The 219842-nt window shown below is 55.5% G+C and overlaps 5 protein-coding genes across 8 annotated transcripts; 2 read left to right on the forward strand and 3 right to left on the reverse strand.

Annotated features, from left to right (window-relative positions):
- The first annotated feature begins 13283 nt into the window (after positions 1 to 13283).
- On the forward strand, positions 13284 to 32410 carry BIK (BCL2 interacting killer). Of its 2 annotated transcripts, XM_069489714.1 has the most exons (5): positions 13284 to 13343; positions 27782 to 27928; positions 29913 to 30011; positions 30658 to 30784; positions 31777 to 32410. In XM_069489714.1, the coding sequence occupies exons 2-5, from the start codon at positions 27789 to 27791 to the stop codon at positions 31867 to 31869; spliced, it is 459 nt and encodes a 152-aa protein (XP_069345815.1). In that variant the 5' UTR covers positions 13284 to 13343; positions 27782 to 27788; the 3' UTR covers positions 31870 to 32410. The 2 variants fall into 2 exon arrangements, 1 of the variants encoding a protein (XP_069345815.1); XR_011235703.1 differs by lacking the exons at positions 13284 to 13343; positions 27782 to 27928; positions 29913 to 30011; positions 30658 to 30784; positions 31777 to 32410 and adding exons at positions 30982 to 31210; positions 31265 to 31590.
- A 1149-nt stretch (positions 32411 to 33559) lies between these two features.
- Positions 33560 to 41622, reverse strand: MCAT (malonyl-CoA-acyl carrier protein transacylase). Its single transcript, XM_069489896.1, has 4 exons — positions 41152 to 41622; positions 39975 to 40062; positions 36577 to 36794; positions 33560 to 34587 (listed from the first exon to the last, which is right to left on the reverse strand). The coding sequence occupies exons 1-4, from the start codon at positions 41569 to 41571 to the stop codon at positions 34144 to 34146; spliced, it is 1170 nt and encodes a 389-aa protein (XP_069345997.1). The 5' UTR covers positions 41572 to 41622; the 3' UTR covers positions 33560 to 34143.
- Positions 41623 to 48593: 6971 nt separating this feature from the next.
- TSPO (translocator protein) lies at positions 48594 to 57716 on the forward strand. Of its 2 annotated transcripts, XM_069489668.1 has the most exons (5): positions 48603 to 48653; positions 53969 to 54111; positions 54545 to 54755; positions 56735 to 56873; positions 57469 to 57716. In XM_069489668.1, exons 3-5 carry the CDS (start codon positions 54574 to 54576, stop codon positions 57655 to 57657), a joined length of 510 nt encoding a protein of 169 aa, XP_069345769.1. In that variant the 5' UTR covers positions 48603 to 48653; positions 53969 to 54111; positions 54545 to 54573; the 3' UTR covers positions 57658 to 57716. The 2 variants fall into 2 exon arrangements, with proteins under 2 accessions (XP_069345768.1, XP_069345769.1); XM_069489667.1 differs by lacking the exon at positions 53969 to 54111 and having other exon boundaries at positions 48594 to 48653.
- Positions 57717 to 61312: 3596 nt separating this feature from the next.
- On the reverse strand, positions 61313 to 78731 carry TTLL12 (tubulin tyrosine ligase like 12). Its single transcript, XM_069489274.1, has 14 exons — positions 78419 to 78731; positions 74367 to 74542; positions 72055 to 72253; positions 71110 to 71269; positions 70887 to 71020; positions 68779 to 68855; positions 67531 to 67647; positions 67257 to 67451; positions 66831 to 66942; positions 65869 to 66020; positions 65332 to 65413; positions 63300 to 63368; positions 62591 to 62729; positions 61313 to 62058 (listed from the first exon to the last, which is right to left on the reverse strand). Exons 1-14 carry the CDS (start codon positions 78593 to 78595, stop codon positions 61907 to 61909), a joined length of 1941 nt encoding a protein of 646 aa, XP_069345375.1. The 5' UTR covers positions 78596 to 78731; the 3' UTR covers positions 61313 to 61906.
- Positions 78732 to 90200: 11469 nt separating this feature from the next.
- SCUBE1 (signal peptide, CUB domain and EGF like domain containing 1) lies at positions 90201 to 206459 on the reverse strand. Of its 2 annotated transcripts, XM_069490212.1 has the most exons (23): positions 206372 to 206459; positions 202484 to 202615; positions 186984 to 187112; positions 160037 to 160171; positions 137081 to 137206; positions 132387 to 132503; positions 129702 to 129791; positions 116707 to 116823; positions 110925 to 111047; positions 108361 to 108477; positions 106696 to 106818; positions 102765 to 102884; positions 102313 to 102417; positions 101152 to 101268; positions 100551 to 100688; positions 99156 to 99359; positions 98167 to 98328; positions 96652 to 96819; positions 95568 to 95729; positions 94711 to 94908; positions 93547 to 93699; positions 93026 to 93105; positions 90201 to 90354 (listed from the first exon to the last, which is right to left on the reverse strand). In XM_069490212.1, exons 1-23 carry the CDS (start codon positions 206457 to 206459, stop codon positions 90202 to 90204), a joined length of 3057 nt encoding a protein of 1018 aa, XP_069346313.1. In that variant the 3' UTR covers position 90201. The 2 variants fall into 2 exon arrangements, with proteins under 2 accessions (XP_069346313.1, XP_069346314.1); XM_069490213.1 differs by lacking the exon at positions 129702 to 129791.
- Between the last annotated feature and the right edge of the window lie 13383 nt (positions 206460 to 219842).

Genomic DNA, 219842 nt, shown 5'->3' on the forward strand with positions numbered 1-219842 from the left:
ATTAGCTATTTTATACATTAAATTGACAAAAATTGAAAAGATAGCTACAATGTTAGAAAGAATATGGAGTTGGGTGTGGCATGTGCCTGTAGGTGGGAGGATCACTTCAGCCCAGGAAGTTCAAGACCAGCCTAGACAATACAGGGAAACTGCCTCAAAAAAAATGAAAAGCAGCATTCACATCCATTACTGGTAGGAGTGAATATTAGTACAGCTTTTGGAAGGCTGGATATTTGGTAGTATTCATCAAAATTTTATTTGTATTATTATTTTTTTTTAAGATGGGGTCTTGCTATGTTGCCCAGGCTGGTCTCAAACTCATGGCTTCAAGTGATCCTCCCACTTCAGCCTCTCGAGTAGCTGGGAATTCAGACAGGAACCACTGTGCCCAGCAAAATTTTAAATTATATATTCTGACCCCAAAATTCCATTTTTAGGAATTTATTCTATAGAATTATCTCACAGATAAATAAAGATATGTACAAGAGCATTTAAAGTAGTATTCTTTTTTTCTTTTCTTTTTGTTTTTAGTAAACTTCCCTAATGTGGAAGCAGTATTATTTCTAATGAAAAATTGTAAAGAATATACATTTATAACCATTGCAGAAATCTGGTTGACTAAATTAAAGTTCATCAATTTGATGAAATACTATTTAGCTAGTCAAAGGAAAAGGTAGATCTATGTGCGCTGGTCTGGAAATATATACGTGATGTATTTATTAGTGAAAAGTGCAAGTTACATAATTTTGTCTTGTGTGATCTCATTTTTAAGATGTGGCTGGGGGCCGGGCGCGGTGGCTCACGCCTGTAATCCTAGCACTCTGGGAGGCCGAGGCGGGTGGATCGCTCGAGGTCAGGAGTTCAAGACCAGCCTGAGCAAGAGTGAGACCCCCGTCTCTACTAAAAATAGAAAGACATTATATGGACAACTAAAAAATCTATATAGAAAAAATTAGCCGGGCATGGTGGTGCATGCCTGTAGTCCCAGCTACTCGAGAGGCTGAGGCAGTAGGATCGCTTAAGCCGAGGAGTCTGAGGTTGCTGTGAGCTAAGCTGACGCCATGGCACTCACTCTAGCCTGGGCAACAAAGTGAGACTCTGTCTCAACAACAACAACAAAAAATAATAATAATAATAAAAAGATGTGGCTGGGTGTGGTGGCTCACACCTGTATTCCCAACTACTCAGGAGACTGAGGCAGGAGGATCACTTGAGCCCAAGAGTTTGCAACTGCACTGCACTCCAGCTTGGGTGACAGAGTGGGTTAGGGTGACTCGGGGCACAGTGGATGCTCATGGTGACATCACAGCACAAGTTATGGCAAATCCCAGTTAATACATTTTGAAAAATACCCATGTATGAAGTATTAATTGCAGTTGTGCAAATATATATATGTTGGTTGTTAAAAGTTTTTTTCAAGAACATTACTGTCTTTTGGTAAGATATTTATACTACAGAAATAGTCTTAATTCAGAAGAGATTCATTTTCACATTTGGTTTTCTGCCTCAGTGACCATCTGCTATGAATGTGCGACATAGCAGAAAACTATCAGAGACACTCCCAACAGACAAAGCAGCGAGGGATTCCTGGGAGATGCGATCAGAGCAGATCAATTGGGAAATCCTAATAAAAATGAGGACAAACACTCCCCACCAAGCAAAGGAGAGAACCTCCAAAAAAGTGAGTTTTCTCAACAAAACCCTGTCATTTCCCTAAGATGATAAGGAGGGTAGATAGTGAGAAGGTGCATACATGCACAGTTGGCTGGAAAATTAATTAAGGGACAGCTAGGCTGGGCACGGTGGCTCATGCCTATAATCCTAGCATTTTGTGAGGCTGAGGCAGGAGGATCCCTTGAGGCCAGGAGTTGGAGACCAGCCTGAGCAAGAGCAAGATGCCATCTCTACAAAAAATAGAAAAATTAGCCCAGCCGAGTGACATGTGCCTATAGTTCCAACTATTCTGGAGGCTGAGGCAGGAGGATCTCTTGAGCCCAGAAGTTTGAGGCTGCAGTGAGCTACGATGCCACTGCACTCTAGCCCAGGCAACAGAGCAAGACCGTATCCCCTCCCCCACCCCCAAAGTTGTGCAAACTTGTGCAACTTGTAAATGGCAGTCTGGATTTAAACCTGGAAACCTGACCATTCATTCTGCCCCCCTAGAAAGTAAAGAGCAGCCTTCAGGGGGGACTGGTGGCATGCCTTCCAGGTGATGCTCTGATCTTTACTTAGTCCCTTCCTACCGTCTCCTGCACAACCCCTGCCTGGGGCCGTGGAGCTCTTTCAGTCTCTCATCATATATTTTTGGCACCATCTAGTGGAATGAGCACTAATCTGCATCCAACTTGCCGAGTTCACACCCACTTCTGCCACTTCTGTAAGGCCTTGGGAAGTCTCTCCGGCTACAGTGCTCTCACTTTAAACCGAGGTGAATGAGGCCTCGTACAGCACCCAGGGGAAAATTACACAGCTCGTGCGCTCAGGGCCTGGCACTGCTGGCTCATAGTAGGTGTTCAATAAACATTGTGGCCTGGAAGAGACTTAACTGCAATGGCTGGTTTCTGGGGCTGGTTCCTTGGGGCCAGGTTCTCCCAAAAACGACTTGAAATACCAACTCCGGTGTGGTCAGGGCCCTGGCTCAGGACAACCTGAGCTCAGCCCTTTCCCAGCTTCTGCTTCTATGAGGTCTGAGATGCATGGCCAGTGGGAAGGGCCGAGGGCCTGTGTCCCTCTCCCCCCTGGGCAGGTGGCCCTGCTGCTCCTCAGGCCCTAGAGTGGTGCTGTTGTCATATGACCCCAGGTCCCTCCCTCACCCACACCCTGGCACATTGCTTCACCCAACTATTGCCCCAAAGTTGGTGACAAATTCTGCATGGGTGACACTCCTACTAAGAACCACCAGCTGCACCAGCCTTACTGAGAAGACCAGAACTGGCTATGTCATTTGTGGGGCCCAATGCAAAATGACAATGCAGGTCCCTTTGTTCAATAGTCAGAAAGAATGTTAAGCTGGTGATGGCAGCATTAAACCAAGTTGGGGGCTGTCTGAGCCCGTGAAGCCGGCCCCAGTATGTGCGGGCAGGACACCTCCCAAAGAACCTGGCCACAGGCCCCTCAATGAGCCCCCCAAGCACCCCGCTGAGTTAGTGGCATCATCCCCACTTTTGTAAAGTGTGGTAAAATACACATAAACATAAAATTTACTATCTTAACCATTTCAGTGTACACTTCAGTAGGTGTCGAGTATACTCACACTGTTGTGCAACCAACCTCCAGAACTTTATCATCTTGCCAAGCTGAAGCTCTGCCCCTGCTAGACAGCAACTGCCAGTCTCCCTCCCGGCCCTGGCGACCGCCTGCGGCTTCCCGTCTCCGCGACTTTGACGCCTGGGAGACTTCACGAGTGGACTCACGCACCACTTGTCTTTTTGTGACCGGCTTATTTCACTTAGCATAATGTCCTCAAGGTTCATCCCTGTTGTAGCATGTGACAGGATTTCCTTTTTTTAAGGCTGAATAACATCCCATTGCATGTTTACACAACATTTTTAAAAATCCACTCTTCAGTCAGTGGACGTTGGATGTTTCCACCTTTTGGCTTTGGTGATTAATGCTACTGTGAGCACAAGTGTATAAATATCAGTTTGAAACCGTGTTTCGATTCTTTTGGGTGCATACCCAGAGTGGGACTGATGGGGCATACGGCAGTTCTGCGTGTAAGTTTCTGAGGAGCCTCCATGCTGCTGTCCCGGCCGCTGCACCATTTACATTCCCACAGACAACACACAAGGTTCCAATTTCTCCCCACCCTCCACAATGCTTGTTATCTCCTGCTTTCTGATAGCACCCTCCTCATGTTTGCTGTCCTCCCCTCCCTGCAAATGTGGGAACTGAAGCTTGAAGGCAGTAAGTCACTTGCCCAAGGCCAGGCAGCTGTCACCAGATCAATTCAACTGCGAAGCCCCAACTCCAGCCCCACTCACGCTGCCACCAGGAGGCCTGCTTGCCCTGGTCAAGGTGCCAGCCAAAAGCACATTCAAGGACTTTGCCAGTGCCCCAGCCCTGTTGCTCCTTGAGGCCACCATGAGCCTCCCAGTGACACCCCAAGCTTCAAGCTTTAGTCCACCCAGGCTTTAGCCAGCCCCGCCTCCGCCAGGCTCCAGCAGGCAGCAGCCCTGCACCAACCCTGGCCATGCTCCCCTCAGGTGCTGCCCTGCCCTCGGCCTCCCGCAGCCTCAGGGCCTCGGCCACCCTCAGGCCCTGGCTTACCAGGGTCTCCACAGCCCCGGGCCACCACGGCAGTGCTGCATAGAGCTGGGAAGACTGCCGGAGGGTGAGAGAACCAGGTGCTATCATTGACTCTCATTATTTCCCTTTGCCTGTGGTGACCAGCACCTGGGAGGATCAGGGAGGGGTGGACACCTGGGATGCAGGCTCTGGCTTCCTCAAGTCCATTTCCAGCCTTCAAGGCTGAGGCCCAGAAGGCAGGCAGCCTGGCCTGGAGCAAAGGGTAGAGTCCCTGGGGTTCAGAAATGGAAGAGAAGAGGTGGGGGTGGGGCAGAGGCTCATACCTGTAATCCCAGCTATCTGGGAGGCTGAGGTGGGAGAATGGCTTGAGGCCAGGAGTTTAAGACCAGCCTGGGCAACATAGTGAGCAGGCAGGCGCAGCGGTGTTGGTAAGAGAGCGTATAAGTGTTCCTGCCAATCCGGTAAGCTCCCGTCCCGAGAGGAAAGGCAGGAGACTGAGAGCTGAGGGCTGGTTCACACCACGACCTCCATGACCCCCAGCAGCCCTCTGAGGTGGCCACTGTTGTCCCTGTTTAGCACGGGGTGGGGGTGGGTGGGGGGTGGGGATGCTGGCCAGACCCATAGCGCATGTGGGGCCAACACAGACCTGGGCCCCACAGAAAGTCCCCTGGTGGGACGCTCTGTGCAAGGCTCACGTGTGGTCCTGAAGGGGCTACCTGTGAGTATAAAGGAAAGATGCAGCCCTCTACACCATTTGCTGGAAAGTTTTTAAAAAGTTTTTTTAACTAATAATTTAATTAGAGATGGGGGTCTCACTGTGTTGCCCAGGCTGGTCTAAAACTCCTTGTCTCAAGGCATCCTCCAGCCTCCCAAGGAGCTGGGACTGTGGGCTCGAGCCACCGTGCTGGGCTGGTTTGCTGGAAGCTTTCCCCCCAATTCCAATAGCCCCTCCACAAGGCGAGTTCCCTCAGGGCAGGGACTTTAGACACTGTGCCCCTGGGATCCCAGGGCCCAGGGGAGGTACCTGGGGCAGGTTTGAGAATGAACCTTGACGTTGGGAGTCAGACACATCTGCGCCTGCGTTGTGCACGTTGGGGTTGTGCAGGTGGCTGACCCTCTCTGGAGTCAGCTTGCTCGTCCAGGAAATGGGCCCATAACACACGCTTCGCCAGGTTATAGAAAAGGAAAAATAAAACTGACGCCGCAAGTGCTTTGCAGGTGTCTGGGCCATGGGCTTTCAACTCTCCGGGATCCGACCTCAGGCCTCCTCTCCCAGGGTTCCCCACGCCGTGCAGCCCGCCAGCTCGCCCCTGCGCCCGGCTTGTCCAGCAGTGCCCTTCCTTCCGGGCAAAGAGCCAGGCTGGCTCTTTCTGTCAAATCTCAGCACTTGGACTTTCTGACTTCCGCACCCTTGCCCACACGATCCTTCTGCCCAGAATGTGCTTAAGTAAAACATCTGGGTCAAAGAACACGTGCATTTTAAATGTCTGGCGCTGTTCACAGCACTGTCCTTCTAAAAGGTTGTGTCCCCGTGTCACCAAGCACGGCGGTCAGGACGGCGGGCTGTGCTCAGCGCTGCCTGCCCCGTGTGTCCTCAAAGGCTCAAACTCTGGGCAGCATCGCTGCTTTTCCCTGCATCTCCTCCACGACTGGTGGGACAGAGTAGCGTACAAACTGCTTCAGAAAGGAGGACATGACCGCAGAACTGCAAATAAAAAGAAATTATTTCCCATAAGAGGAAAAATCCCCAAATTCTGTGTCTCCCTGGGTCCTCCTCGTTCTCTGAGGCAGGAGAGGGGCAGCCTGAGGCCGGGCCCCGCGGGCCTGGGACGGGAAGCTGCACCGCTTCACCCGGGCGCCGGTGCCTGGCCTCGCCCCCTGCCCTCCCGGACGGTGGGAACGGCAGTGCCCATGTCACAAGGTTGTTGTGAGGAGGAAAAGTGTCAACGGAAAAAAAGCCAAACTCTGCAAAATAATTTTAAAGAGATTTATTCTGAGCCAAATTTGAGGACCATGACTTGGAGCCACGCCCAAGAGGACTTGTGCAAGTGTGAGCCACCGGACGTAGTTTGTTATGTAAATTGAGGGCCTGCAGGTGTGTCTTGCAGACACTTAGGCCTGTTAATGGGTTGCAAAGGATGTCCCCAAGAAGGGAGAGGGGCATGATCAGGCATGTCTGACCTCCCTCCTGGCAGGCAATTTAGTTTTAGGGTATTCATTTGGCCACGAGGGAGTCCCTTCGGTCAGCCAGTCAGTCAGCCAGATTGGGGGGGTGGGGGGGTGAGACTTAAAATTTTATTTTAATTTACAAAAGGATGGTGACATTTACTCACTTGTGAAACAGGTATCTACTGAGGGTCCACTATTTGGAGTGCAGAGAAACAAAAATATACACAGGCCACGTGCATGGGCCCTGCCCTCCGGGGCCGGCAGAGGGTGGCAGCCTGGCCAGAAGAGGCCCTTCTCAGGGTGTCCCGAGAGCAGAGGTGTGGACAGCAGCGGCCGCTGCCCCAAGGCCAGCCCGTCCTCACCGCATGCGCGTGTCCAGCCACATGGGCTTCCAGGGCTGCTATTGTTTAGAAAAAATCTGCTATCACTCTGATAAGCTCGGCTGTCAGAAGGGATGTTATTTCTGGGCAAAAGGAGATTCCGCAGGACTGGGGCTCCTTCCTGCCTGCACCATGTGGGCCTGGTCCCTCCCGCCAGCCCTGACTTGAGTGATAACCTGGGGTCTTGAGCCTGCTCCTGGCAGGGGACAGCAGTGGCCATCGCTGAGGACGTCCACAGCCTGCTGCCCAAGGCCTCCACAATGCAGCGGCTGACATCACCTCCTCTCCGACCCGGGATTCCTGGAATTGTCTGACAGAACGGAGGCCTGTTCTCCGTTCCCCTGACAGGCCACACAGATTAGGTTATTTTGGTCACACCAGCCATTTGGCTCTTTGGCCCGAGTGGGTGTCTGTTAAATCGCTGTGGCACTGCTCTGTAATGTGCTCTCAAAGGCACTGGTCCTGTTTTTTCAATTACATTACTCTTGTCACCAGCAAAACTGGCCCCTCAGGTCTCACCGTGGACTTGGCCCGCGAACTACCCGTGGTAGCTATAAATCCAGATCCGGACTAAAGTCCTTGTTTTTGGCTACTTCTAGTCTGATCCATTGTGCTTTGTTTTCTTTGATTTTATTTTTTAGTATGGAGTTTTAGTTTGCAGACCAAAAAGTGCACAAATCGGAATCATTCAGCTCAGTGCATGTTTGCGTATGTGTGACTACCTGTGACTACCTGTGATAGCTTGTGACTACCATTCATGTCACCCCAGAAAGTTCCCAGCATTTTGGGAGGCAGAAGGCAGGAGGATCGCTTGAGCCCAGGAATTTGAGGCCAGTGTGGGCCATACAGCAAGACCCCATCTCTACAAAAAAAAAAAAAAATTAGCAGGCATGATAGTGTAGGTTTGTAGGCCCAGCTGCTTGGGAGGCTGAGGCAGGAGGATCACTGCAGCCCAAGAGTTGGAGGCTGCAGGGAGCTACTGCACTCCAGCTTGGGTGGCAGAGTGAGACCCTGTCAAGAAAGAAAGAAAAGAACAGAACAGAAAAGAAAAGAAAAGAACTAACTCCAGGGAGCCAGGGATTGCAGTGTTAGATGGGATCGACTGATGGGATGATTGTGGTATTAAACGGGATTGTAGTATTAAATGGGGTTGTCAGGGAAGGCAACATTTGAGCAAAGATTTCAGGAGATAAGAGGATAAACTTGCAGCTATTTGGTGGAAGAGCAGTCCTGCAGCAGGGCAAAGACCCAGTGGCAGTCACGGACCTATCCATGTTCGAGGAATGGCAAAGAAGCCGGTGTGGCTGGCACGGAATGAACAAGGAAGGGAGTAGCAGAAAATGAGGCCACAGGGTGGACACAGTGCCTCACTCCTGTAATCCTAGCACTTTGGGAGGCCAAGGTGGGAGGATCACTTGAGGCCAGGAGTTCAAGACCAGCCTGAGCAACATAGCGAGACCCCCATCTCTACAAAAAAATGGAAAAATTAGTCAGGTGTGGTGGTGGGCGCCTAGAGTCCCAGCTACTCGGGAGGGACGCTGAGGCAGGAGGAGCACTTGTGCACAGGAGTTTGAGGTTGCTGTGAGCTATGATGATACCACTGCACTCCAGCCTGGGCAAGAGAGTGAAACCCCATCTCTCCAAAAAATAAATAAATACATAAATAAATAAAAGAAAAGAAAAGAAAAAGAAAAAGAGACCATAAAGGTAAAATTGGGCTGGATTAGGCAGGGCTTCGAGGATTTGAGCGTAAATCTGAGTAAAACAGACAGCCTGGGAGGATGTGAACAGCAGAGGGTTTCATTTTAACAACATCCCTCAGGCCACTGTGCTGAGCATAAACTAGAGGGAAAGGGACGGAGGTGGGAAGACCAGTGAGGACACTATTGCAATAACTCAGGTGAAAGACAACCCGGAAGTGGTCTGATTCTGGATGTATTTGAAATATGATGCCAACAGGATTTGCCGGAAAATCAGACGTGGGTGTATTTGTTTTTATCACTGTGTAACAAATCAGCACAAAATCTAGTGCTTAAAGCAGTAATAAACGTTTCTCTCTCAGTTTCTGCAGGCAGAATTCAGGAACGCTTCTCTGGAGCGTGGGGCTCAGGGTCTGTCCTGAAGCTGCAGTCATCTGCTTGGGTGGGGCTGGAGGATCCACTTTGGTGGCGGCTCACACACGTGGCGCTGGACGTGGGCAGGAGGCCTCAGCGCCTCCCCGCACGGGCTCTCCACGGAGCTGCTTTTGGCTTCCCCTGAGTGAGCCCAGAAAGCAAGGAGCTATTCTCTTCTGATCTGGCCTCAGAGGTCATTTTTGCCACGTTACATTCATTAGAAGCGAGTCTCAAGTCTGGCCCACATATGAGGTGAGGGAGGTGAGAGAAAGAGAGTCAAGGACGACTCCCGAAGTCTTTGGCCTGAGCCCCTGGAAGGACGGAGCTGCCACCAGTTGCAACCAGAAGACGGGGAGAGGATGCGCTCAGGGGGGCCTGTGGGGCCCCTCACCGTCCCGCTGCCCACTCCGCTTTGTCTCCCACTTTCCTGGTGGCCTGGCCATCTGCTTTTGGACCCTTTGTCCCACTCTTGGTGGACCGTGGTCTTGGCGAGCAGCTCTCGGTCTTGCCTCGGGTGGCCATACGACTGTTCACTTGCAGCTCCTCCTCCCGCAGACCTGGCAGGGGGCTGGGAGAGGCCCAGGAGTTCTGCTGCCCAACAAGCGAGGGCAGCGCGGCAGGCCCTGGGACCTGCTCATTTCTCGTGGTTTGCAACAGGTGAAGAGTCTAAGAGGCCAAAGGGCAGAAAGCCTTCTGCACATTCATGGAAGCTCTGGCCACTAGCCTCAGGGCAGAGCTGCGGGAAACGGAAGCCAGAGTAACATAATGTTACTCAAGCAGCTAAGAGCCAGCCTTGACTTTCAAAAATCATTGTGTCGGTCTGGGCGAGGTGGCTCCCACCTGTAATCCTAGCACGTTGGGAGGGTGCAGTGGGAGGATCTTCTTGAGACCAGCCTGGGCAACATAAGAGATGCCCCCATAATTAAAAACTTTTAAAATATTAGCCAGGGGTGGTGGCGTGTGTCTGTAGTCCCAGCTACTCAGGAGGCTGAGGCAGGAGGATTGTTTGAGTCCAGGAGTTGGAGGTTGCAGAGAGCTATGATGACGCCACTGCACTCCAGCATGGACGACAGAGCGACAAACAAACAAACAATCAGGAAAATACAGAAAAACACAAGGCAGAAAACTAAGCCTATAATCCCTGTGCCAGAGATGACCATTATTCCCAGGTTGCTGTGCTGCATTTCCTTCCAGACTATTATATATGGATTTTTAAAAATATGGGAATATACTGGGCACGTGGATTTACAAAGTACGTCATTTCATTTAACAGACCACGCGTCTCCAAGATAGTTTCCTTGTGAACATGTTAAAGTCTTCACCAGTTCTTAATCAACTCCCACAGCAATGTCCTCTGCATTTGTTGACCACCTACTGTGTGCCAGATACTATACTGAGGGCTTCATATGTTTTCATCCTCACTATAGCCCTGGGAGTTGGGAAATTTAACAGAGGAGGAAACTGAGGCTCAGAGAGGCCCAACCACTTGCTCAGGGCCACACGTGTCATAGGTGGCACAGTCAAACTCAGGGCTGAGTGACTGCAGAGTCCCCCCACCCACAGGTGACAGGTTCCCTACCCCAGAAAAGGTTTATATCCCAACTACAATTTTGCTAGACTTCCTGAAGCCCAGCTACAGATCCCCAAGTTAGATGGGACAGAGAGACCTGGGCTCAAATCCCAGCCCCTCAACCTCTCGGCTGTGTGGCCCGGGACTGGCCAGGACCGCTCTCCAAGGCTCAGTTTCCTCATGGGTGATCTGCAGCGGGGGGGTCGGGGGGGCGGGGGGGGGCGTGTGAGGGGTGCATGAAATCACCCAGGCAGGATGCTGGAGCGCTTGACGGCCTCTGCTCCCGTGAGGGGTCCACATGCTGGTGCAGGTGAAATGAGGCCCCGAGGTGAGGTGCTGGCCTCCTGGGTTCCTCCGGCTGCTGGCAGGGAGCTCAGGCCATTAGGACAGGGCAGAAAAGCCCTTCGCTGGGTCCTTCTTGATATTACAAAGCCTCTCCCAAAGCTGGAGGATTTTCCAGATAAGGTGTCACCTGAGGCTGCGTACAGAATTCTGGGATGGCAAGTGCAAAGACAGGGCCACTTAAAACCTGTGCTGGCTTCTGGTTCGGGGGGGGGGGGGGTTGACACCTGGCCAGCCTCCCTGCCCAGCTGTTCCCACCTCCCCCTGACACCTGCCCTGTGCCTGGCGAAGGGTAGATGTCCATCAGTATGTGTTAAATGAATGATCAAAAAAAAAGTCATATCAAAGACAAAACTCAACCTGAAGTTGATGCCAGAGGGTCAGCTGGGCCTTGGAACCTCCATTTGATCAGCATATCCTGGGACATCACAGAGTAAACAGGGACTGTATTTCACCCTCCCCCCTCAGCCCTTGAAGCCCCAAAACAGTCCCAAACTGTCTGTCCCAAAACTAGCCTCCTGAGTAGCTGGGACTACAGACACAAGACACTGCGCCAGGCCATCTGGTCTAATGTTTACTGAACATCTACTATGTACCCGGCATTGTGCCTTCAGCCTCAAGACACCGCTGCAAAACACTTTCACAAACATCAGGTCTTTTTGGCCTGTGAGACTGTCATGGCCTCCCCTCTCCAAGTCTCAATTTCTTCCTCTGCAAACTGCATTTGAGGGAGGCCCCCATCATGCAGGGCTCCCCACTCCTGACTGAGGCAGCCTGGGGCCGTGAGCACTAGCCAGGGTGAGCCAGGCTTGGTGGGCCTGGAGTGGACGTACTTTGGGGTGCAAGAGAAGGACTGCAAGCGCAGAAGTCAAAGAGCCCCCAGGGAGGGAGGGGCCCTGAAGTGTTTACTAAACTTCATCTCCTCCTTTCCTCCCAACAGCCCTCTGGGCCAGGTGCTGTCATCCCGTTTCACACAGAACACCCAGGGAGAGGCAGGTATCACTCCAGAGGTGGGAACAACAAGGCGAGGGTATTCAACAGGTAGCAGAGGACGGAACCTAGGAGGAGGGGGTCCTCCCTGGACCCAGCCCCTCCTTTCGGAGACCAGCAGGACAGAGGTAAACAAGCCTTGTTGTTGTGCTCCAGGACAATTGTTACTTTGTTATTCATGCATTCGCCTCTGCCTTCCTCCCCCACAAGCCAGCCCTAGCTCCAGGCTTGGGGATTTGAGACCCTACGCATCCCTGGGGCTGGCTCCCGCCCCCACCCCACCCCCCCCACCCCCCCCCGCGCATGAAACTTTCATGTTTCTCCTTTCTCTCCCGGGCTGGGAGCCGTCTCTACCTAGGCTGCCCATCTCCCATCCCTTCACCCCGCCCCCCGCGGCGACAGAGTGGGCTGCCCCCCACAGGGTGGGGGAGGGGCGCGGTGGTGCCGAAGGAAGGCTGCAGGGGGCGGGGTGGAGGGCGAGCCCCCGGCTCCGGGTCTGGAGCGCTCCCTGCTGCTTCTCACCGATTGGGAACCCCAGTGTTCACAGTCGTGAAATAGGCTTAAAAATACCGAACTCCCAAGGCTGCCGGCCTATCGGGAACACACTTTTATTTTATTTTATACCGTGCTTACCTCCGAAGAGAGAACATATGTTTGAACGCTGGGTTCGCGCTGTCATTTAGTCCTCTCTGAGCCTCAGTTTCCACATGGGTATAATGGACGTGGAAAGGTGCGCCCAGCCCTTTTGCTAACCCCGTGCTCAGAGCATCCTACACTCTTTTTTTTTTTTTTTTTGAGACAGAGTCTCCTTCTGTTGCCCGGGGTAGAGTGCCGTGGCATCAGCCTAGCTCACAGCAACCTCAAACTCCTGGGCTCAAGCAAACTTCCTGCCTCAGCCTCCCGAGTAGCTGGGACTACAGGCATGCATCACCATGCCCGGCTAATTTGTTCTGTATATATTTTTAGTTGTCCATATTATTTCTTTCCATTTTTAGTAGAGACGGGGTCTCGCTCTTGCTCAGGCTGGCCTCCAACTCCTGAGCTCAACGATCCACCCGCCTCGGCCTCCCAGAGTGCTAGGGTTACAGGCGTGAGCCACCGCGCCCGGCCGATCCTACACTCTTCACACGGGTTGAGCACCAGTGGGGCGATCCGTGCAGAGAGCTGGGATTATGCACCCAGGTTCAGGCCCTGGGCCCACCCACAAACATTCCTCCGGACGGCCGAGTGCACTTCGGGCTGGGCGCAGGGAAAACAGCAGCGCGCGGCACAAAACACCCTGCACACTAGGCGGAGGCAGAAAGACAGTAAACAAGTAAACAGACGCACTTGTAACGGTTCTGTTGCCCTTTGAGCCCGAGTCCCGGCTCCGAGGTGGAGGGGCGGCCCCCGGGGGAGGGTGCGGCGCCCAGGGGCCGGGCGGGACAGGGGCGGGGCAGGGGCGGGGCGGCCGACCTGGCTCCGCGCGGGCTGCCCGGCCGCAGACAATACGCCTCCTGCCCGGCGCGACGCCGCCTCTGCCACCGCGAGGTGAGTCTGGAACCCCGTCCCTGTCACTGTGCGCCGCTCCCACCAGCCTGAGCCCGGCAGGTAAGCGCACAGGCAGTTTCCCCGGGTGCAGAGCGGCTGGAAGTTTGGGGACCGGTGCCTAGGTTTCACTGCCCTGCCAAGTCGCGGGTGAGTCGCTTGCGGGGCGAAATCTCTGGACTCTGGCTCCTAAACGTCCCCTTTCTGGCCGGGGGCCCCAGGTCCTCGCCCGCGATTGTGCCAGCAGCGGACCGTGAGGGCCTCAGTCTCCGCATCTGTGCAATGGGGTGGCCTCTTTGCGCCCCGGCCTCTTTGCGTCCCGACCTCTTTGAGCACCCGAGGGCCGGATGCTCTACGGCTCCCGCACCGCCCTCCCGCGCGGCCTCGGGGACGGGCTCTGGCCTCGGAGGCGGTGTGGACCCGGCCAGGGCGCAGCCTGGCGCCGCCAGTTCAGGGCGCGAACGGCACAGCTGCGGCGTCCGCCAAAGAGAGAAGATGGCGTCGCGCACCTGTCCCCGCCGCGATCCGAGGCTCCCGAGGTGCCGCGCACCTGCGAAAGGGCCGGTTCAGAAAAGCTTTATTGCGGGACGCAGGGAAAGTCCAGAACAGGCGCCGGGCGCAGCCGCCGGCCCGCACCTGCCCACCGCCCTGCACAGGTGCGCCCCGCGGGGCCCGCGTTGGAGCCTGGGCAGCGGCGTCCAGATCTGGTTTCGACAATCGGGAGCCCACGGCCTGGGCACTCGGGGTTAGAGTGGCCGCGGGGCGCGCTCCCTGGGGCGACCCGGGAGGCGTCAGGCCGCCTGCGGGGCGTGGCGGGAACAAGCCCTGGGGCTGGTCTCACTTTCGTTGTTGCGCTCTGGCCTCTTTGTAAACCATCCGTTGCTGCTCTTTTTGCTGGAATGAGCCATCCTGTGGGGTGGGATGTTGTTGTTGTTGCTGCTGTAACATTTTTGTTGTAACGTCTTTGTTGTTGCTGTTGTAACAGCAGCGCCTGCTCTGGCCGGGGAGCTCCAGCTTCCCGGGAAGGGACAGTTGGTAGCCTCTTCCCTCCCACGTTAAGAAGGGGGCAGTCCAGCGGGCACTAGGACAGGGAAATGCTTAACCTGTGCCTGCCTCCGTGAGCAGGAGACCTCGTTTTCACACAGAAATGCCAGGGCTGTCCAGCCCAAGCCAAGAGCCCTTTATTGGAAGCCAAGCTGGAACCTCTCCACGCAGCCCCTGTGCAGCAATGCGGACTTGGACAGGCCAGTCTGCCTTTCTGAACCTCAGTTTGTTCATTCTGTAAAATGGGCCTCACTCAAGTCGTAGCTTCCCTGGAGTTAACACCTTTATTTCTCCTTAATTTGGGCATGGTTTGGGAATAAATTATCAGGAGTGGCACGTTTTTGGTGTTAGTACTGTTCTGCAGGTCTGCAAACGGTCACCTGAGGCAGTACCTGGGCCCCGACTTGCCCAGGCCCTCCAAGGAAAGCTGGGTCCGATTCCTAACCCTGGGACAGGTGTGCACCCCTGGCTGCCCCTCCCACTCACTCTCCTCTTCACTCTTTTCATTTTCTGACCCTTAAGGTTACAGGGCTGTCACTGACTGATTTATCTGTGGTTTTCTCACAGCCTTGCTGTTGCTGGTGTTAGGTTTTACAAGTTTCATTTTTGCTTGTTTTTAGTTTAATTTTTTTTTAAATTTTTTCTTTTTTTTTTTTGAGACAGAGTCTCGCTCTGTTGCCCGGGCTAGAGTGCCGTGGTGTTGGCCTAGCTCACAGCAACCTCAAACTCCTGAGCTCAAGCAATTCTCCTGTCTCAGCCTCCCGAGTAGCTGGGACTATAGGCATGCGCCACCATGCCCAGCTAATTTATATATATATATATTTTTTTTTTTTTTTTTTTAGTTGCCCAGCTAATTTCTTTATTTTTTTTAGTAGAGACGGTGTCTTGCTCTTGCTCAGGCTGGTCTCGAACTCCTGAGCTCAAGCAATCCTCCCGCCTTGGCCTCCCAGAGTGCTAGGATTACAGGCGTGAGCCACGGTTCCAGGTCTTTGTTTTTAGTTTAAAATGTCAAGTGTCTGGGGATCTGGCCTCTGGGGTGTGGGCTTTTAGCCAATGCCTGAGAACTCAGACTGTCCTTTCCCTTGGTGGCACGTTCATTTAACCAAGCTAAGCTGCCTTCCAGTTGATCGTTTTTTGGTAGGAACAATCTCAGCAGGGAGATTCTCCAAGCACCGGGGCTGCTATGAGGCCTCCCAGGTGCTAGTGTGAGCCCTGAGACAGATCACTGCAGTGATCAACTTAGCCCAGCCCGGTCCCGACGGGTGTCTGGCTTACCTTTTGCTATCTAGGCTCACTTGCCACCTCCTGAGAAGTCTTCCCCGACTACCCTATCTCAAGGCATATCCCTCTCACCCCTCCCATTGCTTCTCTGTCCTAAGACCTCACTTTACTGTCTTAAGGATGCTACGACTGAAATTACGTCATGCATTTGTGTGCTCACACAGACCTGACAGTTCCATGAGGACCAGAGTGGCAAATGGCAGATCCCTGGTGCCTGTCACAGCCTGGGTTGGATAGAGGGGCTGCATCCATGCTGATTAGTGTAAGTTTCAGGCAGTTAGCAGGCGTAACATTAAATGACATCTGGATTCACTGAACTGCAAAGAAACCAGAGACCACTACTAACGGTCCAGTTTTTCACTTCGAATTGTCTTTGGAATAAATGGAAGGAGCTCATTGGGGAAGGAAGGGCGAGTTTGCCAGTGAGTCTGGGAGCTGACAGCACTGCGGGCGGTATTTTCCCCTCTCCCTGGAAAGCATCCTGTTTTTAGTGAACCTGTTAAGTTTGTAGACAATTCATGGCTTCTTGCTTCCCCTGCTGTGGACTTAGTGGCCCCAACGAGAGTCCTACTACGCTGCTCAGAACAGTTCCCGGCACACTCACGTTTTGTTGTCGGCGGCCACCGGGAAGCCAGCAGTGGGTCTGGACTGGATATAGGTGGCCACTTCCTTGTCTCTCCCTTGTCCTGCCACGGGTTGGCTGGGGCTGGGCCTGGGAGAAACACAATGTGAGATCAGTCCCTGGTCCCCGGTTCCTCATTGGCTCTGAGGCAGGCAGGAGGCGGGTGGGCGGCCACAGGGCAGACAGAGAGGGCAGCTGATTTTCCTAGTGTCAATATTAGGATGTGACAATACAAAACACCCTCCGGGCCTGCACTGCAAGGTAAACTTGTTTTTCTGGGGATGGGAGAACCCAGTTACCCAGACCAGGGAAGTGCAAGCCACCGAGCGTGACACAGAGAGGGGGCTTCTGATTTCTGCCTATTTGGCTGAGGGTCCCTGTGATTTTGGACATTTAAGATGGAAGATTCTTTTCTTTTCTTTTCTTTTCTTTTTTTTTTAGACAGAGTCTCACTCTGTCGCCCTGATTAGAGTGTTGTGGCGTCAGCCTAGCTCACAGCAACCTCAAACTCCTGGACTCCAGTGATCCTCCTGCCTCAGCCTCCCAGGTAGCTGGGACTATATGCACGGGCCACAACGCCTGGCTAATTTTTCTATTTTTTTAGTAGAGAAAAGGTCTTGCTCTTGCTCCAAGTCCTAACCTCAAGTGATCTCCTGCCTCAGCCTCCCGAGTAGCTGGGACTACAGGTTCGCACCATCACTACAGGCTAATTTTTTTTGTTTCTATTTTTAGTTGGCCAGCTAATTTTTTTCTACTTTTAGTAGAGACGGGTCTCATTCTTGCTCAGGCTGGTCTCAAACTCCTGCCCTCAAGCTATCCTCCCGCCTCGGCCTCCCAGAGTGCTAGGATTACAGATGTGACCACTACGCCCGAAGATTCTTAAATTTTCTCCCCAAGAGATGATTTATTGTGTGTCTGTAGCCTGGAGCTACAGGTGAGGGCAGAGATCTGCCTGCTCCAGGGGAGCTGAAATTCCCACTTGTAGTAGACAGTGGTGCGTCATGTGGCCCCACGGTGGCCAGCCTGGGTGTGCGCCTCTCCTGAGCTCCAGGCCCCCTGAATGCTGGCTGCCCATTAGTGAGCACCTACTGTACACTGTGCATGTAGCACCTCCTCCACTTAGGGCTATAGGGCACACGTGCCAGTTGCTAGGTGGGGCTCTCCTTCCTGGCCTTGCATAGAAGGTGACAGCCAGGCCCAGCGAGGGTGTGTGTCTAGTCCAGGGTCCCCCAGCCAGGAATTGCCTGCCACTGTGAGCCCAGCACCTGTTAACCCCATCTTTCATTCTCACTATTTTGCTGTGAACTGCTTGGTCCCCGGGGCTGGCCACCTCCCCCTTTCTGCTGGGGCTGGCCACCTCCCCCTTTCTGCCGTTCGCTGAGTCCCTGCTCTGTACTTGGGCCAAGCTCCTGGCGGCTGGGGCAGACAGACAGGTAAACATTTAAGGAGACCTTGATGGGCTAAGTGGCCAATCCAGGGCTGTTTACCCAAGGTGCTGGGACAACACAGATGAGGAGCAGGTAATTCCGTCCTGGGAGGGAGAGGAGGAGGTGATCTCTGGGGTGCCCATGCCTGGCCGGGGCTGTCTGGGGCAGAGGGAGGGTGCGAGGAGGGATGGGGTTCAAAGGGCTGGGGTGCTGTCGAAGGGGAGACCCAAACACCTTCAGGAAGGCGGGAGAGCCTGTAGGCTGGCTCCAGGGTACAGTCCTTAGCTTACTCCCAGGCCCAGACATTTCAGAACTTATTTTAAATACATGCTTTTGAAATTTTAGCAACTGCAGACCTAGGTGGTGTCTTGACACTTTGTCCTTTGCTAATGGGGAGAGAAAAGCACAGGGTTTCCCTTTTTGGGGTCAGTTCAAAATTAGTCCAGAGTTACTAATCTGTTACACGCCCTCCAAAGTTTGAAGTCAGGAAAGGACACAGAAGACATCTCTCCCCTAGCTCTTGTCTTGTAAATGAGGAATTAGGGCCCAGAGGGGCTGAGGAAGTTTTCCAAAGTCACACTGGGATCTGGCCTTGAACCCAGGGGCCCAGCCGGCCGAGGGCCCCGTGGCAGAGCCAGGCTCAGGGCCCTGACCCGGTCCGGGTCCACCTCGGGCTGCGGAGTGGGGTTTGCTTTCTTGGATAAACAGACACTGAACCAAACACCTGGACCATCTCTATAATATGCCGGGCAAAAAGGAAACAAACCTTTGTCACTCTGTAGGCGATATCCTGTCGCCCCAGAGGCAGACACATCTGCCCCTGCGCAGGTTCCCCCGAGGTCAAGCATGATGGGGTGGGCGAAGAAGTATGATTAGAGATCTGAAAGTAGCCGCCTCTGTCTGCCTCTCGTGATGCCCCGAGTTTCCGAAGGGTTTCTGGGTGTGAAGTCTATTTAATCCTCACCACAGCCCTGAGTGTGGGTCTGTTGTTATCCCTGTGGGCAGTTGAGGAAATGCGGGGGTCAGAGAGGGGAAGTGGGCAGCGCGGCGGCTCACGCCTGTAATCCCAGCACTCTGGGAGGCCGAGGCGGGAGGATCGTTTGAGCTCAGCAGTTCGAGACCAGCCTCAGCAAGAGCGAGACCCCGTCTCTACTAAAAATAGAAAAAAATAGCTGGGCATTGTGGCACGAGCCTGTAGTCCCAGCTACTCGGGAGGCTGAGGCAGGAGGGTTGCTTGAGCTCAGGAGTTCAAGGTGGCAGTGAGCTACGATGACGCCACTGCACTTTACCCACAGCGACAGAGTGAGACTCTGTCTCAAAAGAAAAAAAAAAGGAAATTGAATCCCTTTTTCTCACTCCCCTCTTTAAATTAAAAAAAAAAAAAGAGAGAGAGAGAGGTATAGTTACTGGGACCACATAGCAGTGTCCCGATGGAGGCTGGGTGAGCGAGGAAACACGCTAACTAAGTCTGTTCCTTCCTCTCATGCCAACCACCCGCTTAGTTCCATTGCCCTCTTCAAAGGTATCACTGTAGTTTCCAGATCTTTCTCCCATGCTTTTCCATTCATATATAGTGTACACAGACACGACCAAAATGGCACTGGGAAGTGAACCCCACCTACCTCCAGAACAAGCAGTCTGGGTATCTGCAGATTCCTGATGTTGGGGTCTGGAGTCTGGACTTCCCCAGCAGGTGGGAAGGGAGTAGAGCGTGTTGTGATTTGAGCTTCCTGAAAAAACCTTGAGGACAAATATCAAACATCTCATTTCAGACAAATTCAAGCCATTAACAATTGTTTTTGTTTATACTTCAGTTTTGAATGGGTGTTGCCAGCCACATACATGATAGCAAAATTTTGAAATTACAAAGCATACACCTCCATCCCACAGACACCCTCTTCTCTTTACTAATTTCATTTCTCCTTGCGGAGATAGTCTGTGCCTGTAGACGTGTTTCCGTATTCATGCCCTTCTTACACAGGGGAGGCGCAGTTGCACACTGTTCTCCTGGCTCTGTTCTTGTAGCCATGTTCCTTAAAGGTCTGCACGGCGGGCTGCAGGTCCATTGTTTAATTTCTTTAGGCTGCTGGGTACATGCAGGGGTATGTGTAGGACATGTTCCTGGAAATCAGGTTATGTGCATGTGTGACTTTGGATGCTGGCTGTCACACTGACCTCCAGAGAGGTAGGAGCTTGCTGTTCTGTGGAGTGTGAGCGCCCCTGGCTCCCGCTGAGCCTGCTGATTGAGTTAACCAGCTCTTACTGAGTTAACCAGCCCCTGCTAGGAGGCAGAACAAGGGCAACAGTGTATCTGCCCATCCTCTCAGCAGCCCTAAGGCAGTGCTACTTCTGTGCAGAAGAGCCAGCAAGGCTCAGCGGTTAGGGGACTTCCAGCATGGGGGGGGCGGTGGGGCGGTGCAGAGCTGGGAGTGGAACCCGGGTCTGTGTGGCTGCAAGGTCGCGGGGCATTTCCTGCAGGGCCGAGCTTGAGTTGAGCAGGTTCCCGGTGCTTTGCGTCACCCCAGGCTCATGGGCCAGGGCCAGGCTGACGGCTGGGTGGAGGGGAGGGCAGGTGGTTTCCCAGCTGGCTCAACCCAGCTGACCCTTCCTGTGACCCACCTGGTCCCTCCGTCTCGGGGTTTGTCCTTCTGTGAAATGGGAAGTGTCATTCCCGCCTGCTGGCCCTCAACAGGACTGGCTGAGATCTTGCCTGTCTGACGGTCCCCACCGGGAGCCGGACCCCCTGCGCTGCACCCCTGCAGCCTCACTCCCATCTCGCTGTTCGCCTCCTGAACCTGCCCCGGAGGCATACATCTCTACCTGCTCGGGTTTGATGCGATGGGAGGGGAGATGGCGTTTCCCTGTTTGCCAGATGAGTCTGTGGTCACACAGCCAAGGACAGAGCTGGTCACCAAATGCAGGAGGGTCCAGAACCTCCCCCCCACCCCACCCCCCCGGCCCTGCAGGCCAGGGTGTGGCGCCCTCTTCTGCGCCATTTGCATCCTAACCTCTGTGGATAAAATAGAGCTCCGAGCTCCAGACTGGTGGCTAATTTTTTCAGTGGTTTTTCCACTGATGAGTGTGTAGGTGGCTAGGTGTGGGCTGCAGCCTGGGTAGGGACACAGGGTAGGTGTGTCTCCTTTTCACCAAACAAGGGTTTCAACTACTCATTTGCAAATTTGCTGGGAAAAAAATAGATGATAAAAACCAGTCCCATTTCCTGCAGGGCAACTGCAATGCATCGACACAGTGGGTCCTCTGGGAATACTTTGCCTTCATTTATTCATTCAACAAATGTCTGTCTGCTTTATGCAAGCTCTAGGCTGTGGACTGGGAACCAGAAATTAATGATAGCAGCTGCTCACTCTGTCAGGTCTATTAACGTGGGTCATACGTTTTGTCCTCACAACAGGCCTGTGAAATAGGTGTTACTAGTATCTCCCTTCTAGAAGTAAGGAAATGTGAGGCACAGAGAGGTTAGTTAACTCGCCCAAGGACACCCAGCAGCCTAGTTCCAGAGCCCATTCTCTAAACTACCATAGGTAAGAAACTGGGCAACAGTGAGTGTGGTCAGCTGGAGCTATGGGGAACCCCGCAGAGGCCCCCAACTAGATTCTGTGGGTCTGAGAAGGTGTCCCTGAGCTAAGTTCTTTATTTTTATTTTTATTTTTTTTTGAGACAGCCCTGGCTAGAGTGCCGTGGCGTCAGCCTAGCTCACAACAATCTCAAACTCCTGGGCTCAAGTGATCCTCCTGCCTCAGCCCCCGGGTAGCTGGGACTACAGGTGTGTGCCACTAAGCCTGGCTAATTTCTTTCTATTTTTTTTTTTTTTTCCTTGAGACAGAGTCTCACTTTGTTGCCCAGGCTAGAGTGAGTGCCGTGGCGTCAGCCTAGCTCACAGCAACCTCAAACTCCTGGGCTCAAGGGATCCTCCTGTCTCAGCCTCCCGAGTAGCTGGGACTACAGGCATGCACCACCATGCCCGGCTAATTTTTTCTATATATATTTTTAGCTGTCCATATAATTTCTTTCTATTTTTTTAGTAGAGATGGGGGTCTCGCTCTTGCTCAGGCTGGTCTCGAACCCCTGAGCTCAAAGGATTCACCCGCCTCGGCCTCCCAGAGTGCTAGGATTACAGGCGTGAGCCACCGAGCCCGGGCCAGAAGCCCGTTTTCTTGAATGTGGTCACAGCAGGGCTGCAAGAGGAAGGGCCCTCTAGTGGTTGTGGCATGACTTTGAAGGGGTCTGAGAGCCAAACAGCAGTGACAGGGTCAGGTCTGAGACTGCTCCCTCATGGGGGTCAGATTGCAGAGAGCCCAGCAAAGAACTTGGAGCCAGGGCGAGGCAGGAGCTGGCTGGGACTGGGTTGGCGGGGCAGCCAAGAGAGGCCAGAGTAGGAGGAGGCAGCAGCAGGGCCCCTACCTGGGCAGGGCCCCAGCCCAGCCCCCTGGCCACACTGTTTTCCCTCTGTCTAGAGCCCCAAGGCCAGCCCAGGCCCAGCTAATGACAGCGCTGTTCTCCGTATCACGTCGGCAGAGGCGAGGAAAGGCTCAGATTGGGGTAAGAGGGCAATGCTGAACATTTAATGAGTTAATCCAAATACAAGGCTTAATCACTGCCTGCCAGTAGTAGATGTTCCAAACAGCAGCTGGGATTATAATAGAGAGGCTGTTAGTGCTAGTTCTTGCCTGGAAACGGAGCCTCCTTAGTTTGGGATCATTATCCCCATTTAACAACAAATGGGGAAACTGAGGCCCAGGGACAGAAAGGGTGAGTGGTTGGGTTAGGCTGTTAACCCAAGGTGAGACTGGCATCTGTCCCAGGCCCACTCACACAGGGAGGGCAGCAGGGGCTGGAAGGGTCTTCGAGGAAGGTGGAGAGTGGGTGCTGACTCCCCATGTAGGCCCAACCTACTCCGCGGACCCCTGGCGGAGCGCCCACCCTGGTGGCTAGGACGCTCTTCCTCTGTAGTGCACAAGGATTCTGGGAGTGTCTGCCAGGGGAGGGATGTTAGGACGGGGTGAGGGTGAGGATCAGTCCAGCTCACAGCTCAGCTCACAGTGGCTGGGGTCCCACTGTGGCCCTTGCCTTGGGGGGGAAGGCAGGGGTCTCCAGGAGCATTGGGAGGTTGCCTTTCAGCTGGGGAGGGAAGGGGACGGAGGGGACAGATGCAAAGGAGGGCTGGGACTGCTTTCCTAGGGAAATGACTGTTTGCATAGACGCCACTCGCCCCAGCTGGCCAGAGGTTCCTTAAATGCCACCTAATACACATACTGCCTGCAATCTATGCAATGTCACAACAGCTCACCCATGAAGATTTGTCTCTCTCTCCATTTATCTGGGTCTTTAATGTGCTTTAATGGAGTTTTAGACTTTTATGCATCCTTTATTAGGTTAATTTCTGACCAAAAGCCTTGGTTTTCTGTTGCTGTAAAGATACATTTATTTCCTACTATATTGTGGTTGATGAGTAAGAATTATATTGACTTTTATGTATTGATCTTGTATCTGTCAACCGCTTAACTCCACTGGTAGTTCTAATGAGGTGTCTTAGTCTGTTTCATGTTGTTATGACAGAATGCCTGAGACTGGGTAATTTCTAGAGGACAGAGATTTACTTCTGAAGGCTGGGAAGTCCAAGATCAGATCGATGGGCACATCTGGTGAGGGCCTTGGTGCTGTGTCATCCCATGGCAGGAGGTGGAAGACTAAGAGGGGAGGAAGGGGGCTGAACTTAGACTTTCACCGGGAACACCTGCACCCAACAACTAACTCGCCTCTGCATTAATCCATTCCTGAGAGCCGAGCACTCATGACCTGGTCACTGCTTAAAAGTCCCACCTCAACACCGTTGCATTGGGATTAATTTTCCAATGCATGAATTTAGGGGAATACATTCAGACCATAGCAGTGTCCGGATCTCTTTGATTTTCTACGTAAATGTTCCTGTCTGCTATACTTCCCATTTCGTACCTTTTATTGAAATTAACAGATGTTCTTCATCGGTGGCTATCCAGGGTTGACTCGGGCGGGGCTGGGGAGGACCCTGACACGTCATCTGCGTAGTTTCATTCTTTTCCTTCACTGCTGGGCGTTCCCAAGCTGAAGTCCTGCAGAGACTCCAGTGTGGGATCTTGGACCCTGTCAACGGAAAAGAAACCAAACTCTGTAAAATAATTTTAAAGAGACTTATTCTGAGCCAAATTGGAGGACCATGACCCAGAGCCATGCCCAAGAGGCCTTGAGCAAGTGGACTCGCTGTGGCTGGGTTACAGTTTGGTTTTACACATTTCGGGGAGACAGGGGTTACAGGTACAGTCATAAATCAATACATGGGACTCATACATTGGTTTGGCCCGAAAAGGTGGGCCATCTCGAAGTGGGGGCTTGCAAGTTACAGGTGGATTTAAAGATTCTTTGGCTTTTAATTGGTTAAAGACATGAAGCTTTGTCTAAAGGGTTGGAGTGTTTTAACATAGTTGCTGTTTATCAGAGACAAGCCACCAGACATAGATTTGTTGTGTAAATTGAGGGCCTGTAGGTGTGTCTTGCATACCCTTAGGCCTGTTAATGGGTTACAAAGGATGTCCCCAAGAAGGGAGAGGGGCATGATGAGGCATGTCTCACCTCCCTCCTCCTGGCAGGCAACTTAGTTTTAAGATATTCCTTTGGCGACCAGGGGGTCCATTCAGTCAGCTGGTGGGGTGGGGGTGAGCCTTAAAATTTTATTTTAGTTCACACACTCCTTCCCTTCTTAACAAGCCACCAGCGCAGCAAGATGGACAAGGAAGACGGTGTCCTTGTCCAAAATGGGTGCTTGGCTGTTGGTCAGTGCCACGGGGCCCCTGTGAAGTCCAAGTCTGGCCTGGGAAAGGGGGTTTACAACGTCAGTACATCCCATGCAAAAACTCAACACCTGAATTATTTAATAAAAGGCAGAAGACGCCCTGCACAGTGGCTCACGCCTATAATCCCAGCACTTTGGGGAGGCTGAAGCAGGAGGATCGCTTGAGGCCAGGAATTTGTGACCAGCTTGGGCAACAGAGTGAGACCCTGTCTCTACCAAAAAAAAAAAAAAAAAAAAATTGGCCAGGCATGGTGGTGCATGCCTGAAGTCCCAGCTACTCCAAAGGCTGAGGTGGGAGGATCGCTTGAGTCCAGGAGTTCCAGGCTGCAGTGAGCTATGATCAGGCCACTGCACTCCAGCTGGGGTGACAAGGTGAGACCCCGTCTCCTTAAAAAAAAAGAGCATGAAAGTCAAGTCATCTCTGGCTTGTCTGATCTACAAAAGTGGCTTCAAACCATGCTAATGTTGGTACCCAGTGTTTTCTAAACTATTGTTTCACCTCTTTACATTGCAGATTGATCTAGGTTTACGTTATCCTTTTTAATTGCTACCAAGTACTGCCTGTGACAAATGTGTCAAGACTTTTGCACCCAGAATGGTATCTTTGGGTATTTACAGCTCATACAGATGCCACCAGGACCCTCCCTGTAGCGTGTCCCTGTGCCCTGGCTGGATGGTTTGGGGGAGCTGCTGAGGCTGGGTTGTGAGCGGTTAAGGCTGCCTGCAGGTGCCTGCAGGTGGCAGCCCCTCCCCCCTTCTGGGCTGCTGGGGCCGTCTCCCTCCCCCACTAGGTCAGACCTGTTTCTCTGCCCACGGGGGAAGGTGTGGCCTGACAGGTGCAGGTGGCTCTTTGTGGCTGTTGTGACTGTGTTTGCCCTGGTAGAGCTGCGCTTCCACCTGAAACAGATTAAACCTCGTTTCTCCTTTCCTCCTAGGAAGCCGAAGCAGCCCAGCCGTCTCTCATTTCTCAACAGCTCCTTCTCAGCAGACGTTCTGGGCATTTTTTCTTTTTTTCTCCAACTCTAGCTCCAAGAACAGTGCTGTCTGCGGTTTCTCCCTAAAAGGCTAGAATGCCCGGGGCCCCATGCCTGCCAGGCTGATGACGTCACAGTGCACGCCCAGCTCCTGCACTGCGTGCCTTTTGGATGTGTTGTTAATAACCTGCCTGGAGTCAGCCCCGAGACACCTGCAGGGGCCAAAACTTCCTGTTCCCCTGAGCTCCTGCCTGGAAGCATTTCACTTTAATGCTGGGAGCAATTAGTGAGCACGCACCTGTGTTTAGCCACAGGGTGTCCCTGGAGGGGGGTGGCCCTGTGTGTCCTGCTTGGTCCACTTCAGGGATGGACTTTGGTCTACTCTTTTTTTTTTTTTTTTGAGACAGAGTCTCACTCTGTTGCCCAGGCTAGAGTGAGTGCCGTGGCGTCAGCCTAGCTCACAGCAACCTCAAACTCCTGGGCTTAAGCGATCCTCCTGTCTCAGCCTCCCGAGTAGCTGGGACTACAGGCATGCGCCACCATGCCCGGCTAATTTTTTCTATATATATTTTTAGCTGTCCATATAATTTCTTTCTATTTTTGGTAGAGGTGGGGTCTCGCTCTTGCTCAGGCTGGTCTCGAACTCCTGAGCTCAAACGATCCGCCCACCTCAGCCTCCCAGAGTGCTAGGATTACAGGCGTGAGCCACCGCGCCCGGCCTTTGGTCTACTCTTGACTGGGCTGTGGGAGGCTTCGGGCTATGTCCCCTCTTGGCTCAGTCATGAACTTCACCAGCCACAGTGTTCTCTCAGAACAAAAGTGTCCAGCAAGTTAGTGGCGTGTGCAGGCAGCCCTGAAGAATTACAAATTTAAAAGACCCAGGGTGTATTGTGGGAAATGCTGGGTCGAAGTATGAAGGTCGAGATGGCTATGTCTACCTGTCACGGCGAGGCAGGCGCCGTTCCGAGTACTTGGAACGGGACTCCTTTGTTTCATCCTCCCAGTAGCCCGGCGCGGGGTGCGGGTGCTCATCAACCCCGTTTTACAGATGGAGAAACTGGCACGCAGCTACTGACGGCCAGAGCTGGGATTCGGACTGGGCCGTTAGGTCCCGGGACCACATCCTCACCATCATCATACTGACCTGAGGCTGTTTGGTACCATGGGGGCAAATTTGGTACCGGCTGGTTGGGAGAGTGTGGGGCCAATTTTGGTGAATCAGGTCACAGAATCCTAGTCGGCGTCATGAGCGAATACTCACCGATGTTGTGGGAACCCACAGGTACAGTGGTTAGGAAGGCCTTTGGCTGCCAGGAACAGGAGGCTCCGCAGCCATGTGAACACACTGGGTTTTCTCCTCGCACCACCGCACTTCGCTGCGGGCAGGCCTGGTCTCCTGCCTCCCTGCGCTGCCGCTCTTGGCTGGCTGCCGCGGCTCCGGCCCTCCAGGAGGGAGAGCTGCCCTGGCTGTGTCGAGCCCGACATCTGGGTTCCCTGAGATGTCATTGGCCAGAACTGGGGTACACTGCTGCAACCAGCTGCAAGGAATGCTGGGGAAGTGAGGAAGAAGGGGAGGGTCACGATTGGCTATGAGTGAGGGTGCAGGGCCACCCACCCCAAAGACAGTTGGAGTTCGGTTAGCAAAGAGCCAGGGGGAGCGGACGTCAGAGAGGACAGCAGCAGCACCTGCCCAGAGAGGACGCCGTGCAACGCTGCGTGTGGGTGATCCCACTTCTGAAAAGCCGTGTGTTTCGCAGAGAGATGGGAAGAGTTAGCAGTGGTTCCCCTGGGATTGGGATGACTTGTTTCCATTTCGCTTTTGTGCCTTTCTCGCTCAATAACCACAAAATAGCGTCTCTCTGGCTGGGTGGTGCTGGCCAATTGCTGTCTGGTGGAGCCCAGCGGCGGCCCCTCTGCTGGCAGCAGGTGCTTGGGTTTCCAGTGGGGCTGCCGGTGAGGACCGGCGGTAGAGACCGCCTTATGTTTATACTCTACAACAAAGAGAAGAAGCAGGGGCCCCTATGAATCATCTCCAAGTCCCTCCCTTCCAAGAACAGAGGGGCTTGGTGACTGGCCCAGAGGCGCACAGCCAGCGTGGGGCAGGATCCATGCCTTCATGAGCTGGGTTGGGCCATATTGGCGGCGTTAGTAGATCAGCAGAGTCGGGGCAGGAGGAGGTGTCTTGTGAGTGAGCCCCCACACTGCATAGTTAGGGGGTCCACTCATACTCTGTCCTTTTGCCCCAGAGGAGCAATGTCTGAGGTGAGACCTATCTCCACGGACCTCTTCATGGAGACCTTCCGGTTCGAGCATCTCCTGGACCCTCTGATCCTGGAGGTTGTCAGTGTCATGGATGCCGAGGACCCCGACCCCCTGAGGTGCCTCGGGGGCAGGTAGGTGTCAATGGCGTGCGTGGGGTAGAGAAGCAGACCTGTGTGAAGCAGGGAGCATCTGCAGATGGCCAGCCTCCCTCTGTCCCCTGCAGGGCTCCAAGGAAGAAAATTCCCTGGGCATGGTCATGGAGGCTGGTGGCCAGGTGACTTCACCTTGCACCCCACCTGACTCTGGGGCCCCTACTCTGTTGACACCAGCTCACAGAGGGACCCCTCAGCGTCCAGCACATTCACAGTCCCAAGATGGGCCCTGGCACCACTGTCACGGTGGCTCGAGCCTTTGGCCTTGGAGCTGGACAGAGGGCAGTCTTGACCTGCAGCCCACTTAGAGGCCTCGCAAAGGATGGGGGGCTCATTGTATAAACCAGGACTGGGGGGACCAGAGGAGCCACATAGTTCCTGGCCCTGGCTGTTAGGGCAGCAGTTTCTTGAGGAATCACTGAGGCCAAAAGAAGGAATCTGCCCAGGAATGGCACGGCCCCTGGCGGCAGCAGGACTTGCCGGGGCCAGGGTAGAGGTGGGGCCCGAGCCCAGCTCGCTGCCAGCTGGGTCCGGGGGCAGCCGCTGCCCCTGCCCACTGCCCGCTTCCCGCTCCCCCCCCCCCCCCCCCGCCACGTGCACACTTACTCTTCCCGGCACAGACCAGGTGGCTGCTGGCCTCGGTGTCCACCCTGAGCTGGAGAGGACAGCCAGGCCCCACCGGAGCTGCTGCCCCCACAGGCCCAAGGGCAGCTCCAGGGTTCTGGGTGTTTCCTTTCTGCTTTAGGCCTCAGGATTTTTAGTCATTAGGTCTTGGAGGGAGGATCGGGCTGGTTGGGAGTTTGGGGCTGGAGGGATTCGGGACCCAAAGACCATGTGGCCCCTCCCCACTCCTTGCTCCATTAGTGGACGAGGGCAGGGGCAGTGTTTCCTGAGGTCTCACAGGGCAACAGGGTAGAGATGAGGCCACAGCTCCCACCCCAACTGCCGGCCCACCCTCCACCATCCCCCCACCATCCCCACCACCCCAGAGCAAGGAGCACAGACCTGGGCAGGTGGCAGGGTGCAGGCAGCGGGGGCTCGGCCGGGCGGGGCTCCGAGCAGGTGGCCCCTCTGCCTGGGAATTCCCAGCCAAACTGCCCAGTCACAGGATGGAGTGTGGCAAACCCAGAGGGCAGGGCTGAGGCCCAGATGCCCTGAGCCAGGAGAGGGACTTCTAGTCTTCATGTATGTGCGTGCATGTATGTAGGGGGCAAGCCAGCCTCCATCTCACTCCGGGTTTTGGTTCAGGGTGGGGGACCCGGGCAGGGGCTTACTAGTCCTTCCATTCTGAGAGGCATGATGACAGCAGGGGCAGTTTGAGGACTGGGGACTCGGGGGCAGTTCTTGGAGCCCCCTCACCCCACTGAGGAGGGGGTAAGCTGAGACCCCTGTGGGAAGCAGGACTTGGTCATCCAGGGGAGTTCAGGGTCCCCACATGTGCCCTCCCATCGTCCCGCGTTCCCTCCAAGCACCACCAGGTGGGGCTGTCCCAGGAGTCTGCAGGGAAATCAGGCCACCAGGTTTTGTGGGCGTGAATGCGTGGGTGGGTGCGCAGGCGTGCAGGTGTGTTGCCTGGAGCCTGCCCTGCTGATCACCCAGGAGCCAGTGTGCACCCCCGCCCACCCCGTGAGGCTCAGATCATGCCTGAAAGTCCCCATCCTCCCACCAGAGGGCGGCCACGAGGGCACATGAGGGGCGGGACAGGCACCCCCGTGGCCAGCCTGGCAGGGGCGTCATCTGAAATGACTGGCTCCTCAGAATGCATCCACGGGTGGGACCTCAGGGCACCTTTAAAGCAAAGTGGGCATCAGGAGGGACGCAGAAAGGCTCACCACCTGCCCCAAATCGGACACTGCCCCTCATCTCTGCGCCACTCCCGGCCCCATCAGAAGCTTCAGCTGGGTGGGGCTGGCTGGGGCCCGGTGCCACTGGTCTCACTGCAGCCACACCCTGCTCCCCACAGTGACCAGGTGGCCCTGCGGCTAGCCTACATTGGGGATGAGATGAACCTGCGTCTCAGCAGCCCCCGCCTGGCCCGGCTGCCCAGGATGACCATGCGCAGGTAACCTGGGGAGGGGGCCCTGGGCAGGGGGCCGTGGGCAGGTGGGTGGAGGCCCAGAACCCAGCACAGGGCTGGGCCCAAGGCAGCACTGGGAGGAAATGGCCCTGACACTCCAAGGCAGTCCTGAGACCCTTTGCTCCCGCCGGCCCCCACTCCTGGAGCTGGCCCTTGCCAGCCCTCCCTCCCGGGCCTGGGCAGTGACAAGGCAGAGCCAAAGGCCCTTTCTCGTTCCGTATCAAGCCACAACTGTACCTTTCCAAGAGGGTCTTGACTTAAAGGGACATGCTGGGTGAGTCCGGATCCTGGGCGGTGGAGGCAGGACCTCTCGGCTGGTCTCCCGGGGAGGAATGAGTGGGCAGTGACCTGCCTGGGGTCCTGCAGAAGGGGGCTTGGTTTTCCGCACAGCCACCTCCGGAGCGCAGGGCCAAACCCTCGGTGGGCAGGCGGACGATGGGGAGGAAACAGGAAATCAGAGTGAATTTGACCACAAACAGTACGTGCAGAGAGGTCCTCAGGTGGAGGTGCCCCAGAAGGGGCACCAGGGTGGCAGTGGGGGTGAGAAAGGATAGGCCCTCTGCTCCTCACAGCTGCGATGATGTCACCTAGGACACAGGCTGTCTCTGCTCACCCTCGCATTGTCTTGCAGGCTGCGGCTGGGGCTGTCCTGTGACCAGCCGGTCCTTTGGGGTGTGCTCGGGAGCCTCAGCGACGGTTTCACCAACCTCAGGGAGAACGTGGCCAGGCTCTGGAGGTCGCTCAGCCCCAGGCCCTGGGTAAGACCCTCAATTCACAATCCGACGTGCACTGCTGCCTGTGTCGGCTGTCTGGTCGGCACATCCCTGGTCTGCCTTAGTCCCCACCTCTCCCTGTCATCTTCTGCTTCCCGTTTGCACATCTGCCGTGTCCCACTGGCCTTTCGGGTTGAAGCTCCTGGTTGAGTGAAGGGAGACTGCATGGGTGTGAGCACACAGGAGAATGCTCGGGTGTGAGCACACAGGAGAATGCATGGGTGTGTGCACAGGTGTGAGTGCACAGACAGGAGAATGCACGGGTGTGAGCACACAGGAGAATGCATGGGTGTGTGCACAGGTGTGAGTGCACAGACAGGAGAATGCACGGGGGTGTGCACAGGTGTGAGTGCACAGACAGGAGAATGCACGGGGGTGTGCACAGGTGTGAGCGCACAGGAGAATGCATGGGTGCGTGCACAGGTGTGAGCGCACAGACAAGAGAATGCAGGGGGGAGTGCACAGGTGTGAGTGCACAGACAGGAGAATGCACGGGTGTGTGCACAGGTGTGAGTGCACAGACAGGAGAATGCACGGGTGTGTGCACAGGTGTGAGTGCAGGAGCTGACGGGCTGTGCACAGGCGGCTTCTCCCTCTGCCCGGGAAGCCCCATGCGCTAGGCAGGACTCTCCTGGCCAGGACAGGTGCCTCCCCTTCCGAGCAGCTTGCCCAGCCAACCTCTTCCCATGCTGCCCCCTCCCCGCTGCTCTCCTCCAGGACAGCTGGCCCCCTCACCTGTGTTCGCAGTGTCTTCACCTGCATCCCACGGGCCGGGCTGGCCACCCCTCTTCTGCCACCTTCTCAGGGCCACTCCACTCCTCCCTCTGCCGAGCTCAGTGGTTCATCCTCTGGTCTCAGCTTTTCCCGGCCCCCTCGAGCTCCTTCGAGACCCCCAGCTCCCTGGGCTTCCCCCTTACCACCCGCAGTCCCCTGCTTGTCTGGCTCGCTCCGGCCTCACTGCTCCCTCTGTCCCGCAGGTGTGCCCCGTCCCCGTCCCGGCATGGGAGCAGGTGCTGCTGCTGCTGCTGGTGCTGCTGCTGGGCAGGGGCCTGCACCTGCTGCTCAAGTGAGGCCCGCGGCCCAGGGTGGGGCCGGTCCCCACCCCACCACCGCCCTGGAGGTGGTGGCTGAGCAGTTTCCTTGCCTTTCTAACTGGAGTTTTTTGATGATCTTTTTTTATATTTAAACTCAGAGATAGTGCTGGGACACTGCTGAGGTTTTATACTCAGTGTTTGTTTTTTCAGATTTTGTTATTTGTGGGGCAAATGAATTTGCTATACCTCTGGGGTCCCAAGGCTTGGCTGGGCCTGCTGTCCTGACCCTGGCTCAGCCCGGGAGGCGGCCTGTCCCCATGAAGGAGTCTTCCTGTCCTGCCGGTTGATCATGTGGCGGGCAGCGGGGGGAGTGCTGGTCACACCCCCGCATCTGTGATGCCCGCACCAGAGAATCCACTGGATCAATTTCTGAGGGCTGGGGGAGCTCAATATTTTTTTTTCTTTTTTTTTATGTTTTCTTTTGCTGTCAGAAGTGCAGTATGGGGGAGTTCAATAAACTGTTGCTTTGCAGTGGTCTCTGGTCCTCTCTGGGGGGTCTGCAGCGCCAGTGCAGGCTCCGACTTGCCCCTGGGAGGGCAGGGGGCGGGGCAGGCTCCTGGTCTCCTCCCTGCGCCTGAGGACCACCAGTGCCACCTTGGGCTTTGGCTCCAGGCTTTGCAGAAGTTACCTTCCCCCTGCCCTGGCCTGGTGCGGAAAATCCAGTTAGGATTTCCTTTGGGCTTTCAGTGCCTGTTCAAATGAGGATTCCTGTAGCCTTCCCTGCACACACCCTCCATGGCTCTGCTCACAGAGCCGGGGGAAGATGGGGAGGGGGTGCCAGGCAAGGGCACCGGGGCAGGAAGGCCAGGCCTCCCACCTTTCAGGCTCACTGCCTGCTCCAGGCCTTGGCCCAGGGCCATTTCTAGACCCCACCAGGCCCCGCCCCCCCCAACCTCAAGTGCTGCACCTTGGCTGGACTGGGCCATGGCCCTCCAGGGCACCTCCCTCCCAGCACCTTCGGCAGCCTGGTCTCCTTCCCAGCCAGGCACTTTGTGTACCCTGCCCACCCCAGTGGGCTGACCCGGCAAGGAAGCCGTCCTGCCCCTGTGGCCAGGCTGTGCAGACCCTGCCTCACACCCATCTGCACCCAGCCCTCAAAACCGAAGGTGACAAGGCTATGGGGCGTGCTGCCCAGGATCCGATTGGGCCCACACGCCCTCAGTGCATGTGCACACCTGTGACAGCCCTTGGTGTAGGCCTGCAAGCAAGTTCTTGCCTCAGAAGAAAAAACAGTTATCTTTGTCCATTTCAGAGGCTTTTGTGCAAAGCCCCTGGCCAGGTCAGATTTCTGGAGAGGCAGGGCCAGACTGAGCCTCTTAGACAGAAGGTATCAGGGACTCCTGTCCCTGCTGGGTGCAGGGCTCCCAGTGCCCCGCAGGCCTGCAGAAACAGGCCAAGGCTCTCTGTGGACACGAGACCCAAGGATGCAGTGGTGGTGAGGGGTATTCCCGCCAAGGGGTGTGCCGTGCCCTGGGAGCAAAGCTGGCACTGGCACTCCCCCTGAAATAACTGCAGGGGCCCAGGATCCCACCAGGGAACGGGACCCACCACAGCCCCCAGGTCCTCACCCCAGGACCATGCTCTCCCCAGAGACCCAATCTCTACAAAAGATTTTTTAAAAAGTAGCCAGGTGTTGGGGAGCACATACTCCGGAGGCGGAGGCAGGAGGGTCGCTTGAGCCCAGGAGTTGGAGGCTGTAGTGAGCTAGGATTGCACCACTGCACTGCAGCCTGGGCGACAGAGTGAGCCCGTTTCATTACAGTGAGAGGGAGAGAGACAGGGCAACCCTATCCAGGATTTGACATGTCCATACAACAGTAACATTTGAAGACAAATTCAGAAATTTCATTCCTAGTAATGTCTTCCCACTATTGCTGAGTGAAAAAACTACCCAAGCAGCTTAGAATTTCTCATATTTAGTAATGATTCAAGGAGCTGCTTCCTCAGAGTCGTCTGTGCCTGGGTCTGGGTGCCCTGACCACGGTCCCACACGGTGGGTTTCCGGGGGGGCTCTCCATGGGGAAGGCAGGGCCCCCCTTCCCAGGCACCTACACACCCCTGCACCTTGCTGAAGGACCGTCTTCTATCAGGGCAGAGGCTGCTCACTCTCTGGCATCCAGCAAGCACTCAATACGTATTTCTTGGGTGTGAAATGAATGTGGGACCAGTCTCCCAGCTGTTCAACGAGGGGTGAACAAAATGGGCGGAGCAGGCATAGCGCACAGCCTTTACTTGCAAGGACAGACGGGGTCATCGCAGAGACTCCTCGGGGTCCGGGTCTGGGTCCTCGGTGGCCTGCAGCACGTCCACGTGGCTGTACGACTTCCAGGCCTGCAGGTTACAGTTCTTCAGGATGGTTCCCAGCTGCTGCCCAGGGCCCACTTCGAAAGTCTGGGGGAACGCAGTGCCTTTCTTCCTTTCGTATATGGCGTGCATCGTCTGCTCCCACTTCACTGGGGCCACCACCTGCTGGACCAGCAGCTCCTGGATGTGCTTGGGGTGCATGTATCTGTTCCCACTGATGTTTGAGTGGACGGAAACCAGAGGCTTCTTAATGCTGATTGTCTTTAAAACTTGAGCCAGTGGCTCCAAGGCTGGCTCCATGAGGCGGGTGTGGAACCCACCACTAACTGGCAACAGCTTGGTGCGTCTGAAGTGATACTTAGAGGAATTCTTCTGGAGAAACTTCAGAGCCTAGAAAAGAAAGGAGGTTTAAGCCAAGCAAATCTTAGGGGAAGACACGCAGAGGCAAAAGTCAGCGTCAGCAACACCACAGCCCTGTGTGTATCATTGATTTTGAGAGACTGGGGTCTCGCTATGTTGCTCAGGCTGGTCTTGAACTCCTGGTCTCAAGAGATCCTCCTGCCCTGGCCTCCCTAGTAGCTGGGACTGCAAGCATGAGCCATTGCGCCCAGCAGCCCTATGTATACAATATGCTTATTCCCACACATTTGTACATGTCCCATATCCCACAAACCATGAGACATGTGGTTTGCCATGACCTTAACTCACTTTTTTAGCTCCAGTTGAAATTAATTGTACAGCTGGTGTCCCAGAAGTCCTTTAGGGATATGACCATTCACATACCCCAACTGGGAAGGTGACCATAGCATGCTTGACAGAGACCCAAAGCTGTTAAACATGGAAACGTTGCTCTGTCCATCAGCCCAGCACTGTCACTTACTAGCTCGGTGGCCCAGGCAAACCACTTAACATTTTGGAACCTTTTCTTTATCATCCCGAAAATAAGTACAATTCCATCTGCTTCACAAGGTTGCTGGGAAGAGCAAATCCCACAAGATGTGTGTGTCTGATAAAGGAAAAAGCACTATCTAATAAGTGTTAGTTTTCAATGAGAATTCTGCTGCCCTCTCATAAATTTTTTTTTTTCTTTTTTTTTTTGAGACAGAGTCTCACTCTCTTGCCTGGGCAAGTTCTGTGGCATCAGCCTAGCTCACAGCAACCTCAAACTCCTGGGCTCAAGCGATCCTCCTGTCTCAGCCTCCCGAGTAGCTGGGACTACAGGCGCTAGCCACCATGCCTGGCTAATTTTTCTATTTTTAGTAGAGACAGGGTCTCACTCTTGCCGAGGCTGGTCTTGAACTCCTGACCTCAAGTGATCCTCCTGCCTTGGCCTCCCCGAGTGCTGACCCTCTCATAATTTTTAACAAGCCTGTTTTCTTTTTAACTCCATAATATTCCAGATAAAAATTCAGAAGGAAAATCCAAGCCCCATTTCACAACGCAGGGTCTGGGGTGTTGGGGTTTCTCTAGAGAAAAAAAGAGGCTTCTCTCCCTCAAGCCCAAAGCCTCCCCAAAAGGGCACCTCGCCTCAGAAAGGGCCTCGGGGGCCAGCCAACAAGTCTAAACACTTGCAACTAAACTGTGTGCAACCATAAAATTTGCAAAGATCTTTAAAATAGCAAATATTCTTTGTTTTTTGCACATGAATATTTATTTATTAAAAAAAATTTTTTGTTGTTTTTTTAGAGACAGTGTCTCACTCTGTCACCTAGGCTAGAACACAGTGGTGCAATCATAGCGCACTGTGGTCTCTCTGCTCGGGATGCCCCCCGCCTGGCAAACTCATGCTCGCCCTCCAGGTGCCGCCTCCACAGGCCCCCCATAGTCAGCCTGACCCTGACCGTGCCCCTTCACCTGGAACCATCCTCTCACGGCTGCTCCTCCTTTGCCAGCAGGAACCCTGGCTAATCAGCCTGTGTCCCCAGTGCTCGTTACATAGGAGCTGCCCGATAAATGTTTGGGGAAGCAGCAAAATGGAAGGACAGCAGAAAGGAAATTAATTCGGGTGCAAAAACACACACCCAAAAAAGAGTACGACAGGGCACAGGAATCCAACAGAAAACAGCTCTCTTTTCTCTAAGGAAGCAACCAGATCAGGGGTTCGGGAGAGCCCAGAATGTACTACAGGTAGGCCCTGGAGATCACCGGGTCCTGCCCCTTTACTGTAGACGTGGGCTGGGGACTTGTTCCCCCAGTACACGCTGGGGAGGGGGGCAGCGTGCCGGCCTCCGGCCTCCCTCTGCAGCGCTCCGTCTGCCACGCCTGCCCCACCCAAAGTACTTCCTAAGACCAGAGCGCCCACCGCACTGCTGGTGCAGCGCAATTCCCACCCTCCGTACTGGACTGGCGACGATCAAGGCAGTTCCCATCCACACCGACCTCTAGGTGTCCTGAAATCACCCTGCACTCAGGAAAGAGGTAGTTGGACACCTCACACACGGGGTCCTCTATGCCCAAAGACTTGCAGTGTTCCTGGGCTTCCAAACAGGCGAAGGTGAACTTGGACGGAGGCCGGCCAAGGACAGACAACATCCCACTGGGGACAGCTTCTGAAGCTTCCTGCATGGCCTCAGCTCGGATTTTCACTGCATACAAACCTGTCCAGGGAGAAGAGCATTTGAAAAATCAGGACTCACAATGAAGGAGGGAGGCCAGACCTGAAAGAAAAAGCACAAACTCCATTCTGTGCCAGAGACACTGACAGTGGTGCCGGTCCCCAGCCCACAGGGCCAGGCTGCACATGTCTCTACGGCCGACACAGAGCTGTTACTGCCATTGGCACTATACAAATGAACCCAACTTTCCTGTCTTAAAGTTGGTTTAGTGTAGGACAGTGGTTCTCAACAGTGGCTGATTCTGCCCTAGAGCAGTGTCTGGAGAAATTTTCTGGTTGTCACGACTAGGGGAGACAGAGGGCTGCCGACATCTAGTGGGTAAAGGCCTGGGATGCTCCTCAACATTCGACAATGCACAGGACTGCTCCCCCGAAACAAATGTGAATCGTGCCACTGCTGAGAAGCCCTGGTGAAGGGTAAAGACGGACAGACTTGGAGCTGCATGCCTTGGGCAAGTCACAACCTCCTTCTGGTTCAAATTTTTAGTTGGCAAAATGAGGATAATAATATTCAATCTGCCTAGGTTGTTGTGAAAACCAGAAACTGTTATTAGTTTATTATTTAAGAGAAATCATGTAGAACAGGAAAAATAATCAAGAACTATCAGATACATGGGCTGCTATACAAACTGCAAACAAGTACATGAATTGCAGTAGCACATAATTAGCATAAATTGTCACTGTCTCCACTTAGAGCTGGAGAACGTGGCACAGCCACGGCAGATGAACTGAAACGTGGGGCTCCTCATTCAGCGAGGCTCAAAGGCACAGTGAGAGGACAGCAGGCGGCTCCAAAGATTGTGACGTAAGAGTGGCCTGTAACTACCAGACACCCAACATCCTGGTCCTGGGTCTGCTCTCTGGGCAGAGAGGAGAGATGACCAGACCAAAGAGAGATTAAGAGACCCACTCAGGGTTTGAAGGGACAACAGAGAGGGTGTGAGGAGAAAATCCCGCACCCTTTCTCATTAACACATCTTCGTGCACTCAGCACTTACATATTTTATATTTGTACCAGGCTTTCAGCCCCCTTACCAAGAATTGTGGAACAAATACATTAAGAGCCTGTGACAGGAAATAGGAGAAAACACACAAGGAAAGTGGAGAGAACATGTGGAAATCCTTCCCTGCAGGCATTAAAGCAGTAACTATGCAGAATGTCAAGGGAAAAACTGAACACAAAATTGCAAATATGCTATAATTCTGCAAGTTATGTACACATGAAATGATACAATGATACATGTAATACAACAGTGTCATTAGGATGTGGAATTATGCAACTTTTTTCTTTTATATAACATTTCCTTAATAGTGCTATAATCCTTTTTTTAAAAAGTGAAATTCACATAAAATATAGTTAACCATTTTAAAGTGTATAATTCATTGGTATTACTATTTCGTGCATTCATAATGTTGTGCAACCACCAGCTTGCTCTCTCTGGTTTCAAAACCTTTTCATTACCCCATAAAAACACCCACATCCACTAAGTAATCGCTCCCCATTTCTTCCACCCTCCACCCCTAGTAACCGCTAATCTGTTGTCTCTGTGGATTGGACTCATGTATTCTGGACATTTCATATAAAGGAATCATACAATATGTGACTTCTGTCTGGCTTCTTTCACTTAGGACATTTTTAAGGTTCATCCCTGTTGTAGCATGTATCAGTGTTTTATTCCTTTTTATCATTTAAAAATATTCCATTGTATAGATATACCACAATCTGATAATCCATTCATCAGATGATGAACATCTGGGCTGTTTCTACCTTCTGGCTATTGTGAATAATACTGCTACAAACATTTGTGTACAAGTTACTCTGTGTGGATGTTTTAATTTCTTAGGTATATACATATGAGTAGAATTTCTGGGTCATATGGTAATTATATTTAACTTTTTGAGGAACTGGCCAAACTTTTCCACAGTGACTCCACTATTTTGCATTCCCACCAGCAATGTATGAGAGTTTCTATTTTTCTACATACTCATTGATACTTACTATTTTTATTTTTTTTTAAATAAAAGCCATCCTAGTGGGTGTGAAGTGCTATTTCATTGTGATATTGACTGCATTTCCCTGATTATTAGTGATGTTAACCATCTTGTCATGTGCTTGTTGGCCATTTGAATATCTTCTTTGAAGAAATGTCTACTCAACTTGCCTGTATTTAACTATAAGCAAAAAATGTAACTGTTTTAACTATAAGCAAAAATCTTAAGACGTGATATGGCTCAAGATCAAATATTCATATCCTCTTTTTCATTCAATGAGCATCTACTAAGCATCCACTGCTTGGTGGCACTGGGGGGGTGACAGCACAGGGTAGTGGGGAAGACAGTCAAACAAGCAGAGTTCATGAGATTATAAAGAGAAGGGAGGCCAGGTGCCATGGCTCACCCCTCTAATCCTAGCACTTTGGGAGGCCAAAGCGGGAGGATCTCTGAGACCAGGAGTTCAAGACCAGCCTGGGCAACATAGCAGAGATCCTGTCTCTACAGAAAATTAAAAAAATAGCCAGACATGGTGGCGTGTGTCCCTCCCAGCTTATGGGGAGATTGAGGTCGGAGGATCGCATGAGCCCAGGAGTTTGAGACTGCAGTGAGCTATGATGACACAACTGGACTCCAGCCTGGGCAACAGTGAGACCCTGTCTCAAAAAACAGAGAGAGAAAGGGATACCCATAATGTATCAGGCTTAAAAGGGAATCATGGTGAAATCTGGTCCTCAAGATCCCATGTCCGCCCTATCCACATAGTCCCTTCTTTGTCACCCCTGAGTAGGTCTAGTATCATTAAAATTTTTTATTTTTAACAGACAGGGTCTTACTCTGTGGCCTAGGCTGGAGTGCAGTGGCATGATCATAGCTTACTACAGCCTTTACCTCCTGGACTCAAGTGATCCTCCTGCCTCAGACTCCCTAGGACTACAGGTATGCACCACAATGTCTGGCAAATTTTTAAAAAAAAATTTTTGTAGAGATGGGGTATTGCTGTCGCCCAGGCTGGTCTCGGTGATCCTCCTGCTGCAGCTTCCCCACATGATGGGATTATAGGTGTGAGCCACCATGTCCTGCCTCCAATATCATTTCTGGCAGTGTTCTTTGCCCTCACTGAGCCCAGCAAGACCACACCCTGTACAAAACCAAACTCCTTCCTGTATACCTTCAGAAAATTCCATGGCTCCGGCAAAAACTAGGGCTGCAAATTCTCCCACACTGAATCCAGCAGCAGCAACACAGTTCTCGATAACCTGCAGCGACAGACGCAGAACATGAGGCCAGATTCTCTGAGGGAAGCTCACTTCTGGGGCACTTGCACCGAGAGCTGGCAGGGTGTTCAGCACTTCAGTGAGCCAGGGCCCGCCGGCCTGGTGCTCCGGCGAGAAGAGGACACATGGAAGTGGCCTGGACAATCACCGAGTTCAGCCTCTACTGAGGAGGAAGTTCCCTGGTAAGGTGAGTTAAAGCCCAGGCAACTCTGTAGTCACGCTGACTCCAACCCAGGGCTCTGGATTCTCTTGCCCCAGCCCTACAGTGGCATCTCATCCACATGGTGTGAAGTTAAGCGTAGAAGCCAAGAGCATGACTCTTGGAGTCAGGGACTAGAATTCTTAGCCGAGTTCTCTAATCCCTCTGAGCTCGTTACTTCATGTGTGAAATGAGGGACAAGCAGGGCCTATCTCAAAGGGCTGCTGCATTACATGAAGATAGCATCTAAAAAGTGCTTAGGGCACACGGCCCAGGCTAAGCACTGAACGTTATCATCATGACTCGGCAGAACCACTTAACTAATTCCTTTAGTATCCCCAATTCTCCTTTCCTCATTCATAAAACAACATTATTCACAAGGTGGTTGTGAAGGTGAAATGGGGTAAAGGATCTCAAATACTCAACGTTTACTGTCTCGATATTATTATTCAATATTAACAGTAATCAATTCACCACCTTCAAGTGAAGTGACATTCTCAAATGTCTTTTCAATGATTCTTCATTTAAGGATGAACTTTAATCCTTTTAAAATCATCTAATAGTTAATTAAATGATTAAGGATCATTTAAAATCACAATTCAGCCCTCCACTGCCCATCTCCTTAACCTGCTATTTCTTTCTGTAACACTTATCGTCTTTAACACACTATGTAATTTCCGTAACGAGTACAGCTACTGTGTATTATCTGTCTCCTCTAAGATGCAGGTCCCCTAGGGCAAAGATCCTTGTCTTGTTCACAGCGCCTAGAACAGTGCCTCGTACATTATGGGAACTCGGTAAGAATCTGCTAACTGAGTCAGACGTGGGAGCCGCGGGCGGGCCCCGGCCTGCCACAGGGCTTCGGGCCTCACCGCTGGCTGCAGGTGATGGAGTTTCTCGACCGCGGCCAGCGAAGCCACGAAGACAGCGGGCTGGCAGTGCGCGGTGCGGTCCAGGGCCTCCTGCGGCCCGTGCAGGCTGAGCTCCAGCAGGTCGTAGCCCAGCACGCGGCGGGCAGCGGCGTAGAGCTCTCGGACGCGCGGGTAGGCGAGCAGACCGCGGCCCATGCCCACCTGCTGGCTGCCCTGGCCGGGGAAGAGCAGCACCGAGCACTGGCCTGGCGTTCGCCGCGTCTCCGCCGCCCAGGGCGCCTCCTCCGCCTCCGTCGCTCCTCGCAGCAGCTCTGCCACGCTCTTGGCGCCGGGCGGAGGCACCGGAAAGCTCGAGGCGCGGCGGCGGCACGCGGCACCCAAGCCCCGGGCCCACGGGGCCCGCGCGACCCGCAAGCTCATGCTGAAACACCTGCCCTGCGCGCGTTACCGTGGTGACCGAGGCCCGACTGCGGCGGCGCGATGCTGCGTAGTCCTTGGCGCATTTCCTGCCCCGTCGCCTGGGGCACCCGGGAGCGGAAAGAAAGGTTCCGTGGTTACTGGTTCCGCCTAGGCTCTGAAACGCTCCATGGCTGCGTGCAGGGGGTCTAGAGTGAACCGTGCGCTTCCTTAAACCGCCACAGCCAAGACTAGAACACCACACCACAGCACAGCGAGCCCTCAACAGATATTTATGGAATAAGTAACGCAAAGCAATGTACTATTTACTCTTTCTACCTAGCACATGAAGAGTACTTGAGACTTCCCAATTCTCCTGCGCAAATGAGTCTCCCAACACTAAGCAAGATAACAGCTGTCTTTTATAATGTTTCCTACAAACCAGGCACGGTGCTTGGAACAACAAGCATCCAGTAAATCTTTATGCCACTCAATAAAGTCCTGGATATGTTTCAGATGTTAGCTTATTTAATTCCTCATGGCAACAGTGTGATGGGTAGGTGCTATTATAATCCTCGACTTACAGATGAGCAGACAAGGGGTCAAAGATTGAGTGACAGGTGATTAGTGACAGACTAGGGATTGGAAATTGGGGTTATCTACTGTCAACCTAAAAAACTCAGAGAGGCTATCCTCAACAAATGATTATATTTGGGAACAGCAGGATTGCAGTCCGAAATGCAAGCTGTGACAGGCCATAGGGTATCTAAGTGGGTCGGAGGTCGGGATGGGGAAGGGGAATCTTTTAAAAATAAAGAGAAGTCCACTGAAGCTGTTTCGAAACTAAAGGTTACGAAGACCAAAGTTTACAGGGATTTGTTGCTGGAGTTGGTGTGAGCTTATGAGCCATTACCAGGCAAATGTCCTTGTGCAGGTAACTTTTTTGACTTGAGCAATTTCCTGTGATAAGTCCTGATACCAGTCTAGTGTAGGTAGGTCTTGTGATAAATCCTGCTTACAAGCATGTTTGCATGAGGGCTTCTTTTTCAAGGTTTCCCCTGACACCATTTTAGAGTTTGACATAAGTGATTCCATGTTGGTACTGGCAATTTTCACACCACCTTCTGAATGCTAGTGTGAGGCTAGGTCAGAGAGTCTAACTCTGACCTCACTCCATCTCCCACTTCTCCTTCTCTACTCCCTCATTTCTTGCCAGCCTTTTCTAAGGAGCCAACACGCGCACACACACACACACACACACACTTCATGATGAGAAAATCTAGGTAGTCTTAGTTTGGGCTGCTATAACAGAATACCATAGACTGGGGGACTTAAACAACAGAAATTTATTTCTCATAGTTCTGGAGGCTGGAAAATCCAAGATCAAGGCACCTGCAGATCCAGTGTCTGGTGACAGCCTACTTCCTGGTTTGCAGATGGCTGTCTTTTTGTTGTATCCTCACATGGTAGAGAGCAGGGAGAGAGAGAAAGAGATCCCTTGTCTCTGCCTCTTTTTATAAGGGTATTAATCCTATTCATGAAGCCTCCACCCTTATGGCCTAATCACCTCCCAAAGACCCCTCCTCTAAATACCATCACACTGGGGATTAGGCTTCAGCACATGAATTTTGAGGGGGACACAACATTCAGTCCAAGGCAAATCACATCAGCTAATCTATTTCACTGAGTTTGTCCTAAGAAAAGAACCAAATAAGCAAAGACCTAACTCTCAAGATGTCCATGGCAGCCCTGCTTTTTTTTTTTTTTTTTTTTTTTTGAGACAGAGTCTCACTCTGTTGCCCAGGCTAGAGTGAGTGCTGTGGCGTCAGCCTAGCTCACAGCAACCTCAGACTCCTGAGCTCAAGGGATCCTCCTGTCTCAGCCTCCCGAGTAGCTGGGACTACAGGCATGCACCACCATGCCCGGCTAATTTTTTCTATATATATTTTTAGCTGTCCATATAATTTCTTTCTATTTTTAGTAGAGATGGGGTCTCGCTCTTGCTCAGGCTGGTCTCGAACTCCTGAGCTCAAACGATCCGCCCACCTTGGCCTCCCAGAGTGCTAGGATTACAGGCGTGAGCCACCGCGTCCGGCCGGCAGCCCTGCTTTTGACAAGGAAAAAGCAGAGATAAGCTGTATGTTCAGCTAGAGAGGATTAGCTCAATGAATTATGGCAAATCTATACAGTGCTATGGTCATAAAAGATACGGAAGAGGTTTTCGGGTTAAGACATGCATAGAGCACACACTGTCTCTGGAAGCCCATAAATCCACAGCAAGGGGATATTTTAAAGACACAAATCCACAAGGACAGGAAGAACAGGAAAGGGGACTGCAGCAACAGAATCTGGAAGCTGGAAAGCAGGTAGGTTGATGTTACCTGACTTAGTTGATCTCAGACAGCTAAATCCCTCCCAGCAGTGGGGAAAGCTGAGAACCAACCCTTAGTCATGCAACAGAATCCTCAAAAGCTTAAAAACCTGGTCACAACCAGCTATAGATTTCTTTGTTCCTTCTCTGCTCCCACTGCTTCACCTGACTAGCTTAAAAAAAAAAATCTTAAGAACTGACAGCAGAGATGCTTCTAGATCTAAGGGTGAAAGAAGACTGAAACCAGAGGACTATTTGAAGGTGTCTTTGAGAAGCAGATCTTCAAATCTGCTCCCTCTCCCCAGCCACTGGGTGATGCTCCTCCCCCACCCTGGGAAACACCTGGGATTTAGCTCCGGAAAGGGACAAAGAATCTCCGGGCTGGGCATGGCAAGGACAGCAGTGAACATGGGTACTCTGCCAAAACAGGGGGACACTGAATGCTAAATGCAGAGACCTCCTCCAGCGCCCTCTCTAGGTGAGCTCTCAGAAACCTGGAGCCAGACTCTTGCCCTCCAGGCAAGGGACTGGAGGAACCTGACCAGCCCAAAAGGAAAATCCTGAAGATATTGACAGTCCAGGAAGTTTCCAGAACTTGGCCCACCAAGGTTACCTTATAGTGAAACTAAACCAACAAATACCATCCAAGGGCTTATTTTGTTCATTTCTTCAATCACGAGCAGCCAGCCTAAGGTTGCCAAGCATTTGAGGAAAGCCTCTTATAAACAGGGGGAAAGTAACGTATAGCATTCAGAGACTACGAAGAGAGAAGAAAATAATTGTCATTGATAGCTTTAAGAGGGAAGAGAAGCGCTATCCACAAAACAGGAACAGGAAATTGCCCAGGAAGTCCCGGATCTGAGTAATAGGAGTTCCAGAAAGAGAAGCAAGAAAGTGGAGGGAAGGAAATTAAAGAAATAATCGCATTTCTGACAAATAAAGAATATGAATTTCCAGATGGAAAGGGCCTGTTGAGTGCTGGCGCAAAGGTTGAAATTAGATCCACATAGAGGAATATCAGTGTGAAATTTCAGAACTCTGGGCCAAAAGTCTTTAAAAAAGGAAGGGGATGGAGTCTGAAAAGAGGGGGGGAAAAAAAAAGGAAAAAACCAAAAATCTTAAAATCTTCCAGGAAGAACAAAATGGGTTCCACACAAAAGCTCCGGAAACAGAGCGTGCGTAGCCTGAGCACCCACGATGGCAGCTGGACCGCAGCACATCTCCACGATTCTGACAGCAACGGTCCCCAGCTTTACATTCCTACTCAGCCAAGCATCAGTCATCTGTAAGGTAGAATGCAGGCTTTCACAAATGTTATCTTCCCCCACTCTTTCTCAAGACCTCCTGGAGACGCACTCAACACAAAGGGAAACCAAGAAGGAGGAAGATAAGCAGTCCTGGAAATGAGGCTCCATTCTGGAGAGGGGTGAAAGGAGCCCCGGGATGATGTGTGTGCCAGGTGCGTGCAGCCAGTCCAGCTGGGAACAGCGTGACTCCAGATGTATTGAGAGCTGTCATTGCCGAGATGCCTGCTGCTGCCGCCCGTGTAAGAACAGGACACCTGGCAAGCCTGGCCCAGATTCTTGTCTGCACGTGGCTGGTCCTGGTCACAGGCTGATAAAGCCCTCTTCTCCCCACACTGCCTGCCCCACTGCCTGGGCCAGCTGAGGACTCTTGGTCCCCCTGGTAGAAGCGTCCAACATCACGCTACTCCTGAACCTGCATACAGGGCACGATGAGCGTAGAAGCAGGAGGACAGAACAGCGCACACCCCTGACCATTTCCTGCTGCAGGTCTATGCCACAGCCCTGCCAGAAGTCCCGACTCACAACCTTGCCCTCTGACTTTCCCAGAGGGGACTCTTGTCGGTGTTCTTGGAGGCTGAGGCCAGCCTGTGCCCCAGGGACTCATCTGAGCTTCACCCTCCCAGGAGTCTTCTGGTCTGGCCATGGTGCCCGTTTGTCTCAGCCTGGTCTGTGCTGCCTCAGCTGGTCAGAAGTCTTCAACGTGAGCGCTCAGGGAAATCTACCCGGGTGGGGTTTGCAAAGCTCTAAAGGAGAGCAAGGGCATGTTCAACCCGAAAGTCAAGGTAGAGGTGCCCTCTGGGGCGGGGGCAGGAATCACTGGAGAGAGCACTGGGGGTCCTAGGACACTGGTAACATTTGTTCATTAACCTGGCGGTGGGCACCCCGGCATTCTTTTTATTATTATTCTAAAGTGTACATATATGTTCTATATATATTTCTGCTTGGAACATTTCACAATAAAAAACAATGTAGACATATGTTTGTTAATATAAAGAGAGGTTTCTGATTTATTGTAAAGGGCAGAAAACGAGCTACAGAACCATCCCTAGCATGAAGGTGTACTGGTGAAGCAACACGTGCGTGTGCTTGGAAGAATCAGAGGGTCTGATTGTGCTGTATCCATGAGGGTTCAGCCCAGAGCTGGGCATCCTGCCCACCTATAGCAGGGATGACACAGGGTTGGGGTTCTGGAGGAACTTCCTGGGGTGATGCTGGAGAAGTGATTAGACTTGGACAAGTGGAGATGCCCCAGTGGGGCAAAGAGTGCTTTAGGCAGGGGGAACAGAGTATGCAAAGGCACAGACGTGGGGTAATCAGCCTGACTCCAGCTTGGGAGGGCCTCCAGTGCCAGGTTAAAGGCTTGAACTGGATTCTAAGGTCAGTGGGAGCTGCAGGGGGCCTGAGCAGAGGAGGGGTGTGGTCAGATTACATGGAGCATCAGGAAGGGACAAGGTGGGGGCCACAGGCCATCTAGGGCCTGTGGCTGCTGCCCAGGGGAGAGACAAAGGCTGTGCCCAAGTTCCAACGGGGCATGTGGGGACGGAGAGGAGGGAGGCAGAAGTAATAGGGAGGCTGCCAGGGCATCCTCCATCTGCATCCAGACCTGCAGCATGGATCCCTCGGGCAGCAACTCACCCCTCTGACCTGCAGTGTTGTCATCTGTGAAATGGGTATGAGCCTCATGAGCGCAGGCGCCTTGTGTGCTTGTTCTCAGCCCCTCCCTTTGGCCCTGGTGTGCAGCAAGTATTTGGGGACAGAAATCCCTGCCTCCCAGGGTGCCCCCGTGGGCCTGGAGCCCTGTGTGCAGTAGGAGTGAGGCGGGAGGAAGGCGCACTGCCAGTTTGCTACTCCGCCAAGCCGGGGGCAGCTCCTTTCCTTACCGGAAGCGAGTGAGGGCTGGCAGCCCAGCGGAGGCGTGGCCACCAGAACAGCAGGCACAGTGCCTACAGCCAGAATACTGCTAGGGGCACATGAAATGTTTTAATTTCTTTTAAATCAGAAGAAACAAATGAATAGATTCTGTAAGGTTTTTGAATGAGTGGCACCAGAGAAAGAAAGACGAGCAGAGTTGAAAGGGTGAAGCAACGAGGCTTTATTAGAGCACTGCCGGGCGAGGTTAACCGGGCCCAGAAGTTTTGAGTGGGTTTATATATGTTTTTAGGGCTGGGGGGTGGGGGTTTCTTTGGTGGAAAGATTTATGGCGGGGAGAGCAAGGAATTTTCCGTTGCAATTTTAGGGCGGGTGTTGAGAAATATGAGGGGCAGGTGGTATGTGTGGACTCCAGGGTAACCATCCAGGTGTGGTTATTCTTTTCACTCAGCTGGGCCTAGCAGGCATTGTTCTCAGCGGGTCTGGTGGGCTTCCTCTTTTTTCATTAGGGAGGGGAGGGATGCCCACCACCGGCCTTACAGACTCTCCCCCGGGAGCCAGGATTATGCTTATCTTTAGACCAACGTAGTCAAAACCAGAATGTGTATGTTCCTTTGCTTTTTAATGGAGGAAGGGGCCCACAAAGGCAAAAATGCCAGGCCCTAAGAAAGTCACACTGCAGCCCTACCTGGTCCCCAAGGAGGCCTGGGGACCGGGCCTGGGGAGAAGTAGCCACAGTTCTCCCTGGGGATCAGTTTGGGTCCCCATGGGAGTGAGGGGGCTGCCAGGCTGAGTCAGCCCAGGGGGCCAGGTCGCGCTCTGGGCTGCAGTAATACCCGCCTCCCCGCCCCCCGCGGATGGGGAGGGTGGTGCCGAAGGCCTGGGCATGTGAAGTGACCCTGGCAAACCGGAGGCCCCCTCTGGGCTGTGACGATGGCAGACCTCACTTACTGAGTGCCAAGCATCTGCGGGGTGCCCTGCCGCATTACCATGAGGCATCCTCATCAGCCCCACAAATCGTGTCCATTTTACAGATGAGGAGATGGAGGCTGAGAGAACCAGCCAGAAAGTGGCCGAGCCAGCCCTGGGCCAACAGCTAAAGGAACTGGGGTGCGCCCCCAGAAAGGGGACAGGGCTAGGCAGGAGGACCATCAGCGCTTCACCCTCAGGCGAGGTGATTCCCTTCTCTGAGATCTGTCTTGTACCCCATTTTACAGATGGGAAAAGTGAGGCTCCAGAGGAGAAAGGGACCTGCCTGCGGATCCTCACCCCTGGGGCTGGCCCGGCGGGCGGGCGTCCGTCGCCGCTCACCGTGGGGAGAGGGAGAGAGGGACCCGCTCGCGGTCGGGGAAGGCAGAGGCGCGTCTGGCCGGGCGGGCGCGGAGAGGAGGGAGCTCCGGTCCTGGGAGGGGCGCCCCGCCTGGCGGGGGAGGGGGTGGGGCGGGGCCCGGCGGGGGGCAGGGGGGCGGGGCCCGGCGGGCGTGGCGGGGCGGGCCAGGGCACCGCGGCCACCATCTCCCATCGCGCAGTGTCATTTCCCGAGCGTGCCCTCACCGCTGGTGAGTGGGGACGGGACGCGGAGGGACAGCGGGCCGGGGGGGTGGCCCACGCAAGTGCGACCCCGACAGCACTCTCCTGCCGGCGCCGGGCCAGAGGGGAAACAGAGGCCGGAGCCGCGGGCCGGGGACCCGATGGGGTGGCCGCGGGGCAGCATTTGGGGCTCGGGTGCCCGGTCAGCGGGCGGGGGCGGCGGGCAGCCCGGGCCGGACCTCTGCGAGCGCGGTCGGGGTTCCTGCGCCGACAGACTCCGGCCGGGGCGTCTGGAGGGGGCACTTGGGCGACTCCGCCCGCCCCCCCACCTGGCTGCTGGTCCCGCAGGAAGCGGGGCCGCGGGAGGGGCCCGCGCCCCGTCTCCCGCCCGTTCCGCGGATGAGCCAGCCGAGGCGGGGCTCCCTTGAGGATCGCAAGATGCCTGGGGGACCTCGGGCTCCCGCGCCGCTTGGGACACCCGACTTCATGTGGGAGGAAGACAGGCCAGATCCCGGAAGTTTTTTGCCCAAAGCCAGTTAGAGGCCCCGCTGGCCTTAGAACCGGGTCCTTCGACCCCTAGTCCAGTGGCCTGGCCAGGGTTTAACGTGAGCAGAGCAAAGGAGTCAGAGCCCAGGTAGGAGGGGACGTGGGGCTTCCACTGTGACACATTGCGAGTGCCTGGTCAGCTTCGCGATGCCCTGGACTGGCGCTGGCCTGTCGGGTGGCCTGCAGGGCCGGTGTGAACCTGGTACCAGCCACGTGCCTCGGATGGAGGGCAGGGGGGACCGTTCCAAGTTCCAAGATGGTCCAGGGCAGGGAGAGGGTGTCAGAGGAGGTTGTGTGCAGGAAGCAACTGCCCAGGGTGCCTGGCACATAGTGGGCCTCCCCAGAAGGCTGCTGCCAGGGGGTGCCTGGGGCAGGGTGGCAGCAGGCGGTTTCTAGTTGCCATGAAAGGGGCGGGGGCGGGGGCGGGGGTGGGTGGGGCAGGCCTCTTGGTGGAGTTTCTGAGTGTTCATGTGGCCGCTGGGAGGAGGGACCGGATCCTGGGCCCCCAGGGAGCACTTGGAACTGGGGGAAACTGACGCTCAGCAGAGAGAGGAGCCTTTTGCCCAGAACCTGAACCTTCTGATCCCAAAGCCCGTGTCCTCCGCTGTGCCCCAGGCCTGTGTCTCCCTGGTGTGGAGCGTGCGCTGTGTCGTGTGGTGTGTACACATTTGTGCCTGGCCAGGAGGGGACAATATCCTGCAGCATCTACCACAGACTGTTGACAGTGGGTCCCCAGGGGTGGGGTGAGGGGCTTGGGCTGATGGGGGGAGCCTACTTGTACTATATACACTTTGATATTTTCATTATTTTATTTTTGAATCTGTTTCTTTTATTTGTGTTTTCCTTTACTTATTTTTTTTTTATTGTGCAGATAATGCCTGGATGTGTTCTCTGTTTAAAAAAGTAGCCATTCTCGATAAAGCAAACTCCCCCCGTCACCCCCCCACCCCCCGCCCTTCATGCCCCCCCATTACCAGCCGGCTGTGGATCCTTCCAGACGCGTCGTCTGCTGCACCAGTTACTTTCATAATGAAAAAGGTTCACAAAAGTTATAACGAGGGTGATTCGCTATGAGTCATAAAAAAAAAAAAAAAAGTCCTAAAACAAGTCCCTGGGACAGTGGTGGCTTTGAGGGAGAGACCAGGCTCTGGAGACGCTGGGGCAGCGGGGAGGGTGGGCAGCAGAGGAATGACACGACTCTTTGTTTCGTTTCTGGGTCACTTATAGGGAGGTCGGGGAACAAGAAGATACCCCAAGACCCACTGGCCCAGCCCCCACTTCACAGATGGGGACACAGAGGCCCAGGAGACAGAACCCCAGGGGCAGCCCAGGTCTGGGGTCTCCTGGCCAGGAGTGAAGCCTGACAAGGACTGGAGGTCCTGGGTCCCACCCTCCGTTGGGGAGGGTTTAGACGCTCCTTGGGGGCGGGGACATTGGCGCTGCGGGTGGAGAGAGTGATGCTGGGCAGAGGGTGGGTGGAGTGGCCTGTGGCCCTGTTAGGGACAAGGGAAGAGGCTGAGGGGGCGGTGACACAGCCAGCCGCGAGAGACCCTGTGACCCAGAGACCAGGCCAGCAAACTCCCAGCTCCAGGGGAGGGCTGCGGTGGGCTTTGGAGTCACACAGACCTAGAAAGTTCTGTGACTTCTCACACCTCAGTTTCCTCATCTGGAAAGTGGGCACAGTAACGAGTCCACCACAGAGGCCGGGTGGGCAGTGTGGCTCAGGGAGAGGCACGGAGAAAAGCCACCGGTGTGTCCCCTGCAGCGGCTGTGGGAGGAATGACGCCAGCCTGCCTCCGCTCCTTCCCCGGAGGCCCATGGCAGCTGGAGTCAGCAAGGCCTGAAACCTTCTGCGTCTGCATCCTGAGCCCCGTACTCTGCCCCGTTCTTGGCCTCTGTCCTGGGGGTCGCTCCCCCGTGAGTGCCCTGGGTCTCACAGGTGGGACCTTCTGTGCAGGGCATTTTCACCCACTGAGTGTCCAGTGGCTTCTGTGGCTGAGGTGGTCCCAGCCTTGGGTCTGAGCTTTGAGGAAGTGGGTTCGTGGCCCCGTAAGCCCTCACTCAGCTGGAGTTTTCTGGAGAAGTGTTGCCGTCCCACCCTTCCTCCCTTGAGCCTCCCTAGGACCTCTGGAAGTGGGCAGGGCAGCTTGTGCCCACCTGACTTAGGAGGAGCTGAGGCCCAGAGGGGAACTGGGGCTGGGGTCACCCAGCAAACTGGAGGCAGAGCCGAGGTCTAGACCCTTACTCGCCTTCTGAAGGAGGTAGAACTAAAGGGTAGATGGTGGCTTTGCCCCTCTGCCTGAGCTCCGAGCCCCGTCCCTGCCATGGGTGATCCCTGGGCCCCATCCCGGAGCAGCCTGGCCCTGTGTAATTCAGCTTGGTGGGCACCACGCCCACCTGCCTGTCCTCCAGCTGGGTGATTCAGGAGCTGGGCAGTCCCTGAAAGACCCCAGGAAGCTCCGTGCCAGGCTGTCTCCATGTGGCGCATCTGACCTGCCTGTTTTTGGATGCTTGGGCGGGTCAGTCACTCTGATCCCCTTGGCCCAGTGGGTCATAAACACAGCCAGGCCTCAGAAGGGGACAGCCTGGAGTGGGGGTGGCAACACGGGGCTCAGACCCGGTTTCAGACCCTGCTCTTTTGCTGTGGCCTTGAGAAAGCCACCAGTCCTCTGTGGCCTCAATTTGTTCTGTACAGTGGAGGACCTGGATGTTAGTCCTTAAGGCTCCATCAGTGGGAACACTGGGTCCTGTTTGGGGTTCTCCTAGGCACTGAGTATGTGCCTGGCCTCGCTGGGTGCCGTGGCCAGGTGACAGGGGCACTCTTGCCCACAGAACCATGGGGAGAAGTACTGCCACGTGCTACAAGGCAGGGAGCCTCTAGCATGATGCTCAGTGAAGATAGCCAGACACAAAGGCCACTACTGCGTGATTCCATTGGTAGGAAACGTCCGGAATGGCCAGTCCGCAGGGACAGAAGGCAGATCGCTGGCTGCCAGGGCCGGGGGAGGGGAGTGGGCAGTGACTGCTGATGGGTACGGGGTTTCTTTTGGGGTGATGAAAATGTTCTGGAACTTGATATAGATGGTGGTTGCACAACATTGGAAATACATGAAACGCTACTGAATTGTGCATTTAAAATGGTTGGTTTTACAGAAGATGAATTTTGCCTCAACAAGAAATAGGAAAAACCCGATGGGAGTCCCTGAGGGTCTTAGAGCCGGAGTGGGGTGGGGGAGGGGCGGTTCGGAGGGCCTGTGGCAGCAGGTGGAGCCGGCCTGGGTCGGGGCCAGGGACTGAGCTGCAGGAGGGACTGATTCGGTTAACAGCTGTTGAGCATAGGTGAGGACTGTGCAACTTCTTGTCCAAACCAGGATACTTCTTTAAGGTTTAATTTTGAACCAATTTTAGGTTTACAGAAAAGTTACAAAAGTAGTACAGCAAGTTCCCATATACTCTCCACCCAGCTTCCCCTGAGTACAGTTGTCACAGCTGGGAAATCAACATTCTGCACCAACATCCAACAGTGTCGCCTGGCCCGAATGGCACTGTTTCCCACCAGGCTCCGTCTGCCCCCAGCGCCCCACCCGGGGTCCCACACTGCACTTAGTTGCTCTTTTCCTTTCATCTCCTGCAGTCGCTGATAATTCCCTCATCTTTGCTTGTCTTTCATGACCTTGACCTCTTTTTTTTGTTTGTTTTTGAGCCAGGGTACAGGGTCTGGCTCTGTGACCCAGGCTGGAGTGCAGCGGGGTCACCATCCCTCACTGCAGCCTCCACCTCCCGGGCTCGGCGATCCTCCTGCCTCAGCTCCTGAGTAGCTGGGACTACAGGTGTGCGCCACCACACCTGGCTATGTTTTGAGTTTTTGTAGACGGGGTCTCACTATTGCCTGGTCTGGAACTCCTGGGCTCAAGCGACCCTCCCGCCCCTGCCTCCCAAAGTGCTGGGGCCACAGGCCCGTGCCGGGCAGCACTGACGCTTTTGAAGGGTGCTGGCGTGCGGGTCAGCCACTGTGCCTCGCGTTCCCCCTGAGGCTCCCCCTGCGGTTTTCTCCCGAGGGGACTGACAGATGCCACAGAACGTGTGTCCACTTCCGTGAGTGGTATCAAGGGATGGTGATCTCTCATGTGTCTCACACCCGTGGCATTAACCTTGACCACCTGGAAAGGGACACTTCTGAGATTGAGAGTGGCTTTCAGTGTGGGCCTCAGCAGGGCACATCCTGGGAGAAGGCACATGTGGTCACTCTGGCCTGGCGCAGTTCCAGGGGAGGCCCAGCACTGGGCGTGGCTTGTCACGGTATCTCATACCGGCACTTTGCTGTGGACCCACGTTTGTTTAATGGGCGGAGCAGGCTTAGTCCCATTGCACAGAGGAGCAGCAGACTAAGGTGTCCCCAGCTTGCTTGAGGTGACACAGTGGCAAGCTGAGCTGGGTGGCTGTTCTCAGGGCTCCGGGTCCAGAGCTCCAGGTACACTTGGTGGCAGCACGGGCCTGGAGCTCAGCTGCGCCTCCTGACCCCCGCCCCCACCTCGAGAGCAGTTACGTGTGTCCTGGGGACCAGAGGGCAGGGCGGGAGGGAGCGGGGAGAACGCACCGGAATATTCACTGGCTGGGCTCATGCTCAGCTCCCAGCAATGTTCATCGTCCCCGTTCATCAGTGCCGAAACCCTGGTGGATGGGGCAACTGTCCCCATTCAACAGGCGTGAAAATTGAGGCCCAGGAAGGGGCTCAGAGTAAATGGCAGTGCCAGAACCTGCTGGATGCCTCACTCTCTGCTTGTTCCTTTTAAAATAGTGCTCCTTGGAGGCTGGGCAAGGTGGTGCACGTCTGTAATCCCAGCACTTTGGGAGGCTGAGGCAGGAGGATCGCTTGAGCCCAGGAGTTCCAGACCAGGCAATAGTGAGACCCCATCTCTACAAAAAATAACAATTAGCCAGGTGTGTTGGCACATGCCTGCAGTCCCAGCTACTCGGGAGGCCAAGGTGGGAGGATCAGGAGCCCCCAGGGCTGGCACTTGGCCGAGGAGGCAGGGCTGCGGGGCCTTCCTGGTGGAGGCGGCCCCAACTGTCCTTGAATGCGGCAGGAGGGGTCACTGCCAGGAGACCCAGGGTCAAGGCGAGGGTGAGAGAAGGGGAAGGTGAAGGGCAGCTGGGGCAGGAGCGGGGGTAGGGTGGGGTACTGGGGGGCTCCTGGCCAGCGTGGGGGCAGCAGTGCGGATGGAAATGGGCTCCCTCAGCCCCTCCTGCCTCACACATCCTGTACCTCCCGATCAGCTGGTTGTCTGATCAATCCATGGGTGACAGGACTCTCGGTGATGCCTGACCCTGTAGGGACTCAGGACACTCTTGCCTACCCTGTCTTTTCTTTCAGAGCTTTCCGGAGCAGCAGCGGCCTCAGTCATGGCCCCGCCTTGGGTGCCCGCCGTGGGCTTGACGCTGGCGCCCAACCTGGGCTCCTTCCTGGGCTCCCACTTTGTCCGCGGCGAGGGCCTGCGCTGGTACGCCGGCCTGCAGAAGCCCTCGTGGCACCCGCCCCGCTGGGCGCTGGGCCCCATCTGGGGCACGCTCTACTCGGCCATGGGGTAGGTGGCTGTGGGCGCCGTCCTCGGGCTGTGCCCGCCCCGCCGCAAGGGAGGGCCCAGGGGCGGCTGTGGGCAGCGGGCACGTTTCGCAGCCGCGTTTGGCAAGTCAGGGCGGGGCAGCTGGGCCTGTCGGTTTCACAACGAATTTTTTCCTCCTGGGCCTCCCGGGAGGGTGGGCCGGACGCTCACCCCACACTGGCATCTGGGCTGCATTCACTGCCGCAGGCTGCGGCTGACTCAGAGAGTAAAGGTCGCCGTGGGCAGCGGCTCCTGCCAAGATAAATAACCGCCACGAGTGGCTCTTCTTGGCTGAGCCCCTGCTAGGGCCAGGCTTATCTTGGTTAACTCTCACGACCCTCCATTTGACAAGGGACTTGCCAAGGACGCAGGGCTGGCAAGTGGGGACCCTGCAGGAGCCCTCTGAGGCCTCCGTCTGGCCCAAAGTCCCCTGTGACTAGACCCGGGAATTGCCCCTGGTGACTGCGGCAGGGACCACACCCAGGAACACCGTGAGCTACCGGCCCTCGCGGAGTATCCCTGCATCCTGGCTTTGTGCCAGCCCAGTGTGGGTGGCAGGCAGCAGACACCCAGGGGCAGCTAAGGCCAGGTGCCAGGGCTCTGATGGGAATAAGACCCTGAAACCTGGGTGTCACCTGGGCACCCCCCGCCCCACTGGCACAGCCCTGCCCAGCCAGGCTCCTGCAGGCCCCCACTTTGTCGTCCCCCGTCCTGGCCCTGGCGCCACCGTTTCTGCCTCACAGCTCCAGCCTCTGGGCCTTCCCACGCCCCCTGGGCCTCCTCCACCATCCAGATCCCAACAAAGCACAAACCTGGCCCAGCCTCTCTTTTGTGGGACCTTTGGAGGCTCCCTGTGGCCCCGAATGAGGTCAAACCCCTCAGGCAGTGGGCAGGAGCCCGGGCGCTGACCCCAGGCCACTGGCTTCACATCCTGGCATTCTCCACCAATTGCCTGCCGGGAGATCTCTGTGCCTCAGTGTCCTTACTGTGAAGTAGTAATAATACACCCACCTCATGGATTCTCATGGGGATGAAGTGAGTTGATGCTTGGAAGGTGCCAGAGCAGTGCCTGTCCTGTGTAAGTGCTGGGGGGCGTCAGCTGTGCTCGGTGGTGTTAGTATTTTTTTTCTTTTTTGAGACAGAGTTTCATTCTGTTGCCCTGGCTAAAGTGCTGTGGCATCATCGTAGCTCACAGCACCCTCAAACTTCTGGGCTCAAGCAATCCTCCTGCCTCAGCCTTACAGGCATGTGCCACCATGTCTGGCTAACTTTTTTCTGTATATATTTTTAGCTGTCCAGATCATTTCTTTCTATTTTTAGTAGAGACAGGGCCTCGCTCGTGCTCAGGCTGGTCTCGAACTCCTGACCTCAAGCCATCCTCCCGCCTCGGCCTCCCAGAGTGCTAGGATTACAGGCGTGAGCCACCGCGCCCGGCCTCAGTGGTGTTATTGTTGCCCTTGTGTTAACAGCTCCCACGACCAGCCTGCCACCTGCCTCTCCAGACCCCCAGCCCTCACCCTGCGGTCAGACTGATTCAGGGTCTCACATCCACCTCTAAGCCTTCGCATATCCTGTTTACTCCTGCTGGCAAACTCCTACTCATCCTCTAAGACCCAGCCCAAATGTCCCCTCCTCTGCGTAGGGCCCCTGACTGGGTTAAGAGCCTCCTCTTTACCTGCACGCCCCATGTGCTTCCCATCCGTAGCATTGATGATAACAATGGCAAGTAGTTATGGAGTGTCCCACATGCCAGGGACCACATGAAGTGCTGCCAACATGTTAATGCGAATCCCCATGGCAATCCTATGAGAAACAAAGGCCCAGAGAGGTCAAGCAACTTTCCTGAGGTCACACAGCAGTCAGTGGCAGGGTGTACCTGGGCCATCACTGTGTCGTCCCAGAGGTGGGTGAGGCTGCTGCCTTCTTCCCAGTGGTGCCCTGACCTGCTGCCTCTGTTTCAGGTACGGCTCCTACATGGTCTGGAAAGAGCTAGGGGGCTTCTCAGAGGAGGCAGTGGTTCCCCTGGGCCTGTACGCCGGGCAGCTGGCCCTGAACTGGGCATGGCCTCCCATCTTCTTTGGCGCCCGGCAGATGGGTTGGGTAAGTGTGGCGTTGGCCTGTGTCCCCGGCCCCTGTGGTCATATCCCAGACAGGGTCCGCATCTAAACGTTGTGGGGGGAAGGGCCGTGGTCAGATGCCTCCGGGAGCTCTTCGGCCCGCGACATGTGCAGGAAGCCGGCGGGACACCGGCCCCTCCACCACGTAAGTGTCAGCAAATCTTTTAAAAAGGGTCCTGCGGAGTCCGCGGAGTGGCGTCCACGCCACAGGGGTGTGGCCTCGCTGGCACCTCTTGGGGCTGCACTTGGCGTTTGTAGCGAGGGTCTGTTTGGGCCTTGCAGTACTGGGAGCTCAGGGAGGGGAAGGGACCTGTGAGGCCCCCGGCCACCGCCCCACTCCTGGGCATGCTGTGTCCACCATGCATGGCCACACCCCCCCACGTGGCACAGGTCAGGCGGGAGTGACTGTTCGTTTGACAGATGAGGACGGGAGGTTGAGGCAAGGGAGGGGCTGGGCCGGTGGTCTGGGTGGAATGGGGCTTCCATGAGGCTCCCGACTCCCGCAATGGCCCGCGGGTGGGCAGCTGGGGCACACGGAGCCTCAGGCCCCCTGTCCTTCCTCCCCTGTGTCTCCGCAGGCCCTGGTGGACCTTCTGTTGACCAGTGGGGTGGCGGCGGCCACGACCGTGGCCTGGCACCGGGTGAGCCCACCAGCCGCCCGCCTGCTCTACCCCTACCTGGCCTGGCTGGCCTTCGCGGCCACGCTCAACTACTGCGTATGGCGGGACAACCGCGGCCGGCGTGGGGGCCGGCGGGTCCCGGAGTGAGTGCCCAGCCTGCGAGGACTGTGGCTGGTGCCAGCAGGTGTCATTGGTGTCGGTGGCTGTCACACTTTCACAGCCACTGGGCCTGCTGCTCTGTCCAGGTCTCAGCCCAGGGGACAGCACAGCTTCAGAGATGGGCCGGGCCGACCCCCCGCGTGGGGAAGGGCCCTGCACTTCCTGCACTGCTCAGAGCTCTCTGAGAACGTGGAATTTTGTAAGCCAAATAAAGTTTTTAACCTCCCGTACAGTGGCCTTTTTACTCGGGTAGGACCCTGGCCGTGGGGAGGGAGAGGTCGGTGCACACAGGGGCTGCTGGCTTCGTGTAGGCTGCGCCACCTAGGCGAGGCTGGGCCCAGCCAGGGCTTCCCCGCACTCGCTCGGGACCCTGGCAAGACCCCACGAGAGCCGAGGTGGGAGCGGCAGACGCTGGCCGTGCAGGAAGCAGCCCCGAGTTGGACCTCGGAGCCCACGCGGGCTCGTGCTGCCGCCCAGCCGGCACACGCAGGGCGGGGCCGCAGGCCTTGGCCCCGGGAGGGTCCTGTCTGCTTCCCACGGCTTCCAGGCACTTGGCCAAGGCTCTGAACGGCTGGGGCCGCAACCAGAGTCCAATGCCTGGCTCTGCCCAGACCCCATGCAGGGTCCTCAACTAGTCTTGCCCACAACAGAGCCGGGGACACCGCCTGACCCTTCCCCTGGGTGCCCAGACTCATGCCAGCTGCATTCCACCGGGGGTGGCCCCACAAACACCCAGTCAGCAGGAGGTAGGTGTCAGAGGTCCGAACCCCAGCAGATGGGGCCTCCTTGCTGGCTCAGACTTGCCCAGGTTTGGAGGTATCACCCCCAACGTGCCCCCCATCCTGGCTTTGAATTGGGTGACCCACGACCTCTGCAGGCAGCTGTTTGGGGTAAATGAGCCGGGCAAAGTGCCTCGCACAGGCAGGCTACTGCCCGGACACGGGCGCTCCTGTCCCGTTCCCGTGACCACATCCCGTGCGGCAGGACAGCCCCGGAGGAGCTTGGCTGCGGTGCCCTCCCCTCCGCCAGGCCTGGCCTGCTGGGCCTCCGCAGTTGGTTTTCGGTGGTTGAAGTAAGTTGATCCAAACCGGCAGAATGTGCACGATCTCCCTTATCACCCCCTCTGCATGTGCAGTGACCGAATGTTAGGACAGCTCGGGGAGATGAGCGAGGACAGGGGACCACGTTCTTCTGAGAGAAGGGCGGCTCCCGTCCAGGGGTGCCATGAAGAGGCGTGCCCTGAGCCCAGCCTCTCACTCCACTGCGGGGGAGTTTGATGCCCAACAGATCACGCCCTGCAGGAACCTAGCAGCTTCTTGGCCGCGACTCCACTGAGCCCTCAGGGTTCTCCTGACGCGGCTGTGCAGAGGCGGAGCTTTGTGCAGACGAGCTCGCAGGCTTGTCTCCTGCTCCCGCACGGCTTGTGAGCGTGTGAGGTCCCCGCAGGGCTCAGGGGTGCCCCTCAGGGTGTCACGGGGCACCCGAGTGTGTACCAGACACTCAGGGTAAGTGCACCCGAGACTCCTGGGGTCTTTTCAGGACGGTTCCTCAAGGCTGTGTTGCCCATGCCACGCACTCCACACGCTTCCTGCTGGCCACAAAACACACGTGCCACAGAAACACTCCAGAAAGACGGGTGGGAGAACCCATCGAGCCATTTTGTCTGCCAGCTTTCTACTAACAGCCTCGTGACGCTCTCGCCGTTCATAACAGGTGCTGTTATCTTCTTTTCTAAGCTGTCATCGCCTTGGGGACGTTAGGGTTCTGACAGGTTCACAGTGGTTTTAATAGGAAAATCCACACCCCACAGACCAGGTAAGTGCTCCCGGTCTGCCCTCCTGCCTAGAGCCACCGCACACAGTGGGCTCCCAAACTGCACTTGCCCCCCTGGCTAGCTGACTGGCCACAGAGGACGCAAGGCCAGGCCGTCCACATGGCCCGAGGGCTCGGCTGGCCGGGCGGCAGCACAGAAGCAACCGTGGCTTTAGGAGTCTGTCAAACGCTTCAGTTTTGTGGCCGGCCACTCCGGGCTGGGCTGGGAGAAACTGGCCTCCCCTGCACCGAGATGCCACAGTGCATTGGTGCTTCTCGACGGAAGAGCTGCCACCTGTGGGTGTATTTACGTCCACAGGGGCCACAGGTTCTAAGTCTCGCTGCCAGCAGCTCGAGCTCTGCCTTTTGATTTCTCCTGCCTCGCTCTGTAGGACTTTGGTACCATCCCCTTCACCACCCAGACTCTCTCCAGTTGACTCCAAATGTCCGACGCTGACAAATTCTGGCTTCTGATGCATCTTCAACACAGCAAGTGACAAGGGTGCAAATGAGTTCCAAGAATTAGTATTTAGTGGGATAAGCACCATCTCCATGGCAGCTGTCTCAGCCCGTGGAGCCCCTGGCTCGTGGCCCTCCCTGGGGTTGTCCCTGTGCACCGGGCAGAGGTGCCGGGACATCTGGGAACAGAGAAAAGCACGGGTAGCATCAGAGATAGCCTGGACCATGTGGTCCTGACTGCAGGGGCTGTCCCCGCCCACTCGTGGGCACCGGGTTTTAGGTGCACGGGGAGAAGGCAAGAGCAGCACCCTGGCCGGGCTCTGGACAAACAGCCCCACGTGGGCGTCCTCCCGAGGGGCACCCTGCGTAGGGCGGCTCAAGAGAAGCAGCGTCTTGCAGGCTGCTCCCCTTCCGAGTTTTAACCTCAGGCCACCAGGTGGCGCTGCTGCAACCTGTCGACAGCGTCCTGCACCTACCCTGCCGCAGCGCCACCCCCAGGAGTTGGGGTCTCTTATCATCCCCACCCCAGCACAAGGTGACAGGTGTGGGGAGAATGCCATTGCCCAGGGCCGCCAGGGCTCCGGGCTCACAAGGACCGAGGCTGCTGGGCCATGCTGGCAGAGCTGGCAGGGGGCTCAGCCTCCTATCGCTCGGAAATTCCCAGTGCTGGGAAATCATACTTTGGGGTGGGGACTCCGAGGTCTAAATGCCATCTTATTTCTTCTGTGGCTTCCCAAAGGGACATCGGTATTTTGGGGGTTTTCGGCAGCAGCAGGGGAAACAGCTGCCACCGAGCAGCCACAGGCCTGGGCCTGCGGGGGAGGGCGAGGCTGTCCTTCACCCGAGGGGGCAGGCGGAATAACCGTGTGCAGTTTTGCCACAAGGATCAGTTTTATCTTCACAAATGAAACACCTCGGTGCCCAGCCCCGCCTTCCTGCAAACCAGAAGGCCCCGGAAGCAGCTCCCACCTGCCCAGGGTGTCAGGCCCACCCGCTGCCGTGAGCCTGGCCCAGGTGAGCTGCGGTTACACAAAACACCAGCCGCTGACTCTAGATTTCAGAAACAAAATTAGGAAAGAACTAGAATTCTGTATTTTCCTCCCATAAGTTAAAAAACAACAAAAAGCCCACATTATGACTGTAGACACTGGCAGAAGATGGCATCTGGCGTTAACGTAAAGTTCTCCTCGGAATCATCTTGCACCTGCCGCCTGCCTGGTGCTCTGCCCCCCACACTCGCCAGGAGGGTCCCAGCCGAAATCAGACTAAGTTGGACCCAGTGGAGTGATTGGTGAGCAGGGAGGCCACTGGGACAAAAGGGACTCTACAGGCCGACTTCCCTGTTGGGGTCTGGGACCCCTCATGTCGGAAAAGGAACATAACAGAAGACAGCTGCCCCCCGGCCTGGAACTCAGGGGAGGTTTGCTGGTGAGGGTCCTGGGCAGCTGGGGGTGCTGATAAGGCGGGTTTGGCCGGCAGCTTCCCCAGGCTGTTCCGGGTCACCCGTCACAGAGCCCTGCGGGCAGCGCATGAGGCCCAACACCTGTACAGGGGAGCCGCGGTACACGAGGGCAGAGACCGGGACAGAGACCCACCCGGCCCTGTTTGCTGCAGGGTCCCCAGCGCTTCCCTGGGGAGCCCTGACTGAGGAGCCCCTCATCGTGCTCCTGCAGAGCCCTTCCCCACACGCCTGGGAACGGCAGCCTGGAGCCCTGGCAGCGGTGGCCCCTCACCAGATGGTGGTGAGGGGAGTGGATGGGCCAGCACTCAGCCCCGGGGACACCAGCGCTGTCCTGTTCCGACCCTCTGAGCTCCCAGGGTGAGGCCAGGACCACGGCTGAGGGCAGAGGCCAGGGGCCGGGACCAGGGCTGAGGGAGGGGGAGGACGGGTGGGGCCTTTCAGAAGCAGCTCAGAGAACTGAGGTGGGATCCCGCCCCCAGCACAGGTTGAAGGGACAGCAAGTGCCTAGACGAGGCGGGTGACGTGGCAGTCGCCGGGCTGGTCCAGAAACAAGGTGCTGAAGACGTCGTTGAAGAAGGTGGGGTGATACCTGCAGGCTCGCTCGCAGTCCGGGTTGAAGTTCACCTCCAGGATCTGCGGCTGCATCACTCGCCTCCCTGAGGGCACGGAGCAGAGCTGGCCTGGAGGCTCATCTGCGCCTCGCGCCCCGGAGGGCAGCCGGGGACCCCGTGAAGGCCGGGGCGGGGGTGGGCCTGGGCCCCAGTTCCCACAGTGGGCGGGCACAGGGCCCCGAACTCCTGCTTTGCGGGGAGGCCTGGCCTGACATCTGCTCCTCCAGGAGAGACCAGAGCTGCCGCCAGATTTAGGGACAACAGGAGCGTCACTTTAAGCGCAGATGTTCAGTTTAGTCAAAAAACAGAGATGCAGGGCCTAGCGCCAAGGCGGCCTGGCCAGGGCTGTGCGGGGACGAGGTGCCTTTCACACGGGACGCCTGTGCTGGGCACTCTCTCCCCGCTGCAGGTGTCTCCCCTTCCCGGTGGGCTAAGCCAGGGCCTCCCCAGCCTGGGTCTCCCGCCCCTGCGAGCCAAAGGCCAGCCTGGGTCGGTGCCTCCCGCCCCTGTTCTCCTGGGGTGTGGCCAGCTGGGGAGGCCTGGTGGTTTGGATGGGGGACAGGGGAGCCCCTCTCACCATCTGGACGGTTGTCCCACTTCAGCATGAGGTCAACAGCATACATGGCGCGGGACGAGGGGTAGTCACACAGGCCCAGGGGTGGTGGCTTGGCACAGGCCACCTGGAACAGTTCCCTGAAGGCCCGGAAGATTTCCACCTGGGGACCCGAGGAGGCTGAGTCATGAGCCCTGCTCGACCCTAATGCTGGGACTAGCCGCCCAGAGCAGCCTCTCGATAAAGGGTTCATTGTCCCTGCCTGAGTCCTGGCCTCCACACACCCCACATCACCCCCTCCTACACCTTCATGTCTCTAGACCTGGCCATGGCCACCTGCCCCCTCATTCTGGCGTCCACCTTCTGCAAATCTGCCCGCGTCTCCAGCCTCGGAGACCCTGCTGCTCCCCCTGCACCGCAGAGCTCAGCCAGCACCTGAAATGCTGCTCCAGGACGTGGAGGACCAGCCCACGTCTCCAGATGGCCCGGATTCCAGGGGCAGGTGGAGCCTGTTGCCCTCTGGCTGTCCCAGGAGTGTCCCAGGTCACCCCCTCCCTCTGAAGAGCCCCCACAAAGGCCTAGAGCAGAAGGAGGGGAGCTCTCGCTGTCTCCTCCAAGGCAAAGGACCATCCAGAGGCAGCGAAGACCCCACCCAGCCCACGAGAGGGGGCGGCTCCTGCAAGGCCCAGCCCAGGACCCAAGCTCCTGACACCTGGTGGAACTCAGGACTCACCTGGACGCCGCTCCAGGGAAACTCTGGGTATTGCTTCTCAAACTCGGGGATGAACTCGTCATGATGCACCTGCGACAGACACGGGCCCATCATACTCGCCAGGGCTGCCTCGGGCAGGGGGGTGGGGAAGGCTACAGCCTTGGCCAGCAGCCCGTGACTTGCTGGGGGTGACAGGAGGTCAGCACGGGCAGGAGGGTATGTGGCCCCAGCCCTTCAGGGTACAAATGGGAGGCAGGAGACTGGGTTTGAGCTCTGGCTCTTACTGTGTAACTCTGGACAAGCAGATTAACTTCTCTGAGCCTCAGTTTCCTCCTCTGTGAAAGAATGCCCCCTGCCCAGCAAACCGACTCTGCGTGGCTGCTGGCAGGCTCAGGGCTGGAGGGGTTGCAGGCTGGGGCCGGTTCCCATCCTCATGCCCAACTCAGAGCAGGGCACTGGCAGAAGGGCTCGGACCCCGTCGCAGGGCCAGCCTGTGCCACCGCTCGGCACTGGCTCAGAAGTGCCTGTGGGACAGCATCACAGTCTCGTGCCCAAGACTTCACCCACAACACACCTCAGTGAGGTGGCAGCCTGCTCGGGTCTCTCTTGGAGAAGGACAAGCCAAGACAGGTCCCCTGTGAGAACCCAACACTCAAGCCCTGGCACAGTCCCAGGCACAGGGCTTCAGGGATTAGCTCTCAGGATGACTCAGGCACGACACAGAGGGGGTCCCTTGGTGCCATAAGGGATGACTTCCAGCAACGTTCTGGGCCCCGATGGCGGCTCTGGGTCCTAGGACTGGCCTTCAACACAACCAAGAACAAGAGGGGACAAGAGCAACAGGACTACTCAGCCTGCGCCGGGACAGTGTGCGCTGGCACAGCCACTCTGATGCCGCAGGGCCCTTTCTGCAAGTCCTGCGGGGACCTCTCAGTCTCGGGCACGGCAAGGCGCCCCCGCAAGGCTGTTCGAGGCAGCAGGCGTATGAACAGTGAAAAACTAGGAGTAACACAAGAACGACCTGCAGCTCTACTTGGCAACATCGATGAAGCTAAATGTGACACTCGGAAAAAAAGGTGCAGAAGTCCAGTAAGATAATATTTATACAGAAACCTAAACAGGCCAAACAACAGTTTGAACTGTTCAGAGACAAGCTGGCGCTGAAAAGAATCAAGACGCGACTGGGAGCGCCAATCGCACGTTCCAGAGAGGGTAGAGGAGTGGGCGGGTGTGCGGGGGCTTCCCGGCACCAGCGAGCCTGGCGTCAGGCGGGACGGGGTAGGTGGGCGCTCCATGCTTTGTTCTCCTGAAACACCTGTTAACCAGCCAACAGGTCAGAGAACTTTGAGCCACTAAACCCAGTGACCCATCTCTCCTTTCCGTCTTCCTGTACCCAGAGCTGCCCCTCACTTCCGTGCGGGCTGTGCCCACCTGTCTCAGGTGTGCTGGCAGGCCGGCTCTGGCTTCCCGCCCTCACCTTGGAAGGAGCTTTGCCCTGATGCCCCGAGTGCCAGGCGCCCAGACGGTGCAGCCACCGCTCACTGAGTGCCCACCGCGTGGGGCACTGCTCAGAGAAGACGGGAGACTCTGGACCCCGGCAGGGTCACAGGCCAGCAGGTGGCGGGGCCAGGTGGGCTGGGGAGGGTCGGCTGTCTCTGGGTGGGGCCACACGTCATCTCCCTGCCCCGCCACCCCTCCTGTCCTGGTGCCTGCAGGGGCAGGCTGTCCTTCCCGGTTGAGGCGGCCGAGGGGAAGCTCCCGCTGAGAACCTGCTCTGCTCTAACCTGCTGCAGACCTGCGGAAGCCTCCCTGTAGCGCATTGTCACACACAGAGCGAGGGCACTTCTGAGCTCCAGGACAGCCCACCTGACACGACACAGGCACCCGAGCCTGGCACGTCACGGCTGTTCTAAAAACTGCCTTTGAAAGTGTGAACTCAGAAGGCAGCTCCTCGGACGGGCCCGTGTGCCCAGAAGGCAGGCGAGGTCTGGGTCTGCACTGAACTCCATGCGAACCTGCTCCCCAGACCCCACCGTGCCCCACCGTGCCCCACCTGCTTAAGCACCACATCCGGGTCGTAGTTCATGACCGTGAAATGCTTCTCGTAGTCGTCCAGGTCATTGAGCTCGAAGGGCCTGGAGGACGAGGAGACACAGAGACCCACGTGGGTTCTTGAGCCGGCCTCGTCCGCCCGTGGAGGGAGGTCACTGGCTGAGCCTTCCTGCCTGGGGGGCTCGGGCAGGACTGCCGCTGCCCGGGCTGGGCGCCAGCTCCCTCATCTGTGAGGGTGGGGCAGCCCCAGGGCCCCGCTTAGAGCTGGGGTCAAGGGAGTGACGTGCTAACTGGGAAAAATCTCCCTGGGTCCATAAACCGTCCTCATAATGCTCACGTGCTGGTGCCTATTTTAGAAAGAACATTCACGTCCATCACCGTGGCTGACACAGGAACGCTGGGTGGGTGATGGAGAAGCCCAGCCCAGGCATGTCAACGACCCAGGCGTCTCAGCCCGAGTCTAAAGGGCCCGGAGCCCTGCACCTCCCCCGCCCACCCAGCCCCTCCTGGACCCCAGGACCCCGCAGGCCCCAGTTACCGGTTGGAGAAGCGCAGCCAGAACACGTCGTACACGAACAAGCTCAGGGGCTTCACCGACCGCAGCAGCACAACGTAGCGGATGTCGAACTTGACCTTGCCGACGTCATCTCGAAGGAACAAGACGGGACTTTCAATGTACTTGGACACAACCTGGAGGGCACAGACGGGGGCTCACCGGCGGCTCTCGCCTCCCCGGGGCCAGGACAGAGGGCACCTTGAGCTCGCACAGCCCACCCCGAGCACTTGGGGCCCTGCGACGAGGACCCTCTCCTGTCCCGGCGGAACCTGTGCCCAGCGCCGACAAGGCAGCGCCACAGCTGCGCTTCCCTCCACCTGCCCTTTCAAACCCTGTCTAGGTTGCAGCAAATTCTCTTTATTCGTCTCTTCTTTAATTAAACAAAATCCCGCCAGCTTTCAGGTTTTGACAACGGAATACAAATCCTCTCGGATGACTCCACCCACCTCCTCCTACCACCTGCGGCCCTCACAGTGGCCGTCCCCGCAATGCGTTTCCTTCCGCCTCTGCCCACGGACACATCCCACTGCTGTAGCCACGGCCTAGGCGGACGTCATGCCCTGCAATCCCAGCACTGCCTCTGATGTCCTGTCACCGTGGAACCTCGGCCACGGCCCTGAGGGGCTCCCTGCACAGGCCTGGCGACCCCCCTCCTGCCAGGCAGGCATATCTGGTGCAGCATGTCCTGGGGACTTTGAGGTCAGATGCACCCAGGACGCTTCTAACCGAGGGTCTCCTGCTCTCGCCTGGGCTGTCACACTGCCCCTCCTTGACGGTGACAGCACAGTGGAAGGAGCGAGGGTAGGGGCGTCAGATACCAGGCTGGAGTCACTGCAGACCCTCCCCAGGCCTCCCCACCACGTGGCCCTATCCGCAGAGGTCCCCTGACACGCGAGCCCCCCTCCCCAGCTGAGCGCCCTGGCACGTGGCGCCGTGGGGCCCACCTTGGGGGTGCTCTCTCGGTGCCGGATGATGCTGTGGAGGCTCTTGGTGATGTGGGTGTCCAGGCTGCGGGCCAGGTTCCAGGGCTTGCAGATCCAGTGGTTGTCCTCACCCCTGGGGGGCGGAGAGGGCTGGCTGGGTTGCACCTGGGGCCTGTCCTCCCAGGAAATGCCTCCCCAGGACCCCAGCAGCAGAGTTGGGAGGGGGGACTCAGGGAGTAAGGAGGCGTCTGTCAGAGTCAAGGGCGCCATGTCCCGGTAGAAGCAGCAGCCCCAGCAGAGGCCTGGAGAGAAGCCTGCGGTCCATGTGGTCCCCGTGCCACAGCTTGGACACCACAGGCGCTTGGCTGAGGGGCAGGCTGGGCACGGCTGAGACGGGGACCGGGGCCGTGGGAGCGTGACGGACCGTCTCCATCGCACGGGGCTTACCGCCGCTCCCGCTGCTGGAAGTAGCTGATAAACTGGGGCAGCTCGGTGCGCAGGTTGAAGGTTCGGGGCAGCCAGGGGGGGCCCTCGGGGCCCCCGGCCCGGCGCGCAATGGAGGCCAGGCAGTCCTTCACGGTCAGCAGGCTCTCGCAGGGGAACTGGTTCAGCAGCACGCCCGGCCTCTCCTGGCTCAGCCTCCTGCGGGCAGAGGCAGGCGTGGCGGTCAAGGGTGGGGTGCGGGGCTCGGAGAGCCTGGTGGGGCTGGAGGCGCCCTCACCTGTAGTCCTTGAAGTGGGAGAAGTTGAAGAGGATGTCGGCGTCCGCCTCGCTCTGGGTGAAGGTGAAGCGCGGGTGAGTGAGGGCCCCGAGCACCTGCTGCATGTCTGTGTAGACCCTGTGGGGGGCGCTGAGTGAGCCGGGCCCCACGCGCCCCCGGGGGGCCCTGGCTCGGCCCCACCTCCTCTGCTGACCTGCCAAGGGCCGGGGCAACTCACGCCCTGCACGCCCAGGCTCCCCACCTGTAGGATGGACCACGGGGCTGCCTCACGTTTGTCGTTAGCATTAAACATGGTTCATTTGGGTGATTAAAGCTAGTTCTTCCTTCCCGCACTGAACAAAAGAGGATGCGGCGGACACTGCCGCTCTCACACGGACGTGCCAAGTGGGCCTTGTGAGGCCTCTGCCCCAGAGGAGGTGGAGAGTCGCTGGGCAGGGGTCACAGCCAGACCGCGTCTCAGCAAGAGCCCCCGGGAGGCCTGGCTGGGGCCAGAATCAAGGAGACCCCGGGGACCTGGTGGAAGGCGGGTAGAGGCCAGCCTCTGCCCTGGCTGCAGGGGGACCGGCCTGAGTCCTGCTCTGCACCAGATGGACGCAGCTCTCTGCACCCCACTTCCTCTCCTGCAAAACACAGCAACTGCTTCTGCAAGGGGTCCAGCCTGGACCTGCCGTAACTCACCGGTCCACACCTGCAGACTCCTAGGAGGGGCCCCTCCTGGCAGCCCAGGCACCTGTTCTAGGTGCCCGGCACGGTCACAGCCAGCACGGGCTCCCCTGGGAGGGGCTGGTGTGTGCAGGCCTGGCCATGCATCTGCGTTTCCCGGACCAAATGAGCACAGCGGACCCAGCAAGCAGCAGCCCCGCGTGGCAGAGTCGGGGACATGACCCCCCATGCCTGGAGGACGGCAGGTGGGGACCCGCGGCAGCCCAATGCCTCTGCCCAGGGTGCCCCTTGCCCACGGCCAGCATTTCCATAGCCTACTCCTATTTTTAATTTTCAAGGGCAAGTTTAAAATCTGCTTTCTCCAGGAAGCCCTGCTCGCCCTCCACTCTCCACAGCACTCTGTGATCCTAAGGTCTGTGCCTGGTATCTCTGTCACCACCGTGCCCAGACTGCGTGGCCAGGGCGCAGCTGCCCTACTGAGCGCCTGGGTGCCAGGCACTGTTCTGGGGCCGTGGGAACCGTGGTGAGCGTGGGAGACAGTGACGAAGGACGAGTCCCAGCACAGGCAGAGAAGGGGCTACGCACCTGAAGATGTGGTCGTGGGGACGCAGCACTGGGCTGATGGCAAGCGGCAGCTTCTCCTTGTTCTCCTCCAGAATGGCCTAGAAGGAAACACACTGGAGCTAGAATGGACCTTAGTGAAGGCACGTCGGGGTTGAGGTCTCGCGGGGCACACGGCCGCCCTCGGGTGGAGCCCTCACAGCTGCCACCAACTCCCAGTCTGACGTCTCTGACCAGCTCCCACCCTGGGATTCCGCAGCTCAAGGCACAGTCCCAGTTTGGTATCAAAAGAACAGGTAAACATCGTTTTAAATCAGCGCTGCCTCCAAATCACAGGTGGCCGAGAAGGTGCCAGACCTGTCCCGGGAGGGCACTGCTTGGGCCTGGAGGAGCCCCGAGGGTTGTGCTGAGCTCAGGCAGTGATGGTTTAAAACACGTCCATAAACTCTCTGATGTCCCCTTCAAAGGCAGGGCTTAATCAGCTGCTTCTCACAGACAGAGAAAGTGGAAGCGACAGTGTTTCTTCCTAGACCCGGTCACGGAGGCCCCGCAGCTTCCTCTGGGCTTTCTCTCGGATGACTGGGTCCAGGAGAAGTCAGCACCACGGCTGGGACACCCGAGCAGCCCTGAGGAGAGGCCGGTGTGGGGAGGCACCGACTCGCCAGGCGCCAGTGTGGCGTGTGGGCGCAGGTCCTCAGCCCTTCACACCTCCGGCAACTCAGCCTGGGCGGGCACCTGGGCAGCTTATGAGACCCTGAGCCAGAAGCACCAGCCGCGCCACTCCTGAACTCCCGCTGCACAGAAGTTGTTCGGGATGCTACACGTTTGCTGTTTTGGAGTTATTTGTCACCTGGCCACAGCTGACCAATACAGGCAATGCCAAGGCCCAGACCACAGGCCTGGCCCTGACAGCTCACATGGGAAAAACAAGGAGCGCTTGGCCTCGTGTCTCCTCTTCCTGGTCAGCACAGAGCTTCCCCAGGAAAAGTACTAACTGTAATTCATGTTCCATCAGCAACCTCAAGGCCAGGAAGCGCCTGTCCCTTAGCCACTCACTGGCTCGTTCAGACAGACGTTTACTAGGCGCCCCCCACGCCTCTGAACCAAGAGTGATCTGGATTTCAGCCTGGTTAGTTCAATCCCTGCTGACTTGGACTGAGAAGCGCCGACACGACCACTGCCCAATCCAGCGAGTTAACGTGCTTAATCCTTCCCAGACCCTCGGAGGCCGGGCGTGAGCGCCTGGGTGCGAGTAGGGCAGCCTCCGCCCGCCGCCATCAGGTCCCCTTAGTTCCGGGCTCCAGCTCTCCCACCAGCTGTGTGGCCTTTGGCAAGTTACTTAACTTCTCTGTGCTTCAGTTTCCTCATCCTCAGTAAAATGAAGATAAAGCAGAACCAAGAAGCTGCCGCAGGAACGCAGCAGCGCGCCCTCGCGGTGCCGGTGCCCCCAGCCCACGGGAGGCCGCAGCAGACCAGAGCCGGGCAAGGGGAGAGGGGTCAGTTCTGGCGGGGGCTGTGTCCCCATCCGCTCCACTTCCTCCCGCCCCTGGCTCCCTCACCGCCAACCGGCACTTCAGTGGGGCAGGCTGGGCCCTGACCGAGGCTGCCCACAGACTGGACGTGCCTTTGTTATCCATGACAGTGACAAAAAGGAAGACTTGTCGAGGGCCTGCTGCGTGCTGGGAAACGTCCTCCAGCGTTTGCACAGAGGGCCTTCCCGTCCCCCGGCGAGGGAGGTGTCAACAGGAGGAAAGGGGACCGAGCAGGGTTCACAGCCAAGTCCGGTGGCACAGCCCCCAGCGTCCCTCCGGAGAGGAGCAGACCGACCGCCAGCACCGCCAGCATGTGCAGAGGCTCTGCACAAACCTCTGGGGACGGAGTCCCAACTCCAGCACCTGGGATCTGGGCTCGGGGCTGGTGCCCAAGCTGCGCAGCCACAGCAGCTGGTGCTCACTCTCTGAGCCCCTTGTCACTCAGACCTCCCAGAACCCTTCTCTACCTCCCACAGTAACCAGCTCAGGGCCTGGCACCCAGCTGGCATTCAGTACCACTTGGTGTCTGGATGGAGAACATTCCAGAAGCCACCACGCAAGCAGGCCCAGGGTCGGAGGTGGAGGCAGAGGCGGTCACACCTGGTAGTGCTCAGCGGGCGGCTCGGGCGTGGAGGAGCTGAGGTCCTGCAAGTCGGCGGGGGCCCAGGGCAGCAGCATGCATCTCCGGATCAGAGGGTCTGCCTCTCCATAGGCAAAGTCCCGGGTCACCTCCTCTGTGCCAAGACACGCGTGCCCATCAGAGTGGGCAGCAGGAAACCAGGCCTCACGCCCATCCTCCAGGGCAGGTGGGCATTGGACTTACCACCCGTGTCCAGGTCCCTCAGGGGCCACAGCAGCGTGTAGGCCACCTGCTGGGGCATGTAGAAGAATGGCGCGGTGGCAAAGCTGGGTACGTCCGCGTGCTGGATTCGAGAGCCGAATTCGTCCATGATGTACCACACCGGCACCTTCTCCTCGGCTGTCTGTGAGCAGGGCACAGGTGGCAACCCTCGTCCATCTGCCTACTCACCTGAACCCCCTTCCACGTACCCGAACGCCAAGCACTCGTGCCTCCACACCCACCTCACCAGGCCTGCAGGGTTTCCCACATGCGCCCCCTTTAGTGAACCCAGGGCCTCCTTGCAGACCAGGACACAGGCCCGTGCAGTGCAGTGCACCACCCTGTGTGGCAAAAGGGTGCTCGGAGACAAGCACTTAGCCCAGCAACCACAGGGGTGCGGCTGGGTGTGTGTGTGTGTGTGTGTGTGTGTGTGTGTGTAGAGCGGGAAGGAGAGACCTGGAGTCAGGGAAGGCTCCCTGGAGGAGGTGGCATCTAAGCTGAGAGCATGAGAAATAAACATGTGTCTCTTCTCAGACCAAGAGTGGGGAGGGGCTGGAGCGCAGGGGTGAGTCTGGAGGGGCCGGCAGGGCTGGGTGAGGAGGACGTGCTGGAGGGACTCAACTTCTCCCATGTGTGGTGAAGAACTGTTGAGGACTTTTAGGAGGGTGACAGAATCAGAGGGGCCAGGAAAGAGGCAGCTGAGTCACCTGGGCCCAGGTTTGGGGGTCTAAGAGAGGGCTGTGCCCTGTGAGCTCAAAGGCCGGGCAGGCAGCCGGGTCCTCAGCACTGGCGGGCCCAGGCGAACAGGTAACACGTGCCTCTGAAGCCACAGGGACCTGGAGCGTTTCCAGGGGCCACAGGAGAAAATGAGTTTGCTTCCTCTGGCCTGTGTCCTTGTCTGCCCTCCCCTGCCCCCCGCCCACTCACCCCCTGGGCCAGCTGGTAGGTCTGGTTGAACTTCCACATCTCCTCCAGCACCAGGGCCACCGCGTCCGCGCTGGGCAGCTCGCCGTGGAACTCGACGCCCATCAGGTTGGCCATGCGGTGCAGCAGCCCCGGCACCTGCTGCAGCTGCTGGCGGGCGTGCTCCACGCGACACGTCCAGGCGTGGTCAATGAGGAAGATGCTGTGGGCACAGGCCACACGTGAGGCTGCCGGGTGGGCAGGGCACCAAGAGAAGGGGCAGAAAAGGCCCAGGGCTGAGGCCAGGACCTGGCACCTAACTTTCCTGAGACTTGGTGTCCCCAGCACCACAGTTGTGCAGTTGTGGCATCTAGTGGGCCCCAGTCAGATCACTGTGTAGCCCTGAGCAAGTTCTGGGCTGAGCAAACAGGGCAGCAGGGGTCTCCACCACCCACCACCAGCTTGTCACAAGCACCAAACCAGAGCAGATAAGCGGCACGCCGACTGCACGCCAGCACTTGCAACAGACAGCAGCATCACTAGCACCGCGTGTCCTCACCGCACTCTGAGCCGCTGGAGGACTGGCCTGTGCTCCCCATCCCGCCCCCTGCGGGCCTGGCACGCGGCAAGTGCTCAACAAAAGCAAAGGCTCCACATACCGGGAGGCCAGCGGCAGCCGGCTCGCGCAGGAGCTGCAACACGGAGCTTGTGCACACAGCCCCAGGGCTCCTGGAAGCACCAAGGCCTTTCTGTGGGACAGGCTTCAGGTCCCCACACACAGACACCTACAGTCCCCACGCTCCGGCTTCCCCGGAAGAGCCCAGGTGGGCCCGCTGCACGGCTGCTGCCAAACACGACGTGGCTGGGCAGTGCCGGGAGCCCCCACTGCAGGTGCAAGGCCATGCCCGCCCTCCCACCCTGCCGGGCCAGGGGCTGACCGGCAACAATCCCAGATCCCTGTGGAGCAGCAATGACAGGGCCCCGACAAGCAGAGCAGCCCCTCTTTGGCCCCAGGACCCTATTACTCTTTTAAGATGAAAGGAACAGCAAACGTTCCAGTTCCTAGGTTGGGTGGCAAGTCCAGGAGTATTTATTTTACTGTGCTTGAATCTGTTGCATTTGTTTGCATATCCTAAAATAAATGATGATTTATTCTTGCTCCTGTGCTCAGAGCTGGTGACTGCACGATGCAGCGTGCAGGGACAGGCCTTCGAGGTCCAACCCTTGGGGGTGACCCTGGGCAAATGTGCTGGGGGCTGGTGCACACACAGGCAGGTGTGGGGGACAGAGGATAGAGGAACTTCTTGGGGACTGGTAATCAGGGAAGGCTCAGTGGACAAGGGCCTGGGGACAAAAAGGCCCAGGAGCAGGTGGAACTGAAATTAACCCCTCCCAACCCTGAGCGGTGGCAGTGAGTGTTGTTACGCCTGAGAGAGATCGTGGGCTCCCAGGGTGGTCGCTGCATCTGATTTGCCTGTGGGCCCGCACAGCACCAGGCGGGAGCAGAGCACGAAGGCTCACTGCCCAGAACCTAAGGGGGAAGGCGGGCTGAGCCGGAGCGTGTGGCTGGAGGTGCTGGGCTGTGTGTATGACCGGGTGGACATGGCCACCCACTCAAGGCCAGAGCAGCTCTGCAGAAGAGAGCAGACCCTGCCAATGAGCTGTGTGTGGACACAGGGCCCAGTGACCCTTGGAGACCAGGAAGTATCTTCCTTAAGGCTCCGACAATACCTTCAGCAGAGGGGCCTGCAGGCCTGCCCTGCCCGAGGACGGCCCCTCTTGGCCTCTGGAGGCAGGACGCCCGGGCTCCGGCCTCAGCTCTGCTCCAGCCACCGCTTGGCCCTGGGCAAGGTCAGGCCTACTCCAGGTTTCAGGCCCTCACGCCTCCCGGGGCCCACCCCAGAGAATCAGATCCAGGGGGACTGAGGAGCTCTGAGCAAGGCTGCCTGGGTTCAATACCCGCATGCCTGGCCGGTGGGGTGACCTCAGGCAAGCCCTTGCCCTGTGTGCCTCCTCATCAGCAAACCCGGAACTCATGACACGCTGTGGCGGGACCACTGTGACGGCAAGACCACTGGGAGGCACTCTCAGGACCTCGTCGACCCAGCCACCACGGGACTGAGATCAGTGTTGACGTGGACACTGCTCTGAGGCCGCGACGGAAACCCAGCTGGCCACACGCTCCCGCCACAAGGCCATCCCGGGGATGAGGTCCAGCCGTGGTCACGAGCGTCTGTAGTCATCGCTTTCCCCCCAGCAGGGATGACCTTGGCAAACCTCTCTAAAAGGCAAACAGGCCCTGAGAGTAAGTGACCGGTGGCAGCCCCAGCGCCTACCTGTTGGGGTCGGCCGCCTGGAGCCCGCTCTCCCTGGTCACGATGACCTTGTAGCACAGCTCACGGCCTGGGTTGGGCTGCTTCCTCCTCGCCTCCTGTGCCGCCGCCTCCTCCTCCTCCTCCTCGCCTGCCTCCTCCACTTGCATTATCCCAAACACCTCCCCAGCGTCGAACACCTGGGGGCCGGAGCACGGTCAGCGGTGGGTGTGGGCAGGAGACCCCATCCAAGCCCTTAAGGACACCAAAGGTGCCACAGCCAGGCCGCAGAGGCAAACCTGACTCCTGAGAGAAGCAGGGCCTGTGGTGGTGACCTACCCAGCCCAGCTTACAGGCGGGGAAACTGACTCCCAGAGACACCAGTCACATCACCTGTGCTGTCGCCAAGGCCCCTCGTCCCACAGCACACAGCCTGGAGATGGGACCGCTCGTATGTGGTGGTGTTCTCTCCAGTCAAGCCCCTTGCTTCATAGGGAAAAGAGGTCCAAACGGGAAGATGGCTCTAGTCACAGTGGAGGCGGGTGGAAGAGTCAGGATCTTGGGGGCTGGGGAGCACACCCCAGTTTTCCTCTAACCAGAGGAATCCAACCAACACCAGAGCTGCTGAGGTAACCCACAGGGAAGCCTCCTCCGGCCACCCTGCCAACCCCACCAGCAGCCCAGGCTGGCGGAAGCAAGGCTGGATGGCCCAGGCTATTCTCAGAGGCCACAGGTCCAGGCGGGACAGGACGATGGGGCCTTGGTCCTGGAGTTCCCCTGGCAAAGCCAAGTGTAGATGGTAAAGCATACAGATCGGCCACTTCTTGCATGCTCTGGGGCCAGAGGGGCCCCAGGCCCAGCCACTCCTGCAATGTCCCTCATAGGCCAGCAAGGGGGGGGACCTCTGGACAGATTCTGGAGCCAGGCTACGTGGGTTCAAATCTTGGCTTCACCAATTATGTGTGACCTTGAACAAGTTACTTAACCACCTTGCGCCTGTTTCCTCATCTATACAATGGGAGTAACAACTGAGCTCAGTGTTACCGGGAGGATTACATGATTAACGCACACGAAGAGCTCAGATAGGGCCCGGACCACGGCAAACGCTCTGTGAGTGCTTGGTACCATCATTGTGCTTCTCTGAGACTCAGTTTCCTCATTTGTGAGATGAGGGTATCACCTGCCTCCCAGGACAGCTGAGAGAATTAAACAGAACAGTGCCTGTGAAGGCCCTGACATACAGCAAAGGCCAGTTCCTCCCTCAAACCTCCCTCTCACCCCTATACTACAAACGGCAGCGAGGAGCCAGCCGCCTCCCCAGGCACAGGCAGCTTCTGTGCGGGGCAGGACTGGGCAGCTCGGTGGTGTGAGGATGACTCATGATCTTGCCTAGAAGCCAGCAGCTGCGCAAGGTCCAGGGCATTTGAGTATCAGGTAAATTGCTCTGGGGCCCGGGAAGGCTACCGGCAGGAAAGGTAATGAGAGGTGAGCTCCAAGGAAGCGGAGATGTAAACACCAGCGGACTCCCTGGGGGAGGAAATGCTTCAGGCGGAGGGAACGCCCAGGAGCAGGGAGGGCTGCGCAGCAGGGCAGACCAGGGACCCCTCAAAACAAGGGAGCTCAGGTACTTCCCGGGAGCAGGTGGACCGAGTTCTTCCAGCCCTGGGGAGGCCAACACCTTCTTCTCCAGTTTAAGACATCAGGAGAGGCTCAGGGGGCTGGAATCCACAGCCCGGGCTTCGCCCCAGCTCTCCAAATCCCAGCCTTCCACCCCAAACCTTACGGAGGGCCGTGAGGGCCGTGCAAGGCTGAGGGACAGAGGGCCTGCCTCAAGCCTAGCCGGGCTTCTCCAAACTGCGAAATGGGGTTGACCACAACCCCTTCGTGGCGGACTGGAGGACATCCCAGGAAGATGAAAGGAGGGAATGGCTTCGCCACTGCAAAGTTGTGCAGAAGAGTAAACATTTATTTTTAAAACATCCTTTCGGCTGGGCCTGGTGGCTCATGTAATCCCAGCACTTTGGGATGCTGAGATACCAGGATTGCTTGAGGTCAAGAGTTTGAGGGCAGCCTGAGTGACACAGCGAGATCCTGTCTCCACAAAAAATTTTAAAAATTACCTGGGTGTGATGGTGTCTACAGTCCTAGCTACTCAGGAGGCTGAGGTGGGAGGATTGCTTGAGCCCAGGAGTTCCAACCTGGGCAACAGCACAAGATCCCGACTCTTAAACGCCTCCCCCAAAAAACACAATAGTCTTCTTTTCAGGCTGCTGGGGAAAAAAAAAAAAAAAAAACACCCCACAAAAAACTCCCCCCCCCCAAAAAAAACCCATCCTTTTAAATCTCCCCATCCTTTCCGAGGGAACTGGTCTACGGCAAGGCCTGGCCGGGGCGGGGGGTATGTGCCCTCCCCCACACCTGGGCCCACAGCAGCAGGAGGCTTCACTCAGGAACAATGGCTGCAGGTTTATGTCTGGCACAGTGGTGACTCAGCTTTGCCTGTAATGGCTCGGGAGGGTCACGGAAAAACCCTGGCTGCCCCTCAGTCGGGCATCAGCAGCCAGGGTGGCCTGGGCAGAGGGGACCTGGCTCTGACGCGACCGACCTCTATGTGTTGGGCACTGGCTGAAGCTTACTCCTCATGCCACCCCCGCCCCCCACCTCTGTAGGAGCCAGGTGCTCTAGTCTCACCATCCCCTTTCCACATGAGGACAGGGACCTGCCCCAGTGAGGGGCTACTGCCAGTGGAGGCTGGCTGGGCAGGAGAGGGGGCACTCCCACACCCAGCACATAGGGACCCTTTATCCTCTTGAACAAACTGGGGTCCCCTTCCACCCCACGCCTGGCACCAGGGCAAGTCCTCAGGAAATGGTGGCAGAAGTGAGGGCACAAGTCTTATGGGCAAAGAAAATCCAGTTATAAACACACTGTATTTAAGGAGGTGCCACTGTACAGTTCCATTCTGTGTTTTGAGCAGGAAGGTTCCTGGTACAACCAGGATTACATGTAGAGAGAAACTGGCTCAGAGGGGGTGGGGTTCACCCAGCAGCCAGACTGGTTCCCGCTGGGACATCCTCCTCTTGGCTTTGGAGTTCCACTTCATCACCTGAACCACACAGCTTGTCTCAGTCCTCACAAAAAGGGAGAACCCAGAAGCCTCTGAGCCCTTTTCATTTCCCTTTAGATTCCTTCTCCACCTCCCACAGCCTGTTTCCTTTACTCTGAAAAAACGTGGGGGCCCTGAGGCTCAAGCCAAATGAAGAAACAGAATTCTATGAACCAAATGGTTAAAGCTACACAAATTCACGAGGCTCCTATTCTCCCCGGGGGAGGCAGTGGCTGAAAGAAACCTGGTTGTGGCCAACTGTGGTGGCTCACACCTATAATCCTAGCACCCTAGGAGGCCAAGGCAGGAGCATCCCTTGAGTTCAGGAGTTCGAACAAGACCCCCTCTCTACAAAAAAACAGAAAAATTAGCCAGGCATTGTGGCACACACCTGTAGTCCCAGCTATTCGGTAGGCTGAGGCAGGAGGATCACTGGAGCACAGGAGTTTGAGGTTGCAGTGAGCTATGATGATGCCACACTGCACTCTATGGAGGATGGGAGGGACAGAGCCAAACTCTATCAAACAAACAAACAAACAAACAAAAAAAACCCCAAACCTGGTTGTGAAGTCTGACAGACCTTGGAGAGTCCCTGAGCCTCGGTTCTCTCAACTGTAAAATGGGGTGATGAATCTAACTCCTTACAGGGCAGTCGCGGGGCTGGGATGTGTGGGCTTAGCTCAGGGGCTGGCACACACTGGGAGCCAAGTTCCCACCGCAGCCCCGGCCTCAGGCCCTGGCAGGACAGGGGCCACAGGTACCGCTCTCCTGCAGTCACTCTTCGGCGCCAAACTCCAAATCGCTCCCTTTTTCTTTGGCCAAGGACGCAAAGTCTAAGTCGCTCGCCACGGCGCCCGCGTCTCCAGCCTCACCTCCCGCCCGCACACCCGTGCTCGCCTCTCCGCGCCGCAGACGCGCTCCCGCCCGCAGTAGCACATGTCCGCCCGGTGCCCGCCGCCCGTGCCCGCACCTCGTGCTCCAGCTTGTGCAGGAGGCGGCCCCAGTACCGCTCAGGGACCCCCGAGGCGCGCAGCGCCGGACCGTGCAGCGCTGCGAACTCAGCCAGGGCCCGCGCGCCCTCCTCCGGCTTCCGGCCCGGGCTTCTGCGCTCCGCAGGCGGGTTCTCCGGCCCCCGCTCGGCCTCCATGGCGCCCGCACCCGAGCCAGCGCCGACTTCAGCGCCGCCGCCGCCCGTGGCCCGGCCCTCCCCATTCGGCCCGCCCGCCGGCGCCGCGGGCCCCGCCCTCCTCCTCGGGCCCCGCCTCCGCCCGCCCTCCGCCGGCTCGCCGCGGGCCTCCGGGTCACCGAGCTCGGAGGCCCACGGACGCTGAGCGTGTCCACCGGCTGAGCGCGTGAGCGCGCGGTTCAGCGTTGGGGACCCGCGCGCGCGCGCGCGCAACCTCGTTGCTGGCTTGAAATGTCGACGTATGCGCACGCGCGCCTGACGGGGGCGGTGTTTATTGCACGCACCCTGCGGCTGCCGCAGGGGATGCCGGGAGGGCGGGCTGGCTGCGTCCCGCGTGGTAAGAACCGGAAGAGACCCGAGAATGACCGGAAGGGACCTGAGGCCCGGAGGCCCGGCGGGGTATAGCTGCAGCCCCTGCTCTGACCACGCTTTGACGCCCTGCAGACCCGTGGAGTGGTAGAGGAGCTCAGTTCTTCAATGCTTCACCAAATTTAGATGCTGCAAAATCGTGACCCTTCTTGATTTCTTTATATTTGGATTCGGAATGTAAATGAATCCAATCAAAACTGGATATACTATCAAAATAGTTTTGTCTTGCAAGTTGAGATATTTTGAAGTGCAGTTGAGCGTGGTCGCACGCGCCTGTAGTCCCAGCTACTTGGAAGTTTGAGGAAGGAGGGTCGCTTGAACGCTGGTGTTTGAGACTGGCCTGGACAACATAGTGAGACCCCATGTCTAGAAGAAAAAAACGTGCAGTTGTAGAATTTCAAAAGTTCGTTAAACTCATAGTTTTTTTCAGTTCTGTTGCGCCATAGGAATGCATATCAATGTCTTTCTGTTTGCACCTTTGCAATAATTGATATTTGCTAAGAAGTTAAAAGGCTGAAGTTTTTGGTGCTCTAGTTGGTGACTGTTTTGACTTAACACTTTTGAACTGAATTTGAACAAAAGGCACTAGTTTGGAGAACTTGTTCAATGCCATCTCAGCTGAAATGTTACCTCCTAAGTGATAGGATGGCCTTGCTAATAAATCATCTAACAGGAAAAAAAGGAGAAAAACTCCCAGCACATAATTGCCCGTTTGAAGAGAAAGATCACAGCGGCACAACTGCCCCTTTGTTTAACCACCTGTGGCTTAAGTTGTCTTATTTGAGAGTTTGTTTTAACAGCCTTGAATAGACCTGAGCAGACAGCAGTGGTGTGAGCTCCACTCTGTCCATCCCAGCTCTGATTCCAAGGACCCTGATAAGCCAGCTTCACAGAGAAGGAAAAAAAGGAGAGAAACAGACACAGACATTTCACAGCCGTTTTCTGCTATCAGCTGGCAACAACCACTTTTTTCTTCCTTTTTTCCCCCCATAAAAACTCCAAGCCCCTTAGCCTTGGGGCTGGAACTTTTTTCTTCTTCTTTCTTCCTTGTGCTGAGCTCTTTCCCTCTCTCTCTAAGGGAAAGCAAAATAAACTTTTTTTCCTTTTCCTTTTCTTTTTTTTTTTCTTTCTTTCTTTTTTTTTTTTTTGACAGAGTCTCACTCTGTTGCCTGGGCTAGAGTGCTGTGGTGTCAGCATAGCTCACAGCAACCTCAAACTCCTGGGCTCAAACAATCCTTCTGCTTCAGACTCCCAAGTAGCTAGGACTACAGGAATGTGCCACAATGCCTGGCTAATTTTCTCATTTTTTTGTGAAAATAGGGTCTTGCTACAATTGCCCAAGCTGGTCTTGAACTCCTGGCCTTGAACAATCCTCTCACCTCAGCCTCCCAAAGTGCTGGGATTACAGTCATGAGCCACTGGGCCCAGCCTGTCCATTTTTATTAATAAATTAGGTTATTTGTCTTATTGTTGAGTTATGAGAGTCCTTTATATATGCTGGACACTAGAGCCTTATCAAATATATGATTTGCAAAGATTTTTCTTTCATTCTATGAGTTACCCTTTTTCTTTGATTGTCCTTTGAAGTATAAGTTTTTAATTTTTTTCATTTTATTTATACATCAGGAAAGTTGAAACAAAATAAGTTTTTAATTTTGATGAAGCCCAATTTATTTTTTTCTTTGGTTGGTTGTTATTTAGGTGTCACATCTAAGAATCTGTTACCTAATTCAGGCTCACAAAGATTTATCCATCTGTTTTCTTCTAAGGGTTTTATAGTTTTACCTCTTACATTTAGGTCCTTGGTCACTTTGAATTAATTTTCTGTATCCCTCTTTTGCATGTAGATATCCAGTTGTCCTAGCACCGTTCGTTGAAAAGACTATTTTTTCACCATGGAATTGTGTTGGAAACCTTGTTGAAAATCAACTCATAAATTCAAGGGTTCATTTCTGGACTCTGAATTCCATTCCATTGATCTATATGTCTATCCTTATATCCATGCCACACAATCTTGATTAATGTAGGCTTATAGTAAGTTTTCAAAATGGGAAATCGGCAAGGCTTAGTTCTTCCAAATTATTCTTCTTCTGCAGAAGGGTCTTGGCCATTTTAAACCATTTGCTTTTCTATATACAGTGATGGAAAGTTTTGGGTTTTTTTTTTTTTTTTTTTTGGCTAGTCAAGTGAAGCAGTGGGAGTGGAAAAGGAACAAAGAAATCTGTAACTGGCTGTGATTAATTAGTTGTAAACACCACTGCACTCGGACCAGCCAATTGTTTTAAATTACTGATTCAATTACAGATGCTTGTCAACTTACGAGCATGGGGTTAAATCCAATAAACTCACTGTAAGTTGAAAGTATCATAAGTCAAAAATGCATTTAATACACCTAGTCTACCAAACATTATAGCTTAGCCTAGTCTACCTTAAATATGCTCAGAACACTTACGTTAGCACAGTTGGGCAAAATCATCTAACATAAAACCTATTTGACAATAAAGTGTTGAATATATCATGTAATTTATTGAGTACTGTACTGAAAGTGAAAAAAAATGGAAAAAAATGGTTGTATGGTGCAACTGTACAGGTTTCTACTGAATGCCTATCACTTTCACACCTTTGTAAAGTTGAAAAACTGTACATTGAACCATCGTAAAACAAGGACTGCCTGTATTTGTCATTCTGATTTTCTATTTCTTCTTGTGTTGTTTGGTAAGTTTTCTAGGAATTTGTCCATTACATCTAAATTTTCAGATCTGTTGGCATAATATATTCATACTCTTCTCCCACCAGAAGTTTAAGAATTGGGAATTTCATTTGTGGAAATATATTAATACATATTTAATCTCTTAATCCTAAAATGAATAGAAAAGGCAGCAGATGTCATCCACACTTTATTTGCTAAAATGCCTGGATTTGATTAGTGAGCTCTCTTAGAGTTTAGAGAGAGAAAGTCTAGAATACTGTAATGTGTAACAGGTCAGTCCCAGACCGACCAGAGGCGAATTCTCCTGAATCTCCATACCAGCAAGCTGGAATATGGGCCTTGTGCTCTACAAGGCATTTGGAATTCATCTTGGATTTGGGATCTGGGGAATAAATTGGGCCACACTGACCCCTTACTTCTCTCACATTTGTGAGCTGGGCCAGGCTGTTCCTTAGCTCACTGTCCAGTCCAAAGAGGCTGAATCTTTTGATCCTGTCTTCATGGGGGCTTTAGGAGAAACTTGGTAGAAATGTCCAGTGTGTTGAGTGTCTGAGGATGTCATCATTGCTTCCTCCTTAGACTTTATTGTCTTTAATTATGGTAAAATAGATGTAATATAGAATTTACCATTTTAACAATTTAAAAAAATACGGTACATTCACATCGTTGTACCACCATCACCACCATCCACCTCAAGAACTTTTCCACCTCTCAGACTGAAACTCTGTACCGATTGAACACTAGCTCCCCGGTCTTTCCTCCCCTGGCCCTTGGCAACCACCATTCTACTTTCTGTCTCTATGAATTTGACTACTATAGGTATCTAAGTGGAATCATACATGATTTTTCCTTGTGTGTCTGGCTTATTTCACTTAGCATAATGTCCCCTGGGTTCATCCATGTTGTAAGATGTATAAGAATTTCCTTCTTTTTCAAGGCTAATATTCCATTGTATGGTTAGACCACATTTTGTTTCTCCATTCATCTGTCAATGGATATTTGAGTTGTTTCCACCCTTTGGCTACTGTGAATAATGCTGCTGTGAACATGGGTGTACAAGTACCTGTCCAAATCCCTGATTTCAGTTTTTTTGGGTATATATGCAGAAGCTTCACTCTGTTGCCCAGGCTAGAGTGCAGTGGCATCATCATAGCTCACTGCAACCTTAAACTCCTGGGTTCCAGTGATCCTCCTGTCTCAGCCTCTCCAGTAGCTGGGACCGCAGACATGTGCCACCACACCTGCCTAATTTTTGTATTTGTTTTTGTAGAGACAGGGTCTCAATATGTTGCTCAGGCTGATTTTGAACTCCTGGCTTCGAGTGATCCTCCCGCCTCAGCCTCCCAAGGTGCTGGGATTACAGGTGTGAGCCACTGCGCCCGGCCCTCCTTGGACTTTCAAGTCACCATGTTAATCCAAGAAATGACCTAGTGTTCACCCTGCCATTTATTTGGAACATTAATTGATATTTTATAAAATTGTTTCTTCTCCTTTTGAGTGTTTGATGCCCGGAGGGCTCCTTATTGAGGATAGTATTTGTTTTAACTTTTATGGGGTTGTAGATTTCTTTTGGAATCTGATCAAAGCTATGGGCCATATTCCCAGAGAAATGTGTACACGTGCACACGTGTGTGCACGCACCCGCGCACACACACATGCACACACACAGCATTGTGCAGCTAATTTCAAGAGGTCCCAGATTCCACGAGGCTCACCATGACCAGGACTTCCAGATCAAAGACCCACTGTAAAAGAAAATCTCTCATTTCATGATATAAATTATGAGGAGAAACGGGATCTGAAACATGGACATTTTCCTTGCTGGCTGTTCGTTTGGGAGCATGTCTGCTCCTGAAATTTGGGTGCCCCTCCACCTCTCCACACGCAGCTCTCAGACTCAGCCTTACTTTCCATAAAGTTATTGTAGCGCCTTTACTTTCAGCCCTCAATAGTGTCATGACATTTCTTAATTTTTTTCCCCTTTTCTGGAATCCAGTTACCATTGTCCCCCCAATCATGACCTCTGATAGGAGAAAAGAGCAATATTTAGGTTCATTTGCTGTTTATTATTAAAGTGATTTTCACAAATGTTTCATGACATGCATATGGGGGAACGTGATGGAGAAAACAAAATTTTGAATATTTGAGGCAACTGGAAGGAAGATGTGGTGATGCTGACATTTGTCACTCTCGTGGGACGAGTTCTTGCCAAGTGCCGGGATGGCAGAGCACAGAAGTTGCGGGCACGAGAGTACAGCCCCCTGGTATCCCGCTTCCCGAGCACTGTGAACCAGGTCTGCTGGGAGTGTTTAGGGCTCTGACCTCAGCAGAGTAAGAATTTCCCCTGCAGATCGACACGGGCTCTGGACTGAAAAACAAAACACTTGGCATCAGCCAGCGCCCCCTTTCTCCCTCCACTTTCTGCTGCCAGGCCCGGCACTCTAGTGTGCGTCTCTACGGGGCTGGGTGCAGGCCTCGCTGAGAGCAGCGGGAAGGACGGGGCAGGAGCTCGGCGCCTGGCTTGGGTGCTGTGCCCGGCCCACTTGGCAGGGAAAGCAGGATCCCGTCCTTTCTCTGGGTGAGTGTCAGTGCTTGCTGAGGCGGCAGAGAAGTCACTGAAGTCACCAGGGCCCCAGCTCCTCCTTGCGCTGTCCTCTCTCTGCCCTTCATGACCCCGTCCCTGCGCTCCCTGCTGCCAGGGCTGACCTAGCTGAGTTTCCAGTCTGTAAAATTCAGATTAATCAACGTTTTAGAGACGTTTCCTACCATGGGATTAGATGGGCTTTGGTTTGATTCCAGACCCCAGGAACTACCAACTACTTGTCTTGGGCACGGCATCGGTCTCCCGGAGTCTTCCCTTCCACACCTAAAGCACTGGTTTAGCCCCAGCCTCACAGCTGGGAGGAGGGGCTGTGTGGCCATAAGAGTTGAGCCCAGAGCCCGGCACACAGGCATGTCTTCCTGTAGAGACCTGGACAATAGGGACAGTTTCAGAGGGCTCATCCAGGGGCCTCCATGCCAGTGTGGGGCAGGGGAGGCCTCGGAGAAGCAAAGACCTGTGGGGGCCGGTGGGGCAGGGAGCCGGGAGGGAGCGCGGGCCGTGCTGTGTCATCTGGGCCCCAAGGTGATGTGTCCCCACCTGGTGCCGTCTGCTAGAAGCAAAGCAGGCCGGAGGAGGCAAACTCCGGCTCTGCCCCGCGCAGGACTTACTCCCGGACGGGCAGGGATCTCTGGGTGCTGAGGGGGCAGAGGCAGCCATGGCTCTATCTCCACCGGTTGGACGGGCATTTTCACCCAAACATCAAGTCCTTCAGCCTTCGGCCTGAATGACATCAACTCAGCTCTGTCACCTTGGGCTGAAGGAAGGGCCGAGCTGCCACCATGTGTATTTTTAGTGAAGAAAAGGGGCCTCGCTATAAGATGCAGTTTGCCAGGTCGACCGAACTTTGCAAACATGCAACAGGGGAGGTAAAAACGGCTGGACTCCCCGGGTGAGAAGACAGGCACCTTCCTTCCTGGGCACCGGCTGTGCCAGGTGAGGTCAGTGGGCGACTGTCTGCTGTCCTGGGCGAGATGCCATCTCAGTGTCCATGTGGTGCACCCGTTCCCCGTCTTTCAAGGAGGCTGGCAAACAGCAGGCGCTCAGTAAACGCTTTGCTAAACGACCCAACTTATTTGAGCATGTTATGTTTCTGCTGGGGGCTGTGGAGGCACTGGAGTAACACTCAACTCCCAAAGTGTCAATTAAGCACCCGCTACGGCCCCGGCAGGCAGGGGGCCTCTTGACGTGGACAAGCTGGGCTGGGGGCAGCTGCGGCCCTGGGAGGCTGCCTGGGGCCACGGCCGAGTCTTCAGGGAGGAAAACGGCATTTGCCAGTTGGGAGGTGGGAGAAACAGGTTCTCTTTTAAGGTTTTCAGATTTGGTCTCTTGTGCCATTGTTCTGGGGACTTTTGGCCCGTATTTCAGTTCTACTTTATCTGTGTGTCCCAGACCCATGGCGGCAGGAGGGAAAGCCACCTGACGCCTCCATCTTGGGCCCTGGAGCCTGGGTCACCAGAGAGGTCGGGGAGGGGCTGGGAAGTCTGTCCCCTGGGGAGGCAGTTTGAGAAACTGGTCACCCCACTGGCCAGTCGGCCTGTGCAGGGGTGAGGGGCACAGAGACGGGGGAGCACAGGCTGACTGCTGCTTGAGCGCAGGGACGGAGCCCCAGTGGGAGGAGGGAGCGCAGCATGGCAGGCCAGCTGCACAGCAGGCAAGAGAGGAATCGGGAAATGCGAAACCTAATTCTGGGGAGCAGCCGAGGCCGCCTGGCTCACTGAGGGCTCGGCCAGCCACTGACCTTGGGGCAGGTTCTTTCTCTTCTCAGTGTTTCTGCAGAAGCAGTACGGGAGTGCGAGGAAGCGGGGATAGAAAGGCTTCTTCCAGGCCCTACCGCTGCGGCCCCTCCCTGTCGGGTCCCACCTGGGGAGCCGTGAGGGGCACCGGCGCGATGCTCCTCTAGGAGCCTGGAGACCTTGGCACCCTCTTTCAGCCCTGGCCAAATGGCAAAACTTTTACTTCTAGAAGCTTTTCCTTTGCTCCTTTCCTTGGGAGCACAGGGTGCAGCGCAGCTGCTGGGGCGTTTATCCGCTGGCCAGCTGCTGAGGGCCCACGGCTGCGTGAGGCCACAGGCCAGGAGTGGGCTGTGCTGGCCTCTCCCTCAGGCAGCGCGGGAGGCTCCTGCACTCTCCAGCCTCAGCTTCCGTCCTTCCTGGGGCCTCACCGCATGGCCCGGCCCTGCCGGGGCCCAGTCCTCACCCCCTTCCCTTTCTCTACACCTCCACTTGAACCAGGTGGGGTGGCCACCTTGTGTCGGTCACGCTACCACTGGCTTCAACATACAAACTTGGAGAAACACGCTTTGCTGTCCAGGGAGGGCTCCCTGGGACCACCAAGCCCCGAGGAGCAAGGTCAGCTCTGGGTTTAACAGGTGGGATCCCTCAAGGTCCCCAATTTAGGGCCAATGTGGAGATTCAGGGCAGTCCCCACCTTGGACTTCACGTGGCCCAGAGGGTGCAGGAGGCAGTTTACTGGGAGGCCTGGGTGGGGACTGTGCCGGCAGCTGGTGAGTCTGAGCTGTTGGCGGCCTCACACTCCTCAAGCCTCTTGCGTGGGGTGAGAGCGGCACACGGCCTTTAGAGCGAGAGTAAGAGGAGAGGCCTGCACCTCTGTCTGCATCCGCATCTGCCTCGTCCTGCTGGGCCTCGGGGACACTGGGCACAGTCTGACCATGGTCGTGGAACAGGAGGGGAGATGGCAATGGATCCCTGAGTATGCGGACACCAACTGCCAGAAACCACTCATAGGAATTGCTGAAAGAGTTCAAGAGAGGTTAAGAGCTCTTTCTGGTCCTCTCTGGTTTTTAAGAGGATTTAAAAAACCCAAAGACTTAAGTATGATGGTTAATTTCTTTTGGGGGTCTTGCTATGTTGCCCAGGCTGGTCTCTAACTGCTGGGCTCAAGAGATCCTCCGGCCTCAGCCTCCCAAAGTACTGGGATGACATGTGTGAGCCACTGCACGCGGCATGATGGCTCATTTCATGGCTTGACTTGGCTGGGGTAAGGGATACTCAGGTAGCTGGTAAAACATTGGGTGTGTCTGTGAGGGTGCTTCCAGAAGAGTTTAACGTTTGAATCAGTAGACTGAGTAAAGCAGCTCTGCCCTCACCACGGTAGGGGGGCACCAGCCAATCCAGTGCGGGCCCAGATAGAACAAAAGGTGGAGGAAGGGAGATTCCCTCTCTTTTGGAGCTGGGACCTCCATCTTCTCCTGCCCTTGGACATCAGAGCTCCTGGTTCTCGGGCCTTTGGACTCTGGGACTCACACCAGTGGCCCTCCAGCTCCTCAGGCTTTCAGACTCAGACTGAATTACAGCACGCGTTTTCCTGGGTCTCCAGCTTGCAGACTGCAGACTGCGGGACACCCATCTCGGCCTCCAGAACTCTGTGAGCCAACTCTCATAATAAACCCCTCCTGTGTACCTATATCTGTATCTGAATCCACCCTATTGGCTCTGTTTTCTCTGGAGGACCCTAATAAAGAAGCAAAACCCCTCACAGTCTCCTCCCTCGGGTAGCTGTTGTTTTGGGCTCATTCTGGAGGAGTTTGTCTCTAATTTCTGGGCATGACCAAGAGTTTGACACAGGGAGAAAGGCTGGCCTGCATGGGAACCAGGAGAGGGGCAGTGTGGCCCCTGCAGGGCTCGTCAGCGGACACGGACCTACCCGCCAAGTCCAGGGGCTCTACCCTGCCCCTCTCCCAGCTCCAGCTGGGCCGCAGCAGAGACGGCAGGTGACGGCAGCAGGAGCCAAACTCCACTGCTGCTCACATACGTAATGGCAGTGGCTCATTCCTGAGTTCCAGGCCCTTTTCTGGGCTCCAGAATTTGTCATGACCTGCCTGCCTCCTCACCAAGCCCTGAATCTCCAGTGACCTCACTCGCCCGCCCTCGTCTGCACGGTCCCAGGAGTGCCACAGCTGTCTCGCAAACTGTGCTTTCCTCTCGTCAGTCAGACTGGGCCCGGGGGTGGCCAGGAGAAAACCTAAAGGCAACTTGGAGCCGGCCACTGGAATCCCATTTACAATTCTCCCGCACTCCCTGGAATTTTCAGTATTTGTTAACCCCCCAAATATAGGCCATTTCCTACGCTGGCAGCAAGCAGTCCGGGGGCAGGCGAGGCCGCCCAGACCTCGGCACTCAGCACTCTACTCCAGGCACTGGCTTCCTGGCTGGGTGGGACATGATGCAGCTTGGTCACACCCAGAATTCTCCTTTTGATTTTATTTATTTTTTGAGACAGGGTCTTGCTCTGTCGCCTAGGCTGGAGTGCAGTGGCATGCTCATAATTCACTGCAGCCTTGAACTCTTGGGCTAAAGTGATCCTCCTGCCTCAGCCTCCTGAATAGCTGGGACTATAGGTGTGCACCACCACACCCTGCCAATTTTTCTATTTTTTGTAAAGATGGGGGTCTCGCTATGTTGCTCAGGCTGGTCTCGAACTCCTGGCCTCAAATGATCTTCCCACCTCAGACTCCCAAAATGCTGGGATTATAGATGTGAGCCACCGCGTCCCATGACGTCTCCTTTTTAAAGAGACTCAGAAGAGGCAGCAGAAGGGAGACTGCACTGGGAGCTAGGCCTCCTGACAGCCTCGCCTGCCTCTGCCCTGGGGGTGGCCACCTGCTCTCCCTGGGCCTCAGTTTCCCTCCGTGGGCAGCTACCATCCGAGGCCCCTCATGGTTGCACAGCCTGAGCGCCTGTGGAAAGGCTTTGCTTCTTGGTGACATGAGGGCACAGCATGGACCCCAAGGTTACTGCTGTGGGGTCAGACTGAGGCTCCTTCCGAAGTTTATCGCTGCAGCCCCTGGCAACGGGTCCGAGAGGATACTGCTTTCCTCTACATCCTGTCCAAGGGCAGCGACATTGCTTGTGAGGGGACTGGGATGGGGCCAGCAGTCCAGCAAGGCAGCTGAGCCCCGTTCTCAGAGAATTCGTATTCAGAAGTATTCAACAGCCATGGCCCAGGCAAGCTGTGCCGTCCCTAGTCCCGGGGGCTCCCGGCCTCCCGTGAACGGAGGGGCAGGTGCTTGGAGGAGCAGTTTAATCACTCAGGGAGGCTGACGATGGCTGGGATTCCCAAGGGTTCGTGCGAGAAATGGGGTTGCAATTAATATTTACAATTGCTGAAGAGCATTTTCCAAAAGTACCCACAAATAGAAGTATATATATATTTTATACATACGTACATATATATAGAATACTTACTTAGATGTTCTAGGAAGGGAAAGCACAAACCTACAGTTTCCTCCCCTAGCAGCTCTGTTCCGTCCCATCACAGAATCCTTAGAGCCCAACAACAAGGCACCACGGTGTCCTCGCTTGTGGCTGGAGGAGTCGCCAAGGTGTGGAGGCGCCTGGGCATCTGGGCATCGACGACACAGGCTCATCAACCCCCCAGATGGTGCCTTCATACACCCGTCCTTCCACGCTTGCTTCCCGTCGCGATTACCACGGCTGAGCCTCCCGGAGCCTCCATGTGAAAGTGTCGGCCACGCTCCTCTCTCTCCTGCAACGCCAGGTAGACGGCACGTGCAATCCTGCCACCTGTGTGGTGGGCACGGGCGTCCCAGCCTGGGCAGCGTCCTGCCAGAGCTGGCTCAGGAGGGAGCGCTCTCTGCGTCCCGGGAAATGAAGAGGCAGAGGGAGGAAGGGAGGGAGGCTTTCTGAAGCAATGTTTCCCCGCTGGGGCGGTGGGTCCGAGGGGTGCCTGGGCTCGGTCGCAGCCCTCCACCGGCCGGTGGTCTTTCCTGAAGGGCACAAGCCGTGGATTTCCCAAGGCTACGTGGAGGCCTGTGACGCCACCTTGCAGCTTCTGCTGTGGAGGGAAGGAACTCGAACCTCCCCGTCGGGAGACCCGGCCACCCCCAAGCAGGGCAGCTCCCGAGCGTTATTTGTAGGGCCGCAGGAATCGGGACACTTTGGAGCGCAGCAGTTTGATGAAGGACCTTGGGAACATCTCCTTGGACTCCTGGGCTGTGTACTTGAAGTAGTTCTGGGGATGTGCCAACACGTCGAAGAGGGCCTTGATCAGCTTCTTGTCCTGCAAGACATGGCGAGACCAGGGTGAGTAGGGGTGAGGCTGAAGGGCCCTGTGGGGCCTGTGGGGTGTCTGCCAGGTGGGGTTGGGGGGAGAGGTTGGGCTGGCTGGTGGGTTCAGGAACCCCCAGACCCTCTTTGCCGCAAATAGTCTTTTGGTTTTATTAGTAATAGTGTAATTGGTTTTTAAATAGTCTAACAATTGGGATTCTAATAGTATTTTATTTAAAAAGAGTTCTGCTGCAAAGTAGAACACTTTGAAAACCACAGAACACTCCGCCAAGAGCGCAGGCTTTGCAGGCCAGCAGCCCGGGCTTTAAAACCGTTGCTTTACCACCAGCGCACTAGCTCCTTGACCTTGGGAAACCCCCCACACTGTTGCTCCCAACGTCATTTTCTCCCTGCGCAAAGGGGTAATGGTGCCTGCTCCTACGGCTGCGATGAAGGTTAACTGCAAACAGAGGCTGTCCTTGCCGAGTGGCCTTTGAGGAGCAGACACAGCCCTCAGTGGGTGCCGTCACTTACCAGCCAGGCTCCCTCTCTGAGCCCCAGTGTCCTCTGAAGTGGGCAATGCCACCCTGGAGGAGAGACTAAGGAGATGTGAGGCCTGCTCGAGTCTCCCTGGGGGCAGGCCCACTGCCTCTGGCCCCTGGCAACATCCTCAGACCTTGCCCGGGGAAGGCGAAAGCCAATGGCCACCACCACCTCCTGAGGGCTCCAAGGCTCCCTGTCTCAGTGACTTCAGCTGCATTTTCTGTCTTTGGGTTTGACCTGTTCTGGCACACACTCGTAGCTTCTCTCTCACACACACGCTCACCCCCCACTCAGCCCCCCACTCACCACACACACACTCACCACACACACCACACACCCACTCACCACACACACACCACCCAGTCACCACACACACACCACACACCCAGTCACCACCCACTCACCACACACACACTCACCACACTCACCACATACACGCTCACCCCCCACTCAGACCCCCACTCACTACACACACACTCACCACACACACCACACACCCACTCACCACCTACTCACCACACGCCCACTCACCACACTCACCACACACACTCACCACACACACACCACACACACACTCACCACACACCACATGCCCACTTACCACACTCACCACACACACACTCACCACACACACACCACACACACACTCACCACACACCACACACACACTCACCACACACACACTCACCACACACCACACACACACTCACCACTCACCACACACCCACTCACCACACACACACCACACACACACTCACCACACACCACACACCCACTCACCACACACACGCCCCTCATACACTCACCCCCGGCCCACATCCATGCCCTGGAGAAACAGACACTCCCGGTGCCGCCCCGGCAGCAGCGCTGGCTGCTGGACACAGAAGAGGGACCAAGAGCCCCGCAGCTCCTCCCCGTGAGGGGGCTGGGTCCACATAACCACAGAAGAAACCTAAGGTGCAGAGCTCACGGGTGCCAGGAGGGAGGGCCAGGGGGACTCTAAGAGTCTGTGCCGGGTGTGCACCCTGGTCAGGGAGGTCTGGGCAGGCTGCCCAGAGGGTGGGACGCCTGAGCTGTGGAGGGAAGGATGGGCGGACATTCACTGAGGAAGAATGTTCTAGAGGAGCTCTTGGAGAGCAAGAGTGTGGTGAGCAGGAAGAACTGGGAGCTGCTGCCGAGGCAGGGCAGGGGCTCACTGGCCACAGTTTTGTCCCAGCCCAGGAGAGGTGCTCCGGCTGCAGGTGGAGCTGAGGGCAGAGACGAGGGCTGGGGCCGGGTGGCAGGGAGGGTGAGGGGGAGAGAGTGCTCCTGCCTACGAGACTGACTGACGGAAGGCCAGGATGACTCTGGTTGACAGACTGACTGACTGAAGGCCAGGATGACTCTGGTTGACAGACAGGCGGCCTGAGGAGGACAGGAGGAGCCGAGTGCAGCAGCGGGGGGGGGGGGGGGGGTGGGGGTGGGGTCAGACCACACGCCTGATGAACCGCCTGCTGCACGGCCCAGAAGATTCCAAGTGAATCTTCCCCCAACTCTGCAACAGTCCCTTTTCTCAGACGCCATGACAGCTGGAGCAGGGTGAGCCAGGCCCATGTGGCCTGGCCCTGCTCTGTCCTCTGCACCACTCTGGACTCCCAGGCTGAGGGTGAGAACCAGGTCCCTGGGCCTCTGGCCAGTGCCCGCTATGTGACAGTCATAGCCCCCACTCTATGTCAAGGTGGCTCTGCTTCTTAAGGCCATAATCAGAAAGAGGAGGAAGCCTAGTCCCAATGGTAGGGGTGGCTCCAAGTGACAATGGCGTTGGGTGGCTTCCACTGATTTCCACCCTGTTGAACTACCCTCATTTCCCTGATGAGGAAAGTGACACTGAGAACTGGCAAGGAACCTGCCCAAGGCCACACCACCAGGTCTTGGTCCCCACATCCCCACCAGGCAGCTTGTCTCAGGCCTCCTGGTCTGGAGGGCCAGTCCTCACTCCCAGAGCCCTGTGATCCCCGGGCCTCCTTCTCCTCTCCCATCACCACCTTCCCTCCCTCCCTTCTCCAGGTGGCCAGGGACAGGGCTGGGGCAGGGCTGGCCCTGGCTCACCACAGGCCACTACTGCAGGGTTACATGGGTTCCCTCCCAATAAACTCACTCACTTTCAAGATCTCCTGGTGATTCTCCGAGGCGTACAGACGCCCGTCGCGCACGATGTCCTCTATCAGCTGCTGGTAGTCCTCTGGGAAGCACGGCACGGAGGAGGAGGCCGTGAGGCCTGGCTGCGGCCCCCCCCATCTCCGGCCTCTGCCCTCCCCTGCCCCGCCACGGCCTTCTGGTGTGGCTACATGCAGCTCTGCGTCTGTGCCCTTGAACCTGGGGTTCCCTCCACCTGTACTGTCCTCCTTGGGGTTCAGCTACCTAGGAAACCCCTATTTAACCTCAAAACCCTGCTTGGGCAGTGCCTCACACTGACGCCTGCAGACACCTGGCCACGCCCTCATCTGCACACCTCCTGCCACTCCCGGCCTGTGTGCATCGCTCCTCTGAGAACCCTGTTTCTGGGTCTGTCCCCTGCCAGGTCGGAGCTCCTTGTGGGAGGGGATGCATGACCCATCTCTGAGTCCTGTGGCCCAGCCTGGGCTGGCACACAGTGGACTGTGATGAGATGGCTGTGCCTTACCATCGTAGGTGACATAGGGCACTTGGAACCCTTTGCCACTGTTGCCTTCGTTGGATTTGAACTGGATCCAGAGCTTCCGGGAGCGGGAGGTGAAGGCAATGGGCCTCTCATAGGTCTGGCAGGTCTCGTAGGTGGTGATAGACGTGGGCGAGGCTGCAGGGGCGCCACGCCATCGCTGAGTTGCCACAGATGGCAGCTCCTCATGGACCCTGCCCTCCTGTTGCAGGCCGCATGCCCCCACCCAGTCAGCCACCCAGTCTCTGTGAGGAACCCTGGTCCCCCCAACACAAAGGCTCTCCTGCCTTTGTGCTTGCTCCCTCTGTCTCAAATGCCCTTCCCCACTCTCAACCCTGCTTCCTATTCATCCTTCTGAGACCCATTTCCATGCCCCCTCCTCCAGGAAGCCTCCCTGACCACTCCCACCCCACCCTACCATGTTCCTGCTCTGCCCTAGTGAATCCTGTAATGCAGCCCCCTCCAGCTCTGTCTCCCTCCAGCGCACTGCTCCTCTGCACAGGGCTCACGCCGGCACCCAGTGCACAGCCAGGGCAGCAGTGGAAGCTCGGGGAGGGTGTGGCAGATGAGCTGGCACGGGCTGTGGGGCTGAAGGCTTAGATTTGAGAAGTCCTCTGTCCCTGGGAGCGAATGGTGAGCCTCCTGGGCCCGGGGTGCCCGCCTCTCACTGCTCCCTGGGGAGCCTTCCTGAGGTGCCCCGAGGCGGGAGAGGCTGGCCCCCCTTGAGCTCAGCTGTGGGTGGACCATGAAGGGGAGGGTGCTGGGGGCCAGTGGAGCTGGTGACAGGAAGGGTTGGGGAAGTGGTCCCAGGCTGAGCCCAGACCTGCTGTGGCACCCTGGGCAGGTCCCCTGCCCTTTCACAGCAGGGATGAGAGACTGGCTTGTGGCCAGAGTTGAAACCAGACCTGACCAGGTCCTGACTCACGCTCAGGGCATACCCTAAGCTTTCTAGACCTTTCCACAGAGCTCTGTAAAGCCAACTCTTATAGTCAGACCCAAGTGGGTTTCAAACCTGCCTGACAGGTGAACTCTGCCTGTCCTCTCTGAGTCCCAGGGGGCAGAGGCCCCTGCCTCGTGGAACTGTGCCAAGATGGTGAGGGGTGTGCGCACATGGCTGAGGCTGCCTCTGGTCCCCCGCCCCACACGTACCGCTCTTCCTCATGACCAGGACATCGCCGCACTCATCCTCGATGGGCAGGAAGATCTCGGGGACCACTATGAGGATCCTGCGCTTGGGTGGGGGCGCAATGTGCCACACGCACTCGGCATTGGCTGGGTAGTCGCCGGGGTAGTTGGGGGACTCGATGTAGCCTGTGTAGTCACCAAGCTCACCACCGCAGTGCTGGTCTGGCGGCACATGGCCCGAGGGCCTGATCAGGCTCAGCTGGAAGGGCGCCCTGGCCGGCCGGGGCCCCAACAGCTTGGGAGGCCCAGGGCAGGGCTGGCAGGTGTTCCTGTTCCCTCCTTGGCCCAGCCTCCACCCAGCCCTCGTGTGCCAGCCAGGCCCTGAGCCCATCTCCCTGGGGGACCCTGCCTGGGCTGCCCCTGAGTGGGAGGGCAGGTTCCGCACTCATGCCTAGTGGTTCTCAGAGGCCCTGCCCAAGGGGCTCCTTCTTGCTGGGCTGCCTTACCTGACACAGGCCCGCCCTATTTCTCTGTGGCTGGGCCTTGTCAGCCTGTCCCCTACCCAGCAGGTCCAATCGGTACCCCTGCAGGCTGTCAGCTCCCCCAGCAGACCCAGAAACTAGAGCAGGGCCTGGCCTGGGCCACGCTGTGTCTGGGGAGTGAGGGGAAGTGGTGAGTGATGGGTACTGTGCCACTGCATACAGCAGGGCTAAGCTGGGGCTGCCCCTCCATGCCACCGGGTCTGGCTGGATGTTGGGTGCCAGAGAGCAGGCGTAATGGGGCAGGGAGTCAATAGTCTCCTCGCAGCCGTGGTGTGCGACCAGGTCTCACCCTGCCCCACAACCTGCCCAGCCCCTCCCATGCGGAAGGGCAGCACCTACTTTTGCAGTGTGTGACGTTGGTAGAGCCATCGAAGTCAGTGCTGGTGTTGCCTGGACAGGTGATGCAGTGGTTCTGGCCAAACTCAGGCTGGTAGGTGCCGACAGGGCAGCGGATACACCGGTGGGTGGACGTGTTGTAGTGGTGGCCAGGGGAGCAGTGCACTGCGGGGAGGGGACACACTCGGGGTGAGGGATGCTGGTGGGAAGGACAGGGCAGGGGGCACTCTCCCCAGGGCCTCCCCTGCCCTCCAGGTTCATCTCAGCACAGAGTTCAAGGTGCTCCCCCCACCCCATGGCCTCCCACCACGCGGGGTCCACGACAGGTGGGGGAAGGTGGCCAGTAAGGGTGGCCTCCTGGAAGCCAGGAAGAGCACTTGGAGGGGACACGTGGCAGACACAGGCCAGGAACTGATGCTTGCCCCAGTAATGTAGGGACCACCCAGTGATGCTGCCACCTTCATGGCAGCAGTGGGGGTGACGGTGTGACCAGAGGAGTTCGGGTGAGGAAGTGGGGCCAGGAGGCCAGACAGTCTTTCTATGAGGTCAGTGGGGTGGAGGCTAGAGGGTGGGCGTTTCTTTGTTTAGAATGGGAGAATTCGGAGCCGTTAGTACATTCAGGGGAGCCCCTGGGGACGCAGCAGCCCACTGGATGGGACGGCAGGCCAGGCTGCCCAGCCTCCGCTGGCAGCACGGAGACTGACAGCTGCTGAGAGGCAGGTGTGGAGATAAGCAGTGTCACCCGCTGAGAGTGGGGGCTGGGGTTTGGTGGGCGAGGAGGGGGCCACCGAGGCGAGCCTGCCCTGATCCTGACCTTGGCCCTGCCCTCCTACACTTCCCAACCTTCCCAACCTTCCTTCTAGATACTCTGCTCCCAGAGGCCTTCCCCAGTGTCCTCTCAGTGCTTGCAGGCACTCAGCAAGCTGGCGACTGTAACTGCAGCCCTGTCCTAGTGCTGGTCACCTGTGTCCACTGCCTGACGGCTCCAGGCTCCTCCTCTGACCACGGAGGAGGTGGGAGGAGCTTAGGGAGAACGTGCCTGGGCAGCCCAGCCCCACCCTCGGGTGGGCAGGCGGGGCATCCTCACCTTTGGCCTCACAGTCCTGGAAGGAGGCAGTGCCCTCGTGCTTGGTGAGCAGCCCCCCTCCGCAGGGGAAGCAGCCGGTGCGCCCGGGCTCTGGTTGGTACGTGCCCGCAGGGCAGGCCTGGCAGGGCTTGAAGCCATCGACTGAGAAGAAGCCTGGAGAGCACTGGCCTGGAAGGCAGAGGTCACGACTCAGGCTGGCGGGAGGGGGCGCCGCAGTCACTGAGGCTGTGGGTGGCCTCAGGCCCTGCCCCCGGAAAAGGCACCAAGGCAGCAGGAGGCCTGAGGTGGGGAGGACACAGCGGCCCCGGATGGCAGGAGGCTGGGCCCTCAGTCCAGATGCTGCCAGTGGCTCGCTGTGCAGCTGTGGCCAAGCCTTACTGCTCCCACCAGCAAGAAGGGCTGGGGGTCAAAGAACAAGCGGCCTTACGCTGAGCTGGGAGTGGGCACCCCACGGGCGGGGGCAGTCACTTATTTCAGAGGGGCTCGCCCCATGGGGGAGGAACTGGCCTGTTCAGCCCCTGACCGACGCTGCCTTGTCTATCAGCAGTGCCTGGCCGGAGCAGAGGGAAGAAGGTCTGCAACGGTCTTTGAGGGACCCAAGAGCATCCCTGGGACAAAGGGAGGAGACCATAGGAAAGCCAGTGTCAGCTCAACATAAAGAGCATTCTAGCATTCTAGCATTCCAGCAGAAAGTCAGGACGCAGAGGACATTCTGGCATTGAGTAATGTGTAGGTTTAGTGTCCTCTCAGCCCAGACCCTGGAATATTCTCGGCTTCTAACCAAACAGTGATTCTCCCCCCGGTGGCCACCCTGCGCTCTAACAGTCGCCAGTCCCCCTGGGGGTCGCACTGCAGAAGCGGGCAGTGGGCGAGAGAGCAGCCGGCAGCCTGCACACTCAGGGTGGGGCTCTGGTCTCTTTTGTCCCTGGGAAAAGGCTGGAGGTTTCCTCTACCCCAAGGACCGCTCAGCCACCCTCGCAGGCGCCACACTTCTCAGGGCGCTGAGTCTCTCCCCTTGCATTCTCTGGGGGGAGCCCCACAGAAGGGAGGCCCACGGGGAGACTAGGAGCCCACTTCACAGGTGGGGTTAAGTGGGGGTAGTCACTGGAAAAGCTCTTTGCAAACCCAGTTGTGCTTGGTAAATTGAAAAGGGCTTTCTAAACCATTTATAAGGCAAATTATAAAGTTCCTTGTGTACAGCAAAGTTCTTCCTCCCCTATACAGTACACCGTGGAAAGCGTTTTGATCATGGAGTATGCCATAAAATGTAACCTATTTCGGTCAACCACGAAGCACTTATGCACCTTGTTATAAACCCTGAGTTGACCTGTAAGTGTTTGTGTACTGCATGGAAATCGTGAAAGGGTCTGGAAATGGCAAAGAGCTTTAGAAAATACCATGCTCTGTGGCCACACCAGGCCTTTGCTCTGGGAGCCTGAGCCTAGACAGGAGGGGCTCTATCTGCCTCCTCTCCCTCCCCTGCCACCCCTCTTTCCAGGGTGGGCCCACACTCGCCTCCACATTCAGATACGTTGCGGGCACCTGCCAGACCAAGCCCGTCGCTGCTGGGGCACGGTGTGCAACTGAGCTGGCCTTCCACATCCTGGTAGGTCCCTGGCACGCACGGCACACACTGGCTGAGCTCGCCACTGAAGTAGGTGCCAGGCCCGCAGGCCCCTGCAGAGGCAAAGCGGAGAAACTGCTGGAGGTGGAGGTGGGGAGTGGCAGCCGGGTGGTCATGTCTGTGCGCTCAAGCCCAGGCTCTCCCCTACCATATATGGCACAGCCTGTGTTCCCTGGGGCTCGGAGGACACAGAGGGGCCCCAGACCCATCCCAGAAGAGCCTGGAGCAGGATCCAGGCCTGTGAGGACCCTAGAGCCTGACCCCTCTGGCTGCTCCTGCTGCGTCCTCTCCTACATGCCTGTGCTCGCTCTCTGCTCCACATCCTGCCCTCCAGCCCACGATTCTTGGCCTGTCCTCCTGGATGTCTCCACCTGGATGTCCCCCAGTCATTTTGTCCCAAACCAAGCTCCCATTCCCTTCCCTTCCTTTTTCCTTCGCACAGGGAGGAGTTGGCTCCTGGGGACGTGGGGCAGTGCAGAGGGGTTGGCTGGGCTGACAGGGAGGCTGCAGGGGCAATAATGAAGAGACACATGGTGGCTGAAGAGAGTGGGGTGGCTACGCTGAGCAAAACAAACTGACAAGTAAATAAGGAAACCGGGTGCACCAGTAAACGGGGGAGAAAGGGAGCAGGTTTCTCACTGCTGGGGAAGAGCCTTACAAACACGGAGAGGGGAAGTTAGAAGGAACCCTGGGGTGTTGCATCGGAGGTATCGGTATGAACTCATGGTTGTATAACATGCACACGCACACCCCTACAGAAACGATACACACACCCACATTCCCCTATGTGCCCACTGCTGCTTACCCAGGCTGCATGTGCAAAGAAGGACAGAGAAAGTTTGTCAAGTCAACATCTGAGTGGCCACGGGCAAGGACTCACCGCACTTGTTGTCCTGAAGCACCTGGCCTGTGCTGCACGTCCCCGGCCCCTCCAGGGCCTTGGCTGGCCGCTGGGCTACCTCGTACTCAGTGCCTGAGACCTGGACATAGAACTGCTGCCGGCCAATGGACTTCCGCAGGGTCTTGATGGCAGCCTGCAAGCTCTGCTCCGCTCGCTTCCGCATGCAGTCTGCTTCGCAGGTGTCTGCAGGGACGGGAGAAAGAGAACAAGAGTAACCCGCAGCCTTACCAGCAGCTGCCTGCTTTGCTGAGGGCGCCCCTATGCCAGGCCCTGCGCTGTGCTAGGCCTCTGCTTGGACCACCTCAGTGCATCCTCACAGCAGCCCCGGGGCACAGTGCCACTGTCATGCCCATCTGACAGGTGAGGAGACAGGCTCTGAGAAGTGTGACCTGCCCAAGGCCACGAAGCAGATCTGAGTGCACACCATGCCTCTGCCATGGCAACACGTCACACATACCTCACTGGGTGGGGGCTTCTTTCTGTCACTCAAACACCCCTGAGGGCTGCCACTGTCCCCAGGATGCTATCCAGCTCTCTGGCCTTGAATCCAAGCCCTTTGAGGTCCCGCCCTCGCCTGCCTTGCTAGGCTCAATCCCTAACGCTCCCATGCTCGTGTGAACCCCACTGTCTAGCCACCTGCCCTCCTCTCTTCCTGGACACATCCTCCTCTCTCTGACCTCTGTGCCTTTGTCTAGTCTGTTCCCTCTGCCTCAGTGCCACTCCTGGACACCTCTTCCACCCAATGAACTTTGATTTCAAGCTCTCACTCAAGTTTCCTGAGACTCTCCCGGGGGAAAGACCTCAGCTCTAGGCTGTTTGTTCTCACGCACCCACCACCCAGTCTCACCCGGCACTGGGTATTCTATGTGTATGTGTGTCTCTCTGTGGCGGGGAGTGTTATCTGGGCAGAGACTTTTCCTTCCATGGTGCCCAGGCCCAGGGCCAGGCACACCCCGCACACACCTGCTGACACATCTCAACTCCTCCATCACAACTCAGTACTCATTCACAGCCAGGAGGAAAGCAGTGGGGTGAAGCAAGCTGGGTGACAGGCTCCCTTCTGCAACCTGGGAGACAGTCCTTGGCTCGACCGTTCTGGGGGGCTGCACACATTTGTCCTTCCAGGTGCTGGCAGTGGGGTGGGGGAAGAGGCCATGTGGCTCTCTGCGGTCCCTGGAGCCCTTCCTCTCATTGCCCCGGCTGCCTCTTCCACCACAGGCTACGGGCCAGTCCCCTCTGCTCATGGGCTGGCCTCTCCTCCAGAAGCCACGGTGGGGTGGGGAGCACAGCTTTGTGTCCAGCAGACCCCGCCAGCGCCCAGTCTGCTGTTTTCCCTCAGGTCCGCCGCAGCCCACGAGAGAAGCCCTCACCTACCTGAGGCCTCTTCCATCTTCGTCTCAACCTCAAATTCTGCCGTGATGTGGGACACCTCTTTAGAAGGGGACTTGCGGCCACGGCGCTTCTTCTTAGAGGAATCACACTTGAGGGTCACGAAAGTCACGTGACAGTTGTCTAGACAATGAAGGAACCATGGTGGCCTGGGGCAGGGAGCAGGATCTTACCTATCCCTGCACACAGACTGCTGTTAGCAAGGGTCCCTCCATGCCTAATAGTCCATGGTACAGATGGGAAACTGAGGCTGGAGAAGGCCAGGGCTGGCTCAGGGTCTCACGAGGGTTTGGTGGCTGACTCAGGTCCTGCACTGAGCCCTTCTGAGGCCACCACACCACTGCACATGTAGGCACCTCCTGCATATTCATTAATGAGCGGTGCACCCCAGTTCAGGGCCTGCTGAGGGTCCGGCCAGGGGAGACTCACGCTAAGCCTGCTGCGTGATCAGAGTTCAGGCAGGTTTGAGAAAGAATCTTCAAGGAATCAGAGTGGGATGCTTTCCTCCTGGGCCCTCCCCAGCTCCAGGCCTGGGGGCTCCCCTCCTGCCCTCCAGTATGCGGTGGCACCAGGGTGGCCCACTCACCCAGCAGCGGCTGCCTTGGGGTCTCCTTTGCTCGCTCCCGGCTATGGGGCCAGAGGTGGCATTTGGCATCTCTGATCTTGAAGCGGGCCTTCTGCTTGATAGTAGTGGCAGGGGCATCTGGGGAAAGCCAAAATCCCCCAGGTGGTGGCCTCTCCTGTGGGCAAGGAGGTGGTGGGGGACGGGGGCTGCCAGGGGACAAATCCACCTGGAGCTGGGGTGGGGCTTGGTTTGAGTCACTCTTCCCTGACAGCCCTCCCAGAGTAGGGGAAGGTTCCCTGCCCCTTACTCTCCCTGCCATCTTACCAAGGCCTGGTAAAGATGAACGTGTGTGTGTGTGTGTGTGTGTGTGTTGGGGGTGCGGTGTCAGGCTAAGCTCAGGGGCCATCCAGGCAGAGGTATTCTCATCCCCATCACCACACCACTAGTGTGCCTCATGCTTTTAGGAAGGAGGGCAGCACAGAGGAGAGCAGGGAACAAGGAAGGGAAGGGGTGTGAAATATTACAGATACTCAGAACTGCTGATTCCCTCAAAGGCCAAGTCATGGCCCCTTGGACTAAAAAACCCTACAATCACAGATGCTTAGAATCACATCATGTACGTGGTAAATATACACAAATGCACCTATCTTATCGAATCCAGCATTCTGAATGAGAAAACCTACTGAAGACACCCCCTCCACCGCCGCCGCCCCCAAGCTGGTGGGAAGGCTGGCCGTGCTGTGCCCACGGCCCTGCTGCTGTTCCCAAAGGGCTGGGAGCGCGCTGTGCCTCGGCACTTACTGGGCACAGTCTTCAAGGGTGGCTTTCTGACTCGGACGGCTTTCAGAACCTCACTGCCACAGCAGATGCAACTCACTCCACTGAAACAGAGTCTGAGATCTGTGGACTCGCATTTTAGAGTCACTGAAACATCCTTGCACTGTGACCTCAGAGCCAGCAGGGCTCTCCCACCGTCCACGGCCCTGAGCTGGGACGCAGCCTGCAGCCTGCTGGCTTCCAGGTCCTGGCCTGGCCCACCTCCACTGCCACAGGCCACGCTGGGCAGGGCCCAGACCAGGAAGCTCTTCCCTGCGTGGTGCCCCTCCCTCCCCCTTTATGGTGCCGGACGCAAAGTCAAGGGGTCACCCAGGTGTGTGCAGTGTGGACAGGCAAAAGGGCTACCTGAGCAGCCGGGCCCGGGGCCAGAGCTGGTGCCGTTGCGCTTCTGTAGCGTCCTGCCCTGAAGGCCTGGAACACCGCAGCTCAGGATGTAGCTGTTTTCCGAGTCTGCAGACAGGCCAGTGGGTGAGATGGGGCTGGGTGCACCGCCCTCCCGGGCCCTCGGATTCTTGGGGCCTCAGAGGGGTTGCTGAATGAGATGAAGGTCAGGACTGACCCCTAGGCCAGTCTGCTTCTGCTACAAGACTACAGGTAAGTGGCTGGCAGGAATGAGCCACTGCCTTTGCTGAGAAGGACAGTGAGGTCCGCAGAGAACCAGCAGCTGCCCTGGATCACTTACGATCAGGGCCTTCTTTAGGTTGGGCTCTTTCCTGGAGAACAACAGGGAGCAGGGGCTGGACCTCAGGGAAGAAGCCCCCCACAACCCATCCCATCCCAGAGACAGCCTGGGTTACCTGGCATGAAGAGTGTGTGGCCCGGGCAGGAAAGGAAGCAGCTCTCCACACCGCCCACCTTGCTGCAGGATAGCTGGGCCTGGGGTGATGACTTGGCCCGAGAAAGGCACTTGCCCGTCTCTGAGGAGAAGGAAGACACAGAGCAAGCCTGAGAGAGGCCGGGGGGAGGCTTCCTGGAGCTGGCAGGGCCCCTGAGCATGGGCCAACAGGGACACCTGCCGTGCCGTGCTAGACTGTCTCGGTGGGAAGGGGCTTGGAGATGGCAAGGTCCAGATCCACTTGGCCTTGTAGGGATGCTGGCTTAGTCCCTCTTCCCCTTCAGACACGAGCTGTCTGAGAAGGTTCAGGCCAGGTGCTCCCTGAGGGCAGGCCGAGTTCTCCAGAGCAGGTGTCCACCAGACCACCCCACAGACATTGGCGAACATCTTCCCTGAGACAGCTCATTCCCGTAGGGAGAAACTGGCTGTGATGTCAACAGCGCTACTGAGAAACTCCTCCAGGGCAGCAGAGGAAATGGCCAGTTCAGGACTGTTCTGGAATGAACACAATCCTGGGCAGACTGTAAAGACAGGAACCAGGCCCTACGGTACCCTCTGAGCACCTCTGTGCGGACTGTGTGAGCCACACGTATGTACTAGCAGTATGCTCATATTCTGGATGAACGGAAGCAGTCACTTGTTGAAAAAAATAATAGCACTCACAGGGGCCAAAATATTAGATTTTATATTCCTCATTTGGGATGTTCTGACTTATTTATTTAGTAATATGTGGACACGTTTTATCAGAAGAGTTATTTATAAACTACTCAGAAATTTCAGTGTCTTTACTTGCCCTACTCTTTTGGAAAAACAGAAATGAATTTTTCAGAAATGTAAAGTTACCACTCAGAGGTTTGAACCTGAGGTTCTTCAGAGAACTTCCAAAAGTGGACAGTTCACAGAAATCTCACTACCCAAGATTCTCAAAACAGTCAGCTGACTATATAAAGCAGGAAGCTTTTGCCCAAGACCACTGGAATAAACTCTCCTAGATGTCTGCAACTGATGATGTCCATACCCTCCTTTGTATACTTTTTGTTTTTCACTCTTTTGGTCGTGTTTTCTCACCTTAAGGATTTAAGGTTATACATTCTGACATAACCTATCACGTTTCCCTTAAAAATAACAACTCACCTATCTCTGGGCTTTACTAGGGATAACGACTATCCTAATTCTGTAAATTAGCTCTCCCAAGCTATTGCTAGCACAGCCACTTTGACAAATGGTATAAAGCATATTCCCTGCACCTTATTGTGATGTTAAGATAATACATAAAGAAGAAGGAGTGCTGTTGCGCCGGGACAGGTGGATTCAGCTGTTCTTGCAATGTATCTGTTCCCCTCACACCACCCACAGAGGACACACCTCCAGCTCCACTCAGGCTGGCCGTACTCCCATGTGGAAACCCAGCTCGGCACAGTCACCACAGACAGAGGCTGTTAGACTGTTCCAAGTGGGTGACCCCCAAACCCACAGTGAACCGCTTTCCTACAAACAATCTGAAGTGCGCTACCCTCCCTAGGGGGTGAACAGCTGGTGAAACAGACTGCGGAAGATACTGAGCCCCTCCGTAGGAACTGGACAGCTCAGAACGCTCATCAAAAATCCCTCCTGCCTTGGGCGATGCAGTAAATAATACAACCTACACCGTGGCGGGCACGGGGCGGGTGGTGGGGCAGGGCAGGGGCACAACAAACCAGTCTGACGCGCCAGCACAAGTAGTTGCAGACAATAGTACAACCCTGGATTTTCTTTTGGCCAAAGGGGAGGGGGGAGTGTGCACCACTGCCAGGCACCGCGTTTTGACCCTGCATCTGCAGGAGAGGTGAGGTGGAACCAGCTACGCTGAGCTAAAAGCAGCAGCAACCTGAGTATCTCAGGCAGACTTAGGGAGTTGTTGGGACTTGTTTCCTTGGTCAGGCCTAGGAAACCTCAGATCATGGTTCTAGAGAAACTTCCCGCATCTTCTCATAATACCTTTAGTTATACTTGTCTCAGTCATCCCATGTCTATTATCAGAATATGAAATGCTTTTATGTAGCCTCAGTCCTAGCAGATGACTTCAAGACAAAAATATGATAGCGCCATGCTGACTGATACGTGACTCGAAGGTCTGACCTCCACAAATGACTCTTCACGGAGGGCTGGTGACATGGTCCAGATCTGGACAAGCCCTATAGGCGGCCTCTCCTATAGCTCTGACTGAGGGAGGACCAAAAGGGGGACTGAGAAAAACAAAACCAAAAAACACCTCCCTAGACCCCTGGAGAAGGGCCATCAGCCCTAGAGCACCGGCAAGGAGTAAACACCAGCGCTGGACACGCCCTGGAAGCCTCGCCGTGAACAGGCTCCCGAGGCTGGTGTGAGTCCACGCCCGCCTCTGTGATCCGCACACACCCCACTTCCAGGATCCACATCACCCAGTCCTGCCTCTGTAACCAGCACAATGACGAACTTTCCCCAAACCCAACTTCAGACCAGCGGTTTGCTTCGCTCAACAAACACTGTGCCCGAGCAGCACAGCAATTCCCTATTTAAGTAAGCTACCAAGTCAGCTTTGTGATTTCAGATAATAAGTGGTGGTCGCCATCCTTTGATGCGTTCATTATTCAACAAACACTTAGTGCCTGTGGTTGCCAGGCTCTGTTCTAGGGGCTGGGGATGCAGCAGTAAACGGGACAGGCCAAGAATACCTGTTCAACCTTATAAAACTTATATTCCAGTGTAGACAGACACAAACCAACGTAAGTTCGTAAAACGTATGTCACATCTGGTGGACGGAAGTGTGACAGGAAAAGGAAGCTGGATAGCAAAGAGGGCCGAGAAGGGGCCAGAGGTGGGCAGGGCTGCTGCTCTGGGCCGGGGGTCAGGGCAGGCCTTGCCGAGCAGATCCCCCAGCAAGGGAGGAGTGCGGAGCGCCGTCGGGAGCCCTCCAGGCCTGAGCAGGGGCTGGCACGAGCAAATGAGGGGGAGGGGAAGGTGACCAGGCCAGTTGGGAGTAGCATTCTGGCCATTCTGAGAATGGTGGTTTTGATTCTGAGTGAAACGGGGAGTCGCTGGAAGGCTCTGGGCTGAGAGCGATGTTCCAACAGATCTAACAGGTCTCCCCAGCACACGCACGGGGGAGGGCAGAGGAGGTGGCGCACAGTTGAAGTTCCCACCCAGCTGGGTCCTGTGGGCAGGGAGTGGCCTGATCTCACAGCGGGACTGTGGACAAGCCCCTCCAGCCTCAGTGCCCATCCCGCTCACTCCAATAGCCCTGGGGACGCGAGAGCCCAGCAGGGCAAAGGACCTGGACAGCGGGTTCCGGACGGCAGGCATGCAGCCCTGTGCCCCGATTAGGGCCCAGCTGGTGTGCGGGACCCAGGGAATGTGCGGGCCGGGTGGAACTCAGCCTTTCTAGGGGACACTGCCCTGCTGCCCAGCTGTGGGTCTGGCAGCTGGACAGGTGGAGGGTTTGCAAAGACAGATGGGACCTGATGCTGCTGCACCCGCTGTAACCACTGCCCCTCCCCTCAGCAGGACAAGGCGGGGCTGGGTGAGGTGGGGCCTCCACGTGCACTCCCCATGAGCCCCCAGCCCCACTTAGACACCAGCGGGGTCCCTGGCCCCATGGCTCTGGCTGCACACTGACTCCTAGATATCCTCCTTGGGATCCCTCTCCGCCACAGGTCCCTGTTTCTGTGTCTCTAGCTGACCCTAAGCTTGCTGTCACCTGTGACCCCCTCCGTTAGCCACATCCCTCCAGCAGAGAACCCCTGCCTAGTAACCCAAGGCCCAAAGGAAGAGGGTGGCCCTGCCTTGCTCACCTTCACCTTGGAAAGCCACTGCCCCGACATCCAACCCCAGGCGGAAGGGGAGGAGCCAGCGCAGGCGGCCCCGCCCTCACTCACCCACACAGTCCTTCCTGTTCCAGTGGAGCCGCCTCCCTGGGGGGCAGATGCACTCGTAGCTGCCCTTGGTGTTGACGCAGCCCTGGTCGCAGCTCCCGTTGTTCATGCTGCACTCGTCCACATCTGGAAGCACAGCGGGGAGTGAGTGCGGGAGGGGAGGGGGGCTGGCCGGGCAAGGGCCCCCGGGGACAGGAGGGCCTGATGCCGTCATGCCACGCCAGCAAGCAGCTGCACACGCCATACACACACGCACACACATGCACGCTCAGGGGCATGAGGCTCCTCACAGGCACCAACACACTTCCCTTCCCCCCGAACCTCCGCAGTTCTCTGAACTCAGGCAGCGGCACACGGACTGGGGAGGGCAGAGGAGGTGGGTGAAGTTCCCACCCAGCCGGGTACTGTGGACGGGGAGTGGCCTGATCTCATGGAGGGACTAGGGACAAGCCTCCTCCCAGCCTCAGTGCTCATCCCGTACGGTAGGCACAGGGGAAAGAAGTCATGCCCAAGGCCCTGCCTCCCCTGACCAGAGCTCCCGCTGGAGACAGACAAGGGCCGGACCTCATGCCCTGCCGGCGCTCAGGCTGCCTGCACGCAGGGAGTGCAGGCCCAGGGGGGCGATGCTGATTTTTGAGTCCTTCCAGAGAATCTGTAGCCCACCTCCAGCAGCCACCCCCGCACCAGCTGTGCCCTGATCAGTCTATTGCTGACCCCAGCTGATCTCCAAGCTGCCGGCACGGTGAGTGTGGCTACCCCCAGGTCACAGAAAAGGGAGAGACACCCGGGCCATCCTTGGGCCACCTTCACCTGCCACACCTGTATGACACCAAGTCCAGTCAGCTCAGCTCTGCTCCTAAACACGCCCAGAGCCTTCCCTCCTCTCCAGCTGAGCCCACCCTGCCCCAGCTCCAGCAGCACCTGAGCCGTGCCCAGAGCTGTCTCCCCTCAGGGGACCCCGGATTCCACTCCTTTCCACGTGCCAGTGGGTGCATCTCATCATGTGAACTTGGCTATATTATACCCCTGCCCAAACCCCCCAGTGGTTTCTCCTCTCATGGTTTTATCAAGTGTGTTGATAAAACCCCATGTCCCCTCCGGGCTAACGGAACCCAGCGTGTCGGGTCATGCCACCTCCCAGCCTGCCTCTCCCGCCACCACGCCTTCTCCGGGGGGCTCCAGCCGCATGGGCTGCAGGCTGCTCCCTCGCACCGCTCTGCGCAGAGCCTTCACCGCAGAGCCTTCACCGCAGAGCCTTCACCGCAGAGCCCTCTGGAATGCTTCCCCATCGTGACCCAGCATTCCTCCGTTAGGACTGTGGCCACACACTGCCCTTCTGCCTCGACCCTCTGGACTTTCTGTGTGCCGGCCATGCCCCCTTCTAGCTGGGGGGGGGGGGGCGGGTTCTCCAGTGCCTGTGGTTGCTAGGCCTACCCCACAACCTGGCCAAGGCCCGGAACCCAGCAGGTGCCTGCTGCCCCTCCCCAGTCCCTGCTCCTGCCCTGCCCACGGCCGAGCCCCTCTGCCCAGCAGTCCCCAGCCTGGCCGAGATCCCTCCCAGGCCCACCAGGGTAGAGGTCAGGGGTGGGATGTGGGGTGCAGTGTAGGTGGCCGTGTGGCCAGGCGCGTGCCTGGGGGGGAGGTGGCCCTGGCGGGCAGGCTGCAGACCTCCGCAGTGGGTTGTCCCGTAGAGCGTGTAGCCGCGGTGACACAGGCACTGGAAGCTGCCGGGGGAGTTGATGCAGACGTGGTCGCAGGTCCGCTCGAAGGAGCACTCGTCGATGTCTGCGTGGTCACAGGGAGACAACGTTTGGGGAGGAATTTGAGGGGCGCTGGGAGGGCACGGCCTGTCACTGTCACTCAGTGCACATCTGTGTGGGACAGTCCCTGGCCCCCGAGGCTCAGTACAGAGCTGACCCACAGCAAATGCTGGCCTTCTTGTCGCCGCTTAATTTTCCATTTTGTCTCCATCAACCTTATGTTGCTGGGTTAGAAGCCACCTCACGTCTTTTCTGGAGGCAAGCGAGGCAGAAATAGTTTGCATAGAAGGGATTATTATGAATCTCTGCATTTTAATACCTCATATTCAACTGTGATTAGTAGAGGGATTTAATCCACACCTGTAGGAAACTGGGGCTTGCCCCAGGGCTCTGAGGAAGCAGGTGAACTAGGACACGAGGCCAGGCCTCTTGGATACTAACCAAAGCATATTTTCTTATCACCCCAGGATGTTTCTTGAGAAAATAAGGAAAACAGCAGAAATAGAAAGGGGGGAAGGGAAAATATGCTACCCATAAAGGGTAAAAAAGAAGTTCTGATACTATGTGAAATTTGATTGAGTTTCCTGGAAGCCAAGGTAAAAAGGGAAAGAAGAAGGGTCACCTAGTGCTTGTTTCTGAAAAGGAGAAAATTAACCACATATTGATAGGAGACAAGTCTATCCTGACTATAAATTCTGAGGAAAATGGCTCCTACAGGACAGCTGATGGGGGCCCATGAGGGTAAAGCAGACATCACCTGACCCTCCATAGGGATAACAGTTAGGAGTTCACTCTTTGAATACATTAGCTTGTGCCACTTCACACATATTCATAATACACACGTGTTTACAAAAACACTAACACAAGGAAGGAATTGTGCTGTGAGTGCTCAAAGGAGGATGTGATCCTTCCCAGGGGTGACCTGGGAAGACCTCCTGGTGCTTGTGGCACCTGGGCTAGACCTGGTAGGATAGGCCAGCTTGGAATGCAGGAGTGACAGCGGAGGAAGGGCTCCATGCAAAGGCTGGGAGGTGGCAGCATGGGGTGCCCAGGGGATTATGTGGAGCTCAAGGGGGACTGGGATTGTGTCTGAGGTCCCCATCACAAGAGTGCCAAGCAAAGGAGCATGGATCCCTCCCTGTTGGACCTGGGGAGCCTAGAGCCCAGGGCCTCGGAGAGATGAGTCTGGAAGAGGGTGGAGAAGACACAGGTGGGGGTCAGGCAGGGGAGGACAGAGCCTTGCCCTGGAGCCCAGAAGCAGACACGCCATCCTGCCATCTCACCACCTCCTTGGCAGCGGCCCGCCATTCTCAGGGGGCAGCTGGCAATGCCAGGCCAAGGGCCCCCCTCAGCCCTCCACCGAACTTGGCAAGGCCGACTGAAACAAAGTCAAGGTCAGAGGAGCCCTTATCAGGACCTGGACAGATTTCTTGCCCCTGACTGGCCCCTGTGCCCTGAGAGGAAGACAGGGCTGGGATGCCCAGCCACGGACGAAGAGGGGCAGTGACTGACCTGGGTCACAAGGTGAGCCGAGGACGGGCTGGCCCCGGACCCTGCCTTGCCAGCCGCCTGCTCTCACCTTCCTCAGGGCCTCACGCTGCCCCAGCGCCAGCCTCTGAGCAGCCCTGGCAGGCAGAAGCTGCGAGTCCTGCAGCCAGACTGGCCATGTGCAGCTGCAGCCACCAGTACCCCGCAGAAACAGAAGTGACCACAACACAGTAACCACTGGGGAAACGGAGCCCCCCACCACAGGGCACCCACCTCCTTCCTAAGGGCCTCATCCAGCCCCATTGAGCTCCCTGTGGCCCCCCCAAGCCTCCTCAGCCCAGGGGCGCCATCTCCTGGGTGAGTTTATCTCCCGGGCTCCTCTTGGAAACTCATCCTTCAAGCATTTCACTAAGGAACCCTTCCCAGGAGGCCTTCCCTAACCACCTCCCTCCACTGTCCGCCCCCTGGGCTCCTGCTGCATCCTGCACTCCATGGGACTTGTCCTGGGCTGTGATTCTTGGCTTCTGCTCTGACCTCTCTGCCCACCACCCTTGTTCCTGGCAGGCACCCAGGACCCTAGGGACGGAAAGTTGGAGAGCACCTGCGATGTACAATTCTGCCCACCAGGTGGCAGCACCCCACCACAGGAGCCTGGGCGGTTCAGCCCCTGGAGGCGGCCTGGGGGCCACCTGCAGGGGAGGGGTGGGACCTGGGACCTGTGCTGATCCCTTCCTGGGCCTCAGTTCCCATCTATAAAAGGGACAGGTTGGACCGGATGGCTCCTAGACTCATAAAGGACAGGGAAGGCAGGGTGCAGGGGAGCACACGCTTAGGACTGAAAAACTGCCCAGCCCGGCAGAGTGGGCCAACCCCATCCACACTCGCCTCCTCTCCTAGGAGCCTGCATAGGCCCAGGAGGAGAAGGGACACTGACCCTGCTGGGACCTGATGAAGACGGGGAGCCCGGGCCCCGAGGAGGCTCACCTTGGCACGTCCGCTCGTCCGTCAGCAGCTTGTAGCCCTTCCGGCAGCCGCACTCGAAGCTGCCCACGGTGTTGCGGCAGAAGTGGTCGCAGCCTCCGTTGTTGACCAGGCACTCGTTGATGTCTATGGGAGCCAAGGGCGGGGGCAGGCGAGGAGAATGAGCCTGTGTACCTTCCCAGCGGGGCACGCCGGACCAGCGTGCGGGACAGCACTGTCCTCACTTGCCTGCACCCACTGCCCAGGGCTGGCCTCGGGCCCCCAGCGGAGCACACAGCTGGGGCCTGTCTCACTGAGGTGGGGGTCAGGGGCTGGGTTACATTGGAGGTGCAGCCCCTCACGCTTCCCTGCTTCCCCTGAGCTCGGAGAGCCTGGCATTCACAACACGTAACAGAGAGAATGTGATATGTGCTGTGCCAGGCAAGACAGCAGGGACGATGACATCCTTTCATTTGCATACTCGGGGAGGCAGCCTGGCTGTGGGGCTGGACCAGACAAGAACCACTTCTGCCGACCTTGGGCAAGCTACTGCCCCTCCCAGGGCTCTTCTCTGCAGATCAAGGGTAGGAAGCGCACGTGCTCTGAAGGACATCGTGAGGACTGCATGCAATCCCATTCCTAAGGTGGTGCTGCTCAGAGCTTAATAAACTCTTTTAAAAACGTAGGTGTTAGCCAGGTGCAGTGACGCACACCTGCAGTCCCAGCTGCTCGGGAGGCTGAGGCAGGAGGATCACTTGAGCCCAGGAGTTCGAGGTTACAGTGAGCTGTGATCACACCACTGCACTCCAGCCTGGGCAACACAGTGAGACCCTGTCTCTAAAAAAATAATAATAAAAAAGGTCGGTCTTATTGCCCCTGTTTGAGGAGGGGACTGCGGCTTAGACGGAAAAAGCACCTGGTTCAAAAGGCTTTAGCTGGGAGTGGGAGCTGAGTTGCTCCCTGGGCCGATTGACGTCCCAATACCCCACCCAGACTCCCCACCTGCCTGGCCTCTTTCTCTGCTCAGCAAGTAATGAACTACAACTATATTCTGAAGGTCGCCTGGCCCAATCTGGTGAAATAAGTGACACCCTCCCGAGCATCTGTGCCAGCCCTCCTCGCTCTGAGCCCAGCCCTGACCCCTGAGTCCCCCAGACCTGTTCCCCCACCCTGCTCACCTGGGCTTCCCTCTCAGGCCCCCCAGGCCAGCCCGATATTCTGTGCTATCAGAGGCCCTGACCCTGAGGGGCCCCTTCTCCAGGGACACAGTCCCAGCTACCCTGAAGTTCCTCTTGGGGCCCGGCCTCCAGGCCCCCACACTGGTCACCCCCTCCAGACACAACCCAGGCACTGGTAACAAAGCAACAGATGACTGGCGGAGGTGGCCTCACCCTCCTGTGGAGGAGCACAAGGGAAGCGCTGGGAGAGGCCCTCCCAGCAGGGAGAACGGACAGCACGTCTTCCTGGCGGTCGATGGCCGTGTGACACCGATTCCAGCGTCTGCCAAGCCTGTCCTGAGCGTGGCTGCTGGGCCAGGTGCCTGGAGGCCCCTGTCTCATGTGGCTGGCACTGACCCGTGAGGAAGGCAAATCTGCCCCACTTTACACGGGGCCCTACGCCCCGGTGATGGCGACTGGCCTCAGGCCACTCTCATTTCTTTTGCCTCAAAACAGTCTGGACTCAATCCCTGCCCAAAGTCCTAAGGCAGCGTTCCCACAGAATGTTCCCCAACAAGGACGAAACAGAAACCTGGGCTCTGGTCCAGCGTATCAGAGAACATGGGGTTAAAGAGAGCAGGGCTGAGACGCCCCACGCAGGCGCCCTGGAAGCCTCGGGAGGGGAACGTGCCATGTACTTCCTGGCAACATCTCACGGGCCCTTCACAGCTGGGAGAGCAGAACTCCCATCTTACAGCTGGGTCACAGACCACATGTGGGAGCCCGACCTCAGCCAGCACCAGCTGTCCCCAAACATGGGCCTTCTCCAGCACATTGCCTGGCCCTGCAGCCCCCACAGGAAGAGACATTAAGTCCAGCGTGGCCTCACCTGGGGCAGAGCCTCGGGCACCTCCATCGCCCCCCTCCCCTCCAACCCCGGGATCACAGGAGATGGCGGAATTTCTAGCTACAAGCTCAGACTCAGGAGAACAGAAGCCCATCTCAGCTCTGCCTTGGCCAGCTGTGTGGCCTTGGGCAGGGAAAGGCAGGTTCCCGTCTGCAAACAGGCTGGTAACCTTGGTTGCTTCTCCTGGTGTTGTCTCTCCTAGCGTCGCCTCTCCTAGCATCCTCAGCAAGATCAGACGGGCTGACGCTGCTAAGCAGACAGGGGCCCCTGCCTCAGGCCTTCCGGAACCCCCCAACCCCAACCTCTTCCCCATATGGTCCCGTCTGCTAAGGGGCTGTCATAGCAACCAGACAGGCAGAGGCAGGCATGTTTGCCTGAGGCCCAGGCTGGTGTAGCTGGCTGCCTGGGGGTCAGAGTGGGGGAAGCCCCCTTCCCACGCCAGCCCAGGACATAGTGAGGGGGTGCTGGGCTCACACGGCCCCTCGACCTCCATTCCAATAGCCCCCGGGATACAGCTTCGTTCTGCCTCTCTCTCTCCATTTCCCTCTCCAACTGGCTCCCAGGCCCCCTCCCCCAGGCAGCCAGCACCCCCTTCCACATGCAAACCTGGCCGAGTCCCCCACCTGCCGACAAGCCTTCTGAGGCCCTGGGTCTCCCAGGATGAAGGCCACCCCTCTCCAGAGGCTCACAGCCTTCCCTTTGCAGCCCCGGCCTGGCTGCTCAGACTCTTGTCACCCCACCTGGCCGCAGTCCACTTCTCACCTGCTGACCCTCTGCAGAGAGGCCCACCCCCCTGGGAAGACTGAGCTTCTGGGAAGCCTTTCCTGATGTTCTCTCCACAGTTAGCTGCTCCCTCGTCACAGGACCTGCTCTCAGGGGCAGGAGAGGGCCTTGGGACCACAGTGATGGGGGTATCTGCTCCTGCCTGGCGCCCCAGGGCCCATGAGTGACTGCCTAGGAATCTTCATAGGTTTCCAGCTCTGTGTTTTCCAAGCCCTCTGTTACCTGCCTGCTGGCCATCTTCCTTGACAATGACTTTTTGGCTTCCAGAAAACACTGAACCTTTGAAATCACTCCTTGCCGATATGAGGGTATGTGCCCTGATGGAGGGGCCAAAGCTGTGGGGCCAGGGCTGCGGGTCTGCCAGGACCCCCTGCCCACATGTCTCCAGCCAAGCCGGGAGAATGCCAGATACTGACCCTGAGCTCTAGAGGTCAGTCACTGCCTGGTTTCTCAGGCTCCCTGACTCCACGGCATTACGACGATGTTCATACTATGCAGTTCTAGACTAGTCCCACGGCCTTTAAATTCAAATGTCTCTGGACATGTCTAGGCTCTGCTTCTCCACCTCTGCTGCCAGCCCTGGCAGAGCTCTGCTGTCTCGAGCCTGGGCGACCACAGCTGCATCTCACTGCTCTTCCAGACCCTGCCCAGGGCCCACTGGGCCAGTATGTCCAGGGATCATTTCAGAAGGGAAACCTGGGCCTGCGCCTCCCCTGTCCAGTGCTGCCCAGGGCCTGGCCAGGCCACCGGGTCACAGGCTGGCCCCTTGCCCCGGCCCCCACGCCCTGTACCATGTGGCCGGCTCCTTCGCATCCTTCCCAGACTGGAGTCCTTGAGCCTGCAGGCCTCTGCGCGGCAGCCTCAGCTCGGGAATGCTGCTCCCCACCCACTGTCCCCCCACCCTCCCTGCCCTCCCACACTGCCAGCTCTGGCCAGTTCCTCCCGCTCCTGTCGCACTGCATGTCTCTAGCCAACATGAAGTGGTCTGTAATACACATTCATCTTAGTAATTTAGAAAATTAAAATCTGTCCTCTGCACTCACTAGAGGTCCCTAGGGGCAGGGGATGTCTGATTTCTTCCCCCATCTCCCTAGAACCTGCACACAGTAGAAGCCCAGAAAACCTGTTTGTTCAATGAGTGAATGAGACGACCACCTGACTGCAGGCCAATGGGCCCGCGGCCCGAGGACTCTGACTGCATGGCAGGCCCCAGGTGGCGGCCACAGAGGAGGTTTGGCCGAAGGGGCAGCCCTGGTTAAAGGGCTCCTATTGTTCCAACAAGGTTTTGTTTCAAGAAGAGCCGAAGAAAATGTGGTGGTGGTCGGGGGGTGGGGGCTCAGACTGGTGGGCTTGGGGCCGTGTGGGCGGCTCTCCTGAGCACCTCCTGTCCCCCAGAAATGGAGGGGGAGGGGACGGGTGCCCCTTGGGCCACCAAGAGCCAGGCAGGGGCACGGGGCGGCAGTCAGAGCTCCTGGCCCAGACAGGCTGGCCCGGGCCTCCACCCCGGATTCCGGGCAGCCCTGCCCCGCCCGTTTGCCCCGGGCAGCAGCGCTGCACCTCAGAGGGAGGCAAGCGGCCGCCTGCCCTGACGTCACTGCGCCGTGAGAATGCCCAGATCTGCGCAGACCCCCGCCATCCTCAGCGAGTCACTCCTGGCACCAAGTGCATGCGGCAAGGACTCAGATGCCACCCACCTGCCCACCCGCCTGCCAGGAACCCACCAAGGCTATGAACAGGCTGAGTGGTGGCTACAGAAGGGCTTTATTTCCAAATAAACAGGAGGAAGAACTGTTATTTCTGTCAATAATCACCGGGTTCTTCCCAGTGAGTTGGCAAGGAAGAAGTCAAACACGCTGTTTATTTTTACGGGCTTAAAAAAAGTCCATCTCGAACTATTTTAAATCACTCTAACCTCCGCTTTCAATGTTTTCACTCATGGGACTTTAAAAGCTCTAGGTCCTCTCCCCTTCCACGTCCCTCCCTCTGAGGTCTGGCAAGGTCGGGGAGGAGAGTGGCCAGGGCCATGGGCGCAGGGGCTTTGCTGTTTGGGCCTGATGCCCTGCCTGGAGGGCCCGTGGCTTCTTCGGCTCACAGTCACCTGGCCTGGTGACGGTCCTCCCTGCCTGCAGGGCTGGCCCACTCCTTCCCCAGCGCCTGTCTCCAGAGCTCAGCCAGCTCCTCTTCCAGCTAACTGGGGTGCTTACTTCCTGAGGGTCCCTTGTCCCCCAGGAGGCACTCAGTAACTCCTTGTGGGACAAATCAGGGACGGAGTGGAAAGATGAACCTCTGTCCTCTCTCCCTGCACACCGCCCTTCCCTGCCTTTCTTCAGCTGTGGTCATCTCAGACCCTCATGAGCCCCCACTTTCTAAGGCGAGCGGACATCCTTCCGTATCCTCCTCCCTTCAGTTGGAATCTCCCTGCTCTGCTCACCCAGTGACGATGACACAGTGTCCTTGTTTTTCCCACTATGACATCTGCACCTCCCAAACGGCCCAGCGCCTAACTATGCCCACCAGCTCTGCAAGACCCCCTGCAACTAAAGGTCAAGTGGGTAGGAAACGTGCCACGCTGCACCCTCCTCGGGAAGCCTCGAGTCACTGAAGGCCCAGGAGGACTCACGGTAGACACACCCATTTAATTGCTTAACCCAGTGTTAGCCAAATTCTTTGACATCAGAATCTCTTTGGGCCAGGAACCTACTGATGTGCCATGGAACCAGTGTTCTCGGGGACCCTGCTGGGGACCCTGGTGCTGACTGGCTGTCCCTCTTGCCCTCTTCAATAGCAATGTGAATGACTGCTGAGTGCCCGTATTCCGGCAGCCACACACACACTGTCCCCCACCCAGCCCTGCGCTGGGCCCAGCTCATGGGGGCTCTCGGCCCCTGCTCCTGCCCACCCAGCTTTTGGGTCAGGTGAGCACAGGTGGGGCTGTGGCCACATGGCTCCATGCGCTGACCTTTGCATGTCTTCCCGTCCGGCTGCAGCGTGAATCCAACTGGGCAGCTACATCGCACGCCAGTGGCTGTGTCCTTGCAGGTCCGGTCGCAGCCTCCATTATTTACTGCACACGTCTCTGGGGAGGAAAAGAGACAGAGATGCTCAGTCTCCTTGGGCAGAAGCCTCCGCCTTTCCCTGTCCACCGGGGTGGGGTGGGGATCTATGAGATCGGAAGATCTGGGTTCAAGTTCTGGCTCTGAAACCCTCTAGCCATGGGGCTCTAGGGAAGCTGCGCTGCCTCTCTGAGCCTCAGGCTCCCATCTGTGAAATGGGAGAAGGACACCTTTCCCGTGGTCTTGCTGGTGAAGATCAGACGTGATGAGGGATAGGCCGACTGCACAGGGCTGTGCTTGTGCAAAGGTGCCTGCCAACAGGGCAGCCGTGCTGAGAGTGGCCTGGCTGGTATTCCCCTGCCCAGGGCCAGGTTCCTCAAGCTTCGCCCCAGCTGGACTCAGACTGCAGGTCCAGGCTGGTGTTACCAGGAGGCAACTGGGGCTTGTGGTCCTGGTCTTTGAGTCATGACTGAGGTTCTCAGGGCCTGCACACCATCCATCACCTTGATGAGGCTCTTAGCCCAACATCTGTTCTCACTGAACAATAAGCCAACGGCATCTGGTTTTTGTCCACTTGAAGCTTGTCTGGGGCTTTTTTTTCTTTTGCAAAATTCAAAGGGGCTAGAGTGGCTGGGGGCATAACTGAGGTCACCGCAGCCGTCGTGCGGTGAGAGTGATCCTCCCCAGGCCTGGAGACGCGGCTGGCAGAGCTGGCTCGCAGGGCTGTGGTGCGGCTCCAGAGGACCCGCTGCCCCACACCTCTGATCCTGGCCACCTGGGCTTCTTCCCCAGCATCTGGCAGGCTTTCATCTTGTGGAAACCGTGCCCGAGTGGGCTTCCCTCTTCTCTTTGCTGCTAGAAAGTGGAGAGCCAACGGGCGCCCATCTTCCGTGACCTGAACTCCCCTGCCTGGCTCCCCCAGGTGCCTGGTCCTGGCCTTCCCTGCAAGTTCCCCCTAATCCATGTACTCTGTTACTGTCTGTGACCTGCAGGCTGCCTTCGGTTCTCACTGGGTCCTCTCTGGTCTGGGGACCAATGTAGGAGTGAATAAGTGAATCCATACTCTCAGCTGCCAGGAGTTGCTGCTACTAATTAAATCAAATTCATAGTTCCTTTCCTTTGAACCTCACCTTGGAGGAGGTGTGCAGGGGGAGAAGGAAACCTGACGTTCCCGTGTGTGTGTGTGTGTGTGTGTGTGTGCGTGCGCGCATGCGCGTGCGTGACTGTGCATCTGTGATTCTGCAGGGCCACAGGGGCTGCTTGCTGTGGAGGGCTACCTGTCCTCCCCCTCATAACCAGCGTCTTCACCGTCACAGGGTGAGCTGCAGACCCGCCACTCCTCCCGGCCTGCTTTTGTGTCTCCACAAATCCTGACCTCCAGCTGCCATGGGCAGTCGCTGTGACCCAGCCTTGCCTTTGCAGAATGCTGCTCCAGGGCTCGGAGGCCTCCTGCCTGCTCATCCTTCAAGGCCCAGCTCAAAGACCACCTCCACAAGGAGCCCCCCTGAAGCCCCAGAGGGAAGGTGCTACCCTTCTCTGTACTTGTGCAGTTGGCTTCTGTGCCCATGTGGGCCACATTCTGACTGGCACCCGGCCTGCTCGTGCCCTTGCGTCTTCCCACAGGACCAGCTACCGGGGCAGTGGAAGTGGGCAGGCCATGATATGCATCCTGGCTCTGTCCTTCACGGGGTGACCAGGCAGGCCCCCCTTGGGGCTGGACCTCAACACCCGCCCCCCCAGGGCAGAGGTGAGGGGCAAACAAACTCCCCACTTAAAAGCACCTGGCCCGGGTACCAGCACATAGCAGTTGCTCAACAAATGTTAGTTTCCTCTCCTGGGCTGACAGCCAGAGAGCAAAATCCTGCCTCCCACCCCAAATCAGGGAGCCATGCAACCCACCCCACCACCCACAGGCCTTTTTGGTGGGAGAGCCCTCTCTGGGCCTGTTTCCTAGGTGGGGTAATTAAGGCTCAGGCTCGGGGTGGGGTGCGGGCCAGGCACTGAGAGCTTGGGCTGGGCACTGGGCCTGCGTGTGGAGGAGCAGGCACAGGTAGGGTGTGGTGCAGGCGCTGGAGGCCATGTCCCTGAGGAGTGGACCTGGCCAGGCAGGCTTCGGGGATCCTGCAGGTTCTTCCATTCCCTGGAGGCCATGATGGGACTGGGACTCTCCACCCTCCAGAGCCAAGAGAGTCTCAGGGATGTGCTGTCCGCCTGTCGCTGGGCAGGCTGAGGCTGAGGGGGCTGGGGCACAGCTGGAATAGACGCCCACTGCAGGACAGGCAGTTTTAGTCTCCCTGCCTTGCCCCAGCCTATAGCTCTGAGTGAAGGCTCCTGGGGCCCTTCTCGGGTGCCAACGACCCACTCACAGTCTCCTCGTGGCCGTCGCCACATGCCAGGCCCTGCTCTGCCTCCCATGTCTCACGCCCCCACCTGAACAGCTCCAGTGTCCTCCACCGCCCTGACGAGTGCGGGGCAGAGCGTGAGGGACTCTGCCCAGGCCACGCAGACTACATGGTGGGGCCGGTGGGACTCACGCAGCCTGACTCTAACCCCCTGGGCCCTCGAGGAAGGAGGCCCACCTGATGGCTCCCTACAAGCCCCCCGGCCACTCTTCATCTTCCTCCCCAGCGCCCCCTCCCCCAGCCTCCCCCAGAAGGCCAGCCCCACCTATGCCTCTCCGGGGGCTGCACCTGCTGCTTCCCTAACATCCCTTGACTCGAGCCCCTGCTCTTACTGCTGCCACCTGGGCCAGGCCATCACAGTCCTGTGACTGTCATGGCCTCCCAATGGTCCCTCTTTCCGACCACTGCCTCACTTGGGGTAGCCAGAGAAATGTGCCCTCGTCGGGTTCATGCGATAATGCCCAGAGCCAAAGTTCCCCAGGACTTCCTCTGTGCCAGGCCCTGGCTACCCATCCTCACCTCCTCCCGCTGCAGGGCCTCAGGCAGCCCGCCACCTCTCACCTGCCTCCATCCCTCCCCTACAACACAGGGACAGTAGTTTCCGCTGTGCCCACCTCAGCTATCCTGTCCCGAGGCTAACAGACGTCCACTGCAAAATGCAGTGCACGTGGATAGCAAAACAATGAAATCTACCTAGGTCCTTTGGGCTGAAGGGCGGTTTGGGGACTGAAGTCCACATTCCAGGACCCGGGTGGAACTGAGCACCTTGTCCCTGGCTTATTGCAGAGGCTCCCGGCTGCTGCCAAGGGCCCCTTGCCTTCAGCGGCAATCAGCCTGGGGCATCGAACCTGTCCCGCATCTCCGAGTGTCTCAGAAGCAGTGTCACCTCGGTCCTGGGTGCTGGGAGAGCGACGTGGAAGCTCAGGTGGGCGGAACTGAAGGGTGAACAGGCTCACCTGGCTGAGGAGATGGTGCGGCGGCTGCACCCGAGCAGGCCACAGCAGGGCGCTCCACGGCACCCCGCAATGACAACCAGGCGTGGTGCCAGGCTCAGCTTCCAACACACTGGGGGATTTGGGCCAAGGCCTGGGGTTTCCCACCTGTGGTGAGCCTGGACGTCACCGAGGGGCCTGTCAACAGTGCAGGGCCTGCCCACTCCCAGGGGCTGTGATCTGGTGAGTCTTGTGTGGGCCCAGCACCCCACAGAGACCCTGCAGCCCTAATCTGCCCTGTGTCTAGAAGGCCTGACCCTGGTGGCTTGAGCAGCCCAAGGTCCTTGATGCGACCTGTTGAGGCCTCAGGTAGGGCTGGTCCACCTGCTCTCTGCCACCAAAATCAACTGAAGCTGGCTGTGAAGAGGGTTAGCCACTGGCTCTCTCGGCCGGTCTGTTGACCCCCTGAGCCTCTTCCCTCCACTGACTGCTGGGCCCTCCATGGCCCCCATCACTTTAGGCAAAAGCCACTCCCCTGGTGAGGCCCTTCCATAGTGGCCCAGGTACCCCTCACCTGCCCCGTCTCCCGAGGGGCCCTCTGAACTCCGGGACAGGCTGTGGCTTGTCACTGGTGCTGTGCAGCAGGCTTGTGTCCGGCACTGTGCGGGGCACGCTGAGCATGACCTCTCACGCTACCTCCTGTCTTTCGGCAGGGAGTGGTGTGGTGGGGGCCTGACCCCATCTGCAAGTGCCAGCGCCCTGGTCCTGACCACGCTTCCGCTCTTACCTCTGCCAGGGACACCAGGTCTGCCGCTAGCTGAGCAAACGTCCACTCCTGAGAGCTGTCTGCTGAGTCTGCCCCAGGACAGCCTAGGGGACATGCTGGTGACAGTGTGCATGTATGTGGGGGTGGGGGGAGTTGGTGCAGCTGGAGGCAGGGAGGCTGTGAAGGCCAGGACTACGGTCCTGACAAAGCAGGGGGCTCCCAAAAAGAAAGTGGGAAAGGAGGCTTGGGAAGGTGCCCCTGGCCCCGGCAGCCAGCACCAGCACCGCTCACACCTGAGGCCTGTGGACCCTCGAAGGGGTGCCATGGCCTCTGGGGCAGTCCCGGTGTGCCTGTGACTCTGCCGTTTTAGCCCACAGCCCGGGTGACTCAGGCCCGTTTAGGCCCTTTGCTGACTTTGGCCTGGCTGTGTGGAAACAAAAGGCCCACAGGCCCAACCACCCTGCAGGCCTCCACCTACCTGAGACCCGCCCTGCTCAGGGGAGTTCTCTGCTAGGTAAAACTTCGTCAACGTCTTCCAGAGACACCATGTGGGTTCACGATTCCAGGGACATGCTGAGAGCGTGGCAAACCATACCCTCGTGTGCCCGTTTGGTGGGTGGGAGGAGGCCTGAGGGCTGACGGTGCCAGAAGCAGAGAAGACGCCTACCCAGAAGCGAGACAAGACCCTGGGAGAGGCCTCCTCACCTGGTTTGAGGGCTCTTGAGTGCCGTCCGCTCAGAAGGACACAGTGGCTGAACACCACAGCACGCGGCAGGAGCAGGGCTGCCGCGAGTCTCCTCCTGGCCTCTGTCCCCTCACCTCCTGCCTTTCCCTGGCTGTTCAGAGACCACATGGGGCAGACAAGGGGGGCTCATGCACAGCGTCTCACTGGAGTCTATCCTTTGGAGGCAGATGCGGTGGGAGCCTTGTGCCCACCCTAGAGAAGGCTCAGGGGACTGAGGCGCAGGGAGGGGAAGGAGCCAGAGCAAGGTTTTACAGCTGGTGAACAGCTGGGCTGGTGGTCTGCAAGGGGCTGCCCCCCAGCTGTGAGACTGGGGAGGTCTGGCGGTCAGACCCTCCTGCCTAGAACACCCCAAACAGCAGCTAAGGCTCGCTGAGCACGCCCACACCAGGGCCTGTGCAAAGCGCCGGGAGCATGTGGGGGTCCAGCACGCCTTGTCCCCACTGGGATGGAGTGGAATATGAGGGGGAGGGCGGGGGGGCAGGGTCACCTCCCGTCTGTGGGGCTCACCTCCACTCTTGCTGCCCACAGCAGGTGGGGAGGCAGCAGAAGGACCCCTCCAGCCAGGCTTGGTCCCCAGAAGTGCCAAGGTGGCCCTGGGCAGGCCTCAGTCTCCCCATCTGGGCCAGCCAATGCCCTGCCCCCTTCTTGTCTCTACTAATCCCTGTCTGGCACTGTGCCTCCACCCTGCCCATTCTACCCCTCGAGACAGTTGAGTCATTGTGACCTACCTTCCTCTGCCAGCCCCAGCCGTGTGTGTGTGTGTGTGTGTGTGACTAAACTTGAGGCAGGAGCTCAGGCCCCAGCAGACCAGAGACCAGCCACTCTTGGGACCAGTCTAGTGACTGGGGTGTAGCCTGACCACCTGATCGTTCTCTGACAGAGCTCAGTCTTAGAGCCAGTGGGCAGGAAGCCCCAGCTCAAGGAGAGAGTCTGCCTCCCACTACTCTCTGACCAGGTGTCCTGCTAAGCACCTGGCCTGGGGAACTGCCCTGTGCACCACCTCACTGGCCAGCACTCAGATCTGCTGGAGCCCCTTCTGCACGCCCAGGCTCCAGGTCCCATCCTTTCTCTCTGAGCCGGACACCTGCCTGTCTGAGCAGTGAAGCCCCATCCATCCCCGGCACCTCCTCCAGGAAGCCTCCGTTCATGACTGAGCTAACCAGCCTCCCCTAAGCTCCTGCTCTGGGCAAGGCCCTGTGCTGCATCCTGGCGGCACAAGCTGGTGCAGACCTAGTTTCTATCCCCAGGCAGGGGGTGCTGGCAGAGGAAGGGTGAGCAGAGGGGACGGGGAGGGAAGGTGCAGTGAAGTCTCACACAAGGTAGCCTTTGCCAGGTAGAATCATACAAGATGGTACCTGAATAGAGTGATAGGTGGCACGATGGGCTGAATGTGCAGAGCCTAAGGGACAGACAGAGGGTGGCTTCCAGGAGGTGTGTGGATGTGTGGGGCAGCAGGGCTGGGACACAGGTTGGTGAAATCAGGAGTGACCCATGCCCCTGGAGGTGGTGTCTGCAGAAGAGGAGGCATAGGCAGGCAGCCCCTGGGTAGACAGGGGAGCTGGCACAGAGCTGGCAGCTGGGCAGGGGAAGCAGTCTGTATCCCCTAAGTGTCAGCCATGGTTACCAAAATAGCTCCCATCCTCCCAGTCTTCCCTGGCCTTCCAGGTCTCCAGTCTCGGCCCCCTGCCTGGAACGTTCTGACAGAGCAGCCCCTTATGGAGCACTGGCTCGGTGCCAGCCCCTCCAGCCTTTCTCTTGCAGCTCCGCTGAGCCTGGCAAGGGAAGCTGGTCATGCCCACTTGACGGTTGGAAAACCCAGGGCTTAGAATGTAAGGTCGCAGCCCTGTGAGCAGCAGAAAGTCTCCTCCCTCTTCCTCTTCTCAGTGGGACGGGGGCCCTGAGTGCAGGTATGGGGGCCAGGTCGGCTGCTTCCTCATGCCCCAGAGGGCTTGGCTGCGGTTAAGCAGGACAGAGCTGGCCAAACTGCTGGGGAGACAGATTTAAGGGTTGGAGAAGACCAGAATGCCAGCTGTGCCCTGCCTGCTCACCTGCAACTCAACTGCCGGCCTCCTTTTCCAGTGTTTGCACCTCGGCACCCCAACGATGCCAACACAGCAGACGCACAGTGAGCGCGCCCTCTGCCCGGCACCCCTCTAAGCACTTTCTGCTTATCAGCTCATCGCATCCTCACAACAATACGAAGCACACACTGTTGTGATCCTCATTTTGCAAATGAGGAAACGCTCAGAGAAGAAACTTGCTTGAGCAAGTGTAGCTTCTGGGGAGTGGACAGACCTGGAACCGAAGCCTGAAGCTCTTCCCCTCTCCTCTGGCCACCCTGGGGCTCCCACTGCTCTGGGCCGTGCCTCCGAGAGACGCCCAGCAATGTCTGCTGATCAAGGGACTCATGGATCCTGGTGCGGGTCCCAGGTTCTGTTGGGCAATGGCCTGGGGGACATTCATGAAGAGGGCTCTTACTGTACAAAGGGACAGGTAAGGCTTCCAGGGGCCGTCCCTGCTGGAACCTGAGGCCCCCTCAGACCAGGCACTGCTTCTCAGGCAGTGTCCCGGCAGCTCTGACTTCCGTAAGCATCACCCAGCACCTACTCCCGGCCGGACCCCAAGGGCAAGCAGAAAAGCGTGGGCCTAAGCCTGACCAGGCAGGTGAGCTGCAGGAGGACAGGGACAGGAATTCCGAGCTGCCTTTCTGTGCCACCATCTCCTCATCTCCAAAACACATTTGCACCTGCCCACAGGGTGGCTGTGAGGCTGGGGAAGCCTGGGGGGAAGGCAAGGCCTAGAGAGCGCTGGGCTGGCAGTCAGCTCGGGGCAGGCTGGCTGTGGACACTGCTGCTTTAGTGCCCGAAGGAGGGAAGCTCTGAGCCTGTGGGGCGTGTCCCTCAGGCCTGATGGGGGCCCTGGACTTGGGCATGCACAGGGCTCGAACCTTGGCCCAGAATGCCACTTGCTGACCGAGTGATCTCCCTTCTCAGGGCCTCAGGCTCTTCATCTGTAAAATAGGGACAGTTGCCTCACGGGGTTGTGAGCTGGCTGGAAAGTCCTTTGCAAACTGTGGAGTGCTGCGGTGGTCCTGGTGAGGCGGAAGAGCTCAGGCAGAGGGGGCAGCTGAGAAGTAGGAGGCTGCCTGAGCCAAGAGCTGGGGGATGAGAGTGGCCTTTCTGAAGGGGGTGGGGGGCATCCCACACTCTCAGGACTGGCTCCGGAGCCCCTGCTGAGTGCTGGGATATTCGTGGTCCTGGGGGTCAGTCAGTGAGGAGGGCAGGTGTGGGGCAGAACCCTGATGGAGGTTCTCCCAGCCCAAGTTGAACCACCTGTTTTAGGCAGAACAGTGGCCCCCTAAAATACCCACGTCCTAACCCCCAGGACCTGCGACCGAACTCAGCAAAAAGGACTTTGCAGGTGTTAAGAACCTTGAGAGGGACGGTGACCCTGCACTATCTGGATGAGCCCAGTGAGATCACGAGGGGTCCTTAAAAGTGGCAGACGGGGGCAGAAGAGATGGGCCAGGGAAAGGGCTATGACAATGGGTGGGTCACAGAGAGGCCAGGCTGCTGGCACCGAAGGTGGAGGATGGGCCCCGAGCCAAGGAACACGGGGAGCTCGAGAAGCTGGGAAAGCAGAGGAAGGGGTTCACTGAGAGCCTTCTGAAGCTGTCCATACTACACTCTTACCCCCGGGAGAGCCATGTCCAATCTCGGACCTAGAGAAGATAATAAATTTGCGATGTTTTAAGCCACTAAGATTGTGGTAATTTGCTAATAGCCACAGTAGGAAATGAACACACCATGTGCCCTCAGCGTTCCCCTGGGAAAGGAACTTGCTGTACAACCAGAGCCGACACATCTGACCCACAGCTGACACATCTGACCCACAGCATCCCACCAATCTTGCCACAAGCAGAGCCCAAGGAGCCCGCAGCAAACTTAGACCCGCACCTGTTGCCAGGCACGCAGACGTGTCACGGAGCAAGCCTACCAGGTCCTCGACATTAATCACTTTACCCTTCAAATTCAAAAACTGTAATTGATTTTCATGGCAATCTAAAGTTGGTTACATGTTTTGAGGCTTCTTTAAAGTAAACATGACTGACCCTGTCCTTGCCCTGTGCTCAGTGATGGGGTAACTGCCGTAAACAGCAACTGCTCGGTGCCACTGTGAACCCAAGAGTGCGGCAGGGCCACGTAGCCCTGAATGGCCCCACACCACTGTGCTAGAGGCCCCCCAGAGAATAGCTCTCTGGAGGTACTCCCTCTCCGCACGCACACTCCAGACTGACAACCACTGCATCTGCTGCTGGGAGCACTCCCTTCTGCCCCGGAGTCAGAATCCCGGCTCCATCCTGACCAGCTGCACAGCTGCAGCCACTGAACCCCTCTGAGCCATGTGTCCTCCCATCTGTGTTTCTAGCGGAGATGGCCTTTTCTGCATCCTGGTGCTGCCAAAGGATGGAGTTCTGTGCACCTAAGGACTCTCGCGGGAGCTGGCCAGGCAACAGCCAAGAGCACAGACTTGCCGCAAGTAACGCTGCAAAATTTCAGTCAATGCTGGTGCTCGTATCACTTCGTGTTCATGTCATATCACTTCTGGTTTCTAAACTTGGGAACCTTCTAATCAAAATGTCACACCTGAGCAAACAAAGAGCAGGCAGGTTTCAGGCAAGGAATCGAGAGCCTCAGAGATGGGCAAAGTGCCTCAGTTTTAGTTCATATATTTTGTGTCCTCTGTTTCTCACTTCTGCCCTGGCTCTTGGCTGTGTTAAAAGGTGAGGCTGTTAATTACATGACTTGCAGATATCTAAGGGACTGTGACCTCTTCAGTCTGGGCACAAAATATTTCCAAAATAATTCTAATTCAAACAGCTGGTAAGAGTGTATGAAATCTAAATTCTGCATGTCCTTTTGGGGGAAAGCAAGTTGGAACAGGAAGCCTGCAACACGGAGCTGTGGCACTCAGGCCACGCCTCCTTCCCCCAGAGACTGACGGCTTGTCCATCCAGAATAGAGGGTGTGGCCCTGGACACCCCATGGCGAGAGGAGAGAGCTCACAGGGAGGAGGTTTCACTCTGGACCTGCAGGGCAGGTTTGCTCTTGATGTGTGGTGGCCCGCAGGGAGAATGACAAAGATGGGTATGTGCCCAGAGGTTCCTGGGGCTGGCAAAAGCAGCCCTGGGAGACCTTTGCCTTGAGCTCTCCGCACCTGCTCACTCTTGGGGGAAAGGGAGCCCTCTCTCGATCCTCTCCTACTCACTCTAAAAATAAACCCTCAACATAGGAGATCATTGGCAACTCAGGGCCAGAAGAAACCTGCGGGCTGTCTTAGCCCCCATGTGACTATGGCACAGGTGCCCTGCTCTGGAGGAAGCCCGTCCCAGGACTCCAATGGGCCCTGCTCACATCAGACCATTCTGGCCTCCCAGTCTTCTCTCACATCCAGCAACCATCTCTGTGCTCTCGTGGGAGCTGGCCAGTGCAGCGGTCAAGGGCACAGACTTGGGAGCCCGGCGGCCCAGGGTCTGACTTTGCCATGTCTCACCACCTCCATCTGTTGCTGGGTCCTTCCCCCTCTGCCTGTCCTACCTCACTCTGCTCCTAGGACCCCAATCACAGCAGCCCCACGGGCTATCAGGATAAAGCGCTGGTGCTCTCTCCCACGGGCCGGTGACGCTGGCAGCACTGATGATGGGGCTGAGCAGCTCTGAGTCCCCTCCCCATCCAGGCTGCTCTCTCCACACAGGGCCTGGCTCTGAGTGTGATGCCCAGGTGTGCTCTGACCAGCATGGGACAGAAGGGGGGGGTCATCTCCCTCGCTTTCCATACCTTGCCTTTATTAATACAGCGTGGGGGCAGCCACACCTCCCTGGGGGCTAGGTCTTTATCACACAGGTGGCTCTCAGAGACAGGTGCTAAGAATTATGAGCTCATCAGATAGGGGCTCACCTGCGCTCTAGACTTGGGGCCCCAAGATTGACCTTTTGTGGAAGCCTCTGAGTCTGGCTACGTGGTTCAGGGTGAGGCCTTGGCTGTGGGCCCTGTCCCCTCCCTGTTGCAGGGAGACCAGAGGGAGAAGTCTCCTCTGTCTGTGGGACAGGACAGGCTCTAAGAGGGTGGGATGGGGGGATTTTGATAACCAGAGAGGTGGGAACGCAGGGAGCCGTTTCCTTGGTCCCCACCCCAACGCCTGGCGCAGATCCCCTGAAACGATCCCTCCGTCTACCTCCAAACCCAGGGTGAGGTTACCTGTACTCTCAGTGCCTTCCTCCTCACCTCCCCAACCTGCTCCAGGATCTGGTTCCGGGCCATTTCCCACAAACTCTAATTATAAAAAGCAAGTACAGAGGCCCCTCTCCCCACCGACCCACCCACTGCACCTCCCACCTGCTCCATGCCAACGCAGCTCAGCCCTCTTCTGCCACCTATCCTCTTCCCAGGAAGGGCACGGGTACCTGAGGGGCCCAACCCCTGGTTCTGCCCTGCTCTGGCTTTGGACAGTAGTGCCACCACTCCTAGTGAGTGACGCTGAGGGCTCTGGGCCCTCTGAGACCTGAGCATGGCCTCAGAACATGGACAACTCTGGGTCTCCCACTGCCACCTCCAGCCACCTTTCCACAAAGTCCACGGTGCTGACTCCCGCCTTCCTGGAGGGTACTGGTCATTCCTGCTGGCTGGGGCCTGGGCTGGAGGCTCGAAGCCTACCCTCTCTGCCCTTTCCAGCTCTTCCCAGGCCAACCCAGACTGCCCAAGTCAACGAGACAGCCCTGCCCAAAGATTTGTGGAGAGCTGGCTTCCAGCCCAAGCTTGTCCCGTCTGTCTGTGTGACCAGAAGAGGGGAGGGCTCTGGCCTCTCTGGCCCTTAGTGTGCTCATCTGAGTCCTGCCTAGCATGGACTTTGGGGTTCACAGAACACCATCGGCCAGGCCCGTGAGCGCTTTTGCTCCCCCAAACTCCCTGGAGGCAGGATGGCCACAAGCTTCCTCACCAGCACACGAAGCCACCTGTCTCCCTGTGCTCCGCCCCTAACCATCCTCCTGCTTCCTCTCTAGACGACTGAGCCCCTCTAAGGTCTACACACAGTCCACAAAACCAGGTGACCTCTCTGAGACTTTCAGGCTCTGACCTTCATGGTCCTGTGGCCCCAACACTTGAGATAGCACACACAGCCATGACCTCTGGGCGGAGCTCAGCTAGGTTGGGCAGTGTGCGACCCTGGGCAAGCCAGGGCCCTGCAGTGAGCCTCAGTTTCTTCCTCTGAAAAATGGAGACTGCACCACCAACCCCACAGCTGCCAAGGCTGGTGTGAGCTACCCAAGGGCCACAGCCCTGGGTGACTACAGCTACGCTCAGGAGGCCCTGGGCAGCTAGTGCAGCCCAGAGGCCAGCAAGCCTAGCACTGTGGAACCGACTGACGGACACACGAGTGACCGAGGGAGGAGGCAGACTGAGCTGTCCAAGAGCAGGGATTTTCTCCTCTTCCTTCTCTTCCCCCACACTGGCCCTGGATCAACCCTGCTAGCAGCCTCTGGAGACACTCTGAGCGGCACCTGAGAAACAGGTGGCTTTTCCCTTGTGAGGTACTAGAGGCCCTGGATGGTGGCTTCCCTCCTGGGGGGGGAGACGGGTAAGGACCCCCTTCGACTTGAGCGCCCTCCTCTGTGGCTGAGCCTCAGTGTTGCTCTGCGGATGCTGGGGTCCTGCTGCAAAGTGGGTGCTTCCTGCAAGTAGGGGAGCTTTACTGCAAGTGTCTCCTCACAGGCACAGGCCAGCAGACACAAAGAACACATGTGCTTGATGGAGGGTACAAACTTTAAAAAGGAAAAGGTGAGGTCACATCTGGAGTGGAGCCCCCCACACTCACACACACATGTGACTGCACACATGTGGGCACGCCCCACAACGCACAGACGCACACCAGCACACACATGCTCACACCCACACGCCAGCACATGCCCGAGACACGCACATGCACACGCGCATACACACACACACACACACACACACAAAGTGCAAGTACGACAAAGGAAGTGGAAGAAAAGTGTTACCCATGAGTAGCCGCCGTTTCACCCGCTTGTCCACATCAGCTACTGACGTGGCATTGAACTGAGAGCGCTCAATTGCAGCCTCATCCTTCTCTAAAACACAAGTAAGGGACAAACATGGAGCCGGTGGTTAATGAGAGCCCACTTCCCGCGGCCCAAGACAGTCAGCCTCTCGGCGTGGCGCACACAAAGCCAACGCAGCATGCCGGGCCAGCACGGCGTCCGCGCCGAGGGCTAATCCCAGGAACCTCCAGGTGGGTATGTTCAGGGCAAAGCGAGAGGCAGCAAGGGCGAGGGCGGGGTCGTGCAGAAAAGGAGGAATGACCACAAAACGCTCTGGGGCACAGATGGGACTCAGGGCCCATGAGCAAGCAGAGGCGGCGGTGGCAGCTCAGGCAGAGGGCCACGGCAGCAGACGGCACCACCGCCGTGCTCACGAAGATAGGTGATTACAGGGCCTGCTCAGGCTGGAGAGGCAGGCGCAGGACAAGGCACAGGACGGGGGGACAGAGACAGGGCCGCGAGGTCCGGTGATGGATGTGCCTGGGACAGCAGATGCCCTGTCACAAGGACGTGAAATGTGCCAAACACTTGTGCAAAATGAAGAACAAAACACACAAAGGAACACACATACACACACAACGACGGACCCAATCGCACAGACACAGAGAAGCCGCGGGATCGATTGGGGCAGCGCTGGTTGCCTGCTTGTCTATAGAGGACTAGAGCTAAACATCCAGGTGCCCAACAAGGGGCTGCGGAGAGGGGTCAGTCATTTTAGGAGCGTGCAGAAGAGCAAAGGCCCGGGGCGGGCCAGGGAGCGTGCTGGCTGCGCCAAGACGCTTCCTGCGGGGCGGTGTACAAGTTAGCGGGCTTGAGTTTCTCTGCTCAGTCGGAAGACGTTCGTTCCCAAGGGGGGACCGATGAACAGTGAGCAAAGTCAGATGAAAGGTGCTCATCCTGGCAGGAGTGGAGCAGCGGCAGCAGGAGCTGGCATGGAGGATGTTTTCTAACGAGAGGGGAGGGAAGAGGGGCTCGGGAGTTACTTTAGAAAGCGGATTCAAGCAGGGACCTTCACATGCAGCAGACATTAAAAATTAAAAAAGTCAGAAAGGATGAGTCAGGCGGACAAAGACGAGATGTGTTAGACAAAGGCTGGGTGTGTGTCTGGCCCGGCAGCTGTTTGCACCGGTCCAGCGGCCGCGGAGCCGGCTCCACTGGAGATGGCAAACCCTGGGGAAGACCTGGAGCACACGAGACAGCGGAGAGGCCAGCGTGGCCCGGGAGAGCCCCCAGGCAGGACAGCAGAGGGAGAGGCTGGAGGGGAGGAGGTTCTAGATGGGATCAGGCTGCAATAGAGACACTGGTCTGAGACCGGGTTTGACTTTCAATTTTTTTTTTTTTTGATTATTTGGTTGGTTTGGTTTGGCTTTTGGCTCTGAAAATGACTAATGAACGTCAGTTATCAGACAAGACAGGCAATCAGGGACCATCACCAGAAAAGCAGGAAGAATGAGATAAAAATGAAATAAAAAAAATGGTTGTCTGAAAGAAGAGACCACACAGAGGAAGGGAGAACCACGCAGGCAGCAGCACCCTGTGACCACAGCCCCAGATGACAGAGGTGACGGCCGGGTGTCCCCACCGGCCCAGGGCCCAGGGCCCAGCTCCTGGAGAGGCGCGGAGCAGAGTCCCAGGGGACAGGGCGTAAGCCAGCTCTGCTCCCTGCGCTTCTGCCTGCTTGCCAACCCTCTCTGCCACCCGAAGGCCCCTCAAGAAATACCTTCTGAGTTTACAGTAAGAAATGGGGCCTTTTTAAAATGAATAATAAATGTGATAACTGATTTGTGTGGGGTTTCTAAAGTTTGCTAACACTGAAGAGAAAGAAGAGGGTGAACTCTGGTGCCAACTTTGCAATCCCTCTCTTTCTCAGACAAAAAATCCGCTGTTACTTCTGAGTGGGAGAAAAGAGCCTACGAGCAATCATGGTAGGAAATACTCACAAATATTCAAGCTTCCCCTTGGAAATATGGACCAGGAGGAAGGAGGTGACCGAGACTCACGTGACAGGTGAGTAAACGGGGCAGGGCAATACTGGGAAGCGTGGACTTCAAGAGGGAGAGAAGTCCTGAGAGAGGCCGGTTCCTCGGAATAAAACACCCAACCCCACACAGGATTCACGCCACCTATCTGCCCTGGACTTTTGGACGATAGCGACTTAAGGCAAAGTTCCGAGAAAAACCTCTTGGTTTTCCAGACTGCTGTAGGTGGGCAGCCGTCCACGCAGCTTAAACGGATCTGGCCGTGTGCTTCCGTATCAGGGGAGGAAACCCTGCACTTCAGGAAGAGCAGATGCCCCTCTCAGGTACACACACCTTCCTTCTCCCCACAGAACACCTGTCTGGGACCACCCCTCACTTTGAGGATGAGGGCAAGCAGAAAACCCCATTAGGGAGCCCCAAGGCAGGTGTCACCAGGGAACACAAGGCAGGGGGGGCATGGCCCTGGGCTTCCTTTGGGGACGCCTGCCATCTCCATCATGCCCATGGGCCTTCCTCCTCCTGTTCCCCTTACGCTTTCCTCTGAGAAACTGGGACTCGGACAGTGCTGGCGGGCTTCAGGCCGCACGGTGCACCCCGCGTGGGGGCGGTGACGCAAGGGTGGTGTGCGGCAGAGGCACCTACTTACCGATGCACGTCCGACCGTCTGAGTGGAGGGCATACTTCTGGTGGCAGCCACACATGGGGCCCGTGTCCGTGTCCTCGCAGCTGTGCTGGCAGCCTCCGTTTCCATAGTTACAGGTTACTAGTTAGGCCCAAAGTGTACACACGTGTGTGTAAACAGAACAATAAAAACAATTAGTTTGTCAGTGTTGGTTGTGTCTTTCAGGCTACGGGGAAAGAGAGGCCAAAGATGGTGAGTGGGCAGGACCACGGAGGCCTGCCAGGCACCAGATGCGCATCTCCCTGCCCGTCACCCTGCCAGGGTCCTCCCTGGGACTGCTAACTCCCTAGAGCTGAACTGGGGGGTACAGAGAATGAATTTGGGGTGGTGTGGGCTTTGAACAGAGTGGGCACACAGCTGATGTGCTCAGACAGTAGTAGCTGAAGAAAGGGACAAGCTAGACACCTTTATCCTTCCCAGATTGCAAGACACTTTACAACTGCCTCTTTCAATAGGGCAGATGTCTATTAATACCAGGACAAACTCAGCAAGTTGTCAGTGGAGGGGAGATGGCAGGCCGATGGCCAGAGGTGACACTCATTTCCTTAGTTCTTGCAGAGCTTTCTTTTCTCTGCCTATGTCTCGGGGTATGTGGAAGGATGTCCCCACAGTGTCCACCCAGAGGAAGGGAGAACCACCGCAGGCAGCGGCACCCCGTGACCACAGCCCCAGACTACCGAGGTGATGGCCTGGTGATGGCCAAGTCCCAGTGGCCATCTCAAACTCTATCCCCAAAAAGCCCTAATCCTCCTGGAGCTTGGCAATGCAAATTAATATCATCCGATGTGCAGTTTTGAAAATGGCCTAAATAAAAACACGTGGCATAGTTTTTGAGGCCCGTGGCCTGGAAGGTCTAGTGCCCTTCAGCCCAGAATCTCAAGGTGTTCCACAACACCAGCAACGTGGCCTGGCTGAAAAGGGGGCTGAACAGAAAGGAGTCCGTCTGAAGTAGAAAAAATTACAAATTCCAGTTTATTTAAAAGAAAACCCATCATCAGTTTCCAGGGTGAGAGAGATTGCTGGAGGAGGACAAGGTGATCCAAGGTCCCTCTGGGAGGGTTCTCAGAGCCCCTGCTTTGTTATGCTGGTGAGACTGCAAGCCTGTCACCTGTACACAAAGGTACACCAGGGCCTCAGCACACGGTGTGTTCCTGGATACCTTAAACACCTGTCCAGAATTCTGTCTCCACTCTTGAATTTACCTGGCAAAACCCTAGTGATGATCAAATATGCAAAAATAAATCTCAGACCAACTATAGTCAGAGGGTTCAAAAATTCTAAACCCTGAGGGTCTGAATTAATTACATTCTACTAGGCTGATCCATTAGCATGGTGGTACCAGAGGAAAGTCATTTGGTGGCAACTTCCCGGGGAAGGATTCCAAACATTTCAGAAGTGACTTTGGCAGCTGGTCTCCTCAGGCACTCCTCCTTTCACAAAGATTGTCGTGAGTGACGGTGGCCCTTTCAGCCTTGGACATGCGCAGCCTCCACGGCAGGTGAGGAGGACATAGAGAGAATGGCTTGATGGGGACAAGTGTCTGCTCAGTGCCCCGGGTGCTGTCCTCAGCAAGCAGAGGCACTAAGGGGCTGCCCCTCTTCTGCAGGGAGCTGATGACCATCTGAAGGAGGGGTCCAACTTCTAGGGTGAAATTTAAAGGACCTAAAAAATACTTCCAGGCCGGGCGTGGTGGCTCACGCCTGTAATCCTAGCACTCTGGGAGGCCGAGGCGGGTGGATCGCTCGAGGTCAGGAGTTCGAGACCAGCCTGAGCAAGAGCGAGACCCCGTTTCTACTAAAAATAGAAAGACATTATATGGACAACTAAAAATCTATATAGAAAAAATTAGCCGGGCATAGTGGCGCATGCCTGTCGTCCCAGCTACTCGGGAGGCTGAGGCAGTAGGATTGCTTAAGCCGAGGAGTCTGAGGTTGCTGTGAGCTAAGCTGACGCCACGGCACTCACTCTAGCCTGAGCAACAAAGTGAGACTCTGTCTCAACAACAACAACAACAACAAAAAAATACTTCCGGAAACACAACTGGGGCTTCAAGCACAAAGCCCTCTGGCCCCTTTTTCGCAGAAGCGACTCTTCTCTTAGCACTCTGGGATGGAGCCCGGCATCCTGAAGTCACATTCGCTCATCTCTGAAGCAGCTCGTCTCTCTGGCCAGAAAGAGGCTCAGTGAAGCCAAGGGTTCCAGGAGGCTGCGGCTTTTGCACACATCTCAGGTGATGGGGAGAGATCCACGTAGAGCCCAGCCTGGGCTGGACGTCCTGTGCCTTTCTGGGACTGAGCAGCATCCCATTTCAGAGTGCGCAGGGATGGAGCTAGAGAGAAGGCAGTGAGAATACTGCAGACAGCTCTCCCCAAGCTCCAGGGGGCGTCTGGGATGGGCTGTGCCCCAAAAGTGCCTCCAATGAGGACACAGGCCTGCCTGAGGCAACTGGAGGGAGGTCTCCACTCAGGGCCCTTGTTCCTTCCACACAGGTGTCTGTGCATCTCACAGACGCTCACGGGCCGAGCCTTCGAGCACCTGGAGAGCCTACAGCTCTCATGGAAATACCCGAGCCCAAGCTCTAGGAAGACAGAGAAGGATGGAGAAAGCCTGCTGTGGCCCTGGTATGGATCCCGGGCTCTGGACAGAGGAGAATTTGGTCCCCCTGGTCCAGAAAAGCTGGCTAAGTCAGGCGTCGGCCCCCAACCCAACTTGAAATCCATAATTTCCTGGACCACAAGTGACCTCAAGGACTAGAGTGAAAGTCTCAGAGCCCAGAGCTAAGTTCACACCAACACTGCTTCCTTAACCACACAGAGGGGCCAAAGCGGGACTGGCTGGGCAGCCACCTGTGCAAGCCCTTCATGGGAGGCCTCAGGGCCTCGGGAACCACACCAGGCTCTCCACACTTTGGCAATACCCAGCCACCCAGTGGGGGTGTGCGACTGCTGCTTCGGAAACCAGCCAATGCTCTGGGCAAGGGTTTAGCTCTTTTCTGATGGGGCAGCCAGGGTAGGGGTGGGGAGTCTTAGCTGCTCACAGACCCCTGCCTTGTCCCTGACCTCTCACAACAGGCCAGCTCCTCAGGAGATGCTCTCTGAACAAACTGTCCTTGTAGCATTCGTCCCAGATGGCACTGTGGAATCAGGCAGTGAGCTGTCCCAGCCACGCTGGCCTGCGGCCTGTGCCCTGATCGAGGGAGTGCACTGTCCTTCTGGCTGTCGAGGAGCCTGCCAACTCCACGTGTTCTCGCCCTTGGCCTTTCTTGTGAGGAAACTTGCATCATGCAACAGGGAAGACTGGGGAAAATGAAGTTAGCATTTTCTGTTCGGAAAGCAGCCAGCTGGCAGGAGGTTCCTCCGCAGTTAAAGGAATCCATCTGGCATAGAGGAAAGGGCGCCTCGCCGGGGTCCCAGGGCTGGAGCTGCCCCCACCTGGTCCTGCCCTTGGTGACAGCATACCTGCTTATCTTTGTTATTCCACAGGAAAGAACCAGAACACAGGAAGGCTGGCCCACCCCTTGGACCGTAGCTGGGGCAAAAGGAAGCACCTCCACTTTGGGGAAGGGGTGAATCAGATCTTGTCTGATGCATGTGGGTCCCCAGGGCCTTGGTGACTGCTTGAGGACAGCAAGAGTTGGAAAGCTGTGACGAGATGCCCAAAGGAGAGCTGAGAGAATCACAGACTAAGGAGGATGGACCAGCAGGGGCCAGCTGTCTCCTCCACAGAATTAGGGAGGGAAGAAAGGTCATTTTCTTTATGACAGCCCGTCAGCCTCAGTCTCCCATTTCAACAGCTAGGTGAGGACCGCTTTCTCCATTGAGAGTTGGAATCAGATGCCTCCGTAACTCTTTTCTGCATCAGAAAGTGGGCTTATGAAACACCTGTCTCTGGCCAGAGATGGGAAGTGCTCACGGCAGCCCCCTCCACTCTGTAGACGAAGGGCAGATGCAACAGCAGTCCAGGTATCCCTGCTGCCCGATGAGAAGAGGCCACATCCTGCCATCCCCCTACACGGCTGTTGGGCAAGTGTGTTGGGTCTGAAGCATTTGTGGATCAGCTGAGCGTGCTCAGCTATTGTCCTCTTGTTTCCTGGCTCCCACTCCTTCTGGGGAACTGGGTGACCCTGATAAGAGGCTGGATTACACTTGAGCCCTGCAGGCAGACCTCCGAGCAGGTCCTGAAATGGCACCTTTGGCCAGAGGCCTCATTCAACCCAAATCTCCCAAGGTATCATCATTTGCAGTTAGCTCTGCAAGGGTCAGAATATGAGTTCTGATCTTTGATCCTGGAGGTAAGGTCAGCACAGCCAGAATGGGACCCCGAAACCAAACTCCTGTCCTTTGTACTAACCCATTACCAAGGGCTTCCCAGGCCTATGGAGAAACCGGGGATTTTAGACCTCAGTGCCACAGCCCTCCATTCCTGCTGGAGAGCTCAGGCTCGGGGCCCAGTGTGAGATCCAGCCCAGCTCCCGGGGCAGCGTTGGTGGTGTGCCTGGTGGGGAAGACCCCAAGCCTGGGGTTCACAATCCCTGTCCCTCATGCCTCCCCCAAGCCCTGCCCTCCCTGGCCAACGTCCAGCAGGCTGGATAGACCCTCCACAAAGCAAAGGCAGGAGGCACATGGGGATGTCTGACCCAGGTGCCTCCATCTACCTACGTGTGCAGTCCTTCTGGTTTGGGGCAAGGTCAAAGCCGGGCCTGCAGTCGCAGGCCACCCCACCTTTGGGCGTCTCCCGGCAGATGTGGGCACAGCCATGGTCTTTGTTCATGCAGTTCATACCCTCTGGGAAAAGAGATGGACAAGAAAGGGGTTGGGGACCAGGGAGAGGGAGGGAGAGAGAAAATTTCAGGCTGAAAAGAGATAGCCAGATAGTACGTCACAATCAAATGGTGCACTCTTGGGCTGCCACTGCGTGCACCGTGCACACACGTGACACACTCATACACACACACGCGTGTGCATCAGCCACTCACATGGAGATCCCTTAGGGAGAAACCAAGGGCCGGATGCCTGGGTCTGGAGTCGGGCCTCACTCTGTGAGCTGCACTGTCAGTGACACCTTGGGTCCCACGGGGGCGAAGCTCCTGCCCTAGGTCAGGTTACAGACGTGGTCTGTGGAACTACTTTCATTTTGGAGTCATTTGCTACCCCCGCCCCAGTCACCCATGGTTCTAGGACACCCCCACCCCAGCAGAACTGACCTCCCCTCCCTGTCTGCCTGGGGTAGCTCAGACCCTCTTCCATTGACCCCAGCTGATGTTTATCTTCCTGGTGGTTTGTGAGGAGTTTCCAGAATTTATGAGGTCAGGGATCAAGTGAGAGGTTGTAGGTCACAAGTCCATCAAGAGGCCAAAGGCAGATGAAAGGGAAGAGCTGCTGTCTGCCAGCACACCAGCTCTGTGACCCGACTCCCACCTCCACCTCAGGAAACTAACGCGGGAGTGACGCTGGCCTTGGAGCGAGGAGGTGAACGCCGCGGGCGGCTGCACACACCCAGGGCGGCCTCCTTCCCCAGGGCACACACTGGCCTCTTGCTCAAGGTGAGGCCTAGCTCAGTCTCAACCCTGTCCGCTTTAAACATGGGTGTGTGGCAACTTAGGATATGTTGAAAACACAAACACCCTGGTAGTTACGACAAAGATAAAAAGAAGTCTAAAGTTAAAATCAAACAAACAAACAAGAGTGAAGCCTGCATTCTGCCCAGCACCTTTACTCCTGGTTTCACCGGATTTTGCCATTTTTATCATTCTTTCACCTTGATTTTCTCATATCTTCAAATCAAATTGTTGGACTGACGCAGAGTAAAACCAACTAACCAACGACTGAATAAGTAAAGCACTCTCATGCTGCTGCTCCTCACAGAAGCCACCCGTTCACGTGGAGAGAGCTTTCCGCTCACTCAATTCCAAGAGCATTTACGCACGAATCACACAGACTGTGGCATGCTGATTGGCATTTAACCACCTGCAGGGTGGAGGGCTGATCCGTGGCGTTTGCCAGTTTCTGTGGTATAAATACTCCGACCATGGCTGATTCCAAGCTACCAGGGAGATGTCACCGAAGGCGGAGCTGGGAAGAAATTGTGTACAGTTGGCTCTTGAGCTGAGACAAGCCAGCCCTAGCACGTGGCTTTCTCAGAAAGGTTGTTGTGAAGTCAGGGAGGTGTAGGTGTGAATCCGGCCTCCTCACTAGCTGTGTGCTCTGCAGACAACTGCGTCCCTCCCCTGAGCCTCCTCTGTAGAACGGGCATGGTAACCTCTGCCTCCGGAGGAGGGATGCGAATGAAATGTGGTCAGACAGGAAAAGTGCCAGGCACAAACAGACTGGATCTCTCCATGGAGCACTAACTTCTGAAGGCTGCAGAGGGGGAGGAAGTGTAACGCCTCCCTGGGGCCCTAGCCAGGCAGCCCCACCTCAGGGGTGGCTTTAAGTAGAGGGACTTCCTTGGCCCACTGAGACATATTTAGTCTCTCATCAGGTCTTCTGGGAGACTCCTGCCCTGGAGAGGGTGTGGCCTGGGGTGGTGGCCACCAAGCAGTCTCCCTGACCATCATTAATGTCCATGGTAAGTGGTGGGCTCAAGGCCCAGGGTCACCTGCCCTCCCTCCTTATATGGCTCCTGTGGCTCTCTGCTGTCCAGCCCCGTGTCCCACCCTCCCACATGCATTGCCTGGGCCTGCGATCAATCCTACGCTGCCTGCTGACTGTCCCCCAGAGGTGCCCCATCCTCCTTTTCCCCTTTGCTCCTCCATCCTCCCTGGATACCCTCTCCTGTCTTCCATAAACTAACTCCTAGGCCTGTCTCCAAGTCCACCAATTCCTCAAAGCTGTTTCTTTTTTTGGGGGAGGGGCAGGGGATAGAGTTGCGGCGCTCTGTCACCTGGGCTAGAATGCCATGGTGTCAGCCTAGCTCACAACAACCTCAAGGTCCTGGGCTCAAGCAATTCTCCTGCCTCAGCCTCCCGAGTAGCTGGGATTACAAGCACACGCCACCACGCTTGGCTCATTTTTCTATTTTTAGGAGAGACAGGGTCTCACTCTTGCTCAGTCTGGTCTTGAACTCCTGAGCTCAAGCAATCCTCCTGCCTCGGCCTCCCAGAGTGCCAGGATTACAGGCGTGAGCCACTGTGCCCAGCCCCTCGGAGCTTCTTGATTCATGGGCTATACTCCCCAGCATTACCACCCCACGTTACGTTCCCAGGGCTGTCCACGGGTGGCACAGAAATCAATGCTGTAAGCAGAGCTGTGCTTCTTCGTAAGCTGGGAAGAGCCCAAGGGCCCCTGTTTAGCTCAGGCTTATGTGTGATGAAGAAAGGGAGAATGAATTTCCATTCCCAGCCAAAGAACTACAATTTACGAGAAGCCCTGCTAATCATCACCGGCCATGAATCTGTCTCTGGGGAGCTCACGCAGCCCTGAACCTTGGACTACAGAGTATTAAGCTGTAGAGATCACTCAGTTTTCTCATTCACCGTGGACTTGCCATCAAGTGATTTTTCTTTTTGAGAATCTTGACTTTAATAATGAGCCAAGATGTTGTTGTTGTTTTGCTAGCAAAGGATAATTTTGGGGGTAATCTAGCATCACTACCAACTATAGTAATCCATGGTCACCGTGACACGAAGCAACAGAACTGCAGAGCTGGGAAGGGTGAGCCCCAGTCCCCATCGGCAGTGTGCCGATCTCAAAGGTCTCCACCTTGGTCCTCTGAACACTGTGGGGACAGAGGGGGCCTCCACTCCACCTGAAGACCCTGAGGTGGAGCTGAGGTGCCGTGATCAGTCCTCAGCACTCCAGGCCAGGTTCCCGCACCCTGCCTCTGGCCCAGCAGCCCCAGCACGAGCCCCCACTGTCCCTCCAACGGAGCGCAAGGGATGGGGTGGTGATCGTTAGTGGGACTGGCTTCAGGACCTCTTTATGTTTGTAACTACAGAGGAGCCCCAAGAGCTTTGGTATATGTGTTTATGGGTTACAGCTATTAATATTTACCATACTAGAAATTAAAGGAAAGGAATTTATGATTATTAACTTATTTAAAAATTAAAACCTTATTACATGTTAACATAACTAATATATTTTTATTAGTATTTTCCAAAATGAGGGGAGGGCCGCCTGAGACAGGAGCCCTTGCAGCTCTACCAGCAGCCGGGCTGGAGTGAGCCGGGCTCCCTGGCTGTGCTGCGAGGCTGGTGTCTGCTCAGCATGAGTGCTTCCGGGGTGCTGTGTCCCCGAGAGGTGTGGGTGTCAGAGCATCACCAGTACATTTCAAAATGACCCCTGCAACCACTCCAAGGATGGCTGTAAGTGACCAGCCTGAGGGTGACTGTGGCTTCCCCTGAGCTGATAATCCCGCTCCCCGGCCAGCTCTACTCTGGGCAGCATTGGCCTTCAGGCTGTGACCAGACAGGCTGTGTGGCCGGTGGAACCACAGAAGGTCAGGGCTGGGTGGATCCGTGCAGCCCATCTTGTCCATCTATCTTTCTGGAGGAGAAAATGAGCCCCTGAGATGGGCAGTGAGTGTCTCAGACCACACAGCAGGACTGGAACCCAGGCCGCCGGGCTCCCAGCCAAGGCTCTCCTGCCCTGGAGTCTGCCCAGAGGGCTGACTGGCAGCAGACATTTCCTGGGTGGGCAGAATCCGGAACCGGCACAGCACTAGCCTAATACATGGTGCCTGTTACTGCTAATTGTCCCCAACTTAAAAGCCTATTAAAATTCAGGGCCAATTCAGATGTTGCCTCCCCATGCAGCTTTCTGGGCAGCCCCTCAACAAAGCACACAACGCTTGGCTCCTCTTTTGACCTTCCGCGGCTGTCACTGAAAGGCCCTGAGCTAGAACAGAGTCTCAGCCCCGTGGACCACAGGACGTCTCTGAGCATCTACCACCCCTCCAGCCTTTCCAAATGGGGCAAGGTTCTCCGAGCAGCTGTGTAACTACTGCCTGGGTCTCTGACTCCCTCAGCGGCTTGTCCTCTGAGCCCCACTGAGGCCAGAAGCAGGCCTGGCAGAGCCTCCTCCACAACCCTTCCTCCTCTGGGCTTGGCCTTAGAAACTAGTCCCTCTTCTGCCTAACTGATGCCTTCATCTTCCCAGAGCTGCTCAGGACCCAACCCCAATCCAAGCTGCTATTCTGGGTTCTCTTGGCTTTCTGTGCTTTTCCCCTAGTTTAAAACATGCTGATGGGGTAGCTCCGTATCTACACCTGCTCTTGGTCTCTCCCATTAGATGGTGAACTCCCCAGGCAGGGGATGTGTCCTGGTCACTGCTCTGTGGCATCTAGAACCACAGCTGCACAACGCAGACGCTCAGCCAATGCTTAGTGAGTACATGAAAAGCCACCAGAAAGAGAGGCCAACTCCAGGCCCCTAAGGCGGCACGGCCATGTGCTCCCACACTCAAGTCACCCAGAGGAAGACTATCCCACTCAAAAGATGGGCCGGGGGCAGGAACCCCGTCTGGCTGCCATGCTGCCTTCTCTGGGTCTCTGTTTTCTGAGCTGTGAAATGGGGATGTGATCATCTTTACCTCTGAGGACTGCTGTGAAGCTCAAATGAGATAACTGTATCAAGTGTGGCAAGGGCAGGTTCTCAATAAAGCTTGAGACTGTTACTACAGTGTTTCCACTTTGCTGCTGCTTCCTTCTGCTTGTCTTAAATCGGAACAGCTGCTTATGCTACTCTCTCTCCTGCCAGCCATGGGTAACCCGGGAGGCCTGAGCTTTGCTTTTCTGTATCACGAGTACCCAGCACAGGGCCTGGCACAGGGCACAGGGCTAGGAATCAGCAAACAGTGGCTGAAAGAAAGAGAAGAACAAGTAGAGAAAGAGAGAAGGAAGGGTAGAAAAGGAGAGAGGGAGGAAGGAGGAAGGAAGAAGAAAGAAAGAAAGGCTCTCCTATCTCAGAACAGATCAAGCCATTGTCTGTTATTTTAGGGGGCAAGACAAGAATTCCAGAAAGCTATTGTGGCATCCCTTGTGTGTTCTCTGAAACACAGTGCTTTGGACACCTGATGCAGGAAATTCACAGCTTACAGCTCTGAGAAGTCCTATGGTCAGTCCCTTCCCCCTCACTTAGCTCGGCACCCTGGAGTGGAGGAGACCCCAGGACTAGCAGGGACTGAGGATGGCCCATTCCAGTGCCTCACCTGACAGACTAAGCCACAGTGGCACAGGGACAGGGGCAGCAGGCTGGTGCAGAGACAGGACACCACTCCACCCCGGAGCCTGTGTGGCTTCCTCTGTGCCTCAGAGCCTCCGGGACAGAGCGGGTGGCACCCCCTCCCTGCCCTCTCCCAGGAGGGCCATCCTGAGGGCAGTGAGCTAACGGGAAGGAATGCCAGCATGCCTCCTCCTGCAGGCGGCATTGCTGCATGGATACTGCCAAGGCCATGGGGGCCAGGTGGAGGACTGAAGGTGGAGAGGTGAACCCTGGGGCATGTGAGGTCTCAGTACGAAGCGCTGCTGTTCCAGGAGAATGGTCCTGGGACTTTGTGGGTCTGAGACTCCACTTCCTCTGCCAAAGCCTCGGAGGCAGCCCCCAGCCCCACCCTAACTCCTCCCAGCCAGCCAGGGGCTGGCTCCGGTTGGCAGACTGTTCACCCTGACGTGAGCCTGCGTGTTCCTCAAGAGCAGGCCGAGCCTACACGTGTCCACTTCCAATCCCAGGGGCCCAGCCCTGGCCCAGGCACAGAGCAGACTTCTCTGAGCCTGTTGGACTACGGGGCCCTGGCTCTAACTCTGCCCTGTGGCTCCCTGCTCTGTTCCATGTTTGCTCTTGGGAGCCACACATCTCCCTCAGCCTCGATATGGGGGTGGGAGGGCAGCCAGAGACGAGTTCAGCAGAAAGCCTGCTGTCTTCCCTCCTGGAGGGGAAGTGAGAATCTCAGAGTCATTCCCAGAAACCCTGGTCCTCAGAGGGCCAGCGCCCATCAGGCCAGGCTGCCTGCCAGGTTGAATCTAATCTGATCCAATCCATCCAAATCCAATTACACTCTGCAAACTCCGACTGAGTGTCTCCTTGGTGCCCAGGATGGGCTGGGAGCAGTGAGGAGACAGATGCCTTGCTGCCACATTGCCAGGTTCACATTCGGACTCTGCCACTTGCTGTGTGACCTCAGGCAATTCACTACACCTCTGAACCTTAGTGCCTACAGTCACAGGACCTGCTTCCCAGATGCACAATAAATGTGTGGCCTCTGCTCTGGGTGAGTGAGGCACTGGCTAAGGGAGCAGATGAGGCTGCTGTGGGACTTTGTCCTGGGCAGGAGGGAGCCGCAGGAGGGCTGTCAACAGGGAGGCGATGCATTGATGTGTCAGAGAGATCTCTGGATGCTGTGTAGAAAGTGCCCCGAGGGGCAAGACTGCAGGTCAGAGACAAGTGGAGAGGCTGTTGCTATCACCCTGAAAGGGATAAAGGAGCCTGGTGGGGGGACAGTGGCTGTGGGGACAGGGAGGAAAGCTGGATTGGACACATTTGGGAGCCTCTTCCCTGAGTTTTCTGGAAGGCATGACATACGGACTTGGGCCCTCACAACAAGCCTGAGAAGCAGGAGTTGCCATGCCCACCTCACAGATAGGCAGGTGGAGGCTGGGGCAGAGCAGGGGAAAGACGTGCCCTCTCTTCCCAAGTGCCCAGCGCTTCCTCCTGATGGGCCCCATCCCCAGCTCCTTGCCTTCTCTGGACTCTCTGACAGGCCCTTTCCCCACTAGAGCCTGTTTTCCTAAAGGCCCTCTACCATTCTTGGATACTCCGCCAGAGTGTTCACAGAGAGAAACAATGTCAGGAGCTGCCTGGCCCCGGCCAGTGTGCACCTCCCACCCTCTGCAAAGCAAGTTCATGGATGCATCCAAGGCAGGGAGTGGTGGCAGGCCCAGTGTTTGTACTTAGGAGCAGGGCCTAAGTACAAACACACTGGGAGCCCCCAGCCCGGGATAACAAAGCCAGAATGTGTCCTGAGGGTCATTGCTATGGCAACTTCATCAATAACATCATTTTCTGCATCCATGTCCCTTAAACACATGGGAAGGGACGGCAAGCTGGGAACAGCAGAGCAGGGAGAAAAGAACAATTACCTTGTCCCGCCCTTCCCCCCACAACTTGGGAGGAAGGGACCCTCCTTCCCTTCACCTCATCAACAGAAAATTATGGAGCCAGGAAAGAGGCCAGAGCCCTGGGGGCGGGGGCAGGCGGAGGCTGCTGCCGCCCCAGCCCAGACTCCCGCCCCGACCCAGACTCGGCAAGCTGTCCAAGTCAGGCAGAGAAAACAAACACGGGCTCCCACCAACTTCGAAGGGGGCCTGAAGAAAGAACCAGAAAGGTCCTGCCAAGGGGAGCAGCTGCGGGGACTGGACCGGTGGGAAAGATGACGATGACAGCAGTGGTAGCTGCACGTGTTCACCGAGAACTACCGTGTACCAAGTGCTGTCCACACACCGCAGATGCATTACCTCACCGACTCCCCCGGCAGCCCCAGGAGGTAGGTACAGTGCAGCACAGGTTGGGAGTCCTTCAACCAAAAACTTGAAATCTAAAAGGCTCCAAAACCCAAAACTTTTTGAGCACGGACATGATGCCACAAAGTGGAAAATTCCACACATAAGGACTTAACACAAACTTTGTTTTATGCACAAATTAAAATACTGTATAAAATTACCTCCAGGCTATGTGTCTAAAACAAATGAATGAAACAAATGAATTCTGTGTTTAGACTCGGGTCCTATCCTGAAGATGTCTCATTACGTACATGCAAATATTCCCAAATCTAAAAAAATCCAAAATCTGAAACACTTCTGGTCCCAAGCATTTCGGATAAGGGACCCTCAGCCTGCATTACGTCCACCCAACAGGTGAGAACACTGAGCACAAAGGGGTCAGTGACTGGGGGGAGAGGCTGCACCTGGGACAGGGGTGGAACGAGACAGAATGGTGGCGGCTGTGGCTGCAACACAGGCCGCCAGGAGCTTGTTGTGGCCTGAGGACACCAGAGCTGCCATTTACTCAGGATCCACCACACTAATTGTAACTGGTTATATATCACTCCCTCAACCCACCAGAGGGGGGCTTCTCAAGGGGGCAGGGCCCACACTTAAGTGACCTCTTTGCTCCCACACCCCAGGCAGTGCCTAACTCCCAATGAATGCACAAGAAACATTCGCCGAACTCAACCGTGCTGGTGAGAGGCCTGGGCTCAGCCACTCTAGGATCTGGACTCTGCATCAGAACAGGGGCCAACACTCAGACAATAGCGGTGCGTCTGTCTGCCTGGCCGCCGGTCTGGCTCCCCCAGGTCCCCTAATTACACGCTAATAGCATCTGCCCCTGGAGCGGTGTGTTGAGAGCCTCTCATTATGTGGTGGGCTTCAGCAGAGACGCAGCACTCTGCCTCCCACCCTGTACCCCCCTCTGGGGGCAAATCCAGTCCTGGCCAGGTACTAGTAGCTAGCTGCCCCAGACCAGACCCCCAGCTGACCCTAAGCCTAGCCACCCCCAGGTAGCACCCCAAGAGGCAGCCCCATTTGTAAAATGGGAGCAACTGAAGAGGCTGTGGGCTTCCACCGACCCAGAGGGTCTGTGCCAGGCCCCATGCTAGGCTCTTTGCAAACTTCCCTAATTAAACCTCTCAACAACCGACTGCCAGGTACCACCAGTAGTCCCACCTGACAGGTGAGGATGCTGCAGCTCAGAGAGGTAAAGAGACTTGCCCAGGTCTCCCAACTTGTATGATAGAGCCAGGATCCGCCCTCCCAACGACCATTCCAATAATGGGTCCAAAGGTGTCCCAGCAAATGCTCCCCTTACTCCTGCCCTAGTGCCCACGCAGCAGGTGATGGCCCCTGAAGGGGACTCTGCTCCTCTCACCCTCCTTCCCACTCCCCACTGCTTTGGCCCATGCCACTCTAGCGGATGCAGAGGAAAGAGCTTGTTCCCTGGAGCCTCTCTGCCTGCTCCTCTTCCTGTCCACCCCACGTGCCTGAGTACAGGCCCCTCTGCCCTCACACCACCCAGGCCCTCCTTTGGGGCTTGGAGGCCACTGCCAGGGCCCCAGGAGGACTAGTCCCTCTGGGCATGCACTTGCCACCCAGCCTGTCCAGCCACAAAAGCCCACCTGGTATTGTTTGGCTCCCAAGGCCTTCCAAGTCCATCTGCTCGCCTGCTCACGTGCCCACTCATTCCGCAGACGTGCAGGGAGAGCCTCCTTTGTTTCAGGCCTGAGATCCCATTCAGGCGCCGGCCTTTCCACATGATCAGTCTGCGCCTTTCATCCTGCCCTGCTCTCACAGTGGTCAGACCACAGTCAAGCCCACAGCAGGTGTCCAACGAACACCTGCAGGGCGGTCGCTCGATGAGCTCACTGAGTAGGGACATGGGGCACAGCCCTGAGAAACACTGTCCTGCTTTGTGTTAACACTCACACAAATGGCCAGAATGGGTGGGTTTTCCAGAAAGCTAGAATTGGAAGGGGCCTTGGAGGGTGCGTGGATGGAGGGTCTCCTTCCCACAGAGGGGGATGAAGCCCACAAGATAGCAACTGTCCTGAGTCACACAGAGCCACCTGCCATGGGTCATGCAGCCATCACGCAGAGTCCATGTGTAACTTCCTGCTTCAGCACCTGGATTCTCAAGCTCAGCATTCTTTCTATCACATCAGGAGGTGGCTCACAAGGCACCACTGTCCTTGTTTGGGGACTGTCAATCAGGCTTTCAGCTCATGCGTTCATTTACTCCCTCATTCTATAAGCCTTTGCCAAGCACCACCTGTGTGCAGCTCTGTGGGCAGAAACAGCCGGTGTGCCCACGCCCACAGGTGCATTCTCAGTTTGATACCAAGTCCGTCGACACGCTGCTCACCGCAGGCAGGCACCACGTACACAGACGGCAGACGGAGAGCTGAGGCTGTGGTCGGCTCCTGGCACACCAGCTGGGAGTAGAGGGGTGGGCTGGGTCCTGCCATCTCTGAAAGTAGGATGGACAGCAGCCTCCCTTTAGCCTCCCCTCCCTGCCCTGGTGCCATGGCCAGTCCTGGCACTGGGAACCCCAGGACAGCTGCCTCCATGAAATAAGAGGTGATCATGTCTCTGACCGTTTGGAGGACTAAGAATCATTTGTAGAGCCACAAAGTGCCACATGGGGGTCATGGCATCATGGAGGTGGGGCAGGTTGACTTCAGCAGCCCTGCGTCATGTCCCCATTCCCACCCTTTCTAAGGTATGTGGTCTTAGAACATGCTCAGTTTCCTCATCTGTAAGGCAGGGAGACTAAAGCCCTCTTGTAAGAGTGCTAAAGGGCAGTAAGAGGGGTGATGGGCTCCAGCTCAGATCCCTGAAGCCCCCCAAGACTGGGGTGCTCAGGAAAGCCCTCCCCCTCCCCAGCACCCTGGTGTCTCCTCCTGCCTCCACCCCGTCCCAGGCGATCCCTCCTTCCTCTTCCTCAACTCCTGAAGTTCCCCAAGCTGATCGCTAGGTGTCACCCCACTCAAGTCAAAGCCCTGCTGAGGCCCAGAGAGGGGGTGCCGGAGAGACCTACTCACCTCCTGAGCTTCCACTGCCCGTGGCCTGGAGGCCAGAGGCGTGCTTCTTCCCTCACTAGGGTTGCCAGATTTAGCAAATATAAATACAGGATGCTCCATTAAATCTGAATTTCAGATACACAGCAAATGCTTTCTGAGTATACCAAAAGTTGTATGGGTCATACTTATACTAAAAAAAGCTCTTGTTTATCTGAAATCCCAATTTAAATGGGCACCCTGCATTTTTATCTGCCAACCCTACCCCTCCTTCCACAGGGACCCTAAAGGAAGCCACTGGTGGGGGGGCTGATGTCCAGTGCCACCCTCAGCCCTGCTGTGAGTAGGGAACAAGTCTGTTTCTCCTTCCCAATAGGTGATCAGATGGAGGCACCCCAGGCACGGGGGCCGCGGTGGTAGCATCCTTAAGGTGCTCTCACAGCAGCCCCTGGGGACCCGGGAGGAGAAGCCAACAGGAACACTGGGGGACACACTAGCAGGAGTTTCTCTAAGGCCGTTAGCAGCTCGCCAGTGCCACAGCCAGCCACCCTCCACCACTGTCCACCTATGTCCACGGCGAGGAGCGGGGGCTGCAGAGCCACAGGCCTGACCCGAGTCCTGGCAGCAGCACACCAGAGGTGAGCACTTCCCTCCACCATGTACACGATGGGGCGGCAGCTGGTACTTCCCCAGGCCCTTCGAGGATTGAAGGGCCCAAGGGCTTAGGGCACAGTAGGCACTCAACAAATCCCAGCCCTTGGATCCACAGATGGTACAACCACCCTTGGGAACTTAGGCCAATTCCCACTATTTATTCTCACTTAAACAGGCTGCGTTCAGTAAACAGATCTGCGGGTGCACGCTGTGGCGAGGCCTGGGGGAAAGGAGCGGGGCTGGCAGCAGGGAGGACAGGTGCTCCCAATGAGGAACCGGCTCACGCAGAGACCTGGAGGTACCAACCCGTAGGAGGCTGGGGAGTGAGGCTGGGGTCTCTGAACTTGTGACAAACTTGGGCTATCCTGCGAGAGACCCTGTGGCGAGCAAAGCCCAGCGGACCTGCAAGCTGACTGCAGCTGAGGGAGGGAGCCCAGGAGAGAGCCGCAGCGGCACCCAGCCAAACCGCAGAACCGTGAGAAATCGCAAGACACTGCACAGCCCCGGGCAGCCCTCCCCTGGGGGCGGCTGTGCACACGGCTTGGCACACAGGGCACTTTGCAAATTGATGCCACACGTAACAGGCATCGTCTCCCTCATGAGATGGATCTCATCTCCTTTTCACTTCCATCTGACATGTGTCCTCTGCACTCAGCCCTGTGTTCGACATAAAAAACACAAAGATGACTCAGACGCATCCCGGCCCTTCTCGGGAGTCACAGCCTGGTCCTCTAGCAGAGGACTGACCCTCTTTCCAACATGAGCGCAGGTAAAGAGGAAGACATACCTGCCAAAGAGCCACACGCTGTCAGAAAGGAGGTGAAAGTGAGCTGGGATTTGAAGGGTGACTGAGTTCTTTAGGGAAGAGAGGGGACAGGAAATGGCAGTCCAGGCAGAGGGCTGGCAGGAATGAGGGCTCAGGTAGTTAAGGGCCTGCGTCCAGGAGCCAGAGGGAGCTGGACGGTGAGAGGCCTTGGAAGGCAGTGAGGGCCTAGCCTGGGGGGACAGGACTGATGTGGGCTTTGGAGAGAGAGCACCCTGGCCACAGCGTGGAGGAGGGAAGGGGGAAGAGGCAGATGCCAAGGATGCCAATTAGCAACCACAGTGCCTGAAGAAAGGAGGGTGATTTGAGAGGTGCGGAACATGATTTGAACAGCGGAACATGATCAGGCCGGGATATGGAAGCCAAGAGTGGGGAAGGGTCCGGGGCGACAACACACTGGGAAGAAGGTCTGGGGCATGGGAAGATAAGACATTTGGTTCTGAGCAGCTGGCAATGCTGCAGCTGGGGACCCTGTCCAGGGGACAGTCGGCTCGGGGTCAGGGCTGGAGCTGGAGAAGTGGCCACTGCTGGTCAGGGAGGAGGCCAGAGCAGCCCTGCGGAGGGCTAGGAGAGGGCTGAGGTCAAGGAGGAGCCCGGGTTGGTACTGAGGAGGAATGGAAGACACATGGGCCATAAATACAGGAAGAGTTCCGTGAGACAATCCAGTGGCCACCAGGCTGGGGGACAAAAGCCCGCCTGGCTGGCTGCAGTCAGGTGACGAGGCTCTGGGAATGCTGCGGCTAGCGGGTGGCTGGGCAGACGTCCTGCCAGGAGATCGGCCTGAGGCCTCGTGGCCACAGTCACAACCCAGTTTCCCTAATGAGGCCCACAGAGGCTGGGAGGAATCAGACCCCAAATGACCCAGGATTACTGTGGCTGGTTCCACAGTGCCAGCCAGGCATCTGCCCAGTGGTTTCTGAACCCACACTCTGGATCTGCACAGCTTTTTTACACGCTGGGCGTCTGCTCACAACCCCCGGGCTGGAAGTGGGGACGTGGGCTGCAGTGTAGGCGATGGGCTCTGGCCTAGAGCCTAGAGGCCTCTGCCACCAGCATGCGAGGTGACCTCCGACAGGCCACCTGGCCTTTCCAGGGCCTCTGCTACCTTACTCTAGAGCAGGCATGCAGGCCAGTTCCCACCAAAGGGGCCTTTCAGTTCTGGTGCGCCTTGGCTCAATGACATGTCCCCATCTTCCCCTGACTGCCTGCTTCCTACCAGGCCGCATTCTGGACACCAGGGGTACAGAGGGTCCTTGTGTTCAAGGGAAAAACCTCATTTGAGGGAGAAAGACCTGGGAGCAGAGACAGGAGAGACAGCGCAAGGAGGCAGAGGGCAGGGCGCAGACGAGACAGAGACAGGTCCAAAGAGACAGGGCCACCTGCTCTGCCTGGGTGTCAGGAGGGCACAGGGAGGAGGGGCTCTGTGCAGAGTGCTCTTGAGTGAGCGACGGTCAGGGTAAGAGGGTGCTTCAGACAGAGAGAACTCTGTGAGTGGAGGCTGGGACAAGAAGTTTGTTGTGGCTGGTTCATGACACGCAAGGCAAGGAGAGGCTGAGAGAGCCAGAGCCCTCTGGGGAGCCACAGGCAGGTCCTGAGCGGAGAATGATGTGGCCAAAGGGCCAGGAGGAGCAGCGGCTCTGCCTGGGGCAGAAAGACGCACTGGGCAGCTGCTGCGCTAACTTAGGAAAAGCATGGCAGCCCGGCCCAGGCAGGAGGGACGGTGAGGTGGGGGCTCTCTGTGTCATGGGGGTCTGGGGTGTGTGGCACACCCTGCTGTTGCCCCTCCATCTGTTTGTTCATTCGGTTTCTTTGATCTTAGGAGGCAGTCAGACCTGGGTTCAAATCCTGCTTCTGCTACTTACTCATTATGGACAAATCACTTTGCTTTCAGCCTCCATTTTCTTACCTGCAAAATGGGGCTAACAGTAGCTACATGACACAGATTGTTCTCAGGATTGCGTGACTCGTGTCAGTCTGGGCACAATGTTTGGCCCATAGTAATGCTCAGCTATGATGCATGTGACAGCTGTTCTGCTGACCCCAGGGCCAGGTGCTACACTAGGGCTATACCTTGTATATATGATCTGATTTTAATCCTCATAAACAATTCTGTGATGAAAGATTCTAACCTTTGCCCCTCTTTACAGATAAGAAACCAGGACTTGTGGCCGCGAAGGGAGCCAGGGCCGGGCCAGCTACCTCCTGGCCTGGTGCCCTCTGAGTTGCGGATCACCCCCTGCCCTGTACTGTCCACTCCAGGAGACTTAAAGTTTCTGCAGCTTGGAGAAAATTTCCACCGCTAATGTCGTGAAGTCGGCACTGGGGGTGCCCTCAGCGCTGGCTCAAGGCCAGGCCAGGAGAGGGGCGTGAAACTGGGCTCACCAGCCAAAGGAGTTGTTTATGGGGTGGGAGGCTCATAAAAAATAATGGGCTGGATTTATTGTCCCCGCCTTGAGGGCCATTCCGGACCGCACAGGGCCAGGACAGGTCTTCTCCAGTAGCACCGTAAATCTCCCCGCTAAGCAAGAGAGCTGTTTATTCTCCTGCCCACCTGGTCTGTAGCAGGCAGGGGAGCAGGAGAACCTACAATGCCACACGCCCCACCCAGCACTCTGGCCTGGCTGGTCCACCCCAAGGAGTGGTGGAGGGGCAGTTGCTGAGGCTGGAGCCTGACCACACCATCTCCCCTCATTTTAAACAGTTCCTAGCCATGCTACCCCAACACCCACAGCCGATGAGGGAAAGCGCTAGAACAGGGCAGCAGATGTCCCTGGCTGGGCAGGGCCATGCTAGGGCCCCTCAGGTCAAGGCCTGGCCCACATCCCACAATGTGGGAATCACGTCCCAGAAGCCAATAGGAGCCCAACAGCCAGGGACACAGATAGGATCCTAAGCCCACATGTGGCTGGGGTGGCTCATGACGGGCTGTGGGTCTCTGCCCATCGGCTTGTTTATCTGAGTCTGGGAGTGGGATGGAGCAGGGGAAACAGAACTGGCTTTGGCATCAGACATCCGGGCCCTGATACTGAAGTGCTGCCTACAGAGCAGCACAGGGAAGCTGTTTCCCCTCCTGTGACGGGGATGGTGTCGCTCATCTAGAGTGCCTCACGGGCTGGCTGTGAGCATCAAGGTGGTGCTGCCTGGAAAACCACAGCAAAGCTGCCGGAGGGTGGAGCTGGGCCTGCCGAGGACACCTGTGGGCTGAGACAGGATTGGGGGAAGGGCGGCATCCAGTCGGCCTGCAGGCCATGCGCAAGTGGGAGCAGGAGAGGCAGAGCAGGAGGCCAAGTCGGGAGGAGGACCAAGGACTAGCCTGGAGGAGGGTGGCAGGAGGGCCGAGAATAAGAATTTTAGACACAGGTTGCCCCAGAGGCTGCCCCTACAGTGAGACCTCCCAGATCTCCTCCCTGACTCAACCCCAGGGAATCTGCACCTGAAAACTCTCGGGTGACCTTTGTCAAGGAGCCCCCAGCCAGTCCTGAGACTGCTGTGGGCTTGGAGCAGGGGCTCAGGATGCAGGGGCAGGGCGTGCCTGGTTTCCTATAATGCTTCTGACCACGGCCCACTTGAGGGGTTTAAGGTACAGGGCCTCACCTCCACTCCGCTTAGGAGTCTGAGTGCTGGCTGGAAAGAAACACTTGATTTTTAAGCCCACCACACAGTAAGCATGTGCTATGGTTTGAAAGTGTCTATCCCCTCCAAAATTCATGTTTTGAAAGTTAATCCCCAATGGAGCCGTATTAGGAGGCTCTGCCTTCATGGATGGATTAATGGCTTTTAAAAGGGCTGGAGAGACAAGCTAGGCACTTTTGCCCTTCTACCCTCTGCCAGCAAAGAGGCACCATCCAAGAAGCAGAGAACAGCCCTCACTAGACACTGAATCTGCTGGTGCTCTGGTCTTGCACCTCTGGCCTGCAGAAGTGTGAGAGGTAAATTTCTGTTCTTTATAAACTACCCGCTCTCAGCTATTTTGTTCTAGCAGCAGGAACGGGCTAAGATGGCATGCAATCTTCTTTGCTGACTGAGGGAGTGAGCTCCCTCCCGGTCTCCCGCACCCCCCGTGAGGCATCTGCCGAGCTCTCCACCCACTGGTCGGGACCCAGTGCGGGTCTGCCTCTCCCACAGCCTGTGGGTTCTGAAAGGACCTGCCCCGGCACAGAGCTCTGCCTGTGCAGGTGGGATGGAGGGGTCTGGGCACATGGTCACTGAAATGCAGTACAGAGGGCAGGAAGGGTCCTGCTGTCCCCACAGCCCTAGAACACCTACAGGGACAGCTGAAACCCCACGAGTCTCCCAAGCTTCTCACTCCCAGTGAAGCCCCAATTCCTGAGCTTTTCCCCACCTATACCAGTCAAGTCCCAGTGATAGACTCAGGCTCCAGGACCCTGCTGCCTCCCTCTCAGCCATTCTGCACCAGCCTATTAGGAGAGGGAGGGTGGACATCTGCCCTTTGCATAAGCCTTTCCTGGACACTTGCAACAGACACTGAGTGAGATACTGAGGACCCAGCATTTTCAGCCTCTTAAAAGGCAGACTAGCTATCCCCCAGACCTCAGGGCTCTTTGCCATAAAGAGAACAAGGCCTCACCTTGTCCAGAGACACCTGCCACTAAAATATTCCACACCTATGTGACACGAGGAACAGACCTCTCTGAAGTATAAATCTGAGGTAGACAGAGGGCTCAGTTGAGGGTGTGCCTGCCCTGCCTACCCCCTTCCCCTCAGTGACCCTCCTTCCACCTCCTCTCTCAGCCACCCTGTCAACTCCCCTCTCACCTATCCTCTTGCCACCTCCCCGCAGCCATTCTCCTGTCCTCTCCCCTAAGCCATCCTCCTGTCACCTCCCCTCAGCCATCCTCCTGTCACCTCCCCTCAGCCATCCTCCTGTCACCTCCCCTCAGCCATCCTCCTGTCATCTCCCCTCTCAACCTCCTGCCATCTCCCCTCTCAGCCATCCTCCTGTCACCTCCCCTCAACCATCCTCCTGTCACCTTCCCTCAGCCATCCTCCTGTCATCTCCCCTCTCAACCTCCTGCCATCTCCCCTCTCAGCCATCCTCCTGTCACCTCCCCTCTCAGCCATCCTCCTGTCACCTCCTCTCTCAGCCATCCTCCTGTCACCTCCCCTCAACCATCCTCCTGTCACCTCCCCTCAACCGTCCTCCTGTCACCTCCCCTTAACCGTCCTCCTGTCACCTCCCCTCTCAGCCATCCTCCTGTCACCTCCCCTCAACCATCCTCCTGTCACCTCCCCTCAACCATCCTTCTGTCACCTCCCCTTAACCATCCTCCTGTCACCTCCCCTCAGCCATCCTCCTGTCACCTCCTCTCTCAGCCATCCTCCTGTCACCTCCCCTCAACCATCCTCCTGTCACCTCCCCTCAACCGTCCTCCTGTCACCTCCCCTTAACCGTCCTCCTGTCACCTCCCCTCTCAGCCATCCTCCTGTCACCTCCCCTCAACCATCCTCCTGTCACCTCCCCTCAACCATCCTTCTGTCACCTCCCCTTAACCGTCCTCCTGTCACCTCCCCTCTCACCCATCCTCCTGTCACCTCCCCTCAACCATCCTCCTGTCACCTCCTCTCTCAGCCATCATCCTGTCATTTCCCTTCAACCATCCTCCTGCCAGCTCCCCTCTCAGCCATCATCCTGTCATTTCCCCTCAACCATCCTCCTGCCATCTCCCCTCTCAGCCATCCTGCTCTCCACCCATGCTGCCCCCGTGTGAGTTCCAGACCCTGACGGTTGCCAGCGCCCTGCCCTGTTCCTTGCACGATCTCCCTGTGCAACAGAGGCAAATGTGATCTCCTTACAGTGGGATCATTCACTGTTGGAACAACGTGATGTTTCCTCTCACTTGGTGTCTGTCACCACAGCTGAGGCAGGACCGCAGTGGGTGTCCGGTGAGGCTTCAGAGCAGAGCCCTGCAGGACAGGTCCTTGCGTACAGGGGCACAGGCCTCTCAAACCCACAGGCTGTCAACAGCTGGTGTGGCCCAGGGTCAGTGTTGGCAAGAGGAGATGTGATCATGAACATCTCTGCTGTTCAGATGAGAAAAATCAAAGCTATAGAAGCCCCACAGAGTTAGGGTCTCACTCTGTCACCCAGACTGGAGCACAGTGGCGTCATCATAGCTCACTGCAGCCTAGAACTCCTGGGCTCAAGCAATCCTCCTGCCTCAGCCTCCCGAGTAACTGGGACTACAGGCGTATATCACCATAACTAACTCATTATTTTCATTTTTTTAGAGATGGGGTCTCACTATGTTGCCCAGGCTGGGCTGGAACTCCTGGGCTCAAGTGATCCTCCTGAGTCACTGGGATTACAAGGGTGAGCCACTGCACCTGTCTTTCCCAGAGCATTTTTCTCAGCTCATTATTATACAGTAACTCTTAGGACCCTTGTTTAGCATTCTATCCTCTTTCTAGACTGAAAGCTTCACAAGGGACCATGCCTGGGATCCTAGGGACTAGCTGAACACCTGGCACACGAATGAATGAATAAATGAGAGAATAAATGAAACAGTGACCTGGAATCACATAGCTAGTAAACCCAGGCCTTTCAGAGCCCTTTCTACTCCCAAATCAGTTCTGGTCAGACTGAAAGAGAGAATTCTTCATTGAGAGAAAAGCAGAAAGTTCCTCCAGGAGGAAATACTTTCCTGGAGCACAAATATGACATAAGTTAAAGACAAGAAGAGCAAATGTGGCAGAGGGAGAGAGCTTGAAGGTGCCAGCTCCTGGGCAGACCAGGCACATGGCTGTGACCGGGACGGTGGAGGCGGGGCCTTGGCCAAAGGCGGGGCTGATGCACTTGTTGGGCCGGGCTCAGCGGGAGGTGAGCATGAGCTGTCTCGGTGCCAGAACCAGCGCTGGGGAACGCAGAGCAGAGGGAGACTGGCCGATCTCAATGGCTCTGGATACCCTTCTGTCCAGCGCATGGACAAAGGAGCAGCCTGTGTGTGTCCCCAAATCAGTCCTCAGTTCTAAAGACCTGAAGAAGTGGCCTACATCAGTTGCCACCTGTAGGACAGGTACCGCACTTGACTGCTTCAGAGCATTTTCCCCTAACAGATCTCTCACTTGCCAGAGAGGGACTCCCAGCCCATTTCACACTGAAGGGATCCAAAGAGGCAGGAGTGACCGTGTGGAGGCCACAAGGCCACATGGAGAGCTGGAGCTGAGAACTCAATACTCCCAAACCCAGAGCCGGCGCCTGGGAAGTGGGGCCACTCAGAAGGGCTGAGCCCTGTGGCCTTGTTTCTTGGCCAGGAACCTGGACTGACTCTGGCAGACCCCCCTCGTGCACCTGGCTCCGTCTAATCAAACCCAGTCTGTGTGCTTTTGCCCCTGTTCAGGGGTAGGCTCCAAAGAGCTGGACAGGCATTAGGAAGAGTCAGGTTACACAAGGCCCTGGATCCATCGGCCCTCCCAGGAGCCTTGGGAATCGGAAGTCACTTGTGTGTAAAATAAGCTCAGTCTCAGCACCCCAACATGCTCTGATTTTGAGCTACAACAATCATTATTATAGTTGAAACTAATGGTGGGCAACTGTCACAACAACAGACTGAGACTCAGAGAGGCAGACAACCTGCTGTCACCCAGGTCTGTCTCCCCCACGAGCACTAGTGAGCTGCTGGCCCACAGACTGTGTGCCTGCTCTGTCCCCTTTAGACCTGCCACACAGCCTTGGGAGCCCTGGGAATGCTGCTGCCTGTCCTTCGGGAGTATCCAAGAAGTTGTCTGTTGCTTTTTAGATTGGTCTCGTTGCCCAGATTTATTAATAAAAATCAGGAGATTCTACACAAAAATACTAAGGAGAAAAGGGAATTCTTTAACACAGATTGGGGCTAAGGCCCCCAAATCTGTATTCTGGTTAAATCTGGATTCCTGGCTTACTTAATAATCAGGATCTGGCCACCGGGGGCCTTTGGGTGGGGTGAGCCACACATGCTGCACAATTCATTGGATACCCAGCCCCCAAAGCATCCAAGTGTCCCTGGAAATCTTCCACCATCATCTCCCCTCCAACATTATCTTTCCACCTCTGCTTAACCAGCTTTCCATGGCTGTCCTCTGCTCGGAGTCCAAACTCCTGCCACAGCCCACCAGGCCCCATGGGGTCTGACCCCCAGCCCCACATCCTGGGCTCCTCTCTCTGTTGCTCAGTGTGCTCCTCTGTCCTGCCCTCTGTCTGCTTTTCATAGGTGACTGGGCCATTCCCACCTCAGGGCCTTTGCACACACCCTGCCTGGCACACTCCCCCCGTACCGCCCGCATAGCTCATTCTCATCATTCAGTTTCAGCTCAAATGTGGTTTCCTCAGAGAGGCCTCCAGCTCTAGCCTCTCTATTCTTCCACCCTATTTCTTTCCTTACGAGCGTCATCACCTTCTGAGAAGCGAGCTCCAGAGCTAGTGTGCCTGGGCTCTGCCACTTCCTGGGCTTTGGCTCCCCATCGATCCAGCCCCATGGCCGGGCAGGGTGGAGTGAGCTGACCTGCAGGCAGTGCTCAGCCCGCACAGGCTCCAGTAAGCACAGGCCCCACGGCAGCTCCTGTCACTGCACCCCATGTCACCACTTCCCCCACCCCACTCCTTTGATGGATGCCAAGTTTGAAGCCTCCATAGCACAGCAAATGCTTGCAGGCCAAACCAGAGCCCTGTGACAAACAGGCCCCGGACGCTGTCCCACATGGCGCTGGCCTCCCTTCCCGCAGGCCCTTGCAACCAGCAGCCTCGCAACTTCACCTGGAGTCTGCTTCGGGGGAAGCCACTCTTCAGAGAAACACAGCACACACAACCTGGCTGAAAAAGAGGCTCAGGCCACCCTGGCCTTGAGGACTTTCCAGCCTGCTCAGAGCAGTCACCCTGTGAAATCCCATCTCCCGAGGAAGGCAGGACTCCTCCTCCCACCCTCGCTCTCTCTCTGCCACATAGATCTGCTTCTTACACAACCCTGCTGGGCTCAGAATCTCATTTACGAGTTGTGCCTCCACCCTGGGCAGCTTGACCCACGGCACTACGGCCGGGAGGTCTCGTGAGGAGCAAAAGGAGCTCCAGACGGCGCAGGAGCCACCTGGGGGAGTCCGGACAGTGGGGTGAGTGCCAGGAGCCACAGAGCTGGGTCATCAAGTCCTCCAGGAGCTCTGCGGTGCTGGGGATTAGCAGGCCCATCTTGCCTTTGAGAAAACTCCCAAAACAAACATTGAGAATTCTAAGGAGCCCATTAAAGTATTTCTGCTTTATTACTCTGAGTTTTGTACTTTTTAAATGTTTTTGCTTTTACTTTCTCAGGAACTGTCTTCTAATAAAAATCATGTCGGGGGTCCCCAGAGTATCACCTCACAGCCCCCTGCCAGCCTCACTGGACCCCAGGCTCTTCATACCCACAGCCTCGCTCACCCCCTGAACACCTTGCCAGGTCAACACCAAAGCCCCCATTTTGTGGTTGAGGAAGCGGGGCTCAGAGCAGCTAGCGGAGCTGCCTGAGGAATGGCAGGGAGAGGAGGAGCTGGATTCACTCCCGGGCCAGCTGAGCGGGAGCCCAGCCTGGGCTCTTTTTGTTCCCCACTTTTCAGTGTGAGCTACTCCACAGGCCTCTGCTGGTGCCCTGTGCTTACAGGAGGCCTGTCCGTGGCCTCGGGCCTCCAGCACCTCCTCCTGTCAAGGGTCAGTGGTGGGAGAGGGCTCAGGCAGGGCAGGGGGCTGTCCTGGCTCCTTCCTTTCATTCCCCCCTTGGTCACTCAGAACGCCTGGCCCCAGGAGCCTCGGCTCTGGCCTCTGCCCACAGGGCCTGCTCTGTTGCGGCACACAGCACTGCCTCGGGAGTCCAGACCCTGCCATTATCTCAAGCAAGAGATGTCTCTGTGCTTTTGCAAACGCTGTTCGCTTTGCCTGGAAGCCCCTCTCTTCCAAGCACATGTGTCCTGGCTTCCGGTCAGCTCTGCCCCCACCTCACAGCCCTGAAGTGCTGGGCCCAAACTCCAGATTCTGACCACCAGTGTCCTGACACTAAGTACCTTCACTGCTGGGCTTGGCAGTAAGTCTGTCCCCAGGCTACCCTGGCACTCCAGCTGGCAGGGTGTCTTCCTGGGGCCCTCTGTACCTCCCCAGGGTGGCCTGCCATTCTCCCTGGCCTCTAGGGCACAGGAAGCTCCTGACCACAAGGATACTCTGCTGGCTGGGGACCCAGTTAACGCACAGCAGAGAGTCATTGGTGCTGCCAGAGTCACTGAGATGGGGAAATTGGCATGCAACCCGGGTAGGCCTTGAGACCCCCTCAGTAAAGGGGACCATTGGGAATGGAGCCCCACTCTTCTTGGCCACAGCCAGCCCGCAACCCAGAAAGGAAAACAGCTTCTTTGGTCACATCTGCCACTTGTGGCCCACCTGTCTCCATACATGAACATGAGAAACACTGACAGCTCCGGAACAGCAGGCAAGAGAAGGAGCTGGAAAGACTTCCATGCATAACCAACACCAGAAGCACAAAACAGACATTCAGGCCACCACCAAGATGCCCTGTCTTGAGCCTGAGGGCCCCTGGAATCGAGACGTGGACACGGGATTTCCAGGGGGCCGCCCGTTTCTTTGGGGATGGGCAGTGTGCCTGGTCAGCTCAGGCCATACTCACCGTTGGAGCGGTGGATGCAGGTGTGCTGGTTGTCACTGAGGAAGAAGCCACTGTGGCACTGACACTCATAGCTGCCCATGGCATTGACACAGATCTGCTGGCAGCCACCATTGTTGTCCTGACACTCATCCACATCTGCGAGAAGAGAAAGATAAGGGGAGAAGAAATCATACCTGGAGCTGGAGTGAGGAGTGATGGGCTGGTGGGACACGGAGGCAATGAATGTCCCTGGAATGCACCGAAGGGGCTCCCGGAGGGACTCCGTGGCGCTGCACTCCAGCGGTACTCTACAGTGGTGCTCCAAGGAGGCACTGCGTGGTGGCACTCTACAGGGGTACTCCACACTAGTACTGCACGTGCTGCACACAGAGGTACTCCCCAGAGGGACTCCCTAGAAGCAGCCAGTTAGCACAGCTGTCATGCCAGCCGATCCTGACTGTTATCTGAGTGCCTGGCATTGGTCTAAGCATATCACCTGCATTGGAAAAGAGATAACTCCTTTGATTCCTCAGCAACCCTGTAAGTAAGATCCAGGTATTAGCCCATTTTACAGATGAGGAAACTGAGGTACAGAGAGGCAAAGTCACCTGTCCAAGGCCCCACATACAGTACATGGCAGAGGCAGGATTTAAACCTGGTGGTCTGACTCTCAAACTTGGGCTCTCACTGATGTTGCTAGACTGCCCCTCTCAAGGAAGACAGATCAGCCTGCAGCGGCTCCCCAACACATGCAGCCTCCCCAACCAGCCCCCCCCACCCCTCTTCCTCCAGCCACCTCAGGTCTACAGCCAGCAGCACAAGACCTTGGCACTAGAGGCCAGAGGACAAGGCAGCAACCTGAGGCTTGGTGCCCTGCAAATTGATTCCACAAGCCCAGAGAACGGGGAGGTTTTTAAAAGGTCCTGACCTCTGGCTGCCAAGACTGCCACGGAAGGCTGCCAAGTGGTCTTTCCCACTCTCCAGGAGAGACAGACCTCAGGGCTGACACTCATTTTTGACCAGGGGCCACTGGCACAAAAGGTGCTATTGGCTGAGAAGAGTCTTTATGGAGTTCTGGTCTTGAACAGAACAGCATGTTTCAATTACCAGAGTCATAACCCCCTACTCTGTTGGTTTGTTTAATGAAAGAAGGGCTTCTTAAACCTTAATGTTCCATGTCTGTATTGTCATTTTAATAGGCAAATATATAAAACCACAAAGGCAACGTGAGCTACTGGCTGCTTCTGGCCAATCCGTGGCCCCCAACACACACGCACACACACACATGCACGCACACTTTGGCACTGAGCATTTTAATGCAGTTCTTTTTAACACAGACATCTTTTACTATTGGGACCAAAAAGACATGAGAAGGTAAAGAGTCAGGCAGAGTGACCTGCACTGGGCTGGGAGAGGACTCGGCTCTGGAACGATTTCAGCTGGGTCCTATTTAGGCTCACAGACAACAGGCCACTTCACCACCCAGGAGACTGCGCGGCTGCCTTTGAGGCCGACAGCGAGGTCATTATTCTCTTGCAACCTCAAATGTCAGCTGTGCAGCAGCCGGAGAGGGGAGGCAGAGCTCTGAACTCTAAAAGCCACCAGGAGTTACAGCTAAAATGGTAAAGGTGGCTCTTGCTGAGATGAGCCACGTGATCATACCACGGCCTGAGAGTCTGACTGGGGGAAGCCTGGGAAGTATAGACAAGGATTATTCTGAATACCTTTCTCCACTCAGCAAAGTCTTGCTCATGGCTCTCTAAAGGCCCAGTGCCAATGTCACCTTTGCTGGGGGGGGACCCCTGAGGTATGGCAAGTGGTCGCCTCCCCTCCACCTCTCAGAGCGTTCGTCTCCAGCCTGCACTAGACCACGACCAGCACTGTGTCTATTCATCCTATTCAAACACAAAGCGGACAGCCCTTGAGTGTTTATTGAGTGTCAAGCGCAGGCTCACGATCCTCACAGAGCCTGTGTGGTAGGGCGTGTTGCCGGCTCCACTGTGTCGGTGAGGACGTGGAGGCCGAGCGCTGAAGGAACTGAGGCAAAGTCACACAGAGGATGAGAGCGAGGGCAGGACTCTCACCCGCTATCTAGCTCCAGAGCGTGTGCCTTTGGCTCCCGCGCGTTCAGACTAATGTTATTAAGAACCAGCTACTCCTAACACGAGCTGGAGTCGGGGTGTCAACTTGAGCACGTGCACATGAACCCCAGATGCAGACTGCCATAGCTAGCATCAAGAATGACCCAGCATTCCTGGAGTTAGTCCCATCTCTGGCCCCAGAAGGTCCTGCAGAGGCACCTATGCCTACATCCTGGCACACACTTAACGGCGAGATCTGAGCAGAGGCAGCTGCCCCTGGACTCAGTCTAGACCCCTCCCAAGTCACTGCCTTTCTTCCTGTGTTCTCAGACTCTTTGCTCTGTACCTTGGCTTCCCCAACCTTAGTAAAGGTTCAGCTGTAAAGCAAACAAAACAGATACAGTCCTTCAAATGCTGAATTCACGGTACAGAAATGCTACCTCGTCCCTGCCATGAATAAGCTCCTGGTGTCACCCATGTGCAGCCATCTGGCCTGGCCCAGCTCCTCACCTCGCTGAAAGCTAGGAACCAAAGGGCAATTGACGTAACACATCTACAAACCCTTGATGACCTGGCAGGGTGGCTGGGCCTTGGGACAGGGCTGTTTACACTAGCAGGGAACAATGACTCGCCAACACTGATGAATAATTAGAAACAAATGCAAAGCCATGTAAACATTTCTTTCCCCTACTCCCAAATGACAAAGCCCCAAGATTAAGTAGGCGGGAAGAGGGGGCTGCCCCTCTGCACCGTTTTTCCACTGTGGTCTCAACTCAGACCTCCCCTTCTCCCCCCACCCCTGTCCCCAAACACAGCAGACGGGAAATTATGCTGCCAAATTAACCCTCTGGGCAGCCTGAGGCCATTACCAACATCTCTAGGGGCTGGATTAAGGGCCTGGGGCCCCACTTTTACCCCTTTGCACCCCTGCGTCTCCAGCTCTCCAAACAGGACCCACAGTAAGGTATGAAGGAAGAGTGTTTAGCTGGGGCAGTCGGGTCTGTGAGATGGCTGCTCATGGGCCCAGGACAGACTGGGTTCACTTGGAGGCCCTGGCCAGGCCTGGCAAGGCACTATGGGAAACAGACCATGGCCCTGTCCAGGAAGTGGGGCAAGCCCAGCACACTCTGCCCCATGGCCCCCAGTACTTGGCATACTCTGTTATAAGAGGTGCCCTCACGGCAAGAAGGGAATCCACACCCAGGAGTCAGACTCCCTGAGTTCTGCCCCACCCTGCCCTGCAGCCTAGGGGTGATGCCCAGGCCTTGTCCACAGGAAGTGCTCCCAGAGCTTCAGGGACTACAGACTGTGTCCTCCAGGAACCCTCCTGGAGTGCCCATGGCACGCAAATACCTCTTCCTTCTCTGCCCCACGGAACTGACTGCTCCGTGCACTGCGGTGTCACATGCAGCTGGCCCCAGGCCTGCACACAGAGGTGAGCATCTGGGCTTGCTGGGCGGGGCTGGCAGCCTTATTACCATAAATATCAATAACAGTGCTGGGGCCAGCAAGGCCCCGCTCAGGCACTCACACACTATCTTAATCCATTCACCCAGCAGCTCCACACTGGGGCGTTATTCTTATCATCCTTGGGTCTCGGATGAGAAAACTGAGGCTGAGAGAGGAAGAGACTTGCCCAAAGCTGTAAAAGAGGCAGAAGGGGGATTTGAAGCCCAGGGAGTCCAAAGTCCTCACTCTATTCTTCCATGATTCAACTTCTCTGAATGAGGACACTTCAGGCCCAATATTGGTAGTGAGATGAAGTTACCCGGGCATTTACGTTTACACGCCTCCCCTGACCCTCACACTCACCTCTCCAAAAGCCAGCGCAAAGCCCCTCCTCCGCATAGGCTTCCCAGCGCCCAGCACAGTCCACTCCCCCTTCCAGGTCAGGGCTGTCTTTGTTCACTACCCCTCCTCTGCCCTGGACCAGAGGGCTTGGCTTCCTGTCCCTGCTCTGGAGTGAGGACAGCTCTGAGTCTCCTTTATATCCCTGCTCCTAGCAGAGGGTTGGGCCGAGAGTGGGTGCTCAAGTGTCAGGAGGATAAAGCAGACGGCACAGTTGGTGCACGCTAATCCCAAGGAGGCAAGTCCAGCGGAGCAGAGCACTGCTGGGTCCCCCTGGACACACGGAGGGGCTCACTCAAGGCTCTCCACAGCCTGCCCACCTCTCCAGCCACTCTCCAGTGGCCCCTCACTTCTGCTGTTCTCTGAACACACTCTACTCGTTCACTCACCTGCATGTGCGCGTGTACACCTCCTCCTGGAACAGCCCCCTGCCCTCCCCCCCGCCATCCAGACTGAAGTTCTTCTTGTCCTTCTAAATCCACTGGAAACATCTTTGTTCTTTCACTCCATAAATACCAAGCACCTACTATGTGCTACACTCACAGTGAGCTGCCAGGGACATCAGTGAACACGCTGGTTCAGTCTCAGCCCTCACCAAGCTGCCAGTTCACTGGGCCAGAGAACAGGATGGAAGGCTTCCTGGAAGAGGTGATGTGGGAGCCGCCGAGGAGAGCAGGGAGATTTACAACCTGAGGCTGGAGGAGCCTGAGGGAGGAGGAGGTGTACTAAGAGCAAAGGCTCCCAGAAGGGGCAGGGCAGGGCCCAGATGGGGAAGGGCCTGTGACCGTGCCAACAAGAGGAGAGTTCCTGAATTAACCAGGGAGGAGTGGCCGGCTGGGTCCCAAATGTTGGGCTGAGGTGAGCAGGATAGCTGGGCCCTGGGTGTAGAAGTGAGTGCTGCATTAGGTTCTGGCTGCTTTGTGGTCTGCCACTGCCCCAGGGAGACCCCAGCCCCCAGACAGGTCCCCACAGCAGTCCAGCTGGCAGGGGGACAGTCCTTGCAGAAGACATCTATGCAGCCTGATAAACAGCATCACCAACCACCGAGGCCGTGGGCCAGGGCTGAGCCTGTGTGCAGGGAGGCCCTAAATGGGCCTGTTTTCAATGCAGGATCCAGGAGCTGAGTGGACTCCGGGAAGGTAGGAGGAGCACTCTGCCTCTGAACCCTGTGGGCAGCTCATGGCCCTTCACCTTTACTTATGACCACGCTGAATGTCCCCAGAAGGCAGGGAGCTCCTCTGCATAGCACAGGGACCTAACTACGAAGCAGAAAGGTGCTCATGGGTCCTGAAGCAGACTCTAGGTCCTAGAGTTAGGGGGTCCTCTTAACTGGCAAGAGAGCTGAAGAAGGCAGAGTGGAGAGTGGACCCTCAAAGCCCAGCTCTGCGGAGGGTCTTTCATGGGCTGCCTAGACCAGCCTGGTCACCTCTGGAAGGCATCAGCCTGTAGCCTCCTTGGGTGAACGTGCTCCCTCCTTTAATGCACAAATCCATGTGCAATTGTGTCACCAGAACTGCTTGAGCCCCTAACTCTTCTGGGCTGGGGGTGAGGTAGCAGACAAGGGTGCTGGGAAGGGAGAGGCAGCAGAACCTCGGCTGGGCCCTGTCTCAGGGGGCCTTCAGCTGGTGGGGTTGGGAGACACTCCAGAAACAGATGAATCTATGGAGGTCTGGGATAACAGATATATGGACTCCTTGAAAGCTGTTCCAGCTACGCAGTGGGTTCTCATTTGTTCAGCCAACAGAGCTAGGGGAGGGCAGAAGGTGGGAGGACGGGAAGGAGACTGAGTACCCGGAGGGTGAAAGAGGGGCCTCACTTGGGCTTGGGGTCTGGCCCTCACCCCACCCAGCCACCTAGGCCTGAGAACTCTTTTGTCCATGCAGCCCCTGCCCTCTGATTCTCTCCCAAGGGTCTGGCCACGGCTGTGGGCTTCTACTGCCCATGTGTCTCCATGGCTTCCTGGCATAGCCCTGGCCTGGGCCTCAGCTTCCTCTCGGGGAAGACTGCACACTTCTCCTGGGTCTCCAGCCTCTACCCCTCCCTCCCAATCCCTTCTCTATGGGCAGCAGCCACCGTGATGACTCCAGCTGGAACAGTTCATGGCATCTTGGCACCAAAGTTCAAGCCCCAACAGGGTCTCTGGGGCCAGGTTCCCCTCACTCTGCAGTGCCCTGCATGAGCACAACCCTGGCTGCTGGGGTGGGGACAGCAGCCCTCAGCTGTGACTCCCGCCCACCTCCACTCGGGGTGCTCCCTCCTCGCAGGCACAGGCCATGTCTCCCGCGCTCCCTGCCAGCTGCTGAGGGGTCATGTCTGGGATGGGACCCACACATGGTGACTGACACCGTTGTTTTCCAGCAAGAAGAGTTTCCAGAACCGACACCAACAGATTATAGGTCAATCGGCTTCTGAAAGGTCTATGCAGGCAGGACTATGGTTTGCCTGTGAGGTCTGCTTTTTGGCCCAAGGTGCTGTTTGTTTTTATTAATAGCTAGTTGTTTATCCTACTTTGGACCAAGAATCCAGGTTTTCAGTTATTTATAATAACTAAAAATTACTTCTGGAGCCAGCTTTGGTTGCTTTGTGTTTCCCTTGAATGTTTCACAATTTGAAACAGAGACTCTGCCTGGACCCACCCATGTTTTCATGGCTGTCAAGAGCCTACTGTGTGTCAGGCCCTGCACTGGCTCCGGCGCCCCAGGTCCCACTGAGGGTCTGGGAACAGAGGCAGAGGTACCCTGCCCATCTTAGGAACCAAACTTGACCTCCAACACTGAGAGCTCCCACCTGGTCCCCGAGGGCCGAGGCCCCAGCCCTCCCCTGGCTCTTTTCAGAAGGGCGGCTTAGGCAGAAAAGCCTCTTGGCTATCGAGTGGCTCTTGCAAAATTGCATTTGATGAGTTAAGTGTAAATAAATGAGAACCAGATGGATTAGATTTCGGGTAAAATACACATGGGTCTTAGAGCTCTGGGGCCTGGGTTCTGCTAGATCCAGAACACTCCCTGAGCTGTCAAGAGCTGCTGGCACAGCCAGGCAGGAGGCAGACTGGGGTCTCCCAGGGCCTGTCTGCTTCCTGGCCTGGGCATCAGCTGAGGCCTCGCCCAGGGCCCCTGACTCCCCAGTAGGCCGGCTGTGTGGAGAAGACACAGGGTCAACGGCCGCGGCTCCCTGGGCTGGGCCTAAGTCCAAGGTGCGCGGATGGTGGGGTCCGCTTGGCAGACCAGCAGGCTCCTGCTCACACCCAGGTCCGGTGGGCCAGCCCGGGAGAGGCTGAGCTCTGTGGGAGCCTGCTGGCTGTGAGGGCCTGCTCCCCATGTGCCCCCACCGGAGCCCTGCCGTCCCCCACGGTGGCACATCCCTGAGGACAGGGAGTCTGCCACCAAGTACAGACTACTGACCACTCCTTCTTAGGATGGTCTGCATGATGCTGCCCTGTGGCCGCTACCCATGGGACCTGGCTCTTGCCCCACAAGTCACACCAGATGGGGTGCAAGATTCAGTGAGTAACTTGCTCTGTGACCTTGAGGAGGTCACTTAACCACTTTGGGACTTCGTTTCCTTCTCCATAAAACAGATAATAGCACCTGTGGTGTGTGGGGAATTAAAAGGGAACACTCAGCACGGCGCCTGGCACACAGAACACACAAACCACCGGGACACGGCAGCCGACTGCTCGCAAAGCTGCTGCAAATGCCTCAGGGAATCACCACTGGGAACATAATCTGGGGGCTCTAAAGTCCCTTCCAAATTGGAACAGCAATGACAAGTCACATCAGAAGGGAAAGCTCAGCCTGCTGCAGCCTTCTGGCCTCTGAGCGAAGCAGCGGCAGCTCCTCACACTGCTCCCTCCTGACCTAGCTTCCAGCCCCTCGTCACCTGGCCGCCCTTCTCTGGGGGACCCCAGCTTATTGAGGTGCTTACACCTGACCCAGAACTGGACACAAGGCCGTGCACGTGGTCTGCTCAGAGGGTGTGGGACAAGCCTTCTGATGCTTTGCACATGCCATCTCCTCTATTTCTCCACTTTTTTTTTTTGTTGAAATATAATTCACATAGCAGAAGATTCACCATCTTTAAGTGTACACCTCAGTGGTTTTTAGCATATTCACTATGTTGTGCAACCATCACCACTATCTAATTCCAGGATATTTCCATCACTCCAAAAAGAAGCCCCATGCCCATTTTCAGTGAGTACCAACTCCTCCTTCCCCCGAGCCCCTGGCAACCGCAAGTCTACCTTCTGTCTCTGTGGATTTGCCTATTCTGGACATGCCATGTAAATGGAATCATATAATATTTGTCATTTTGTGAGTAGCTTCTTTCACTTAGCATAATGTTTTCAAGCTTCATCTGTGTAAGCATATATTAGTACTTCACTCCTTTTTATGGCTGAATAATATTCCATAGTGTGGACAGACCATATTTTGTTTATCCACTCACCAGTTGATAAGACATTTGGGTTGTTTCTACTTTTTTGTCTATTATGAATAATGCTGCTATGAACATTCATGTATTAAGCTTTTATGTGGACATATGTTTTCAATTCTCTTGGGTATATACCTTAGGGAGGCATTGTTAGATCATATGGTAACTTTAACGTTTTGAGGAAATGCCCAACTATTTTCCACAGGGCTACACCACTTTACATTCCTACCAGCAAAGTACAAGTTTTCCAATTTCTCCATATCCTTGTCAACACTTATAATTTTGTTTTTTTTTTTTTTTAAATAGCCATCCTAGTGGGTATGAAGTGGTATCTCATTATGGTTTCAATTTGCATTTCCCTAACTACTAATGATGTTCAGCACCTTTTCATGTGCTTATTGGCCATTTGTTTTTTTTTTTTTTTTTTTTTTGAGACGGAGTCTCACTCTGTTGCCCAGGCTAGAGTGAGTGCCGTGGCGTCAGCCTAGCTCACAGCAACCTCAAACTCCTGGGCTTAAGCGATCCTCCTGTCTCAGCCTCCCAAGTAGCTGGGACTACAGGCATGCACCACCATGCCCGGCTAATTTTTTCTATATATATTTTTAGCTGTCCATATAATTTCTTTCTATTTTTAGTAGAGGTGGGGTCTCGCTCTTGCTCAGGCTGGTCTCGAACTCCTGAGCTCAAACGATCCGCCCACCTCGGCCTCCCAGAGAGCTAGGATTACAGGCGTGAGCCACCGCGCCCGGCCTTATTGGCCATTTGTATATATTCTTTGGAGATGTCTATTCAAATCCATTTTTAAACTGTGTTGTCTTGAGTTGTAAGAGTTCTTTATATATCCCAGATATTAGAGCCAGATATGATTGACAAGTACCTTCTCCATGCTGTGGACACCTCCTCCTATACATCAGCCTTGGGCAGCACGAAATACTGTGGGAGCTCTGTGCAAGTGTTGGGGCCAGGCCAGTGAGACCTGGGACCCCCTGGGGCTCTGCCTTTTTTTTTTCCCCATCTACATTCTGTTCCTGGAAGATTTCACCCTGTTCTATGGCTTCAGCAGCTACACATTTGCCAACGCCACCCCAAACTTCTAGGGCTGTCTGCTCCACCACCCTCTAAACTTAGTCATCAATGGCAGACCCAGGGCCTGCATGTGGATGTCCAACAGGCATGACAAACCTTACAGGGCCTAAGCTAACCTAACTGCCCTTCCATGAAAGCAGAACAGAATGAAGCCCGTATGTCCTCAACCTTCCCTGTCTTAGCAAATGGCCGCACAACCCACAGTCACTTCAGCCAAAATACCTGGCAGTTACTCTCAATACTGTCTTCCCCATGCTCACATATGATCCTTTAGCAGGTCCAGGCCTGTCAGCTCTGCCTGCAAAATCACCCCCGAGTACACCCTCTCTCCTTACCTCCACCGCTGGGATGGCTGGGCCACCCTTGTCTCTGGCCTGGGTTATTGGCCTCACCTCCCCACTGGCCTCCCCGCCTCCACCCTTGCCCCCATCCCACCCCCCCAATCCTTCATGGACCTTGGAAGACATCAGCCAGCTGTGCAATCCCCCCGCCTGAAGGCCCCCAAAGGTCTCATAATAAACATGGACTCTCTTCTGTGGCCACCAAGGCCTATGGGAACTACTCTGCCCACGTCCCCTGCCAGCCTCCTCCTTACTTGCCCAGCTCGGGTCATGCTGCTATGGCCTGCTCTCCCTGACCACAACTCTCTTGCTCCCATGTTGAGGCTCTTGCACATGCTCCTCTACCTGGAGTGCTTTTCGCTCATCTTGGCATGGCTGACTCCTCCTCCTTCAGGCCTCAGCTTACATGTCACTTCCCCAGGGACACTCTCCCTGAGCACCAACCTAAAGCAGCAGACAAGCCATTCTGCCACGCTACCCTGCCCTGCTTCCTTCAGAGCATGTTCCATCCACCTGCTGTCTTCTTCGTGATTGTTTCCCTCTGGCTCTCTCCAGACCACACAGAGTCCTTGGGAACAGGGACCGCGTGTGACACAGGATCACTCTATCCAGGATTTTGAATAGCACACGGGGCACTTGCTATATGTCTGTGACCCAAGTAACTGACTGTGCACTATAAAAGTGTGGCTGGGGAACAGAGCGTCTGGCCCTGGCTCTAGGCCTGTCCCGTTGCGGATGAGCTGCATGGCCTTCAGTGCAGTGCTGACTGCACAGGTGCTGCCATGAGGCCCTGGGTCCCAGGACCCAGATAAGGAAGCAGGTCTAGGTGGGTGAGAAGAGCACATGCTGGCCGCTGGCACGTCAGGGGGCCCCAGAGAAGTCTGGTCAGAGAAGGCCGGTGCTCACCTGCCTGCCTCAGCCCTGCCTGGGAGTGGGCCCACTGTGGGCTGAGCATAGCCTGCCCACGGGGAGCCTGCAGAGACCATGACGGAGGAAGGCCAGATGCCCTCACAGTCACTGCCAGCCTGTGGCTGTGGTGCTCAGTGCCATTCATAACTGCTCTGTGAACAAAGGCACCCACGCTGGGGGCCTTGGCCAATGGGTGCAGCTCAGCATGTCCTCCTGCTCTGCTGGCACTTCACCCATTTGAGGACCAAAGTCTTCCACTAAAGAGAAGCCGCTCTAGTTGGGCAGAGTCACAGGAAGTAGGTGGAGAAGGGAGGGATTTGGAGACACAGTGGGGTGCCTTCCTGAAGGGCACCCCCCTGACTCTCGTCTAGGCCACCCAGGCAAGACCAGCTCCTCCTCTAACCTCTAAAGCACAGGCAGGGGAGGAGGCTGCAGAGCCCCTGCTTGTAGCAGGCATTTCCATTACAGTATCTCATTTAACCTCGGCCCAGGGCGGGAGCAGCCTGCCTGTGGTTCCCAGCACGTGGGCGACAGAGCCAGGATGGGAGCTGGACGCTTTCATCCCCACCCTCAGGCCCCTGACGGCGCAGCTGTGAGTGTGATCCTGGCTGCACATCTGTGGGAGGCACTGGAGTTGTTAAAAATCTCTTTTGATGGGGACAAGAATGGAGGACTGGAGAGAGGGAAGGAAGAAAACCAAACAAACAAATCACAGAACCAAAGCGAGAAGCTCTAAGAAAAGACAGGGGAAGTGCTCCAACGGGATTCTTAATGAACAGCCGCAGAGCTGAAGCAGGCCCAGCTGGATGTGATTACCTCCAGGCCGGTGGATGGGGCGGCAGGGGAAGTCCCCCTCCTTGTAAAAAACTCCCTGAACCAGGGAGGGGCCCTAGAGCTCCCCATGACTTCCCAGTTGACACAGGTCCTCTGACCCAAGCTGATCAATATAACCTAGTATAACCTATAACAATATATCCTAGTATAACCCCCCAGTGAACCTTCAGGCATTAATTCCTCCCAGTGAAACCAGACGTTTTCTTCTACCTTCCAAAGCTGTGAGTGTAAAATCCAGGCCTTTCTACTTCCAGGCTGCTGCGGCTGTCCATTCTCTTCCTCCTCCTCACTAGCGCCTGCCACTTGCACACCAGTCCCCTCCTGAGAGGTCTCCGTGAGTGTGGGGCCATCAGCACACCCTGAGCTTCGGCCACCCCTGGTCCAGGCCACTCGGCCTCCTGGGCCATGTCCTGCAAGTTTCTCACCTGGGCTTGCTATGTTGACTTGTTCCTTCCTGCGCCCAGCAGGCCCTCACTGTCAGGCTCTGGGGTGGGTCATGCAACAACAACCAGGACTCAGAAACAGATTTGTCTCGTCAGAGTTGGCACCTCTGAGAAAGTGGCAGACAGAGGGGCCTCTCAGAGGGCAGAGGCAGAGGGCTGACCTCGGGCACCAGGGAGCTTCGAGGAAAAGGGGGCACTTGAACTTGGCTGAAGCACCAGGGTGACTGCACACCTCCCCACAGCCAACCCCGTCCTCTCCAATCTGAGTCTGCAGCCACCTGCTTTCCGTGGCACTCCTTCCCATAGGGAACCAGCGTGGCTTCCCATCACTTGTCCAATAAAATTGGTTTATTATTTAAGATTTTGAACTGACAAGGAATTTTGAAAAATAGTGAAAAAAAATGGATCAACAATCGTGCACTCTAGATACAAACACAATCAGGAGCACCTACTTTGCTTCTGTCTTTTCTCCTAACTGTAACGAGTTACTCAGCACATGGTCTGCACAGCCTGCTTCACTGAGTTGAGTTAAAGCATTGTCCATGCTGTGACTTGGTCCTGACCACCCTTCTAACCTGCTGCCTGTCCAGTCAGCAAGTGACCCCCTACCCTAGGCTCTCCGTGCAGTTGTCCCTGCTCCAGCCCTGTTAATGGGCTCCCCCGTGAAGGACACATCTGGGCAGCTACAGCCCTTTTCAGCCGAGGCCTTACTTCCTTCAGACGATCCCCAGAGAAGGATTCCTGGGTCAAAGAGGGTGAGCTTTCTACTTCTCATCCCTCCCTGGGGAGCCCCGCTAACCTGCACACAATGTACAAACCTGCAATGGCCCCGTGTGCTGTGGTCTCTCCTACTGCACATGTCCTCCCCTCAAGAGAACCTCCATGATTAGCCACATGGTTTATTCAGCCACTCAACAAGGGAGAGAGGCACCATGCTGGCGCAGAGACAAAGAAGTGAAGGAGAGGCCAAGGCCTGTTCCCCAGGGGAGCAAGAGGTGGTGAGGACATCGGCAGACCACTGGCCATCAGCCACTGAGTGGGGTTGGAGCTCTGCAGGACAAGAGGGAGCAGACAGGCTGAACACCTCTCTCTGGCGAAGCCAGGCAAGGACCAGTGAAGGGAAAGGTGCTATTGGTGGTGGGATTCGGTGGGTCACGTGTGTGTGTGTGTGTGCACGCACACACACGCACACACGCATGTGTAGAAGCTAGAGCAGAGGTGGGGCTGGACAGCAGGGCCCTAGCGGCTGTGGCAGGAAGGGCTGAGAGCCAAGCTCGAGTCCACGGCATGTTTGATATACAGCCACTGGTGATCCCCTGACATCCCTATGCTTGCGGGTGTAAGTCTCCAGGTTTCAGACCCAGAAAGCGTTTGGCATGCTTGGCTCGCCTGACAGACTGCCTTTTCATACACCGTCACCCCCAAGCCCACTCTCCTCTCTGGCTGAGCCTTTCCCACCTCTAGGCATTGCACATGCTGTTCCCAACTCCTGAAATGTTCTCCCCTCCCCCGTCCCCACCTCCACCTGGGGACCCTCTAATCATTCCGGGAAGGGTGAACTGCTCACTCTGCACCATCCCTCTGCACATACACCTGGTATTGATTACACAAGGAATGCCATTTTGAGATTATTTCTCCACGTGGCCTGGGAGCTCCCTGAGGACAAGAAGTCACGTCTAACTAACCTCAGAATCCCCGACCTGGCAGATATAGGCACTCAGGGGACATGTCCTGACAGAGAGGAGTCTGGGCATTTTCGCTGTACCAACCAGAGTGCCTGCTGGCTCCCCACATACTGGGTTTTGGTGACATTCCCACATCTCAGCAACACGATTATATATCAACAGTGAAGAAAGTTCTGCTAGAATATTGGGGGGAAAGCAGTGCACAAACATCGACGTGATGATTATAACCATATAAAGTTACATCTAACCCCAGACAATATTGGACATGAACATCAGGACATGAAAACTGTTGATCTACTGGGGTGGTAAGAGAATGGGGGAATTATTTTCTGTCTTTCCTCTTGATTTCTCTGAGTGTTTTTGTATAATTATTACATGTGTGGAAGACGGATAAGTAAACAGACAATTGCAACTCAGCCTAATCCTGGTTGGTCCGAGTGCAGGGGGAGCAGAGAGCGGGGAGCACAGAGCAGGGAGCAGGTCACTGCCCAGGAGCCCAGGGAAGAGGTGCAGGAGGAAGAATTGGAGTGCTCGGGACAGGCGGGGGGAACAGGACATGCAGAGGCCTAGAGGGCATGGGGTGCCTGGGCACAGGCTTAACATTCAGTTTGCTGGGGGCAAGGGGAGAGAAGGAAAGCTGGAGTGGCAGGCAGGGGACTGACCACGAGGGGCCAGCTGCTGGGCTGAGGAAGCCAGACTCCCCCAGTGGCAACGGGGGCCTCCACCAATGGTTGGTTCCAAATGACTCCACTGGCATCTGACCCCTTGGTGGCCAAGAGATGAGGCAACAGGAGGACAAGCCTCTTGGCTCCTCTCCCCACCATTAAGGTAGCACCTGGGAGGTTACTTAGACCAAGCAGCTGGGCTGCTGCCATGGCTGCCCACTTCCCACAAATAAAGAGTGCCAGCCAGGCGCAGGGCGTCTCTGCCAGCAGTCTATTTCTAGCTGCATGTGGTTGGGACGAGGTGGGTGACAGGGAGGGGTGCCGGGGCAGCCTGGTGCACAGGGCTGGCTAATGGCCACTATAAACAGCTTGAGCCTGTCCTGCTGGGGGAGAAGAGTCACTGCAGCATCTGCCCAGATGCAGCCGGGCCCAGCAAATGTCCAGGGTGACCCCAAATGCCACACAGGGCCCAGGCTACTCCAAGATAAGCAAGACTGTTGGCAGAGGAAGTGCAGGACCGGAGAGTCTGGGACACCCTCATCTGTTGCTAATGCCCCTTTTTAGGTACATGGCTCAGTGTCTGGTTTGGGGCATATGTTTTGGTGGTAGGATATTTTTAAAGAACCTTCACAAGACACTTATTTTGTGTTTATTTCTCAGAGTTATGACCAAGCCCTTGGCACAAGGATTGCAAACAGGAACAGATGAAGCCAAGTGTCTGCAGTGGGTGTTCTTCTTTGCTGTTTGTGGACTTGGTATTCCCTGTCCTGGGACAGAGCAGGACTTCTTCCCCAAGCCACCAAATCAAGACCTATCCAAAGGTGGGGCTGGCACCAGGCTGAGTGACAACAGATTTCACTGCAGTGAAGGGAGGACAGGTCTGACCATTAACAAACACTCCTACCAGGCCGGGCGCGGTGGCTCACGCCTGTAATCCTAGCACTCTGGGAGGCCGAGGCAGGTGGATCGCTCGAGGTCAGGAGTTCGAGACCAGCCTGAGCAAGAGCGAGACCCCGTCTCTACTAAAAATAGAAAGAAATTATATGGACAACTAAAAATCTATATAGAAAAAATTAGCCGGGCATAGTGGCGCATGCCTGTAGTCCCAGCTACTCGGGAGGCTGAGGCAGTAGGATCGCTTAAGCCGAGGAGTCCGAGGTTGCTGTGAGCTAAGCTGACGCCACGGCACTCACTCTAGCCTGGGCAACAAAGTGAGACTCTGTCTCAACAAAAAAAAAAAAAAAAAAAAACAAAACACTCCTACCAATGGGAAGGGTGGCCTTATCCAGGGATGCAATCCCTGACGTGAACACACAACCGGAGGGAGGGGGAAGGAGGAAGGAGGTGAATGCTCCTGGCGCCTACTGGGTACCACCTTTCTTTCACACAGACCACCACGCTGTGTTCCGAGAGGCCCCTCCCAGGAACATCATCACGCCTCCTTTCCAGGTACGAAAAGTGAGAGCAGAGAGCTGGCCCCCAACCAGCAGACAGGAGGGAGCCAGGAGTCAAGGCCCAGAGTGCTTGATTCCCAAGTCCATGCTCTCCGTGCATCTAGAACAGAGGCCAGAAGGAGCCCAGCACGGAGATGTGGACAGGGGGAGTCACCAGCCACCGCAGGCCACAGGAGGCGGCTAAGAGACTCTGCCAGCAGACCTCCCCGGTTTCAAGCGCACAGACACTCCGCCTCAGCAGCAGGCCTGTGCACTCACCACCATTCAGTCATGCTCCTCTCGATGGTCAGAATCAAAGCCACTTACCTGCCATCCGCCTACTGCTCCATCACCAAATGAGCCTCCTCTGGGCCCAGGCTTTGCAGGCCTCAGGATGAAGAGCTAAGTCTACCCAGAGCTCAGCACTCCAGGAGTTCCCAAGGAAGGTGGGGAAAGCTACCCCAAGATGCCCAGTGCCAGTCCCGGGAGCTCAGTGCTGAGTCGGAGGAAAGCCCAGGGGAGGGTGTGCAGCTCAGAGAGGTTTCCTCTAGGGGCTGATGCTGCAACTGAGTCCTAAGGGGCAAGCGGGGTCAGCAAAACAAAGCACTGATTAAGAGGCTGGGGAAGGGCGACCGGGGCAGAAGGAACAGCAGGTACAAGGATAGGCTGCAGAAGGGAAGGGTGGCACCTCAGGGAGAGGAAACTTGTTCCACATGCCAGGGGTTACAGTTCTGAGAAACAAGGAGAGAAGCAGACAGGGACTGTGTCTTGCTGGGACCAGGAGGACACAGAAAAGAGCTAAGCCACTGTCCCTGGAGCCAAATCATGAGCACCATGCTGCTAAGTCACAAGATGCTAGAGGAAGAAGGGCTCTGATGCAGCAGCCAGCCAGGGGGTTCCAAACTATGCCCCCCGACGCTTTAGGGAACTTTCGAGGTAGAGACAGGCTCCACGGTGAGCGGGGCCCTAATCACAGCCAGTCCTGCCCTGACTCTGACTCGGCCAGTGCAGCATGAGCACCTCATGGTTCTGCTGAAAACCAGGGTTCCGCTGCTGCATACAAACCCCACAAAACCTAAGTCCACTGGTTGAATCCCATCCTTTTATTTCACATATGACAGAGAAACCGAGGCACAAAGAGGCAGGGAGTTTCCCAAGGTCCCCCAACGAGTCAGTGACCCGAAGAGCCTGACTCCTGGCCCACCCCTCTTTCACCCCAGCTCCCGCCTGGCCCCTCTGTAAGAAGCACCCCACTGTCCCCCACACAACCCCAGGCTGGCATGGGCATGAGGCTGTGGAAGGCCACTGCACCCCAACACACAACTGGGTCTGAATCAGTCTGCCTCCCCGCACCCTGCTCCAGGATCTCCCCACTTTTGTAGTGATTTGGGGAGAGAAGGAAGCTCATTCATAAAGATGCACAAAACTGTCCAGCATGTTCATTTTCTCAGGGCAAAGAATTTCCATCAGATTAGCAGTTGTAAAAAGCTGAGAGAAGTGGGCCTGAATCCGACTTGGGCGCTGACAGCAAACCCCTCCAACCAGCGTGTTCAGATCACCTGAATGGGGGCCGAGAGTGGGGAAAAGGTGGGGGGTGGGAGATGGGCATAAAGGAAGAGACCGGGAAGAAACCTCTTGAGTTGACCTTAGAAAATATTGTTGTTTATGGAGTAACTATATGACTGTCCAAAATTGTTTAGTTTTACATTAAAATGGTCAGCATTTTTTTCCCCCAGCAAGAAATGCATTTGAGCTGCTGAAGTATAAAGACAAATAAACAGAAGCAACTCGAGCCTTCATTAGGGGTTCGAGGGAGCAGCACAGTGTCTCCAGCTGTCCTGCAGCATGAGAGGGACGCCTTCAAAAGGGCCGGGTTGGCGCAGCCCTCTCATCATGCCAGGGACCAGCCCAGCCCAGTGTGGGCAGAGCTGTGCCTGCTGTGGTGACAGGGAGCATCTGGGATGTCCGTGGGTGACCTCCTCTCCCAGGTGCAGCTGGGATCTAGTTCCCATCAGGCCCACCCTCTTCTCCTTCCACTTGGCAGCCTCCAGTGTCACTTGCAGACCCATGTCCTCATCTGATTCTAACAGGTAGGGACCGTCTGCATTTCACAGAGACCCAAATTGAGAGACTATAGGGAATAGGGTGATATGTCCCAGGTTACAAAACAAGTACATGGCAGAGCTGGGATTCGAAACCCTGTTGTCATGTGACCCCACGGCCAATGGATGAGTGTGAGAACCAATGCCGGAGGATGGGGAAGCTCGCTGGCCTGGGGACAGGGAGCGGTGGTCTGCGGGCAGCAGCTCAGCTAGCAGGAGCGCCCTGTGGCATGGGAGGGCCAGGTCCCAACCTAAGAGTTTCCCACACAGCCCAAGGCCCAGGCTTGTCCCCTGCACCTCTGCCAGCTCAAAAATACATCCATTTTCTCTAAAATGTGTCCTGACTTTGCACACTAGGAGTAAGTGCTAATTAGACAACTCACGCAGCCGAGCTCTTGCTATGCGCCAGGGACCGTGGTAGGTGCTGCGCAAGCTCACCTCATTAGGCCTCTGCATCATCCCTGCCAAACAGGCACTACTGGCCCCGCCTTCCGAAAGAGGATACAGAGGCCCAGAGAAGCCAAGTTACTTGCTCAAGGTCACAACAGTAAGCAACGGATCCAGGGTTTAAAGCCAGGCAGGTCGATTTCCTATCTCCTTGAGGGCCAGAAATAATGTCATCCATCTCCTAGCTGAGCTCCCAGCCAAGGGCATGGCACAGGGCAGGTGCTCATGGAATCTTTATGAAACGTGCAAATGTTAGTATCTCTGGCACCCAAAGCCATCTAGGAGCTGACCATTCTCATATTTTCCCCAGTTCTGACTTCTCCACAGACTTCTGAACTTGCACACTATTTCCATTTAGATGGCTATTTACCATCTCAAACAGACTCAAGAGTCCTGGACCCCACCCGCAAATCTGTCTCCCCACCGTCCTCCCAATCTCAGCCCAGCAGCAGAGCCACACAGCTCTGGACAAAACCTCACAGTCAGTTTTGATCCTCTTTCCCCCTTACCTCTCATGTCTCTTCCACCGGCCATTCTCGTTGGCTGTTTTCAAAATACACTGAGTTCACAGTCCCCTCTCTTCCACTGTCACTGAATTGAGCCACCAACATCTCTGACCCAGACCACAGCTGTAGTCTCCCTGCTCAAGCCACTCCACCTATTAAGATCTATAACACATCTCTACTCAGCAGCCAGAAAGGGTTTTTTTTATTAAAATGTCAATCAGAACATGACAATCCTGGTGAAAATGCGCCACGGCTTCCCAGGAACTTAGAATAAGATCCAAGCCCCTTTCTTGTGCTTCTAGGGCCCTGCGAGGCCAGCCCAAGCCTGCCTCCCTGACTCATCTCCAGCCCCTCTCCCTCACTCCTGATCCTCCAGGCACACTGACCTGTCCCAAAATTCACTTAGCTTGCTCCCGCTGCAGGGCCATTGCACGTGTCCCATTCTGCCTGGATGGAGGACCTTCTCTAGATCTTCAAATGGCACTTCCTCCTCCTCACGGAGGCCTCCTCCCCTTGCATCTGGGTGGACCTTCGTAACTGCCTTCACTGGTAGTTTGGTGGAAGTGACTTCTCAGGCCAGACTGTAAAACTTACAAGCACTGGATTTTGTTCTCTTGGGACCCAGCTGCCATGCTGTGAGGAAGCTCACACCAGACCATGCAGAAAGACTAAATAAAGGGCTACCCACAGTATCCTGGCTGACAGCCAACAACAACCATCAGAAATGAGCATAGAAGCTTCCAGATGATTCCAGCTTCTGGCCATCAAGTTATCCCCAGCCTTCATGTCTTCCCAGCTGACGCCCCAGACACTGTGGAGCAGAGACTATCCGTTCCTGCTGTGCCCTGTCTGAATTCCTGACCCACAGAATTCCTGAGCAGAATGAGACGGTGTTTCACACCACTAAGCATAAGGTGGTTTTTACGGAGCAATAATTACTGGAATCCTGCCCTAGTCGATGCTGTCGCCCTCCCTCTGTTGCCTTTTATCACCTATTTTGTTATTTTTTTCAACAGATCTGACCCGACTGCAATGACTGAGCTACATGCGCGCTTGTTTATGGTCTTTCTCCCCTTACTGTGCAAGTTCATGAGCACAGGGATGTTGCCACTTTCGTTCACTGCTGTTTCCTCAGCACTTAACACCATGTGTGGCATACAGGAGTGCTCAGAACAATTTTCTGGAATAAACAAATGGATGATTCCAGGTAGAAGGCTATAGTATTCTGCTACACTTTCTACCTTTCATTACAGTTGTGAGTATCTGCCTTCCTGGGAAGGCCTGCGAGAGATGCCTCATCTAGATCACCTCCCTCTCTGCCCTGTGCCAGCACAGAGGTTTGCTGAGCACAAGGGTTTTTACGTGTCAAGGCATTTTTACAAATCTGCGTATTCATTTGATAAATGTTTATTAAATGCCTACGATACGTCTGACACTGTGCTAGGTTCCGAGGAGGAAAATGGAAAGATAAACAAGACAAATTCTGCTTGCAGGGGAAGAAGAGAGGACCCCAGCACAGAGCTACGGTGGAGGTGTACAGCTTGGTGTAGGTCACAGAAGGCTTCAGAGCAAGGGGAGATCTGCGTCGGGGCTTGAATGGTGAGCTGGACCTCACCAGATCTGTGCTGTGTGTGAGGGGTGGTGGGGGGTCACACAGGAGCAGACTGTAGATAGCAGAGATGTGTAGAAGGACCCTAAGGGTCTGAGGAAGGCTGGGTCAGAGGGCACAGGTAAGTAAGGGTGAGTGGTGAGGGGAAGAGGCTGGCAGGGCCCTGGCCTGAGGGGCCTCATGAACCAGTGGGCTGATGAACAGGTGGTACCATGACAACAACGGGAACCATGAGAGGACAGCTCTGCATGGTCAGATAGGGTAAGACAATGTCCCAAGGGAAGCTCAAGGGTGATGTGAGGTGCCTAACCAAGGCGGCAAGCTCTTGCGTTGGCCCAGGGAGGCTGAACAAGCTTTGGGCGGGAGGGCATGGACTCTCTGGAGCAAGGGTGCTCACCCTCCCACTGCCTGGCCTGGCAGATGCCAGGGTTTCTGAACACCCTCAGTGACTTCCAAACTCACGCACAGGTACGGGCTGCATATCTAATATCCTACAGCAGGGAGGCCCTCCCTGACCCCAGCTGGCCTCCCACAGCTAGCGCTGCGGGGCAGGCTGGGCAGTGGGGGCAGGCTTAGAGGGTTTGACTGGCAAAATCACAGACCTAGTCCCTGGTCCCAGCTCCACACAACCACTTACTGGCTGTGTGACCCCGGGTAGGTCACTTTCCCACTCTGAGCCCCCCAGTTTCCTTATGTGTAAAAAGAAGATACTAATGCCTTCTGCCTAGAGATGCTGTGAGGACTAACGAGAAAACGTAAGTACAACATCCTGTGCAACTCCAGGCACATGGCAGAGACTCACCCAAAGTTCACTCAAGCAGAACTGTCTACCTAGCACAAGGCCAGGCACATAGCAGGTGCTCAATAAATGGTAATGGGAATAGAGTGATCTGGTCAATAAATAAATTCTTCTGCTGAACATAGCTATGAATTACTTCTCTTCATCAGGGCAAAAAAGTGCTGAGAGGCAAGTCCAAAATTCAAACTGTGAACAACTTGAGAAACATATTTTTCAGTGAGTCAAGGTAAAGATCGGGGTCGAAGAAAACATCTGGCTAAGTGAACTAATGGCTTTAGAGAAAAAAGAGAGTTGCTTTGTGGAGACGGGAAAAAATTATCCACTGCTGGTTTTAATTTAAGATGAAAAAAATCTTATTCTATTAGCCTAAATATCGCTCTGCTGTCCAATTGCATGGAGTTTGGAATAATATTTTTCAAATGGAACTACTGCTATTTCAAGTAATTACACAGCTAAAAGCAGCCATTTGGGGTTGAGCAAGATCTCATCATGGTTTCAATTCCCTCTGGTGTCATTTTCTGTTATATTTGAGAAATTCCTCAATAAAGATGTCAAATAGAGAGAGGGTTTTGCTCCCCAGAGGACAGACTTGGCCACCCTCCAGGACACAGTCACAGGCAAGCCATCTCCACAAGAAAATAACCCCATTTACTCAAAAGAAAAGGTTCAACTATGAAAACTTAGGCAAGAAAATAACCCTTAAGCCATCAGCCTCATTTCTCCTAATTAACTCAGAATGCTTTTCAAACTGTGTGTTTATTTCTAAGGTGATCAGGGTTTTACCCCAGCCATCATCCCTAAGGAATTCAGTGGTGGTTCAAAGAGGAATGTTACAACTGGACAAGACTCTTGACCAAGACTTCTGGAGACAAAACAACATGAGGTTCAAGAGGCCTAACAGTCCCTGATGGCTGATGGACCGTGGGGGGAGATTCAGTGACGGGTGAGGCCATCAGGACTGCACGTGGCAGTGAGAACCGAACCTTCCAATAATTCCATTGCTCATGGCCACCGAACACCCACCAAGGCCAGGCCCCGTGCTGGAAGCTTTGTGTTAGGCAGCACAAACATAATTCCAAACAGGTAGTCAAATGACCAAAGCCCACTGGTTGTGAGCAACAGGGACTGGTGGGGATTGTGGCAAATAGGAGAGCACACACCCTCCAAAAGGGGACAGCTGCAATGCCACTCCCTCCAGCTGTTGCCAGTACTACCCTGAGATGTAGGCAAGAGGTACTGCTGCCCTGGACCCCCCACGTTTTGGGGGTCCCTGCTCTACTTCTCCTGTGGCTGCAGCCCTCCCATGGAGTAAGGGGTCCAGGTTCATGGGCACCTGGAATACATACCCACCACTTTAGACCACATCCTGGCTATTTGGGACCCTAGAATTTCCCTCAACTGGCCCCAAGCAGCCCCAAGTCTGTCGGTTCTCAGAAGGACAGATGACACTTAGGTCTGAGCAACAGCAAAAGGCAGTTGCTTTGGAGGCAATTGGCCAGAGCTTGAATGTTCAGGTCAGGGTGTCCTGAGGCTCAACTCCAAGGAGTCCTAGAATTCTAAATTCAAATCTAGCCTGCCAGGTCACTAAGCAGGAATATTTGTCAAGGCAAAAGACATATATTTTAGTTTTGGAGCTTCATAATTACTTTTAAATACTTAGCCGTGTGGGACAGGGCCCTCCACTTGCACTCCTGCCCCAAGTCCCACAAAGTCACGGGCTGGGTGACCATGGCCAAACAGGAGTGATGCCGGAAATAGCAATTTTCACGTGATAACCTCTAATCTTTAAGTCTTGACAAATAATTTGGTCACAACAAATGACACCACTGTGGAGACAAACCAAACATGTTTGTGGGCTACATGAGGACTGTGGGTGCCCAGTAGGAAGCCTCTGCTACAACATGATGACAACATCTGGCGCTTGTACAGAATTTACATCTGTACGTACAGTTCTGCACATCTCCTTCCAGATTTAGCCGTCACATCGACGCTCTGAGTCAGGTATTACTGACCCATTTCATAGTTATGGGAGCTAAAGCGTGGCAGGCTTGAGGAACAGGTCCCAAACTATAAAACTCACAAGTGGTGGTGCCAGAATTTGAGCCTAAATCTTCAAACTCCAAGCCCAGCTTACTCTTATATTTAATAGCATTATTTGTTTCAGCCAACATTTATCAAGCCCCCATGATCCTGACAGTGTCATAGGTACACTAATTCCCACAGTTTCATGAATGAAGGAGCTGAGATTCCAAGAGGTCAGCCAACAAGCCCGGGGTCACACGGTCAGTCTGGGGTGGAGCCGGTGGGAACCACGGTCTGACTTCTCTAGAGCTGGAGTTTTGTCTTGCGACGGAAAAAGACCAAACAAAAAGAAGTCTGTTGAGAAGGGTCTGCCCTCAGCTAAAAGCAGAGGAACAACAGAGAGCGCCTTTTCTTGGCTGCCATATGTGCAAGTTAGAGCCGTGTAAAGTTGCAATCTGTACTCAGAGGTGGTGGTAGTGGACGGGAATCTTACCCAGTTCTTTTAAATTAATCAGTGTAAAAAGAATCCATTGTGAAAACAATGTTGTTGAAACAGAGACCCGCACAGACTTCTTTGTTAGTCTGGAGGCTGGCAGCATCAGCTGTCAGAGGCATGGGTGGACCTGCCATGGCCAAGAACAAGGGTGTTTACAAACAGGTGGGTTCCACCCAGGTAAGAGTGCTGTGGCCAGAAGGAGAGCCCAATGTCAGACACAGCCCTGGGGGTGCAGACAGTGGGCTCTGCCTCCACTCCCCCGAGGTCCTGGCGGCATCAAAGCACCCCGCACCAACATATCTCATCTGGAAGTTGATGACCAGATGGATGCCTGTTACATTTTAAGTGTTTGGCACCAGGCACTCCGCTATATGCCCTCCATCCACGATCTCACTGGATCCTCACAAGAACTCTCCAAGACAGAGACTACACATTCCACTTCATAGGTGAGGAGGGGAGGCTGAAGAGGGGAGGTGAGTGGCCAAAGGCCACGCAGCTGATAAACGGAGAGCCAGGATTTAAGCCCCAAACTGGCAGTTCTCAAGCTCTGTCCTCTCAACCTCTGGGTGACACAGCCTGCTTTAAATACTTGTCCCACAGGGACTGTCAGCTCTGCCTTCACTGACTAATCAATTACTAAAATGTACCCTCTCTATCATTTGAAAAAGGAGCAAATGACCAGGAAAGCTAAGTGCTTACAATTTGGGAGGATTAAATGAGATAACACTTTGGACAATATTTAACCTGGCCTCTGGCACAATAAATGATGTAGGGTCCTCATTCTTTATAATCTAATCAAATGCTCTGCCTACCTGCACAGCCCCCTGCCTGCCACTCCTCCCACACACCTGGAGCCGGGCCCCACGGAGCTGCCTACAGCTCTCTACTCAGGCTGTGCCCTCAACCCAGCAAACTGCTCCCCAGCCTTTGGAGGGCCCAGTCAATGCTACCTCCTCTTTGAAGCCCCCTGGGGAGTCAGCCCCACTTCCACCCCCACCCTCACCCCACAATAGGGGTAGCTCTTCACAGGCCACCTCTGGGCTTCAATAACCTGCTGTCTTGGCCTCCATTTTGGCACTTACTTGGGGTATAATTACATGTTCACAGATCTGTTTCCCATAACAAGCTCATCTAAAATCCAGCGTGCATTAAACAAAAACAGGCAGGGAAATCTAAGGGTAATACATCACTAAGAGGAAAAGTTCCAGAGTACCCAGGATGTCCAGCTTCTTATACTATACTTTGCCCCAACAAAACAGCTGGCACAATGGGAGGTTTGCGGAGCCCTTTTGGAAAGCACTGCATTAAAAGCCATACAAAATCTGAATGATCCTTTGACCCAGTTCTACTTTTGTGAAGCATTCCTAAGGAAACAATTGGGAAAACAGGAAAAAAAAAGTTTTATGTTCAGAACTACCTCTGGATTCTGATGATAAAAACAAACAAAAAAGCAAACAATCTACGGTGGCTGAGTCACCTAGAGTAAAAATGCTTGTTTGTTGACTATGTAGCACCTACTAAGTACCAGTCCCTTCACCTCACATTGTCACGTCATCCTCGTCATCCTCGCACACAACCTTGAGAAGTAGGTAGCATAATTATCCCTACTTTAAAGGGGAGAAGACTGAGAGACCCGTGAGGACAGTTAACAGCAGCCAGCTGCTGAGAGCCCAAGCCGGGCCTGCTCCTCAGCTATCTGGACATTTTCCTAGTCGCTGCTCCCAACAGTCCTGGGAGGCAGCTGCTCCTGACAGCCTTCCTCTACCAATAAGGGCCTGAGACCCAGGCAAGTCAATGATATCTCTACGCCTGTACTCCCCTGGCTTCAGGAGCTGTGCCCCTGGTCCCCTAGCAGCCAGTGGCAGATGAGGGACTGGGAGATAGGTGCGACTGCTTTGAAATCCATGCACTTTCTACCATGAGATATCGCTCCTCTTATTACAGATTTCAAACCACCTCTATTATGAGTTGAATTACGTCCCCTCAAAAAATGTTAAAGTTCTAACCCCCAGTACTTGTGAATGTGACCCTTGTTGGAAATAAGGTCTTGGCAGATGATCAGGTAAGATGAGGTTGTTAGGGTGGGCCCTAATCCAATATGACTGGTGTCCTTAAAAAAAGGGAAATTTAGACACAGAGACAGACATGCAGAGAACTTAGACAATGTGAAGACAGAGAGAGAGTGCCATCTATAAGCCAAGGAATACCTGAGGTTACCAGAAGCTACGAGAACGGCCTGGAACAGATTCTTCCTCACAGCCCTCAGAAGCAACCGGCCCTGACTGTGCCTCCAGTTTAGACTTCTGGCCTCCATGAGGGTGAAAGAAAAACTTTCTGTTGTTTAAGACACCCAGTCTGTTACTTTGTTATGGCAGCGCCGGGAAACTAATACAGGTTTTGGTAATTGATCAGACTATGGGGCAACTAGGAAAATGGTGGTAACAGGGACCACGTAAAAACGCCTGAGATATATATGACGTTAAAGGACAAAACCATGCTGATCACCTGATCACCACTATAGTAAAAACACACCTGCATACAGACAGAAGACTGAAAAGAAACATGCCGGCATAATTAAGATGCTTTCCAAATTCTTCTTCCTACTCTTCCACAATTTTCCAATTTTCCAATTTCATCTGGCAAATGTGGACTACTCTTATAAATTTTATACAACTGCCTTAAAAATGTATTTGAACCATGGGAATATGGAGGTATATAAGTTTATGGGCTGAATTGTGTCCCCTCAAAATTCCTATGTTGAAGGAATTCAACCCCCAGTACCTCAAAATGTGACTATATTTGGAGATGGGGCCTTTATAGAGCTAATTAATTTAAAAATGGAGTTGCTAGGGTGGGCCCTACTCCAATGACTAGTGTCCTTACAGGAAAAGGCGATTAGGATTCAGAGAGACACTAGACACGCTGCATGCACAGAAGAAAGACAATGTGAAGACACAGGGAGAAGGTGTGGCCATCTGCAAGCCAAGGAGAGAGGCCTCAGAAAAGAAATAAGCCTGCCAGCACCTTGATCTCAGACTTCCAGCCTCCAGAACTGTGAGGAAATAAACTTCTGTTGTTTAAGCCACCCAGTCTGCGGCATTTTGTTATGGCAGCCCTAGCAAACTAATATAAGGAGGCAAAGGAGTGCAAGCCTTCCCACAGCCCCCTGCTCTGCAAGTTAGAGCTGAGAAACAGGGAAGGTGTGCCCAGAGGGCAGGGCATGGCTATATCACTCACCCAGGCAGTTGTGTCCATCATGTGCCAGCATGAAGCCATCAAAGCAGGTGCACCTGTAGTTCCCTGGGATGTTGATGCACTCGTGGACACAGCCCCCGTTGTAGTAGTCATTCTCACACTCGTCAATGTCTGAAAAATGAGTGGCAGGAGAGGTGTCAGAGGAAGAGCCTGGGGGTCCCTCTCCCACCACCACAGAAGCCACCAGAATATAAGTGATTAGGAGATGACTCAACAGGTGTTAGGTGAAGTCCTCCCTGGGGGCTGGGGACCCAACAGTTATAAAAATGAAGATCCTAGCTCTGCAACAAGGCTGGCCACCACCTTGCAGAGCACATTGCTGGGGACGTATGGGGTACCTTCCAGTTCCTACCATAGTGGAGCAGGCAAGATTCACAACTAGTTCTGCCTCCCTAGAAAGCCTCTCAACACTAACAGTATGTGGGGATCCAGTCTACAATTCCTGAAAACTAGCTCTCTTGAAGCAGAGGCATCAGTAAAATTAACTTTGCACACCACCAAAAAGTGTAATCTCTGGCATGAAAGAAAAGTCCACTAACTCCTCCAAATAGTTTTCTTGCACATCAGCAGTCTGATGCCTGAATTTCAACTGCTCCAGCTTCCTTGTTATAACAAAGGCTTCTGTCTCATAAACAATGGCCAAAAGCCTTTCTAAAGGTCACCCTTTTTGCTGTCCTAAGTCTTTTTCAACATTTCCCATCAAGGGTCAAAGGGCTATCAATTCTGGAGTTCCAGAGAGATTTGAGAGACCTCGGAGAATAATAGGAACAGGTAGAGTTAACCTTCAGGGAGTTGCTTCTAAACCCAAGTCCTGCTTGTAAGACTATGTCGTCATCTCTTCAATCCCCACACTCAGTGACGTAGGCACCATTATCATTGTTCCAAGTTTACAAGAGCACTGAAGAAACCAAGGCACAGAGAAGCTAAAACCTTGCGAAGGGTCACACCCCTAGGAGATGGTACGCGTGGGGCTGGCACACGCCGGCCTGGTGCAGGAGCCCAGGGGGCCCTAACCCGGGTCACATCCGGTCTCTCCGGGAGTGCGCTGGGCACAGGGAGACCCGGCCACCCACGGCCTGGGGATGCGGGTCTTCAGCCTCCCCACTCTGAAATGCTCCCTGGGCTCGCTCACCTCAGCCTACACCCACCCTGACCTCCGTAGGCTTGGGGACAGAGCAGGGAAGAAGCCGGAAGTTCCCCACAGGCAGTGGAACCGGAACCAGAACCGAAAGTGCGGAGCTAAGTGGAACCGGAAGTGCCCCACTAAGCAGGACCGGAAGTGCCGCTCAAGAGGCAGCTGAGCGCGGAGAAGCAGTTTTTCCCTGTTTAGCAGAAGAGGGATTTTGAGGCTGGGTTCCAGCTCTGAAGGTGAGGATGGGGCCGGCCTGTACTGGAGGCAGGCCTGGCCGCCCCCTCAACTGCCTGAGCAGCTGCCACAGGGGGACACCGAGCTCCATGCTCTCTCCATGCTGATCCAGAGGGCAGGGCTGCGCATGGCCCGGGCAGGCCATGGGGGCCAGTTAGCGTTCACGGGTAAGGGAGCCGATCTGGAAGGCAGAAGCTCTCTTAGGAGGTAATGAACTCCCTGACTCTGCAAATGACTAAGCACTGCCCAGACACCTGCCTGCCAGAGATACTGCAGAGCAGAGGAGTTAGCTTAAGTGAAAACAGCAGAAGCAAAAATGCCAGAGTACAGGGTCTGGCCCAGACATGATGAGATAAGAACAAAGTAGCCTGGGTCTCCAAAGGAACAAGAGACAGGAGGCTTTGCCTAACCTGCCCATAATGGCCATCTGTATCAGCTGGGAAGCAGACCCAATTCTGCAACTCATTTGAATTGTTTTTAATCGTGATATTTAATACACTTAGCCATTGTAAATATCATTAAAGGAGGATGCAAGATTTTATGTTTATTGAAAGGACACATAGATTTATAAAGACTGAGAGATACTGGTTAATTCCCAGTCTCTGCAGCCCAGACCTTTCCCCAGAGTCCTAGATACACCAATCCAACCACCTCTTCCCCTGGATCTTCCACAGACTGCAAAGGCGACGTAGCCCAACTCATCAATCTGCACTTCCCTGGAGTTCCCCATCCCAGTGAATATTGTTTCCCTTTAACTGCTCCCTTGACATACAATCAGCTACCAAAGCATGTTTTTTCTACACCCTTGACATGGTTACAGTCTGCCCACTGGTCACTTATTTCCCCTGCCTGTCAGCATGAGTATCACCTCACATCTGATCTGACAGAGCAACCCTCAGACTGTTCCCTCCCTGGCTTTCTTCCTTCTAGCAGGTGACTCAGGGTAAGCTGGCCTGGTCCTAACTCTGGGGGTAGAGCCTGATCAGTCTAATCCAAACAACACATGCAATTAGCAACTGCTATTGGTCCCAGGGGGTCCCAGCCCATGACTTAGGCTGGATCCATCAGACTGGGGGAAAGGGCCTTTATTCCATGCTTGGGTAAAAAAAATTTCTCTCATGTTGTGTCTCAGAAAGAAATATGAGGTATTTACTCCTGAAAAAAACACCAGCCCTTTCAATTCTCACAGCAACGCTCTGGGGTAGGTATTTTAACTCCATTTATGGTCAAGCAAACTAAAGTGCAGAGAGGTTAGGTACTTGCTCAAGGGCACATGGTAAGTGGCAGGGGAAAGATCAGAACAAAGTCTTTCAGTCTATGAACCCCACGTCCTTTCTAATAAGTTAGAATGCCCATGACATGTCAGTCATTGGCAAAGTTATTTACACATGATATTTCACCCTTGGCACATTTACACTGTACCAAGAAAGTATTATCCAATCACCCAAATACCCCTTTACCCATCTATTCTTTTTTTCCTATATCACAAGTCATTAAGCAATGCCCATCTATTCTTGTTCCACATCCATCCATCCACACACACATGTATATATGTGTGCATGCGTATCCATCTACTCAAAACAACTCTAGCCATTTCCTTCCTTTGACTCCACATAGGGTAGATCACAGTAGTTGCCAATGGGCTGGAGAGTGTAAGAATGTTTGCTGCTCTCATCTCTTCCCTTATTTCATCCCCAAAGAGTCCCCCCAGATCTGACCAACTCTTAGAGTGTCTAGTTCCTCTGAAATCCCCAGGCCTGCCCTGCTAACATGGACTTCCACGGCAACCAGCTTTACTTCCCCAGTGCCCTGGATGGAGGACATCTGCTCACAGACCAAACCTTCCCCAGTTTTCTGTGTTTGTGCCTTGAATTTTTGTTTTTTTAAATCATGTGAGTCTCCTCCTTTAAGACATAAGAGATCACAAACAAACCAAATAAAAAATAATCTCTGCCAAAGCAAATGAATTTATTATTTCTATTATTTGAGATAGGGTCTCCCTGTGTTGCCCAGGCTGGGGTGCAGTGGTGTCATCACAGTTCACTGCAGCCCTAAACTCCTGGGCTCAAGCGATCCTCCTGCCTCAGCCTCCCAAGTAGCTGGGACTACAGGTGCATGCCACCATGCCCAGCTAATTTTTCTATTTCTGGTATAGATGGGGTCTCACTATGTTGCTCAGGCTGGTCTTGAACTCCTTGGCTCAAGCAATCCTCTTGCCTCAGCCTCCCAAAGTGCTGGGATTACAGGCGTGAGCCACTGCACCAGGCCCAAATGGATTTATTATTATAAAAACATGTCCAGGAGTTCCCTCCCCTGGAAGAGGCCCCACAGATTGCCAAGACACCCATCAGGCTCAGACCAGTTTTTCAGGCCCGGAGAATGAAGAACAGGCAGATGGGGCAGGGAGAGGGTAAAGGAATGGAGGGGACAGAGCAGGCTCTCTGGATCTTTATTACTAAAGGGCTGTTGTGGGGTGAATTGTGTCCCTCAGAAAGATGTGTTGAAATCCTAATCCTCAGGACCTGAAAATGTGACCTGATTTGGAAATAGGGTCTTTCCAGATGTGGTCAAGTTCAGATGAGGTCATACTGGGTTAGGGTGGGCCCTAATCAAATGGATGGTGTCCTTCTAAGAGAGGGAAGTTGGACACAGATTCACAGAAAGGAGAATACCTGTGAAGACAGACATGCAGAGGGAAGACAGCCATGTGAGACAGAGGCAGGGACTGGAGTGACACAGCTGCACACGAAGCGGGTAGGAATGCCGCTCTCATTTCCCCGAAAAGGAGGCGGAGGCATAGCATGGCTGAGGATTTTGTCTCCAGCCCTCCAGCTGGTGGCCGCATTCAAATGTAAGCCCTATTCCTGTGGTTGGAGCCACATCCTCATCGTCAGGGTGCATGAGATGAATACTTTTAAAAATACTGCTTCATGCTCCAAAGAGTCATTGAGGAGAAAGGTGTGGAAGAGATGTCACGTGCACTATTATTTCCATTTCCAATGTCTGTGTACCTACTCTTGAGGTTGAAGGATGGTGACAGTTGATGGGTGGTGACAGAGCTGGTTCATAGGAATGGAGAAAGTGGGCAGGACAAAAACCCCGGCCAGGTTTCAGAACTCTGAGCACTGATGACAAGGAGTCCAGCAGCTCAATCCAGGCATCCCTGCTCCTGCCCCTGCTTAGATTTTTTTTTAATTGAAAATTCAATTCCCACCAAAGACAGCTCCCAGCATCCAATAAGGCAGAGAAAAACAGCACAGGGAACTGCTCATTATGGGATTTTTGAAAAGTCAAACAGTTCCACTTTTCGTGTATTAAAATGGCAGTGTGCACACACAGAATCCCATAGCTGTGTTTATGTGCCAACAATACTGGTTTGGAACCCAAAGTAGGATGAATTGGTTTTTTTTCATTTAATTCAAAATTGATTCTTGCTGTTCCATAAAATATATATTTATTCTGTGGTGCCTAGGTTCTAAAAGATTCTATTGCAATGAATCAGAGTGCCTCCTCATTTTATTTTAATACTGTTTTAGGGCATTTTCCTCAAAATCAGGAAAACTTTTCAAAATGAGGATTTTTAAAGCACTCACTCTCCACTCTAGGCAATCGTTACTGAAAATGTCTTCTCATTTCCTCCTGAAACTGGCATTTTTCTAGACATTTCTCATAGACAGTGGAGACCAAATGCTCTAACAAAGACCCCTTCCCTGGCTGGGCTCTAGGACGTCCTCTCCTTTGTCTGGGGGCTTTAGGAAAAACCATGTACTCCTTAGATCAGGCAACCATTCTGGGAGAGATGTATGGCTTAGGAAGTTGAGTCCTTATTGATGAATAAATCTTAATCCGGTTTGTTGGCTAATTACGCTCTCGGGAAGGTAGTTTCTCGGGCTGCCTAGCAGGAAGGATTAAGCCCCCTGTCTCCGGTGGCGCGGGGTTAAGCTCTGGGTTTGTAATGACTGAGTAATGAGACCCGCTCTCGGAGGACCCCTGGCATCCATCGATCAGGTTTCTCTTCTGCAAAGACAATGCTAGAAGTGGGCCCAGCAGTTAATTACAGGAAAGGTCAAAGGTCACACAAAACCAACACAAATCTATATACTTTTTCATTCCTAACTGCACACGATTGACCGTGGCTCAGCCAGAGGGTGGGAAGGTTCCCTCCCCCGTCCCACCCTGTGATCCAAGATAACCATGAGGTTCGAGCTCCTTGGTGACCTCTCCCAGTTCCCTGTGTGGCTCATGCTGGTCCCTCTGCCTGGAGCTCCTTCCCCTGCACAAATGCCTGCTCATCTCTGCGCCCCGAGCCCCACCACGACCTCCTCCCTGAAGCCTCTGCCCATCTCCTAGCAAATATGAGCCCTCCCCCCGCCTTGGGCTCTGTGGCCCCAAACAGACACTACCATTCCTGACCTCACTCGCTTATGCATGTGTCCTTCCATGCTGCTGTGTCCTGTTCAGCTAAAGCCTCAGAACCTGGCAGAATGTGCTTGACATAAGCCCGCTGATCCTTGAACAGAGGAACAGTCATGACCGTGGCCTCATTTACTGACCCTCATGACGTGTGAGGCCATCTGCAGGACCCACACACATGACTGCCCTGAGAGGTGGGTGCCAACATCTTCATTTTACAGCAAGGGAAACCAAGGCTCAGAGATGTTGCCTGCCCTGCCTCAAATCGCACAGCTAATACAAAGGGGGCCAGGAATTGAGCCAGGCCCCCTGACTTCAAAGTTAAGGCTATCTCAGTCACACAGGACCACACGTTATGTGATTCCATTTATATGAAATCTCCAGGAAAAGTAAATCAATTGAGACAGAAAGTAAACTGGTGGTTTCCTAGGGCTGGAGGGGCTGGAGGCTCGAAGGGGAGATGGTCAAGGAGTATGGGGTTTCTTTTTGGGGTAATGAAAAGATTCTAAAATTGACTGTGGTAATGGATGAACAATGTGAATATGCTAAAAGACACTGAATTATATGCTTTAAATGATTGAATTATATAGTGTGTGAATTATATCTCAATAAAGCTGCTTAAAAAATAAAAATAAAATAAGTTCATGTCGTCAGTTCTCTTATCTGCTGGGCCGGCTCTGCCTGGAAGCAGGGAAACCACAAGGATACTCACTGTGAACTGACCTCAAATGCCACCTGCCCAGCTTGGGTACATGGTGGGGGACATGGCTCCCAGGAACCAGGGGGATTCCCCTACCAAACCAGTAGGCTGAGGTCCAGTTAATTAAATCCTTTTTCCCTCAAAAACACACCGAACCCTTTGCTGGGGGCTGTTTGCAGCCTCAGGCATCAGGACTAACGGACACGGAAGCGATCTGGTCAAGGGAACTGACCTGTTGGAGTGTTTGAGATAGAAGTGAGGAGGGCCCCAGGGGACCTGCCAGGCTGGAGTCTGGCTCTGCTAGCCCTGAGTCAAGGGTCCTATTGCTCCCTCCTGCCAATCACAGGCGTGGTCATTCTCCCACCCCTCCAGGAAAGGCAGGGAAGATGTGCCAGGCCCCCAGACTACAGGCTCTGAGGGGCCACTCCACAGGCCTGGCCACCTCTGAGCTCTAAAGGAGGATAATCGGAGACATGCAGTTGCCAGAAAACCCGAACCACCGCTTAGAATCAGTAAGCCAGAATCCTAGAGCTCCTCTGATCCACCATCCTGGGTTTTATAAAGGGGTAACAGAGCAACTGAGGGACAAAGTATGCCCTCAGCCTGGACGCTGGCCACAGCGTCCCTGGAGGGGGAAAATGACCCAACACAGACAAACACAACCTCATGTGGGGTGAATCTCTCTTGCTATGGACCAGCCAGGCCCAGGTCTGCCCGTGGGGCTGGCAGCGGGAAGGGACAGGTGGCTAAGCCTGGCTGAAACCTACCTACCACCCCCGCAATCTGAGCCAGCACTGGGCACCACCAAAGCAGGCATCGCCAGGTGGAAGGAGCTGCCCACAATGACAGGCCGAGGAGCCCGGGATCTCCTGGCCCCCCTGAACTTTGCCGTTGGCATGCTAAGGGCTGAAAGGCCCACAGACCTGTCCCGGTTCACACAGGGCTGGGACCCAGGTCTCCACGGACCTACTCCCAGCTCAACGTCCCTCTACATGAAGGGCAGGAGGCCCAGACGGAAGGCATGGGGGCTCCTGGAGGGAGGAGCACATCTTACAGACCTCGGAGTGGGGAGTGGTCACCACCACCAGCTGGTATCAGCCCAGGCCAGAGTCCAGGCCAGCTGGCTGGAGTTTGCAACTCCCTCCGCCCAGGCTGCAGCCCTGGCCCATCTGGAGGACCCCCTCAGAGCACCCCCTCTAGACCCCCTGACCTTGCCCTCACACACAAGCCCCCCAGCCCTCTTTGTCTCAAGGCCTTTGGGGAAGGCCGCCATCCATTTCAGTAGCATTCAAAGGCACACAAGCCCACAGTTTATTTTCTTAGAAATAATGGTTTTTTCTGGTTAGCATTCCTCTGATGGAAAAACAAATACAGCCACTGTAATAAGAAGCGGCCAAGAGGAGGCGAGAGAGCCCGGAGGAAGAGGGCAGAGAAGGGCTGCCACCCGGGGAGCTCAGAGACACGGGGGGCGGGAGGTGGGGGGCAGAGACCCCCAACCCTGGCAGAAATGTGGATTTAGAGGAAAAAAGCCCAATATGCAGGCACCGGTGCTGCCTTCAACACATGCTCATGGGCAGTGAGGCCTTTCCCTCAGATCTCTACTCACACGCATGTTCCATAAGGCAGGTGTGGTGGCGCCCATTTGATGGGTGAGGAAACCAGGGCTCAGGAGGTTAAGTCACTTGTTAGGCTTGCCAAGCTAGCAAGGACCAAACCACACGCCTCCAAATCCTTGCTACAAATGCTTCCATTGACCATCAGAGCTGGAAGGACCCTCAGAGACCTGCTTCTATTCTGCTTTTCTAACCTGGCGCAGATGGCACCTCCTCCAGGGAGCCCTCCCTGATTTCTTCCCCTCCTCCGGCAGACATATGCATTCTCTCTACTTCACCCCACTGAGTCTTGTTTGCATTTCCCGCACTGTACATTCCACATCCCCTTATGATCCCATCGTTGCCAGTCTGTCTCTCCTACAAACCAGCAAGGTCTTCAAGGGCAGGAAACATGTCTTGGCCCCAGCACCAAGCCTGGCACAGAGCAGGTACTCAGTGAATGTAGACGATCCCTAACTGAATCCAGTCCAGTGCGTATATTTTACAGCCAGGCAAACTGAGGCTCAGGGAGGCCAACTTACCTCCTATGCTTAAATGCAACAGCTTGAGCTTTTGATTTTTCGTCCTAAAAATGAACATGGGCTCCAAGAACTCTCCAAGAAGCCTAAACTCTGCAGCAGAGCTGGGGCCAGTTGCAAGCAACACTGCCTAATTGCTAGCTGACAGCAACTTGGAATTTTAAGTCACATCCAATTTCTTCCTGCCCGCTGGTGTGCTGGACTTGAACGCTTTCATCTCCGGCAGAGCACACGTTAGCATGCATAATTGCATGTTTTAAGACTTGAAGGGGAAGAATTTCCCCTTCTTCCCCTATTGCCCCCTATCCCTATTTACCTCCTACCGCCTTTCCTGCCCTCCCAAATAGCAGAATTTTATCTGGAGTTTCAATAAAGTATGCAGTAATGATGATGAAAATGATTTAATAAGGTCATGGACATTATTTCTTAAGAAGGCCAATTGGTTTCAAGGGTTTTTTTCCCCTGATGTTAAACTAAATAGATCGCTGGGTATGTTATTATGAGTTTTGTTAAAACACTTTAATAACATGTTCTGTAATCTACCTAACTTCAGTGATTGACAAGCAGACCCCGGGGATATAAAACTCAGGAAGTGACTATTTACATTCATTACATACATGCTAATTTTGTGATCTCCTATGGCCAGAAGGTTGTCATTTTTTTCCCTTTCACATAAAAAAGGAAAATAGTAATATATTTGATATACTGTGGCCAAAACAAAAAGTTATTTCCCCCAAGAGTTTTAATTATAGCATTTGGAAAAGGCCGGAGTTGGAACTTGCAAGTGGAATAAACCACTTGAATAAATGGTCTAAAAAATGAAGTACACATAGAAGGGGTGATATGCGCTGCTGCTTCAGATGAAGCAGCGATTATCCGGAGTGTCTCAGTTATCTAAACAAGCCATCTGAAGGCGGTTTGCTCCTCCTTTGGGGCCTGGTCCTGATTATAAATGAGAGCTTTTAATTAAGATTAGTAAGACCCAATTCAAGCTATAATTTGGTCCTTTTCCTTAGCAAATGTCTATGAAAACAAGGCAATTAAGGTTAAATGAGTTGAAGCCTTTAAAGGGGATGAAATGCCCCCTCCTTACCCCTGGTCTGCCCCCTCCCAGAATGAGCACAGACAGGCCTGGCTAATTCAGACTAGGAGGCCAGCGCAGGGTGGCCTGGAAGCTTCCAAAAGGCCCACGCCCAAGGGGCTGGGTGAGCTGGGGATGCGCAGGCTTAGCTAAGTGAAGAGGGACAGAGGACACAGAATGTGCAAAGGCCCTGAGGTAGGAAGGAGCTGGCAAGTGTGGGAAACTATTATAAAAAAAACAGTGGTATTGGAGTGAGATGAGGGAGGGAAGGATAGCAAATAATAGTAGCTCAAAGTGGGTGAGCTGTGGCTAAGCCCCAGGGCGTCATCCCCCAGTTGTACTGAGGGGCGATGAGTCTCTGGCACTCACATTCCTGAGGCCTGTCCTAGACCAGCGGGCAGTATCAGGGAGCGGACGTGTGAAAAAGAAAAGGGTCTCTGCATCCCCTTCTGTCACTCCGTAGCTGAGAAGCCTCCCCCACTGCCTTCTGACAGGCTGATGGGGCCTGGCCTGCTGCTGGGACCCCTTGGCTGGTGGAGGTGGAAGCCAGGCCCTGCTGCCTCTCAGCTAGGTGGCCTGGCTAGAGACTGACCTCTCTGGACCCAATTTCCCCAGGCTAACTCTGCCACTGTCCACACCAGATATCCTTAGACTAGGCCCCTCCCCGCCTGGGCCTCAGCTTCCTCATCTGTAAAATCTTCACAGTTTGTGAGGTTCTGGGAGGCCTTTCTGGGAGCCCCCAGGATGGATAACGGTCATTCACTGTCCACCGACCCCAGCTCTGGGCCTGGCTCTGAGTGAAGTCAACACAACCTAGTGTGACAGAAGCACTGAGGAGGAAGGCTCACAGGTGGTAGCTTACCTGTCTGGGGGGCCAGGCAAGACTTCCTGGAGGAGACGACCCTCGAGACCCACCCTTTCACCCAACAAATGCCTTCCATGGCCTTGCCAGGCCCGGTGCCGGGTTCCAGGGATGGGAGCCGAACAGGTCACAGACCCTGCCCTGGAGGAGCCCACATTTCAGGAGACACAGGAAAACGTAAGTGCAGAGTGGCACGGGCTAAAATGGGTGTGTCTGTGGGATGGGCAGTGGAGAGAGACGGCACCTGTCACTCACAGGGACTGTCCTGCATACCCTCTAACGTTTCTTCCAACTCCACACATCCGTGAGTCACTTCAGATCCCGACAGGAGCCAGTCAAGAAGAAAACGGGATTTATCGTCAGCCTTGCTCAGAGCCTTTCCCAGCCGACCGAGGCGCCTCGTCAGTCTGGCTACAGCAAGCCCCGGCCTGCACTGAGCTGACCACACGGGGCCCCAGACCGCCCTCTGGACACAGCCGCAACGTGGCTGCACGTGTGGAGGCCACGTCATCATCATATGTCCACTGGCCACATGCCAAGATGGCCTGGAAACTGTGGTAAGAAACTGTCCCCGGAATGCGGGGCAAGTTGCCTCCAGTGCGGGCTTTGCTAATGGGGGTTCACAAGCAGTGGAGTTTCAGGGTGACAGGGGTAAGGGTGTAAGAGGCTACGTCAGCCCCCGCAGGGCTTCGCACGGTCTGGGCTCATTTCCCGTGAAGACCCAGATTGTGGACGATGCACTCGCAGAGTCCGTTATGCTGAGCAAACAGCGATGTCGATGAGATCTGTAGGACAGGGTGCACATTTCCCCCAAAACTCCAACCCTGACCTCTGCAGAACCCCACAGCAGCTCAGGACCTGCAGATGCAGGAGCCCAGGGAGGGAAAACAGACTTCATCTACTGCAGAAATGACTGGAGGGTGCGGGGATTGATTACTGATGTCTGCTCCGGGAGAAGGTAGCAGCATATCTGCATCCCGGCAGAGTAGGTTTAGTTGAACAAAGGAAAGCCTTCTGTTCTGTGTATTTTTTGTTGTACATTCCTTTTTTTTTTTTTTTAAAGAGATGAGGTCTGGCTCGCTCTGTCACCCAAGCTGGAGTGCAGTGGCACAACCAGAGCTCACTGCAGCCTGAAACTCCTGGTCCCAAACAATCCTCCCACCTTGGCCTCTCATATTATACCTTCTAGATAAAGCGACACCTGTGAAGGGCACACCTGTCTGTACACCTCTACGGGGATATGGATGTATGCAAATGGTTTATATGAACAGTCGATGAACCAGAATACCCCATTTCCCAACCATTCTAGATCTTGGGAATTGTAGGAAAAAGAAAAGCTTCACCTCTTTTCACAGATTAAGTAAAATTATGATCATCAACATTATGACGATGATCACCATCAACACTGCCGTCATCAACATCTTCATCATTGTCATCATCACCATCATCACCACCACCATCATCATCATCATCACAGTAACAGCAGCTAATGCTTATATAGTGTGTCCTGTGTGCCAGGCTATGTTCAAATGCTTTAAATACATTAACTCATTTAATTCTCAAACTGTGTCTATGAAGTAGGTACTAGTATCATGTCCATTTTACAGATAAACAAATGGAGGTTAAGTAATGTTACACAGGCAGCATTTGAACCCAAGCAGTCTGGCTCCAAAGTCAGTGCCTTAACCATTATGCTCAACTGAATATAGACTGTTCATTCTCTCTTCTCGGAACAGAAAGCCACACACAGGAGAAACCACTCGCAGAAACGCGGTGTGGAGAAACGGGCCTACCAAACCTGGGGTCTGGTCCACACTCAGGAAAGACCCCTGTCCTCTCAAGCCTCCGTCTCCCCACCTGTAAACCGAGGAGTGGACATCTGGCTGGTCTCCAAGCTCCCTCAGGCCACGCTGCATGTGGCCTGACACACACTTCAGATTTCAAAGCTCCCAGAAGTCCCCGCACAGTCATCCCGGGGAAGCCAGCAGGGAAGTGACGTCTCTCGGGCGAACACTCCGGCAGGCTGCCTTGATTCTGACTGATGACTGTGGGTGGGTCCCCAGGGATGAGAGAACCTGAGTGCAAGTGGGATAGGGTCCACTCGGGTCCCCAGAACCCACGCCAGCACTCACTCACTGAAGACACAGGGAGCAAGTAACCAAATGGCATTTTCCTCTTGGTTCCTCATGTTATTTTTATACTGTTAGTATGAAACTTGGCAGGTACTGACCTGTGCTATCCTAAATCTGCTAGCGAGGAATTTCCAGCTCACGCAGCCCGACCAGACCACAAGCTCTTGAGAAGCAGGGACTGGGTTGCACTCTAACTATCACCTCTAAAGTATATAGCTGGGTCCTTTTCAAAGGTCTTCACCATTCATAATCTCATTTGAGCCTGAAACCACTGTGAGAGGCAGTGAGAGCTGATGATGATGATGGTGACGATGAGGCAATGACACTGTCATCTGTACGTTGAGCACGGAACTGTGTACTGAGTGCCTACCGTGTGCTGAGTGCCAGGCCCCCAGTGCACTACGCCGTATCTCACTCAGTCTTCAGAATGACCTGTGAGAAAGTACTTGAGGCCCATACAGGAGAAACTGGGGCTCGGTGAGGGCAAATCACCACCCACATTTTCACATCAGCGGTGGGCTGCACCTCAGGCTCCCATGAGCGGTCAGGCCTGTCACTGCTCTCCTCTTTCATCACGCAGGGTCAAGATGACACCATGGCAAGAAGAAGCCCTTCCAGGGACCCAGCATGCCGCACCTCCCTCTGTGGGTGTCTCACAGGTTGCTCATTTAATGTGAACCCCAGTCTGGGCAGAAGACAGCCAACTCAGACTAGACGTTTTCCACACACCCATGCTAGCCCCAGGCCCTGCCTCAAGAGCTGGGAACAGTGACAAGCACAGAGCATCTCTGTAATTGAGAAGCTTGCCGGGCACTCCTAGGGGCATGGCCTGAGATTGACAGCTTCAGTGTGGTGGCCCCAACACCGAGCTCATGGCAATCCCTCAGCAAATGAGCTCACAGCTCAGTGGGGGAACAAGATATGTAATTACAACCCAGAGTCAGAAGTGTGACACTGGAGCAGAGTAGGTACTTAACACAGCCCAGCGTGCGTGTGCAGGTGTGTGTGGAAGTGGAGGTATCAGGGAAGGCTTCCAAGAGGAGGCAAATCTAGGGGCTGATTATCCTTTAGCCAGGACACAAAAAGAGGGCAGAAGCTCTAGGCACAGGGAAAACCTGAGCTGGGGCTCACAAGCGTGAAACAGCCCAGCGTGCGTGTGTGCGCCAGGACATGCAGTGTTCCGTGTTTCAGGACGTAAGGGCCAGAGGCTGGAGCCTGGCCGAAGAGATAGGGGGACCCCTGGCAGTTCCTGAAGCACACTCACGAGCCTCGTCCTCTCTCATCCTCACGCCTGGCAGGCCAGAACAATTTCTCTCTCGAGCAGATGAGGATGCGAGGCCCACAGAGCCAGCGAGTGGCAGAGCTGGGCTTGGGACACAGTTTGACTCCTAACCCAGGGCTCAAGCAGAGGGGGGAGTTAAAGCTGGACTCTGAAGGCCCTCAAGGAAACAGGAGACACAGTGTGGTCCCGGGCAGAAGACAGGAGGACAGGGCCTATGGAGCTGGGCTGGGGGAGGAAACAGGACCCTCCTTTGCCAGGGCTCTGGGTCTGTGAGGCCCAGTGGAGGATCAGAAAACGTCACACACAGCCTCACATGTGCCACTTGAATCACGAAGCTAGCCTCCAGGCCTTGCCAGCAGCTGGGCCAGCCCGTCCCACTAGGCTTCTTGCTAATGGCCTGATCTATCTGCCTCCAGCCTGGCCTCCTTCCAGAGGCCTGTGGATAGGCGCCAGCTCCCCCACAGCGGTTTCTGGGCCCTGACCAAGCCGGGGATATGACCAAAGCAGGCATGGTCCAGGACGATGGCATCTGCCCAGCACTCAGCCTTAAGTATTTGCTCAATAAATGAGATGGACAAACACCGTCAGTATCCCAAGGAGTCATAACTCCATCTCCTGCAAAATGCCAGCCCTGTAAAGCCTCACGTAGAAAGAACATGTCGCTTTCCTAACACAAATATCACATTTCGAAAAAGTAAACTGGCAAGGCCCAGGGAGAAGAAAATGAGATGCCAGAGAGTCACTGAGTGGGAGTTAGAAGACCTGGGTGTCAGTCCTTGCCATGTCACTGTGAAACTTGGGGACTTTGCCAAGGATGCTTCTCCTCCCTAAGTGTCAGCTCTCCTCATTCATACAATGGGGCAGATGGGGACGATCTGGATCAGTGACCCCATCCAAGTTGCACGTCAGTCACGGAGAGCTGTTTCCAGCCCCCTGACGCCGAGTTCTGCCCCAGACCCCAGACTCCAAACACAGCTGGAGTTCTCCTCACTCTGACTTTCAGCCTGCCAGGAAGGCAGCTTCTAATACCAGGCAGTCAAACCAGCACCCCAGGTGCAGGGAAGGAAGGCCGGACAGACAGACGGATGCCACAAATCTACCAGTCTCTGTCTGTGCTCTGGAGCTGGAGACCTGAGCCAGCCTCATGAATGCCATGATTGGTCACTGAGCAGGTCCTTTGGGGAAGCTACAGGCCACCTCGGGTGGTTTTGGACTTGACATTAGGGACCTGGAGGGAGGGGGTCACCCCAGGCCCTAACACCCCCAGCACACATATCCAGTCGGGAACAGATGTACAAACACATCATTCAAAAAAAACAAAAAGTTTCAAACCCGGGTGAGAATCAGATACCCCATGACTCCAGCTTCATCTTCCAGGGCAGCAGCCTGCATTCCCAGAAAGCCCGTGGCCTCCCTCCCAAGGCTGAGAGAAGCCAGTTCTGTCAGCATCGGTGGTGGCGGGCTGGAGGCTTGGCCCTAGCTGGTGTCAAATGGGCAGGGCTGGGCTCCACTCACCTTCACACTGCCTCCCTTCCCCCTTGTAGCCCGGCTTGCAGAGGCATTTGTAGGACTTAGGCGTGTTCTGACAGATGGCGTCGATGTGGCAGTCATCTGTGCCCTCGGAGCACTCGTCCACGTCGACTGCCCCTGGTGGGGGGACAACAGATGAGCTGTGGCCTGGGAGCAGGCAGTGGGTAGTGTGTGCGGGGAGCTCTTGCCTCTGCCCTGCCACTGATCACTGGGGAAATTAACAGCAACAGCTGCCCGTGACAGTCTGGTGTGACAAGTGGCAACTGGTAGCATCTCTGGAGCAGCTACTCTGTGCCAGGCACAATGCTACCAATGAGCCTGGCTTCACTTATACCACAACCCCACTGAGTAGGGCTATTCTTCTGCAAACAGATAAGGAAACTGAGGCTTAGGGACACACGAGGAAAAGCCTCTCTCTGTGTGTCCTGCTCTTTCTACAAGCTTCACTGCAACCCTCCTCACTCTCGTTACTCTAGAATTTAGAGCCAGAAGGGTCCTTGGAGGATTTCACTCCAGCCCCTTTGGGTTACAGATTGGAAAACTGAGCAGAGGCCAGGCCAGCAGTCTCCTGCAGGTGAACATGGGATCCCAGCCAGCCCTAGGCTGGGAGGATATGAGATTCTTCATTCCACACCCCACACTGGAGTGTCCGGTGGCAGGACCACACCCTCGCTGGGTTAACTCAGCTGACCGATGGTTCTGGTCTCCCCAGTCGGCCCTCCTCCCCTCCTCGGAAATCTACGTGTGACCTGGTTCTCATATCCTCACTTCTAAACTGAAGTTCCGTCTAGGGTGAGGGCCCCTGACACCCCCCACCTCCTGCCCCAACACACACATACAGCTCCAGTCTGGAAGAGCTACCGGGGCAAAGTAAGGCAAAATGGATCCTGTGTATCTGTGTATACACCCCAACAGTCCCTCCCTCTCTCTCTCTCTCTCTCTCTCTCTCTGACACACACACGCACACACACAGCTCAGACAGAAAGAGGACCCTCACGGCCTAGGATAGCACAGCCAGAAGAACCTTAGCTGTAACACAGTTGAATTCCTCGGGCTATAGATGAGGAACCTGAGGTGCAGTGAGGTGTGTTACAGGTCGGTAGCTCACTGGGGCAGAGACTAGAACACAGAATAAGCTTTTTACGTGCCAGTTACTTCCAACTAGCTATGAATAAAACGCAGGGGGATGACAGAAGGACAGGAGGGCAGCACAAGGGACTCTCTGCAGCTGCTATTAATATGATGGCAGCCCCCTAGGGGTGAGCTCGGAATGTCCCCATCTCTTTATGCCTCTGGCCCTACCGCAGATTGCCTTGTCCCCAAGTGTCCACCCTGAATTACTCCCCTGGCTGACATCTGGGTTCTAAATCTGCATGTGGGGCCTCTCCAAGAGACCCCCTCCCCTTCCCCAGGGCTTCTCCTCCTCTAGCCCCCAAGGCTCCAGCCCAGCCCTGAAGGAAGAAGGGCATCAAAAAGAAACATAACAGAATGATGAGCATGCATGCGTGCCCATATGGCAGGCAGCATCAGTTGTCAGGGGGCTGCATCTGCTCAGGTGGGCAGCCCACCCTCTACAGCTGCCCAAAGGAAGGGTAAAAAGCTGCCTCGGAGGCAGTGGGCGGAGGGGGTCAGAGCTGGCGCTCAGATGGCCAGGGGCCAGCAGGAACATTGGTGAGGGGCCTTCTGGGGAAGCGGCAACAGAGGGACTCCAGTGCAGGGGTGGCACTGCCTCAAGGGAAGGAAATCAGATGCCAGAGGGGGCCAATCTACATGCTTCCAGCAGGGAGGAAGGGCCATTTCTTTTTTTTTTTTTTTTGAGACAGAGTCTCACTCAGTTGCCCAGGCTAGAGTGAGTGCCGTGGCGTCAGCCTAGCTCACAGCAACCTCAAACTCCTGAGCTCAAGCGATCCTACTGTCTCAGCCTCCCGAGTAGCTGGGACTACAGGCATGCACCACCATGCCCGGCTAATTTTTTCTATATATATATATTTTTTAGCTGTCCATATAATTTCTTTCTATTTTTAGTAGAGATGGGGTCTCGCTCTTGCTCAGGCTGGTCTTGAACTCCTGAGCTCAAACGATCCGCCCACCTCGGCCTCCTAGAGTGCTAGGATTACAGGCGTGAGCCACCGCGCCCAGCCTAGGAAGGGCCATTTCTAAGACAGGACCAGCGGGGGCAGTGGCCACAGAGACGGCTCTTCCCACTTCCCAAGGGTCAGTGCCTGGGAATTAGGGAAGGGAAACTAACTGCCTGGGGTTCTGGAGCCCCTTGGCTACCCACCCCCAATCTCCCACCTAGGTAGCTGTCCTCGTCAGGATGGAAATGGACCGATGTTGGTGAGAGGTGGGTGGAGCCATCTCCCAACACACCTCCTAAGCATGTCCTTAGGTGGAGGGTGGGGAGAGGGCCGGCAAGTTCCAGGAGAGAGGGTGAGGAGCCACAGCCATTTGTCCCCAGAGATCCTCCAGCCATACTCCTGGGCTGGAGATTCCCTCACAGGGCCTCCCATCACAGGCTGCTCACTTTGACTTTGGTTTGCTTATGCTGGGGACCGGTGGGGCTTCACAGCCACAGGACTTCCCTGGGCGGGGGAGGATGGGGGCAGGAGACAGACACAGACACAGAGAGACCTGACAGGGGACTGAGAGGTGGAGAGAGGCACACACACGAACAGTCATTCAGAGGCAAAGGAGCCCGAAGCTTGAGAGAGACACCCACAGGCACGAGGGGGTGTGGACAGCAGGGTGAGCGGAACAGTTTAAATGGCCTGGCATCCCCACTCAGGGCGTGACTACCAGGAATAGAACCCCACGCCACCAAACACAGACCTCAGGGAGCCCGGAGGGGCAGGCAGGACCCTCCCGGCCATGTCCCCCTCCAGGGAGAGAAAGGGGAGGAAGTTCCTTTAAAGACGTGGGAGGAGAGAATGTCACTCCAGCTTAGCCAGGAGCCCCTCCAGGCAGCCAGAGAGCAGGAGGGACGGGGTGGGAGGACAGGGGACGGGGAGTCCCCGTGAAATATGCCCCCACCTCCCGTGGCCCCACCTGGCTGGCCTCTGCCCCGACCCCTCCCTCGGCTCCCACCTCCCTCTCCTGGATCCCCTGCGCTATGTCCCGAGCCTGGTCCCGCGCCCTCGTGTCTGTCCTCTCCGCCTTCCTTCCTCATTCCCACCGCTCCTGTCTGACCGTCCACTGGCCGTAGCCTCCCAGGTAGCCCCGTTCTCCTTCCCCGTCTGCCTCCTCCTCCGCCCCTCCGCGGTCTCCTTTCGCAGCGTCAGTCCATCCCTTTCTCATCTCTTTCCTCCGGCGGTCCTTCTGCCTCCTCCCTCCCTCGGGTTTCTCCTTGCGCCCCCGGCCTTTCTCGCCTCTTCTCTACCGCTGTGTCTGTCTTTTTCTGGTTGCTTCTTGTGTCCTTTTGTCTGCTCCCTCTGCGCCTGCTTTCCCGTCCGTCTGTCCCTCCAGCCACCGCGTCCCCTCCCCTTTCTCGGGGTCCGTCCTTCTCTCGAGCACGTCCTCGGGGCTCCCCGGACCCTCCCTTCGCCCGCGCCCCTTCTCCCCAGGCAGCGCCCCTCCCGGCCCCGCGGTCCCAGCCGCGGTCCGCACGCCGGGCCCTCGGCCGGCCGTCGCGCTTCCTTCCTCCCTCCGGCCTCACTCTCCCCTCCCCGGGCCTCGGCCCACCGCCCCTGCCGCGGCCCGCGGGGCTGCAGGAGCCCGGCCGCCAGGCTGCGGGGAGGAGGCGCCCCGGGCCGGCCCAGAAGTTACTTTGTAAAGAGGCGGGGCCGGGCGGGTGCGGCCTCTGGACGGCGCGGAGTGGGGGCCGCCCGGCCCGCGCCCCCCGCGTCTCCTGCCCGCAGTCCCGGGCCCGGCGCTTACCTGGGAGCCCGCTGCCCCCCGCCAGCCGCCCGCGCGCACCCAGCGCGAGCAGCACGCACAAGTGCCAGCGCACGGCTGCCGCGCCCATGCTCGCTGCGGGCCCGGCTGGGCGTGCGGGGCTCGGGCACCCGACCGACCGGCCGCTCCCGCGAGCGCTCCTCGCTGCTTACAGCCCCGCCAGGGCTCGGGATACCGAGCCAGCGAGCCGGCGCGGCTGACGAGCTGACAGCGCGCGCTCATTGGGCCGCGGCAGCTGGGGGGCGGGGCGCTGCTCGCGGCCGGCCAATGGGCGCGGCCCGCCGGCCCGTGGGGGGAGGGGCGGGCGCGGGCGTCCGGGGCGGCTCCCTCCCCTCGGGGCGGCGGCAGGTGGGGGGTGGGGGCCGGGCTGGCTTGTGCGGCCGCGGGGGGCTCCGTCTGGACCCAGCCGGGGCGTGCTCGGGGCTGCCCCCCCTGCTCTTGGCCCCAGCGGCCCCAGTCGTCGAGGGTGGTCGTCCCCGGGCAGCGTCTCCCCCCGCCGCCAGCGCTCCAGGCAGAGGAGGGGGCTGCGAAGCGGCTCTCGGAGGTCGGGAGAGGCCGGCGCCCCGCGTTTGTAGCGGGAGAAACGCGACGCGCGCGGCAGAACTGCGCGCAGCCAGTCGGCAAGCGTCCCCTGAGCGCCTCTGGGTGCCCAGCGCGGGCCAGGCAGCAGCGAGCGAGCCAGACGCGGAAAAATAGTGAAATCATCTTAAAATTTACGCTCAAAACAAACGAACTTTTTACTCCTCCCCAAAAGACAATGGCCCGTAAGTGCGCTCGTCGTGGGGCAGCCGCAGGACCCGCGTCTGGCACCGGGCGCCCGGGACAGCTCCGGCGGACAATGCGCCTTTGCGCCCGGTCCCGACGGGTGCCGCCCACGCGTGGGCCCAGCCGGGCCAGCGAGTTCGCCGCCGGTAATGCAAGGCCTGGGCCTCCTGGGACAGCGACAGGCCGACGGGGTCGGGGACAGGAGGTGGGGCGGGACGAACATCACGGTCTTTCGGCCCAGGAACGTCTCTGGCTGGCCTGGGGTCTACACCTGACGCCTGCCCTGCCCGCCTTGGCCGGCCCCACCGCCCGCGAGGGAGGCGAGGCTACAAATAAATGGCCCCTCTCAGCTGCAGGCAGGACGCTTTAAGGCAAGAAAGTTCAGCAAACCCCAAGGCCCATCTCCTTGACAACCACCAATAAGAGCTCCTTTTTTCTCTCCTGCCCTCCAGGCCCGACTCAAAGACAAGACTTTTCTCTTTTTTGTCCACTCTGCCTGCACCAGTTTGCGCCCAACGTTCCCTCTGCACACCAGCTCCCTTCCCTGCCCCAACACACCCCCACACGCATAGACAGACACCGCTGTCACACACAGCCACTGGGACACAGCCCCACACATGCTCATGCGCCCTTCTGTACACAGTCTCCTCCGAGCGCAACGTTAAATCTGTGTCCAGCCAGCTCCCAATCGGACTTCACCTCAGCTGTGGCACTGATCTGGTGCACTGATCTGAGACAAGGGGTCCCCGACATGCGGGTCCCAAAAAGTCCAGAGAGGAAGGAAGTGCTGCTTCGTGCTTCCACTAAGCCCCTTCCCCATTGCTTGGACATTTTCCTCTGCACAGCTGCTCCTGGCTGGCGGTTTAACTTGGGAGACCTTGTCATCAGGTTTTATTTTGTCCTCCTCTCAGTGTGGCTTTGGGTTTCTGGGGGTGGGGCACAAGCTCCCTCAGAACCACATATTATTAATACCTTGTGCACTGGGCAACAAGGGCAGGAAGTGTGAGAGGGGGCTGTGACCTGCTAGAAACAATGTCCTTTAATGTGCCTATTCATCAGGGCCCCCCACCCCGGCCAGGTGTCCCCCAAGCTTGATGGCAGCAGAACCTTCTTCCAGGCTCTGTCCCCCTAAATCAAGGTGGGAATGGAGGCAGGTGACAGGCTGTTATTCTGTGACCCTCAGTGCCCAGGGGTAGCTCTCACTTATACCAAGTTTCAGTCCCCAGCCTGCTCCCAAGTAATTGGTCAGGTCAAGTTTGCTGGTGGCAATTAACCCCCTCTGAGGTCTGCAGACAGAGAAAAAGTGGCTCTTTCCTTCTGGAGACTGGTGTGTGTGTTTGGGAGTGGGGTGGCGCGGGGCTGAGAACCCGTACATCAAGCCCCCCAGCAAAAGGTGCCTTGGAGCCTCTGGACACTGAGCTGGGAGAGCAGAGGCTGACAGCTGAATCGCACAGTGACTTTGGGAGGGAGCTCTCTGTGGCTCCCATCACCTTCCAAATGACCTGTGAGCTCTTTGCGTGGCGAACAAGGCAGCCCTTGCCCTCCGCAGCAACCCCAGCCTCACCAAATTGCTGCAAAGGGCACCCCACAGACATCCTGCTTTCCACACCCCTGAGCCTGTACACCCCCCTCTGTCGGGAGCACCCTTTGTTCCCCTCCCTCGTAAGGCGTAAGGCGCAGCCCTCCTCTTCTGCCCACACCCCGCCCCCCAGCCGCTGATCTATGTCTGAGGCTACAGCTCCCCATCGGGGCCTGAGAAATTATTGTCGAATGAATGAATGAATGAATGAATTAAGGAACAAAGAAACAAGACAGACGTTATTTAACTGAGAAGTCTTATTGCTCCATGGAAAAGATTCTCTGGCTATTTGATGGGGCATTGAGAAGTGAATCCAGCTGCTCACTGTCTCCTGTCCACCTCCCCCTCCATGCCCTGTGGGCAAGCTGGGACAGCCGGTTGCAGGACCGCGGTACTCGGCTCCCAGAGCAGCCGACCCGGGGCCCTTTGGCTCCCCCTGGTGACGCCTGGCACAGGTCTAGCAAGAAGAGGAGGGAATAGGTGAGCTCCTCTCTTTTCCCCCTCTAGGTACACCCTCTGCCACCCTGCCTTCAGCAGCTGACCTCAGCCCTCAGCACGACATCCAGCAGGTCTGGGCTCAGACCACACCTTCGATGCTCACCAGCCCTACAACGTTGGCTAAATTGCTTAACACCTCCAGGAGTCTCAGGTTCCACCTCTGTGTAACTGACCTCTTAGGGTTGTTGGGACGATTAAACACAAGCAGAAAGGGTGTGGGTCCACTCTGAGCCTCAGTTTTCTCATCAGTAAAATGGGAGTGATGCTAATGTGTTTCTCACGAGGCTGTGGGAAGGATTCAATGAAATTTTGTACATAAAGCCCTGGCACATGGAGGTAGTCAGTACATGCTGTTATTACAATTACTGCTACTACACTAGTACTAGAACTAGTACTATTACTAACAGTAGCAGGTGGTAGTAATATTCAACTGGTTAAGAGCACCTTACTTTTTAAAATTTCCTCATGAAAAATCCTCTTGATTAATAACAGTGTGAAAGTTCTTAGAGAAAATGAGGTTCTCTGCAAGCATAAAATGTCATTACACAGACGTCAAGCCTCTGTCTTGAGGACATTAGAGGCATTTGTCATTCTTTTTTAATAAAAACGAAATTGCGTGGTACCTCCCAGTATTGCACACGTCTCTAGACCTTGAGGGTAGTCTTTCCCCCAATCCGTGGGTGACCCTGAGCCACACAGGCCCCGTTTCTTGGCTTGACCTGTCAAATGAGGATGTCAGTTCCCAAGAGCCTGTGTCCCTCTGAAATGACCTGCCTGGGTTGTGACACTCAGCATATCCTGACCTGTCGCTGCTGCCTCCTCCCCTAGGGGTAACAAGAGCATCCCCCTGTACCTGGCACTGTGCTGAGATGCCCTGGGTGTTGCAGTACGTAAGCCCGCGAGGCAGAAACTGCCACCACCCCCACTCCACACCTGCAAAACGGGGCCTCGTGCTGCCTGCCCAGGACCCAGTGCCAGCAAGGGGCAGAGTGGGATTTGAACCTAGGTCTATGTGACACCCCCCCACCCCCAATGAGACACACTCTGAAATTAACCGCTACCTGTTAAGGAAACACACTCAAAGCCTCAAAGGGCTGAGGGGACAGGGGCAGTAGAACGCTCCTCCTTGTAATGCTTCAAGATTTACTTTCTGTGTTTCCATATTGTGAAAAGTGGTTTTTACGTGTAACAGTTCATAATTCGCATGGTTGATTTTAGGTACTACTCAGTTTTATGTTCTCTCGTCTTTCTAACAGTTCCAAAATCTGTTGGAACCACTGCCCGCCACCGCCCCCACCCACCATGTCAAGGAGGCACATGAGACAGGGCGACACCTAGGAGGGCTTCACAAAGGGAGCTCAAGGACTGGCAGCTTTGCCTTTGCAGCACGTCCTGCAGAGCCTGGCAGTGTGCCGGGCACGTCCCCACCCATGGCCTCTGGGGCTGCAAGTTCATGGACACATTGGCAGGAAAAGCTGTAGATGAGTCCTAAAGACAGCCCAGCCTATGCTCCTTATTTTACAGCTGGGGAAACTGAGGCCAGCCTCACAGATCCACTACCCCTTGGACACATCTACCCAGAGTCCCCTCAGGCACCTAAACTCTGCCAAGTGGGCCCTCCTGCCCAAGCCTGCCCCTGTCAGGGCTCCCCGCTTGGGGGGGGTGCCTCTCTCCTCTCCTCACTCCGCTCACCAGCCCCTGTCAACCTGTGTCCATGACCTCTCCTGTCCGTCCTCTCGGCCACTGGCTTTGTTGAGCCACTACCGTCTCTCACCCCAGTGACTCCACAGAGGCTCAAAGCCACGCCCGCCAGGGTAGCCGGAGTCAGCTCGCAAAGGCTGGCCTGACTTCACCGCTCCAGAAATTAACATTTTTTTCCAATTTAAAGTCCTATGTATCTGCTTAATACAGAAAAGACTCAGAAGGACAAGTAACATTCTACTGTATTTCCTTCCAGTGTTTTTTCTGTGAGCATATACATTAAAAAAAATAAATAAATAAAACTAAGACCATATTACACATACAGCATATTTTTCTGGCCTCTATGTTTATTTTTTATTTTATTTAAATGATCTTTGTAGAGGTGTACTTTACATACAGTAATATGCACTGTTTTAAGTGAATAGTGGGGTGAGTTAAAATTTTTTTATTGTGGTCAAATATACATAACATAAAATTTACCTTTTAAATGAACAGTTCTGTGGCATTAAGTACATTCACACTGTTGTGCAACCGTCACCACCACCATCTCCAGAACTTTTTCATCTTCCCAAACTGAAACTCTGTCCCCACGAAACGCTAACTTCCCCCTCCCTTCCCTGCCCCCGCAGCCCCTGGTCACCACTGCTCCACTTTCCGTCTCTATGAATTCTGTACCTCAAATAAGTGGGATCTTACGATGTTGGTCCTTTTGTGTCTGGTTTATTTCACATAGCGTAACATTTTGAAGGCTCATCCATGTTGTAGCATGTATCAGAATTAATTTTATTCCTTTTTGAGGCTGAGTAATAGTCCATTGTAGGTATGTACCACATTTTGTTTATCCATTCATCTGTGGATGGACATTTGGGTCATTCTCACCTTTTGATATTGTGAATAATACTGTTCTGAACACTAGTGTACAAATACTGGTTTGTGTCCCTGCTTTCAGTTCTTTGGGGTACATCAATATATCTAGAAGTAGGATTCCTGGATCACATGGTAATTTTATGTTTAAGTTTTTGAGAAACCACCATAATGTTTTCCACAGTGGCTGCACCCTCAAATGAGCTTGGACAAATGCATACACCTGTGTAATTTCCACCACACTCAAGACAGAAAACATTTCCAGTACTCCCGGAATTTCCACTTGCCCTTCCCAGTCAATTGCCCCAACCAAACACAAGCAGCCACTGATCTGATACCTTTGACTATGGATTAATTTGGACTATTCTGGAGCTTTATATGAACGGAATCATGCGTAATGGTGTACTCTTTTCTGTCTGGCTTCTTTTGTTCGGCATACTTTCTGAGTTTCATTCGACACATACATTTTTGCAACCTGTTTTCTCTTATTACACTCAAAATCATTAGCATAAAATCTTCTTTCAAAATGTGTGATTTTAATTTTTTAATTTTTTTTTTTTATTTTTTAGAGACAGGGTCCTACTCTGTTGCCCAGGCTGGAGTGCAGTGGTGGGATCATAGCTCACTGTAGCCTTGAACTCTAGGGCTCAAGCATCCTCCTGACTCAGCCCCCTGAGTAGCTAGGACTACTCAGCCACGTGCCACCATGCCTGGCTAATTTTTGAAAAACTTTTGTAGAGACAGAGTTTCACTATGTTGCCTAGACTAATCTTGAACTCCTGGCCTCAAGTTGTCCTCCTGCCTTGGTCTCCCAAAGTGCTGGGATTACAATTGTGAGCCACCACACCCAGCCTAAAATGAGTGACTTTTAAGTTGGATATGTAGTATTCCACTGCAGGGATGCACCATAATTTGCTCATGCAGTATAGACCGATTCAAATTTTTCACTGTTATAAACAACACTGAGTGGAACATCCTTGACCTAAATCTTTGCCCACATGTCTGATCATGTCTTTAAAATAAATCTGTGGAGGTGAAATAACTGGTTGGAAGGGAATCAGGTTTTTGTCTCCTATCTGCTGCCAAACGGCTTCTCAGAAAGACATTACCAAGTTCTGTCCGTTTTACCTCCCAAGTATCTCTCCAATCTGTGGAGCCCTCTTTATCTTACCCTTTGCCCTTGGGGGTCACTGCCTACCACTCTTCCTGGGGCCCCTGCGTGAGGATGCTACCCACCTGTGCTGTGAGCAATTCTCTGTACCCAAGACCAACACTGTCCTCCAAGGAGGTGGCACCAACAGGAAGCCAGGTAAGGACATCAAGGCTGCAGGTGCTCGGAGAGGAGCCTTGATACCAGGTACATACGGGGGACCTCATGACTTTGGGGGCATCAGTAAATTAGGGGCTCGCTAGTCCCCTTCCCCTCTTCTTCCTCCAGTGCCAGCAGTGGGCCAGCAAGGCAGATACTGAACATAGGTATGGCAGTGCAGACACGTGCCTGGATTCCCCTCAAATGTGTTCTCCAGACTAATCAGTGGCAGTGATGATATACAAGTAGGAAGCTATGATGCTGGCCAGCAATGTCCCAGGGTGCATCTCCTGGGGTCCAGAGAGAAGTTAAGGTCTCAGCCCAAGGACCCACAGCTTTCTGTCCTCTGGGGCCTCGCCCTTCTTTGCCATTTTGAATGGAAGAGGCCTAGTCGAGCTCAATTCCAAGACTGTCCCCAGCACAAAGGAGGAGGGCGCAAGTATCACCAGGATAAAAGTCTCCCACAGCTGCCCACGCCAGGCTGCAGACAGACACACGCCCCACGCACAGTGAGCCATGATGGCCTCGTGCTGACGTCCTTATCTCCCAGGAATGTTGGAGGAGTGGAGACTGGCCAGAGCGAGCTCCACCAAGGGACCTGGGCTCTTCTGCCCCCAAGGCCAGCTATGCTCTTTGATAAGTAGCCTCGTGGTTGTGATGTAGCCGGGGTGGGTCACAGAGATAGTGACAATGGGCATTTGTGTAGGACTTCACAGACTCAGTCACGCCTTTCATCGTATTTGATCCTCATAGTCAAAGACTGAGGTTGGGAATCTCATCTCCTGTTTTGCAGGCAGAGAAACTGAGGCCAAGAAAGTGAAGTACCCCTCCCCCAGGTTGTGCTGGTCCTACCTAAGTTGTTGGAGAAAGAAAAAGAGCTATTTAGTTGTTGTGATAGTGCCCAGCAGAGATGGAAGAGGATTTATTTCACTTATAGGAAGAAACTCACTAAGCAATGACTCCAAGCCAGGCCCTGTGCCATACACTAAGGACACAGGACGAGACCTGGCCCCTGCTCATGAGTGGCTCAAGGCCAGAGAAGGAGACTTTAACAATGAATTCTGCAGGAGGCCACCAAGATTCCATGCAGAGGGGCCCTTTGTCCTGTCTGCTAGATGACAAGTCTCCTGCAACTGACCACGTGAATTGGTTTTGGTCCGAGTGGACCCAACCACTTAACCAGCTCTGTGTCCTCGGGGAAGTTACTTAGCTTCTCTGAGCTTTGGCTTCCTCATATATAAATTGAGAATTAAAAACTCTCATCACTGGGGCTCAGTGAGGGAGAGATGGGATGACACATGTAAAGTCCTGGCATGGTGGCTGGCATACAGCTGGTACTCAATCAATACTGACAGGATAGAATAAGTGCCAACATACACATGTAAAGAACATTGTAGGGAGTGCCAACCTGGGTGGGACAAGACACGTGGCCCAGAGGTGATAGGTTATGACTCTGGTTACCTGAAGCAGCACAAGATCTACTGGGAAGAGGTGGGTACCCCACTGAAGGGAGACGGCCCAGACCGCAGGCGTTGGGAGCGGCAGGGTCAAGGCGGCCGAGGGATCTGGTTCAGGAAGCAGGAACTAGAGGCCACGCTCTCCAGGGCGGGACGGATCTGCCCCAGTGAGTCTCTGGCCTGGGGTCAAGATTCAGGAGCCCAGGAGTGAGTCTAGTGGGTCAAGCCAGGGTTGTGGGCCCAGCTAGGGTAGTTTGGGTGCCTTGCCCGATAAGTCCACCAGACTGCAGGCCGTGGGGCATGGGGAGTTTGCAAAGGAGATGCCGTGGCCAGAGGAGCATTGGAGACCAGGCTCTAGGAGGGAGGGAGGAAGACAGGAAACCTCTACTGAGAACTTGCCGTGTGCCTCCAGGAAGGCTTCTGTGGGGGAGTGGCATTGGCTCTGGGACAAAGTTACACCCAAAGGATATGGAGGGTAGGTAAAGGGATTCTGTCCTCTGCCACCCAGACCTACCCAGAAGGACTTACCGAGGGATACCACATCATTAGAACCTAAGGGCCAGTGGCATTTTTGGCAGTATCTTTCCTGTCACGCCAATGTCCAGGCTTTAATTTCTTCTTTGGGTTTCTGGTCCTGCATAATTGATTCCTCACAACTCAGTGGGGAGAAAGCATCTGTCATTAAACCTCTGTGCCTGTGTTTGGGTGACATTCTGTTAGAGTGACATTCATTGTCATTCAACAAACATTTAACCAAGCACCCACTACTATGTGCCAAGCACTACTAAGCACCAAGCACTGTTCTGGGCACAGTTTCTGTTCTCCAGGAACCCAGAGCCTAGCAGAAGGGAGAAATGGATAGTCACCCCTCAGAGAGATAGGGGCTGGATTTGAGGCCCATATGACGTGCAGTTTTGTGATGAAGGAGGGTGGCAGCAACCCAGCAGGTCTGGTGGCGGGGGAGGGAGACACATGTGCAAGGCTAAAGTTTCACAGGAGAGGTAAGTGGGTTTTGCAGGATGAGTAGGAGTTCAACAGGTGCTTGGAGACTAAGAGCATTCCAAGTGGAGGAACAGACATGAAGCAGAGGAAACTGCAAATAGTTTGGGGAGCCTGGAGGCAAAGCTGTGAGCCAGGGTGGGGGTCCAACTGTATCCTGGCAGTGGTAGTGAGCCACAGGGGACAGACGGGATCCGGGCAAGGGAATGGCACGGCAGAGTTGTGTTTTAGAAAGGTCCCTCTGGCCTGGGTGGGATGCTGTGAATAAGGCTGGGGCATTTGTTTACCCCACCCAAGTGGTGGCTTTCCCAGAGCAGACGCCCGGGGTATTTCTTCCACTGCTCTGGGAATTCAGGGTCAGATCCACTCGGGAACTACCCCATATGCACCCCACCCCTGGAGAGTGGTTCCTCGCTGCTGGCATGTTAAGGGCTCTGAGAGATGCCGCAGCACCGACATCCTACGTCCGCAGGGCCCAGAGAACCCCACATTGGTTTGACCACTCCCACCCTCTGTATTTTAATCATGTAGCATCTATTTAAGATTCTTTGGAACACTCTTTGAGGAACAGTCTAGGCTCTTTTTGATCCCAGGGTTTGAGAAAAGCTGCTTTAAAGTAACTCTTGGGGGTCTCCCCACTGTAGACCCAGAGCCCCTAAATCCCTGGTCCTTCCTCATCTTTCAGCAATAGGAATCCAGTTCCAGGGGGTTCCTCAGTTTGGAACCCAAGAGAGGGCTGGGAAAATAAGTTCTTAATACGGGCCAACCATTCACAATCTCATTTCGTTCACAAGGCTCACCAGGCTACAGATGCAGAAACTGAGGCTCAGAGAGGTTAAGTGACCTGTCCCAGGTGTTCTGTGGTAAGAATGCCAGGAAGGCGGACTTCTGGCAGCAAAACAAAGGACGATATTTAAACCCTTCCTTCCCTACCAGGACGAAGTGCTCGGAAGCGTGGGGGAAGAGGACGCAGAGCGTGGGGAGGGAAAGGGCTCAGACTGACCCCAGGCTGCAGGATGGCCAAGATGGCAAGTCTTAAGGGATTAAGTAAAGGGGCAAAGGATGTAAAGTGGCAATTCGCAGGTGAAGAATTACTAAAGGCAGAGTATTTTTGGAGAAAAAACTTTAACTTCACTCCCATCCAAGGGGTCAACTAGGTCAACACAAGACACACCTTTCCCCTGCAGAATTGGCAAAAAAGACAGGGATCAGTGACACACAGTGCTGGCCAGGGTGTTGGGAGACACGGAGTCTGGAACACGGTCAGTGGCGGGTAAAATGGAGCAGCCTTTATGGAGGGATTGTAATTTTAAATACTCCTTCCTACCTGGGGATGGGGGCTGTCAGGGAGGGCACACGGGGAGCCTTCTGGGGGTGTGGGAAGTGTTTTGTGTCTTGATCTGGGTGGGATTACCCAGACAATAGGCATGCATAGAATGTATTGAGCTGAACACTTAAGATGAGTGCGTAATGCACCTTGCTCTATGCGTTGTATAAAAAGGGAAAATAGAAATAAAATGCAACTACCTTTGAGTCAACAGTTGCCCATCCAAGAATCTCTACAGAAATATTTGCCCATGGAGAGGCTGGGCGTGGTGGCTCACACCTGTAATCCTAGCAACTCTGGGAGGCTGAGGTGGGAGGATCACTTGAGCTTAGGAGTTCAAGACCAGCCTGAGCAAGAGTGAGACCCCATCTTTACTAAAAATAGAAAAAATTAGCCGGCATGGTGGTGTGTACCTGTAGTCCCAGAGACTTGGGAAGCTGAGGCAGGAGGATCGCTTGAGCCCAGGAGTTTGAGGTTGCTGTAAGCTATGACAATGCTCTAGCCAGGGCAATAGAGCGAGACTCTATCTCAAAAAAAAAAAAAAAAGAAAGAAAGAAAAGAAAAGAAATACTTGCCCAGGGACAGAGATACCTGTTCAAAGGTGTTCAGGACACCATCATTGGCTACGAGGAACACTTGAAAACAACGTAAAAATCTTCCAACAGGGGAATGACTGAGCCAGTGATGCACAAACATCATAGAGTAGTAATATGCAGCCATTAAAGAGTATCTCAAAACATGCTCCTGCCACATTGTGACAAAAGCAAGTTTTAGAACAGCATTTGTCTATGATCCTGTGTTTGCAAAAGCACAAAAAACTAAAAAAACCCTCTCTGCTTGTGTGAGAGAGCGTGTGTGTGTATTTGTATAAAGAAAGTTTCAAAAAGTGACACATCCGAATGTTAACAGTGGTTTCCTCCCAGGAGTGGGATTAAGAGGTTCCTGGTGGGACTTCTGCTTTTTAGTGCAAACCCCGTAGCATGCCATGGAATTGTTTTGCAATTGACATTCACTGCTTTTTCAATTAAAACAGTTTTAAAAACCCATAAAAATAGAATTAATCGGTAGAGGTGCCTTGGCACATAGTAGGTGCTCACTAAATATTTGTTGAAGGCAGTGCCTCCCCCTCAGACCGTGGGCCTGTGGGATGTTTCTGGAATAGATGTTAGGAAAGCTTGAAGCTGGCAGCCACGTTTCCCTGGGGGACTGCTCTAAGGCCAGAGCTCTGTTTGGTTGGCCAAAAGTTTTATTTGTGGGGAGATTAAGAAAAAATAAAATAAAAAATTTAAAGCAATCCAGCCCTCCTTTCCGTCCACTGCGGGTGAATGGTGGGGCTTCAGGCAGGCCTGCCCCCGGCGCCTGCAGAATCGCTGCCCACAAAACAAACAAACGGACTGGGGATTGGATCGTGGGGACAGAAACAGACATTATGCGCGGCCCCCGCCTCCCCGCTCCCGGGCTGTCACTCCACAGGCTCAGCCTCCCGGTGCCCCCCCCTTCCAGGCAGCCCCGGGGGGGACGGGAGACCCTCCCCACTCCACCCCCACCCCAACCTCCTCCCGCTCCCACCTCCCACCCTACCAAAGACTTTTTGAAGTTGATCAATGAAACATGTTTTATTTAAGGGCCCTATTCCTGAGCGGGGACTCTGCGAGGCCTTCATTAGTTCCACATAATGAAAGAATGGGCCGATTCAAGGAGACCAGGGGAGAGAAAAGAGGGAAAATTAGAGTTCAGTCTGCTCACTTAAAAAAAAAAAAAAAAAAAAAAAAAAAGAGGAGGGGGCAGGGTAGAAATTGTGGATTTGCTAAGTAAAGCTCCGGCTGTATTCAGAGCTTGGGGAAGGGTCCCCCACTCAATCCTCTTAGGCCTGACAAAGTGGGACCCGGAGATCCTCTGCCCGGCGCTCACATTCCACATGGGGATGGAAGGGCAATGGACTGTTTAAATTGCTACTTAGGTTTCCAGCTGTTTTACCAGTGATTTGCCCGACTTAATAGCTCTTTAAGGCTTTAAACAAGAAAATAGCTCTTCTCACGACTCAAAGAATCGGCCCTGGTTAGTTCAGACGGCGCCCATTGTCCAGGGCTTAAACCCTTCTCTGCAGCCGAATTCCCCTTCCCCCTCCGGCCGGCCCAGACTTTGTCCAGCTCCCAGAGACTCTTTATTTATCCTTTTAACATTCTGGTTTTCTGAGCCTGCGTCGGGAGGCCTTCTCCATGAGTGCTTAGTAGAGGGGCTGCCTGCCTGCTGCCTCTGAACATCCCCCGACAAGTTAGCAATAAACAATGATGATGATGGTGACTGCACCTCCTTATTGAGTGCCTACTATGTGCCAGGCCTTGGATTCAGCACTTTTCTTCATTCATCCCATTTCATCCAGGTGTACGAAGGAGGTGACTACTGCTGTGATGGCCATTTTACAGATGGGGAAACTGAGGCACAGAGGAAGGGATCACTTGGCCAAGTTCACACAGGGCATATACCAGGGTCAGGGCTTGTCAGACTTCTGGAGTTTGGGCTTTTGACCACCCCCCTTTCTGCCAGGTAGCAGTTAAAACAGGTAAGGGGAGAGGACTCCCGGGATCTGGGGTTCTAGCTTCATCCTCTGAGGATGTGTAGTTAGAGGCAGCTGTCGGGCCCAGGTTTTAGGGGGGCTGCAGGGGCGAGGGGAGTGGGCAGGAGAGGAGGGGTCCGGAAACCTAGACATCTCACCTGGAAGGTGGTGGGGGGAGTCTTACTTTAGCTGTCTGTTTCTAGAACCTTTAGCTGCATGAAAATAATTCATAATTTAACTCTAATACACTAAAAAGCAACATGTTTTTCTGATTACAAAAGTCATCCATATAAATTACAGAGAATTTGAAATATATTAATATGATTAATGAGAACCTATAAAATATTTAGTGTGCTTCTTGGCATGCAGTGCTTAACCCATGTAAGCTGTCGTCTCA

Source organism: Eulemur rufifrons, chromosome 16 (assembly GCF_041146395.1).
Source record: "Eulemur rufifrons isolate Redbay chromosome 16, OSU_ERuf_1, whole genome shotgun sequence".
Taxonomy (NCBI): Eukaryota; Metazoa; Chordata; class Mammalia; order Primates; family Lemuridae; genus Eulemur; species Eulemur rufifrons.

Coding starts and splice junctions, on each gene's coding strand:
- TTLL12 (XM_069489274.1), bottom strand. CDS start 78,595: ATGGAGGCCGAGCGGGGGCCGGAGAACCCGCCTGCGGAGCGCAGAAGC. Junction 67,452..67,530: donor TCCCACTTCAAGGACTACAG/GTGAGGGCGCCT, acceptor CTCTGCCCGCAG/GAGGCTGAGCCAGGAGAGGC. Junction 66,943..67,256: donor TTCCAGCAGCGGGAGCGGCG/GTAAGCCCCGTG, acceptor TCCGCCCCCCAG/GGGTGAGGACAACCACTGGA.
- MCAT (XM_069489896.1), bottom strand. CDS start 41,571: ATGAGCTTGCGGGTCGCGCGGGCCCCGTGGGCCCGGGGCTTGGGTGCC. Junction 40,063..41,151: donor TCCATCACCTGCAGCCAGCG/GTGAGGCCCGAA, acceptor CTGTCGCTGCAG/GTTATCGAGAACTGTGTTGC. Junction 36,795..39,974: donor AGCCATGGAATTTTCTGAAG/GTATACAGGAAG, acceptor CTCCCTGGACAG/GTTTGTATGCAGTGAAAATC.
- TSPO (XM_069489667.1), top strand. CDS start 54,574: ATGGCCCCGCCTTGGGTGCCCGCCGTGGGCTTGACGCTGGCGCCCAAC. Junction 54,756..56,734: donor ACGCTCTACTCGGCCATGGG/GTAGGTGGCTGT, acceptor CCTCTGTTTCAG/GTACGGCTCCTACATGGTCT. Junction 56,874..57,468: donor GCGCCCGGCAGATGGGTTGG/GTAAGTGTGGCG, acceptor GTGTCTCCGCAG/GCCCTGGTGGACCTTCTGTT.
- SCUBE1 (XM_069490212.1), bottom strand. CDS start 206,459: ATGGGCGCGGCAGCCGTGCGCTGGCACTTGTGCGTGCTGCTCGCGCTG. Junction 132,504..137,080: donor AAACCAGAAGGACTGCACAC/GTAGGTAGATGG, acceptor GGGCCTAACTAG/TAACCTGTAACTATGGAAAC. Junction 95,730..96,651: donor CCAGGACTGTGAGGCCAAAG/GTGAGGATGCCC, acceptor CCCTCCCCGCAG/TGCACTGCTCCCCTGGCCAC.
- BIK (XM_069489714.1), top strand. CDS start 27,789: ATGTCTGAGGTGAGACCTATCTCCACGGACCTCTTCATGGAGACCTTC. Junction 27,929..29,912: donor CTGAGGTGCCTCGGGGGCAG/GTAGGTGTCAAT, acceptor TGCTCCCCACAG/TGACCAGGTGGCCCTGCGGC. Junction 30,785..31,776: donor CGCTCAGCCCCAGGCCCTGG/GTAAGACCCTCA, acceptor TCTGTCCCGCAG/GTGTGCCCCGTCCCCGTCCC.